The sequence below is a fragment of the Pelophylax lessonae genome, assembly GCF_965119305.1.
Source record: "Pelophylax lessonae genome assembly, chromosome: 11".
NCBI classification, from domain to species: domain Eukaryota; kingdom Metazoa; phylum Chordata; class Amphibia; order Anura; family Ranidae; genus Pelophylax; species Pelophylax lessonae.
Window position 1 is genome coordinate 212,541,151 of NC_138778.1, and position 288,358 is coordinate 212,829,508.

At 45.5% G+C, this 288,358-nt stretch overlaps 4 protein-coding genes across 5 annotated transcripts in view; 1 reads left to right on the forward strand and 3 right to left on the reverse strand.

Annotated features, from left to right (window-relative positions):
- Nucleotides 1-32,247, forward strand: part of BCL2L1 (BCL2 like 1) — a 42,086-nt gene extending 9,839 nt beyond the window's left edge. The window contains exons 2-3 of the mRNA XM_082271677.1: nt 13,463-14,153; nt 31,995-32,247. Coding sequence (XP_082127803.1) covers nt 13,665-14,153; nt 31,995-32,132 — 627 coding nt within the window. The 5' untranslated portion in view covers nt 13,463-13,664 and the 3' untranslated portion in view covers nt 32,133-32,247. The remainder of the gene's footprint in view (nt 1-13,462; nt 14,154-31,994) is intronic.
- Nucleotides 32,248-56,413: 24,166 nt separating this feature from the next.
- On the reverse strand, nt 56,414-95,304 carry COX4I2 (cytochrome c oxidase subunit 4I2). The gene is made up of 5 exons (XM_082272627.1): nt 95,155-95,304; nt 78,594-78,690; nt 62,375-62,533; nt 61,066-61,197; nt 56,414-56,672 (listed from the first exon to the last, which is right to left on the reverse strand). Exons 2-5 carry the CDS (start codon nt 78,688-78,690, stop codon nt 56,536-56,538), a joined length of 525 nt encoding a protein of 174 aa, XP_082128753.1. The 5' UTR covers nt 95,155-95,304; the 3' UTR covers nt 56,414-56,535.
- A 14,185-nt stretch (nt 95,305-109,489) lies between these two features.
- Nucleotides 109,490-240,338, reverse strand: LOC309567495 (bactericidal permeability-increasing protein-like; the record flags this gene model as incomplete). The annotated part of the gene is made up of 16 exons (XM_082272882.1): nt 240,297-240,338; nt 209,592-209,697; nt 208,451-208,565; nt 192,152-192,280; nt 187,708-187,863; nt 170,516-170,579; nt 170,360-170,420; nt 165,029-165,120; nt 162,088-162,261; nt 159,413-159,472; nt 157,067-157,237; nt 152,011-152,078; nt 142,665-142,707; nt 139,846-139,906; nt 139,599-139,672; nt 109,490-109,774 (listed from the first exon to the last, which is right to left on the reverse strand). The coding sequence occupies exons 1-16, from the start codon at nt 240,297-240,299 to the stop codon at nt 109,490-109,492; spliced, it is 1,662 nt and encodes a 553-aa protein (XP_082129008.1). The 5' UTR covers nt 240,300-240,338.
- A 33,752-nt stretch (nt 240,339-274,090) lies between these two features.
- Nucleotides 274,091-288,358, reverse strand: part of HM13 (histocompatibility minor 13) — a 54,974-nt gene continuing 40,706 nt past the window's right edge. Inside the window, exons 11-12 of one of the 2 annotated variants that reach the window (XM_082272412.1) lie at nt 286,253-286,338; nt 274,091-274,432 (exon numbers count right to left, since the gene is read on the reverse strand). In XM_082272412.1, the coding sequence (XP_082128538.1) occupies nt 274,366-274,432; nt 286,253-286,338 (153 nt within the window). In that variant the 3' untranslated portion in view covers nt 274,091-274,365. Of the gene's footprint in view, nt 274,433-284,034; nt 284,399-286,252; nt 286,339-288,358 lie in introns of those variants that run through there. The other variant, XM_082272411.1, reaches the window with a different exon arrangement.

The window sequence follows — 288,358 nt, forward strand, 5'->3', positions numbered from 1 at the left end:
TGAAATTCCCCAAAAAAAAAATGTAGAAATCAAAATTTTTTTAACATTTTCGGCCAATTTGCTTTCTGCTACATATGTTTGGTAAAAAAAATCGCAAAAAACGTATTTTGATTGGTTTGCGCAAAAGTTATTGCGTTTACTAACAAAGGGAAAGATTTTTGTAATTTTTTGTTTTTTTTCTTTTTACGAGTAATGGTGGCGATCTGCAATTTTTTTTTTTTCCGGTACTGCGAAATTGCGGCGGACAGATCGGACCCTTGACTGACATTTTTGACACTTTTGTGGTTACCAGTGACATTACTACAGTAATCAGTGCTATACATATGCACTGTTTCTGCAAAAATGACACTGGCAGTGAAGGGGTTAACTGTATTGGAGAGGGAGGGGTTAAGTGTGTCCTAGGGGCGTGTTTCTAACTGTGGCATGGCTACTGGTGTAAGAACAGAGATCAACGGTCCTACATAGTAGAACCATATGATCTCCATTCTTACACAGGGAAGACTGACAGGAGGCTTTGTTTACATTAGCCGCCTGCCTTTCTTCCGGTGTAACGGACGATCGCGAGTGCCCGGCAGACATCGGGTCCGCCAGGCACGCACGCGCGGGGGGGGGGTGGTGGGTCCGTGACCGCGCGGGAGCGCGCTCGCTCCCTAGAAGCCTCACAGGCTAGCGATGGAGGCCTACGTCGCTTTGCCTGTGAGGGGCTGACCGCTGCAGTAAATAGTCGTGCGGCGGTCGGCAAGTGGTTAATGATACCCCCAGCTCGGTTCGCAGATTGAACTGTGAATTTGGATAGGAATCGGATCGCATGGGTGTGAGCAGCCATGTGATCCGATTCTGGTGCGGACATGGGTCCTGCACGAGTTTTGTCTGACTGAGATGCAAATCCAGCCATATAGTTTTGTATGGCTGAATTCATATAGCACAGAGCTTGCATATGATCTGCACAGCAATGCACCGTGAATCACATGCAATGTCAGGCATGGCAGCAGTGTGAACCGGCCCTATGACCTTGTGCACACGGCTTTCTGATCCGGTCTGCCTGTCAGTTTTTCAGGCCGACCTGATCGGAGGCTCCATTCACCCCTAACTGAGCAGACTGTGAGAGGTACAAGTTGTCGGCCTGGATGTTTGAAGAGGACGTAGATAAGCACATAGGGGAGTGTCAGGGACGTTTTGTTATGCAATCATTGTTGGCTTACTGGCTGAGATTGCAGCATGGCTGGAGGTTTGTAAATAGTTTAGTACATAGGAATATTGCATGTCTGGATCATACAGAACATTTGATTCTCTGTGTCCTGATGATTTGTTAACCACTCCACCTCCGGAAGGTTAATTCCCCCCCCCCCCCCCCCCCACATGACCAGGCTATTTTTTGCTATACGGCACTACGTTACTTAACCACTTGCCGACCAGTCACGTTGACTGTACTGCGGCAAAGTGGCCCGTTATCGTCTGGTGATGTAGACCTACGTCACCAGACATTCCCCTCTCTCTCGGTGGCGCGCGCGCGCCGCCGGAGGCTCGCTCCCGCTGTATTCAGAGTATTCAGGGAGTCGGGCCAGGGGAGGATCGTCGGGGATTCGAGTCCGGAGATCCGCCTGCTTGTGTAAACAAAGCGGGCGGATCTCCTAAGTAACAGGCAGGGTCAGATTGCAGGTTTCAGCATAGCTGAACCTGCGATCTGTCCCTGTGTCACTCAGTCACCTCCCCCCACACACGTCAGTAAGCACCAGGCATACATTTAACCCCTTCTCTTCCAGTGTCATTATTACAGTAACAGTGCATATTTATAGCACTGATTACTGTAGTAATGTCACTGGTACCCCCAAAAGTGTCACAAATGTCAGTCAGGGTCCTATCTGTCCGCCGCAATGTCGCAGTCCCGCTAAAAAAAATCGCAGATCGCCGCCATTACTAGTAAAATAAAAATAAACAATAAAAATGACAGAAATCTTTCCCGTAGTTAGTAAACGCAATAACTTTTGCGCAAACCAATCAAAATAAGCTTATTGTGATTTTTTTTTTTTTTTACCAAAAATATGTAGCGGAAAACAAATTGGCCAAAAATGTTAAAAAGTTTTGATTTATAAATTTTTTTTTTTGGGAATGTTATAGATCAGAATGTAAAAAATATTGTTTTTTTTTTTTCTTTTAAATTGTCGCTCTTTTTTTCAAAAATTAAAAATCGCACAGGTGATCAAATACCACCAAAAGAAAGCTCTGTTTGTGGGGGGGGAAAAAAAAGGACATCAATTTAATTTGGGTACAGCGTCGCACGACCGCGCAATTGTCCAATAAAGTAACGCAGTGCCGAATCGCAAAATATGGCCTGGTCAGGAAGGGGGTAAAATCTTCCGGTCTTAAAGTTGTTAAAAATACACTCATTGAGAATTTTTTTGTCAAAGACATGTAGCTAAATACATTTTGGCCTAAATATATGACAAAAATTGAATATATTGGATATTTTTTAACTGTCAAAGTAGAACATGTCAATTTTTTCGCAAAATGTTCTCTCTTTCTTTTATTAATATCGCAAAAAATGAAAAGCGCCGCACAGGTGATCAAATACCACTAAAAGAAAGCTCTGTTTGTGGGGAAAAAAAAGGACATCAATTTCGTTTGGGTACAGCATCGCACGACCGCGCAATTGTCAGTTAAAGTCGCCAAGTTGCAAAACGTGGCCTGGACGTAAAGCAGGAAAATCCTCCGGTGGTTAAACTGACAATTGTACGGTCGTGTAACACTGTACCCAAACAAAATTGGTTTCCTTTCTTACCACAAACTGCAATCTGTGAACCGACCTGGGGATGTCATTAAAGAGGAGGTGAACCCTTCCTTTTTTTTTTTTTTTTTCTTTACTTTTTTTTCCCCCCCTGCAAATTAAAGCGGAGTTCCACCCAAAAGTGGAACTTCCGCTTTAAATAGTCCTAACCCCCTGACATTCCACATTTGGCATGTCATTTTTTGGGGGGGGGAGCGGGTACCTAGTTTTGACAGGTACACGCTCCCACTTCCGCTCGGAGCGACGCGGCGCCCTGAGTGGAAGTTCTCCTCTCTCCCTCCCTCCCTGCAATTTTCTGGGACATGTCAGAGGTCCCAGAAGATTGCCGGCCAATCACGACGCATAGCGCAACTCGCGCATGCGCAGTGCGTACCCGTCTGTGAAGCCGCAAACTGTTACAGCCGGGTGCCCACATCAGTGATGCCGGCGCCGCGGAGCAGAGAGGGAGAAGATGGCGCATCGCTGGACCGTGGGACAGGTGAGTGTGCGATTAGGCTGGAACTCCGCTTTAAATGCATAATGTGCTAATATGCATCACATACTAGCACATTATGTGACACTTACCTGCAAATGAGCCCGCGTTGTTCCTGCTGGCGGCCGCCTCCATCTTCGCCCGTCTTTCTTCCGGGTCTGCTGACTCCGGCTGTATTACTGACCGGAGCTGCGTGATGTCACTCCCACGCATGCGCGCGGGTGCCGCCGGTCATGGCACAGGGCTGCAAACGAAGCCGCTTTGTCTTTGCTGGTGGTGGCATCCATCTTTACTTCTCCCTTCCGGCTCTGTGGACTCTGGCTGTAGTACTGGCTGAAGCAGCGTGATGTCACTCCCGCGCAGGAGCCGCCGGTCACGGCACAGGGCTGCAAACGAAGCCGCTTTGTCCTCGCTGGTGGTGGCATCCATCTTTGCTCGTCTCCCTTCCGGCTCTGTGGACTCTGGCTGTATTACTGGCCGAAGCAGCGTGATGTCACTCCTACGCAGGAGCCGCCGGTCACGGCACAGGGCTCTGAAGAAACGGCACGGGCGGCCATTTCTTCAGAGCGCATGCACCTATGACGTAATTGGTGGCATGCAATGTAAATATCTCCTAAACAGTGCAAGTTTAGGAGATATTTACAGCACCTATAGATAATCCTTATTATAGACTTACCTATAGGTAGAAGTTATAAAAGTGGGTTTACAACCTCTTTAACCACTCCCGCACCCCCCCCCCCCCCGCGCGTGTGACCAGCGTGATGTCCGCCGGCCACTCGGCGATCGTCGGGGGAGAGGGAGAATGTCAGGCGGCTGTCATTCTCCTCGCTGTAAAGACACTGATCACACGGATCTACTATGTAGATCCGTTGATCAGTGTCCTTACAGCTCAAGCAACAGCCAATCACAGTAGAAAGCACGCCCCTAGGGACACACACAGCCCCTCCCTCCCTCCCAAATAAAGTTAACCCCTTCACTACCAGTGTATTTTTACAGTAACAGTGCATATATATAGCACTGATTACTGTAGAAATGTCACTGGTAACCCCAAAAGTGTCAAAAATGTCAGTCAAGGGTCCGCTCTGTCCGCCGCAATGTCGCAGTACCGCAAAAAAAATCGCAGATCGCCGCCATTACGCGTTAAAAAAAAAACAACAAAAATGACAAAAATCTTTCCCTTTGTTAGTAAACGCGATAACTTTTGCGCAAACCAATCAAAATACGCTTTTTGCGATTTTTTTTTTTTTTTACCAAACATAGGTAGCATAAAACAAATTGGCCGAAAATGTTAAAAAAATTTTGATTTTTACATTTTTTTTTGGGGGGAATTTCATATAAAAAAATGTGAAAAATATTGTTATTTTTGCAAAATTGACGCTCTTTTTTTTGTTTATAGCGCGTGATCAAAAAATTGCACAGGTGATCAAATACCACCAAAAGAAAGCTCTGTTTGTGGGAAAAAAAGGACGCCAAATTCGTTTAGGTACAGCGTCGCACGACCGCGCAATTGTCCGTTAAAGTCACGCAGTGCCGAATCGCAAAATACCCCCCGGTCGGAATGGGGGTAAAATCTTCCGGGGCTTAAGTGGTTAACTTTACATTGACACCCGTAGCAGTTCGTAGATGTCGATGTGAACCGCCTGCGATTCAGGTTCATAGGGTTCACCACATCTGTGTGAACTAAGCCTAAGCGTGGTAAAATCGCAGTCAAGTGGCTGCATATTTGCGGCAAAATCGTGTGCATTTTTGGTGCCGTGATCGGCAACTTTTTCTCTGATCGGCAAAATGCCGATAACCTCATTTATACCCGATATGTTTTGGCACATCAATAATATTTACTGTACCTATAGGTAAGTCTTAGGGCCATTCACACTGATCCATTCTTCCTGCGTTTTTTTTCCTTGCAAGAAAAATGTTTCTCTTTAAATCCTCTGTGACTTTTCACACCACTGTGTTATTTTATAGGAGTTCCTGTAGGTAAACGTTCTCCTACTTTACAAGTGAGAGGACTTTTGTTGTGTAATTTTGTCTCTCCAGTGAAGATCTTCCACTGACATGAAGATGTTCCTCGGTAGAACGCTGTCACATGGAGTCACATCTGATGATGTCACTCCTGACCGTTACACATTTCACAATGGAATTACTGGCTGTGACTCATGATCGGAGTGATGTCACTCAAAGTGGAAAGGATTGTAGCTGCAGGGAAATTTCATAATGTGTCATGTAAGTTCAGATCACATGTAGCATTTTCATTGTGACTTTTTGAAATCACAAGGTATCCCTGGAGGAGAAATCTCTGTGTAGAGGTTATCGGAATGATGAAAACAAGCATTGTTAACACTCTACTACATATTGGGGGAGATCTATAAATCTGGTGCAGCTGTGCATAGTAACCAATCAGCTTCCAGGTTTTATTGTCCAAGCCTAGTTGAACAAGCTGAAGTTAGAAGCTGATTGGTAGTGATGCACAGCTGTACTTCAAACTGTGTGTACCAGTTTAACCACTTGCGGACCGCCGCACGACTATTTACGTCGGCGGTCAGCCCCTCACAGGCAGAGTGACGTAGATCTACATCGCTAGCCTGTGAGGGTCTAGGGAGCGAGCACGCGCCCCCGCATGGTCACGGACCCCCCCCCCCCCGCGCGTGTGTCACTCGCGATCGTCGAGTGGAGAGGGAGAAAGGCAGGCAGCTAATGTAAACAAGCCGCCTGTCATTCTCCCCTGTATAGGAATAGTGATGATACGGTTCTACTATGTAGGACCGTTGATCACTGTTCCTACACCTCAAGCCACAGCCAATCACAGTTAGAATCACGCCCCTAGGGATACACATAACCCCTCCCTCTCAAAAAAAAGTTAACCTCTTCACTGCCAGTGTAATTTTACAGCAACAGTGCATATGTATAGCACTGATAGTAATGTCACTGGTACCCCCAAAAATGTCAGTCAAGGGTCCGATCTGTCCGCCGCAATGTCGCAGTCCCGCAAAAAAAAATCGCAGATCGCCGCCATTACGCGGTAAAAAAAAAAAAAAAAGACAAAAATCTTTCCCTTTGTTAGTAAACGCGATAACTTTTGCGCAAACCAATCAAAACACGCTTATTGTGATTTTTTACCAAACATATGGTAAAAAAAAAAAATTGGCCCAAAATGTTAAAAAATTTAGATTTTTACTTTTTTTTGGGGAATTTCATATAAAAAAAATGTGAAAAATATTGTTTTTTTGCAAAATTGTCACTTTTTTTTTTTTATAGCGCAAAAAGTAAAAATCGCACAGGTGATCAAATACCACCAAAAGAAAGCTCTGTTTGTGGGAAAAAAGGACGTCAAATTTGTTTGGGTACAGCGTCGCACGACCGCGCAATTGTCCGTTAAAGTCACGCAGTGCCGAATCGCAAAATAGGCCCTGGTCAGGAAGGGGGTAAAATCTTCCGGGGCTTAAGTGGTTAAGGCCCCATTCACACAGGCGGACCGTTCAGATCCGTCTGTTCGTTTTTTTTTGGCGGATCCCCCCATGCATCCCTATGGGGCATCAGATGTCAGCGGAGACATGTCCGCTGACATCCGATCCGTCAAATCTGGACGATCCAGCGGATCGGATTGGATTGGATGAGAACGGACCGATGGTCCGTTCTCATCCGATTTCCCCCATAGAGATGCATGGGGAACTGACAGCTGTGTCTCCGCACACAGCGCGGAGACACAGCTGTCATCCTTCTGCTCAGCGGGGGTTCGGCGGATCGATCCCCCGCTGAGAAAAGTGAAGTCCGTTTGACGGACACAGTGTATGAAAGAGCCCTTAGGCCTCTTTCACACGGGCGATCCGATCAGATCCGCCTGTCAGTTTTTCAGGTGGACCTGTTCGGATGCTCCATGCATCTCTATGGGGCAGCGGAGACATCTCCGCTGACACCCACTGCTATCCGATTCAATCCTGTCCGTGAAATCCGGATGGATGGAAACCCTATTTTCCATCCGTCCAGCGGATCAGATCGGAGGAGAACGGACATACGGTCCGTTCTCATCCGATCTCCCCATAGAGGACAGGAGACGGAGCTGTCATCCCCCTGCTCAGCGGGGATCGGCGGATCGATCCCCCCCACTTAGCAGAGAATGGACCTCATTGGACGCTGACTGTGTGAAAGGACACTTAGGCTCCTTTCACACATACAGACCGTTTGTCAGTTTTTCATCCATCCATTAATGGATGTAAAACTGACATCAATGCATTCCTATAGAAAAACAGTTAACAATGGATGATCATCCATTTACATCAGTTTTCATCCACCTCTGTCAATATCCGTTTTATTGAACAGATGAATGCCCTATTTTTCTTCCGTTAAATAACGGATCGGACGAAAAACGGATGTGAACGGACAAACGGTCCATTTTTCATCCATTTTTGCATTGGTAGTGGATGTAAAAAAAATGGATGGAAAATGGATGAAGGCCCCTTTTACACAGGCGGTGCACCCGACGGACTCTGTTTTGCTTAGCGGGGATCGATCCCCGCTGAGCAGGCGGATTACAGCTCCGTCTCCCCTCACTGTGCAGAGACGGAGCTGTCAATCCCCGCTGTCCTCTATGGGAGATCAGATGAGAACGGACCGCCTGTCCATATTCATCAGATCTTCCAGACGGATGGAAAATAGGGTTTCCATCCGTCCAGATTTCATGGACAGGATCGGATGTCAGCAGGTGTCAGTGGAGATGTCACCGCTGACACCCGCTGCCCCATAGGGATGCATGGAGGATCTGATCCGGTCTGCCTGAGAAACTGGCAGACGGATTGGAAAGGGGTCTAAGGCTCCATTCACACCTAAGTGTATCATTTTCATTTTTTGGGATTTTTTTCAGGAGTTTTTTGCAGTTGTTTGGAGGCAGGCATTGACATCTAACACAAACACTTGAAATCTGCCAAAAAAGAAGCTCATGTACTTTTTTGAGCTCCAGGCGACAAAACGCTCAGATGTGAACAGGGGCCACTGAAATGAATGGAGAGTAAAGAGAAGGCGCCACTCAGTGAAGCAGTAATAACAAATTTATTAAGCTCATATCAAGACTTAAAGCAAAAAGTGGAGCGTCATGACCCGGCATCCTTCCTAATTCACCGTGTACCTGTTGTGGAAGCTCCCAGCAGCCTAAACCAATCCGGGGGCTGAATCAGAGTGTGGCTGCGGGGAACCGCATACCTCACAGAAGGACCGTGCGAGCCGTAGACGAGGAATGGGCCGTTACCGGTTTCGGAGCATGCGCACAACAGCTTCTTCAGACCAATCCTTTTGCAATTGAAATGAATGGGATTTTGCTTGTTGGGCGTTTTGAGACTTCAGAGATGAGTGTTTTACGAGCTGAAATACGTTTCGGTGTGAACAGGGCCTAACTAAAGCTCCCCCATTGTATATATGTACTGAATCTAAAAAGGTTGTAAACCCATACAAAATTTTTATTTTTTTTTTTTCGACCTGAAAGAGAAACACATAATGAGCTAGTATGCATCGCATACTAGCTCATTATGAAATACCTTAGAACGAGCCCCCGGCGTGCCGTCCACTCAGCTGACATGTCCAGTCGCCCGTCTTCCAGGATCGCGGCATCCGGCCATCTGATTGGCCGAAGCCGCGGTGACGTCACTCCCGCGCACGCGCTTGGGAGCCGACGGTCACGGCACGGGGCTCTGAGGAAACGGCACCAGCGGCCGTTCCTTCATAGCGCATGCGCCAGTGACATCACTGGCTGCATGTAAGGTAAATATCTCCTAAATTGTGCATGTTTAGGAGATATTTACAGTACCTATAGGTAAGTCTTATCATAGGCTTACCCAGGGCTTTTTTTCAGCGGGAACGCGGGGGAACGCAGTTCCAGCACCTCCAGATCTGAATTTATGTAATGTCAAGGGGTGCTGGGGTGTGCTGGAGGGTCTACTGATGCTGGCTAATAGGGAATCTATTGCTGCGGAGGATGGGGGTCTATTGTTGCTGGGGAGGTCTTCTGTTGCTCATAGGGATTTATTGTTGCTGGGGTGGGTCTTTTGCTGCTGGTGGGTCAGTTGTTGCTGGGAGGGATATATTGTTCAGGGAAGGGTCTTTGTTGCTGGCTGCTGGAGGGTCTATTGATGCTGGCTACTGGGGAATCTAGTGTTGCTGGAGGGGATCTTTTTGTTGCTGGAGGGGATCTATTTGCTGCTGGAGGGGACCTATTTGCGCGGAAGGTCTATTGTTGCTGGGGAAGTCTGTTGTTTCTGGTGGGGAATCAATCATTGCTGGGAGGGATCTACTGTTGAGGGAGGGGCCTAATGCTGCTGGAGAGTCTATTGATGCTGGATGTTGGAAGTCCATTGTTGCAGGGGTGGATCTATTGTTGCTGGGGTGGTGTCCATTGTTTCTAGATCTATTATATCGCCTTTCTTGTTATTGTTAATTCTCTAAAAGGGGCGATACTGGGAGGTGGGTAGGAGGTGAAACCAAGGAATGGTGCTCGGGGGTGGGTAGGGGACAGAGTTAAGGGGTGACTCAGAAGGAAGGAGTTCCTGCACCTATTCTCTGAGAAAAAAAGCCCTGGGCTTACCTATAGGTAAAAGTGTCAGAGGAGGGTTTACTTCCTCTTTAAAGTACACTGTGGGGTTAATTTACTAAGGGTCCTTTCACACGGGCTTTCCGCCCGGCGGACTCAGCTTGATTTTTGATTGATCCGCTGAGCAGGCGGATGACAGGTCTGTCTCCACTCTCTGTGCTGAGGCGGAGCTGTCAGATCCCCGCTCTCCTTTATGGGAGATCAGATGAGAACGGGCCGCCTGTCCATTTTTCATCCAATCCTCCAGACAGATGGAAAATAGGGTCACCATTTGTCTGGATTTCACGGACAGGATCGGATAGCAGGGGGTGTCAGCAGAGATGTCATCGCTGACATCCGCCGCTCTATAGGGGTGCATGGAGCATCCGATCCGGTGCATCTGAAACTGGAAAGAACAAAATCTGGTGCAGCTGTGCATAGAAATCCGCTTCCAGGTTTGTTTGTTTTGGTCAAAGCTTAATTGAACAAGCTGAAGTTAGAAGCTGATTGGTTTCTATGCACAGCTGTACCAGATTTTACACACTCCAGTTTTAGTAAATCAACCATATGTGTTGGGCAGGGCTGCCAGTGTATATGATGTGAATGGACCCTTAGCCCCCGTTGGCATCAAGGCCATTTGACATGCAGAGTCAGAGCCAATTGCCAGCAAAGGCACCATCCAAATTGATGCGGCGCCGTCTTTGTAGCGCCGCACTGATTCCCAAAAGTAGTTCCTGCACTATTTTTGGCGGCTTCGGGGGGGCGATTTTCAATAGACATCTGTGCAGGAACCCACACAGATGTCTGTCAAATCGCCGCCCAACTCGCACTGACATGCGGGTTTGAAATTGTGCGAGTTCAGCTGAACTTGCGCACGATTTCAAACCCACATTCAATGTGAACCCAGGCTTAAAAGAGTTGTAAAGTCAGGTTTTTTTATTTTAATGCATTCTATGCATTAAAGCGGAGTTCCACCCTCGGAAAGTTTTTTTTTAATAAAAATACCCCCGGGACAGTCAGGGCTAGTACATTCCACAATGGATAGTGAACTCTCCCGGGTCGCACTTACCTTTTACAAGAAATACTTACCTTGAAAATGTCTTGTCCAGCGCTGCCATCTCAGGTGTGGGCAGCTGAAGCCAGCGTGTCCTCTTCTGCGTCCTCTTCTGTGTCCTCTTTGTCCCTGAATGCCCTGCATCGGCCCCGCTCGTCACTTCTGGTGCGGGCGCGGCATCCCTGCACAGCTTCTGGGCATGCCCAGAAGCTGTTTAGCAGGGAATGTGGCGCCGCACCAGAAGTGACGAGCGGGGCCGATGCCGGCGCATTGATTCCTGGGAGCGATGATGTTCAGCTCCTAGGAATCAATGCAAGCAGGAAGTGACGGCGCGGGCCGCAGCCGCAGAGGGAGGAAGTGGAAGAAAGGTAAGTATATTTTCTTCTAAAGCAAGGTAAGTAAAGAAAAAAAAAATGTGTGATTATCCATTTATTTTTCAGGTGACAGAGAGGAAGAATATGGCAAAAAGGTGCATTTTAGGGTGGAACTCCACTTTAAGACAAAAAGCCTTCTATGTGCATCAGCCCCCCTAATACTTACCTGAGGTCCCTCTCTGTCCAACGATGAACTATCACGGCGCCGTGGTAGTTCATTGAAAACTACTAGCCGACAGCCGCAAAGGCTGCTTGACCTTGTAGTTTTCCATTCACAGAATACCGTGAATGAGTTACGCAAGTGGGTGGAGCTCCGCACAGCCATTTTTTTTTTTTTTTTTTAATTGTTGTGACATCTAGTGCAGGAGAAGGGAGATCCCCGCTAACTGTCACAGCAGAGATCAAGGGGGAGGGGGGCCGTTCCATTGGTAAAGTTACATGTTACACCCTGAATATAAAGGCCCGTACACACAATACGAAAATCTGAAGGGAAATTTCGTCGGACGAACGATCTGCCGATTTTCGGATTGTTAGTATGGTGCTTTCGACAGCCGATTACGAATTTTCGGATGACAAAAACTGGCAGCAGGCTATAAAATTTTTATCGTACGTCAACACAACGTCCGATTTTCGTTTTAATTAGTACATTTTTCGTCCGAAAAAAATCGTAAGAGCGAGACTAGGCATGCTCAGAAATGAAAGAACACATAGAAAGCAATCCAACACATGACATCACTTCTGAAGTAGAATTCTGTCGTATGAGAATTTTCATATGAAAATAACCTCTTCACTTTCCATATCAGACTAGCATGCAACAAAAAACAGACGTTCGATAATCTGATCGTGTGTACGGGGCTTAAGATGTTACAAAAGGTGAACTAAAGTGGGGTACACACTATAAGAAAATCGGATGAACGATCGTCCGATTTTCCTAGTTGTTTCACAACAAATCGGAACCGATGAATGAGAGGAAGGAGCAGAGTTCTCCAGCAGTGCAGAGTATTTCAGGAGAGGAGAGTTAGAGGAAGGAGCAGAGTTCTCCAGCAGAGCAGAGTATTTCAGGAGAGGAGAGTTATAGAGGAAGGAGCAGTGTCCCCCAGCAGTACAGAGTATTTCAGGAGAGGAGAGTTAGATAGAGGAAGGAGCAGAGTCCTCCAGCAGTGCAGAGTATTTCAGGAGAGGAGAGTTGGAGGAGGGAGCAGAGTCCTCCAGCAGAGCAGAGTATTTCAGGAGAGGAGAATTAGATAGAGGAAGGAGCAGAGTCCTCCAGCAGTGCAGAGTATTTCAGGAGAGTTGGAGGAGGGAGCAGAGTCCTCCAGCAGTGCAGAGTATTTCAGGAGAGTTGGAGGAGGGAGCAGAGTCCTCCAGCAGTGCAGAGTATTTCAGGAGAAGAGAGTTAGATAGAGGAAGGAGCAGAGTCCTCCAGCAGTGCAGAGTATTTCAGGAGAGGAGAATTAGATAGAGGAAGGAGCAGAGTCCTCCAGCAGTGCAGAGTATTTCAGGAGAGGAGAGTTATAGAGGAAGGAGCAGAGTCCTCCAGCAGTGCAGAGTATTTCAGGAGAGGAGAGTTGGAGGAGGGAGCAGAGTCCTCCAGCAGTGCAGAGTATTTCAGGAGAGTTAGATAGAGGAAGGAGCAGAGTCCTCCAGCAGTGAAGGGTATTTCAGGAGAGGAGAGTTAGAGGAAGGAGCAGAGTCCTCCAGCAGTGCAGAGTATTTCAGGAGAGGAGAGTTAGATAGAGGAAGGAGCAGAGTCCTCCAGCAGTGCAGAGTATTTCAGGAGAGGAGAGTTAGATAGAGGAAGGAGCAGAGTCCTCCAGCAGTGCAGAGTATTTCAGGAGAGGAGAGTTAGATAGAGGAAGGAGCAGAGTCCTCCAGCAGTGCAGAGTATTTCAGGAGAGGAGAGTTGAAGGAAGGAGCAGAGTCCTCCAGCAGTGCAGAGTATTTCAGGAGAGGAGAGTTGGAGGAGGGAGCAGAGTCCTCCAGCAGTGCAGAGTATTTCAGGATAGGAGAGATATTTTAAAAGTCAATAAAAAGTTATCTGTGTGTTCCAATTGAAGTCTATTGGGGCCAAAAACACGTAAAGCTTGTAACTCAGAAGAAGCTCCACTTCTGACGCTACTCTCAGGTGTGAAGAGTTACTATTGAAAACCATGGGACTGTGAATGTTGAGTGATAAGATTTGAGTGGGAATGGGGCCTTAATTTTTCTTTCTTTTTTTTTTCAGATGTTTTCTGGTGTCCAACACATTGAGATTCCCATTCATTGGGGGGGCATAAACCCCAAGTGACCCGCCACTCACTCCTCCTTGTGCCGTAAAGTGAAATCTGCCGCCCAGGTAGCACAGAAAACCCCTTGCCGTTCCATATGCTTCTCGCTTTGGCTCTTTCCTGTCATTGCTGGGACATGATAATATCTCAATCTTGAGAATGGAAGGAGGCAACAAAAATCTCATCCAAAAATTTGTGTGCCGAAAGCTCTGGAGGAAAGGCTTTGACCCCAGCTGCTGCACAGAAATCCAGTCTGAAGTTTTCGCCAATGGCACCGCCCCCACGGATCAGGTGGGGACCCGCCCAGGAGGAGTTCCGCAGGGACCTGTGCCTGAAGAATTACTGCAAGCTCTGCTGGAAGCATCGGAAGAATTTGAACTGAGATACAGGCGTGCGTTTAACGACCTTTCCTGCCAGCTACACATCACCCCAGACACGGCATATCAAAGCTTCGAGCAGGTGGTGCAGGAACTGTTTAGGGATGGCATAAACTGGGGGCGCATTGTGGCTTTCTTTTGTTTTGGGGGGGCGCTGTGTTTTGAGAGCGCAGATAAGGAAATGGAGGAACTTCTGCCTAGGATTATTCAATGGATGGCAACATATCTGGATTCATCTTTAGAGCCCTGGATACAAGAAAACGGAGGCTGGGTAAGGATATGGAGGAGTTAGTTGGTATGGAGTTTGAGGTGAGTGAGAGGTGGTTGGGTGTTGGTGGTTGGAAAGCGGTCACAGATTCCACACATAGAAGAGCGTTTTCCATGTATTCTCTAGATCAGTGGTCCTCAACCTCGGTCCTCGGGGCCCACTAACAGGCCAGGTTTGCAAGATAACTAAATTACATCACAGGTGATCTCATTTGCTGCTCAGTGATTGCAGTATTCTAGTCTGCATCTCCCCAAGGTAATACTTAAAATCTGGCCTGTTAGTGGGCCCCGAGGACCGGAGTTGAGGACCACTGCTCTAGATGATAAAAAATCTACAGATACAACCTAGTGCATGTTATTTGAACTCTTTCCCACCTGCCCTGGTGTTCCTTTAACCGGTTGCCGACCGCCACGCGACGATATATGTCGGCAGTCAGCCCCGTCCAGGCAAAGTGACGTATATATACGTCACTAGCCTGTCACTTGCTTGGGAGCCAATAGCGGGCTATTGGCTCGTTCTCGTTCCGGCTCGTTCCCCAGCAAGTCCGCGCGTGTGAGCAAGGGACCCGATGTCCGCCGGGCACTCACGATCGTCGGTGCAGAGGGAGAAAGTCAGGCGACTAATGTAAACAAGCCGCCTGTCATTCTCCCCTGTGTAGAAACAGTGATCATACGGTTCTACTATGTAGGACCGTTGATCATTGTTCCTACACTTCAAGCCACAGCCAATCACAGTTAGAATCACGCCCCTAGGGACACACACAGCCCCTCCCTCTCAAATAAAGTTAACCCCTTCACTACCAGTGTCATTTTTACAGTAACAGTGCATATATATAGCACTGATTACTGCAGTAATGTCACTGGTACCCCCAAAAGTGTCAAATCTCCGTTAAGGGTCCGATCTGTCCGCCGCAATGTCGCAGTCCCTCAAAAAAAATCGCAGATCGCCGCCATTATGCGTTAAAAAAAAAACACCAAAAATGACAGAAATCTTTCCCTTTGTTAGTAAACGCAATAACTTTTGCGCAAACCAATCAAAATACGCTTTTTGCGTTTTTTTTTTTTTACCAAACCTATGTAGCAGAAAACAAATTGGCCAAAAATTTAAAAAATTTAGATTTTTACATTTTTTTTTGGGGAATTTCATATAAAAAAAATGTGAAAAATATTGTTGTTTTTGCAAAATTTACGCTCTTTTTTCGTTTATAGCGCAAAAAAGTAAAAATCGCACAGGTGATCAAATACCACCAAAAGAAAGCTCTGTTTGTGGGAAAAAAAGGACGTAAATTCGTTTAGGTACAGCGTCGCACGATTGCGCAATTGTCCGTTAAAGTCACGCAGTAAAATAATTGCAAAAAAACCCCTGGTCAGGAAGGGGGTAGAATCTTCCAGGGCTTAAGTGGTTAACCCACAGGTGTCAAACACAAGGCCAGCAGGCCGAATGCAGCCCCCCCCCCCCCCCAGGCTATTCCATGTGGCCCTCACACCTCTCCTGCAGCTGCGGCACCCCCCTGGTCTCTGCCCCCACCTTGTCTCAGTAATTAGCAGCAGAGAGGACAGAACTCCAGATCCTGCACTCCTCTGTGCAGCTGCAGAAAGGCTCCCCCCCCCTTCTCAGCAGAGAGGAGGGCAGAACTCCTGCACCTCTCTGTGCAGCCGCAACACCACCTTGCCTCTGCCTCCCCTGGTCTCAGCATTCAGCAGACTCTGGAAGCTGACTCCAGCCCTCCACTGGTTCTCCTCCAGACCCTGCACTTTCTTCTTCCCAGATTCACCCGCATCCTCTTCCTGGCAGCAGCACAAGGTAAGGGGGTGCATTGTGGTGTAAGGAAGGGGGGGTGACTCTTGACTTCTGATGGTGGGGGGGTTCTTCACATCTCATGTAAGGGGGCGTGGGGTGCTCTGAACATCTAATCCTACAAATATAACCGGCCCTTTGAGGGCAACCATAATGCTGATGCGGCCCGCGATGAAATTGAGTTTGGCACTCCTACCCTAGATGATAAAAAACTACAGATACAACCTAGTGCATGTTTTTTTGAACCCTTTCCCACCTGCCCTGGCATTCCTTTAACCCACAGGTGTCAAACACAAGGCCCGCGGGCCGAATGCGGCCCCCCAGGCTATTCCATGTGGCCCTCGCACCTCTCCTGCAGCTGTGGCACCCCCCTTGTCTCTGCCCCCACCTTGTCTCAGTAGTTAGCAGCAGAGAGGACAGAACTCCTCTGTGCCAGATTCTGCACTCCTCTGCAGCTGAAGAAAGGCTCATCTTTGCCCCCCCCCCCCCTTCTCAGAAGTCTGCAGTAGAGAGGAGGGCAGAACTCCGCAACACCATCTTGCCTCTGCCTCCCCTGGTCTCAGCATTCAGCAGACTCTGGAAGCTGACTCCAGCCCTCCTCTGGTTCTCCTCTAGACCCTGCTCTTTCTTCTTCCCAGATCCACCCGCATCCTCTTCCTGGCAGCAGCATAAGGGGGTGCATTGTGGTGTAAGGAAGGGTGGCTGACTCTTGACTTCTGATAGTGGGGGGTAGGGATGCACCGATCCGATATTAGGATCGGATATCGCCGCCGATACTGCCAAAATAGCTGGATCGGTAAAATTAACCGATCCATGGGCCGATCCTGTTTTGCTGAGTCCCAGCTCAGCTGTCCCTTACTTGCACGGAGCCGCTACTTCCTGTATAGGTCCGGCTCACAGGCGGAGTGATATCAGATGCACTCCGCCTGTGAATGGAGGAGCCGTACACAGGAAGCAGCGGCTTTGCTCTGTACTGCAGCCGCATGCATATTGTGGATGTGTGTAGTTCCGGATCGGTATCGGCAGATACACAAAGCCAGGGTATCGGGACTAGAAAAGTCGGATCGGTGCACCCTTGTGGGGGGTATGTTGACTTCTGATGGTGGGGGTGGTTGACATCTCATCTAAGGGGGCGTGGGGTGCTCTGGACATTTAATTTTACAGATATAACCGGCCCTTTGAGGGCAACCATAATGCTGCTGCGGCCCACAATGAAATTGAGTTTGACACCCCTGCTTTACCCAGCCTTTTTCAACCGGGATGCCTTGAGGTTTCTTCAGGGGTGCCTTGGCAAAATGCCTAAAAATTGAACAAAAATTGTTTACATGCCAGTAGGTGGATGAAGTTTGCCTTTTAGTTACACAAAGCCACAGGTTTTAATTTTTTACCAATACGGCTTTCTAGACACTGGCATCCGAACAACCAAAGATGTCATCAGTTGATAAGGAGGATGTCTGTTGCCTCCACAGCATCCTTGTTTGACCCTCCTCTGCCCCTCTCTGTCAGCACTGGGGGGTGGCATTAGCTGACCGATGGAAAGAAATTTAGGGAGAAGAGAAACCTTGGTATACTAGTCAGTACCAGTGTGCAAAAGTGTATTTGTTTTGAAAGAATAAATCACCTCTAATGTTGGGTGTCTCCTATGTGTAGATGTTGCTGCATTATGTAAAGCTATTACAATAGTTTTTTTTACATTTTAGAATGGAGACTGTCCATAATTTTAAAGGTTGCCTTGACTGAAAAAAGGTTGAGAAACATTGCTTTAACCACTACATTCTAAGACACTTTCACTCCCTTCCTGTCCAGGACCGCTTTTAGCACGGTCACACTTTGAATGACAATTACTCAGTCATGCATCACTGTACTCAAATTACATTTTTATCATTTTTCTCAGACGAGAGCTTTTTTGGTGGAATTTAACCACTTTTGGACTCCAAGGTTTTCCCCCTTTAGGGCTAGGCCATGTATTGCGATTTGGCACTGTGTTACTTTAACAGACAATTGGGTGGTCGTGCGACGCTGTAGCCAAATAAAATTGATGTCCTTTTTTCCCCACAAATGGAGCTTTCTTTTGGTGGTATTTGATCACCTCTGCGTTTTTTTTTATTTTTTTGCGCTAAAAACAAAAAAAAGACCGACAATTTAAAAATAAAAAAAATAAAAAAATTTTTACTTCTTAAAAACATATCCAATAAAAAAGAAAATCTAGAAATCTGATTTTTTTTTTCATAAATGTAGGTCAATCCAATATATATTCTGCTACATATTTTTGGTAAAACAAATCCCAATAAGCATATATTGAGGCCGGGCCACTGCATTGATTGGGGCCGCTGCACTGCCCCGCCCCCGGCCCCCGCTGCGCTCCAGTCCAGAGTGTCCGTCTCTTCTACGTCAGCCGCTGTGAGCGGCATGACGTCCCGGGGCGACTGCGCGGCGGTGCATCAACTGAGCTGACTCTCTGTGGCGGCAGACTGCCGCCAACGCCGATGATCCCTCCCACTGTCCCACACAGACGAGACGTCACACGCCACTCCAGCAGCAGCATGTGATCGCAGGTGAGCCTGAGGGGTCTGCACTGGGAGGGGGGGGCTTACTAAGGGGTCTGTACTGGGAGGGGGGCTTGCTAAGGGGTCTGTACTGGGAGGGGGCTTACTGAGGGGTCTGTACTGGGAGGGGGGCTTACTAAGGGGTCTGTACTGGGAGGGGGGCTTACTAAGGGGTCTGTACTGGGAGGGGGGCTTACTAAGGGGTCTGTACTGGGAGGGGGGCTTAATAAGGGGTCTGTACTAGGTGGGAGGGCTTACTGAGGGTTCTGTACTGGGAGGGGGCTTACTGAGGGGTCTGTACTAGGTGGGAGGGCTTACTGAGGGGTCTGTACTAGGTGGGAGGGCTTACTGAGGGGTTTGTACTGGCAGGAGGCTTACTAAGGGGTCTGTACTAGATGGGAGGGCTTACTGAGGGGTCTGTACTGGGAGGGGGCTTACTGAGGGGTCTGTACCGGGAGGGGGGCTTACTGAGGGGTCTGTACTGGGAGGGGGGCTTACTGAGGGGTCTGTACTGGGAGGGGGGCTTACTGAGGGGTCTGTACTGGGAGGGGGCTTACTGAGGGGTCTGTACTAGGTGGGAGGGCTTACTGAGCGGTCTGTACTGGGAGGGGGGCTTACTGAGGGGTCTGTACTAGGTGGGAGGGCTTACTGAGGGGTCTGTACTGGGAGGGGGCTTACTGAGGGGTCTGTACTAGGTGGGAGGGCTTACTGAGGGGTCTGTACTGGGAGGGGGCTTACTGAGGGGTCTGTACTAGGTGGGAGGGCTTACTGAGGGGTCTGTACTGGGAGGGGGCCTACTGAGGGATCTGTACTAGGTGGGAGGGCTTACTGAGGGGTCTGTACTAGGTGGGAGGGCTTACTGAGGGCTCTGTACTGGGAGGGGGCTTACTGAGGGCTCTGTACTGGGAGGGGGCTTACTGAGGGGTCTGTACTAGGTGGGAGGGCTTACTGAGGGGTCTGTACTGGGAGGGGGCCTACTGAGGGGTCTGTACTAGGTGGGAGGGCTTACTGAGGGGTCTGTACTGGGTGGGGGCTTACTGAGGGGTCTGTACTGGGAGGGGGCTTACTGAGGGGTCTGTACTAGGTGGGAGGGCTTACTGAGGGGTCTGTACTGGGAGGGGGCCTACTGAGGGGTCTGTACTAGGTGGGAGGGCTTACTGAGGGTCTGTACTGGGAGGGGGCTTACTGACACTTCTTTTTTTTCTTTTTTTGTTGACACTTTTTGGGGACCAGTGACACCAATACCAGTGATCAGTGCTTAAAAATAAATATGCAATGTTACTGTGCTAATGACACTGGCAGGGAAGGGGTTAACATCAGGGGTGATCAAAGGGTTAAGTGTGTCCCTAGGGGTGCCTACTAACTGGGAGGGGGGGGGGGTTGCACTGATTGGGGAAAGACAGAAATCCTGGTTCCTGGTATGTTGTTTCACGCAATAGCTCCACTTTACTGAAGTATATACACGGCGGCTGGTCAGCAAGTGGTTAAAGTGAAAGTAAAACTTATCTATTTAACAATTTCCCTCGTAATATAAATAAGCAGGACCGGTCCTCTTTTAACCACTTTACCACCGGAGGATTTTGCTGTCTTACGTCCAGGCCACTTTTTGCGATTCGGCACTGTGCGACTTTAACTGACAATTGCGCGGTCGTGCAACGCTGTACCCGAACGAAATTTACGTTCTTTTTTCCCACAAACAGAGCTTTCTTTTGGTGGTATTTGATCACCTGTGCGATTTTTACTTTTTGCGCTATGAACAAAAAAATAGCGACATTTTGAAAAAATAACCATATTTTTCACATTTTTTTATATGAAATTCCCCCCCCCCCCCCCAAAAAAAAAAAATGTAAAAATCTAAATTTTTTATCATTTTAGGCCAATTTTGTTTTCTGCTACATATTTTTGGTAAAAAAAAATCACAATAAGCGTATTTTGATTGGTTTGCGCAAAAGTTATTGCGTTTACTATCTACGGGAAAGATTTCTGCCATTTTTGGTGTGTTCTTTTTTTTTTTTTTTTAATGAGTAATGGTGGCGATCTGCGATTTTTTTTTTTTTTTTTTTTCGGGACTGCGACATTGCGGCGGACAGATCGGACCCTTGACTGACATTTTTGACACTTTTGGGGGTACCAGTGACATTTCTACAGTAATCAGTGCTAAAAATATGCACTGTTACTGTAAAAATGACACTGGCAGGGAAGGGGTTAATTTTATTGGAGAGGGAGGGGTTAATGTATGCCTGGTGCTTACTGACGTGTGTGGGGGGGAGGGGACTGAGTGACACAAGGACAGATCGCATGGTCAGCTATGCTGAACCCTGCAATCTGTCCCTGCCTGTCACTTAGGACAGTGGTCCTCAACCCTGGTCCTCAGGGCACACTAACAGGCCAGGTTTGCAAGATAGCTGAAATACATCCCAGGTGATATAATTTGCTGCTCAGTGATTGCAGTACTCTAGTCTGCATCTCCCCAAGGTAATACTTAAAATCTGGCCTGTTAGTGGGTCCTGAGGACCGGAGTTGAGGACCACTGACTTAGGAGATCCGCCCGCTTTGTTTACACAGGCGGGCGGATCTCCACACTCGATTCCCAGACGATCGGGGAAGAGCGGCGGTGATCACCGCCGCTCCTCCCCTGGCCCGACTCCCGCTGTGACTGAATACATCGGGAGCGAGCCTCCGGCGGCGCCCACAATGGGAGGAGTCCAGCGACGTAGGTCTACGTCGCTGGACGGAATCGAACCACTTTGCTGCAGTAGCACCAATGTGAGCGGTCGGCAAGTGGTTAATGTGAGATCTGGGGTCAAAAAGACCTCCGATCTCACATCTAGACTACAAAGTAGGGAAAACGACCGGGAAGCAGCGGGGGCGGGGGGGGGGGGGGGTTAGACCTCTCCTGCCGCCCATGAAAGTGATCCTGCGGCGAATCAGCCCTTCATGACAGGCCATGTACCCAAATACATTTTATTTCCTTTTTTCCCATAAATAGAGCTTTCTTTTGTTGGTATTTGATCACCTCTGCGATTTTTTTTATTTTTTGCGCTTTAAAAAAAAAAAAAAAATGACCGACAATTTAATTTTGAAAGAAAAAACAATAATCCTTTTGCAGATGCAGTTTCCACTTGGTGAACCGTGACATCAAAGGTGGATCACCCCATTTCCAGGCTAAAGAAGTCTGCTGTGATCCCGGTGGAAGAATCCGCAGACCCTGTGGATAGACGGGTGGAGTGTCCTTCCCGCCATCTACATGTGCTAGCATGTGCTAGCGGGTTCCATATTGAAACCAAGATTTGTGAATGTTATGGGGTTCCATTTCAGGCTCTGGCTATGCTGTGCCTCCAGTGTCTCCCTGTCTATGGCTCATTACTAGCAAGTGGCTGAAATGAAACTCTTCGGGGGATATTTTTATGTATCTGTCCGGATGATGAAAGGATGAACCAAGGTAACCCTTCTGATTGCTGCAAACGCGAGATCTCTCAACCTACATGAACACTGGATGTCCGGGGAAGGTGGAGGAGGGGAGGGGGGGGGGGGCGGTAATCTGATTATTTCTAGCAGTCAGATTTTTCCTCAGATGACCTCCTTAACATTTAAAGGGAAAGTATATTGCATTTTCAGTGAGCTTTTATTTTTTTTTTTTCTTATTGTGCTGTCAGCCCCAACACACCAAAAAATATTGAGATTTGCACATTTTTATTTTATTTTTTATTGGGTTTACAACAATTTTTACAGATGTGTAACATATACAACGGGGGAGATGTCCAAACAAAGGGAGAGTAGAAAAAGTAGGCCTTATTCACACGGGTCGTATCAATGCGTACGCCCCTGCGAGGGTTGTGTTTACCCGCAAAGGGATGCACTGGTGTTCCATCTCTCGGGTTTACAGAGAATGGTGGGAAAAAGAGAAAATATCCAGCGAGCGGCAGTTGTGTGGAGGAAAATGCCTTGTTGATGTCAGAGGAGAATGGGCAGACTGGTTCCAGATGATAGAAAGGCAACAATAACTCAAATTACCGCTCGTTACATCCATAGTATGCAGAATATCATCTCTGAATGCACAACACATCAAACTTTGAATCAGATGGGCTACAGCAGCAGAAGACCACACTGGGTGCCACTCCTGTCAGCTAAGAACAGGAAACTGAGGCTACAATTCACACAGGGCACCAAAATTGGACAATGGAAGATTGGAAAAATGTTGCCTGGTCTGATGAGTCTCAATTTCAGCGGTGACATTCAGATGGTCAGGTCAGAATTTGGCTCCTGTTTCCATCCTGCCTTGTATCAATGGTTCAGCCTGGTGGTGGTGGTGTAATGGTGTTTTTGGTTCAGGCTGGTGGTGGTGTAATGGTGTGGGGGGGGGGGGGGGGTGGTTCAGGCTGGTGGTGGTGTAATGGTGTGTGGGGGGGGGGGGGTTCAGACTGGTGGTGGTGTAATGGTGTGTGTGGGGGGGGGGGGGGGTGGTTCAGGCTGGTGGTAGTGATGTAATGGTGTGGGGGGGGGGGTGGTTCAGGCTGGTGGTAGTGATGTAATGGTGTGTGGGGGGGGGGTGGTTCAGGCTGGTGGTGGTGTAATGGTGTGGGGGGGGGGTGGTTCAGGCTGGTGGTGGTGTAATGGTGTGGGGGGGGGGGGGGTGGTTCAGGCTGGTGGTGGTGTAATGGTGTGTGTGGGGGGGGGGGGGGGGTGGTTCAGGCTGGTGGTAGTGATGTAATGGTGTGGGGGGGGGGTGGTTCAGGCTGGTGGTGGTGTAATGGTGTGGGGGGGGGGGTGGTTCAGGCTGGTGGTGGTGTAATGGTGTGGGGGGGGGGGGTGGTTAAGGCTGGTGGTGGTGTAATGGTGTGGGGGGGGGGGGTGGTTAAGGCTGGTGGTGGTGTAATGGTGTGGGGGGGGGTGGTTCAGGCTGGTGGTAGTAATATAATGGTGTGGGGGGGGGGTGGTTCAGTCTGGTGGTGGTGTAATGGTGTGGGGGGGGGGTGGTTCAGGCTGGTGGTAGTAATATAATGGTGTGGGGGGGGGGGGGTGGTTCAGGCTGGTGGTGGTGTAATGGTGTGGGGGGGGGGGGGGGTGGTTCAGGCTGGTGGTAGTGATGTAATGGTGTGTGGGGGGGGGTGGTTCAGGCTGGTGGGGGTGGTGTAATGGTGTGGGGGATATTTTCTTGGCACACTTTGGACCCCTTAGTACCAACTGATCATCGTTTAAATGCCACAACCTACCTGAGTATTGTTGCTGACCATGTCCATCCCTTTATGACTGCAGTGTCCCCATCTTCTGATGGCTCCTTCCAGCAGGATAATGCCCCATGTCACAAAGCTCCAATCATCTCACCACTGGTTTCTTCACCATGACAATGAGGTCACTGTACTCCAATGTCCTCCACACTCACCACATCTCATCCAATAGAGCACCTTTGGGATGTGGTGGAACGGGAGATTCCCATCATGGATGTGCAGCCGACAAATCTGCAGCAACTGCGTGATGCTATCATGTAACTATGGACCAAAATCTCTGAGGAATGTTTCCATCACCTTGTAGAATCTGTGCCACGAAGAATTGACCACTTGCTGACCGCAATACGTGTATAAATGTTGCAGTTTGCAAGTGGTTAACCAGGATTATTGCTGAAGATATCGGCCATAACCCTGCTACCGTTTTGTTTTTTTTCAGCAGGCGGCCAGTTTTTTAATGTAACCGCGGTCCAAGCGGCTCATGAGCCACTGGGCCAGTTTAGGAAGCTGCAGTAGGGGACGTCTCCCCCTCACACCCCATCCCTCCCACTCGCTAATGTTGTTGGTGCTTTTCCTTTCCCGCGATTTGCCCAAGAAACAATCCAACGGTGCGGCCGGCTGCTCCCATAGGCGATCAAATCGGTAACAGGCTTTGATCGACTCTATGGCTTTGGAGGACTGGAGCGACGTAATGACGTCATGACGTCACTTCCGGTCCATGCAACAAAAAAACAAAACAAAATTAAAGCAAAAGATTTATTTATTATTATTATTATTATTATTTTTATTATGTTTATTATTATTATTTTTATTATCATTATTATTATTATTATTTATATTATTAATTTATTTATTATTATATATATATATATATATTTTTTTTTTTCACTTTTAAAGGTAAAGAGGAGATTTGGGGTCCCCAGATCTCTCCATGAAGAGGTCCTGTCATCCTTTATTTCTATTACAAGGGATGTTTATATTCCTTCTAATAGGAATAAAAGTAATCAAAACATTTTTTAAAAGGGACAGTGAAAAAGTAAAATAAAAAATTTAAAATTTAAAGCGCCCCTATCCCTCCCTGGTCGATGCAGAAGTGAACGCATATGTTAGTCGCCCAGGCACATGTAAACAGTATTTGAACCACTCATGTGAAATGTTGCCGCAAACGTTAGAGTGAGAGCATAAATTCTAGCACTAGATAGTGATGAAAAAAAGTATATATTTTTTTTAAAAAGTGCCTCCATCGCTCTGTGCGTGCATGCAAAAGGGAACGCATACGTAAGTCGCGCACGCATCTGTAAACTTAAGAGCGAGAGCAATGATTCTAGTGCTAGACCTCCTCTGTAACTCTAAGGCTACGTTCACATGTGGGCGTAGCGGATCACGGGCAGAATCACCGCGATTCTGCCCGCGATCCGGAATCATTGCAAATCGCGGGACGCCTGTGCGATGCCCGTGATTTGCAATGGCACCCCCAAACGCTGTGCGATGTTGCCGCGATTTCCGCCTTTTCGAATCACAGTAACATCATGCAAACAAAATCGCAGGACGCATGACGCCCAATAAGGTACAGGAGCTTCTTTTGAGCGTCATGCATCCCGTAATTCTGTTTGCATGATGTTACTGCGATTCGGTAGGCGGAAATCGCGGCAACATTGCACAGCGTTTGGGGTGCCATTGCAAATCACAGGCATCGTACAGGCGTCCCGCGATTTGCAATGATTCCGGATTGCGGGCAGAATCGCGGTGATTCTGCCCGTGATCCGCTAGGCCCACATGTGAACGTAGCCTAAACTGGTAACCTGTAAAGGCGATTAAAGCTTTGCCAATAGAGATTTTTAAGAACCGTTGTTTGTCGCCATTCTATGAACATGCGCAATTTTAAAGCATGACATGTTGGGTATTTATTTACTCGGCATAACATAAATGTAACTATTGTGTTTTTTTTTTTTTTTTTAATACATTAAATAAATATTTTTTTTTTGTTTTTAAATACATTAAATCTTTTTTTTTTTTTTTTTAAATAAATCGTTTTTTTTTTTTGTTTTTAAATACATTAAATCGTTTTTTTTTTAAATACATTAAATAAATCGTTTTTTTTTTTTTTTTTTTGTTTTTAAATACATTGAATCATTTTTTTTTTTGTTTTTAAATACATTAAATCATTTTTTTTTTGTTTTTAAATACATTAAACCTTTTTTTTTTTTTTTAAATACATTAAATCGTTTTTTTTTTGTTTTTTTTTTGTTTTTTTTTTTTTTAAACACATTAAATTGTTTTGTTTTTTTTTAAATTGCGTTTGCAAAGCCGCTGCGCAAAGAAATTAAAATAATAAATACTGCGACCTAAAATATTGCAACAATCCCCATTTTATTCCCTCAGGTCTCTGCTTAAAAAAAAAAATAAATAAATATATATATATATAATATACTGTTTGGGGGTTCTAACAAAAAATACTGATTTAAACTTGTAAACAAAAAGTGCCAGACAAAGCCTGGTCAGCAAGTATTTAGGGCAGTTCTGAAGGGGGTTCAAGGCGGTACTAGCAAGGTGTACCTAATAAAGTGGCCTGTGAGTGTATATTTATAAAGATACAGAAAAGGAATAACCTTCGATTTTTGTGGGACTTTATGAATGGTAACACAGACAATATGCTTCAGGAAATAAAAAATAAAATAAAGTATTAATAATAAAAATAATTTAAAAAAATAATAATAATAACAAATAAAAATTAATAATAAAAATACAGTTTTGTGTTTTTTTTTTTTAGATTTCCTGGAGCATGTTGTCTGTGTTGCCATTCATAAAGTCCCACAAAATTGTAGGGTATTTTTCTCTATATATTGGAATGAAGGCACCTCCATCCTTCCACCATATTCCCATATATTTATAAAGACATAGTAACAATGTTTAAAAAAAAAAAAATGAACACACAAAGATAATATCTATCAAGCTGATCTACTTTTTATATAGCAAGAAAACAATGGAATGGATTTTGCATTCCCTATAAATATGGTTCTGCGGCGAGGAATATCAGTAGGCAGGTTGCTCGTGTTTCAGCGTGGTTTGTATTTACCTCTGTGTGCGTCCCACGCCTGTTGCCAGGGCTGGGACCTGATTGGAATGGTATAGTCGGAAAACTATGTAAAGAATGTCATTGTCTGTGTGCTCACCTCCCAGCGGGGACACTCCTGCGGATGTCCCTGGGATCAGCTAGGAGTGCCGTGTTCTTTCATTGTTTACGTTCCTTATTCTGCTGAAGGCCTCCTGCACACGGGACCTTTTTACAGCGGCTGTTTTTGGCGTCAGACGTTTATTTCTGCAGCCAGTAAACTCCCCAGCATGTTACCCTATGTCTCCATACACGCTTAGAGCCCATTCAGACAGGGGCGACACGAATTGCCGGGGCGACCTGTGAAGTCGCGGTGCACAGGGTGCAGCGCGACATGCACGGACTTCATATAATTGAAGTCAATGCAAGTCGCCTCCAGGTCGTCCCAAATAGTACAGGACCCTTTTTCTAAGTCGGAGCGACTTGTGTCGCTCCTATTAGAACGGGTCCTGTGCTAATCAATGGCAGGCGACCGACCGCGACTTGTCAGGCGACCAAGTCGCGCTAGTGTGAATGGACCCTTAGGCTTTTTTCACACGGCCGCTCAGTTTATTTCCTCTGTTCAGTTCCTTTTTTTTTTTTTTTTTTACGGACACGGATGACACTTTGCGGATGATATGCGGACATAATGCATGTCTATGGGATTGCGGATGTCAGTGGATGACACCGCTGACATCAGATTTTGCGTCCGTTCCATTTTTTAAACGGAAGAAAAATAGGGTTCTGTTCCATTCCAAAAAACGGAACAGAACTGAAAGGACGAAAATCGGATGTCAGCGGATGGTCATCCACTGACATCCGCAATCCTATTGACATGCATTATGTCCGTATATCACCCGCAAACAGATGGGGTGATATACGGACATTCGGAACGCCCGTGTAAAATGGGGCCATAGGCTGGTATCAGCAGTTTTTGGCAGAGGCATTTTCTGGCTGAAAACAAAAAAAAAATAGTGGGTTTAGAGAGGAGTTTTTCAGCTGTAAAAATGCTCTAAATCTTGATAAAAGCTTAAAAACGCCAAAAAATGCTGAAGAACGCATCTATTCGGTGTGTGGCAGCATTTTTGAGCCATAAGCTTTTATTTTTTTGTATAGTTTTGCTAAAAAAAAAGTTAAAAAAAATTCCAAAAATGCTGAAAAACACTACTGCAAAAACTCATTCTACTGCTACTGGCTTGGACATTCCATCAAAGGCAAGGGAAGGAGTATTTATATATATATATATATATATATACACCCTTTTTTTTTTTTTGTGGGGGATTGATATGCAATCTGAAGATAACATTGTTTGTTGGGATTGGATTATGGTTCTGTGATTTTACTGTGCACGGGTCACATTTTCTTCCAATTATCAGGTGGTGAGACGTGACTTTGCATCGATTGAGTACAGAACTAATGATCCATGTACTCCATGGATTTGGGTCAGTGGCACAAAGTTCTGAAGCCAGGACAAAAGCAGCTCTTTAATAGAGAAAGCCCATTATTGTTTTTACCTTTTTAATTACCAATTCAGCTTTGGAAGATCTTCCTCACCTTCATGACCAGGCCATTTTTTGCGATGTGGTGCAGCAATACTTTAACAATTGCGAGGTTGTGCGACGCTGTACCTTTTTTTTACCCCCCGACAAATAGAGCTTTCTTTTGGTGGTATTTGATCACCTCTGCATTTCTTATTTTTTTGCACTATAAACAAAAAAAGACCCGACAATTAAAAAAAAAAAAAAAAAAATTATATATATATATAATGTATTTTACTTCAATAAAGAAAAAAAAATGTAATTTCTTCATTAGTTTAGTCCAATATGTATTCTGCTACATGTTTTTGGTAAAAAAAAAAAAAAAAAAATCCAAATAAGCGAATATTGATTGGTTTGCACAAAAGTTACAGCATCTACAAACTATGGTGTGTGTATGTGTATGTGTGTATATATATATATACTGAAATTTTTATTTATTTTTTTTACTAGTAATGGCGGCAATCAGCGACTTATAGCGGGTATGCGATATTGCGGCAAATATTCTAAGGCTAACTGACATTTTTTGGAACCAGTGACACTAATACAGTAATCATTGCTAAAAATTTGCACTGTCACTGTACTAATGACACTGACTGGGAAGGAGTTGACATCAGGGGTGATCAAAGGGTTAACATTGTGCCTAGCCAGTGTTTTCTCACTGTGGGGGAGGTGCTTTTACTAGAGGAAGACATGGATCTTTGTCCGTTCTTTGCATAAGCACAGGATCCATGCCTTTCCTATTGACAGAACCGCAATGTGCCTTGTTTAGATAGGCAGACCGCCGTTCTGCCTCTGTAACGAATGATCACATCAAGTCCATGGCGCTGATCAGCTCGCGCTGCGCATAATCACAGCGGAAGCGAGGGCGCCTGCTACCCAGAAGTGCGGGATCACGTGTGTGTGTGTATGTATGTGTGTATAATATATATATATATATATATATATATGATCCTGCACACAGTGGCCATCCTGTAGCAGTTAAACTGCTATAGGGCAGTCATGAAGTGGTTAAGTTAAAAAAAAACACTTATTTGTTGTTCCCATGTCACGTTACAACATACAGTACACCAATCAGCTATAACATTATGGCCACTGACAGGTAAAGTGAATAACACGGATTATCTTGTTACAATGGCAGATGAAAGTGGGGGAGATGTAATAGGCAGCAAGCGAACATGTTGTTGTCCCTGAAGTTGATGTGTTGAAAACAGAAAAATCGGGCAAGTGTAAGACTTTGAACAATTTTGTCAAGGGCCAAATTGTAATGGCTAGACCAGTGATCTCCAATCTTCCTAAACAAAGGGCCAAAATACTGTCCCTCTGTTGACTTTAGGGGGTTGGTCATTGGTGGGAGTAAACAAGATCCCATGTTTGGTTTTAGAGGAATAGCGCCCTATCTTTGTTGCCATTGGGAGAAATGATGCCCTATCTTTGGTGTCATTTGGAGGAATTGTTCCACATCATTGGTGTCAGTGGGAGGAATAGTGCCCCATCATTGGTGTCAGTGGGAGGAATAGTGCCCCATCATTGGTGTCAGTGGGAGGAATAGTACCTCATCATTGGTATCAGTGAGAGGAATAGTACCTCATTAGTGGGAGAAGTAGTGCCCCATCACTGGTGTCAGTGTGAGGAATAGTGTCCCATCATTGGTGTCAGTGTGAGGAATAGTGTCCCATCATTGGTGTCAGTGGGAGGAATAGTGCGCCATCATTGGTGTCAGTGGGAGGAATAGTGTCCCCCCACTGGTGTCAGTGGGAGGAATAGTGTCCCATCATTGGGATCAGAGGGAGCAATAGTGCCCCATCATTGGTGTCAGTGTGAGGAATAGTGTCCCATCATTGGTGTCAGTGGGAGGAATAGTGCGCCATCATTGGTGTCAGTGGGAGGAATAGTGCCCCCCACTGGTGTCAGTGGGAGGAATAGTGTCCCCCCACTGGTGTCAGTGGGAGGAATAGTGTCCCATCATTGGGATCAGAGGGAGCAATAGTGCCCCATCATTGGTGTCAGTGATAGGAATAGTGCCCCATCATTGGTGTCAGTGGGAGGAATTGTGCCCCATCATTGGGATCAGTGGGAGGAATAGTGTCCCATCATTGGGATCAGTGGGAGGAATAGTGTCCCATCATTGGGATCAGTGGGAGGAATAGTGCCCCATCATTGGTGTCAGTGATAGGAATAGTGCCCCATCATTGGTGTCAGTGGGAGGAATAGTGTCCCATCATTGGGATCAGTGGGAGGAATAGTGTCCCATCATTGGGATCAGTGGGAGGAATAGTGCCCCATCATTGGTGTCAGTGATAGGAATAGTGTCCCATCATTAGTGTCAGTGATAGGAATAGTGTCCCATCATTGGTGTCAGTGATAGGAATAGTGCCCCATCATTGGTGTCAGTGATAGGAATAGTGCCCCATCATTGGGATCAGTGGGAGGAATAGTGCCCCATCATTGGGATCAGTGGGAGGAATAGTGCCCCATCATTGGTGTCAGTGGGAGGAATAGTGCCCCATCATTGGTGTCAGTGGGAGGAATTGTGCCCCATCATTGGTGTCAGTGGGAGGAATAGTGCCCCATCATTGGTGTCAGTGGGAGGAATTGTGCCCCATCATTGGTGTCAGTGGGAGGAATAGTGCCCCATCATTGGTGTCAGTGATAGGAATAGTGCCCCATCATTGGTGTCAGTGGGAGGAATAGTGCCCCATCATTGGTGTCAGTGGGAGGAATTGTGCCCCATCCTTGGTGTCAGTGGAAGGAATAGTGTCCCATCGTTGGTGTCAGTGGAAGGAATAGTGTCCCATCATTGGTGTCAGTGGAAGGAATAGTGTCCCATCATTGGGAATGATTATGCCCCATTCTTGCTGTCAGTGGAAGGAATAGTGCCCAAAGGGCCAGATAAAGTCAAGCAAGTCAAAACAACGCTAGAACTGCAGCTCTTGTGAGATGTTCCTGGTCTATAGTAGTCAGGACTGTCCAAAAGTGATCCAAGGAAGGAAAACGGGTGAACTGGTGATGGTCATGGGAGGCCAAGGACCATTGATATACAGTGAGGCGGGAGGACTGGCCTGTGTAGTCCGATCCAATAGAAGAGCTACTGGAGCTCAAATTTCTTAAAAACTGAGCCCTGATTCTGATAGAACGGTGTCGGAACACACAGGGCATTGCAGTTTGTTGTGTATGGGGCTGTGTAGCTGCAGGCCAGTCAGGGTGCCCATGCTGACCCGTGTCCACAGCTAAAAGCACCTACAATGGGCACAAGAGCATCTGAACCGGACCACAAAGCAATGGAAGAAGGTGGCCTGGTCTGATTAATCACTTTTTATTTTACATCATGTGGATGGCGGGGGGGGGGGGGGGGGGTGGACAAATTTAGAGATGTCCAGTGTGGAGCTTCTCTTCATAAATTGCCCCCTCTAGTGGTCGATAGCTGGTTCTGCAGCACTACTCCAACCACGTCTAAGATGTGTGACTGTTGGAAACGTGTTGGAAACAAGTGTGTGCGAGAAGTGTTTCGGAGTGTCTGCAGTTTGTATATAAAGAGCTTCCAGCCCCATTTGCTGGGGATATGATTGTCACTCCCGGATGCTGACATTGCAAGTCTGGGCGTGGAACGTTACTGTGAATTTTAACCTAATCTTGTTTCCTCTTCACAGGAAGCGTTCGTCGGTCTATATGGAAAGGACGCAGCCGCCAACACCAGGAGAAGCCAAGAACGCTTCGGGAGGTGGCTCCTAACGGGAGTGACGCTGGCAGGAGCCGTCCTACTGGCCTCTTATCTCATCCGCAGATAGGACGAAGGGTCCCGCTGTCCCCTGAGAGGTGGAGGGGAGATCAGGGACTTTGTTTCACACCATGAAAGTTCTACAGCCACGGCCACACACTTACCCAGAAGGCTGTCACTTGGCTGGAAATCATGACACGTTGTTAACTGTTTTAAAACCCTTTTAGAATTTGGATGTTCTCTGCTGAAGGAAGCAGAACATTATCCTGTTTAAATAAAATATTTTTTTTGTTCATTTCCGGCATGCGTTTGTGTGTCTGTCCTAAAATGTAAGGGCCACTATTCGCTAACCCGTGTAGAGGAGCTTTTATTATCTTTTAACCACTTGACCTCTGGAAGGTTTACCCCCCCCCCCCCCCCCCACTTCATGACCAGGCCATTGTTTGCGATACGGCACTGCGTTAATTTAACGGACAATTGCACGACGCTGTACCCAAATAAAATTTGTCATCCCAAAAGTAGAGATTTCTTTTGGTGGTATTTGATCACCTCTGTGTTATTTATTTTTTTGCAGTATATACAAAAAAAGACAATATTAACCTCCCTGGCGGTCTGATTATGTCAGGATTTCAGTGCTAAAAGCGGTACATTGTTTTGCATGGAAATCTGTTTTATATTTAACCACTTGCCTACTAGGCCTATTTTTGACATTTGGTGTTTATAAGTTAAAATCAGTTGTTTTTGCTAGAAAACTACTTAGAACCCCCAAACATTATATATATTTTTTTTAGCAGAGACCCTAGAGAATAAAATGGAGATTATTGTAATATTTTTTATCACACCGTATTTGCGCAGCGGTCTTCCAAACGCAATTTTTTTGGAAAAAAATCACTTTTTTGAATTAAAAAATAAGAATCCAGTAAAGTTAGCCCAACTTTTTTCCATAATGTGAAAGATAATGTTATGCCGAGTAAATAGATACCCAACATGTCATGCTTCCAAATTGCGCACGCTCACGGAATGGCGACGAACTTTGGTACTTAAAAATCCCCATAGGCTACACTTTAAAAATTTCTACAGGTTGCCATCTTCGAGTTACAGAGGTGGTCTAGGGCTCAAATTATTGCTCTCGCTCTAACGATCGCGGCGATACCTCACATGTGTGGTTTGAACACCGTTTACATATGTGGGCGGGGTTTCCGTGTGCGTTAGCTTCTGCGCGCGAGCTAATGGGGACAGGACGCTTTAATTTTTTTTTTCTTTTTTTTTTTACTATTTATTTTTTATTTTTACACCGTTTTTTAAAAAAAAAAAAAATTGATCATTTTTATTTCTAATACAAGGAATGTAAACATTCCTTGTAATAGAAATAGGCACGACAGGACCTCTTTTTTGTGAGATCTGGGGTCAAAAAGTCCTCAGATCTCACAAGTACACTAATAAAGATGGAAAGGAAAAAAAAAAAATGACAAAAAAAAAAAAGGGACCTTTAAGCCGGTTGCTCGGCAACAATGTTTGCCGTCGCTCCGGTCCTCCAAGACAATAGAGTCGAGTGAGGGCAAGCTTGCCCTCACTCGACATCCTGTCTGTGAGGATCCGGGACCCAATCGTTTTCCCCGCTGCCGGCGGTCCGGTAAGCGGGGAAAAGGACCGGGACGCGGCGGGAGGGGGGGGGGGCACCCCTTCCGCCATCCCGGAGTGTGATCTCGCGGCGAATCCGCCGCTGGGACCACCCTTATCGGAAAGCCCATCGCCTGCAGTTTAAAAAAATACCAGGGTTATGGCAGCTATCTGCTGCCATAACACCGGTATTTAGCTTTAAACTCAGGACGAGTATGTACTATGGGCCGGTATTGAGGTGGTTAAAAACTCGCCTTTCCCTGTGATGCCCTGTCATCCTCCCCAACCCCCCCGCCGTCCCCCCGCTGTGTGCTCGGCCGATGCCGGTGTACTGCCGAAATCTCCACAACCGTATTATTTCCGGTGAGTATACACTGGGAATAATTGGAAATTTCGAGCACTTTGTGTTTTCACACAACAGCGGCAGCCTTTACACCTGAGTACATGGTAATTAGTGCAGATTCTTGCACCACCCGCTAGTAACCAAAAACAAGGCCACCTCCAAGGCGGCGACAACTACCAGGCGGAGTAGGAATCTGCACTAATTATACCATGTACTCGGGTGTATAGGCTGCCGGTTTTGCTCGAAATCTCCAATCATTCCCAGTAGGGATGCACCGATCCGATATTCGGATCGGATATCGGCGCCGATATGGCCATTCTAGCTAGATCGGGGGATCGGTAACATTGACCGATCCACTGGCCGATCCGGTTTTTGCTTAGTAACAGCTCAGCCATCCCTTACTTGGTGCAGTAGTAGTATGGGATGGGAGCCGCTACTTCCTGTATAGTCCCGGCTCACAGGCGGAGTGATATCACATGCACTCCGCCTGTGAATGGACGAGCCGTACACATGAAGCAGCAGCTTTTCTCTGTACTGCAGCCGCATGCTTTGTGTGTAGCTCCGGATCGGTTCCGGTATCTGTATGGGAGATTTCACAATGCCAGATATCGGTATCGGGTCCAAAAAATTTGGATCGGTGCATTCCTAATTCCCAGTGTACACTTACCGGAAATAACGTGGTTGGAGATTTCGGCAGGTTGGAGTTTTCGGCAGTACACCGACTTCTGGGTTCCCTTCCCTGTGAGCATTGCGACGCAGAGGAGTGGAACCGGCGGCAATTTCAAAAGTGTAAATACACCAAATGACACGATAAAAAGCTGTGATTCGAACGGATTACATTGTATCATGGCATTTCACCTGGTGACTTTTCCAGTGCCCTGCCTGTGCTTTTCCAGTTCTTTGTGCCTGGAAATTTGAGAACGACCATGGCATCCAAAAAGCGTTCTTTTTGACGCAAAAGTGCTTTTAGACGAACTGGAAAGCAGCGACAGCGAAACGGAGTTACTTGAAGAACTGAGCGATAGCGATTCGTGGGAAAATTCGTCATCCGGTACAGAAAGTGACGACAGCGAAGATTCTGATGTCTCTTTCTGGCACATTGCTCCGTTGGAAATTTGGAAGAATCATTTGATATACTTTCCAAATTCCACAAGCGATGTGCCAGAAAGAGACAGAATTGTCGCTGTCGTCACTTTCCGTACCTGATGACGAATTTTCCCACGGATCGCTATCGCTCAGTTCTTCAAGTAACTCTGTTTTGCAGTCGCTGTTTTCCAGTTCGTCTAAAAGAGCTTTTGCGCAAAGAAAAAAAATGCTTTTTGGACACCATGGTCATTCCCAATTTTCCCGGCACAAAGAACTGGAAAAGCACAGGCAGGGCACTGGAAAAGTCACCAGGTGAAATCCTGTGGTGAAATGGGATGATACAGTGTAATCCGTTAGGATCACAGCTTTGTATCGTGTCATTTGGTGTATTTACACTTTTGAATTTGCCGCCGGTTCCACCCCCTGTGTCGCAATGCTCTCAGGGAAGGGATCCGGAAGACAAGTGCCGGAATCCGCCGAGCACAGAGCAAGAGGACAGTGTGAGGACGGCGGGGGATCGCAGGGAAGGTGAGTAACATTGTGGGGTAATCCTGTGTGTTGCTCGGGGTTACCGCTTTTGGTACTGAAAGTTAACCCCGAGCCACACTCGGGAATACCGCTAGGGAGGTTAACCACTTTACCACCGGAGGATTTTGCTGTCTTACGTCCAGGCTACTTTTTGTGATTCGGCACTGTGCGACTTTAACTGACAATTGCGCGGTTGTGCGACGCCGTACCCAAACAAAATTTACGTCCTTTTTTTCCCACAAACAGAGCTTTCTTTTGGTGGTATTTGATCACCTGTGCGATTTTTTACTTTTTGTGCTATAAACAAAAAAATAGCCTAAATTTTTAAAAAATAACAATATTTTTCACATTTTTTTATATGAAATTCCCCCGCAAAAAAATGTAAAAATCAAAATTTTTTTAAATTTTTGGCCAATTTGTTTTCTGCTACCTATGTTTGGTAAAAAAAATCACAATAAGCGTATTTTGATTGGTTTGCGCAAAAGTTATTGCGTTTACTAACTAAGGGAAAGATTTCTGTCATTTTTGGTGTTTTATTTTTTTAACGAGTAATGGCGGCGATCTGCGTTTTTTTTGCGGGACTGCGACATTGCGGCAGACAGATCGGACCCTTGACTGCCATTTTTGACACTTTTGGGGGTACCAGTGACATTTCTACAGTAATCAGTGCTATACATATGCACTGTTACTGTAAAATGACACTGGCAGTGAAGGGGTTAAATTTATTGGAGAGGGAGGGGTTAATGTATGCCTGGTGCTTACTAACGTGTGTGGGGGGAGGTGACTGAGTGACACAGGGACAGATTGCATGTTCAGCTATGCTGAAACCTGCAATCTGTCACTGTTTGTCACTGAGGAGATCCGCCCGCTCTGTTTACACAAGTGGGCGGATCTCCAAACTCGATTCCCTGACGATCGGGGAAGCCGCTGCTCCTCCCCTGGCACGACTACCGCTGTGAATGAATACAACGGGAGCAAGCGCCGCCCAAAAGGGGAGGAGTCCAGCAACGTAGTACTACGTCGCTGGACGATAACGAGCCACTGTGCCGCAGTAGAGGCTCAGTGAGCGGTCGTAAAGTGGTTAAAGGGAAGAATAAAAAAAAAAACATTTTTTTTCTACTTTCAGCTATGAAACATTAAAAAAAAAAAATCTAATTTCTTCATCCATTTAGGCCAATATGTATTTTGCTACATATTTTTGGTAAAAGAATCCCAATAATGGTATATTGATTGGTTTGCACAACAGTTATACTGTCTGCAAACTATGGGATATTTTTTTCTTTGACTAGTAATGGTGGCGATCAGCGACCTATAGTGGGACTTATATTGCGGCGGACACTAATTGACACTTTTTGAGAACAAGTGACACTAATTCAGTGATCAGTGCTAAAAATGACATGGGCTGGAAAAGGGTTAACATTGGAGACGATCAGAGGGTTAACTGTGTGCCTAGCCAGTGTTTTACCAAACTGTGGGGGAGGTGCTTTCACTAGGGGAAGACATAGATCCATGTCCCTGCTTTGCAGAGACACAGGATCCATGCCATTCCTCCTGGAAGATTGCAGTTCTGTCTCTCTGGCTGCTGATCGGCGGTTGCCGGTGGATATCGAGTCCGCAGTACCTGCATTTGCGCCCCCTACCAGGAAGTGCAGGATCACGTGTGTGTATGTGTAGCTGCCGCCATGTAGCAGAAAAACTGCTATAGGGCGGTTCGCTAATGCCCCATACACACGTGCAGATTATCTGCAGACTTTTGTCTGCAGACTTACCAAAACCATATAATATGAGGTCAAACCTAAACACTTTCAATTTGTATGCAATCCGGCAGGCCCTTGCACTACATAGAAAAGGTAAGTCTGCAGACAAAAGTCTGCAGATAATCTGCACGTGTGTATGGGGCATTAGTGGTTAATAAACACATTCACAAATATAGAGTCCCTTTTTTAAAGGCCTTTATTCATATGGGGAGTACTACAGCATACGCCCATGCAAGGGCTGTGTTTACCCTCCCAGGTATTCCCATTGATGTCAGTTTGGATGCAGCGGCGGCACAGACGCCGCTGCTGCTTCCATTTCCCTATGTGTGTGGGTCCCCAAACTGTCTGCATTCAGGGCGGTACACCCGCATGGATGTCGGATTGGGAGTAGTGGCCGTGTCCGTGCTTCTGCTTCATCCCAATTGACATCAATCTGACTGCCTGCATGGGGATGCATGGGAAATGCTGTAAATGAAGAATGCTTTCAGAAATAGAAGTGTTAACAGGTTAATTTTATCAATTAATAAAATGGAAAGTATATGAACAGAGAAGAGCAATCCAATCAATATTTAGTGTGACCCCCCCCCCCCCCTTTGCCTTCAAACCAGCATGAATTTTTCTAGGTAGACTTGCACACAGTTGTTGAAGGAACTCGGCAGGTAGGTTGTTCTATGTACATCATGGAGAACGAAGCACAGATCTTCTGTGGATGTCGGCTGCCTCAAATCCTTCTTTCTCCTTGTCATCCCAGACAGACTCCATGGTGGTGAGATCAGGGCTCTGTGTGGGCCAAACCTTCCCTTCCAGGTCTTTTTGTTCTTTACACTGGAGATAGTTCTTAATGACATTGGCTGCATGTTTGAGGTGGTTGTTCTGCTGCAGAATAAATTTGGGGCCAATCACACTCCTCCCTGATGGTATGGCATGATGGAGAAATATCTGCCTGTATTTCTCAGCATTGAAGACACCCTTGATCCTGACCAACACTCCAACTTCATTTGCAGGAATGCAGCCCCGAACTTGTAAGGAGCCTCCACCATGCTTCACAGTTGACTGTAGACCGCAGTATTGTACCGCTCTCCAGCCCTTTCCCTACAAACTGTTCTGTGCTTATGGCACTGCTGGACATCTTCTGATCTGGAAGGGAAGTAGGAATGATGCGTCTTTCATCTACTGCATTCAGTTGACCACTGTGTTAGTCCCGGTTCACCCTACCGCGACTTGTCAGGCGACTTGGCCGCCTGACAAGTCGCGGTCCATTCAGTGCAATTGGAACCGTTCTAATAGGAGCGACTCAAGTCGCTTCGACTTAGAAAATAGTTTGTGCACTACTTTTGACCCAAGTCGGAGCGACTTGCATTGACTTCCATTATGTGAAGTCCGTGCAAGTCGCGCCGAAGTCGCGGTGCACGGCGACTTCACTAGTCGCCCCCGAAGTCGTGTCGCCATAGTGTGAACCGTACTGTAAGAGTCAGCATTTCCCGTTTCTTTGTTCTTCAAAAGTGCTTGAACGGCACATCTTGAAACCCCAGTCTGCTTTGAAATTATTGCCTGGGAGAAACCTTACCAATGCAATTGAAAAGGAAACCCCCTTGGTTTGATGGGACTTTAGAGGTAACAGTAGAAATCTCTCAAGAGAAAAGGTTGAATATAGGTAAAACGTGAAATTTATTTATATAATAAGTGTTGGCAAAATCATCATATCCACAGTGACATATAAACGTGAACTTAGGACTTCATAAATGATACAATACAGTTACAGGTAAAAAGCAGAATCCAACGCGTTTCGAAATGTTGTCTAATACAGAAATCTTCCTCAGGGAATCTGCATATATTCCTGAAAAGCATAATTGAATGTAAATTATAAGTCCCAGGAGAGGACAAACAAATATACATTTTACAATATTGGTTAACATTTAAACAAGTAACTTTGCAACTGCGACAACATCCTACCCCAAGTATACCATGGAAATCTCTTCTGATTTACCAGGGATGCCACCCAACCCCCCTTGCTGGGGAAAGAGGACCCCCCAACAGTTTGAAATAGAGCTAGAAAGGAGCAGCAGTAGAGAAAGAAAAGTAGACAAAGGAGAACTTCCAGATGAAATGCCAATTGTGTTTAGGTCACATACCTGCGAAAAATAGAGCCCCCACAGAATATAGGTTTTACCTATATTCAACCTTTTCTCTTGAGAGATTTCTACTGTTACCTCTAAAGTCCCATCAAACCAAGGGGGTTTTCTTTTCAATTTATGTCGGGATTATGGTAACATATTACCTCGAAGCTATCTACATATATTTACATACCTTACCAATGCAATATCACTACCTTGTGTCTTGCCATGGCGTATGACCTGTGACTTCAAACTGTCTTCTACAACCTCACCTTCGTAGCAGAGTTTGGCTGTTCCTCACCCAGTTTTAAGCCTCCTACACAGCTGTTTCTGGTAATGACTGTGTTTCAACCTACACATGAAACTGATGATCATTAGCACCTGCATGGTATAATTGGTTAATCATACACCTGACTCTAATCCTACAAAATCCCTGTCTCTGTGCAAGCATAAGAATTGAAGCCAAAGGGTGCTCACACCAAATATCTCATATGTTCATCAGTGATTGCTGACATGTCAAGTTAGCATGCCCTAAACATCCCTGTAGTTTATTGAATCAGAGTTTTTATGCCTAATCTGGAATATGCAGCATCTCTTTGAACATGCTGTAATTTAAAGGGCTGTACAATACACAGTGCAGAAGATATAAAAGTAGGGATCGACCGATTATTGGCAAAGCTGATATATCAAGGGCCGATATGCACTTTTCCCGATATATCGGAATTGACCTCGGAGGTTACCGATATTACCGATATTTCGTAAAGTGCTGTACCAGAGTGATGCCTGCAGCTAGAGGCATCACCCTGGTATCGGTGTTCCGTGAAAAAACCATACCCATAAAAATTCCATACCCTCGTCACTTCCGGTGCACCTATGTCAGCACCTACATCAGTGAACAGCTGAGGAGCTTACTAGTGCGCATGCTTGGAGGGTATGGAATGTTCACGGTAGTGTGTTATAACGTTACACCGCATCAGCTGTTGTGGCAGTTACATTAAAACATCTCCGCTGCAACATGAATCATCTCCGCTCCTACCCCTGTCACTTCCCTGATCTTGGCTACTAAATGTAAAAGCGGATCACGGAGCCAAGATCTCCGTGATTTTGATTTCATACACCCGCCGCCGCTTTTACATTTAGTAGCCGAGATCAGGGAAGTGACAGGGTTAGGAGCGGAGATGATTCATGTTGCAGCCGACAGTTGGCTGTCTTGTAATGACAACCGATGCGGCTGAGAAGCCGCCGCTCGGCTGTCATTACAAGGAGCGGGAGAGGACCCCAAGCCCCCGCCGCCTTCCGCGCCTCGCTTGGGTTTCCCGTCCCACCGGGCAACCAGCCTGCATGGCCACCGAAGACCTGATCAAAGCCACATTCAGCTCTGATCGGGTCTCCATGCAAAAACCCGGAAGTGATGTCATGAGTGACATCACTTCCAGGGTACAGTCTGGCGCCAGATTTAAAAAAATGACAGCATTCGAAACAGCTAAACTTGGCGCTTTTAATGCTTTTAAGTGCAGAGGAGGGGTTTGGGGTCTTTTAGACCCCCCGATCCCTCCACAAGAGTACCTGTCAAAAAATAAATAATAAAAAAAATATATATTTGAATGTACAAAAATTTTGATTTGCATTGGCCAAAATATCGGTATCGGCAACAAAAAAAAATCGGTCGATCACTATATAAAAGGGTTAGTTTACACTTGCATTGTCTATGAAAAGCAGTCAGCGGTGAATTGCTCTTCACAGAGTAGCCAATTGAGCTTTTTAAAGGGGATACTGGTCATTCGTCTAAATAGGTCAAGTTTCGAATGTAATGGGGGCTCATTTTTGCTGTGGTGCAAAACGGCCGCAGCACGCGTATACCCCCATTCGGCTGCCTTTCCAGCTTAAGGGGAAACGATTGGGTGGGAAATTAAAATAATGATGTGCTGCATGTCTGAAGGGCATGTTTCGGGTTCTCTTTTGCAATCCATCAAACCCATGGCGGATGAGTAATATCCTCATTTTACAAATATTTAACACGGGCGCCTCCATTCTTCAGAGTGTGATCTGCATGAGTCATTAGGCTGAGTCACCTTTTTCTTTTTTTTTTTTTAACTATCTAAAGATCTAACCAGCATTATCATTACTAGGAGAGGATGAGGGTAGTATGTTTCCTTCTCTGGTTATTCAGCTGTGTGTGTAATCTGAGATCCGGCTTCTCAGGTCGGCACCATAAGATGCCAGATAATATCTATATGTAACCTATGGCATCACATCCCTTCAAATGACAATTTCTCACTGAACAGTCTAGTGGGATCATTGGGTGTTTACAGAAGCTTGCCCATTCATCTCATACCCAACTCGTGGTGAACCGGAGGGTAGCAGTGTACATACAGCTACCATTTGGCATCTTCATATGATGAAAACAAAGACATAACCAGCGGTTATCCTTGGGAAAAAGAAAAACTGATGTTTAAAGGGTTAGTTTATTTTACAGAAATAATCTAAAGGTGAACTAAGACCAGGCACTCTCCCCACCTTCTGGTCCCTGCTGTACTTACCTCTAGGGTTTCTGAGCTTTCAGCACCCCTGCAGCTGATCCAGTGGTCCAGGGATTTAAAATCCCCACTTTTATTTGTGCAGCGCTTCCAGGAAAGACCAGATCTATTTACTGCGACGGCACTGACCAATCAAAATCAATCTGGTCTGTCCAGGAGCGCTGGAGGGTGAAAAGCGGGGAATTCAGATCCCTGTACCTCTGGACCGGCTGTGGGGGTGCAGCTGAGCATCCCAGAGGTAAGTGCAATGGTACATTTTTTCTGTAAAGGTACACAAACACTTTAAGTAACTAGATCCACATATATATAAAGCTATACTAATATTGACTTTTCCGGTAAAAGTCACGCTTGGGCTCCACCCCCCTAAATAACTAGATCCACAGATATATGAAGCTATGCTAATATTGACTTTTCCAGTAAAAGTCAGGCTTGGGCTCAACGCCTCCCAATTCCTAAGTGTTTTCATTGGTCTTATGAAGAAATGGCCAGACTCACTGACCAGTGAAGGGAGGGGAGGGGGCACTCACCTGACTTGGTTTCTCTGATATACACTATATTGTCAAAAGTATTGGGACACCTGCCTTTAACACACATGAACTTTAAGTTAAGGCACTAATGTTGGACGAGAAGGCCTGGCTCGCATTCTGTGCTCTAATTCATCCCAAAGGTGTTCTATCGGTTTGAGGTCAGGATTCTGTGCAGACCAGTCAAGTTCTTCAGGGCCTCCTCTGGAGGATCCAAACGAACCTGGTCTGGCAAGCCGAGAGCTGGCTTCTCCAGACCCGGGGACAGGGCTCTATCAGCATGAAGGTGCTCCCTCACCCATATCGGGGGTGAGGAGATGTCTTCGCTGATTTTTAGACTTGTGGCCTTCCCTGGTGCAAGACAAGTGAGTCCACAAAGTAATTTGGTCCGGCTACAAGAACAAGTTTTGCTTTTGTCCCCCAGCAAGGTTCTTTCCTTCCAACTTGTGGCTGTCTCTGGACTGCTTACAGGGTCTGTTTGGGGGGGTACAAGATCTGTTACTTCAAGGGGTGATTGTCCCGGTTCCGACTTCGGAAAGTTTTCAGGGTTTTTACTCAAACCTGTTCACAGTTCCCAGGAAGGAAGGCAAAGTGCATCCAATCCTGGCCCTCAAGGCACTAAATTTCTTTGTGCGGGGGCAGAAGTTCAGAAGGGAGTCCATTTGAATGGTGTTGGCATCTCTACGTCAAGGGGATTTCCTCGCCTCTATCGACATCAAGGATGCCTACCTTCACATTGCAATATGTGCCAGTCACCAGTGTTTTCTCCGCTTTGCTGTGGGAGAGGAGCATTATCAGTTTACAATGCGAACTCTGTGGGAGTTCGGTTTGATTCTGAATTTTCAGAAGTCTTCTCTGGTTCCATCCACAAGCTGGACTATCTGGGCCTTACTCCGGACTCGGCCTTAGCCAGAGTGCTCCTTCCTCTGGACAAACTCCAGAAATTGCAGGCTGCAATTTGTCTCCTGCTGTGCAGCAGATGGTCATCCCTCCAGACTTGCATGTGGGTGCTGGGCCTGATGGTGTCTTCCTTCGAGGCGGTTCCGTTTGCACAGTTCCATACGAGGTCCCTGCAAAGGGAGATCATGACCAAATGGGACAAGACGCCGCAGTCTCTGGACAATCAGATCCGGCTGAGTCAGGGAATGAAGGAGTCCCTGATATGGTGGCTTCGTTCTCCGGCACTTCGGCTGGGAAAATCCTTCCTCCCCTTGTATTGGACAGTGGTCACCAAAGATGCCAGCCTGTCCAGCAGGGGAGGCGTCCTTGGCAAGCATTCTGCTCAGGGGAGCTGGAAGAGTTCAGACTGCCGATCAATGTCTTGGAACTCTGAGCGATCAGACCAGTGTTTGGACCATTGGACAGATCGTCTTCAGGGTTGTCAAGTGCGCATTCAATCAGACAATGCCACGGTCGTGGCTTTGTCAATCACCAAGGAGGCCCAAAAAGTGTCTTGGCGGCTCCGGAAGTAGCTAGCATTCTAAGGTGGCCAGAACAGTTAATTTCAGCCCTCTCTGCCGTACACATTGTCGGGGTGGAAAATTGGCAGGCAGATTACCTCAGTCGGCAGGCGTTGGACCAAGGGGAGTGCTCCCTTCATCCGGAGGTGTTTCATCAGCTGTGTCTCCGGTGGGTCACCCTCGAGGTGGATCTGTTGGCATCACGGCTCAACCGAAAGGTGGAGAGGTTTGTGGCTCGGTCAAGGTATCCTCTGGCAGATACCACAGACGCGCTGGTGGCCCTGTGGGGTCAGTATCGTCGGATTTACGCCTTCCCTCTCAAGCTTCTACCAAGACTTCTCTGCAGGATCGAGGCAGAAGGGATTCTAGTCATTTTGTGGTTCCGGACTGGCCTCGCCGGGCTTGGTACGTTGATGTGCGGCTGGTTTCCAATGGAAGCTTCCTCTCAGGAAAGATCTGCTGTCCCAAGTACCGATCTTCCATCCTGCTTTACAGTCACTGGCTTTGACGACTTGGCTGTTGAACACCAGGTGCTGGAGGATAGGGGTTTATCTGATTGGTGGTTCCTATCCTGTTGAAAGCTAGGAAATCTCGACCGCCGGACTTGCGCCCTTGCCTCCTCCATTCTCTCCGCCTCTGGGACTCCGTCAAGTACTCAGCTAACTTGATTTCACCCCACTTACCTTTAATGCGTCTCTTCCCTTGCCCTATGTTCCCACCTGGTCTCACTAACCCGCGTGTGTTTTCTTGGTGGACTGACCATGGCTTTGTGGATGTCCACTCGTCGTTTACCCCCACGAAGATACTTCCCTTTGGGGCCCTTCGCTCCTCGCATGATATACCTCTGCGGGAGCATTTTCGTTATATGCAACTCCATCATTTTCTTCAGCAACTTGTTAAGCATAGACCCTTACCCTATACGCTTACGCCATTTGAGAGCATCTGTAGGGCACGGCCCCACTCGACGGGACTCATATCCCTTCTATATGCTTCTATTATCGCCTGCGATACACCCACTTTCTCGGCATATCATTCTAACTGGGAACTAGAACTGGGGGGCAGTCTGGACAAGGAAGATTGGCAGCACATGACGGCGGCTCTCTCTAAGTGTTCCCACAATGTCTTGATTCTGGAAAATGCTTACAAGGTATTTTACTGATGGTACTATACTCCGGCCAGACTGGCTAAATTTATACCCGCCTACTCCCCCCTGTGTTTCCGGGGATGCGGTCAGGAGGGGACTATGGCGCATATTTGGTGGACATGTCCCAGGGTGCGCAGACTGTGGATTAGGATTTATGCCTTACTCCGTAATATTTTTCAAGTCACCCTGAAGAAGGATCAGTATGAGGCTCTCTTGTGCAAGCCTATACCTGATTTGACTCGTGCACAGCGGCAGTTGGCTCAGCACTTGTTTACAGCCACGAAATTGACCATTGCTCGATCTTGGAAGACCCCGTTGCTTAGTTTTGAGGCGGCCAAAAACCGTATGAATGATATTCTCGTTAATGAAAAGTTGACTGCGATAGTTTCTGATTCTCACGCTAAGTTTCTTAAGGTGTGGGACCCCTGGATCTCTACCGTTGCCCCTTCTAGATTCCAGACCACCCTTCTCTCTCTTTAAATGCCTCCTGGGCGCACACCCCGCAGGGCCTGTCCCCCCCCCTTTTTTCCTCTCCCCCTTCCTCCTCCCCACCCCTTCTTTAGCCTTTCTCTATTGTCGTCTCTCTTTCTGTTTGTCCTACTTTCTCACTTTTCCTTCCTTTTTTGTCTTTGTCTCGTACTGTTGTTTTCCTTCCCGGCTTGGTACTCTCTGGTCCAGCCTTTGTTTGCTCATTGGAACGTAATGAACCTTTTCCTTATGATGACCTTCCTACATTGTGACATAATAAGGGACTTTAGGTCCCCTCCTGTGCTCTTCTGCTTGTTGATGTCAATTATTTGGTCCGTGTTGTTTCCCGGTTGGCGCACGTACTATGTTTGTAATATGTTCTGCCAATATCTATTTCTCTGCGTTCCAGTTTTTTCTTTACTCATTGTACACATGTATCGTGTATTTGATGTATGTTAATGCCTTTATTTTCAAAATAAAAACTTTTGTACAAGAAAGCTAGGAAATCTACTTCTAGGAAGATCTACCATCGTACGTGGAAGAGGTACATTGCGTGGGGTGAGTCTCTTGGGATTCAGCCTCCTTTTCGGTGGCTCGGATCTTGACCTACCTTGAATGGGGGGTTGAACAGAAATTGCCCTTAAGTACCATCAAGGGCCATGTGTTGGCTTTGGCAGTCTTCTTCCAATGACCTTTGGCCACACACTCCCTGGTGCGTACCTTTCTTCAGGGCGTCCGACATTTGGTTCCTCCAGTGCGGGTTCCGTTGCCGCCTTGGGATCTTAATTTGGTGCTTTCGGTTCTCCAGAAGCCTCCCTTTGAGAACCTTTGGGAGATTCCCCTGCTTACGCTGTCCCAGAAGGTGGCCTTTTTGGTGGCTAACACCTCTGCGCGCAAGTTGTCGGAACTGGCGGCATTATCCTTTCGTTCACCTTAGCTAGTGATTCACAGGGATAAGGTGGTTCTTTGCCCGTCCATCATTCCTCCCAAAGGTTCTCTCTGTTTTTTATTTGAATGAAGACATTGTGTTGCCTTCCCTGTGTCCCAGGCCTAAACATCCAAAGGAAATTGCCTTGCATGCCTTGGATGTGGTCCGGGCAATTAGGGTATACCTGGCAGCTACAGAGTCTTTCAGGAAGTCAAACTCTCTATTTGTGCTCACGGATGGACTTCGTAAAGGGTTGTCCGCTTCTTCTACGACTATTTTCCAGATGGATCAGACAGACGGTGGTTCAGACCTATTCCATCAGGGGTCAGGTTGCTCCTTTCCCTATCAAGGCGCACTCTACTAGGGCGCTTAGTGGCTCCTGGGCTTTCCATCATAAGGCATCAGTGACGCAGGTTTGCAAGTCGGCCACCTGGTCGTCAGTGCACTCTTTCACAAAGTTCTATAAAGTGGATTTGTCGGCATCTTCGGATGCTTCCTTTGGCCGCAAGGTTTTGCAGGCTGCTGTTTGGCGGACTTGATCCTCTTTGAGGGTGTATTGTTTTTTTTTTAGGTAGGCTCCAGTTGTTTTGGTTAAGCTTCTGTTGCCTGGTTGGCTACTGTTTTGGGCTGGGGAATTTTTTTTCTGTTCCCACCCCTCTTGTTTTACACTGCTTTGGGACATCCCAATGGTTAAAAATATCAGTAGCTGTGTCCCTCAGTGAACGAAAGAGAAAATGTGATTTTTGACTTACCGTAAAATTCATTTCTCTGAGGTTCATTGACGGACACAGCACCATCCCCTCTGTGGAGTTGTAATTCTCCTGACACTGCTGATATCTAAACTGAGTGCCTATAGCAGAGAGAGGGAGTATACCCCCCGGGACTGCCCATGGGCATAGCCAGACTGTTTTTCTGCCTAGTGTCGTACTCCTGTACGGGGCAGCATAACCCAATGGTTAAGAATATCAGGAGCTGTATCTGTCAATGAACCTCAGAGAAATGGATTTTACGGTAAGTCAAAAATCACATTTTCTCTTTCGTCCACTGAGGGACACAGCTTCTGATATTTTTAACCATTGGGATGTCCCAAAGCAGTGTAAAACATGAGGGGTGTATATCAAATGTAAATCTAAGTCTAAATACAAATTGTGTGTATTCTTACTCCAATCCTTATATGCTTTGTGTATTTCTTCCAGATCTGTGCAGTAATCCAGTGTGACACTTTACTTCCTGTATTAAAGACCGCTCATTGCTCCTCTCTCTCCTTATGCGGGGTGACTGGTCTTGTCTCCGCCCCCCCCTCCTCTAGTTTTCTGCAGGCAGCCTGTAGAGGGAGGACCTTCTGGACCCCTCCCATAGCTCTGCTCTCTGCACAGTGATTATGCCATTTCTACAAGATAATATCTGAGTTTGTAAAGGAATGTGGCGTACATGTAGTGGATTTATATTCTTTATTGCCATTGAGAAATACAACATTTTCGGATTTGCATACACTTTACACCTAAATGTGGGGACAAAAGTTACACTTTCCAGCACGTGACCGATTTCTCATCATTGTGATGCTGTGCTTTCCTACAATGAAGTAACGTTTATATAAATGAGATGTCAGTTGTCTGTATAGGCGTGAAGATCTTTTGATACATCACTATGAAGGTTCCCAATAGCCCAGTCTCATGTGGTATATACATTAATGGTTTCCTTGTAGTTATAGAATTGCATGATTGACAGGGATACATAGTGCACTGTTGGGGCTCTAAATATAACGGCAGGCATGTAGCCACAATTACTAAGCAAAGGATCATCACTAGTCTCCATTTCATCTTTCTTTACATACACTGTACATATGTTTATGTAGTCACTTGATCCTAAAATTTAAGCTTTCCCAATGCTGTGGACATAAAGTAGAACTATAGGCAACATTTTTTTTCTTTCAATTTGGATAGAGGGAGGTAGGATCATAACCCTCTGCCAGATTTTTTTTCTTCATCTGCGTCCCATTGTGGGGATTTCCCTTCACTTCCTGTCCCATAGCCAAACAGGAAGTGAGAGGAAATCCCTGCAAATTAACCACTTACCGCAAAGTAACGTAGATCTACATCGGCTGACTTTGCGGGGTTATATCGGGAAGATGCCTCTAGCTAGAGGCATCATCCCGGTACCGTTGTTTAGAGCCGGCGGTCAGCTTTCCAGCGGTAATGACCGATGCGGCTCGGGAGCCGCTCGATCGTTACCCCGGGGAGCGGGAGACCCGAGCAACCAGCCGGCACATTCGCCGGCTGGATGGAGTCCCGATCTAAGCCGGATGCGGCTTCGATAGGGTCTCCGATGACGTAACCCGGAGGCGGCATCCATGACGTTACGTCCGGGTTACTTGGCTGCTAAAGGCGACAGATTAAAAAAATGAGTGTATTCAAAAATGCCGTTTTCGACGTTTTGAATACATGGAAGTGTAGTGGAGGGGTTTGGGGTCTTTTAGACCCTCGATCCCTCCATAAAGAGTACCTGTCACTGCATATCGGTGTCACAAGGGATGTTTACATTGCTTGTGACAGCAATAAAAGTAATCAGATTTTTAAAAAAAAAAAACCTAGGTTAAAGTTAAAAAAATAAATAAATAAATAGGAAAAAAAAAAATTTTTAGCCGCCCCCGTCACCGTTAGCTCGCGCACGAAAGAAAACATATATGGAAGTCGAGCCGCGAATGAAAACGCTATTCAAACCACACATGTGAGGTATCACCGCGATCGCCAGAGCGTGAGCAATAATTAAAAAAAAAAAGAGCTACACTCTAACTCTAAATTGGTAACCGTTAGAAAATTTTAAAGCGTCGCCTATTGAGATTTCTATTGACCGTAGTTTGTCGCCATTCCATGGGTGTGCGCAATTTTAAACCGTAACATGTTGGGTATTTATTTACTCGGCGTGACATCATCTTTCACAATATACAAAAAAAAATGGGCTAACTTTAGTGTTTAGTTTTTTTTAAATGCAGTGAAATGTGATTTTTCGTAATTTTTCCAAAAAAATTGCGTTTTAAAGACCGCTGCGCAAATACCGCGTGACAAAAAATATTGCAATGACCGCCATTTTATTCTCCAGGGTCTTTGCTAAAAAATATATATAATAGGGCTTAAGTCTGGGGCTTAAGTGGTTAAGGGAATTCCTTGGGGACCCCCAGTTTACCAGAACTAGTGTCCCCATTGGAAAATTCCCCCACTACTTTTCTGGGGACAACCCAAAATTTGGGTAATTTTGGTTTCATGTGTTTTTAAAGTTTCTTTTTCTTTTTTTAATGTGTGTTTTTTTTTTCTTTTGTCTGGATTCACATCTATGCATTTTTTATGCATCTTTCATTAAAAGCAATAGGAATATAATAAGCACATGTCAAAGCATGCGGTAAGACACATTTTAACTGCTTCCGGACCTCTCCACGTAGTTGTAGTGCGGCAGGGCAAGCCCTTCAGTGCAAAATCACGTACCTGTACGTCATTTACATTTCCAGGTCTGGGGTGTGCATGCACGTGTGTATGGGGCATTAGTATCAGTGATCCCCAAAAGAGCGTCACTTTGTGTCCGATTTCCGACGCAATGTTGCAGTCCCACTATAAATCACTGATCACGGCCATTACTATAAAAAAATAAAAAATTCCATAAAAATATCCCATAGATTGTAGACGCTGTAACTTTTGCACAAACCAATCAATATACGCTTATTGGGTTTTTGTTTTACCAAAAATATGTAGCAGAATACTTATTGGCCTACATTGATGAAAAAAATGGATTTTTAAGTTTTTTTTGGATGTGTTTTGTAGCAGAAAGTAAAAACAACAAAAAAAATTATATATATATAACTTTTTTTTTTTTGTTTATAGCGCAAAAAATAAATAAAAATTAAATGCAGAGGTGATGAAATACCACCAAAAGAAAGCTTTATTTGTGGGGAAAAAAGGACATCAATTTTTTTTGTAAGAAGCGTCACACAAAAAATGGCCCGGTCATTAAGGTGGTAAAACCTTCCGGTCCTTAAGTCCCGGTTCACATTGCCATATGCGATACGCAGGGGGTGTCAATTAAAAGTTAACGACACCCCCAGATCCGATCGCATATCGCAGTGCGATCTGACAGTTCGCACAGAATCGGATCGCACTAGTGTGAACCACTATGCGATCTGATAAAAAAAAGCCTCATGTGCGTGTTTATTGTGGATGCAGTGCGAATTCAGCCATACAAAGTGTATGGCTGAAATTCGCACCGCACATGAGATCGCATTTAATTTAGGAGCAGTGCGCTCCGAATTACATGCGATCTCCGCAATTGCACAAATGTGAACCGGCACTAGGTGCTTAAAATGCATGGGTCACATGTCCATGTTTCACAGGTGCATGCTAAGAATCAAGCACCCAGAAAATGCACCAGAAATGCATTAAAAATGCATATGTGTTTTTGATGTATTTCTTCAACAGATCAATGTGAAAGGAAAGGACCCTAACACACACTACACTGTGCTTCAATGCACGTTGACATGTATTTTGGTGCATTTCCATTAATTTCAATTGAAAAGGCTTCAGGGGAAAAGAATGCAAAGGTGAAAGGGCTCTTAGGCTCCTTTCACACATATGGACCGTTTGTCCGTTTTTCATCCATCCGTTGATGGATGAAAAAGGGACATCAATGCATTCCTATGGGAAAACGGATGACAACGGATGATCATCCGTTCACATCCTTTTTCATCCGCTTCCGTCAATATCTGTTTTTTTTTGAACGGATGAAAGCCCTATTTTTCTTCCGTTAAAAAAAATGGATCGGACGAAAAACGTATGTAAACGGACAAACGGTTGAACGGATGAAAAACTGATCCATTTTGACGTGACTGAACTGATGAAATGAACGTTTTGTATGTGTGAAATACATTTAACATGTAAGATTGGGCCCTTGGACTGACCACCAGACATCACTGTAAGATTTTGCACATTTAAAACATTACACATGGTAGTCACAGCGACCTACGATCCTTTGGCCATTATGCAGTTCGCTGGGGTGGAATTACCAAAGAGTGGTAAAGGCATAAAGCCTGTGCCACTCTTGTAAACTGAAAATATGGAACAGATCGTAGGCAAAATGGTTAGTAGTTCCGTCTGTCAGCACTAGGGTTGCTGGTTCAAATTCCATCCATTGAACAACCTGCATGGAGTTTGCATGTTCCCCCTGTGCCTGTGTCTCCGGGAACTCTGTTTTCCTCCCACACTCCAAAGACATGCTGGTAGGTTAACTAGCTTCTGTCTAAATTGGCCCTAGTAGTGTGTATGTATGAATGTGAGTTAGGGTCCTTTCACATGGGCTTTCTGCCCGGCGGACTTTGTTTTGCTCAGCGGGGATCGATTCACCGATCCCCGCTGAGCAGGCGGATGACAGCTCCGTCTCCGCTCACTGTGCAGAGACGGAGCTCTCAGATCCCGCTCTCCTCTATGGGAGATCTAATGAAAACGGACCGCCTGTCCATTTTCATCCGATCTGATTTCACAGACAGGATCGGATCGGATGTCAGCGGAGATGTCACCGATGACATCTGCTGCTCCATAGGGGTGCATCCGATCAGGTCCGCCTGACAAACTGACAGGAGGACCTGATCGGAAAGCCTGTGTGAAAGGGGCCTTAGGGAACTTAGATTGTAAGCTCCATGGGGCAGGAACTAATATACTGTATATTTAAAGAGCTGTGTAAATTGTCAGCGCTGTTTAGGTTAGAGATGCACCGGCGGCTGAAAATTGTGTTTTCGGCATTTTACCGGTAGAGAAAAAGGTGCCAATAAGGGTGTGTTTTTCATAGGTCATGTGACTCAAGAACGTAACACGGGTGCGTTATTGATGCGATCTTGCTGCAGTTTCAATGCATTTTAACAGGGAAGTGTTTTGTTTTGTGCGGTTTTCTTGAACCTACCATAAATGCAGCAAGCGGGATTTTTAACGCCACAACGGAAGCGCAACAGACCAGTGTGAAGACATAAATAGAATTTAAAGGGATGCCTTTTTCTTGAGTTTTCTTGCGCTTAAGGTGCCGATAATGGCTGACAATAAATTTATATTCATTCAAATTCAGTATATTAATTAAAAAGTCCAATATAACACAAATATATATAAAAATATATATTAACCAGTTTACGACCGCCCGCCGCAGATGTACTGTGGCAGGCAGCCGCTTCCAGGCAAAGCGCCGTTACTGTACGGCGCTGGTTCTCGGGAGGTTAGGGGGGGTCAGCGGGGAAGCCAATGCAGTGGGCAGGCGGCTCTGGGTACCGCCTGACACCCGCGATATCTTCCTGCTGAGAGAGAAGGACGTTGGCTGTTGTAAACACTTCTCCCTGGAATGATAATATAGCCCATGTGATCCTTCTATATAGGATCACATGTTTCTACGGTCATTTCAGAAGCCACGCCCTCCCTGCCAATGTCATTATTACAGTAACAGTGCATATGTATAGCACTGATTACTGCAGTAATGTCACTGGTCCCCCCAAAAGTGTCAAAAATCTCAGTTAGGGGTCCGATCTGTCGCAATGTCGCAGTCCCGCTAAAAATCGCAGATCGCCACCATTACTAGTAAAAAATCAATAAAAATTACATAAATCTTTCCCATAGTTAGTAGACCCAATAACTTTTGCGCAAACCAATCAAAATAAGCTTATTTCGATTTTTTTTTTTACCAAAAATATGTAGCAGAAAAAAATTCGCCTAAAATGTTAAAAAATTTAGATTTTTAGAATGTTATATAGCAGAATGTGAAAAATAAAAATCACACAGGTGATCAAATACCACCAAAAGAGAGCTCTATTTGTGGGAAAAAAAGGACATCAATTTTATTTGGGTACAGCGTTGCACAACCGCGCAATTGTCCGTTAAAGTAACGCAGTGTGGAATCGCAAAATAGGGCCTGGTCAGGAAGGGGGTAAAACCCTCCGGGGCTGAAGTGGGTAAAAAAAAACTGTAATTTTTTGGTTTTGGCCTTGTGCAATTTTCGATTTCGGCACCAAAATTTCCATTCGGTGCACCTCTAGTTTAAGTACCTATAACCACTTGCCGACCGCCGCAAGTACACATACTGCAGTGGTCAGCCCCTCCTGGGCAAAGCGACGTATCGCTACGTCGCTCGCCCACGAGCCTCTAGGGGGCGAGTGCGCGCCGCCGGAGGCTCGCTCCCGCCCCCGCTCATTCAGTAACATCCCGCGCGAGTGACCGACGGGCTCCGATGTCTGCCGGTCACTCGCGAGAAAGGCAGGCGGCTGATGTAAACAAAGCCATCTGTCATTCTCCCTGATGTAACTGCAGAGATCATACGATCCTGCTATGTGGGATCCTATGTCTCTGTGGTTACATCACAAGCCACGCCCCTTGACAGTTAGAATCACGCCCCTAGGGACACACTTAAACCCCTTGATCACTAATAAAGTTAACCCCTTCCCTGCCAGTGTAATTTTTACAGTAACAGTGCATATGTATAGCACTGATTACTGTAGTAATGTCACTGGTACCCCCAAAAGTGTAAAAAATGTCAGTCAAGGGTCCGATCTGTCCGCCGCATTGTCGCAGTCCCGCCAAAAAAATCACAGATCGCCTCCATTACTAGTTAAAAAAAAAAAAAAAAATGACATAAATCTTTCCCGTAGTTAACTTTTGCGCAAACCAATCAAAATCCACTTATTGCGATATTTTTTACCAAGAATATGTAGCAGAAAACAAATTAGCCTAAAATGTTAAAAAATTTTGATTTTTACATTTTTTTTTGAGAATTTCATATAAAAAAATGTGAAAAATATTGCTATTTTTTCAAAATTGTCGCTCTTTTCTTGTAGCGCAAAAAGTAAAAATCGCACAGGTGATCAAATACCACCAAAAGAAATCTCTATTTGTGGGAAAAAAAGAACGTCAATTTTATTTGGGTACGGCGTCGCACGACCGCGCAATTGTCCGTTAAAGTCACGCAGTGCCGAATCGCAAAATAGGGCCTGGTCAGGAAGGGGGTAAAACCCTCCGGGGCTTAAGTGGTTAAAAAAACCTGTCATTTTTTGGTTTTGGCCTAGTGCATCCTGAATTTTCAATTTTGGCACTAAAATTTCCATACGGTGCACCTCTAGTTTAAGTAACCATAATAAATAAGTAATAAGATCATGCCCTTAATTAACAAAAGGGGCCCAGAGCCACAGACACAGCAAGGAGAGTTGGAGCTGCTAGCTATGCTCCTTTTGTCCATTGCTGCTCAGCTGAAAGCAAGAGGGAGGAGGAAGGTGCTTAGACCTTTGGTGGGGTTAACAGCAGGACAAATAAACCGGGCTGCCTATATGCAGGCTCTGAGGTTTCTGCCAGGTTACAGGCAGACAGGTCACCACCCGTACAACAATACCATCTGTAATGAAAACTGCCACAATCCCTTTGTTATTTAGGTGTGGAACCCTTGCCAGTTTCTTAGTCAATCTGAAATAGAAACTGGCACGGATGGCATAGAAAGACATAGACCTGAACTAGATCTATCTGTTTCACCTCTGCCCAGCTTGCACCAGTTCCCTACACCATTATAATGGTGCAGGAACCTTTAATCCCCTGCACTGTGTCAAATGCAGAAAAGGAGACCATGCCAATGTTTTCTAGGAAATTTACCCACCAGAGGTGAGTACACTTTCCCAGCAGGTCAGCAATACAAAGCCTCTACAGCCCGTGCATCAAACCCAATTGGTCATGGAGATGTTTTATTAATGCCAAATAATTGCATTGGTGTAAATGTGATCTAGAAACTGGCCCTTGTAATTAGGATATTTCAGGTGCTTCCCACCTCACATACTTCAATGTTGCAGGTGAGATAATCATTGTTTTATCCAATGGCCAATTAAGCCCAGTACACACGATCAGATTATCGAACGATCTGTCGTCCCTTTTTTATGGCATGCTAGTCTGATGTGGAAAGTGAAGAGGTTATTTTCATACGAATTTTCCCATACAACAGAATTCTACTTCAGAAGTGATGTCATGTGTTGGATTGTTTAATTAGTCTCTGAGCATGCCTAGTCTTGCTCTTAAAGCGGAGTTTCACCCAAAAGTGGAACTTCCATTTTAGGTACTAAAAACCCCCTGACATGCCACATTTGGCATGTCATTTTTTTTGGGGGGGGGTGAGCGGGTACCTAGTTTTGACAGGTACCCTCTCCCACTTCCGCTTGGAGCGCAGTGGCGCCCTAAACGGAATGTCTCCTCTCCCTCTCCCTCCCTGCAATCTTCTGGGACATGTCAGAGGTCCCAGAAGATTGCCGGCCAATCAAGACGCGCAGCGCAACTCGCGCATGCGCAGTGCGTACCCGGCTGTGAAGCCACAAACTGTCACAGCCGGGTGCCCACACCAGTGATGCCGGCGCCGCCGAGACCAGAGGGAAAAGGATCGAGGCTTCGGGCGGCCGCATCGCTGGACCGTGGGACAGGTGAGTGAAAAGGCTAGAACTCCGCTTTAAGATTTTTTTCCGTCTAAATCTATACTAATGAGACGACAATCGGACGTTGTTTTGACGGACGACAAAAATTATATAGCCTGCACATCAGGATTTTGTCAGCCGAAAAGTCAGAGTCGGCTGTCGAAAGCACCATACTAACAATCCGAAAATCGGCAGATCGGTCGTCGGACGAATTTTCCCTACAGATTTTCTTATCGTGTGTACGGGCCTTTACCCACCTGTGCAGCTGGCTGGAGAACCCCACCTGGTAACCCTCAACTGTCTGGGGCACAAAACAGTGGCTAAAAAGTGTTCTCTAAAGCCAAAACCCATACTGTTCTGGAAACAGAATTGAGAACATTGCACAATTGAATAAGGTAAGTTTATTAACAGTTTAATTGTGCGCTTCTAGTGAAATGGTACACTAACACATTGTGCATGGATACTGGACTTGTGCTGGGTCCTGTAACCGACCTCCTTCTCCTCACCCTCTTCTCACTTCTTCCATTCCTTCTTCTCATAGTCCCAGTGGGCGGAGAAATTTTGTATGGGTCCCACACGCATGTCCAACATTCTTTGGACCTGCATGGCCTTCCACTCGTCTTCGAGGGTATGCGGGAGTTCAGGGAACACTGTTGGTGCAGAGAAGAGAGGAGGTACATTAGATATAGCTGATGCTGCTTTTACCAGCCAGGGCCGCTCTTTACCCTTTAGCTTTCTAGAGACTAGAAGCACAGCAGTCCTGGTCCTATAGCTGCTTAGGAGCTACACGGCATGCTAAACCAAAGCATGCTGGGATTTATACCTCCTCCACAGCTAGGTGGCAGTGGACTGCCAGTGTCTGGTCTATATAAAAGTCCGTATTATGCAAGATTGAAGCACCTTTCTTTGGTTTACCAACCTCATTTACGTGCCCGATCAGTCCACCAAGCAAAGATTAGGAAATGTTCCAAAGTTTAGTTAGCCTAAAGAGAACCTAAAATGATATCAGTATAAATGTTGCTCATGCAGTTTATCATTTAATTCTTTATGAGTTCCTGGCCTGTTAAAAGAACGCTGACTTCAGCAGTTAAAAACTTGGTTTTGGTCAGTGATTTACTAAGTGATAAAGCTGTTGGGTAACCATTGGCCCAGGCACACAGGGGGATCAGGCAGGTATAGGCAGGAGAGGAAGTAGGATTTGTGCAGAGTAGGGGAGGGGCAATTACAGCAACTTAACACTGTGTGTCTTTCCCTCCAGCAGCTGAATGCCGGCGGGAGGAGAGTGAGAGAAACTGACTTTCAGCTGCTGCAGGGAGAGCAGCACAGTGCATAGTTCCTGAAATCACCTCCCACCCGCGGCACTACTTCCTACTTCCCCTCCTTGTCAGAGCCTCCCTCTGTGCCCTGCCCCCCCCCCCCCCATCAGTGGCCCTACCTGCATGTAAGGATTCCTGATTTTATTTTGCTTATAACCGTCTTAAAATTATTTTTATTTACAGTGAAAATGCTGCTTCCAGCCTTCACACTACAGTGCTCTGTGCTGGCAGAGCTGAGTAACAGCCGAGCCCCTCATCACAGGAGTCCTAACACAGGAATGTATTGTAGAGAAGGGAAGGAGGGAAGTCAGGCTAGATCTGTTACTGAGTGGACTGGGTCTAACTATGGTGCCTATTGGACTGCTCAGTCATTTTTATGCACAACTGCTATAGAGGAGTGGAGCTAGGACTATGAAAAATAGAATTTTTGTAAGAACTTACCGTAAAATTCTTCTCTGACAGTCGCCGCCCACTCATACAGTCTGCACTTCTGGGTATTGCTCTTATCCACAGGAGTAAGCTAGGCATACGATTTTGTTAGAAAAGATTCACAAAACCTTTGTATAGACACACCTACAGGGGGCTGTCCCTCTGGTCCAATACCCCCCGCTAGCAGCATTCCCAAATCAGTTTGGTAGCAAGCAGTATAGAGATCCCTGAACCCCAAAAGAGGGGTGGGGGGTGGCGACTGTCAGAGGACTCAGAGAAAAGAATTTTACGGTAAGTTCTTACAAAACTTCTATTTTCTCTTACGTCCTCTGACAGTCGCCGCCCACTCATACAGTCTGCACTTCTGGGACGTCCCAAAGCAGTGTAAATGTGAGGGGTGGGAAACGTAACCGTCAAAAAAGGCAACGCAGCACCCAGGTCAGAGAAAAGAACCTTATCTGAACCAGAAAGGTAACCACAAGGTAACAGGAAAGCTCAACAGGAGGAAACAAACCCAGGAAAGCAAAATAACCAAGGGGGAAAAAAACCCAACAGGAGGAGACAGGCTAAAAACTACCATGTCTCCCCTAAGGCACTGCCACACTCAGAACTTTGCGGCCAAAAGAGGCATCTGCCGATGCCAGAACATCAAGCTTGTAAAATGTATAAAAGAAAAAACACTTTCTCAGAGAGAAAAAATAAAAAGAAGTAAAAAGGCTGAGACTGCAGACCCAGCCAGGGAAAAGCCAGCCTACTCCTATGCTAGGCAAAGACAAACTGATTTGGGAATGCCGCGAGCTGGGGGTATTGGATCAGAGGGACGGCCTCCTGTAGGTGTGTCTATACAAAGGTTTTGTAAATGTTTTCTAACAAAATCTTATGCCTAGCTTACTCCTGTGGATAAGACCAATGCCCAGAAGTGCAGACTGTATGAGTGGGCGGCGACTGTCGGAGGACGTAAGAGAAATGGCAGTTGTTATTAGCATCTATTTGTTTGCATATATAATTCTGTAACTGGTTCACTTTAGTCACAATCCACCTGTGTAATTTCTTAACTGGCAACCGATATGGGAATCCAGTGGTATTACAGATACAGCTGGAAGCCATCCAAAGCATTCAATGCCAATGTTCTCATGAGATGAGTAGAAGTATCTATATTGCCACTTGCCTTTTGTACTTCTACATCACATAATGTGAAACTACAGCCAGAAGGTTTTGGTAGAGTGGGGAAGAGTTAGTCCTCTGTTGTCTGCCTATTGGGAAGATTTATCTTTTGCTAACTGTAAGTCACTATTTGCTGGGACAGAATGTAAATTGAATCCTTCCCACAGCTTCAGGCTTTACAACCTACTGGCCCAGTCCATAGCTTAAAACAGGGGTCTCCAAACGTTCTAAACAATGGGCCAGTGTACCGTCCCTTGGACTTTAGGAAAAAACAATGACCCATCTTTGGTGCCATTGGGAGGAATTGTGCCCCATTGTTGTTGTCATTGGGAGGAATTGTGCCCTATTATTGGAGTCAATGGGAGGAATAGTGTCCCATCATTGGAGTCAATGGAAGGAACAGTGTCCCATCATTTAGGGTCAGTGGGAGATATGGTGCCCCATTATTGGAGTCAATGGGAGGAATTGTACCCTATTATTGGAGTCAATGGGAGGAATAGTGCCCCATTACTGAAGTCAATGGGAGGAATAGTGCCCCATCATTGGAGTCAGTGGGAGGAATGGTGCCCCATTATTGGAGTCAATGGGAGGAATTGTACCCTATTATTGGAGTCAATGGGAGGAATAGTGCCCCATTACTGAAGTCAATGGGAGGAATAGTGCCCCATCATTGGAGTCAGTGGGAGGAATGGTGCCCCATCATTGGAGTCAGTGGGAGGAATGGTGCCCCATCATTGGAGTCAGTGGGAGGAATAGTGCCCCATCATTGGAGTCAGTGGGAGGAATGGTGCCCCATCATTGGAGTCAGTGGGAGGAATGGTGCCCCATCATTGGAGTCAGTGGGAGGAATGGTGCCCCATCATTGGAGTCAGTGGGAGGAATGGTGCTCCATCGTTGGTGTTAGTAAGAGGAATGGTGCCCCATCATTGGTGTTAGTAGGAGAAATTAGTGTGGGGGGGGGGGGTTTCTCTATTGTTGGTTTCAGTGGATGAAATAGTGCCCCAAGAATCAGATCTGGCCCCTGGGCTGCACTTTGGAGACCAAAAATTTGTTGACACCCAGCCATCACATCTATACAAAGCTTGTTGGACATCCTGTTCAAAAACCATGGGCATTAATATGGAGTTTCCCCCACTCTTTTTGTGGCTTTAACAGCCTCCACTCTTCTAGGAAGGCTTTCCACAATATTTTGGAATCTGTCTGTGGACATTTGTGCCCATTCAGCCAAAAGACAATTTGTGAGGTCAAGTACTGGTGTGGTATCAAAAAGGCCTGACTCAAAATTGGCTTTCCCATTCATCCTAAAAGTGTTCGGTAGGATTGAGGTCAGGTACCTGTGCAGCTCTCTTGAGTTCTCCACACCGGACTCATCAAACCATGTCTTTGTGGAGCTGGCATTGTTGACAGGGGTACAATCATGCTGAAGCAGAAAATAGCCTTCCCCAAAGTATTGCCACAAGGTTAGAAGAGCACAATTGTCTTAAATAACTTTTCTATGCTGTAGCATTAAAGCCCAACTCTGAGCAAAATTTTCTTCCCCATGCAGTGGGGCTGTGCCTGCACTGCACGGGTCAACTGCTTGTCTAGGGGATTGGAAAACCGAGAGATACTTACCTAATCCTACAATCCTCCTCACACAAGACTGGTCCCTGTGGCTGTTGTCCCCCTGCCGTCTAGCAGTCTTGTGCAGTGGACTGTTCCTGATGTCCCAAGATCTGCTCTAGGCATGTGCACGTCAGAAGTAGTCCACCGCTGGATCGTGGGGAGCGCCATTTACCGGTGGAGTGGAGGATCGGACCTGCAGGATTCCACTGCAGTGGAAAACTTTTATTTGCCCGGAGTTGGACTTTAACAAACCTAAACTCTGTCATTTTGGCCATGTAGTAGATATGGTCAGGCATTCACAAGCCTATGACCATATAGTACTTTGATAGCCAACTCCTTTCAGTTTGTTCTTCCTCTCTATTTCAGCATTCAATGACTTGGATCTTGAGTGGAGTGGGCTTGCCTCTTGAGTCAAACTTTTGGCTACTAACAGCTAAACAACTAACTAGTATCATGTGAGCTACTTTATTCTCCTCCATTACTACTTTATATGGAGGAATGGGTAAGTAGCCACTACCATGGTACCCACCATGAACTCTTTGCCACCAGACAATAAGAGCTGTGATGCCGAAGAAAAAGAAGACGCCACCCATTACACTCTTCCATTCATTGCTCGGCTTGTTCATCTCTGCGTACGTCTTGTTGAATTTTATATGATAGACTGCACAAGAGAGGAAAAAAAGAAACCATAAGAATTTTGAAGCCCTAATGGATTGATAAAGCTGATCTGCGGGCAAACAGTAGTTCTGCTTAACAAAAATGACCTTTCAGATACCTTTCAGATAGCTACCTCCTGGACCTCCCACAAACTGCAATGCTGTTAACCAATAGAACCTGATCCAGATACTACCTTAGCCTGTGATTGTATAATGAGGGTCCTCACTTCTGTGCTCCACTTTGTTATAACCAGGTAAGCAGTGGTGTATTTTGTGCTGCCTTAGGCAAGACTAAAATTGGGCACCCCCCCCCCCCCCATGTACATTTTCCCCACTCCTTTTTTAATGGATGTGACTCCATCCAAAGCTGAAGGACTACAAGTCCCAGGAATAACCCCTGAGATCTCATGGGGCGAGAGAGAGAGAGGGGTGGGTGAGGGAGAGAGAGGGGGGATGAGAGAGAAAGAGAGGGGGTGGGTGAGGGAGGGAGAGAGAAAGGGGGTGGGTGAGGGAGGGAGGGAAAGAGAGATTGGGGATGAAAGAGAGGGGGGTGAAAGATTGAGGGGGGATGAAAGAGAGGGGGGGGATGAGAGAGAGAAAGAGAGGGGGGGGGGTGAGAGTGGGGGGGGTGAGAGAGAGAGAGGGGGGGATGAGAGAGAGAGAGAGAGGAGGTTGATAGAGAAAGAGGGAGGGAGAGAGAGAAGAGGGGTGAGAGAGGGGGAAGAGAGAGGGGGGTGAGAGAGGCGGTTCTAGCAACCAGTAGCCAATAGAGTCTCAGGTGGAGGGGGTGGCTTTTTTGCTGCCCTCCTGCAAAGTGCTGCCCTAGGCCTGGGCCTTGTTGGCATAGGCCAAAATACAGCACTGCAGGTAAGCCATGATTGGCTAAAAATGCTGCCATGCCCCTTTCTAATCTAAATTCTGCTGGGCAAGGGAGGGCTGGAGGCCAATAGCTTCCAGGCTAGAACTGCTCTTTTTTTGTCACCATCCTTGCCATTTTCTCCTGACTTTCTGTCCCAGAAACCTGATAGTAAATGAAATCTTCCCAAGAAGGAGGCAAGACGGCAGTGGAGTCTTAATAGATATTTGAATTGCTTCTCACTTAAAGTTTTATGTGGATTCTTGCTTTAAATTCTGCATTTGTGGATACAATGTATGCATTTATAAATGATTGTGGTACATTACGTGAAATCTTTTCTTCTTGACTCAGCTGCTTCCAGGGCCCCTTTTCCTTTTCTTTAAGGGAAACTTCCTGTGCGCTCAGCGACTCATGGAATGGGATCTCGGGTAAAGGTAGGGCGCGATGGTCATGATATACTGGCCTTGTGTAATATGGTACAGCATCTGTCAAACAAAGAGAAAACATTTCATTACCCTTTATTTTGTGTAATAATCTTATATACTTTAATCATAGGACTGGCTTAATCAAAGTGCCCAAAAAAGCAACTTGTGGTGTTTCTTACAACAAATTAGATTTTCACATCAAACTGGTTGCGAACCTCAGTAGTTGAAGCCTAAAGTGGCTGTAAACTTCTGAAATGAAAAATGGACAAAACATTTCCTTCTATATCAGGGGTCTCCAATCTTTCTAAACAAAGGCAATTTTACTGTTTTTCAGACTTTGGGGGGCCAGACTGGCCACTGGGAGAAGAAAAGCTCCATATGTAAGTGGGAGAAAACAATGCCCCATCTTTGGTGCCATTGGTAGGAATTGTGACCCATTGTTGGTAACATTGGGAGGAATTGTGCCCCTTCATTAGGGGCTCAGTGTGGGTTATGCTCCATTGTTGGTTTCAGTGGATGCTCCATCATTGATGTTTCAGAGAGGAACAGTAGCCCATCATTGGTATCAATAGGATCAATAGAGTCAATAGGAGGAATGGTGCCCCATTATTGGAGTTAATGGGAGGAATTGTGCCCCATCATTGGCGTCCCTACATCAGGGGGATTTCTTCTCACTTCTATCAACATCAAGGATGCCCACCCGCACATTCTAATATGTGCCGGTCACCTGCGCTGCCTCCGTTTTCCCGGGTGCGAGGAGCAGTATCAGTTTGTTGCGTTGACCTTTGGTCTCGCCTCCGCTGCTAGGGTCTTCACAAAAGTTTTGGACCTGGTGCTAGCATTGTTTGAATCAGCAGGGGATTGCGGTCCTGGGGTACCTGGACTATCGTCTTCTGCGAGCAGAGTCTCCGACTGCTCTGATGTACAACAACTGGAGATTACTCTGCGAACTCTGAGGGAGTTTGGTTGGATTCTGAACCTTCAGAAGTCTGCTTTGGTTCTGTCCACAAAAACTGGACCATCTGGGTCTGACTCTGGACTCGGCCTCAGCCAGAGTGTTCTTCCTCTGGAAAAACTCCAGACATTGCAGGAGTCAATTCAGCTTCTGTTGTTCAGCAGACGGTCATCCCTCTGGGCTTGCATGCGGGTGCTGGGCCTGATGGTATCCACCTTCAAGGCGGTCGGTTTGCTGTGCAGTAGGTGGCTTCAGAGCCCCATCCCCTGCCTTCTGGAGCTCAGAAATGCTGTGTAAAATGTGTGCTTTGGGAGGCTGTAGAGGAGAGAGGGTTGCAGACATACAGGTGCAACTTATGTAGGAGACGTCATGCCATCTCTGTGTATCACCTGAGGCTAGTCTCTTCAATGGTTATATGTAAAGGGTTTACAACCACTTTAAGTAGTGAATGGTTAGAAAACCTACCGGGTTAAACGGGGTAAAAGGGTGTAAAATTGGACACAACACAGCCTAAAGAAGTGGACAGCCTTATTGGACACAATATGCGTGCCTTTTTTTATGTGCTGCAACATGTGCATAAAAATGCACAGGTGTGAACCTATTTAATGGACAATTTAGGGTGTCAGGCTTTGCTTGGAATTATGGCTGGGTGATCCTGCTGCTGGAATCCCCAAGAAACTACACAAGCCAGGGTTTTTTTTTCAGCTACCAAGGTAAAAGGTTTGATAAAAGTAGATCCAAGCCTTTCATTTCAGTTTCTACCTTTCTTTTTCCTTTTGACCATAACAACCTAACCAGAAATAAGCCCAACGGTGGGGAATTCCAAGGTTGGACTTATTTCTGATTAGGTTGTTATGGTTTGTTAGGTGTTTTTTTTGCGTTCATTGTATATCTAAATGTCCGTTATTAACTCTAAAGCAATCTTGTTAAGGTTTATAGGTTTTAATTAAGCATATTTAACAATGCAGAGATCTTTTCCAGGAGATACAATTCTGATATTGTAGTTGTTATACGAATTATTAAAAATCACTTTATCACAATAACAAGACCTTAACCACTTTAAGACCAGGCCTTTTTCTGACATTTGTTGTTTACAAGTAAAAATCTGTATTTTTTGCTCAAAATTTAATTAGAACCCCTCAAACATTATATATATATATTGTGAGGGATTAGCTCGGTAGCGGGTGTGGATAACCCCTTTTGGGGGGGGTTCGTCACACAGGGAGATAGCCGAGGAGTGGTTGAAAACAACAGTTTATGGTTTATTCGTCCAATTTCTTCAAAACAGTGCATGCAGCAAAAACATCAAAATAAAACAAAACACAAAATAAATCCTGGCCACTGTGGGCGTCTACCTTCTCACACACCGGAACCTATCTAAGGAGTCTTCCCAACCTACTCTTTGGGCAGACCCTGCTGGTTCTACAGCAGACACTCAAATGTCCATTTGTGTTTTCTTTACACAGAAAAAAATTCAACACCTCACCTTTAGAAGTCTCTCATCTGACTGCTCTCCCCAGCTTACACAGCCTCAGGAGACAGCAATCAATAGACTCCCTTTGGACAAGTTATAGAGATCTTAATTGCCTCATTCTGAACAGCTGAAAGTGTTCTCAACTTCCGTACACCTTCCTGCCTACCTCTGCAGCCGACACCTGATAGCAATTAGTGAATTGTCTAAACCAAGCAGAAATATATCTCCCGTCAGTGACAACACCCATAGATTTTCCTGACTTCCTGTCACATACCCCCCCCTCTTGTTTCAACCCTAGGGTTGGGACACAGGTTGACAGGCACGCATGTGCACGGGACAAACCATCTGCATTCCCCATTTGAACACCGGGGCGATGCGTTACCACAAAACTAAATTCCTGAAGGGCCAGAAACCACCTATTTATTCTCCTATTGGTCTCCTTGTTCTGTGCCATCCACTTCAATGGGGCGTGATCCGTCACCAGTTCAAACTGTCTACCCAGGAGGTAGTATCGGAGAGAATCCAAGGCCCATTTCACCGCCAAACACTCTTTCTCAATGGTGGCATAATTCTCTTCATGGGCCTTCAACTTTCGGCTGAGGTACATAACAGGGTGTTCTTCCCCATTGATAATCTGGGACAGTACAGCTCCTAAACCCACATTTGATGCATCTGTCTGGACCACAAAGTCTCGTGAAAAATCAGGCGACTTTAAAACTGGCTGGCTACATAAGGCCTGTTTTAAAGCCTGAAAAGCTGTTTCTGCCTCGGGAGTCCATTTGATCATGACAGACTCCTTCCCTTTGGTCAGATTGGTCAGGGAAGCAGCCTGTGAGGCAAAATGGGGAATAAAACGGCGATAATAACCTGCAATCCCCAAAAATGCACGAACCTGTTTCTTGCTGGTGGGACGTGGCCAATCCTTAATAGCTTCAACTTTGTTTATTTGGGGCTTGATTAGACCTCTACCAATGGTATACCCCAGATACTTCGCCTCTTCTAGCCCAATGGTACATTTTTTTGGATTGGCTGTAAACCCAGCTTTCCAGATGGAATCCAACACAGCCTGAACTTTTGGTAAGTGTGAGTCCCAATCCTCACTGTGAATGACCACGTCATCGAGGTATGCAGCAGCATAGGCTAGATGAGGCCGAAGGGTCTTATCCATGGTGCGTTGGAATGTGGCAGGAGCATTCTGTAACCCAAAAGGCATCCTCCGATATTGGAAAGATCCGTCTGGAGTTACAAATGCTGTTTTTTCCCTGGCCGACCCCGAGAGAGGAATTTGCCAATAACCCTTGGTAAGGTCTAACGTGGTCATGTACCGGGCAGTGCCTAGGCGATCAATTAGTTCATCTATGCGGGGCATAGGATAGGTGTCAAACTTAGTGATTTTATTCAGGCGGCGAAAATCATTACAAAACCGCCAACTTCCATCTGGTTTGGGCACTAAGACAATGGGACTGGACCAATCACTATTTGACTCTTCTATCACCCCCAACTCAAGCATTTTTTTTACTTCCTGGCGAATGGCATCTCGCCGGGCTTCTGGAATTCTATAAGGCTTTAACTTGACCTTATCCCCTGGGGTGGTGATAATGTCATGTTTAACTCCCGAGACCCAACCTGGCAGGTCTGAAAACTTTTCCCTATTACGGAGCACAAATTCTTTAACCTCCTGTTTCTGAAGTTTGGACAGAGTCTCTGCTATCCCAACTTCAGGGACAGCCAGGTGAACTGGAGCAGAAACTCGGGTAGTCTCAGCGACCAAGGACTCTCTATCCTTCCATGGTTTTAACAAGTTCACGTGATAGAGCTGCTCAGGTTTTCGTCTTCCTGGTTGGCTAATTTTATAATTCACCATCCCTATTTTCTCCAATACTTCATAGGGCCCCTGCCATTTGGCTAGGAATTTACTTTCGACCGTGGGGACCAACACCAACACCCTATCACCAGGTGCAAAAGAACGGACCTGGGCCCCACGATTGTAAATCCTTTGTTGAGCCAACTGGGCTTGGGCTAAATGTGCCTTCACAATCGGCATCACTTGGGCAATTCTATCTTGCATTTGGGCAACATGCTCAATCACACTTCGATGAGGGGAACTCTCACTCTCCCATGTTTCCCTGGCAATGTCAAGTAGGCCCCGGGGGTGCCTCCCATACAGCAACTCAAACGGAGAGAACCCTGTGGATGATTGGGGAACCTCTCTTATGGCAAACATCAGATAAGGGAGCAGATAATCCCAATTCTTTCCGTCTTTATCCACCACCTTCCTCAACATTTGTTTTAACGTTTTATTAAACCTCTCCACTAACCCATCTGTTTGAGGGTGATATACTGAGGTACGTAACTGGGTCACTTTCAGGAGTTTACAAAGTTCTCTTGTCACCCTGGACATAAACGGGGTGCCCTGGTCAGTTAGGATTTCCTTAGGTAGACCCACCCGGGTGACAACCTGAAATAACTCCTTGGCTATGGTTTTAGCAGAGGTATTTCGGAGAGGAATCGCTTCTGGGTAACGGGTGGCATAATCCATTATCACCAAGATGTGCTGGTGCCCTCTTGTGGACTTCAGTAAGGGCCCAACCAAATCCATGGCGATCCTCTCAAAAGGAACCTCGATAATGGGCAGGGGTACCAAAGGACTACGGAAATGGGGCATGGGTGCATTAATCTGACACACTGGACAGGAAGAGCAGTACAATTCCACTTCCTTAGTGATCCCAGGCCAATAAAACCTCTGGGTGATTCTCTCCCGGGTTTTTTCTGCTCCCAAATGTCCCCCAAGAATGTGCCCATGGGCCAGTTCCAAAACCATCTTGCGGTACGGTTTAGGCACTACCAGTTGCTCAACAGTGTCCTCTATCCTCTGTGACACTCGATATAAGAGGTCCCTCTCAATAATGAAGTAAGGGAGGGCAATCCTCTCGTCAGGGTTAACTAGCTCCCCATCTATCTTCACTACATTCTCCCGGGCTCTTAGCAATGTGGGGTCCCTCAATTGCTCAGTGATAAAATTTTCTCGGTGCACTTTAAGGTCATCCAACCCTAACGGCCGCTGTTCCTCTTCTGAGGTAGCAGGCTCCTCCCTAGGGACTGGTGTTTCCCCGGCTAAGACTGAGCACGGAAACTCAGGATAATCCTCACAGTTAGAGGATTCTGGAGTAGATGGTTCAGGCTCAGAAGAACCACCTACTGGGGAATCTGGGCAATCCCAGAGTTCCCAGAATTTTGGGAAATCCCTTCCCACAATGGCGTCATGTGGCAGTTTGGGAACTAAACCCACTTGGTGACACAAGTTACCGAGGGAGGTTTCAAAGGAAACTGTAGTCACCGGATATTCTCGAGTGTCCCCATGTACACAAACTACCGCCATTTTCCTAGGATGTACGTTTTTTTTCACCACTAGATCACTTCTCACTAAGGTAACCAGGCTACCTGAATCCAACAATACCACAACATCTTTACCATCTAAACACATTCTATATAAAGGTTTCTCATTCCCCTTTACTGCAGTGTATGTGGTTGCAAAAAAGGACTGTCGTCTCTCTGTCAGAAAGTCACAATGCATGGGTTCATCATCCACTGGGCAAACCGCTGGGCAAACTGCTGCTACATGTCCCTCTTCCCGGCAACGGTAACAAATCAACCTTCCAGTCCTCTCCTGTGGGATGGGTCTTCCAGGTCGCTCTCGCCAAACATTAGTAGTAGTCCTACTAACACCTCGAGTTGCTCTTTGGATCCTCTCTCCACCCCCATCCCCTGACGCAGTCTTACTTATAGGTGGGGAGGGTCTGGTCTTGGGGTGAAAAGTCTGTGCATCTCTGGAAAAAGAGGTCAAATTCTCAGTTGTTAGGTACCTTTCGACCAGGTCTACTAATTTGTCTGCGGTTTCTGGACCACCATGGCTTACCCATTTCTGCAGGGTGTTAGGAAGAGACCTAAGAAATTTGTCCATGACTACTCGCTCCAAAATTTCTGGTCCGGACAGAATTTCTGGCTGCAGCCATTTCTTAGCCAAATGGATGAGGTCATACATCTGCGACCGGGGTGGTTTCTTCAGCTGATAACTCCAATTGTGGACCCGCTGAGCACGGACATCCAAGGTTACCCCAAAACGTGCCAATATTTCCACTTTTAATCGATCATAGTTTTTTGCATCTGCAAGTTCCAAGTCAAAATATGCCTTTTGGGCTTCTCCAGCTAATAGGGGGGCCACTAGTCCAGCCCACTGTTCTTTAGGCCAACTCTCTTTCTCCGCTGTTCTTTCAAACGTGGTCAGAAACATCTCAGGGTCCTCATCTGTAGTCATCTTTGGCAATAAGTGGTTTACCCGAAAAGTCGGTATGTTACTGGCCTGACTCCCAACCTCGGTCTGCTGTCTCTGAAGCTGTTTCACAATGGCCTCCATTTGCTGCTGGTGTCTCTGTTCCACGCCTTCAATGGCCTCTCGGTGAGCTTGTTGTTGAGCTGCAAAGCTCCGCTGAAAATCCACATTTGCCTGCTGTTGAGCTGCATTTGCCTGCTGTTGGGCTGCATTCGATATAATCAGTTGTTTCAGTATTTCCTCCATTTTTTTGGGTTTACTTTAACTGCCCGCGGCACTCCACCATATGTGAGGGATTAGCTCGGTAGCGGGTGTGGATAACCCCTTTTGGGGGGGGTTCGTCACACAGGGAGATAGCCGAGGAGTGGTTGAAAACAACAGTTTATGGTTTATTCGTCCAATTTCTTCAAAACAGTGCATGCAGCAAAAACATCAAAATAAAACAAAACACAAAATAAATCCTGGCCACTGTGGGCGTCTACCTTCTCACACACCGGAACCTATCTAAGGAGTCTTCCCAACCTACTCTTTGGGCAGACCCTGCTGGTTCTACAGCAGACACTCAAATGTCCATTTGTGTTTTCTTTACACAGAAAAAAATTCAACACCTCACCTTTAGAAGTCTCTCATCTGACTGCTCTCCCCAGCTTACACAGCCTCAGGAGACAGCAATCAATAGACTCCCTTTGGACAAGTTATAGAGATCTTAATTGCCTCATTCTGAACAGCTGAAAGTGTTCTCAACTTCCGTACACCTTCCTGCCTACCTCTGCAGCCGACACCTGATAGCAATTAGTGAATTGTCTAAACCAAGCAGAAATATATCTCCCGTCAGTGACAACACCCATAGATTTTCCTGACTTCCTGTCACAATATATATATATATATATATGTGTATCAGCAGTGGTCCTTTGGCATATTATCTGGCTGAAATGCTGGTCTGCAGACCAGACTTCTAAGAAGGCCTTGTCTGATCTTACCCTTGTAGGGGATCGCCTGTTTGGAGCTTCCTGCAATGACATCATTAGGGTTTCACAGGGGGGAAGAGTACTCTTCTTCCGTGGGCTACCAAGGGCAAGGAGTCCTGTTGTAGACGTGGGCCATCCTCCTCAGCTCATAAGAGGTTTTTTCGTCCCTCAGGGTCTCAAGACAAGGGATCAAAAGTTAAGGCCTCCAACGGAGGTTCCAAGAGGACCTGATCTGGCAAGCCACAAGCAAGCTCTTCCAGACCTGCGGACAAGTATCTGGGGTGGGGTGGGGGGGGGGATGTCTTTTCGCTGTTTTCCCGAATCCATGGACCTCCCTGGTACAGGACGAGCAGGTTATTTGGTCAAGCTACAAGATCGAGTTTGGTCTTATCCTTCGAAAAAGTTATTCCCTTCCAACCTGCACTTGTCCCCAGATCGCTTACAGGTCTCTTTGGGGCAGTGCAAGACTTGTTACTTCCAGGGTAATTGTTCCGGTTCTGACTTCGGAATTTTTCAGGGGTTTTTACTCAAACCTCTTTACAGTTCCCAGGAAGGAAGGCAAGGTACATCCAATTCTGGACCTCAAGGCACTAAACTGCTTTGTGCAAATACAGAAGTTGCGCATGAAGTAAATGTGCACGGTAGTGGCTTCCCTACATCAGGGGGATTTCTTCTCACTTCTATCCACATCAAGGACGCCTACCCTTTTGACCAGGGGTCCTCAAACTTTTTAAACAGGGGGCCAGTTCACGGTCCCTCAGACACTGTTGGGGGCCAGACTATAGTTTGAAAAAAAATATGAACCTTTCAATGCAGAGAGACCAGCGTGCCCCCTTGCAATGCAGAGAGACCATCGTGCCCCCTTTCAATGCATAGACCATCGTGCCCCCTTTCAATGCAGAGACCATCATGCCCCCTTTCAATGCAGAGACCAGCGTGCCCCCTTTCAATGCAGAGAGACCAGCGTGCTCCCTTTCAATGCAGAGAGACCAGCGTGCTCCCTTTCAATGCAGAGACCAGCATGCTCCCTTTCAATGCAGAGACCAGCGTGCTCCCTTTCAATGCAGAGACCAGCATGCTTCCTTTCAATGCAGAGACCAGCGTGCTCCCTTTCAATGCAGAGACCAGCGTGCCCCCTTTCAATGCAGAGACCAGCGTGCCCCCTTTCAATGCAGAGACCAGCGTGCCCCCTTTCAATGCAGAGACCAGCGTGCCCCCTTTCAATGCAGAGACCAGCGTGCCCCCCTTCAATGCAGAGACCAGCATGCCGTGCCCCTTTCAATGTAGAGAGACCAGCGTGCCGTGCCCATTTCAATGCAGAGAGACCGGTGCACTTACCTGTAAGCGGCGGCTTCTCCTCAGTCCCCCAGCTTCTCCTCGAGTCCTCCGGCCTCCTCCTTGGCCAATGGCATGAGCTCGCCTTTCGGGCCAATCAGGAAGCGGGTCTCGGACCCGCTTCCTGATTGGCCAGGAGAAAGATCCATGTGACAATAGCAAATTTTCATTCGCTATTGTCACATAAATGGGTGGGCTAGGGCGCAGTACTCTGCGCCACGGGTCCACCCTTTTCTGAAGCCTATTAGAGCCTCTGGCTCTAATTAGGTGATTCATGCAAAAAAAAACATGTATGATACATCCCGGCCGGCGGGCTGGGTTCAGGACCCTGGTGGGCCGCATGCGGCCCGCGGGCCGTAGTTTGAGGACCCCTGCTTTTGACCATAACAACCTAACCAGAAATATGCCCAACGGTGGGGAATTCCAAGGTCACTGCATGTATATGTATGGAAAATACATGCAGTGACCTTGGAATTCCCCACCGTTGGACTTATTACTGATTAGGTTGTTATGGTTTGCTATGTCTGGTGCTTGTAGGTGTTTTTTTGCGTTCATTGTACAGTATATCTAAATGTCCCTTATTAGTTCTAAAGCAATCTTGTTAAGGTTTATAGGTTTCAATTAAGCATATTTAACAATGCAGAGATCTTTTCCAGGAGATACAATTCTGATATTGTAGTTGTTATACGAATTATTAAAAATCACTTTATCACAATAACAAGACCTTAACCACTTTAAGACCAGGCCTTTTTCTGACATTTGTTGTTTACAAGTAAAAATCTGTATTTTTTGCACAAAATTAAATTAGAACCCCTCAAACATTATATATATATGTATCAGCAGTGGTCCTTTGGCATATTATCTGGCTGAAATGCTGGTCTGCGGACCAGACTTCTAAGAAGGCCTTATCTGATCTTACCCTTGTAGGGGATCGCCTGTTTGGAGCTTCCTACAATGACATCATTAGGGTTTCACAGGGGGGAAGAGTACTCTTCTTCCATGGGCTACCAAGGGTAAGGAGCCCCGTTGTAGACGTGGGCCATTCTTCTCATCTCATAAGAGGTTTTTTTCGTCTCTCAGGGTCTCAAGACTAGGGATCAAAAGTTATGTCCTCCAACGGAGGTTCCAAGAGGACCTGGTCTGGCAAGTCACAAGCGAGCTCTTCCAGACCTGCAGGCAAGAATCTGGGGTTGGGGGGATTTATTTTCGCTGTTTTCCGGATCCATGGACCTCTTTGGTACAGGACGAGTGGGTCCACAAAGTTATTCGATCAGGCTACAAGATCGAGTTCGGTCTTATCCTCCGAAAAGGTTATTCCCTTCCAACCTGCACTTCCCAGATCGCTTGCAGGTCTCTTTGGGGCAGTGCAAGACTTGTTACTTCCAAGGTAATTGTTCCGGTTCTGACTTTGGAATTTTTCAGGGGTTTTTACTCAAACCTCTTTACAGTTCCCAGGAAGGAAGCCAAGGTACATCCAACTCTGGACCTCAAGGCACTAAACTGCTTTGTGCAAATACAGAAGTTGCGCATGAAGTCAATTTGCACGGTAGTGGCGTCCCTACATCAGGGGGATTTCTTCTCACTTCTATCAACATCAAGGATGCCTACCTCGCCTCCGCTCCTAGGGTCTTCACAAAAGCTCCAGTGATCCAGTGGTCCCCCCAGCCCAGCCAGCAGACCACAGCTACGCGCTAGGTCGGCCGCGACATAGCCTCACGAACAGAGGCTGACCTGTGAGTTAAATGTCTCCCAGGGTCGCATATGACCAAGCTTGGGTCTGAGTCACAGCAGTCCCTTGGCCGACAGCTCCCCTACTTCAGTGGCGGAGATTCTGTCTGGAGCGTTACCTGCACCATGGAAGGGTAAGTACACTCCCCCCTCTCCCCTTTTGGCGTTTTTTTTTTTTTTTTGGGGTGGAGGCGGGAACCTCCAGGGACGGTTGGACCTGCCTGCAGGTTACCTCCGGTGATGGGGACCGATGGTTGCTCCGCCGGCGACCGACTGATCGATGGTACGGGGGGTTTTCACCGTCCTTCCTGGGTCTGTCCCTGAGGCCTGGTCTCCCAATCCTGTGTCCCTTGTTTGCCTTGTGCCGCCATTTTGTTGTAACCTGTGTGTTTCTCTACACGGCGGCCATGTTTGTGTAATCCAGCGGCCATTTTCTTGTGGTTTGCCATTGCAAATAGCGGTGCCCATGACAGTGAAGCCCTGTGGGCAGGGATTTTGGCGGTGGGAGCCCCTTCTTACCCCCTGGTGCTGACTCCTGGATCATTTAGCTACCTGATCCCTGCATGTGTAATGCAGATTTTCCTGGTGCTTGCAGGTGCCTGTGTCGGCAGGTGGTGAATCTGGTGGGGTCCTCTCCCTCTCTGCTGAGGATCGCTCTGTGTCTTGTGCTTGGGGACCAGGTGGTGCTGCGCGTGGCAGGGGTTGTTCCTTAGCAGTGTGTTACACTTTTTTTGTTTTTTGAAATTTGTCGATTTCCCTACAGTTCCTGCACCAGCAAACATGCTGCATTTTTAGATGCGTGGACCACACATAAAAAACAGTGCATTTGCGTATGCAGGAACCACAGGTAAGACGCATGGCGCAAAAGCAGCGATTTTTATGGCCACTTCATTTTATAAATTAATGATGCATGCACCTTTTTTCTGCAGGAAACGCAGGTATGACAGTTCATTTAAATGAATGGGCTGTTTTGCCTGTGCAAATGTGAGCTGCTAATCTGCATACATGTGAACCAGGCCTAAAGCAGTAGTAAAGTCATTTGAAAAAATAAAAACTCTGATCCCTCTGCCGGTTTGTCATAATGTACTAGTATGCACTGCATACTAGCACATTATGACAAACGTACCTGCAAACTGAGTCTTTCATTCCACCCCTTGGTCCTTGGCACATCTCTCTTCTCCCAGTCTTCTTTCTGGGTTCTCAACCTTTGACCGCTTGAATGGACAGGCTGCAGTGACGTCACTCCTGCACATGTGCATGGGGATGACCTAGCCGTAACACACAGAGCATTCTCTAAATGTTATGTGAGCTGCGCATGCGTAACTCAAATCCTCAAATCACATTATCGCTGGCAGGCAGGGGGGACATTTATAACAGAAGAGACCACTAGGGTTTCTTCTGTTATAACCACATCAGTACCAGGCACTTTTACCCCCCTCCTGCTTAGGCCAATTTTCAGTACTGTCACACTTTGAATAACAATTTTTATCAGTTTGGTGCACTTTGATAAGGGGCACTGTAATGTACAAAGGGGCTTTGTGATAAGGGGTACTGTAATGTATAAAGGGGCTTTGTGATAAGGGGTACTTTAATGTATAAAGGGGCTTTGTGATAAGGGGTACTGTAATGTATAAAGGGGCTTTGTGATAAGGGGCACTGTAATGTATAAAGGGGCTTTGTGATAAGGGGTACTGTAATGTATAAAGGGGCTTTGTGATAAGGGGCACTGTAATGTATAAAGGGGCTTTGTGATAAGGGGTACTGTAATGTATAAAGGGGCTTTGTGATAAGGGGTACTGTAATATATAAAGGGGCTTTGTGATAAGGGGCACTGTAATGTATAAAGGGGCTTTGTGATAAGGGGCACTGTAATGTATAAAGGGGCTTTGTGATAAGGGGCACTGTAATGTATAAAGAGGCTTTGTGATAAGGGGCACTGTAATGTATAAAGGGGCTTTGTGATAAGGAGCACTGTAATGTATAAAGGGGCTTTGTGATAAGGGGCACTGTAATGTATAAAGGGGCTTTGTGATAAGGAGCACTGTAATGTATAAAGGGGCTTTGTGATAAGGGGTACTGTAATGTATAAAGGGGCTTTGTGATAAGGGGTACTTTAATGTATAAAGGGGCTTTGTGATAAGGGGTACTGTAATGTATAAAGGGGCTTTGTGATAAGGGGCACTGTAATGTATAAAGGGGCTTTGTGATAAGGGGTACTGTAATGTATAAAGGGGCTTTGTGATAAGGGGCACTGTAATGTATAAAGGGGCTTTGTGATAAGGGGTACTGTAATGTATAAAGGGGCTTTGTGATAAGGGGTACTGTAATATATAAAGGGGCTTTGTGATAAGGGGCACTGTAATGTATAAAGGGGCTTTGTGATAAGGGGCACTGTAATGTATAAAGGGGCTTTGTGATAAGGGGCACTGTAATGTATAAAGAGGCTTTGTGATAAGGGGTACTGTAATGTATAAAGGGGCTTTGTGATAAGGGGCACTGTAATGTATAAAGAGGCTTTGTGATAAGGGGTACTGTAATATATAAAGGGGCTTCGTGATAAGGGGCACTGTAATGTATAAAGGGGCTTTGTGATAAGGGGTACTGTAATGTATAAAGGGGATTTGTGATAAGGGGTACTGTAATGTATAAAGGGGCTTTGTGATAAGGGGCACTGTAATGTATAAAGGGGCTTTGTGATAAGGGGCACTGTAATGTATAAAGGGGCTTTGTGATAAGGAGCACTGTAATGTATAAAGGGGCTTTGTGATAAGGGGTACTGTAATGTATAAAGGGGCTTTGTGATAAGGGGCACTGTAATGTATAAAGGGGCTTTGTGATAAGGGGTACTGTAATGTATAAAGGGGCTTTGTGATAAGGGGCACTGTAATGTATAAAGGGGCTTTGTGATAAGGGGTAATGTAATCTGTAAGGCTCCTTTCACAGCTAGGCGTCCCGATTCACAGGAGTAATCGCCGCCATTCTGCCTGCAATCCCAAATCGCTGGATGCCCTTGTGATCCCCATCACTTTTAATGGCACCCTGATTGTGGTGCGATTTTGCCACGATTGTCACCCGAAATAGCCAGGATCAGGGAACCTGACCGGTAAATCACGAACAGTGCTATTGAGATATCCTACTCAATACCCTAAATCGTGTGAGAATATAATATTCTATCAGTAAAGTGCAGTATTTTGTGAATCCACTTTCGCACTACTTTCCTAAAACGTAACCCCATTCACGAAAGGAATTAAATATATATAAAAAAAGGTGCAAAAATGGCAGACATGCAACACAATTATTCAAAAACTGCTTAGTGCTGTGCAAAAAAACAGATAATCGAAAAATATAACTGTGCAAAAAATGAAAAAATCAGTACATATGACTTGTATAAAAGTTCATGCAAATAGTTCATAAATGTCCCATTTATCCAACATAAATACATGTAAAAGTGGTATTCTTAAATTCTTCTAGTATTCATTATTCACCAAAAAGTGCTCTCCACCACCATAAGTTTTAGGTACACTCATCAGAGCCTAATGCTGGTAAGATTATAAACCAGCAAATAGCGCACATCAATATAGGAATAGAAATCCACAGCTTTCATCCAGAGATCACTCTAGAAGATTATTCCGAGTCACTTTATAACTCATAAGCAAAACGAGGAAAGAGAAGAGGCTCTGATAGCGTAAAACCATCTCAAGAGTCTTTATTATTAAAAACAAGTATTAAACTCATAGTTTTCGTGTGTCTCCACTGACACAAGTATACAAACTCCGGCCGAAATCTACAAGCCGCGAGCGAGATCAGCGTGCGTGGTGACATTACGTCCAAACCCTGCCCTATGCGTTTTGTCATCAGGGGCCTGGGAGGCACTATGTTGGGTTAGGGAATCTGCAACTGGCTGGAAGCCTGGGACAAAGGAGGCTGTGATCCAGCAGTGGGCCACAGCCTGGTGGTTGAGGACCAGTGATTTAAAGCACATGCACCTGGAAGATTCACCTGCAGTGAATGTTTGTTGGGTGGAAGATTCAGTGCCTTATACACTATATTGTCAAAGTATTGGGATGCCTACCTTTACACACACATGAACTTTAATTGCATCCCAGTCTTAATCCGTAGGGTTCAATATTGAATTGGCCCACCCTTTGCAGCTATAAAAGCTTCAACTCTTCTCGGAAGGCTGTCCACAAGGTTTAGGAGTGTGTCTATGGGACTGTTTGACCATTCTTCCAGAAGTGCATCCACCTGAATTCTTTCCAAAGGTGTTGGGGTCAGGACTCAATGGAGGCAAGTCAAGTTCCTCCACCTCAAACTCGCTCATCCATGTCTTATGGACCTTGTTTTGTGCACTGGTCCAAATCATTTAGTAGAGGGGGGAATTATGGTGTGGGGTTGTTTTTCAGGGGTTGGGCTTGGCCCCTTAGTTCCAGTGAAGAGAACTCTTAAGTCGTCGGAATACCAATCCATTTTGGATAATTTCATGCTCCCAACTTTGTGGGAACAGTTTAGAGGTGGCCCCTTCCTGTTCCAACATGACTGCGCACCAGTGCACAAAGCAAGGTCCATAAGGAAATGGATGAGCGAGTTTGGGGTGGAGGAACATGACTGGCCTGCACAGAGTCCTGTCCTCAACCCGATAGAACACCTTTGGGATGAATTCCCAGAAGAGTTGAAATTGTTACAGCTGCAAAGGGTGGGCCAACTCAATAGTGAACCCTATGGACTAAGACCGGAATTCCATTAAAGTTCATATGTGTGTAAAGGCAGGCATCCCAATACCTTTGACAAGATAGTGAATGTCCCAGTGGGCCTATAACCTCTAAAACCAACCAAAATAGCCCTTAGGCGAAAATGCCATTTTCTTGGGTTGACCTCACAATTTTGTCCTGGAAATAAAGTATGAACTAAAAATCCACTCCCTATAAATATAACCAGGTAAACTTGGTAATCTAAGGTTGCGTGTGCTGATTTCTTTTTGCTAGTGAGCTGAGGCAGTACCAGACTACCTTTATTACAATTGGAATCTGGATTCTGTAGCATATAGGAAGTCCTTCTAACCTCATTCTGTATTCAATTTGTTTATTCAAGGTGACTTCATCCTTATGTCACTTTGTCCTCCATCCTATAAATATTGATCCTTGTCTCCTGCGGTGTCCTTTTCCTGTTTGATCCATTGACCTTCACTCCGCTGAGGGGGCTGTCACGTCTTCCAGGCTTATATATTGATTCACTTTAGTTGTCAGATTCCTTCTTACCTCATTCTGTGACTCATATTTCATTTCAGGCCATGTGAACCTCGACTTTGATGTCATTACATTGCCGCCACTCACCTGAGCTCTCGTGGCTGTGGGCTGCGCGTACGCTGGCAGCTCCCAGCAACCTCAACTTGGCCAAAAGGGGCGACCTCTGTGCAAGAACTGATAACATCTGCAAAGGAGGACAAAGAGTCACAAAGTCACAAAGGGTCTCTTAAATGAAAAAAGAAGCGTTTGCAAATAAACCTGTTGAAAATATTCCGAGACATACTCAGACATTATTTTACTTCATATTCCTAGCAGCCGTAAATCGCGTGGAAAAGCCATGTTATAGACATTGCGATAGTAAAACGAAAACTCACATGGATCATGTTGAACGAAAAGATTGTGAGTGTCCTACGAGATAAACGTTTTTTTGAAAAAAATACGGTCCCCTTGGCTTCCCTACTTACAGGTCCCGGATGAACAAATCTAATGCCTCATTTCCACTGAGTGGTACGGTACGGTTCGGAACGGTACACCTTGCGTTTCCACTGCCAATAGTACCCTTTCATGATAGGCGTGGTGTAGCAGGAAAGCTGTAATAGACGATTCTCTGTCAACCAATCAAAGTTCTGCAGAGTGTAGCTCCACCCTGTTGGTACGGTACTAATGTGCTTGGTACCCCAACGAAAGGGTCCCAAAAAGTGGTACGGTACGGTTCGGAATTAGGGTACCATTCACAATGGAAACGGCATAAATAGCGTACCGTACCGAACCGAACCGTACCAGAAAGCTCAGTGGAAACGAGCCATAATCGTACAAATAAGCCGATGCAGGATACCCGCACAGATCCATCTCCTTTCCTCTTCTCTTCTCCTTTTCTTATCTCTTTTATTATAATCTGAATGGTTAAAACCCGCGTTAGCCGAAATGTTAATGATATAAATGATGGTGAATATACAGTAAGTGTGAAATAAATAATGCAGCTGCTGTTCACCAAGTAAAAAACTCAGACAAAATCACTAGCAAAAGGACAGCGCTTGCAAAAATTAAAAAAGTAAAACTCTCAAATTAGTGTTGAAAAATTTGTATAAAATTTATAAATGATTAGAAAGTGCACTAGTGCTTAACCACTTAAGCCCCGGAAGATTTTACCCCCTTCCTGACCAGGGGGTATTTTGCGATTCGGCACTGCGTGACTTTAACGGACAATTGCGCGGTCGTGCGACACTGTACCTAAACAAATTTGACGTCCTTTTTTTCCCACAAACAGAGCTTTCTTTTGGTGGTATTTGATCACCTGTGCGATTTTTTGATCATGCGCTATAAACAAAAAAAGATCGTCAATTTTGCAAAAATAACAATATTTTTCACATTTTTTTAATATGAAATTCCCCCCACAAAAATGTAAAAGTCAAAATTTTTTAAAATTTTCGGCCAATTTGTTTTATGCTACATATGTTTGGTAAAAAAAATCGCAAAAAGCGTATTTTGATTGGTTTGCGCAAAAGTTATCGCGTTTGCTAACAAAGGGAAAGATTTTTGTCATTTTTGTTGTTTTTTTTTTAACGCGTAATGGCGGCGATCTGCGATTTTTTTTGCGGTACTGCGACATTGCGGCGGACAGATCGGACCCTTGACTGACATTTTTGACACTTTTGGGGTTACCAGTGACATTTCTACAGTAATCAGTACTATACATATGCACTGTTACTGTAAAATTACACTGGCAGTGAAGGGGTTAACTTTATTTGAGAGGGAGGGGCTGTGTGTGTCCCTAGGGGCGTGATTCTAACTGTGATTGGCTGTGGCTTGAGGTGTAGGAACAATGATCAATGGTCCTACATAGTAGAACCGTATGATCATTGTTTCTACACAGGGGAGAATGACAGGCGGCTTGTTTACATAAGCCGCCTGCCTTTCTCCCTCTCCCCCGACGATCGCCGAGTGACCGGCGGACCCGCGCGCGGGGGGGTCCGTGACCACGCGGGAGCGGGAGCGCGCCTCCGGTGGCGCACTTGCTCCCCAGAGCCTCACAGGCTAGCGACGTAGACCTACGTCGCTCTGCCTGTGAGGGGCTGACTGCCGCAGTAAATTTACTGTGCGCAGTCGGCAAGTGGTTAAGATAAATAAGTTCAATAAATCGTGCAATATTCTGAAAAGGTACAAATAGTGCTGGAAAAAGTCCAATATAATGTGCAATATAATTGATAAAAAAGTGCTGAGGTGCTCCAAACAGCAACCAGTGCAGAGTGTCTCAATCCCCTTCTGGGACCCTACTCCCTGGAAGCGATGGACCCTCAGCTGAGGGTCAAGTGGGCTTTATTAAAAAGTATCAATATTAATTATAAAAATATACACATATATATATAATACACAACATATTGTCTAATAGAGTCAGGGGTGGACTGACAACTCATGGGGCCCCCGGGCAATCAGAGATCATGGGGCCCCCTGTGTCCACACTCAAGCCACACAAAGCCCCACCTACAAATTGCAGCTCAGCCACATAGAGTGGGCATTTAAATATCTACCACAGCATAGCCTGCATGGAAGGTCCTGGCTTCTTTCTTTAGTGTGTAGCCTCTCATGGGGCCCCTTACTGACCCTGGGCCCTAGGGCAGTGCCCTAATCCCCGAATGGTCAGTCCGCCCCTGAATAGAGTATAAAGACATATGCAGGACCCTATGCTAGGAATACATACTTGCAATTGGATGGAGCCAAATTGAATGAAATGCCACTGGGACCCTACTCACCGGAAGCGATGGACCCTCAACTGAGGGTCAAGTGGGCTTTAATACAAATCCACAGTAGATCTCCTCTGGGCTGGCATTCTGTCACCGTGACCCCTTATTAATAATTTCTTTGGGTAGCTCAAAAGGAAGAAATGATCCACAAAATGAAGTCCATAAGAAAGAAATTTTATTCCCCACAATAGTACTACTTAGAGATCTTTGTACAAGTCACGCAGAGGACTCCTCTTTCCATGCGTGACTTGTACAAAGTTCTCTGTAAGTAGTACTATTGTGGGGAATAAAATTTCTTTCTTATGGACTTCACTATGTGGATCATTTCTTCCTTTTGATCTGCCCAGAGAAATTATTAATAAGGGGTCACAGCGACAGAGCGGCAGCCCAGAGGAGATCTCCTGTGGATTTGTATTAAAGCCCACTCGACCCTCAGTTGAGGGTCCATCGCTTCCGGTGAGTAGGGTCCCAGAAGGGGATTGAGACACTCTGCACTGGTTGCTGTTTGGAGCACCTCAGCACTTTCATTTGCAGCACTTCAAGCACTTTTTTATCAGTTATATTGCACATTATATTGGACTTTTTCCAGCACTATTTGCACCTTTGCAGAATATTGCACAATTTATTGAACTTATTTATCTCAAGCACTAGTGCACTTTCTAATCATTTATATATATTTTTCAACACTGATTTATGTATTTGAGAGTTTCCTGACAGACTCCATGGCAGCACACGTATGGGTAGGCTCCGCCTCCTCTCCTACCCTATAGGACCCCACTCCCATAAATTTTTGCTCCAAGCCAGGAGCCGTGTTCCTTTTTTGTCCTCCTTCCGCAAGAGAAGTCTTACCTTATAGGATGCGTTTTCTTACATACCTGGTGGCGTGTGGCTTTCTTGGATGATGCCTTTCTACCTTAGTCCAGCAATCTCAGTACTACTGGGTGGACCCGGGCAATTTGAAATGATGCCGGAAGATGCCATAAATCCTGAATGAGAGGTGGGCTGCATCGCTTGGCCAAACGTCCTTGCTACTAGCGGGAGGCCCTTATGCCCTGACGCACACGCTAGTCTCCGGTTGAGGAGCGTTCCAGGTCCTTCTGTCGGTATTGGTGGTAATGTATTGCTTACTTTATACTTTATATCGTTTTGCTTCCTGGTTAGTATGGCGGCTGGAGCGCTCCTGCGTTCCAGGCCGTCGCTCTCGGCTCCTCCCCCTGCCTCCTGATTCCCAGTTGGGTGTTCATTGCGAGGCTTGGTTCCTAAGTGGTCTGCGCTTGTGCGCACGCCACTTCCGGTCCTCCATGACGCGGTGGCGTCGGGGGGGGCGTGGCTTTACGGCTCCCGGGAAATTTAAACAGCTGATGGAGCTGTCATTCTTGGGATGTCTGTGGGCTTTTGCGGCGGCCTCCCCACGCTGTGTCTCTGCCTGTGTTTGGTAAGTCCTGTGCTGGGTCAGTCCTGCTTGAATGGGGGAGGGGAAAGGCGGCTATGGGAAGGTAAGATTGAGTTCTTACATCCTTCCTATTGCAGGTTATCTCGCTGTGATTTGCAATGGATGCCTCACCGCCCCCCGGTGGCCAGTCCCTGCGCAACAGGTGAGCTTTAGCTTTTAACTCTCGCTTGTCTGCCAGCTGGCTTACTGTAGCCTGAGCTTTTCTTTCCTTTGTTTTCAGCCCTTTTAGGTCTGACCAACGTCCTGCACATTACAGACGAATGGCATGGAGTTGAAAGAAAGAATTCCTTATCGTCCAAATTTTCCAGGTTATATCCTTTTAAGACCGACAAAGTGAAGCATCTTGATTCTGCACCTACAATAGACGCAGCCTTGATGAGGCTAGTCAAACACGTTACCCTACCTTTGGAAGATTCCGTCTCATTTAAAGATGGTCTGGATAGACGAATTGATACGGATCTCAAAAAGATCTATCTGTTAGCTGGTATGACCTGCAAGCCAGCCCTAGCCCTTGCAGCCACATCCAAAGCTATGGAGGCTTGGGTAGATAACGTGGAGACCACACTGAAAGGTGTCTCAGAAGAAGCAGCCAGAAGCTCGGCTGTGTATGAACTAAGGTTAGCAACGGCCTTTTTGGGAGAGGCTTCCATTGATATCATTCGCCTGGTGGCGCGGGTCATGCTCTCTTCCGTCACGGCCAAACGTGCTTTATGGTTACGTCCCTGGCTGGCCGATCCTGCTTCCAAACAAGCCTGGTGCAGGATTCCGTTTGAGGGTGCGTCCCTTTTTGGCAACAAGCTGGACAGTGCCATTACCCGTGCCACTGGTGGTAAATCAGGTTTCCTCCCTCAGGATCGCCGTTTGTTTGACCGCAGAAGATTTCAGCACAAACCAAGTTCGGATCGATCCAGAGAAGCTCGATCTTACAGGCCTGGACGTGAGTTCAGAAAGAATTGGAAAAGATCTCAACCTACAGGTCAGAAGTTCAACAAGGGAACACCTTCTAGTGGTCGGGAGACCACAAAGTCTTTTTGATATCAGGCCTGCTCAAGCGTTGCGAGTAGGCGCTCGTCTACGTCAGTTTGCGCACGTTTGGGCAGCCTCGATTACGGACCAGTGGACCGTCAAGACTGTGTCTCATGGTCACGTTTGGTCTTTCAAAGAAACTCCAATTCTGCGGTTCATCCCTACGGCTCTACCTCGCGTAGAAGAAAAGAAGTCAATTCTTCTGTCATACGTAGATTCCCTGATCTCTCAAGGTGCTGTCATCCCAGTTCCGGCCGAAGAAAGGTTTCAAGGCCTTTATTCACCTCTATTCATGGTGCTAAAGAAAAACGGTTCTTGGAGACCGGTCATAGACCTGACTCATCTGAACTCTTTCATAAAGAAAGAGAGGTTCAGGATGGAGACACTCTTCACTATCCGCCAAGTGGTGCAACCAGAAGATTGGATGATCTCCATAGATCTAAAAGATGCCTATTTCCATGTCCCAGTGGCAGCAGAGCTACAAAAGTTTCTTCGCTTTGCCGTGGGTCAAGTGCATCTCCAGTTTACCTGTCTCCCTTTCGGGCTTACCACCTCACCTCGAGTCTTTTCAAAGGTCTTACTGGCTATTGTAGCTCTGATCAGATCGAAAGGGATCCGACTGTTTCACTACTTAGACGATCTGCTTCTTCTTTCTCAAGACCAAGCACAGATTCTGCAACACAGATCTCAGGTAATCTCCACCCTTCAAGAATTCGGGTGGCTCCTGAATCTGGAGAAAAGCCATCTGGATCCGTCAAAATCCTTGATCTTCCTGGGGGCACTCTTCAACACCTCCAGAGGCACCATCTCTCTTCCAGTGGAGAAGATTCCGGTGATCCGCAGCAGAATACAACCGGCAATGTCAACTCCTTATCTTCGGGCATCACAGTGTCTGAAAATAATAGGGACCATGGTCTCCACGGCCCCCATGGTCAAGTGGGCACAGTGGAGGATGAGGCCCTTTCAAATCGGTTTCCTCCGCCAATGGAGCTCTGGGAATCCAGACACTCCTGTACGGATAACATCCTCTATGAGGACGAGTCTGTCTTGGTGGCTACAATGGGAAAATCTCCTGAATTGTCATTCGATCGTTCCCGTTCCTTGGATCGTTGTGACATCGGATGCCAGCCAGACGGGCTGGGGTGCGCACTGCCTGTCAGAGGTGGCCCAGGGCAGGTGGGACTTTCCCAAACTCGGGTTGGTCTCAAATGTCCTGGAGCTTCGGGCAGCTTTTCGTGCCATCATGGCTTTCCGTCACTTGGTGAAAGGGTCCTCGGTCCTTCTACGGCTAGACAATACGACGGCAGTCGCATATATCAAGAGGCAAGGGGGCACCCGCAGTTCCTCCCTTCTGGAAGAAGTGAAACCGATCATGGCATGGGCCCAACGGAATCTTGCCAATCTATCAGCTGCTTATCTTCCAGGAGTCCAGAACGTTCAGGCAGATTTTCTGTCAAGAACCAATCTAGACAACAACGAATGGTCTCTTCATCCAGAAACCTTCAAGTGGGTCATCTCTCTGGGGATTCTTCCGGAAGTAGACCTGTTTGCCTCTCCAAACAATGCCAAACTGACGAAATTCTACTCGAGATGGCGTTACCCCCAAGCCTACGGGGTAGATGCTCTGACGGACCACTGGAAGTTCCACAAAGCATATGCTTTTCCCCCGGTCCCAGTGATATTCAAGTTCCTGCAGAGACTCAGGAGAGAGAGGGTAGAAATCATAGCAATTCTTCCGTTTTGGCCAAGGAGGCCCTGGTTTCCTCTGCTGCTCCAACTGAGCTTTCGGGATCCTGTTCCCCTGCCATTCAGGTCGGACCTTCTATCTCAGGGTCCAGTGCTGCATCCATGCCCAGCGCAGTTACATCTCATGGCATGGTCTTTGAGAGGGAAAGACTAAAAGCTCTTGGCTGTCCAAGTGCGGCAATGTCCACAATGATGAGTGCCAGGAGACCGGGCACCAACAAAGTCTACGAGAGGATCTGGTCTAAGTTTGAGGATTACATGTCTAATGAGTCCGATTTCATCACTAATCCTAAGATCCATCACATTCTGGGGTTCCTCCAGACAGGCTTAGACCTATCTCTGGCTGTTGGCTCTCTCAGAGTACAGATCTCAGCAATCTCTGCCTTCACGGGGACCTCATGGGCAAAACATCCTCTGGTCCGGCAGTTTTTCAGAGGTGCGTCAAGAATGAGACCTCCCAGGAAACCCAGGTTCCCCAAATGGGACCTTCCACTAGTCCTTGAGTTTCTCTCAACAACAGTTTTGGAACATGGAGATTCCTTCTTCCTTAAGAATCTGTCTATGAAGACGGCCTTTTTAGTAGCCATCACATCGGCTAAACGTGTCTCTGAAATTAGTGACCTAGGTTGCAAAGAACCTTTTCTGACATTTTTTCCTGATCGGGTTGTCCTGGTCCCTATGCTAGGGTCCAATCCGAAGGTAAATTCAGTTTTTCATGTCAACCAAGAGATTGTTTTACCTACATTCAAGTCTCAAGATGACCAGAGTACCCATCCGTTGGATGTGGGCGAAGTCCTTCAAACATACTTGAAGTTCACAGCTTCCTTTCGCAAGTCAGACTATCTATTTGTTCTCTTTTATGGAAAGAACAGAGGCAAGAGGGCTTCTTCCAGAACAATTTCTAGCTGGATAGTTCAGACCATCCAGTGGGCATATAGAGCCAAGGGACTGGCTCCTCCGGAAGTGGTGACGGCTCATTCCACCAGAGGGATTTCTACGTCTTGGGCGGCTTCCCTTCATGTTGCACCAGATGTCATTTGCAGAGCGGCCTCATGGTCCTCAATTAACACTTTCATGTCACACTATTGTGTTGAACCTGCTTCTTTATCCTCAGTTGATTTTGGTTTAAAGATTTTGTCTGTTGACGGTGCAAATTAAACCTATTTCTGTTTGACCAGCAGTTGCCCACCCGGGTGTGTATGGCTAGTTATTTCCCATACGTGTGCTGCCATGGAGTCTGTCAGGAAAACGGAAAATTTATATCAATACTTACCGTAATTTTCCTTTCCTGATAGAACTCCATGGCAGCAGGAGTTCCCTCCCATCTGCTGGAGTAGTCTATATATGGAACACGGCTCCTGGCTTGGAGCAAAAATTTATGGGAGTGGGGTCCTATAGGGTAGGAGAGGAGGCGGAGCCTACCCATACGTGTGCTGCCATGGAGTTCTATCAGGAAAGGAAAATTACGGTAAGTATTGATATAAATTTTCCGTTTTTACTATTGTCATTTGTGCAAGAGCTGTCCTTTTGCTAGTGGTTATCTCATTTATTGTTTCCTTGACTCCCACCAGCCCTGGCATCATGCTTTGTTAGCTTTCTTTCTCCTTCATTAAAGCAAAATTCCACCCTATTTTTGAACTTTACACCTTCCGTTAGATTAACCACTTAAGCCCCAGTCCTATTTCGGACACTTTTTGTTTACAAGTTAAAACCAGTATTTTTTCCTAGAAAACTACTTAGAACCCCCAAACATTATATATATTTTTTTTAGCAAAGACTCTGGAGAATAAAATGTCGGTCATTGCAATATTTTTTGTCATGCGGTATTTGCGCATGATCATATTTCACTGCATTTAAAAAATACTAAACAGTAAAGTTAGCCCATTTTTTTGTATATTGTGAAAGATGATGTCACACCGAGTAAAAAGATACCCAACATGTTACGGTTTAAAATTGCGCCCCCCGTGGGATGGCGACAAACTACGGTCAATAGAGATCTCAATAGGCAACGCTTTAAATTTATTTAACGGTTACCAGTTTAGAGTTAGAGTGTAGCTCTTTTTTTTTAATTATTGCCCACGCTCTGGCGATCGCGGCGATACCTCACATGTGTGGTTTGAACAGCGATTTCATTCGTGGCTCGACTTCCGTATACATTTTTTTTTGTGCGCGAGCTAACGGTGACGGGGGCGGCTAAAACTTTTTCTTTTTTTTTCCTATTTATTTTATTTTTTTTTAACTTTATTACAGGTTTTTAAAAAAAAAAAAAAAAATGTGATCACTTTTATTGCTGTCACAAGCAATGTAAACATCCCTTGTGACAGCAATATGCAGTGACAGGTACACTTTATGGAGGGATCGAGGGTCTAAAAGACCCTAGACCCCTCCACTACACTTCCATGTATGCAAAACGCCGAAAACAGCGTTTTTGCATACAGCCGTTTTTTAAATTTGCCGCCTTTTGCAGCACAGTAACCCGGAAGTGACGTCATGGACGCTGCCTCCGTGTTACGTCATCGGAGACACGATCGAAGCCGCTTCCGGCATTGATCGGGACTCCATCCAGCCGGCGGACGTGCCGGCTGGGTGCTCGGGGGCTCCCGGTGGGGCGGGAGGCCCGAGCAAAGTCACGGAAGGTGGCGGGAGGGGACGATCCTAACCACTTAAGCCCCGGAGGATTTGGCTGCTAAAGGACCAGGGGTTTTTTTGCGATTTTTTACTGCGTGACTTTAACGGACAATTGCGCGGTCGTGCGACGCTGTACCTAAACGAATTTGACGTCCTTTTTTTCCCACAAACAGAGCTTTCTTTTGGTGGTATTTGATCACCTGTGCGATTTTTTGATCACGCGCTATAAACAAAAAAAGAGCGTAAATTTTGCAAAAATAACAATATTTTTCACATTTTTTTATATGAAATTCCCCCAAAAAAAAAGTAAAAATCAAAATTTTTTAACATTTTTCGGCCAATTTGTTTTATGCTACCTATGTTTGGTAAAAAAAATCGCAAAAAGTGTATTTTGATTGGTTTGCGCAAAAGTTATCGCGTTTACTAACAAAGGGAAAGATTTTTGTCATTTTTGGTGTTTTTTTTTTTTAACGCGTAATGGCGGCGATCTGCGATTTTTTTTTCGGTACTACGACATTGCGGCGGACAGATCGGACCCTTGACTGACATTTTTGACACTTTTGGGGGTACCAGTGACATTACTGCAGTAATCAGTGCTATACATATGCACTGTTACTGCAAAAATGACACTGGCAGGGAAGGGGTTAACTTTATTGGACAGGGAGGGGTTAAGTGTGTCCTAGGGGCGTGATTCTAACTGTGTAGGGACATTCCTATTGGTGTAAAAGCAAAGATCAACCGTTCTACATAGTAGAACGGACAGATCTTCACTTTTACACAGGGAGAACTGACAGGCAGCTTGTTTACACAAGCTGCTCTGTCTTTCTCCCTTCACAGGAGCGATCGCAGTGTGACTGGCGGACATCGAGTCCGCCGGTCACACGCACTGACTTGCCTGTGAACGAGCCGCGGCGGGCGCGCGCCTCGGCGGGCGCGCGCCCGCCCGCGATAGGCTCGCAAGTCAGTGACAGGCGAGTGACGTACCGATACGTCACTCTGCCTGGCCGGGGCTGACCGCCGCAGTATATAGTCGTGCGGCGGTCGGCAACCGGCTAAAAAAGAATTGGATAGTTATAATTTTATTTTTGTTTCACTTACCTTATTTTTTCAGAAAATTAACTTACCTTCCTTCCATTTCCTCCTCCTGCGGCTGCAGCCACCAACGTCACTTCCTCCTTTGCATTGACTCCTGGGATATGAGCGTCAGCAATCCCAGGAGTCAGTGCGCCTTCCCCCCGGTGTCCCTCGTCACTTCTAGTGCAGGTGCGTCATTCTCTGCCGATAGATTAGAACAACTTCTGGGCATGCATAGAACCAGCTGCGGGATGACGCGCCTTCCCCGAGCAGGGCATTCTGGGACTCCGACATCACGGAAGAGGACACGAAGAGGGACGCTCTGGCTTCAGCTGCCCACACCGGAGATGGCAGTGCTGGACAAGACATTTTCAAGGTAAGTTTTTCTTCTTACAGGTAAGGTAAACAGGGGAGAGTTCAGAGGCTATATTTGCTTAAATGCACTAGCCCTGACTGTCCTAGGGGTATTTTTTGTTAATAATTTTTTTTAGGGTGGAACTCCGCTTTAAGTTATCAATGTTACATCTGGGGGCCCAGAGTCCCTTTAGTGGGATCTAAAAGTAGAACTTTGTGAACCATGTTCACTGAATATAGGCTTTCCAACCTGGTGGGCCTACTGGTGATTATGTTTTGGGATGGTCTCGACCTCAAAGTCTTGGGTTTTACTGTCCTATATAAGGATTCAAGGGACGATCGTATGGATGATCACTTACCAGTGTTTATATTGTTGTTGTTCTATATCCATGTTATCACCCAAAACATTTTATTCTTGTTCACTTCTGTTGGTGGCCAGATGATCTTAGAGAAGACCTAACCCAATTGCCAAGATTTTATGTCATTCTGTTTCCTCCCACTTATCTACAATTTCTTATTGTCTAAACAGAGCTTGCAAAGATTGTTTGCAGCTCTGCACAGTGCTCCTTTTACTTTTATTCTTTCAAAATGTTATTAAAAACGATTGAAACAGAAAAAGAAGCATTTGCGTTCACCAATAAGGCCAGAATGACGGGCTGCACACAGATTACATCACTAAAGTAAAAAGCAACTTTATTGCAGGACCAACAAAATGCCCATTTTTTGTTCAATTTTTTGCACACATGTTAACCCCTTCCTTACCGCGCCATGTCAAATGACGTCGGCACAAATCCTTTCTCGATCCGGGCGGACGTCATATGACGGCGCCCGGATCTCCCCGCTACTGCGCGCCCCCGGGGGCGCACAGCGCGGCGATCGGGGGTGAGGCTTGTCCCTCGGACTGAGCCCAACCCCGATCAAGGTAAACAGCCAATGAAATTGGCTGTTTACCACGTGATCGGCTGTGTCAATCACAGCCGATCACATGAGCGGCTCCAGCGCGAGCCGCTCGTTCCTTCCTTAATGCGCGCCCCCCGGGGGCGCGCAGCGCGGTGGTCGGGGACGAGGCTCGTCCCTCGGACAGAGCCCATCCCCGATCTACGTAAAGAGCCAATGAAATTGGCTCTTTACCACGTGACCGGCTGTGTCCAATCACAGCCGGTCACAAATGTCATCAGCATCGGTAACTAGCTGTCACCGTGTTCTCCTCCTCACACACTGATCCTGTGTGAGGAAGAGAGTGTGGTAATAGCTAGTTACCAAGTACAGTGCACCCAACTACACTGATTGCCCCCCCCCCCCAATAAAAAGCACCTGTCACTAGCCCATCAAAGTACCCGAGTACCTGTCACCAGCTTATCAGGTACTCTGATGACAGGTACTCGGGTACTCTGATGGGCTGATGACAGGTACTCTGATGGGCTGGTGACAGGTACTCGGGTACTCTGATGATGGGTACTCGGGTACTCTGATGACAGGTACTCGGGTACTCTGATGACAGGTACTCGGGTACTCTGATGGCAGGTACTCGGGTACTCTGATGATAGGTACTCGGGTACTCTGATGGGCTGGTGACAGGTACTCGGGTACTCTGATGACAGGTACTCGGGTACTCTGATGACGGGTACTCGGGTACTCTGATGACGGGTACTCGGGTACTCTGACGGGTACTCGGGTACTCTGATGACAGGTACTCGGGTACTCTGATGACAGGTACTCGGGTACTCTGATGATGGGTACTCGGGTACTCTGATGACAGGTACTCTGGTACTTTGAGTACCCATCACCGGAGTACCCGAGTACCCGTCATCAGAGTACCCGAGTACCTGTCACCTACCCATCAGAGTACCCAAGTACCTGTCACCTACCCATCAGAGTACCCGAGTACCTTCCACCTGCTCATCAGAGTACCTGACACCTGAAGTACCTGAGTACTTGCCACCTGCTCATCAGTACCCATCACTACTCATCAGTACTCATCAGTACCCATCAGTACCTATCACCTATCAGTATCAGTACTGATCATCCGTACCCATCAGTACAGTATCAGTATCACCTATCAGTATCAGTACTACTCATCAGTACCCATCACCTGCCTGTCACCTGCCCATAAGAGTACCCGAGTACCTGTCACCTGCCTATCGGAGTACTCGAGTACCTGCCACTTGCTCATCAGTACCAGAGTACCTGTCACCTGCCCAACAAAGTACCCGAGTACCTGTCACCCTTCATACAGCCACCATGTCTAAGTCCAAAAAGGTTTATATACGTCCTCCATTTAAACCTAAATACCGGTGTTATGGCAGCAGATAGCTGCCATAACCCTGGTATTTTTTTAAACGGTGGACGGTTGGCTTTCCGATAAGGGTGGTCCCAGCGGTGGATTCGCCGCGGGATCACCCTTCCGGGGTGGCGAAAGAGGTGCCCCCCCCCCCTCCCGCCGCATTCTGGTCCTTTTCCCCGCTTACCGGACCCGCCGGCAGCGGGGAAAACGATCCGGTCCCGGATCCTCACAGACAGGATGTCAAGTGAGGGCAAGCTTGCCCTCACTCGACTCTATGGTCTTGGAGGACCGGAGCTACGGCAAACGTCGCCTAGCAACCAGTTTAAAGGTCCCTTTTTTTTTTTTTCATTTTATTTAATTTTTTTTTTTTTTTTTTTTTTTTTTTTCTATCTTTTAGTGTACTTGTGAGATCTGAGGACTTTTATGACCCCAGATCTCACAAAAAAGAGGTCCTGTCGTGCCTTTTTCTATTACAAGTAATGTTTACATTTCTTGTAATAGAAATAAGAATTATCAATTTTTTTTTTTTAAAAACAGTGTAAAAATAAAAAATAATAAATAAAATAAATAGTAAAAAAAAAAAAAAAAAAAAAATTAAAGCTCCCTGTCCCCGTGAGCTCGCGCGCAGAAGCGAATGCATACGGAAACCCCGCCCACATATGTAAACAGTGTTCAAACTACACATGTGAGGTATCGCCGCGATCGTTAGAGCAAGAGCAATAATTTGAGCCCTAGACCTCCTCTGTAACTCTAAGATAGCAACCTGTAGAAATTTTTAAAATGTCGCCTATGGGGATTTTTAAGTACCAAAGTTTGTCACCATTCTGTGAGCGTGCGCAATTTTGAAGCATGACATGTTGGGTATCTATTTACTCGGCGTAACATTATCTTTCACATTATGGAAAAAAATTGGGCTAACTTTACTGGTTTCTTATTTTTTAATTCAAAAAAGTGAATTTTTTCCCAAAAAATTGCGTTTGGAAGACCGCTGCGCAAATACGGTGTGATAAAAAATATTGCAATAATCTCCATTTTATTCTCTAGGGTCTCTGCTAAAAAAAAATATATAATGTTTTGGGGTTCTAAGTAGTTTTCTAGCAAAAACAACTGATTTTAGCTTGTAAACACCAAATGTCAAAAATAGGCCTAGGCAAGTGGCTAGGATGCATGATGATGCTCCTTGGATGTTGGGCCCCTCTATATGGCTAGGCTGTGAAAAAGTCTCACACATGTGGTATTGCCATACTCAGGAGGAGTGGCAGAATGTATTTTGGGGTGTCATTTTTGCTATGTACATGCTATGTGTTAGGAATATCCTATAAATTTGACAACTTTGTGTAAAAAAAAAAAGTTTTTATTTTTTTCCCACATTTTCCAAAAACTTGTGGAAAAAAATGACATGTTCAAAGGACCCATAATGCCTCATAGAATATACGTTGGAGTGTTTGCTTTCCAAAATGGGGTAATTTTGTGGACTTTTCCATTGTATTGGTGCTCTAGGGCCTTGAAAAGTGTGATAGGTAGTAAGAAAGTTTTATGTGTATTTATGCTCCTAAAACGCCTTATGGTGCTACATGGACCTGGAGTCTCTTTTTGTGGCCAGGCTGTGTAAAAGTCTCACACATGTGGTATCACCATACTCAGAAGGAGTAGCAGAATGAATTTTGGGGTGTCATTTTTGCTGTGTACATGCTATGTGTTAGAAATAGCTTATAAATTGACAACGTTTTGGGAAAAAAAAGAAAAAAAAAATTTCTTCATTTTCCCAAGAATTGTGGGAAAAAATTATAACTTCAAAAAACTCACCATGCCTCTTACTAAATACCTTGGACTGTCTACTTTACAAAAAGGGGTCATTTGGGGGGTATTTGTACTGTCCTGACATTTCAGGGCCTCAAGAAAGGAGATAGGCCATCAGTACATCTGGTGTGATCAATTTTCAGTAATTGGTACCATAGCTTCTAGACTCAATAACTTTCACACAGACTAAATAATATACACTAATTTGGGTTAAGTTTACCAGAGATATGTAGCAGTATAAATTTTGGCCCAAATGTATGAAGAAAAATTAATTTTTTGCAAAATTTTATAATAGAAACTAAAAAAAAAGTGTTTTTTTTGCAAAATTTTTGCTCTTTTTTTGCTTATATCACGAAAAAAAAAAAACCCAGTTGTGATCAAATACCACCAAAAGAAAGCTCTATTTGTGTGAAAAAAATGATAAAAATTTTGTTTGGTTACAGTGTAGCATGACTGAGCAATTGTCATTCAAAGTGTGAGAGTGCTGAAAGCTGAAAATTGGTCTGGGCAGGAAGGGGGTCTAACTGCTCTGTATGGAAGCGGTTAAAATCTGCATTTTATTTTGCTAGATAATACTTTTAGCCTACCAAAGAGTATATACATTCTGAAAGCAGAGACCCTGAATATTGACCCGGTCAATATGGGCCGATATTTTCTTTGACAGGTACTCTTGTGGAGGGATCTGGGGGTCTAAAAGACCCCCAAACCCCTCCTCTGCACTTAAAAGCATTAAAAACGCCAAGTTTGGCTGTTTCGAATACTGTCATTTTTTTAATCTGGCGCCAGTACCCGGAAATCCTGGTACAAAGACATCCTGCTCCTGATTCTTCTTTTATAATTTATTGTCCTTGTTCAGGGCTGTTCCTACCTGCATCACCTGTCATTGAGTTTGGGGACACGTCCTCGGTGCCTGTAGCATGGGAGTAATTATCTGTTCCCATCAGCTGTTCCCAGTAGGCTCTACTTCCCACCTGAGCGTGGCGCTGCGCCTGTGCCAGTTCTAAAAATTGGCATCGGTGATATAACGCTGCATTACTCTGACCTCTGGGAGCTGAGAAAGGACAAGACGTCCCCTGCTGAAACCTACATTGCAACTTTTTCCATTAAAATTAGAGTGTTAGCTCTACGGGAAAGTGCCTACTGGAGGCTTGTTTTGGTATTCTTACACTATTGTCTTTCAGAAACCACAATGTGTGTTAATATAGTATTTAAACTCAATACTGGCAAGCATACCCCCCCCCCTCCCAAAAAAAAAAATATTATTTGATGACGAATACCGAGAGCCTTCGCTTTTGCAGAAGCCTTTCTATATTCCAGACGGGGGGGGTCTTTTATGCAGTATGACCGGTGGTCTAGCTAGAGCAAAAGGAGAGGCCTTGTCGCCTTCACTGTCGCAGTGGCAAAATGTCACCCTAAAAAGTTAACCCCTCTGCCCCAAAGCCCCCCACGTTTTAGAGCAAGACCCGCCGTCGGCTATAATATCAGGGGACACCAGATCGTAAGCCCCCCCCCCCCCTTAAGCCTTGCAGCCACAATACTCACAGTGACCGAGCTTTGAGCCGCACAGACTGCAAAATGGAGAGAGAGAGAGAGAGAGAGAGAGGCTCAGAGGATCTGGGAGTGCAGCCAGACCCAGATTTTGAGAGAAAGCCAGAAGAAGGGCATTCTGGGACACACAGCGTGAAAGGGACGCCTTTCGTCCATCCTCCTCTTAACCTGTTAGATGCAGGAAATCAGACAGAAGAAGATGTTATATTCATGATTTACGTCTCCCGCTTCTTACCATTTTGCTCTGAATTATTGAAGCCACATTTTTCATTCAGCGATGCAGAAGTAAATCTGATTCGTCGTTTTATGTAACCGCTCTGCTGTATCCAGTTTCCCGTAAATGCAACTAAAACAGCCTGGTTTTCATCTATTTATAATGCTCACAGATATGCGGAGTATTAGTACAATGTTGCAAATCATTAAAATGCATGATATGCAAGATGAGTTTCTGATCCCTGGGGGGAGGGGGGGGGGGATTAGTGCATAGATGACTGCACAGGGGAAAGGTGCCTGTCTTAAAGGGACACTACCTTTTTTTTCTTTCAGGCCTCATTTTCACTTGCAGCTGGGGGGGGTGATAAAAACATGCAGTTGAGACACTTTTTACATCCCCATATCCCCCACCCGTTAACCACTAGCTGACTGCTCACAGTAATCCTACTGCGGCAGTGCGTCGCTGGACTCCTAGTGATTCTGGCGGCGTGCGCTCACGCGGTGTTTAGACGCAGTGGTAGTTGGGCCGGAGTCCGCTGCCTTCTGATTTGAATGGGATCCGCCCCTGCCAGTTTGAAGGGAGCAAGAAAGCCGGTATGAGAGGGGCCGGTTAGTACTGCTCCTGGATGTAATTGGTATGGAATGGTGATGGCGGTGGAAGGGCCTCCCTCCTGGGTTGAGTCGCACCCCATCGAGGGTTGGTTCTCCCTAAGCTGTCTAAATTCCAATACCTCCTGGTAGGTAAGGGCTACACCGGATCTGGCCGGAGGTTGAGACTGAAAAAAGCCAGTGGTGTACGTGCCCCTGGGGTGGCAGCCCAGGGGTGCCTTAATTCTCACTGGTGAGGGGCAGCTCGCCTTGAGTTTTTCGGGCACCTTGGTCACTGCACCATACGGTTATGACTAAGCGAATATAATTTCGTGAAACGCGTCAACCGTTTCTTTTCCTCCTGTCCTTGGTTTGTCGTTATGGATTTTATGGACTTTCAATAAATGGTTTTTATCATTTTCTACTCTCAAGTTGGTGTGCGGTTGCCTACTTCTTAATTGTACACTGCACCATACACACTTTTTTCACACCTGCCTCTTGGGACAGGCCTTTTGGCTCGGACCAGAGGAACTTTCTTTTTTCCGGCCGGAAAGGCCTGCCATTGTACTTCACTTTGGCACCAAAGCACTTTCCCCACTTCCCTTTCCCCACCTTTTTGTTTGTGTGTGTTTTCTTTGTTGTAGTGTCACTGCACTATCACTTTTTTTTTCCTTGCACGACTAGTAGGGTGTGGGTCCTCGGGCCTACCTTGAAAGTCTTGGGAGGGGGGCGGATATGGCCTTTTGGTTTAGTTTGCCCTCTCTCATGGTGGTCTCCATTCGGGGGAGCCCCACCTAGTACTTGGGGTGGGCTGTTTCGGCAGTCCTCCCAGAGAAAGGGGTTTGCCTGGTTTCGGCCTGGCAGACAATGGAAGTACCTCTCAGGAGTCTTGCGCCCCGGGGGATCAAGGTCAGGGTCCATCTTCTTCGGAGGTAGGATCATTTTGCACACCCTGTGCACTTTTTGTGTTCTTCACGTTTGCGTGTGTGCACTTTTTTATGCACCAGGTGTTAGTCTGAGTGTGTTAAAAGAAAAAAAAAAGGGAATCGGGCCGGAGGAGGAGAGGCGGTCGGGATCGCCGCCTCCCTTTCCCGATCATCGGGGAAAGTGTGAGAAGACCCGCCTGCTTATGTAAACAAAGCAGACGGATCTTCTCAGTGACAGACAGGGAGAGATCACAGGATTCAGCATAGCTGAACCTGCGATCTCTGTCTCTGTCACAGAACCCCCCACGTCATTAAGCATGAGGCATACATTTAACCCCTTGATCACCAACAGTGTTAACCCCTTCCCTGCCAGTGTCATTGCAGTAACAGTGCATATTTTTAGCACTGATTACTGTAGTAATGTCACTGGTTCCCCCAAAAGTGTCAAAAATGTCAGTTAGGGGTCCGATCTGTCTGCCACAATGTCGCAGTCCCGCAAAAAATTGCAGATCGTCGCTATTACTAGTAAAAAAAAAAAAAAAATTACATAAATCTTTCCCGTAGTTAGTAAACGCGATAACTAACTTTTGCGCAAACCAATCAAAATACGCTTATTGCGATTTTTTTCTTTACCAAAAATATGTAGCAGAAAACAAATTGGCCTAAAATGTTAAGAAATTTTGATTTTTTAATTTTTTTTTTTGGGAATGTTATATAGCATAAAGTGAAAAATATTGTTTTTTCAGAATTGTTGCTCTTTTTTTTGTTTATAGCGCAAAAAATAAAATTCGCAGAGGTGATCAAATACCACCAAAAGAAAGCTCTATATGTGGGGAAAAAAAATGACGTAAATTTCGATTGGGTACAGCGTCGCACGACCGCGCAATTTTCTGTTAAAATAACACCGTGCCGAATCACAAAATATGGCCTGGTCATTAAGGGGGCAAATCCTTCCAGAAGTGGTTAAAGTCTACTTTTTTATCAAATCAATCGCATTAAATCCAGATTAGGTGCAATGTTTTGAAGGCGTGCAGCACTCCTTCCTCAGGGGGTGAAATCTGTCCTCTGGCTTCCCTTGTTCATACTCCCTTTAACATATTTTTGTATATCCACACTGAATTCCCTCTCCTTTGCGTGTCTATAATCTTTTTATGATGGCGTGCAGCGCTGAAGTTAATGTTTAGCGAGTGAATGATTTCTGTGATATTTGGAGGTGTTTTACATTCGTTGGGTGTCACTCGTTAGGAACGCTCTATACGATAACTTTGCTTTACTATATGATTGCAGTTTTTTAGGGGTAATGTGGTGGTTGTGTGACACTTTTATTGTCATTGTGATTGCGGTTTATTGCTATATCACACCTCTGTTATCATGTGCAAACACCATTCTGTGGATAAGGTGATTATCCGCGTCGTATATTTTAAAGATTTTATAAGCTGTCCTGTTGCTGGAAAGGCAAAATGACTCATATGAAGAATATCTTTTAATAGTAGAACCATACAGGCCAACTGTCCCTTTTTTCCCGGGGACAGTCCCGGCAAAAAGGAGCCTGTCCCGGGTAATTGACATTGTCCCTGGAAGCGACCGTTAATTGGACTGCCCGTAAATGTTATGCAGAAGTACATACTTGCCAATTGTCCCGTTTTTGCCGGGACAGTCCCGGCAAAAAGAAGCCTGTCCCGGGTAATTTACATTGTCCCAGGATGCGACTGTTAATCGGGCTGCCCGTAAATGTTACGCAGAAGTACAAACTTGCCAATTGTCCCGTTTTTGCCAGGACAGTCCCGGCAAAAAGGAGCCTGTCCCGGGTAATTTACATTGTCCCAGTAAGCGACCGTTAATCAGGCTGCCCGTAAATGTTACACAGAAGTACATACTTGCCAATTGTCCCGTTTTTGCCGGGACAGTCCCGGCAAAAAGAAGCCTGTCCCGGGTAATTTACATTGTCCCAGGATGCGACTGTTAATCGGGCTGCCCGTAAATGTTACGCAGAAGTACATACTTGCCAATTGTCCCTTTTTTGCCAGGACAGTCCCGGCAAAAAGGAGCCTGTCCCGGGTAATTTACATTGTCCCAGTAAGCGACCGTTAATCAGGCTGCCCGTAAATGTTACGCAGAAGTACATACTTGCCAATTGTCCCGTTTTTGCCGGGACAGTCCCGACAAATAGGAGCCTGTCCCGGGTAATTTACATTGTCCCGGCAAAGTACTTATTTACACTTTGCACTTTATTTATATTTACATATTCCATATTTTGTATGGTCACACCTGAGCACATTTCACACTTTAGAATTGCAGGGAATTGTGATGAGAATTTTATAGTGCAGCTGAATGGGAGAATTATTCCAACTCTGCTGCTTTGGCCTCAAGTTTAAAATTCCCTTTTCAATTTCCCGTAATTCTCTCTTTATCGAGTAGACCCTATAATCTGATGATAAGTAGGCGGGGATTATGCAGAGTGGGCGGAGCTTCAGGGAAGTGGGTGTGGTAAGTAATTGATAACTGTGCTGCAAAGTGTCCCTGGAAATTTTTTTCAAATGTTGGCAACTATGGAAGTAGTGCAGCTGAATGAGAGAATTATTCCAACTCTGCTACTTTGGCCTTAAGTTTGAAATTCCCTTTTTAATTTCCCGTAATTCTCTCTATATTGAGCAGACCCTATAATCTGATAAATAGGCGGAGTGGGCGGAGCATCATGGAAGTGGGTGTGGTAAGTAATTGATAGCTGTGCTGCAAAGTGTCCCTGGAAATTTTTTTCAAATGTTGGCAACTATGGTAGAACTAATCTTAAAACTGTCCCCTCCCCCATTCTAACACCTATGCTGACTAACCTGTATATAAAAAAAGATATATATATATATATATATATATATATATATATATATATATATATACATATACTTACCCAGGGCTTTGTTCAACAGAAATGCGGGGGAATCCGGTTCTGGGACCCCCAGCACTTAATGTAATGGCAAGGGCTGCTAGGGTGTGCTAGAGGGTCTATTGTTGCTGGCTGCTGGGGGATCTTTTATCACTGATGTGGATCTATTGTTGCTGGTTGGGGATCCGTTGATACTGGAGGGGAGCAATTGTTGCTAGGAAGTCTTTGCTTTTGAAATATGAGTCTATAGTTGCTGGCTGCTGGAGGATCTATTGCTACTGGTGGGATCTGGGGTGGATCTAATGTTGATGGGGGTTCTGTTGTTGCTGGTGGGTAATAAGTTGTTACTGGGAGGTGTAAATTGTTGCTGGGAGAGATCTGATTTTGAAGAAGGAGTCTATTGTTGCTGGCTGCTGGAGGATCTATTGCTACTGGCGGGGTCTATTGTTGCTGGGCTTGATCTGTTGTTGCTGAGGGTTCTATTGTTGCTGGTAGGGGATATGTTGTTACTAGGAGGGGTCAATTGTTGCTGGGAGGGATCTTCTTTTGAAAGAGGAGTCTATTGTTGCTAGCAACTGTAGGATCTATTGCTACTAGCGGGGTCTGTTGTTGCTGAGGTGGATCTATTGTTGCTGGGGGATACATTGTTACTGAGGGTTAATAGTTTCTAGGAGGGATCATCTGTTGAAGGAGGAGTCTATTGTTGCTGACTGCTGGGGGTTGTATTGCCACTGGTGGGGGTCTATTATTGCTGGGGGTATATTGTTACTAGGGGGACCTAGTGTTTACTATTTTTAATTGCAGCTTCCAACTTCATAGAATTATGTACAGATGTCAGCTTACTAAAGAGAACATACAACCCCACCTAGTGGCTGAAAACAGAAATGACAATACCAATAGAGCATCACTATGGCACATTGCAAAATCAGATGGTAGTAACCAACATTAACCACTTACCGCAAAACCCCGTACCTGTACGTCGGCTGCATGCAAGTGGTTGTACCGGGGTGATGCCTCTAGATAGAGGAGGAAGAGGTTGTCCATTCATCACTGAAGTATAGTAAACTGGGTTTACTATTCTTCAGTTTGTGAATGAATTGGAATCCTGTAAGTGCTTCCTATTCACTTGTGCAGATTAGGCTCAGTCTTAAATATGAGACATTAGGGGTCTGTTTAGGCCCCTGATATTTCACCAAAGCCCCCCCCCCCCCAACAGGACACTTAATAATTTAAAAAACAGCGTGCGTCCAGGGCCGATCATCTACCATTGCTTTCAACCCCGCTGGAATTTTTGTATAGCATGCTGGAATTGGTAAGTGGACACATTGGATGCTGCTATTGTATTATGCTGGGCTTCTAATGTGTCCTGCACCTTTAATAGGAAAAGTTTGGGAATAGAAAAAAAAAAAAAAAAACCCTTCATACTCTACTGCTGCATCTGTGTGACACTGCAACTATCCCCTGCTGACTCTAGGCCTGAAAACTGAGCGATCACATGACCGCTGATCACTCAGCAGTTCTCAGGTTGCTCGGAGCGGGGAGAAGTGACTGTCAGTCATTGCTCTCTGCTCTGCTATTGAGTGCTCACTGGAGTGTCGGGCAGAGGAAAGGGGGCGGGCGCAGCTGGCTCAGGCTCTCAGAGATGTGTGTGTGTATATATATATATATATATATATACAGTATATATATAAATACACTGCTCAAAATAATGAAAGGAACACTTTGAAAACACATCAGATCTCAATCTTAAAAAAATCTCATGCTGGATATCTTTACTGGTATAGACTGGGTAATGTGTTAGGATCTATACTGGTATGGACTGGGTAATGTGTTAGGATCTATACTGGTATGGACTGGGTAATGTGTTAGGACTGGTATGGACTGGGTAATGTGTTAGGATCTATACTGGTATGGACTGGGTAATGTGTTAGGATCTATACTGGTATGGACTGGGTAATGTGTTAGGACTGGTATGGACTGGGTAATGTGTTAGGATCTATACTGGTATGGACTGGGTAATGTAGGACCTATACTAGTATGGACTGGGTAATGTGTTAGGATCTATAGTGGTATGGACTGGGTAATGTGTTAGGACCTATACTGGTATGGACTGGGTAATGTGTTAGGATCTATACTGGTATGGACTGGGTAATGTGTTAGGATCTATACTGGTATGGACTGGGTAATGTGTTAGGATCTATACTGGTATGGACTGGGTAATGTGTTAGGATCTATATTGGTATGGTAAGGAATGTGTTAGGAAGGAAAGGATGCCACATTGTTTGATGGAAATTAAATTATCACCCTACAGAGGGCTGAATTCAAAGACACCCGAAAATCAAAGTGAAGAAATGATGCAGCAGTCTACTCCATTTTCTGAAATTTCATTGCAGCAACTCAAAATGGTCCTCAGTAGTTTGTATGGCCCCCACGTGCTTGTATGTGTAGCAATATTTCCAGGCATTGAGCCTGATGTGGGTCTGCCATTGTTACCGGTAACACTTCCAACACATTTAAGTTGAATACCCCAGTGTAAGATTGGAGACAATGATCATTCCGGAATCTTTGGTTTGTTTTGTTTATTTTATAATGGGGATGGGAGAAGGGAATTAGTGGGATACTCCTCTGGCTCAACTAGGTTTAACTGGGACACTTGATGTCCCAGTGCCTGTTGGCGCTGTTTTGACGCCAGCTGAATGCCGACCAACGCTTCCTGGCGCTTGGAGATACTGTTTTGCTGAACTGTGCTAGAACTTTGACTTTAACACTCTGGTTAACTCAGAAGATCCAGGACTGTAGTGACACTTGACTCCTGATACTCTGTTTAGCTCAAAAGTCCAATGAATAGCTCCCTCCAGCCCTTCACTGACTGAGGTAGCTCCTTGTAACTGCTTGTGGTGCTGCAACCCTTAACACTGCACTCTGTACGCTGTACACTTAACTCTTCAGGGCCCAACTGCTGGCGCCCCCTCTACACTTTCAGGGTCCTCTCACTAGGCACCCCCTCTGACACTTCAGGGTCCTCTCACTAGGCACCCTCTTTACCGCTAGCTAGCTCCTGAATCCCAGGGACCTTCACCGAAGTGGTCCCCTTTAAGCTGGGCAGACCCCTAAGGGTAGTTCACAGTACTCACGAACTTGGAATGCTTTTCTGGAACTGAACCCCTCTTTCTCCACTGGTCCTCGGCACACCGGATCCTCTCTGAAGCTCAGCTCAGCTTTTTTTACTGGATTCTCAGGCAAACCACCCGAGACTATAAACAAATATGTATACAGCGCTATATAAAATCAAATAAAGTGACAATGTGCATCATATAAATCAATAATAATAGATAAAAATTCAGCGCAACTGTATAAAATAATATAATAGAAAGCTGCTATGCACTAAAGGATCAATAAACCAAAAGTCCCAATAACAAATATATAACAAAAAGTGCAGCGCTATCAAATATGGATTATGAAGAAGATATCGAGGAGAGCAGTCCACAGGTGAAAATTATGGTGAAGCATGCACAAGATATAAACATTCAGTGCTCTTCAATGTGCTGGTAATCCTCCACCCAGTCTCATTAGCCTCTCACCTCACACTTAGCCCCTGTGTCACCAGACGGGCTAGTAAGACAAACTTTCTCCAAGGATATCACCAATATAGATCAAATCAGTATTCCTCTTCATCAGAAGATAAGGCTCACAGGTAACAGATCACAGGTCCATAAAGCGGGTCACAGGTCCATAGGAAAACAAAGGTCCGGACATAGTGCATTACCGCAATAAATTACTTTATTGAACATAGCATAAAATCATAAAAATTACCTTGTAAAGCACTATACAAGTGCATGTGATGAGCAGATTGTATTACACACAGCGGTCTCGACCGCAATGGATGGCGGGTGACGTCACCGGCCCCTCCCCCTTCGCACGCGTTACGTCCCACTGCACGGGACTTCCTCGCTGCTCGTCCGTCCAGGTCTCCTCCCCCTATACGCGTGGCGTCTTACGCTTTCGCGACACGACTTCCTCAGTAGGGGTGGCCATATAGGGGGAGCAGACCTGGACAGATGAGCAGCGACCCACCAGCACGGCTCCCGACAGCTACTGTTTTTGGTGTGTACGGTCCGCACAAGCCCATTGTGCCGATTCATGTGAGTGCAATTCTACTTTGAATGTGAATCAATTAAAGGATAATAGCAGTGTACACTTAGATGCCTCATTATCTTTATTCACATATCATGTCCATGGGATGGTGAGAGATCGATTCAGGAAGTGGCATTCCCTATACTGGTCTTATTAGAGGATTCAATGCTGGTTTAATGCTTCAGTGAGATCGATTCAGGAAGTGCCATTCCCTATACTCGTCTTATTGAGGATTCAATGCTGGTTTAATGCTTCAGTGAGGTGACAGGCCATCTGGTGGCTAAACGGTGGTGGTGTCACTTGCACTTTTATATGAAACATCTATCAAGCACTTTATTGAATTTTAATCCACGGTTATATTTATATTTTAGTGGACTCTTATGCACTTTACTTTGAATGCACTTTATGGACATTATATATTGCACTTAAGAGGAATATATATTGCACTTTAAGCGAGTTTATTGATTTATATGATGCACGTTGTTACTTTATTTGATTTTATATAGCGCTGTATACATATTTGTTTATAGTTCATTTCTCCCGTTAGTGAAGAAGGTTTTATATAGCTGCTGTATTTTCTTTTATGTGTCCCAAATTATTGGGTCTTAACACTACACCACTTTATATTTAATTGCGCTGATTTACCTTTTTGCACAAACCACCCGAGACACCCGCTTCCTTTGACAGGAGGAGAGACAGCCGTACTCTCCCTCCTGGGACTCTGCTTCCCATCAAAGACGCTGCATCATGCACTCCCTTCAAACTTATACCCACTCCCAGAATCCTCTGCGGCAGAATCTGCCTTCTGGGGTAGATACAGGCCTGAATGTGCCTCTGATTGGGTTTACTCCACTACCCAATGAGAATCCTCTCATGGAGCCAGTGGGGAGACTCCCCTCTCAGCAGCCACACCTGGGAGACATGACAGCCCAGCTGAAAATCATGGCCCTGCTGTTAGGCAACCAAGGCCCACTATACTTTTACCTAGCACCTACCTTGTAGGGTGCTACATATGCATCCCTGACAACGTCAGGGCATGCTCCTAATGAGATGACAGATGGTGTCTTGGGGTATTTCCTCCCAGAACTGGACCAGGGCATCACTGAGCTCCTGAACACACTGAGGTGCAAACTGGCGGTGTCAGATTTACCTAAACATAATGTCCCAGGGGTGTTCTATTGGATTTAGGTCAGGCGAGCGTAGGGGCCATTCCATGGTATCAATTCCTTCATCCTCCAGGAACTTGCTGCATGCTGTCACCACATGAGGCTGGGCATTGTCGTGCACCAGGAGAAACCCAGGACTCACTGCACCAGCATAGGGTCTGACAATGGGTCCAAAGATGTCATCTCAATCCCTAATGGCAGTCAGGGTGCCATTGTCTAGCCTGTAGAGGTCTCTGCCTCCCTCCATAGATATGCCTCCCAGACCATCACTGACCCACCATTAAACTGGTCATGCTGAACGATGTTACAGGCAGGATAACGTTCTCTATGGCTTCTCCAGACCCTTTCACATCTGTCACATGTGCTCAGGGTGAACCTTCTCCCATCTGTGAAAAGCACAGGATGCCAGTGGCGGCCCTGCCAATTCTAGTGTTCAATGGCAAATGCCAATCGAGCTCGATGGTGCCGGGCACTGAGCACAGGGCCCACTAGAGGACGTTGGGCCCTCAGGCCACCCTCTTGAAGTCTGTTTCTGATTGTTTGGTCAGAGGCATTCACACCAGTGGCCTGCTGGAGGTCATTTTGTAGGGCACTGGAATTGCTCGTCCTGTTCCTTCTTACGCAAAGGAGCGGATACCGGTCCTGCTGATGGGTAAGGACCTTCTATGACCCTGTGCAGCTCTTCTAGAGTAACTGCCTGCCTCCTGGAATCTCCTCCATGCTCCTGAGACTGTGCTGGGAGACACAGCAAACCTTCTGGCAATGGCATGTATTGATGTGCCATCCTGCCTGTGCAACCTCTATAGGGTCCAGATATCGCCTAATGCTACCAGTAGTGACACTGACCCTAGCCAAATGCAAAACTAGTGAAAAACAGTCAGCAAATACGAGAAGGGAAAAAAATGTCAGTGGCCTCAACCTGCAAAACTATTCCTGTTTTGGAGGCTGTCTCATTGTTGCCCATATAGTGCACCTGTTGTTATTTCATTAACACCAAAGAACCTGAAACGGATTAACAACCCCCTCTGCTACTTAACTGACCAGATCAATATCCCAGGAGTTTAATTCACTTGATGCTATACTTTGATTAAAAAGTGTTCCTTTATTTTATTTTTTTACCAGTATATATATATATATGTGTATGTATATATAGTGAGGGAAAAAAGTATTTGATCCCCTGATTTTGTACGTTTGCCCACTGACAAAGCAATTATCAGTTTATAATTTTCTTTTATTTTTTTTTATTTAGAAGATTCGCAACAGATAACAAAAGAATGCATGACTCTATACATGTATCCAACAATTGTTCCAAAACAGATGAAAATAAAGTTTCTGAAAATATCCACAGAGGGGTATAGCGTTAATTATAACCAAACATGGTGAAGAGATTCAGTAAAAATGAACAGTAAGGTCTCTGGAGATATAAAATATGTCCCTAAGTTGGAAGCTATTTCTAGAAAACCTCAGTGCACAGTATATATGAAAAGTATGAAAGTCAGATAGGGCTATGTTTCACTGATTCCGTGCATATGCAATAGTATTTTATTATAATACAAATAGAAGATATAAAAAAGACAAAAGAGAGAGAAAGTATTAAAGAAAAGAAGAGGAATAAAGAGAGAAAAAAAAGGGGGGGGGCAAAGAAGGGAGGTCACCACTGGGGGAGCCTTAGAAAAGTAAGTCAGGACCATGACCCAGTAAAGAGCAGGTATCAAGACACTACATGGATCAAACGTAGTTCAGGTATTCATCTGAGAAACAAAAGAAATTCCAGTAGAACCACCTGGTCTTATGTTCCTCAGTTTTGTCCCGGAGGGGCGAAGTAAGGTCCTCTAGTTGCTCAATATCGTTCACCCTTGCGAGCCATTGTGCGACTGTTGGGGCAGACAGTTGTTTCCACATAGCCGGGATGCAAGCTCATGCTGCATTTAACAAGTGTTTAAGTAAAGATTTGTGGTACCGTTTTTTTGACAGTTGCGTGAGATGAAGCAATATTGCAGCTGGGTCATTCTGTAAGGAAATAATAGTGAATTTATGAATAAGTTGGAGCATAGGTTGCCAGGAAGTGCTAAGCACAGGGCATTCCCAAAAAATATGTAGAAGAGTGCCTTCAGACGAGCTACGTCTCCAACATCAATCGCTTTGTTGGGGAAACAATTGGCCAGGATCGATGGTGCTCTGTGCCAGCGAGTCATTATCTTATAGGTGGTCTCCTGGTATCTGCTGCTCAGGCGAGACTTATGTGCAAAAAAAAGAGTATATGCTCCTTTTGAGGGTCAGAAAAAATCACTCTCAAGCTCCTTTTCCCACTTAGCAAGGAAGGAGGGGTTAGACTGAGCATTAAGTTCCAGGAGGTATTTGTAGGAGGTAAAAGGAGATCTTCGAATTGGGTCTTCTCCCAAACATAATTCTTCGAAAGAATGTAAATTTCTACGGAAAAGTGTGTGTTTAGGTAGAGATTGCAAGAAGGCAGACAGCTGAAGGGTCCTCCAGTGAGTTAGAAAGGAGGTGGACACACTGGGGAACAAAGTGTTCGTCGCATGCCATCCATTGGCACTTAAGAATTGAGAAGCGCACAATAGGCCTAGCGGGGATAATGAACTGAAATTCAGATCAGTTAGTCTGAGTAAAAATCCCAGATGTCCTATTATTGGCGACAAAGCGACATAGGGGAAGAGAAGCTCTCCAAGGAAGCTAATCTGAAAAACCTGTACATTTCGGCTAGAACAGGACCTTTTAGTGGGTGACTGGTAAGGTGAACTACATATTGTTTACCTGCCTAAGGCAACCCTGCAAGTGGCGCATTAGCCGCTTCCTGTTCCAATGTGACCCATAATTTGAGAGTCTGGTGTCTACACCAGTCCATAACTTGAGTCATTTGGACTGCTGTATAGTATAGCGCAGGGTCGGGAAAGCCTATGGCACCATTTAGTTTAGGCCGAAGTAGCAGGTTTCTGCTGAGGCGGGGATGCTTACCTTGCCAAACAAACTGAATGAAAGCCAAGCGCACAGAGTGAAAGAAAGCTTGAGGCAGCTTAACTGGTAAGGCCTGCACCAAGTATAGAAACCTGGGCATGACATTCATTTTCAATACATTGCAGCGGCCAAACCATGATTAGGCATGAAAGTCCTATTTCTTTAGTTTCTACGGATAGGGCATTATTGAAAAGTTGAAATTTCAGGGAAAAGATAGCATCCAGATTCGCTGAAATTCTAGTCCCCAGGTACTGTATATACTGGGTTTCCCATTTAAAAGGAAAGTAGGGGCGAAGGCTGTCAACAACAGTGACTGGGAGGGATACTTCAAGGCCTCTGACTTTTGAAGGTTGACCCTAAAATTAGATAGCGAGCCATATTGTTTCAGTTCAAATAATGAGGAAGGTAGAGAAGTTAAGGGGGTTAGTAACATAAAGCAAGAGATCGTCAGCGTAGGCTGCTACCTTGTGATGATAGTCTCTCGTGTGCACGCCCTGTATGGAGCTATTATTTCTGACGTGTTTAAGGAACGGTTCCAACGTAGGAACAATGGGTAAAGGTGACAGTAGACAGCCCTGCCTAGTGCCATTAGCTATTGTAAATGGGTCTGAGTCAAAGCCATTCACACGAACAGTAGCGGAGGGATTAGTATATAGTGCAGATATCCAAGACCATTGGAGTCAGTAGTCCCTTGTCCCGTGTAGAAAATTCCGGTTTACCCTTTTCGGCATTGATAGACAAGAGCAAAAGGGGGGTGTTAAGTCTATGTGTAGTTGATGATGTTAAGGGTCCGAATGGTATTGTCTCTGGCTTCCCGTGTTTGGATAAATCCAACCTCATCTAGTGAAATAATGCGTGGCATCAGAGCGGCCAATCTCATAGCAAGGATTTTAGTAAAAAGTTTAATGTCACAGTTCAGAAGTGATATAGATCAGTAACTTACGCATAGAAGGGGGTCTTTAACTGGTTTGGGGATTACCGCTATGCTAGCACGCAACATGTCTAGTGGCACATCTTTGTCTTCAATAATGGCATTAAAGGTAAAATGCAGTGCAAGTATAGCTTGAAAGGTCTTATAATAAGCTCCAGAGAAGCGGTCTGGGCCAGGGGCCTTTCCTGGCTGGGTAGAGGCTATGGCCACAGAAAATTCTTTCATGGAAATAGGTTGGGATAGAGTGTCTCTTTCCTCATCAGTAAGCGTGGGGAGATTTGCTTCTTGAATGTATCGAATCAAATCTGAAGACGTCGCCAAACTTGGAGAAGATGGCAAGGTTGGTTCAAGATTATAGAATGTGGAGTAAAAGTCTCTAAAAGCTTTTGCTAAGTCTGGAGTAAAATGAATCTTTGAGCCTGATGGAGAAGATAGGGTAGGGACATGCCAAGTCAGAGACCATTTGGCCCCATGGCAGATGGCCACATTTGTCCTCAAATTCATAAAAAGAAAGTCAGGCCTTCAACGGGACGTGTTTCGCTTTGTAAAGGGAGTGCTCTCGGATAGATTCCCGTACTCTCAGTAACTCCGCTTCGATAGTATGATCTGCACCAGTTCTGTGTTTTTGTTCAAGAGCATGGATCCGCGTCACAAGGTCAGAAAGAGTTTTTGCTCTTTTCTGCTTGGTTAAATATCTGTGTTTGATTAAGATCCCACGTATAAAACATTTGTGGGCTGCCCACACAGAAAGCGGGTTATCCACTGAATCTGTATTGTTGGCAAAGAATGTAGATAGTTCCTGCAGAACAACTGCGATTATGGTAGGGTCTTTCAGAAGAGCCTCATTGAGTCGCCAAGTGTGTGTTTTAGGTTGAGAGTTTTGTATGTCTAATTCCACAAAAATCGGTGCATGATCCAACAAAGCAATGTCACCAATTGCCGTTTTAGATACCAGGGAATGGTCAAATGTTTAAGCAGGAAAAAAGTGATCCTGGAGTAAGAGCCATGCACAGAGGAGTAGAAAGTAAAATCCTTCTCCTGTTGGTGGAATATGCTCCAGAGATCTATCAATTGATGTGAGTGGAAAAGGCCTTTAAGACAATGTCTAACTTTTCTGGGCAAAGGAGAAGAACCGACTGAGGAGTCTCTTTGAGGGTCTAAGGTCAAGTTAAAGTTGCCACCCAATATTAGGGTTCCTTCCAGGAAGGAGTCAAGAGTAGAAAGGAACTTTTCCATAGTTTGAAGCTGGTTGTATTGGGCAAGTAAATGTCCGCCAAGGTGAACGTATGTGAATATAGCTCACCTTTAAGCAAGAGGAACCTGCCCTCTTGGTCCGTAAGGACATCAAGGAATTGCCAGGGAAGAGACTTTCATATTAAAATGCTACCAAGGACTGTGGTAGACCGTTGGAAAATGTTTGTTATATAGTTTTGGAATCTTGTTGGCTCTAAAATGAGTCTCTTGGAGAAAGAAGATATTTGCTTTATGTCTCCAGAAGCTCAGCTAAACCGCGTGTTTGCTTCTCCGGGGAATATTAACGCTTAATGCTCCAGGAGAGGACTTTCGGGGTCATGGCTGCTCCGGTAAAATTCTACTCCCTTGTGGTGACAAGGAGGGGAGGAGAAAAAAAAAGGGAAGGGGATCGGAGGAGTGGGAGAGTCTAAAGGTTAAGTAGAAGAAGAAAAGTTAGGAAAAAGTAAGCAGAGTGGACTATCAAGAAAGAAACAGGAATCTCTTTAGAGAAGTTCTGCTGCCACCAGGGCAGAGAAAACCTAGTAGGGGATGTGGTAAGACCCTATTAGGTGCAGAGCCCCGGCCACATGGGCTTCCACAACTCAAATGTAACTCATCTGAGGTCCAGGCAAGGGAGTTCCGGTAGTAAATAGATGTCAACTTGATATTTGAAACACCACAGAACTATTGAAATACAAGTAAAGTTATAACTCCAAAATGGCATAATACACAGGTGGCTAGATCAGAAATGGAGTTCAACCCTAGCAGGAGGTCAAAATGGAGATGGGGACAAGAGAAGTGGGAATGGGAAACTAGGAAGGATTGAGGAGGCAAGCCATTCATGTATGTACCCAGGGCTTTTTTTCTTAGAGAATAGGTGCAGGAACTCCCCCTTTCTGAGTCACTTCTTGTCTCTGCTCCCTACTCTACCATCCCTTGGTTCCACCCCCTACCCACCTCCCAGTACTGCCCCTTTTAGAGAATACAGAACCATGTATCATTTTGTGGTGGTAAGTAATTTGTATGGAATTTGTTATAAACAAGAGAAGCAGTAAAATAGATCTTCTGCATCCAGCAACAATAAATCTCCCTCAGCAACAATAGATCCCGGCAGCAACAACAGATTTCTCAGCAGCCAGCCCAGCATCAATAGACTCACCACCAGCAGCCAGCAACAGTAGACCCCCTCTCTCAACAGTAGATCCCTTCCAGCATAATAAGCCCAACCAACAACAATAGATTCCTCACCAGCAACAATAGACTGTCACTCAAAAATAGATGCGCTCCAGCAACAATAGCTCCCTCCTCAACAGTAGATCTCTTCCAGCAACAATTGACCCCCAAGCAACATAAGCCCTCTCCCCCCCTGCAATAATAGATCCCCTACCAGCAACAAAATTTGGCCTGCCCATCAATAATAGATCACCGTGCAAAAATAGATCTTCTTCAGGAGCAATAGATCCCCCAGCAGCCAGCTTCAATGACCCTTCAGTACACCCCAGCACCCCTTGCCATTACATACATTCAGTGCTTGAGGTGCCGGAACTGCATTCCACCGCGTTCCCGCTGAAAAAAAGCCCTGTATGTACCCAACGTATAATAAACTGGTAAAGTCATATAGTTAGAGGGCATTCGGCCTCATAAGGAGGCTAGTACTACTCATAAGGCAGGACTATAGTTGCGACCCCTATCGCAGGGAAAATGGGATTATCAAGTCTTAGTTCAGGGACAAACACTGTAGTGCTGTAGTGTATCATAATGAACACACACAGGAGGTGGTACCTCCCGCACCAGCAGACCCCCCCCCCCACAGCAGAATCATCGCAGGGAAGGGTCCACCAGGGCCGGGGCAGCACCCCCACATGATGTGTGTATCCCTCACGGAAGAATTCAACCATTATGCCACTGGGAAGGGCCGCCATCCAGCCACGAGGCTAATTATGCAAAACAACAATTGAAAACTTAAAGTGGACCTCCAAATGCTAGACGTGGGGACCCAGCTATAAAGCAAAAAGTGGCAATCCGTGGAGTTAAAACAATAAAAGGGGAAACTCCTTCTCCGGGTTTAGCTTTGTAAGGGAGTCAAGTAGATCTCAGGACTATGTCCAGAGAGAGCTCATAAGTGATCTACATGAGGTCTCCAGTGATGCCTCTAAACCAGATAGAATAATAACCTGTTTGTACACAGGTAGGTCTAGCTTGTATCTAGGGAAGCAGGGAAGGACTGAAGCTGTGGTCACCGAGGGACCGTATAGGATATTTTGTCATGTGACAGCATCTTCAAATTGCAGCACGCTGGGAGTTACATTGTCGGCTTCTTGAGAGGGCGTCTTTTGGTTCATGAATCTGGTGTGACTGCCACAATAAGCCAGTTTGGGACATGCATCGGGTCTATAACATATATATATATATATATATACAGGGCTTTTTTTCACAGAGAATAGGTGCAGGAACTCCCCCTTTTCAAGTCACCCCTTGTCTCCGCCCCTACCCACCTCTGAGCACCGTTTCATGGTTCCACCCATTACCCACCTCCCAAGACCACCCCTTTTAGATAATACAGTAACATTTGTGGTACTAACTAATTTGTATTGAGCTTGTTAATGATAACAAGAAAAGCAGTAGAATAGATCCCCTGCAGCCAGCAACAATGGACCACTCACAACAAAACACCCCCCTCCCTAGCAGCAACAACAGATCTCCTCGCAGCCAGCATCAGCAGACCCTCTGGAAGAATAGATCCCCCCCCAGCAACAATGGACCACCTACAAGAAAATACCACCCCCTTCCTCAGCAACAATAGACCCCTGGAAGCAACAACAGATCTTCCAGCAGCCAGCAACAATAGACCTCTTCCTCAACAGTCGATCCCTCCAAGAAATGACTGACCCCCCCCCAGCAACATAAGACCCACCCTTAGCAACAATAGATCCCCTGCCAGCAACAGACTCCCCTGCAATAATAGATTCCCTCCAGTGACATTAGATCCCCAGCAACCAGCATCAACAGACCCTGCAGCACACCTCCAGCACCCCTTGCCATTACATACATTCAGTCCTGGAGGTGCCGGAGCTGCGTTCCCGCTGAAAAAAAGCCCTGTGTATATATATATATATATATATATATATATATATATATGTTATTTGCCTTTTATTTTTTTCCTCTATTGGTCTTTTTTTCAGGCACAGACTAACTATGTAGCTATGTATGATGCAGACCCCGACACTTACCACTGTTTGCTCTTGTAGTTGCACATCAATGGCCCATGGATTTAAATGGGATGTACCAGTATAGCAGGTGCAATGTTCATTTAGGTTAATGGAATGTTAGTGCACCGGCACAGGTAGACCAGCGCTACATTTATATTTTAACTGGCTGGGCTGCATGGTTTAAGGATGCAGCCATTGGAGGAGGTAATGAAGGACCTATGGGGGGGGGGGGGGGAGTATTGTGGGGCCTGAGGGAATTCATAGTAAAAAGTGAACATGTTGTTTATTGGAATGCTACTGAACACCTTTAACTAATCATCAGTAGAGGAAATGCCATGTGAAAGGGTTACAAGCTGTTGTAGAATAGGGAACAATTTGAACTTAACCCTGTTAGGAGGAACTTACGTTTTATTGGCGAGTCTCAATCATGGGTGTTTGCAGAATTAAATAGAAAGGTATTAAATTACAATATGACTTGTAGGGAAAGGTACATTAATTTTTAGGAAGATTCTGTTAATGTTGAGTTCAGTCTTTTCCTTGGCAATTTCTCAGCATGATGTAATATCAGATTTATCCACAAGGTGGCGAAGAAGTCCATGTAATCTTGCAGCCACTCCACATTATTATCATCCTGCAGATTTTAGTGTTTAGAGAGCTGTGTTAAAATTATGTTTAATGGGTAACTCCACTTTCGTTGGGAAAAAAAAAGCAAATAAAGAAAAAACAATATAGCGTATACAAATCATATTGCAATTAAATGTTATTTAAAATAACCTTTGCTTTTCAATCTGCAGCTCTGTCATTTTCTGAAATTTCAATGCAATATGGCAACCTGGAGCTGTTCTGTACACAGAATGTATACTGACCACACCCCAGAAACATAATTTCCTGCTTGTGTGATTGGCTCACTAATTTTCCCAGAAGTCTGCTTAAGATACAAGTAAGATATCAGGCATCCCCTTCAACACAAATGTCATTTTTGGTGAGATACTCCCAATAGGAACACGTCTAAAGGGATGCAGGCCCTGCAGATTACCTCATTAGAGCCCTGCAGCTGCCACAGCTGATAGATAATTATCTATCAGCACAGAGGAACAAACAATGATTTCTTCAGAACAGCAAAAGGTAGGAATCTGCAAAAAAGTTTGTTAAAATCCTTGTAATGTACAGAGATCACCCAGAGGGGAATGTTTATTTTTTCTCAACAAAAGTGTAGTTAGGCTTTAAATATTTAAAAAATATTTGTTACCCAACAAGCACAAATTTATAAAAAAAATATTTATAAAGCACTTTAGTGACATCACAAGAGAATTTCAGGTATAATAGGCTACTTTTTTTTGTAAATAGTTATTGAAGTCAAATGTGATATCAGGAGGAAGCTTTTGGCCTGGCCTACATTTTTTTTACATCATAAATGACAAATGATTTTTAAAATAAGAGTCCCTTAGGTGCCTTTTAAAACCACATTGGCTGAAATATATTAACATTCTCTCTGGCATTGTTCTTGGTGGTAATTCCTTTCTTCCACTAGATGTCCTCAGTCTTCCAGGTTGAATAACTCCCAGCATACTTCAATCCAGAAGACTGAGGACATACATTGAGTACAGGTTGTTATGACAGTGTATGGATGCAAAAAGTGGCACTGCTTTTTCCATCATTGGGGACTGCCCACCGCTGGAGAAGGAAGTGAGGATGAAAACTCAGCTTGTCACATGACCAGCCTAAAGACTTTTGGAAAAGGTAAATATATATATATATATAAATTTTTATTCTAGGCCATGTATCCACAGACAGCAGCTATCTGGGTCATGAAGTATCCAATTTAGGGTGTGTCCCTATCCTTAATTGCTAATTGAGTGAGAGGACTGGGAAACAAGGATTTCGGGCACAAATGTTTTTTTAAAAACAAATTATTTTATTCAAAGCATATTTAAAACCAAAGAAAAGTACAGGCATATAATTATGTGTTAAGGACCAAACCAGACCCATAGATGGTCTATACTGTGGTGTATCTTAATACATACAGTTTAGAACAATGGTTTACATACATCTTAAAGTACAGAACAATTAGTAGTCATATCATTCTCAGGACTATTCACTCACGATCAGACAAAAACCACCGGCGGACACCAAAATAGACAAGGTGTCGGTCCGTGGGATCAACTGAGAGTGTGAATTAACTTCCACCATATAATATTTGACCTTTGCTCGACATGTTTCGCTTTCTTAGGAGAAAAGCTTCATCTGGAGCATATCATTTCGTTTGTCTGTACAGTAATAGTCAGGCATAAATCTCAATTCCGTAGGGGAGTTTTTTAACGAAGAGGACTGTTGTGCGTTTGTGGAAAGCACCGTATTTTGGCACCTATATGAGCATGTAGTAGTGAGGGTAATCACTCCATATTTACTGGAGAGGACGGGAGCCTAGTGCATGTAGCGTGTCCCTTATGGTTGTCTAAACGTCCGTGCCGCGCTATTCCAAACTTGCACACAGTCCTCGCCGGATGGGGTAATGGCGGCATTACCCCATCCGGCGAGGACTGTGTGCAAGTTTGGAATAGCGCGGCACGGACGTTTAGACAACCATAAGGGACACGCTACATGCACTAGGCTCCCGTCCTCTCCAGTAAATATGGAGTGATTACCCTCACTACTACATGCTCATATAGGTGCCAAAATACGGTGCTTTCCACAAACGCACAACAGTCCTCTTCGTTAAAAAACTCCCCTACGGAATTGAGATTTATGCCTGACTATTACTGTACAGACAAACGAAATGATATGCTCCAGATGAAGCTTTTCTCCTAAGAAAGCGAAACATGTCGAGCAAAGGTCAAATATTATATGGTGGAAGTTAATTCACACTCTCAGTTGATCCCACGGACCGACACCTTGTCTATTTTGGTGTCCGCCGGTGGTTTTTGTCTGATCGTGAGTGAATAGTCCTGAGAATGATATGACTACTAATTGTTCTGTACTTTAAGATGTATGTAAACCATTGTTCTAAACTGTATGTATTAAGATACACCACAGTATAGACCATCTATGGGTCTGGTTTGGTCCTTAACACATAATTATATGCCTGTACTTTTCTTTGGTTTTAAATATGCTTTGAATAAAATAATTTGTTTTTAAAAAAACATTTGTGCCCGAAATCCTTGTTTCCCAGTCCTCTCACTCTATATATATATAAAACAGATGGGGGTCATCTGCAGGAAAAGTGGGGAGGGAGCCCAGAATTGAGCTTTAATCAATGAAAAGATGGATACAAAAGCATGTTAGTGATCTAATATTATATAGCTTCTGAGAGAACTGTAATTACTCCAGCCTGGTCAAATGTACCAGCATTAAATTGGGACCAGGCCAGGAAAACACTAATTTAATGCAATTGAGAATTGTAATTTTGTACAGCCAGTGTTTTGATCTAGACACCTCTGGATCTGGAACAGAGATGGCCATTACTCCTTAAGGCTGTGCTGATGCATGTGCAACATACACTATATTACCAAAAGTATTGGGACACCTTCCATTACACGCACATGAACTTTAATGGCATCCTAGTCTTAGTCCGTAGGGTTCAATATTGAGTTGGCCCACGCTTTGCAGCTTTAACAGCTTCAACTATTCTGGGAAGGCTGTCCACAAGGTTTAGGAGTGTGTCTATGGGAATGTTTGACCATTTTTCCAGAAGCGCATTTGTGAGGTCAGGCACTGATGCTGGAGAGAAGGTCTGTTTTGCAGTCTCTGCTCTAATTCATCCCAAAGGTGTTCTATAAGGTTGAGGTCAGGACTCTGTGCAGGCCAGTCAAATTCCTCCACCCCAAACTCGCTCATCCATGTCTTTATGGACCTTGTCTTCATCTATGGCCGGTCTTACCCTGGTGTTTTAGCTTTGTGAACTCCATATGATTTATAATCCTATTGTTTTAGACAATTTCCAGATAGCTGAGCTTTTCTTACTTTTGTTACTATGCAAAGCTTTGCTGTTAAAATGTATGTATCAGCAATTTTTAACCTTGTTTCAATCACAAAAGTATGTAAAATGTTAAGGTACTCCAGTCTAAAATTAAAAAAAAAAAAAAGAAGACGCCATCCCCCAAAATCCATACCGGACCCCTATCTTTGAAAAGCACCTAGATCTATACTCAGGCAAAAAAGATAACGAAAAAAAAATACAAAATGTAGAAATAAAAAAAAAATGGGCAGACTCAATGGACTACTCTGTCTTTTTACTGCCATCACTTTTGTATGTTTCTTTGACCTGGTATGGTTTTTAAGAATAAAAAAAAAAGCGGGGATCCCCTCCCGAAATCAAAACCCTTATCTAAATATGATGTCTGGCCAGGAAAGGGGCCTGAACCATGCCAGACAACATGCCCTCAACAGAGAGAGAGGGTACCTTGTAAGGTGGGAGAGCCCTGGAAAGACACCTTGCCCCTATATCCTTAGCATGGTAGATGCGGAAATCTGTGAGGACAGCCTGGTGGAATATTGGAATCTGGAAGCCATCCTTAAAAAAAAAAAAAGGTCTAGCATTATTATTATTTTTTTTTTGCTATGTCTCCTTGGAGAGATGCCCGCTTTTCCTGGAAACACCACAGGAAGTGACAGGAAATCTCTCCAAACTGAGAGAGGAAATCCCTACCCAAACAAGTTCCCATCGTTGAAATATTTCCACTTACCTCCTATTCTCGTTACAACTGTAACATTTTGGATCTTTGTAGATATTTGCACCCCCGTTTGGTAAGAGTGTTATCCTTGTCTTGGTGACCATTACCATGTGACCATTGTCATGTGATGGGAAATCAGGTGCCCTTGTTTAAATATTTCCCCTTACCTCCTATTTTTGTTACAACTGTAACATTTTGAATCTTTGTGGAGATGTGCGTCCTCGTTTGGTGCTAGATTCATCCTCCTTTTGGTCTTAGAGACCATCGTCATGTGATGGAAAATCTGGTGCCCTCCTTTAAATATTTCCCCTTACATCCTATTCTTGTTAACCACTTGCCGACCGCCGCACGACTATATATGGCGGCGGTCAGCCCCTCACAGGCAAAGTGACGTACTGGTACGTCACTAGCCTGTGAGCCAATAGGGGGAGAGCGCACGCCGCAGGAGGCGCGCTCCCGCCCCCACTCATTCCCTAAGCAGCCCGCGCGTGTGACCGGCGACCCGATGTCCGCCGGTCTCTCGCGATCGTCGGATACAGCGGGAGAAAGGCAGACGGCTAATATAAACAAAGCCGCCTGTCTTTCTCCCCTGTGTAACAGCACAGATCATACGGTCCTGCTATGTAGGACCGTTGATCTCTGCTGTTACACACACAGCCACATCCAATCACAGTTAGAAGCACGCCCCTAGGGACACACTTAACCCCTCCCTCTCCAATAAAGTTGACCCCTTCCCTCCCAGTGTCATTTTTACAGTAACAGTGCATATGTATAGCACTGATTACTGCAGTAATGTCAATGGTACCCCCAAAAGTGTCAAAACTGTCAGTCAAGGGTCCGATCTGTCCGCCCCAATGTCGCAGTCCCGCAAAAAAAATCGCAGATCGCCGCCATTACTCGTTAAAAAAAACAATAAAAATGACAAAAATCTTTCCCTTAGTTAGTAAATGCAATAACTTTTGCGCAAACCAATCAAAATATGCTTTTTGCGATTTTTTTTTTACCAAACATATGTAGCAGAAAACAAATTGGCCTAAAATGTTAAAACATTTTGATTTTTAAATTTTTTGGGGGAATTTCATATAAAAAAATGTGAAAAATATTATTTTTGCAAAATTGTCACTCTTTTTTTGTTTATAGCACATGATCAAAAAATCGCACAGGTGATCAAATACCACCAAATTAAAGCTCTATTTGTGGGAAAAAAAGGACGTCAATTTCATTTGGGTACAGCATCGCACGACCGTGCAATTGTCCGTTAAAGTCACGCAGTGCCGAATCGCAAAATAGGCCCTGGTCAGGAAGGGGGTAAAATCTTCCGGGGCTTAAGTGGTTAAAACTGTAACTTTGTGGAGATTTGCGTCCTCATTTGGTGCAAGATTCATCCTTGTCTTGGTCTTAGTGACCATTTTCATGTGATGGGAAATCAGGTGCCCTCATTGAAACATTTCCCCTTACCTTCTATTCTTCTTACAACCGTATAATTTTGCATCTTTGTGGAGATTTGCGTCCTCATTTGGTGCAAGATTCATCCTTGTCTTGGTCTTAGTGACCATTTTCATGTGATGGGAAATCAGGAGCCCTCATTGAAATGTTTCCCCTTAGGTCCTATTCTTCTTACAACCGTATAATTTTTGACCTTGGTGGAGATTTGCATCCTCGTTTGGTGCGAGATAAATTCTCGTCTTGGTCTTAGTGACCATTTCCATGTGATGGGAAATCAGGTGCCCTCGTTAAAATATTCCCCTTATCTCCTATTCTTCTTAAAACTGTATAATTTTGGATCTTTGTGGAGATTTGTGTCCTCATTTGGTGCGAGATTCATTCTCGTCTTGGTGACCATTGCCATGTGACGGAAAATCAGGTGCCCTCATTGAAATATTTCCCCTCACCACCTATTCTTGTTAAAACTGTATCATTTTGGATCTTTGTGGAGATTTGTGTCCTCATTTGGTGCAAGATTCATCCTTGTCTTTGTCTTAGTGACCATTTCCATGTGATGGGAAATCAGGAGCCATCATTGAAATATTTCCCCCTACCTCCTATCCTATTCTTCTTACAACTGTATAATTTTTGACCTTGGTGGAGATTTGCGTTCTCGTTTGGTGCGAGATAAATCCTCGTCTTGGTCATAGTGACCATTTCCATGTGATGGGAAATCAGGTGCCCTCGTTAAAATATTTCCCCTTATCTCCTATTCTTCTTACAACTGTATAATTTTGGACCTTGGTGGAGATTTGCATCCTCGTTTGGTGCGACATTCATTCTCGTCTTGGTCTTAGTAAACATCGTGGTCAGGGAATAAAGCCAAGATGGATAATATAGCATAATTAAATAACTACGGTAGTAGCGTGCCAAAACCGTTGTTCGGGCAGGCCTGTGAAATAAAGAGGGCCCGCCAAGAAGGAAGGAAGGAAGAAGGGAATGTTGTAGAAAAGGGGCAGTGGTGGGAGGGTTAAACTATCCCAGAGGCAGCCCAGAAGAGGCCTTTAAATAGGTGGCTCCTCCCCTTCCACAACTCCAGGCTCCGCCTTCCCATTTGTCATGTGACCATTGGTGACCATTTTCATGTAAGGGGAGATCCACATTTTTACAGTTGTCACTGCAAGAGGAGGTGAGGGGCAAATGATCTCCTCTTTGAAGATATTTCCCCTCACTTCCCGTTTCATCTATGAGGATCACAGTGAAGGGAAATCTCCCTGGACATAGGCGGCAAGACCCAGACTAACTGGTTTATCCCTTCCCTACTTTATTAAAAAAAGAAAAAGTTTTGGCTATGAATGTACTTTCAACCTGTAAAAGCATTGCAGACATTTTCTAGACTTATAGACCCCGGCCGTGCAGACCAGCTTCTCGTTAGTTTCTTTCTAACATTAACAGAAACAACCTGCTTCAGGGGAAAAAAGATTTTTCATTCGGCTCTGTGTACTCGTCTTATAAAATCCCAAGGAGTCCATTTCTCAGTGTGTTATTTGTCTAGGCCTGTGTCCCTGGGCCCGCTATCATCAATCAATGCGATTTTATGTTTTTATACAGAGGCCCCGGGCGCTTTGTCATATTTCACTTCAAAGTGTCTCCGGTGTAGTGTTCTCCTGGCCTCTCCGCTGCCTCCTTGTGATGATTTATTTATCAGAGATGTGGAAATCATTGCTTAATAAATGCTACCGCTGAGAGATGCGATATGCCTTGCAGCCGCTCTTCTATCGAGTGCCATAGATTGGACGGCAATCTGTCTTATACCGCTCCTTTCCAGCAGATCCAAAGCTGCGATCATTCTTACTAATAGGACGTAGAGCTATATGGTGGGGGGGGGGGGGGGTCAGTTTCTTGGCTCCTACCTGCGACTTGCTTTTGGATTTACTTGCAAACCCAACATGACCCAAAACCTGCCTCGCTCACTGGGGGGGGGGGGGGGGGGGGTGCAGCACTGGAGTAGTACCATATTATTTTTTCAAATATAGAAAAAAAAATTGCTGGAATTTTGCTTTAGGTTTTTGAGGGGGGGGGGGGGGGGAATGTTTGGGGAAGGACCAGCTTTTCATTATTTCCAGGCTTAAAGTATAACTAAAGGCTTTTTGTTTAGTTTTGGATGGAGTTTTGCTGTTTGTGTCCTTATTTTGTTTTTTTAACTGGTTAACGACCGCCCCAGTGGCGGAGCTAGACTTTTAAAACAGGGGTGGCAAAGGGGTGGCTAGGTATTATTTTGGGGGGTCAATATACAAAGTGTAATTTAGTGTCAGATTCGTCCACCGCAATGTCGCAGTCCCTCTAATAATCGCTGCCATTACTAGTAAAGACAGGATACAGGTGGTGGTGATCAGAGGATACAGACAGGATACAGGTTTGCCCCCAATGATTATTGCAGAGTGCCACAGCCTTGCCCCCAATGATTATTGCAGAGTGAGACAGCAATGCCCCCAATGATTATTGCAGTGAGACAGCCTTGCCCCCAATGATTATTGCAGTGAGACAGCAATGCCCCCAATGATTATTGCAGTGAGACAGCAATGCCCCCAATGATTATTGCAGTGAGACAGCAATGCCCCCAATGATTATTGCAGTGAGACAGCAATGCCCCCAATGATTATTGGAGAGTGCCACAGCCACAGCATTTGCCCGCAATCATTGCAGAGTGCCAGCGTCCCCCCCCCCCCCCCCCGTGAGACCGGCTTACTTACCTCACGGACGGACGGTCATCACAGCAGCTTCTCATCGGTCCGCGGCTCCCTGCATCTTCTCAGTCCTCCCGCCCGCGCCTCCTCGACCAATGGCACGGCGTTTGCCATTCGGCCAATCAGGAAGCGGGAGGACCCGCTCCCTGATTGGCCGGAGGAGGATCCATGTGACAATAGCGAATTTTCATTCGCTATTGTCACAGTATGGGCGGGCTCGGCTTCGGGACGCACTGCTCTGCTGCTCCCTGACCCTGGCCGCCAGCTTAGAGGGATCAGCCAGTTCCCAGAACCCACCACTGCCTGTGATTCCTCCGCTGCCAGCCAGGATCGGGGTGGCAACAGGGGTGGCAGGGACTTTTTCTGGGGTGTCAATTGACACCCCAGCTAACCCTCTGGCTCCGCCACTGGACCGCCCGCCGCAGTTATACTGCGGCAGGCAGCCGCTCCTGCACAAACCAATGTAGATATACGTCGGTCGCGCACCTGCAGCTAGGGGGCGAGCGCGCCCCGCCGCCAGCGCGCGCCCGCCCGCACTAGGCAGAATGCCTGTGTTCCTGCTATGTAGGATCACAGGTCTCTGTTATAATTTCACAAGCTCAGCCCCATTACAGTTAGAATCACTCCCCTAGGCTCACATTTAACCCCTTGATCACCCACACTGTTAACCCCTTCCCTGCCAGTGTCATTATTACAGTAACACTGCATATTTTTAGCACTGATTACTGTAGTAATGTCACTGGTCCCCCCAAAAGTGTCAAAAATGTCAGTTAGGGGTCCGATCTGTCCGCTGCAATGTCGCAATCCCGTAAAAAATCGCAGATCGCCGCCATTAATAGTAAAGAAAAAAAAAAAACAACAATAAAAATGGCATAAATCTTTCCCGTAGTTTGTAGATGCGATAACTTTTGCACAAACCAATCAAAATACGCTTATTGCGATTTTTTTTTTTTTACCAAAAATATGTAGCAGAAAACAAATTGGCCTAAAATGTTAAAAATGTTTGATTTTTAATTTTTTTGGGGAATGTTATATATAAGAATGTGAAAAATATTGTTTCTTTTTTTCAGAATTGTCGCTATTTTTTTGTTTATGTAAATACCACCAAAAGAAAGCTCTGTTTGTGGGGAAAAAAAGGACGTAAATTTCATTTGGGTACAGCATCGCACGGCCGCGCAATTGTCCGTTAAAGTAACGCAGTGCCGAATCGCAAAATATTGTCTGGAAGGGGGTAAAATCTTCAGGTCTTAAAGTGGATAAAAATACGCTCATTGAGAATTTTTATGTCAAAGACATGTAGCTAAATACATTTTGACCTAAATATATGACAAAAATTGAATATTTTGGATATTTTTTAACAGTCAAAGTAGAAAATTTAAATTTTTAGCAAAATTTTCGCTTTTTTTTTTTTTTTTTTATTAATATCGCAAAAAATAAAAAGCGTAGAGGTGACCAATTACCACCAAAAGAAAGCTCTAATTGTGGCGAAAAAAGGACGCCAATTTCGTTTGGGTATAGCGTTGCATGACCGCGCAATTGTCAGTTAAATTCGCGCAATCAGCTGTCACGCAGTGTATGCCAAGTTGAAAAAAGTGGCCTGGTCATTGAGCAGCAAAATATTCCGGTCTTAAAGTGGTTAAAATCGGCAATTAGGATTGCTTCTTTTCTTGTTTGATTAAGATTTTTTCTTTTTTATTTATAATATATTGCTTTTTAGTTACTCTTTTTTGTTGCTTTATCATTAGTTTATTGATCTTTATCTTTATTATTTTTGTACTTGCATATACTACATCTGCATTATGAATTTCTGGCAGTCTATTTGGACCCAGATCCCTTCACAATATGGTACCCATGCGGTTTGAACACCTGAGTTTTACCGCCCCCCCCCCCCTTTGCCTGTCGTATGATTTATGAATTTTTACTTTAATTTTATATTTTAAGTACCTATTATGATATTTAATAAAATGTATATAAATATAGTGATTACTATTACATGCATGTAAAGGCGGGTTTAGAAATGTTCTTCTATTTAGAAGGTAATCTTATGTATTGTATGGTGGGTATCTTTTTTAAATGTTTTTATGAGTTAGAGTTGCACTTTGGATGTATAATAAATGTTGTGACTTTGTAATTTTTGCTGTTTTTGGTATTTCATTTAATTTTTCATGTAATAAAATCGATAAACTTGTGAGTGGGCTTGTCTGTTTATAAAGGATATGTTGTGGTTGCATAGTGGTGTTGAGTCCTTTTTGCCAGCATGCAGAGGTGGTGCAGCTCCAATGTAAAAAAGAGTTTCCTATGTCCCCACTGGGAAGACTCACCACCACCTAGATGGAATGTCATGGGAACTCCAAAATTTCAGAGTCTTTAGGTGTCCCTATTGGAAGATTTACCCACACCTGTCGTTACACTGCTTCAGTGACCACTATTAAAGTGGGCATTAGCAAAATACCGTGAAAAAAGAGGCCAACATCCCTAACTGAGTCAACAATCAAAAAAGAAAAAGGGATTTTAGGGGCCAATGAAGGAGGAATGGTCACAAATGCGACATTATTGTAAAAACTATAAGTTTATTGATACATAAAGATAAAAGGAAAAATGCATGCATACAGTTTTACATATAAAATTTGTGTTCCCACAATGGGTACCGATTCAATTTACCAATTAGGCAATACATACAGTGGGGATCAAAAGTTTGGGCACCCCAGGTAAAAAATTGTATTAATGTGCATAAAGAAGCCAAGGAAAGATGGAAAAATCTCCAAAAGGCATCAAATTACAGATTATACATTCTTATAATATGTCAACAAAAGTTAGATTTTATTTCCATCATTGACACTTTCAAAATTACAGAAAACAAAAAAATGGCATCTGCAAAAGTTTGGGCACCCAAACATGGCAGAATTTATAGCCCCACATAGGGGCAAAATACCCGCTATTGTTGCAACGGTGAGGAAAGCATGATTCCTCAGATCAAAGTGTTTCCATGTGGGAGGATGATCCTTGAGGAAGACCTTGCTCCATAGGTCAAAACGCGTCGAAACGCTTGCCTGAGGGGACGGAGAGCTGAGCTGAGCTGCAGAGAGGATCCGGTGTGCCGAGGACCAGCGGAGTTGAGGGGGTCCAGTTTCAGGAAAGCATTCCCAGTTCGTGAGTACTGCAAACTACCCCTGGGGGTCTGCCTAGCTGAGAGGGGACTGCTCCGGTGAAGGTCCAAGGGATCCAGGAGCTAGCTAGCGGTAAAGGGGGTGCCATTGTTGACCCTAAAGATCAGAGGGGGTGCCTAGTGAGAGGACCCTGAAGTGTAGAGGGGGTGCCTAGTGAGAGGACCCTGAAGTGTAGAGGGGGTGCCTAGCGAGAGGACCCCGATGTATAAAGGGGGCGCCAGCCGTTGGGCCCTGAAGAGTTAAAGTGTACAGCGTGCAGTGTTGAGATTTGCAGCAGCACAAGCCGTTACAAGAAGCTACCTCAGTCAGTGAAGGGCTGGAGGGAGCTGTTTACAGGACTTTTGCGCTAACCAGAGTGTTAAGAGTCAAGTCTCAGTACAGTCCAGGACTTTTTGAGCTAACAAGAGTGTTAAAAGTAAAGTTCTAGCACAGTTCAGCAAGACAGCATTTTTCAAGCGCCAGTAAAGCGTTGGTCGGCATTCAGCTGGCGTCAAGACAGCGCTAACAGGCATTTTTTTCTGCAAAGTGTCTCAGTTGTACCTAGTTGAGCCAGAGGAGTATCCCACTCATTCCCTTCTCCCATCCCCATTATCAAATAAACGAAACAAACCAAAGATGCCGGAATGGTCATTGTTTCCAATCTCACACTTGGGTATTCAGCTTAAATGGGCTGAAGGTGTCACCGGTAACCATGGCAGACCCACATCAGGCCCAATGCCTGGAAAACCTGCTACACAAGGATAGGTAAGCTGCAACATATTACATTTTTGTTCTTGGTTTTAGATATACTTTAAATTTAACACAACTCATTTTTTTTTTTTAGATTTCTAGTATAAAATGGCTGAACCTCTGGCAAGTTTTGTGTTTTGTCTGTGTCCCATTTAGATTTTCCTTTACTTCCTGTCTTGGGACTTAAGTAAGTGAGAAGGGAGTTTTTCCATCATTTTCAGTCTTGGAGGAGAAATACAGAGGGTGAATCTCCCCAATGGGGACACCACAATTAAAAGCTGACAGAGGCTCTAATCCATCACCGCTTTATCGCAACATTAAAAATATGTTTAGCTTTAGATATACTTTAAAGCTTTACTTCAGGTTAAAAAAAATCTTTCACGCAAATATATTTCTCAATAGCCACACAGGCTACTTTGTAAACCCGAAATGCATTTGCAAACCCAGGTTAGCTTGTAAAAGTAGAAGTGACATCATCACTGCGCTGTGCATAGCCTGTGCAGACAACAGAGTCGTGGGAGTGGCACAGCAGCTCCACCTACTACATTCTGCCTGCAGAAAACTACAGGAGGGGGCGGAGACCAGACCAGTCACTCTGCACAAGGAGAGAGGACAGCAGTGAGCGGTCTTTATTACAGGAGGGGGCGGAGACCAGACCAGTCACCCTGCACAAGGAGAGAGAGCAGCAGTGAGCGGTCTTTAATACAGGAAGCTCCTGCACAGAGGTCAAGGGTCACCACATTACTGTACAGATCTGGAAGAAATACATAAAGTGCATCAAGATTCAAGTACCAATATACATAATGGATGTATTTAGACAATATTTGCTTATCTCGGAGCTCAGATTTAAGCCGGTGTTACTAGTGCATTGTAAAATCAATGCAGATCACTCACTGCAGGTCCATCGGTGGCCTTTAAGTTGCTGATTGTAATACTATTATAGATTACTTCTTACATTCACTTCCTTTTTCTGACCAAATCCCACACTAATCACTCGCATCTGCGATTTAACGAGCGTTTTATATAGCGATCAAATAAAAAGTTCCTCTTTATCAGCAGCCAAGAATAGATCGATATGAACTTTCCCTGAACCAGCTCATGCATGTGTGAAAAGATATCAGACTGACCTACAGCAATTCAAACTTTTATCCTCTTCCTGCAAATGAAATATTGAGAGATTTGTGTCTATTAATAATAGTAAATTTCTTTTAGGAAACACACTATATTACCAAAAGTATTGGAACGCCTGCCTTTACACCAGTGGTTCTCAACCAGGGTTCCTCCAGAGGTTGCCAGGGGTTCTTTGAGCAATTTCTGCCTCTTAGGTAAGTTCCCCTGACACCACTGAACTTTTTAGCTATCTGGAAGAAGGTAATTCTTCCCAATGTCCACAAGTGTAAGGAGCATTCATCCCACTGACCATCACAACAGGGGCAAAACTACAAGGGTTGCATGGGTTGCAATTGCAACCGGGCCCCATGTTCCAGGGGCCTGTGCGGCTCCCCTGTACACCTGGATAGGAGGGGCGGCGGTGGCAGCATGTAGAGAAATCACTGTCCTCCTTTTTCCTTCTGTAGCTGCAGGAGGAAAATGGAGGAGATTGGTTCCTCTGTATGCTGCCCCCGCCACTCCTCCTATACCCTTCACTTGTGTTCTGCTGTCCCTGGGCCCCTGTGGGCTCCCCTGGTCCCCCCTACTGTGCTGCCCCCCCCCCCCCCACACTGTGCTCCTTTCCCTCTCCTGCCGGCTGCTGCAGGGGATGTGTCACAATAGAGAACCAGGAAGGGGTCAGTAAATCTGTAATTTACCAGCTCCTTCCTTTTCCAAATGGACAGAGTCATAGTCAGCGACATTGTAAAAAATTCAAATAAAATGATAAAAAATAATACAATTAAAATACCAAAAAATAAAAAAACTTCTGACACCAGTGGGTGAACTTCCAGGATCGCAAAGGTCACACTGGTGACCGGGCCCTGGCATTCCAGCACGGTGGGGAGGCCCCAAGATGGCAGGAAGGGGGCCCACTGCAGAACTTGTGAAAGGGTCCCATTGGGGACCGCAACAAGAGTAAAGGGCTCGAGGATCAGTGGGAAGAGCCCCAGGCTTAAGAGGAAGGGCCCCAGCCATTGGTCCAGGGGGGGGGGGGGGGGGCCCTTCATGGTTTCTTGCATCGGGGCCCTGAAGGTTCTAGTTACGCCTCTGCATCACACTAATGTATCATGAGTTGTAAATGTAGTCATTTTTAGCAGGGGGTTCCCTTAGACCTGAAAAAAATATTTCAAGGGTTCCTCTGTGTTGAAGAGGTTGAGAAAGGCTGCTTTACACACACATGAACTTTAATGGAATCCTAGTCTTAGTCCGTAGGGTTCAATATTGAGTTGGCCCACCCTTTGCATCTATAATAGCTTCAACTCTTCTGGGAAGGAGCCGGTACCCGTGACATCACTACTCACCTTAGTTTTCAGCGTAATGAGCTGAATACATGCTTGTTTTACACATATTTATGTGATTGTTTTTATCCCTTGATTCACTTTTTAATACATTTGTAGCACAATGGTTTCTCCATTTCCATCATTTGTCATACGTTTGATTGAGAGCCAAGAAGTGAAGTAGTGTAACTCGGGGACGCCATAAGAGGAGTGTTCCAGTAACCATCCTGGGTGGAGTTCACTGAGGCTTTTGTGGTGGGGTCATATCTGGGAGGTGAGCAGACACCAGAGGTGGTGGGCACCGAACACATTGGATGTTTTTTAAGGACTGTCACTTTGATTGTTACACTACGGTGGAATCCTGATATTTGACGATATTTGTTGCACTGTTAATACTACATTAGCTATCCTAGCTATGGGATTATGTTTTGTGTATTTTGTTTATTTAAATTTGTGATTGCGCTGCACTTATATTTTTCTCCTGGGAAGGCTGTCCACAAGGTTTAGGAGTGTGTCTATGGGAATGTTTGACCATTCTATCTGAAGCGCATTTGTGAGGTCAGGCACTGATGTGGACGAGAAGGCCTGGCTCGCAGTCTCCGCTCAAATTCATCCCAAAGGTGTTCTGTCAGGTCAAGGACGTAGATAAGGGGGGGGGGGTTGAAACTAATGATCAACCGATATCAGTTTTTCGTTGTTGCCGATACCTATATTTTGGCCATTGAATATCGGTATCGGACGATAATTTCGTACATTTAACATTTTTTTTTTTTTATCACTTGACAGGTATCATTGTGGAGAGATCTGGGGATCTAAAAGACCCCAAACACTTAAAAGCATTCAAAAAGCCAAGTTTGGCTGTTTTGAATGCTGTCATTTTTTTTAATCTGGCACCGAGTACACGGAAGTGATGTCATGACATTACTTCCGGGTTTTTACATGGAGACCTGATCAGAGCCGAATGTGGCTTTGATCGGGTCTTCGGGGGCCGTGCAGGCTGGTTGCCCGGGTCTTCCGGTGGGACGGGAGACCTGGGTGAGCCGCAGAAAGCGGCCGGAGTGGGGGGGGGACGTCCCCTCCCGCTCCTTGTAATGACAGCCAAACGGCTTCTCAGCCACATCAATTGTCATTACAAGACAGCCAACTGTTGGCTATGGACGCCGGTACCGAGGTGATGCCTCTAGCTGCAGGCATCACTCCGGTAAAGTACTTTCCCGAAATATCAGTAACCTTCGGGGCCGATTCCGATATATCGGGGAAAGTGCATAATGGCCCTCGATATATCTGCTTTACCGATAATCAGTCGATCCCTACTTCCTTCCACAAGATGGTGCCCTTTGCACTTGCCCAGTAAGATTGGCTATTATAGTACACCACCCTGTGGGCAGTCCAATGGCTGAGGGGGGGGGGGGGACACAATAGTACAGCTGGGGAGATTGCTGTACTAACACAGCGAGTTTTAGTACAGTGATTTGTCAGTTTTTTTCTTTCAGCCAGTACCCAGCTTTAGGCTGCACAATAGCCAACCAAACTGGGCAATGTCCATAAGAACTGGAAGAAGGCAAAGCTGAAATCAGGCTAAATTTTCTGAGAAAATAGAATTAAGAACGTGATTGCTTATTATGAGCAACACATCGTTTTTTCCTTTTTGCAGCTTTTTTTTGGCGCAATTTGTTTTTTAAAAAAAAAAAGACTTTTACTGAGTGCCCATTCACACTACCGCGACTTGTCAGGCAACTGGTCAGCCTGACAAGTCGTGGTCCATGCAGTGCTACAGGAACCATTCTAATAAGAGCGACTCAAGTCGCTCTGACTTAGAAAATAGTTCCTGTACTACTTCGGGGCGACATCGGAGCGACTTGCATTGACATTCATTATATGAAGTCCGTGCAAGTCGCGCCGAAGTCGCGGTGCACACGACTTCACAGGTTGCCCCCAAAGTCGTGCTGCGGTAGTGTGAACCAGGACTTAGTAGCTACTGCTGAACCCCCCCCCAGAACAAAATTTATCTACGGCCCTGTCCCGTGGTTAAGTTCTGCACTGATTGCACTTTACTGTCACCTTGTTGAGGATTTAAAGACTTTTTCACGTTGTGTTTATATTTGATTTTTATGAATTTGGTTTTTTCACTTTATGCAGTGATATCAGGTTAATAGTTTCTTTATAGATTTTTATTGTTTCCTCACATGCACTTTTATGTATTGTGCGCTACATGAACTCATGGATATAGATTTTTATGTATTTTTCATTCACTTGGTATGGCACATGTTTTATCTGACTTGCTCTATGAGTGTATTCAACAGCATACCTGAATAAGGGTCTTTTATTTTTTTATTTTTTTTTAGGGGATCCCAGACTGTTTACTTTGTCTTAATGGGGCAGTACACTTTGTTTACAAAAAAGTTGAATGTCCCTTTAAACCCCCCCCCCCCCCGTTCTGACCTGGCCATTTTCTGTAATACAGCACTGCATTACTTTAACTGACAACTGCACGGTCGTACGAGGCTGTAACCAAATACATTTTTTCCCAGAAATAGTTTTTAGAAATAGAGGTTTTTTTGGTGGTTTTTGATCACCTCTGCATTTTTTTTTTTTATAAACAAAAAGAGACAGATAAATTTGAAAAAAAGAATATTTTTTACTTTCTGCTATAAAACACATCCCATAAAAAATATAAAAAAAAAAATCAAATTTCTTCATAAATTTAGGCCACTATGTATTGTGCTACTTTTTTTTAATAAAAAAAATCCCAATAAGCGTATATTGATTGGTTTGCGCAAAAGTTATCTCGTCCACAAACTAGGGGATATATACTGGAATTTTTTATTTTTTTTTTACTAGTAATGGTGACGATCAGCAAATTATAGCGGGACTACCATATTGCGGCGGACAGTCTGACATTAACTGACACTTTTGACACTTTGTGGGAACCCGTGACTAATACAGTGATCAGTGCTAAAAATATGCACTGTCACTGCACTTATATTTTTCTCATGGGAAGGCTGTCCACAAGGTTTAGGAGTGTGTCTATGGGAATGTTTGACCATTCTTCCCGAACTCGAAGCTCACCCCTATTCCAGAAGCGCATTTGTGAGGTCAGGCACTGATGTGGACAAGGGGGATAGATAAGGGGGGGGGGGTTAGGGGGTTGAAACTAGTGTTCGACCGATGTAGGTTTTTCGTTGCCGATATTTTGGCCATTGAATATCGGTATCGGCCGCTCTGAAGACGTCAACGGAATGACGAAACGCGCGTAAGGTAGAACGCATGCTGTGACGTCACGGGAGCTGAGTGGAACGCAGACGGTGTTTACCACTCTCCACTCCAGGGCTCCGTCTGATGGTCTACGTTGTTTTATCTTGCCTATGTTGGCTTATATTGGCTTTTCTTTTAATCCTGGAAACAAATAAAACTTTTTAAACGTTATTACACCATCTGGACCTTTTTTCTGTTCCCCACCCAGTCGGATGCTTGGATGGAGAGGAGTGAGGGCTGAGACTGCTGGACCCTAAAGTGGGACCGTTCCTGGCCCAGGTGGCCAAACAAGCGATGTCCGGTGTTAGGGCCATAAGGCATATAAGACCCATTCCCTCTGGTGAGTGAGAATTTCTGTTACTCTTCACAGCCCACCCAGTGTCATCCCAAGACCATCTGGAAGTTGGGCACAGAGGACCTGCACTTTCTCACTAAAATAATCCTGAACTGTTTACACTAAAAGTCACCATATGATCTTTTATGGACTTGATATATGAATTTTTTTTGAGCACTCATTGGGACAATTATTAATTGTATTCACAATATATTGAATTTAATTTATTTATATTGACTTATTTACTTTTATATTCATGCATCTATGAAATTATTTATGAATTATTTATGAATTAATTTAATGTGATTAAGTATTGTGTGCACCTGTTAATTTAGGTTTACACCACCAATTAGCAAACGCTGTAGGTAGCCCCCAATCTGAGGCTATACACTTTCACTTCACATTTTTACTATAGCAGCTGCTTAATTTCAAATGTATAGTTTTAATTCTTCAATTAAAAAACACCCATTGGTGCGAGGGATATACCTCCAGTATATTCACCCCACATATAATTCCTTTAACCCAAAAAGTTTGAAGCGTTGTCCTTCGAAGAGCTTGCTGAAGTCCAGAGAGGACAGAGTTGCCTGCAGGTCCGTCATGATCACTACGTACCCCTGGAGGAAGAGAGGAAACCAAGGTCAGGCTTTACAACATTCTGCTGCACATGAACCCCAGAAGGTCCAACCCCCCCCCCCCCCCCAATCTTTATGACCAGGCTATTTTTTGCGATACGGCACTGAGTTAATTTAACTGACAACTGCGCAGTCGTGCGACACTGTACCCAAATACAATTGATGTCCTTTTTTTCCCCACAAGTAGAGCTTTCTTTTGGTGGTATGTAATCACCTCTGTGGTTTTTATTTTTTGCGCTATTAACAAAAAAATGCAGACAATTTTGAAAAAAAAAACAATATTTTTTACTTTCTGCTATAAAACATATCTAATAAACAAAACTGGATTTTTGTCTTACCGTATGTAGCACCCTACAAGGTAGGTTCTAGGCAAAAGTATAGTGGGCCTTGGCTGCCAAACAGCAGGGCCATGATTTTCAGCTGGGCAGTCATGTCTCCCAGTTGTTGCTATTGAGACTGGGGAGTCTCCCCACTAGCTCCTTGAGAGGGTTCTCATTGGGCAGTGGAGGAAACCCAATCAGTGGCACATCCAAGCTTGTATCTACCCCAGAAAGGCAGATTCTGCCGCACAGGATTCTGGGAGTGGGTATAAGTTTGAGGGGAATGCATGACGCAGGTCTTTGGCGGGAAGCAGAGTACCAAGAGGGAGAGTACGGGTGTCTCTCCTCCTGTCAGAAGGATCGTGTGTCTCAGGTGGCTTGCCTGAGGGGACAGAGAGCGCTGAGCTGAGCTGCAGAGAGGATGCGGTGTGCCGAGGACCAGCGGAGTTGAGGGGGTCCAGTTCCAGGAAAGCATTCCCAGTACGTGAGTACTGTGAACTACCCCTAGGGGTCTGCCTAGCTGAGAGGAGACCACTCCGGTGAAGGTCTAGGGGATCCAGGAGCTAGCTAGCAGTAAAGGGGGTGCCAGTGTGACCCTGAAGTGTTAGAGGGGGTGCCTAGTGGGAGGACGCTGAAGTGTTAGAGGGGGTGCCTAGTGAGAGGATGCTGAAGTGTCAGAGGGGGTGCCTAGTGAGAGGACGCTGAAGTGTCAGAGGGGGTGCTTAGTGAGAGGACCCTGACGAGTGAATGTGTACAGTGTTAAGAGTTGCAGCAGCACAAGCAGTTACAGCTCAGGATCTTGTGAGTTCACCAGAGTGTTAAAGTCAAGTTCTAGCACAAGTTCAGCAAACAGTATTTTTCAAGCGCCAATCAGCGTTGGTCGGCATCCAGCTGGCGTCAAGACAGCGCTAAAAAGCATTTTTCTGTAAAGTGTCCCAGTATTACCTAGTTGAGCCAGAGGAGTATCCCACTCATTCTCTTCTCCCATCCCCATTACAAAATAAACAAAACAAACCAAAGATGCCGGAATGGTGATTGTCTCCAATCTCACACTTGGGTATTCAACTTAAATGTGTTGGAAGTGTTACCGGTAACAATGGCATATCAGGCCCAATGCCTGGAAAAACTGGTACATGTCCTTAGGCTCTGCCTGACAGTTTTTGCTGGAGACAGCATCATCAAGGGAACTGGCCAGACGTCGTGAATCGTGCAATAAACTTATATAGGGAAGGTTATAAAACACCTGATGGTAATACAAGTCAATTATAGGGGTTTCCTCTAGAGTTCCTCGAGGGGGAAAATATATAGAAAAATTCCCACTGAGCCTCCTCTAGTGTTCAAAAACAAAAATGGCACTTGATGCCAAAAATAAAAAAAAAACAATTAGAAATAATTAATAAAAATACATATTTAAAAAGCAGGAGCACTTGTTGCACTTGTTTACAAAAAGTAAGCATATATAAATACCAAAAGTATGATGTAAAAGTTGCTTAATAAACCTTAGACTGAGGCTGGGTTCACACTGCTACGAACACAGACATCACATGTTATTCGCACCGCATTGCTGTGCAGATCACATGCAATGCAAATTCAGCTATACACTTTGTATGGATGAATTTGCATTGCATTCGGACCAAAATGGTAAAGGACCCTTTTTTTGGTCCGCACTGGAATCTGATCGCATGGATGTTCACACTAATGCAATCCGATTTCTGTACCATTTCACAGTTTGCACTACGATCTGCGAACCGATCTAGGTCATTAAGTCATTAACTTTCTATTGACACCTGAAGTGGTTTGCAGAGTGCAGTGCGAACTGCCTGCGAGTTAGATGTGATGCAGGTACCCGCACAGGATTGGCGCTGGTTCACACATCGCATATGTGTGAACCCAAACTGAAGGGACCAATGACACACATCACATGTATGAGAAAAAATATGAAAAATAACTACCAATATGGACCTCTTAAATCAGGACGACTATATAGAGGTTGTGACAGAACCCACTGTCACTGTGTGTTTTGGAGGGGACTGTGCGCAAGCCTCCTACCGACAGACTATGGGCCAGAAGATACTGGAGTTTGGCGCTGCAGCCTTTTGACTTTACCATCCACTACTGCCCTGGGAAGCAACGCCGACGAATTATCCAGGCAAACAGACATTGACTCTTTTTGGGATTTGTTACCCGACTAATTCAGGCACAGACCAGTTGGAGGTCTAGTACCTGGATTAGTCTACCTTTGGGGGGGAAGAGATGTGACGGTACTAGCCGTCACTATGGGTGACGGATCACCCTGTCCCTGGGTTGTAAACCCCTTTGTGTCATTTTCTTATGAGTTTGGGACATTGCATTTTATTTTCCCTTTATTCATCCTCTGAACAACTGACTCATGGCATTGAGTTAATGTAATGTAATGTTACAACCCATCCCCCCCCCCCCCCTCCTGTTTCTGTGTCTAAGTGTGTGGATTCATGGCAGACAATGGTCTGAGTTGGAGACATCTCTCCGCAGGGGGTGTGTATTAAGACTGCTTGTTTCAAATGTACAAATGTTCAGTTCTCATTGGTTGGTTCCCTTCCCCCCCTTCTGTGGAAAGGCTAAGGGGAGTTTCCCTAACTGTATGTAAAACTGTTGTCTTGGAATGTAATAGACAGTTTAAGCTCTGCATGTTTAACCCTCAACACCTGTGTGGATTGTCTCGTGATTGAGGGGTTACGGGCTGGATATGGCTTCTCTGCAGGCTGTGGGTGCGTTTGGAGGACAGGAGACACAGATCCGGCGGATGTGCCCACCTGGGGTACAAAGATCCGTTACATTGGTTGGCAGCGGTGGGATGTCTCCTGCAGTCCAGGACATCCAAACCACCACCAGGATTCAAGATCTGGGCAGCTGCCGAGGAGTGATACGGGGACCAGCCGGCATTCTAGCGCTCGCAGTGCCCTCTGTATCATCGCTGCTTCTTCCATTGCAGTTAGTACGGGAAAACGCAGGGTCACCCCTGGCCCCATTTGCTTCTCATCTTCGTGACTGTCTGCTATTTCTCTCGGACAGTCCCAGGCAACGGGAGCCATGCCAGGCTGCTGATCACCGTCAAACAGCCGCTTGTAGGCAATCTCGAGCTCCCATTCCTGCTCAACCAGGAACTCCAATTCCTCCAGGTCACACGCCTCGTCGGGGAGGTTCAGCACCTCATCTCGGAAATCCAGAATGTGTTCCAGCCGCCACTCCTCATCGCTCCCAAAGTCTGGGTCTCCGTACATTTTTTGATGGAGCAGCCCCACGCCGCCATAGCCAACGCCTTCTGTCGGGCTGCCATCTGCTGTACCTGGCCACAGTTGAGCCGCGAACCACCGGAGGGCTCTGTAGCTGGCGTCCAGCCTCATTTCCTCCTGGACCAATCTTCCGAGCTCCGTCTTCCCTTCATCTCGCGGTCGTTCCCTCAGGAACACCTCTCGCGCACGGTACTGCTTCCAGTACATCTCTGTTGAGGAGGGAAGGATCTTCCCCTGATGGTGCCGCTCGTGGCTTAGTGCCTCATGCCAGAGTTGCCGGCGGATCACATCCTCCCAGCCGAGCCTGGTGTGCTCTGTCGCTGGTCCCCGATGGTGCTTCCACATGCCTTGCAGCCTCCTCCCGAACTCCGCTCTCATGCTGGCTGGTCCCCGTATCACTCCTCGGCAGCTGCCCAGATCTTGAATCCTGGTGGTGGTTTGGATGTCCTGGACTGCAGGAGACATCCCACCGCTGCCAACCAATGTAACGGATCTTTGTACCCCAGGTGGGCACATCCGCCGGATCTGTGTCTCCTGTCCTCCAAACGCACCCACAGCCTGCAGAGAAGCCATATCCAGCCCGTAACCCCTCAATCACGAGACAATCCACACAGGTGTTGAGGGTTAAACATGCAGAGCTTAAACTGTCTATTACATTCCAAGACAACAGTTTTACATACAGTTAGGGAAACTCCCCTTAGCCTTTCCACAGAAGGGGGGGAAGGGAACCAACCAATGAGAACTGAACATTTGTACATTTGAAACAAGCAGTCTTAATACACACCCCCTGCGGAGAGATGTCTCCAACTCAGACCATTGTCTGCCATGAATCCACACACTTAGACACAGAAACAGGAGGGGGGGGGGGGATGGGTTGTAACATTACATTACATTAACTCAATGCCATGAGTCAGTTGTTCAGAGGATGAATAAAGGGAAAATAAAATGCAATGTCCCAAACTCATAAGAAAATGACACAAAGGGGTTTACAACCCAGGGACAGGGTGATCCGTCACCCATAGTGACGGCTAGTACCGTCACAGAGGTATTATAAAAAAAACAAAACAAAACCCAATTTGCAGAATGGGAATCATTTATTATTCAAAAAACAGTTAATATCCCAATCTACATTCAGGCCATGGGGGTCTATAAGTTTTGTAACTGGTAGATCCATCTGGTCTCTCTCCTGGATATCTCTCTCCTAATATGATACTCCCTCCAGTGGGGGCCTAAGTTTGTCTATACCGGGATGCCTACCAGGTGGAGGAGTCACTTATGGCACTCGGCCAAGCCAAGTATTTTTTCCACCCTTGACTTGGCAAGTGGATTCTGGCAAGTTCCAGTGAGAGACTAAGATCGTGAAATGACTGCATCTGTCAACCCCCCCCCCCCCCCCCCCGGGGACTATTCAAGTTTAATATGGCATGCCCTTGGAGCTTAGTAATACCCCCAGCACATTCTAGCACCAAATTGGGACATGCCTGGGAGGCTTCAGCTTTGAGACTATGCTAGGCTACTTGGACAATATCATTATTTTCTCCGAAACTTTTGAGGACCACATTAAGCACTTGGACTGGGTGTTCACCCACCTAACACAGAACGATTTGAAACTCAAGCCCAGTAAATGTTGTTTTATGAGACAGAGTGTCTAGTACCTAGGACACATTATAAAAGCTTGGACCCATCTAAGATCCAGGCTGTACAGGACCAGCACCCCCTACAGACTGTCACTGAGCTAAGCTCCTTCTTAGGACTGGTGGGATACTATCCCTAAGTTCATCAAATAGCTGCCCCTCCAGATCCCCACCCTCCATCTAAGCCCAGTGGCAGGACCCTCAGCAACATTCCTTTGAAACTCCTAAACAAATGTTGACTTTGGCACCTTTATTGGCCTATGCAGACTCCTTAAAGCCTTTCTGAATGTATACAGATGGGAGCTTACAAGGCCTGGGAACTGTCCTGGCTCAAGTGCAGGACGGCTGTGAACGAGTGATTGCCTATGTGAGCCGCAGCCTGTGGCCCACTGAGAAAACCCCCACAATTACAACTACTTCAAATTATAGATGCTGGCACCAGTCTGAGAAGTTTGCAGAGTACCTCGCAGGTGTGGATATAGGGGTCTTGATTGAAAACAATATCCTTGCTTATTGGACACGGCGAAACTGGGGGTGTTGGAGCAAAGGTGGGTTTCTTGACTGGTACAGTTCAAGTATAATATCCACTACAAGCCTGGGCAGCTTAATGGGCACGCAGATGCTCTGTGCTGCTATCCAGTTGAACTCCCTGGGAAGGATGTGAACTCTAGCCAGGAGGAAAATCGAGGTAGCCCCTGGCCTGCCCACAGCAGCCACCTTGTGCTCCCTCAAGGAGCAAGTCACAGTCCCGGTCCCACAGGCGGAGCCCTCCAAAATCCACAACCGTGAGGAATAGATACTGATTCAGGAGAAGGATCTCGAATGCTTCCTTTCGCTGCCGCCTCCGTGGTATCCAGAAGTCGCATACCACTCCTTACCACCCACAGGGAAATAGAACTTGTGAATGGTTCAACCAGACCCTGCTGGGCATGTTACAGACTCTCGAACAAGGGCACCATGTGGGGGGGCCGTCGTGTGAGCCTACAACAACACGGTCTATTGCGCCACAGGCCACATGCTCTTCTTCCTGATGTACAGGCGATATGGCCAGCTACCGGTAGACCTCCTACTGGGTTCTCCAGAGATTTTGCCCCCCAGATGCCTAGCAGCTGGGTGCAGGAACATTGGGATTGGATACAAAAAGCCAAACATGTGGTATTGGATAGACACAAGGATTTGGCCAAAGATTCTGCCCTAGAGGAACAGCAGTTGTGACCAGGGGACTGGGTGTTGGTGAAAAATACCAAGAATGAAAGGGGCAGTAAACTGGAGCCCAAGTGGGGGGGCGTACTTCTTATCATGTTGAGGAACAGCCCTTTCCTCCAACTCCAGTATACGACGTAGTCTCAGAGGGACCCACTCCCATCATGCACATGTAAACGGGCCCTTGGAGTAGGGTAAGGCTGCAGCCAGATTTTTACGGCTCTGTTGCAATTTTTCTTTTACTTTTTGCCCGATGTACCCATTGTCAGCAGGACAGAAAGTGAGGGGAAATCCAGTTTCTCGGAGCAAAATTGGAACAATTCTTATTTTAGACACTTTGATAAGAGAGACCTCAAGTCTTTACCTGCATAACGCGAACTACAGGATTCTGGAGGCGGAACATATTCACAGGCAGAGGAATGATATTCTTGAGGCGTCCTATAAACAGATTAGGCAGAAAGGTCAAAGGTCATATCAAGAGATTCTGGATCAATTGGATAATGCCCACCGCCACCATGCATATTATTTAAATATCGAACAAACATTTGCAAGATTTTTCCTCAATCCTAATGCATTCAAATGGAAGAAAAAACAATTGGGGGCCAACCCACCATTCAGGAATGGAAGTAGTATTTTCAGGGCAATGTTCAGTGTATTCTGCATGGCATCCACCTACAGACAAAAGGGGGAAAATAGCTTTATTACTAAATTCTACAATGCACAACAGAGTCACAAATCTGTAAAATTTGTAAACAGTATGTATTATCTACATTGTCACCACTTATACAGTCTCTTTCCAAAAAAAAAAATAAATAGAATGGGGCAAATGGAATATTCTCAGGCTATGTTCTCTGCTGATTGAATTTGCGAATGGGAGAAAATACCACAATATGGCAGCAGTACACCTGTACCATGCCCGCAGCACTGCATCTCCTGTAGTATGCCTGCAGCCCCGCATTATCCTGTACCATGTCCGCAGCCCTGCATTCTCCCGTACCATGTCTGCAGCCTTGCATTCTTCTGTACAATGCCCACAGCCCTGCATTCTCCTGTACAATGCCCACAGCTCTGCATTCTCCTGTACCATGTCCGCAGCCCTGCATTCTCCTGTTCCATGCTCGCAGCCCCGCATTCTCCGGTACCATGCCCGCAGCCCCGCATAATCCGGTACCATGCCTGCAGCCCCGCATTCTCCTGTACCATGTCCGCAGCCCCGCATTCTCCTGTACCATGTCCGCAGCCCCGCATTCTCCTGTACCATGCCCGCAGCCCCGCATTCTCCTGTACTATGTCCGCAGCCTGCATTCTCCTGTACAATGCCCACAGTCCTGCATTCTCCTGTACCATGCCCACAGCCCTGCATTCCCCTGTACCATGCCCGCAGCCCTGCATTCTCCTGTACCATGTCCGCAGCCCTGCATTCTCCTGTACCATGCCCACAGCCCTGCATTCTCCTGTACCATGCCCACAGCCCCACATTCTCCTGTACCATGTCCGCAGCCCCGCATTCTCCTGTACCATGTCCGCAGCCCCGCATTCTCCTGTACCATGCCCGCAGCCCTGCATTCTCCTGTACCATGTCCGCAGCCATTGCAAACTTATATTCTGAGGTTTTAATTACATTATTTTAATATAGTCAGTCGTGAACTTAAGTGGGCCGGTCTAAGGCATGAAACTCCAGGGCTGAAATTAAGTCCCACTTCGGCCCTGCTGTGGAGCTTGTATAACAGTGTAAATTTGCTGTCCCCTCAAAATAATTCAACACATACCCATTAATGTCTAAACCGCTGTCAATAAAAGTGAGTAAACCCCTAAGTAGAAATGTCCAAATTGGGCCCAAAGTGTCAATATTTTGTGTGGCCACCATTACTTTCCAGCACTGCCTTAACCCTCCTGAGAATGGAGTTCACCAGAGCTTCACAGGTTGCCACTGGAGTCCTCTTCCACTCCTCCATGACGACATCACGGAGCTGGTGGATGTTAGAGACCTTGCGCTTCTCCACCTTCCATTTGAGGATGTCCCACAGATGCTCAATAGGGTTTAGGTCTGAAGACATGCTTGGCCAGTCCATCACCTTTACCCTCAGCTTCTTTAGCATAGCAATGGTTGTCGTGGAGGTGTGTTTGGGGTCGTTATTGTGTTGGAATACTTCCCTGCGGCCCAGTCTCCGAAGGGAGGGGATCATGCTCTGCCTCAGTATGTCACAGTACATGTTGGCATTCATGGTTCCCTCAATGAACTGTAGCTCCCCAGTGCTGGCAGCACTCATGCAGCCCCAGACCATGACAATCCCACCATCATACTTGACTGTAGGCAAGACACACTTGTCTTTGTAGTCCTCACCTGGTTGCGTAGTTATTTAGTAGGGTGTCATGGCTTCCAGATGTGCCTGCTGAGGGGAGAAGTATCCTCACTGGCTCCTATGAGAGGCAGTATGGAAAGCCCAATCAGGGGACACATCCAAGCTTGTAGCTACCCCAGAAGGCAGATTGTGCTGCAAAGGATTCTGGGAGTGGGTATAAGTTTGGGGGAAGTGCGTGACAGGATGTCTTTGGTGGGAGCAGAGTCCCAGGAGGAAGAGTGCGGCTGTCTCTCCTCCTGTCTGAGGAAGGTGGATGTCTCGGGGTGTCGTCTGAGGATCCAGAGAGTGTTGAGCTGAGCTGAGCGGATCCGGTGTGCCAAGAGCCTGCGGAGCGTGAGAGGGGTCCAGTCCCAGGGAAGCCTACACAGGTCATGAGTACTGAGGATTGCCCCTGGGGGGGGTCTGCCAGAGTCAGAGAGGACCACTCCGGAAGAGGTTCTGGGATCCAGTGCCAGCTAGCTGAAAGGGGGTACCTAGGTTGAGGACCCTGAAGTTACAGAGGGGGGTACATAGTCAGTGAACCCCGAAGAATTCAAGTTAAAGGGGGCACCTGCAGTTGGGCCCTGAAGTGTACAGTGTGTGTCAATTAACAGTTGCAGCTTCACAGAAACCTACAACGTACTACCTCAAGCCAGTGCAAGGCGGGAGGGGAGTATTCAGTGACTTTGCAGTGCAGCAGTGTCAGTAATTCTACAATTCCCAGTCCTAGGTCTTCTGGACTTATAGTCGAGGATTCAGCACTTCTATCAAGCTACAGTGTGTTCTCAGTGTTAAGGAGCTTTGACGGGCATTTTTCTAGAATTAAGTCCCAATTGTAATTAGTTGAGCCTAAAGGAGTATCCCACTCATTCCCTTCTCCCATCCCCTTAAATCCAATAAAACAACAAAACAAAGATGCCGTAGTTGTCAATGTCTCAGTTCTCACACCCAGGGTCGCAGCTCACATGGGCTGGAGAGGTAACCGGTAACAATGGCAGACCCACATCAGGCCACAGGCCTGGAAATCTTGCTACATAGTGTATTTCTATCTCAACAATGCCCAGTGTAGAAACATGGAACTAACTTACCTTTACCGTTCCCACACTGGACTGAACCAAGGTAAGCGAGAAACTGTAAAAAAGAAAAAAGAAGACTGAGGTGGACATCCAAAACTTACACACTTCGCTTTGGAAAAATTAGCTTGGAGGGGTTTTTTTTTTTTTAAAGAAAACAATAACAAGCACGCAAACATACCAACAAAAAAAAACAGTAACCCTTCAGAAGATAAATCAGATATTTCTTTTTGAGAAATACCTTTAATCATGTAGTCTCCTGACCAGGGCTGGGACACGGGGTGGGCAGGAGAGACGGCTGCCCAGGGCGCAATGGTTTTTGTAGGGATGAGGGGGGCACCCTGACCCTAATGGGAAGGGTGGGCGCAGTTTGGCATCTTTACCCTGGGCGCTGGGATGACCTTGTCCCAGCACTGCTCCTGACTTATGTACTGAGGACATGGTAACTTCCTCTTCTAGCAGGCAGGTGATCTCTCCTCCTGGACGTTTGGACATGTGAGCACCACATGGTCCAGAAGTAATGTGAGCCCAGGATGCAGGTGATGCTTTTTTTTTTTTTTTTTTTTTTTGCTTTCTGGGTCCCCATTAAGTGGATTCATCCGCTACATAGAGGCCCCATATCCTATGCATGGATGTATTATTTTTATTCTATATTTTGTTATATACACTTGCATATTTTTAAATGCAAGTGTTTGTATGCTACATATAACCCGATTCTGTTGTTTTTAATATCACTATAGCCAGATTAGTTTGGATGCAGCATCCAAAAACTGGTAAATAAACCACTGATACACCAAATAAACCTATGTAAAAAAAAATAAAAATAAATAAATATATAAATATATATATATATATATATATATATATATATATATATATATATATATATAAATACATAAATATATATAAATACATAAATATATATAAATACATAAATATATATATATATATATATATATATATATATATATGCAAAAAATAAATAACTAGCATATGGCTGCATCCAAATGTCATACAATCATTTACAAGAGCAATATAGCAATATATTGAAATACAACATGGGCAATATGGCCCCCAAATTTCCCTGCCGCAGACATCTTTTTCTATCTGTTCTTCACCCTATCAGATCACTATGAGATTCTGAATGTGATCTCTTAGTGATGTAGATCTGGTTAGCCATGCTATCCACAGTGGCAGAATTCACTTACACCTACCCCCTCCTTCTCCATCCCACCAGTGCCATGGTACTCGCCTCCCACCACTTCAAGAAACAATGCCCTACACAAAATCTTTACTTGGTACCTCTTGTGGTATAAAGTCAAGCCTAAGGCCAAAATATAAACATTACTGGGCTACTGCGATGTCTGGTGTTATTCAGAGTCTACAGGTATGTTTTTAGAACAGGAAACAAACCTTTATTCATCTATAACAAGGGTCTCCAAACTTTCCAAATAAAGGGCCAGTTTATTGTCCTTCAGACTTTAGAAGACCTGGACTGCGGCCAGTGGGAGTAGATAAGGTCTCAGGCTTGGCTGTCAGTGGAAGCAAACATTTCCCTGGTATCAGTGGAAGCAAACATTTCCCTGGTATCAGTGGGAGTAAACATTGCCAGATTTGGTACTAAGGGGGAGTAGTGCCCCATATATGTGTTTGTGGAGTTCTCCTTGGCCTTAAAGTCCCATAACCCATAGGGGGTTCTCCTATTGTGCTATAATTGGGATGTTGGCAACGAGACACCCAACTATGCAAGGGTGAGTGAGTATTGACATCCGTGGCATCATAGGGTGGAATAATGCTCCATTATTGGTGTCAGTGGAAAAAATGGTGCCCAGTCTTTGGTTTTTAGATGGCAGAATAGCGTGTTGTATTAGTGGGAGAAATAGTGCCAACAGGGCTGGATAAAGGCAAGCAAAGGGCCACGTGTGGCCACTGGGCAACATTTTAGAGACCACTGATCCATAACAGAAAAAACTGGCTAAAATTGGTTAAAATTTGCAGGACATTCCAGGTTTTCTGAGCCTGTCTTGTATTGTAATGCGTGAGTGAATCTGTTTTTGAAGCACCACATCCTGTCATTCAAATCCAAATACAAGTTTATCCCAACGACAGATTGTTTATAAAGCCAACATGTTTCATAGTTACATAGTTATATCGTTACATAGTAGTTGAGGTTGAATAAAGACATCAGTCCATCCAGTTCAACCTGTACAGATGTGTGTGTCAGTGGCCTGATCATTTACCATAACCCTGAATGTTGGGATCTGTGAGATGTACGTCCAAGAGACTTTTAAAAGTACCCATACTCCCCGCAGCTACCACCAATTGTGGAAGAGAGCTCCACATTCTCACTGCCCTTACAGTGAAGAACCCCTTACGCAGCTTAATGTTAAACCACCTCTCCTTGAATCTCATTGTGTGGCCACGTGTCCTCTTGCACTCCTTGGGACTAAATCGTTTTCTACCTATGCTAGGATCGCCATTGAGGTATTTGTAAATTACTATCATGTCCCCTCTCAGGCGTCTCCTCTACAAGGAGAATAAATTAAGCGCTTGTAATCGCTCCTCATAATTAAGGTCCTCCAATCCCCTAATTAGTTTAGTTGCCCTTCTTTGGACTCTCTCCAGTTCCAGCACATCCTTTCTGAGTACTGGCGACCAGAACTGGGCAGAATACTCCAGATGTGGCCGGACCAGAGTTTTATAAAGTGGAAGGATTATAGTTTTATCTCTGGAATATATCCCTTTCCTTATGCATGCTAATGTTCTGCAGGATTTGACAGCTTCAGCTTGACATTGCATGCCAATACTTAGTCTATCTTCAACTAGAACCCCCAAATCCTTCTCCATCCTGGATTCCCCCAGAGGTTCCGCCCCTAGAGCATAATTTGCGTTTATGATTTTTGCCCCCAACTGTAATACCTTACATTTCTCTACATTAAATCCAGAGGCGTAAATAGAACCTTTAGGGCCCTGGTGCAACCATGAAACCATGAAGGACCCCCTCCCCCCCGGACCCCCTGGCCGAGGCCCTTCCTTTTAAGCCTAGTTTTTATTTTTTGGTACTTTCATTGTATTATTTTTTATTGTAGCACCCTACAGGTAGGTGCTAGTTAAATGCATAGTGGGCCTTGTCTGCCTAACAGCAGGGCCATGATTTATTTTTGGTAGGGTGTCATGGCTTCCAGGTGTGTCTGCTGAGGGAGGAGTCTCCCCACTGGCTCTGTGAGAGGCTTCTCATAGGGCAGTGGAGGAAACCCAATCAGGGACACATTCAGGCTTGTAACTACCCCAGGAGGCAGATTCTGCTGCAAAGGATTCTGGGAGTGGGTATAAGTTTGAGGGAGGTGCATGACTCAGCGTCTTTGGCAGGAATCAGAGTCTTAGGAGGGAGAGGATGTCCTCCTGTCAGAGGAAGGGGATTTCTTGGGTGCTGCCTGAGAATTTAGAGAGTGCTGAGTTGAGCTTAGGGGATCCGGTGTGCCGATAACCAGCAGAGAACGAGAGGGGTCAAGTCCCTGGAAAGCCTACACAGGTCGTGAGTACTGAGGATTGCCCCTGGGGGTTTGCCTAGTGTCAGAGGGGACCACTCCGGAGAAGGTTCTAGGATCTAAGTATCAGCTAGCTGTAAAAGGGGTACTTGGTCAGAGGACCCTGAAGTGACAGAGGGGGTACCTAGGTTGAGGACCCTGAAGAGTTAAAGGGGGCGCCTGCAGTTTAGGCCATGAAGAGTTAGTGCACAGTGAGAGTGCATCAGTTGAGAGTTGCAGCCATACAGGATTTCACAACAAGCTACCTCAAATCAGTGCAAGGCTGGAGGGGGTAGTCAGTGACTTTTGAGTGCAAGTGGTGTCAGAAGTTCAGTATTCTACAGTCCTGGATCTTCTGGACTTAAGTCGGAGTTCCAGCACAGCTTTCAGAGTTACAGTGTGTTCAAAGCGCCAGTAAGCGTTGGCTAGCGCCGGCTGGCGTCAAGACAGAAGACAGAAGTCCCAGAATTGTACATAGTCGAGCCAAAGGAGTATCCCACTCATTCCCTTCTCCCATCCCCTAAAAATACAATAAAACAACCAAACAAAGATGCTGGAGTTGTCAATTTCCCCGTTTCTCACACCCAGGGTCGCAGCTCACATGGGTTGGTGAAGTAACCGGTAACCATGGCAGACCCACATCAGGCCCAATGCCTGGAAGACCTGCTACATTATCATTTTATTTTTACTTTTTTACAATGTCACTGACTATGACTCTGTCCATTCAGAAAAGGAAGGAGCTGGTAAATTACATATGTACCGACCCCTTCCTGGTTCTCTATTGTGACACATCCCCTGCAGCAGCCGGCAGGAGAGGGAAGGGAGCACAGTGGGGGGCGGGGGGGACGGTAGGGGGGGGCAGCACAGTTGGGGGGGGGGACCAAGGGAGCACACAGGGGCCCAGAGACAGCAGAACACAAGTGAACTGGATAGGAGGAGTGACGGGGGCAGCATACAGAGGAACCAATCTCCTCAATTTTCCTCCTGCAGCTACAGGAGGAAAAAGGAGGACCATGATTTCTATACATGCTGTCCCCCCACCCCCCCTCCCCAACCGGGTGTACAGGAGCCCCTTCCCTGGAGCATGGGGCCCGGTTGCACTTGCAACCCCTGTAGTTACGCCCCTGATTAAATCTCATTTGCCACTCTGTTATTTTGTTCAGGGCAGTAACCCCCTTCATCAGGGTTATAGAAAATTTAACAGTGTATGTTGACTCGGCAATCGATACACAGTTGGGATTTATTATAGTTCATAGAACAGCATCCATCAGCAGCTGGTTCAAGTAACAACTCCTGAAGGGGCGGAGCTACATCCCTAAAATGCATTAAACAGTCTATCATTCGAATAAGCTTGCTCTGGGCTTGAACATCACAGTGTGGAGCTTCAGGTCATTTATCCCTATAACAACTCAAGGCGATCACAGGAAACCTCTGGAGTGCAGAATCTGCCAGCCCAATATTCAGATTATAGAGCAGCCATACCATTGGATGATATCAATAATATAAAATAAACATATAAAGAGATTTCAGGGTTCCAGCCCCATTCATCCACCTTCCCGAGATTGTACTGTTACAGTTGAACATATTTCCTAAAAGGCATTTACTATTAATAGACACAAATCTCTCAATATTTCATTTGCAGGAAGAGGATAAAAGTTGAAATTGCTGTAGGTCAGTCTGATATCTTTTCACACATGCGTGAGCTGGTTCAGGGAAAGTTCATATCGATCTTTTCTTGGCTGCTGATGAAGAGGAACTTTTCATTCGATCGTTATATAAAACGCTCGTTAAATCGCAGATGCGAGTGATTAGTGTGGGATTTGGTCAGAAAGAGGAAGTGAATGTAAGAAGTAATCTATAATAGTATTACAATCAGCAACTTAAAGGCCACCAATGGACCTGCAGCGAGTGATCTGCATTGATTTTACAATGCACTAGTAACACCGGCTTAAATCTGAGCTCCGAGATAAGCAAATATTGTCTAAATACATCCATTATGTATATTGTTACTTGACTCTTGGTGTGCTTTGTGTGTTTCTTCCAGATCTGTGCAGTAATCCAGTGCGAGACTTCCTGTAATATAGACTGCTCACGGCTGCACTCTCTTCTTTACCAGGGTGACTGGTCTTGTCTCCGCCCCCCTCTTGTAGTTTTCTGCAGACAGCCTGTAGTGGGTGCAGCCTGTTGGGCCCCTCCCACAGCTCTGCACAGGCCCCTCCCACAGCTCTGCACAGGCTACGCACAGCACAGTGATGATCTCACTTCAACCCAGACTAGCTAAAAATCTGGATCACTGCACGTTGGTCACTGCATTGGGGGCATGTACGCTGGTCACTGCATTGGGGGAATGTACGTTGGTCACTGCATTGGGGGCATGTATGCTGGTCACTGCATTGGGGGCATGTATGCTGGTCACTGCATTGGGGGCATGTAAGCTGGTCACTGCATTGGGGGCATGTATGCTGGTCACTGCATTGGGGGCATGTACGCTGATCTCTGCATTGAAGGGGGCATGTACGCTGGTCACTGCATTGAAGGGGGCATGTACGCTGGTCACTTCATTGAAGGGGGCAGGTAGGCTGGTCACTGTGCATTGAAAGAGGGCACGCTGGTCACTGTGCATTGAAAGGGGGCACGCTGGTCACTGTGCATTGAAAGGGGGCACGCTGGTCACTGTGCATTAATAGGGGGCACGCTGGTCACTGTGCATTGAAAGGGGGCACGCTGGTCACTGTGCATTGAAAGGGGGCACGCTGGTCTCTCTGCATTGAAAGGGGGCACGCTGGTCTCTCTGCATTGAAAGGGGGCACGCTGGTCTCTCTGCATTGAAAGGGGGCACACTATACCTTAATTACTGAAGGCCCCTTTCACACTTTTGCGACCTCAAAGTCACGCAATTTTTTACAGCGTTTTTTGGCGCAAAGCAATGCCTATTACATTTTTCTGTTTGCGCCCCCCCCCAAACATTTTGAGCACCAGCCACCACTGGATTTTGACCCATTTTTCCACTCAAAGTCTTCAAATCTTGAAGGTTCTGTGGGCCTCTTCTATGAACTCTGATTTTTACTTCTTTCCATAGATTTTCTATTGGATTCAAGTCAGGTGATTGGCTGGGCCATTCTAGCAGCTTTATTATCTTTCTTTGAAACCAACTTCCAAGTTTGCTTGGCTTTGTGTTTGGGATCATCGTCTTGTTGAATTGTCCATCCTTGTTTCATCTTCATCATCCTGGTAGATGGCAGCAGATTTTTATCAAGGATGTCTTGGTACATTTTTCCATTCATCCTTCCTTCAATGAAATTAAGTTTGCCAGTGCTGTATGCTTAAAAACAGCCCCACACCATGATGGTCCCACCTTCAAACTTCACTGTTGGTATGGGGGTGTTTTTGAGGTTTTGTGCAGTGCCTTTGACCTCCAAACACGGTGTGTATTATGGCATCCAAAGACTTAAATTTTGGTCCCATCTGACCAGACTATATTCTCCCAGTATTTCACGGGCTTGTCTAAATGTTGTTCAGCAAACTTTAAATGAGCTTCAACATGCTTTTTCTTCAGCAATGGAGTCTTGTGTGGTGAACGTGCATACAGGCCCTGGCGGATGAGTGCATTACTTATTGTTTTCTTTGAAACAATTGTACCTGCTAATTCCAGATCTTTGTGAAGCCCTCCACAAGTGGTCACTGGCTCTTGGACAAATCTTTAGATAATTCTTTTCACTCCTCTGTAAGAAATCTTGCAAGGAGCACCTGGTCGTGGCCAGTTTATGGTGAAATTATGTTCTTTTTATGTACAGATTATGGCCCCAACAGTGCTCACTGGAACACTCAGAAGTTTAGAAATCCTTCTGTAACCAATGCCATTAGTATGTTTTGCAACAATAAGGTTGCAAAGATCTAGAGAGAGAGCTCTTTGCTTTTACCCATCATGAGATATTTCTTGTGTGACACCTTGGTAATGTGACACCTTTTCATAGGCCATCCGTTGAGACTGGACCATCTAAAATGAATTTGCACTGACAATGGGCAGGATTGCTTTCTAATTAATGACCGATGTCAGCTGGTGTCTTGGCTTTTACATGCCTTTTTGCCCTTCCCTTTTTTTATGTGTTCAATACTTTTCCCCCATGTCATTCCATTTTATTACACATGTAACACCCTCCTAGGTAGGTGGTAGAAGAGAGTATAGTTTTTGGGTCTTTCTGCTTACCAGAGAGATCATCAGGTAATTGTATATTGTTCTTTGCCTACCAGAGAGCAGGATCCATTGATAGGGTCTGCTCATGGTGCTCAGGTGCAGCTCAGCTTGTCTGTAATGTTTCACACTGGTTCAATAGGGAGGCATATTGGACAGAGGTAGGAAACCTGAAAAGTGAGGGCACAGGCATTTTGGTACAGCCCTGGTGATTGGTAGAGGAAACTGTCTCAGTGCATGCTGGGATACTGTATAAATGCCAAGGACACATATAGCACCCTCCTAGGTAGGTGCTAGAAGATTGTATAGTTTTTGGGTCTTTCTGCTTACCAGAGAGATTGTCAGGTAAATTGATATTGTTCTTTGCCTACCAGAGAGAAGGATCCATCGGTAGGGTCTGCTCATGATGCTCAGGTGCAGCTCAGCTTGTCTGTAATGTTTCACACTGGTCCAATAGGGAGGCATATTGGACAGTGGGAGGAAACCTGAAAAGTGAGGGCACAGGCATTTTGGTACAGCCCTGGTGATTGGTAGAGGGAACTGACTCCAACCATGGGGCACTATTCCTTCCCTCGACCACCACCATGGGGCACTATTCCTTCCACTGACCCCCACCATGGGGCACTATTGCTTTCACTGACCCCCACCATGGGGCACAATTCCTTCCCTCGAACCCCACCATGGGGCACTATTCCTTCCACTGACCCCCACCATGGGGCACTATTTCTTCCACTGACCTCCACAATGGGGCACTCTTCTTCCCACTGACACCAATGATGGAGCACTATTCCTCCCACTGACACCAATGATGGGGCACTATTCCTTTCACTGACCCCCACCATGGGGCACTACTCCTTCCACTGACCACCACCATGGGGCACTATTTCTTCCACTGACCCCCACCATGGGGCACTATTCCTTCCACTGACCCCCACCATGGGGCACTATTGCTTCCACTGACTCCCACCATGGGGCACTATTCCTTCCACTGACTCCCACCATGGGGCACTATTCCTTCCACTGACTCCCACCATGGGGCACTATTCCACCCACTGACCTCCACCATGGGGCACTATTCCTTCCACGGACACCCACCATGGGGCACTATTCCTCCACTGACACCAATGATGAGGGACTATTCCTCCCACTGACACCAATGATTAGGCACTATTCCTCCCACTGATACCAATGGTGGGGCACTATTCCTCCCACTGACACCAATGATGAGGGACTTTTCCTCCCAACGACAACAATAGTAAAGGCACTATTGCTGCTACTAATACCAATAGTGGAGGCACTATTCATCGCACTAATACCTCCTCCTACTGACAACAGCAGTGCTGCATAATTTTTTTACTCCCGCTGACTACCAAGTCTGAGGACTTATCCACTCCCACTGGCCACAGTTTCCCCCCGAAGTCTGAAGGACAGTAAACTGGCCCTTTGTTTAGAAAGTCTGCAGAGCATAATTCCAAGTTCTAGTGTCCCGATGTAATGACATCATTCTTAGGATGACAGGTTTATGTTGTTTGGTTCTTATTATGTAATGATTTGAGCATAAGATCAATTATTAATAGGCAAATTATAGCTATGGATGGATCATGAATCATGAATAGATGGATCATGAATTAGAGAAGCTTACTTTTTCACAGATATTGTTGCTCCCGCTGTCTCTTCAGATAATATAATATTAACACCGATGAGGGAATCCTGAGAAGAAATGATGATGTCTTAGTATTTGCATTTTTAAATAGATACAATGCACTGAATTGTGCTATAAGCCCCCATTCACATCGGGCCGATTTGACATGTCAAATCGCATGCCAATTCAGAGCCTATTGCCGGCAACGTCACCGTCCTAATCGGTGCGACACCGACTTTGCAGTGCCGCACCGATTCCCAAGTAGTTCCTGCACTACTTTTGGTGAGTTTGGGGGGGAGGGGGGGGTTAGATTTCAATAGACATCTGTGCATAAACCCGCACAGATGTCTGTCAAATCGCCCCCGAACTAGCACTGAAATGCAGGTTTGAAATCGTGCGAGTTCAGCTGTACTCGCATGGTTTTAAACCCACTCTCAGTGTGAACCTAGGCTAAATGTGAAGCTATATTCAGACTGAGTGAAGATAAAATTCAGTGGCTTACCTTTCTTCAAAATGCTTCCCTTTCCTCTTCCTCCAGACACTTCCCTTACTTACCTTTTCCTCCAGACACTTCCCTTACCTCTTTCTCCAGACACTTCCTTTACCTCTTCCTGCAGACACTTCCCTTACCTCTTCCTCCAGACACTTCCCTTACCTCTTACTCGAGACACTTCCCTTACCGCTTCCTCCAGACACTTCCATTACCTCTTCCTCCAGACACTTCCCTTACATCTTTCTCCAGACACTTCCCTTACCTCTTCCTCCAGACACTTCCCTTACCGCTTCCTCCAGACACTTCCCTTACCTCTTCGTCCAGACACTTCCCTTACCTCTTCGTCCAGACACTTCCCTTACCTCTTCCTCCAGACACTTCCCTTACCTCTTCGTCCAGACACTTCCCTTACCTTTTCTTCCAGACACTTACCTTACCTCTTCCCCCAAGACACTTACCTTACCTCCTCATCCAGACACTAACCTTACCTCTTCCTCCAGACACTTCCCTTACCTCTTCCTCCAGACACTTCCCTTACCCCTTCCTCCAGACACTTCCCTTACCTCTTCCTCCAGACACTTCCCTTACCTCTTCCTCCAGACACTTCCCTTAGCTCTTCTTCCAGACACTTCCCTTACCTCTTCCCCCAAGACACCCACCTTACCTCTTCCTCCAGACACTTCCCTTACCTCTTCCCCCAAGACATCCACCTTACCTCTTCCTCCAGACACTTCCCTTAGCTCTTCTTCCAGACACTTCCCTTACCTCTTCCCCCAAGACACCCACCTTACCTCTTCCTCCAGACACTTCCCATACCTCTTCCTCCAGACACTTCCCTTACCTCTTCCTCCAGACACTTCCCTTACCTCTTCCCCCAAGACACCCACCTTACCTCTTCCTCCAGACACTTCCCTTACCGCTTCCTCCAGACACTTCCCTTACATCTTCCCCCAAGACACCCACCTCACCTTTTCCTCCAGACACTTCCCTTATCTCTTGCTCCAGACACCTGCCTTACCTCTTCCTCCAGACACTTGCATTACCTCTCCTCCAGACACTTGCATTACCTCTTCTTCCAGACACTTCCCTTACCTCTTCTTCCAGACACCTGCCTTACTTCTTCCTCCAGACACTCACCTTTCCTCTTCTTCCAGACACTTACCTTACCTTTTCCTCTAAACACTTACCTTACTCCTCCTTCTAGACATTTCTTCTGACTCCTCTTCTCTATGACAATTAATTTACAGTGCCTTGAAAAAGTCTTCAAACCCATTAAAACTTTCCACATTTTGTCATGTTACATCCAAAAATGTAAATGTATTTTATTGGGATTTTATGTGATAGACTGACACAAAGTGACACATAATTGTGAAGTGGAAGGAAAATGATAAATGGTTTTCAAACTTTTTTACAAAGAAATATGTGAAAAGTGTAGAGTGCATTTGTATTCACCCCCTTTTCTCTGATGCCTCTAACTAAAATCTAGTGGAACCAATTGCCTTCAGAAGTCACCTAATTAGTAAATAGAGTCCACCTGTGTGTAATTTAATCTCAGTATAAATACAACTGTTTGTGAAGCCCTTAGGCCCCTTTCACACACTCCGTCCGTTTTTCTCAGTGGGGGATCGATCCGCCGATCCCCCGCTGAGCAGGCGGATGACAGCTGTTCTCCGCGCTGTGTGCGGAGACACAGCTGTCAGTTCCCCATGCATCTCTGTGGGGGAAATTGGATGGGAACGGACCGTCGGTCCGTTCTCATCCGATCCCATCCGCTGGACAGATGGAAAATAGGGTTTCCATCCGTCCAGATTTGACGGATCGGATGTTAGTGGACATGTCTCCGCTGACATCCAATGCCCCATAGAGATGCATGGGGGCACCGTTCAGATCCCCAAAAAAACGGACAGGTGGATCTGAACGGTCCACCTGTGTGAAAGGGGCCTTAGAGGCTTGTTAGAGAACCTTAGTAAACAAACAGCATCATGTAGACCAAGGAACACACCAGACAGGTCAGGGATAAAGTTGTGGAGATGACGAAAGCAGGGTTAGATTATAAAAATATATCCCAAGCTTTGAATATCTCACGGAGCAGTGTTCAATCCACCATCCGAAAATGTAAAGAGTATGGCACAATTGCAAACCTACCAAGACATGGCCGTCCACCTGAACTGACCGGCCAGGCAAGGAGAGCATCAACCAGAGGGGGGTGCAGCAAACATGTGGAAGAAGGTGCTCTGGTCAGATGAGACAAAAATTTAACTTTTTGGCCCAAAAGCAAAACCGTATGTGTGGTGAAAAACTAACACTGCGCATCAGCCTGAACACACCATCCCCACCGTGATAGATGGTGGTGGCATCATGCTGTGGGGATGCTTTTCTTCAGCAAGATCAGAGTTGATGGGAAGATGGATGGAGCCAAATACAGGGCAATCTTAGAGTCAGAGAAGAAAACCTGTTAGAGTCTGCAAAAGACTCGAGACTACAGTGGAGGTTCACCTACCAGCAGGACAATGACCCTAAATATACAGCCAGAGCTACGATGGAATGGTTTACATCAAAGCATATTCATGTGTTAGAAAGGCCCAGTCAAAGTCCAGACCTAAATCCAAATGAGAATCTGTGGCAAGACTTGACAATTGCTGTTCACAGACGCTCTCCATCCAATCTGACAGAGCTTGAGCTATTTTGCAAAGAAGAATGGGCAGAAATGTCCCTCTCTAGATGTGCAAAGCTGGTAGAGAAATCCCCAAAAAGACTTGTAGCTGTAATTGCAGGAAAAAGTTGGTTCTACAAAGTATTTACTCAGGGGGGCTGAATACAAATGCATGCCACACTTTTCAGATATTTGTAAAAAAATGTGAAAACCATTTATCATTTTCCTTTCACTTCAAAATTATGTGCCACTTTGTGTCGGTCTATAACATAAAATCCCAATAAAATACATTTACGTTTTTGGTTGGAACATGACAAAATGTGGAAAATTTCAAGGGGTATGAATAGTTTTTCAAGGCACTGTACTTCTTGCTCAAAACATTCCCTTACCTCTTCCTCCAGACACTTCCCTTACCTCTTCCTCCAGACACTTCCCTTACCTCTTCCTCCAGACACTTTCCTTACCTCTTTCTCCAAAAACTTCCCTTACCTCTTTCTCCAGACACTTCCCTTACCTCTTCCTCCAGGCACTTCCCTTTCTGCTTCCTCCAGACACCTCCATTTATGCTTCCTCCAGACACTCCCTTTACCTCTTCCTCCAAACACTTAGCTTACTCTTTCTTCTAGACATTTCTTCTGACTCCTCTTCTTACGGACAATTCATTTACTGCTTGCTCAAAACATTCCCTTACCTTTTATTTCAGACACTTCTCCTACCTTATCCTTAAAACAATTTCATTACCTAGGACTCCACACTTTTCCCTTACCTCTTCCTCAAGACACTTCCCTTAATGCCCCCTCTAGAAACTTACCTTACCTCTTACTCTAGACATGGGCTTTACCTCTACCTTCAAATCTCACCTTTCTTCTTCCTTTTTCATCCAAACATGGCCTTCTCTTACATTTTTCTACAGTCCATTCTAATTTCTCACCCTAAGGTCATTTCTCTTACTTTTTATTCTAGCCTCTTCCTTTTTCTTCTACAACAAACACTTATTCCTTATTACTTTGCCTTCTTATCTAACTTCTTTTGTCTCCAATATTTTTTTAACCTCTTCTAGCAGACAATACCTTCTCCATCCCCAGACAATTTCATTATGCCTTCCACCCAACACTTCCCCTATATCCTTCTCCATACACTTCCCAAACCTCCTTCTCCATACACTTTCCTTTCCTCTTCCTCCAGACACTTCCCTTTCCTCCTACTCCAGACACTTTCCTTACCCCTTCTCCAGACACTTTCCTTACCCCTTCTCCAGACACTTTCCTTACCCCTTCTCCAGACACTTTCCTTACCCAGTCCCCCAGACACTTTCCTTACTCATTCCCCCAGACACTTCCCTTTCCCCTTCCTCCAGACACTTCTCCTACTCCCTACATGTCTCTTACCTTCTTCTTTATACACGTCTCTTACCTCCTTCTCCGTACAGTTCCCTTGCTCCTTCTCCGTACACTTTCCTTGCCTCCTTCTCTGTACACTTCCTATTCCTCCTTCTCCATAAACTTCCCTTGTCTCCTTCTCCGTACACTTCCCTTGCCTCCTTCTCTGTACACTTCCCTTGCCTCCTTCTCTGTACACTTCCCTTGTCTCCCTTTCCATACACATCCCTTGCCTCCTTCTCCATACACTTCCCTTGCTCCTTCTCTGTACACTTTCCTTGACTCCTTATCTGTACACTTCCTATTCCTCCTTCTCCATACACTTCCCTTGCCTCCTTCTCCGTACACTTCCCTTGCCTCCTTCTCCGTACACTTCCCTTGCTTCCTACTCCGTACACTTTCCTTGCCTCCTTCTCCGTACACTTTCCCTACCTCCTCTTCCAGCTATCTCCTCTGTGACCCTCCTTTTTCAGACACAATGCAAATTGTTATTCAAGTATTTAGTCTCTACCACCCCTTTCTGAAACTTACAGCTTGTATCTGGAATAGGGAGATCGATGGCTTTTCAGAATACATGGCAAAGGCCTCAATAACCATAGAAGCTTGCACTGTTAGTGAATCAAGCAGGCAGGTCACCGTGGGAGCCGATCGCGCCGAGATCTGGAGCAGCAGTGGCGGTGAATCTGGGTACCGAGAAGGCAGCTGAAAGGACAACAATACCATTATAAATGCAAACATTTACATATCAGAATGAAACAATTTCTGTAAATCTAGATTACTATCTAATTTTCGTATCGAGTTATTAAGCGTGAGCTGCACTAACCAAAAACAGAACTCACAAAGAACGGTCTAAGAAGCAAAATTAGCAGTATGTGCTCCGATTTAGCTCAGTAAATATTTAGTGTCTGCAATACCTCCCAAATGTGGACGATTGAGAGTAAGTCATCAGTTTTGTTATTATTTAGGGGTGCTGCGTTTTGCATGCAATCTTAGAACCGGTTCACACTATGCCTGCAGATGAATTGCACTGGAATGCACTGGATTCAGACCATATGCAAAACGCACTCCATTTGCGATCTGCAGCAGGTGTCAATAGAAAAGTTAATGACACCCTAAACACAGGTTGCAAACCCAGTGCGCTTGCCTGCATTGGATCACATGGTACTTTTGTACCATGCGATCTGGTTACGGTGTGTTTTAAAAAGGTAGTGCATGCACTACTTTGGTGCAGTGTGGTGGGACTTTTAGCCCATGAGGGCCAGTTCACACCAGTGCATTGATCTGCGAAAAGACATCTGAAAAAAACAATCATTTCCAAAGTGTCCTATTCACACCATACCGCTGAGCATGCCTGTCAACGGACATCAAAATGTATGTAAACGGACGTCAGCGCGCGCTAAAACGCAACTAAAATGGATAGAAATGTACTTTCATTTTCCATGCATTTTAGCACAAGTCAGTATGAACTGGCCCAGAATGGGCTGAAATTGCACTGCAGAACCACATGCAAATCGCACAGGGAATGCACAGCAAGTTCTGGTGCGATTCATCTGTAGGCATGGTCTAAACCAGCCCTTAATCAGCTCAAATGTACTCATGGTCAGGGGCTCTTTGATGGGAGAAACGCCATCATGTCCATCAAAACTGAACAGACTGGAGTGTGAGCTGTCTGCAGGTTGTGCCTCCCTGGTGAGATGGATGGAACATGAGAGTGAGATCGGAGACTGCTATTTTCTATATCCTGTCAACTGTTATCAGGTATCTGTAATTTTTCGGTCTTTTAACAATTGTGTGTATATTTTTTTGCCAGTCTTATATATAGAGGTGTTAGAGTCACCTATACATTCAGTTTAATTAATTACAAATGAATTAAATTGAACAGTGGCAGGCAATCTAAGATCTTGAGAAGATCTCATAATTTAACTAAGCAATTCCACAAACGCATTTTGAGAAGGAACCCTAACAATCTATGCAACAGTACAGAAGCACCTACAATTTCATCCCATGTCTCCATAGTGCATCTCTCTGTCAATATCAATGGCACTACTATCAGCCCATCCCCACATGCCAAGGTCCTTGGTGTAGTCCTGGACTTTAAACTCTCCTTTAAGCCCCACATCCAATCACTGTCCAAATCTTGCCGCCTCAACCTCAGCAACATCTCCAAAATACGCCCCTTTCTCACCAAAGACACAAAAAAGCTCCTAGTTCACTCCCTGGTCATCTCGCACCTCGACTACTGCAATTCCCTTCTCATTGGCTTACCTCTACATAGGCTATCCATCATGAACACTGCTGCCAGACTCATCCACCTTACCAATCGCTCAGTGTTCGCTGCTCCTTTCTGTCAAGCCATCCACTGGCTTAGCCCCCAGCTACATCACTAGTCTAATCTCAAAATACCAACCTAATCGCTCTCTTCGTTCCTCTCAAAACCTCCTGCTCTCTAGCCCCCTCGTCACCTCCTCCCATACTCGCCCCTCCCATACTCGCCGACTTTTCAAGAGCCTCTCCAATCCTATGGAACTCCTTACCCTTATCTGTCTGATTATCTCCTACTCTATTAGCTTTAAGACGATCCCTGAAAACCCTCCTCTTCAGAGAAGCCTATCCTACCCACACCTAACAACTATACTTCCATTTTCTCCATCAGCCCATCCCCCACGGTTATTGCCTTTTGTTTCACTTGACCCTCCCTTCTAGATTGTAAGCTCTAACGAGCAGGGCCTTCTAATTCCTCCTGTATTGAATTATATTGTAACTGTATTGTCTTCCCTCACATTGTAAAGCGCTGCGCAAACTGTTGGCGCTATATAAATCCTGTAAAATAATAATAATAATAGTGCAGCCTCCAGGCATACAAAAGTGTCCTCTTACCTCTGGTGCATAGATTCCTAAACTTCTTATGTTTAGCCGTACTGGGGATATCGTCGGAATCTAAAATAAGCACAAGACATTTTATCCCTATTTAAATTGTAACCATTCAGTTGGTTGCCATTACTGGAAACAGTGTGACCCTTAATAAAGAGTGGTCAAACAACGCTTGTTTGCTACTCTTTAAATGGCTAACTATACTCGGAAACTACATCAAACTAAAATGTTGTGTTGATGCTAAAGGATTCTAAGCGCACATACTCAGTACAAAGGTAGTGTCATGGAAAGAAGAAGAAACAATCTCCATAGTGTAATTCCATTTAAAAACAGTAATTTAATCTGGTTAATACACTTATATTGAAATAGTATTGAACAGGCACTTGGTATACAAAACTGGCTCCTAATCCAGAAAGCAGGATGGCCTCAGCAGGATCTCGCATGAGCAGTGGCGTGTATTTCAGCTCCTCCCAACACGTTTAGTCAGAAGTGACGTCATCAGGTGATTTTGACGATTTTTACAAGCGATTGTTGACCATTCTTAATTGAAGGTCATAATGTTTCCGGGAAGCCCTCCCCACCTCTTCTCTGTGCACTGGGGGGTTGTATGGTCTTTACAACTGGAGTCATGTTGGTTGTGTTTGGATATTTACACTTATCCTTTTTTTCCCACGATTGGAAGACTACTATTTCTTAGCCATTTCTTTCTTATTTTGGACTCTTTCAATTTTAATGTGGAATCTTATTTGCACACATGGTGATGCATATTGCTCTGTTGATTTGCACACATAGTGATGAACAATGATCTGTGTATTTTTTGTTCAAATTACACTGCATGTATGTTTAACGCTGCACTTATATTAGCAATAAAGGTCTGCACACGACAATTTTCTACACCATTTAGCAACCAACACTAGATTATGCTATCCAACAGTTACATAAATGCACCAGTGAGGCCACTGAGCAATTGCTTCTTCCATCTCGGCCATCTAATATACAGTATCTCACAAAAGTGAGTACACCCCTCACATTTTAGTAGAAATTTTATTATAGCTTTTCATGTGACAACACTGAAGAAATGACACTTTTCTACAATGTAAAGTAGTGAGTGTACAGCTTGTGTAACAGTGTAAATCTGCTGTCCCCTCAAAATAACAACACACAGCCATTAATGTCTAAACCACTGTCAACAAAAGTGAGTACACCCCTAAGTGAAAATGTCCAAATTGGGCCCAATTTGCCATTTTCCTTCCCCGGTGTCATGTGACTCGTTAGTGTTACAAGGTCTCAAGTGTGAATGGGGAGCAGGTGTGTTGAATTTGGTATTATCGCTCTCACTCTCTCATACTGGTCACTGAAAGTTCAACATGGCACCTCATGGCAAAGAACTCTCTGAGGATCGGAAAAAATGATTGTTGCTCTGCATAAAGATGGCCTAGGCTATAGGAAAATTGCCAAGACTCTGAAACTGAGCTGCAGCACGGTGGCCAAGACCATACAGTGGTTTACCAGGACAGGTTCCACTCAGAACAGGCCTCCCTATGGTCAACCAAAGAAGTTGAGTGCACGTGCTCAGCGTCATATCCAGAGGTGTCTTTGTTCTTCAGCCTGTCAGTGCTCAGACCATACGCTGCACACTGCATTAAATTGGTCTGCATGGCTGTCATCCCAGAAGGAAGCCTCTTCTAAAGATGATGCACAAGAAAGCCTGCAAACAGTTTGCTGAAGACAAGCAGACTAAGGACATGGATTACTGGAACCTTTAGCTGTGGTCTAAAGAGACCAAGATAAACTTATTTGGTTCAGATGGTGTCAAGCGTGTATGGCGGCAACCAGGTGGGAGTGTCATGGTCTGGGGCTGCATGAGTGCTGCCAACACTGGGGAGCTACAGTTCATTGAGGGAACCATGAATGCCAACATGTACTGTGATATACAGAAGCAAAGCATGATCCCCTCCCTTTGAAGACTGGGCCGCAGGGCAGTATTCCCACATAATAATGACCACAAACAGACCTCCAAGACTACCACTGCTTTGCTAAAGAAGCTGAGGGTAAACATCATGGACTGGCCAAGCATGTCTCCAGACCTAAACTAAACCCTATTGAGCATCTGTGGGGCATCCTCAAACAGAAGGTGGAGGAGGCGCAAGGTCTCTAACATCCACCAGCTCTGTGATGTCCTCATGGAGGAGTGGAAGAGGACTCCAGTGGCAACCTGTGAAGCTCTGGTGAATTCCATGCCCTAGAGCAGTGATGGCGAACCTTGGCACCCCAGATGTTATGGAACTGCATTTCCCATGATGCTCAACTACACAGCAGAGTGCATGAGCATCATGGGAACTGTAGTTCCAAAACATTTGGGGTGCCAAGGTTCGTCATCACTGCCCTAGAGGGTTAAGGCAGTGCTGGATAATAATGGTGCCCACACAAAATATCAACACTTTGGGCCCAATTTGGAAATTTTCACTTAGGGGTGTACTCACTTTTGTTGCCAGCGGTTTAGACATTAATGGCTGTGTGTTGAATTATTTTGAGGGGACAGCAAATTTACACTGTTATACAAGCACCGTTGTGCAACCAACTCAAATCACTTCAACTCCCTGGCAGAGCAATGCAAGTCCCAGTACATGGTCTTCTTTAATATAAATAAAATAAAAGAATAAATAAATGTTTCTACTCACCATGTCATCGGTGATATTATAATTTAAGAACCCAGCTTTGTAGTGCACAAACCCGGCTGAGTTGGCGGAGAACTGCGACAAAGCCATGAGCAACATGCGCGAGTCAACATCTGGCAACACAAGCTTCTCCGGCTGATAGGGCATCGAGTACCCTGATTTACCAACAAAGTCCCCCTGGGGGGTATAAGAAAGGCAGTTAAAAAGGCCCTGTCATCAACTTTAAAAAATGCAGGAAAATTTACAAAGAAAATAATTATTTTAAATGTTTACATGCATGTGCCTTTGAATTTGCTATTAATATTTGACTATTCTAGGAATGGCCAGTTCCCAAAAACAGTTCCTGTTATGGGAGTGTTTCATTACTGTATGTGCTGGCCTAGCTCCATCACCCCTCCCTTCACTCTTAAGCAGGGCTGCTGTTAGAAATCACGGGGCCCCGTATAGCCTACCTGGCAGGGCCCCCCCCCCCCCCCAATATGTCAAGACAATATTTTCACTAACAATACACTAAAATCATTATTAGCGGACACAAACATAACAGAGAACCTGTGTGAATGAGCTCTTTTTTTATAGTTTTTTTTTACATTTTTTAAAAGTGAAAAAAGTTTACCGTTATTTTATTTTACAATTTTTTTTCTTACAATGTTTAATTGTTATTTTTTTTTTTTTTTTACAATTTGTTATTTTTTAACAGGATAGGGAAGCCTGCAGCGCTGCGGGAGGGAGGGGAGGGACTGCACGGTAAAGGGGGGCACATGGGGGGGGATCAGGAGCAGGCAGAACAGGAAGGGGGGATCGGTGTCGAGGAAGCGATTATGGGAATGATGCCCTGTGTCTGTGTCTCCCCCTGCAGCAGCTGAAAGCTGGCAGGAGGGGGAAAAACTGACTTCTGACTTTCAGCTGCTGCAGAGAGCCGCACAGGGCTTCTTTCTGTAATTGCCCCTCCGCCCGACTGCACCGATTCCCTGTGCTGTTGGGGCCCCCCTGTGTGCCCCCCTGTGGGGCCCTCTACAGAAGAACTGGTGGTCCCCCCTATCAGGGGCCCTGCTCTTAAGCAACCTTTTATGTAGATGGAGGAGGAGAAGTGAATTACTATAGAGTAGGGATCGACCGATATAGTTTTTTTAATGTCAATACCGATACCGATATTTTGGTCATCGGATATCAGTATCGGCTGATATCGGCCAATATTTTGGGACATGTAAAAACATTTTTTTTATTTTTTCCAGGTACTCCTTGTGGAGAGATTATTCATTATCTATTATCCATTATAGCATATATCTGAGTCTTATGAGAAATTGTCGCTTTAGCCCCATACATGTGAATCTGTGGCCAGCCAACCGAGTACAATCCACCTTTGATATATGTTTTTAATCCTGTGCAATTATGTATAATTGTTTTTAAAGTTGCTGTTTTTTTTTTTAATGAACTGGTTGCTTTAAGCTCTGGTTCCAAATCTTTTTACCTTCGAGCCATTTCCCCCTTTCCCAGCTGTGGTGAATCACTAATCAACTGAGCCATATATAAACTTTGTAGAGTCTACGGCGCTCCAGCACCTGAAGAAAGAGCGCGCCGGGTATACTGACCCCGCGCATGCTCAGAAACGCGTCGTGCCTGCCGTTTTTTCGCTGTTGGATTACACCACCCCTGGTGACGGGAGAGCGTCCATCCACCTACGGAACCTTGCAGCCGCCGGTCATCTCCATCTGACCGCTTATCGTGCACTGAGGCGGGAGGCAGCCGGCTTTCTTTCCTCCGATTAACATTGACTCAGCCACGGACGGCGCCTTGGAGTGGATGGTACACCCCCCTCCCCCCAGAGGATGTCTCAAGATCTAATGGTGTTACACAGCCTGACCTTCATTCATGTCTTGTGAGTTACCACACACATTGCCTTATATGTATTAATAAACTGTCTGCACTTAGAGCGCTTCTCCTCTGTGTTTTTTTTGCTTATACAGAATTTCCTCTTGGTCTGTGGAAGAGCGGCTCAGTGCATATGGACTATCCCCTCTTGTCAACACGCTGATCCCATACAATACAGTAATTTCCTTTTATTAGTTTCATTTATTGCTTAGTCTTTTGTTTGCCCTTTTTTGTCCTCCCCCCCCCCTCCTTGTTTTGCATTTGATTTGTCATGCACATCTCCTGTGTTGGAGGTTTTTAGCGCTCTGGTCATACATATATATACTTGTGGAGAGATCTGGGGGTCTAAAAGACCCCAAACCCCTCCTCGGCACTGAAAAGCATTCAAAACGCCAAGTTTGGCTGTTTTGAATGCTGTCAGTTTTGTGAATGTGGTGCTGAGTACCCGGAAGTGATGTCATGACATCACTTCTGGGTTTTTACATGGAGACCCGATCAGAGCCGAATGCAGCTTTGATCGGGTCTTCTGTTCGGCAGCCGTGCAGGATGGATGCCACGGAAGGCGGCGGGGAGGGGGGGGGGGAACGTCCCCTCCCGCTCCTTGCAATGACAGCCGAGCGGCTTCTCAGCCGCATCGTTTCTCATTACAAGACAGCTGACCGTAGGTTATGGACGCCGGTACCGGGATGATGCCTCTTGCTGCAGACATCACTCTGGTACAGCACTTTACGAAATATGGGCAATATTGGTAACCTCAGGGGCCGATTCCGATATATCAGGGAAAGTGCATATTGGCCCCCGATATATCGGTGGTGCCGATAATCGGTCGATCCCTAATATAGAGTGTCACTTGAGTCTGTTGGGGTGTTGGTATCACATCCAAGACAGCACCAAGCAGCAGTCTCAGGGCTTTTGGATGTCCACATAAGAGAGGCTTTTACAGGTAAATAAAATGCTGAAAACAATCATATAGGTAGAATTTTGTTGAAATTGTTGGATCTGGGTCTTTTTTAATCTGATGAGCCCCCCCGTATTTTTAACCTAGTCACCCTGCTTTCTTCTCCATCATAGTCACCTTTACAAGAAGATCAAAACGTTCACTTGTAATGAGCGGAGGTCCCAACAAATTGACTTCCACATCAGACACGGAATCCACCGGTATGGAGACTGCAAAATACAAAGAACTGATCCATTGGTTTCTGTGTCATTATTTAAGTGGTATTGCTCATTAAGGGGGTCATCCAGTTGGTAGGTTGCCCAGTCTAGAAGTTTACTAGACATATGGCATCACTATGTGCTGGAGCAATGCTTTCCATGGCACCAGGAACATATTTTTATCCACTGGTTTGAAAAGTAGAACTCCAACCAGACTTAGCAACATAAAGATGAATAGCCTATTAAAAGACAAAATGAGAAAACCAAGCTATATTCCAATATTCAGTTTCAATCCAGAGATTTCCCCAAGAGTACTTTTTTTTTTCTGAATGTCCTTAGTATGATGGCCAGCATCATTCAAACCATTCCCCCTTGAGCCTAGGTCATGCTGGACCCCAGCCTGTGACTGAACCTTGAAAGGAGAAGCAGCACAGGTATGAACTCATCCCTCCATCGCTCTGCTCTCTCCTCTTATCAGCATGTTGATTGACAGAACATGAACTGATTGGCTCCTTGTGTTGCTCCTTCCTCTCATATTACAGGTCGTATTCAGGTACTGACACTGCTTACACTAAAAACTACATTTAACCACTTGCTTACTGGGCACTTACCGTATATAGTCGAGTATAAGCTGACCCGAATATAAGCTGAGGCACCTAATTTTACCACAAAAAACTGGAAAAACCTATTGACTTGAGTATAAGCCTAGTGTGGGAAATGCAGCAGCTACTGGACCCAACTGGACCACCTTGAGACCCAAAACAGGGGCTGCGGACATGGTACAGGAGATGCAGGGCTGTGAGCATGGTACAAGAGATGGCACAGGCATGGTACAGGAGATGGTTTAGGCATGGTACAGGAGATGGTTTAGGCATGGTACAGGAGATGGTTCAGGCATGGTACAGGAGATGGAACAGGAGATGACACAGGAGATGGTACAGGTATGGTACAGGAGATGGTGCAGGCATGGCACAGGATATGGTACAGGCATGGCACAGGAGATGGTACAGGCATGACACAGGAGATGGTTCAGGTATGGTACAAGAGATGGTTCAGGCATGGTACAGGAGATGGTTCAGGCATTGCACAGGAGATGGTACAGGAGATGGTACAGGCATGGTACAGGAGATGGTTTGGGCATGGTACAGGAGATGGTACAGGCATGGCACAGGAGATGGTTCAGGCATGGCACAGGAGATGGTTCAGGCATTGCACAGGAGATTGTACAGGAGATGGCACAGGAGATGGTACAGGCATGGTACAGGAGATGGTTCGGGCATGGTACAGGAGACGGTACAGGAGATGGCAGAGGAGATGGTACAGGCATGGCACAGGAGATGATTCAGGCATGGCACAGGAGATGGTTCAGGCATGGCACATGAGATGGTACAGGCATGGCACATGAGATGGTACAAGCATGGCACAGGAGATGGTACAGGCATGGCACAGGAGATGGTTCAGGCATGGCACAGGAGATGGTTCAGGCATGGTACAGGCATGGCACAGATGGTACAGAAGATGGTACAGGAGATGCAGTGCTGCGGGCATGGTACAGTAGAATGTCCTGTACCATGCCTGCAGCACTGTATCTACCATGTCTGCAGCACTGCATCTCCTGATGAGATGCAGGGGCTGAGGAGGAGTCTAACTTACCGTTCGGTGAAGCGCCTTAAATTTAAAAATGGCGCCGCCCGGCGCCAACACGTCACCGCACATGTGCCGGCTGCCCGGGAATAGCCGAACGTGTATGGGCTTTCCCGAGCGGCGGCGGCGCATGCGCACTGCCCGGAGAATAGGTAAGTGAGACCATGACTCAAGTATAAGGCGAGGGGGGCTTTTTCAGCATATAAAAACATGCTGAAAAAGTCGGCTTATACTCGAGTATATACAGTATTCCCCCTTCCTGACCAGGCCAGTTTTCAGATTTTAGCGCTGTTGCACTTTGTATGATAATTGCGCGGTCATGCAACACTGTACCCATATGGCATTTTTATCATTTTGTGGAGACAGATAGAGCTTTCTTTTGGTGGTATTTAATCACCACTGTGTTTTTTTATTTTTTGAGCTATAAACAAAAAATACGGAAAATTTTGAAAAAAAAAAATACTTTTTTTTTTTAGTTTCTGTTTTAAAATTTTGCAAATAAGTAAATTTTACTGCTTCACTGATGTGCACTGGTGGGCACTGAAGAGGAGGCACTGATGGGCACTAATGAGGCGGCACTGATAGGCAGCACTTTTGGGCACTGATAGGCGACACTGCTGGGCACTGAAATGCAGCACTGATGGGCACTAATTGGCACTGTTGGGGTTGCTGATGATGATCCGCACCCTGATTATCTGTGTGCGTATCCCCTGTCGGGATTGCTGGTTACTGGCTCTCCTCTCCTCGTGCTATGACAGCGCGTGAGGAAAGAAAAGCCGATAGCCGGCAACTCTGTTTACATTGTGATCAGCTGTGATTGGACACAGCTAATCACATAGTAAAGGGCCGCTGTAATTGGCCCCCTACCATGATCACGCAGCGAGCCAGATGCGCGCCCCAGGTGGTGTGTGAGAGGCGTGGACGCCCTCCTGGATCGAGAGAGCTGCGCTGTAGCCGTCTTTCGGCTATAGCGCGGTAAGGAAGTGGTTATAATGTAATCATGATTAGAAGATTTTATTCGTTTATATCTACCTAAAGTTCAGATTTACACATTGCTAAAAAGGTTACCCACAGCCAGGCGAACGTTGTTCTTCTCTAAATAAGGAAATAATTATGAATAGATAAATAGCACTCACAATGGCTCCCTGTGAAGAGAGAACGGCGGTCTGCTGTTGTAAACACAGCAGACCTTTGTTCTCAGCAATCAATGCAGAGCTCCTGTGTCCCTCCTATTTAGGATCACAGGTCTCTGTATTGGTTTTATAAGCCCATCCCCCTCACAGTTAGAAAACACCCCCTAGGCTCACACTTAACCCTTTGATTGCCCCTGGACTAAACCCTTCCCTGCCAGTGTCATTATTACAGTAACAGTGCATATTTTTAGCACTGATTACTGTAGTAATGTCACTGGTCCCCCCAAAAATGTCAGTCAGGGGTCCGATCTGTCCGCCACAATGTCGCAGTCCCGCAAAAAATCACAGATCGCCGCCATTACTAGTGAAAATAAATAAATAAATAAAAATGACATAAATCTCTCACCTAGTTTGTAGACATGCTAACTTTTGCGCATTGGGATTTTTTTTTTTTTTTTTTTTACCAAAAATATGTAGCAGAATACAAATTGACCTAAAATGATGAAAAAATTTGATTTAAAAAAAATTTTTTTTGGGGAATGTTATATAGCCGAAAGTGAAAAATATTGTTTTTTTTTTTTCAAAATTGTCAGTCTTGTTTTGTTTGCGCAAAAAATAAAAATCGCACAGGTGATCAAATACCACCAAAAGAAAGCTCTATTTGTGGGGGAAAAAAAGTCATCAATTTTTTTTGGGTACAGCGTCGCATGACTGTGCAATTGTCTGTTAAAATAATGCAGTGCCGAATCACAAATAATGGCCTGGCCCATTAAGGGGGAAAATCTTTCGGTCTAGAAGTGGTTAAAGAATTGGCAAAACAAGCGGATGATCTCTGTGGGGAAGCAGTGGTCTCTCTCCAGCGGTCTGATGTGCCTTACTGAGGCAATTAATAAAGCTTAAAGGAGTTGTAAAGTCTAAGGGCTCTTTCACACGGTCCGCCTCCGTAGGCTGAGCCGGCGGATGACAGCTCCGTCTCCGCTTGCAGTGCGGAGAGGGAGATGTCGCTGCTCTGTATGGGGTATCGGATAAGAGCAGACCGCCTGTCCGCTCTCATCCAATCCGATCCGATCCCTGAACGGATGGAAAAATAGGGTTTCCATCCGTCCGGATTTCACGGACAGGATCGGATGCGGATGGCAGCGGGTGTCAGCGGAGGTGTTAAAAAATGTTTTTTAACATTTTACGCCAATTTGTTTTTTTGCTACATATTTTGGTAAAAAAAAATTGTAATAAGCGTATTTTGATTGGTTTGCGCAAAAGTTATCGCGTCTACTAACTACGGGAAAGATTTATGTCATTTTTATTGTTTTTTTTTTTTTTTTAACCAGTAATGGTCGCGATCTACGATTTTTTGTGGCGGACAGATCGGACCCCTAACTGACATTTTTGACACTTTTGGGGGGACCAGTGACATTACTACAGTAATCAGTGCTAAAAATGTGCACTGTTACTGTAATAATGACACTGGCAGGGAAGGGGTTAACATTGTGGGTGATCAAGGGGTTAAATGTGTACCTAGGGGAGTGATTCTAACTGTGGGGGGGTTGGACTTGTGGAATGACCATAGAGACCTGTGATCCTATATAGAAGGATCACAGGCGCTCTGTGATCATTCCAGGGAGAAGAACGGTCAGCTGTGTTCACAACAGCCGACCGTTCTTCTCCCTCAGTGGGGATCGATCGCGGGTGTCAGACGGCAATTGGAGCCGCCTGCCCCGTGCATCGGAGTCCCCGATGATGAGTGGGAGCGCACCCCCTAGCTGCAGGCGCGCGACCAAAGTACGTCTATGTCGTTTTGCGCAGGAGGGTTGTCTGCCGCAGTAAATCAGCGGTGGGCGGTCCGGAACCGGTTAAAGGAAACCACCTGCAAGACTTTGAACACCTTCGCATTTAATGTACCTGGAATGTATTTAGCTGTTTTAAACTGAAAAGTCCAATTGGGTTTTAAGATACACAGCCAGACAAGAATGAGATGTAAATAAAATGGATAAGGGTGCCAAACATTGTTTTGCCTCCAAAGTATGCACATACCCTTAGGCCCCTTTCACACACTCCGTCCGTCGGACGGAGTCCGTTTTTCTCAGCGGGGGATCAATCCACCGATCCCCCGCTGAGCAGGAGGATGACAGCTCTGTCTCCGCGCTGTGTGCGGAGATACAGCTGTCAGTTCCCCATGCATCTCTATGGGGGAAATCGGATGGGAACGGACCGTTGGTCCGTTCTCATCCGATCCCATCCGATCCACTGGACGGATGGAAAATAGGGTTTTCAGATTTGACGGATAGGGATGCATGGGGGGACCGTTCAGATCCGCCAAAAAAACGGTCAAACAGATCTGAACGGTCCGCCTGTGTGAAAGAGCCCTTAGACACTCAGAGGTTTATCTATTTGGTGCTCATCTTTCAACCAGACATTGGACAGCCCAGCCTGGTTGTATACTATTACCTCCTCCGAAGGGCGATCTACCTAATTACCTGGGAGAGCGCTCAATTTTTTCTCCATCTGTTGCACAGCTTGTTCAAACGAGGGGCAGATCTGGATAAAAAAGAGACAAGTTAATGCCATGCAACACTTGCTTACAAAACTGACAGATGGAATGTCATTGGTTGGCCTTCCACATAAGCAAATACCTGGGAACTGATGGCGGAACGGATGGGTCCTATCATGGAATGTTTATACTTGTTAAAGAACCATCTGCATGAAAAGAAACCGTACCATGAGCCAGTAATATAACTTTATTGTATAATCATAATGGGAATGTCTTCATTTATACAGGGAATCCAGAAAGTATTCACAGCGCTTCACTTTTCCCACATTTTGTTATGTTAACTTACAGCCTTCTTCCAAAAATGGATTAAATTCATTACTTTCCTCATAATTTTACAAATAATCCCCCATAATGATGACGTAAAAGAAGTTTGTATGAAACCTTTGCAATTTTTTTTTTTAAATCAGAATAAAGTTTATTAACAACTTTTTACAGAACAATAAACAAGGCACATTCCGGAGTATTACATTATACAATACTTTTGCAGAATACAAAGTAGAATAATGTTCTTGTACAAAGACAAAGCAGGTTTATAATACCAATTAAACCTGAGATGTCATTAGTCGTTATATCTCTCAGTGTATGTATCCCTAGGTATGGTTTAGGACAGTAATGGCAAACCTTGCAGGGCCGTCTTTCCCAATGGGCATGCCCGGCAATTGCCCAGGGGCCCCACTTGCCAAGGGGCCCCACAGCCCACACACATGGTGGCAATTACTGTCAACAGGCCAGAATCCTCCAGATTACTTAGTTTACCTGGTGGTCTAGGGCCCCCCGTTGTCCGCCGGGCCCCGCCGCCCCCCCCACCCCTTGTTGTCCGCCGGTGGCTCAAGTCCACTGGTTGCTAAGGCCAGGCCGATTGGCATCTAGCAACCAGTGACGTCACGTTCTGAGAGCAGAGCAGACCCATGATGCACAGCTCCTCGTCGGCTCGTCCTCCTCTACGTGCCTAGAAGATTGGCGCCTCCACCCAACTTCTACCTTCATGTGCAGCCGTTGTGAAAGGTAAGGCAGCCAGCCCAGCTGCCAGGCTGCTTGATTTTCTTTTTTTTTTTTCACTCTCTCTCTCCATCCACACAAGAGACAACTAGTACCTGGAGGATATACCTTACTATATATTGGTCCCTGTAATATGTATATAGTAAGGTATATATCCTCCATTTAGTAGTTGTACTCTCTTGTAGTATATAGTGTTCCCTGTAATGTGTATATAGTCTATATACATATTACAGGGAACACTATATACTACAAGAGAGTACAACTACTACCTGGAGTATATATACCTTACTATATACATATTACAGGGACCAATATATACTGCAAGAGAGTACAACTAACTACCTGGAGGATATACCTTACTATATACATATTACAGGGACCAATATATACTACAAGAGAGTACAACTAACTACCTGGAGTATTTATACCTTACTATATACATATTACAGGGACCAATATATACTACAAGAGAGTACAACTAACTACCTGGAGGATATACCTTACTATATACATATTACAGGGACCAATATATACTACAAGAGAGTACAACTACTACCTGGAGGATATACCTTACTATATACATATTACAGGGACCAATATATACTACAAGAGAGTACAACTACTACCTGGAGGATATACCTTACTATATACATATTACAGGGACCAATATATACTACAATACAATACTACTTGCATTTTTATTCTCGTGGGTGATTGTGTAGGCAGGGGGCCCCAGTGCACTGCATTGCCCAGGGGCCTATAAGGCTCTTAAGATGGCACTGAAACCTTGGCACCCCAGAACTCATGCACTCTGCAGTGTAGTTGAGCATCATGGGAAATATAGTTCCAAAACATCTGGGGTGCCAAGGTTCACCATCACTGGTTTAGGAAGACATTCTCATTATATCTCTTCCCCAGTACTTTAAATTCAACTCACTCCAAGGGGACAAAGAGAGTGGTTGAGTTTCCACTTTAGGTTAATAGCCTATCAAGAATTAGGTCCAGTGGAGCCAAGCCAGGGGTTGCTAGCCAGCATCCCCAGATCTTATTGAACCGGGTCGAGTTGCCTCTATGCTGATAGATCAAGCGCTCATATCTCAAAGTTAATCCCATGTTGGCTAACCACATCTCTAAAGCTGGATAGGTTTGAGAGATCCAATGTTGCAAGATCAGCTTTTAAGCTTGTAACAGTGCTCTGGACACCGCCTCTCTGACATATATGTCCGTTATAACCTCATCCAGTATACCCAATAAGTAAGGTTTAGGGTCAAAAGAGACGGTTACTTGAAAAGTATTGTTAATGGCGTTTACTATGCCAGGCCAAAAGCGGTGCAACTTTGGGCACCACCAAAGGAGATGTGTCAGGTCCCCCTTAGCTTCCTTGCATCTCGTACACAATGGGTCTGGGCGGAGTCCAAGAGTAAACAATTTAAGTGGGGTATGATGAACCCGCAATAATATACACTGCTCAAAATTAAAGGAACACTTTGAAAACGTATCAGATCTCATGCTGGAAATCTATACAGATATGGACTGAGTAATGTGTTAGGAACAAAAGGATGTCACAGCATTTGATAGAAATGAAAACTATGAATCTACAGAGGGCTGAATTCAGAGATCCCCCGAAAATAAAAGTGAAAAAAGATGCAGCAGGCTAGTCCATTCGGCTGAAATGTCACTGCAGCAACTCAAAATGGTCCTCAGTAGTTGGTATGGCCCCCACGTGCTTGTATGCATACCAGACAACTTCGGGGCATGCTCCTAATGAGACGAAGGATGGTGTTCTGGGGTATTTCCTTCCAGATCTGGACCAGGGTATCACTGAGCTCCTGAACAGACTGAGGTGCAACCTGGCGTTGTCGGATGGACCAAAACATAATGTCCCAGAGGTGTTTTATTGCAGCCCTCGCATTTTCCACTCGCCTGCTCGCATTTTGCAAGTGGAAAATTATGTAGGGCGAGCGTGGAGCTGCTCCGGGGAAGAGAGAGAGAGGAAGAGGAAAGCTGACCGATAATGACAGAGTGCGGAGCGCGGATCATCCCACTGTAACAGCTTTAATTGTAATTGCCGGGCGCTCACCGACACACACAGTCCCGCCTCCTAGCCCGGCTTCTTTGATAGACAGAACACCTGGCCAACCAGGACGTGTGACGTCTATCAAAGGAGCCGGGCTAGGAGGCGAGACTGTGTGTGTTGGCAGACCTGCCAATTCTGATTTTGGCAAATGCCAATTGAGCTCCACATTGCTGGGCACTGAACACAGGGCCCACTAGAGGATGTCAGGCCCTCAGGCCACCTTCATGAAGTCTGTTTCTGATTGTTTGGTCAGAGGCATTCACACCAATGGCCTGCTGGAGGTAATTTTGTAGGGCTCTGACAGTGATTATCCTGTTCCTCTGTGCACAAAGGAGCAGATACCGGTCCTGCTGATGGGTTAAGGACCTTCTACGGCCCTGTCCAGCTCTCTTAGGCCTCTTTCACACGGAGCGGAACGTATTTTGATCCGCTCCAGCACTTTTTTTTTTTTTTTTTTATGGACACGGATGACACTTGTGTCAACCTCTATAGGGTCCAGGTATTGCCTCATGTTACCAGTAGTGACACTGACCCTAGCCAAATGCAAAAATAGTGAGAAAAAAAAACAGAAAAGATAAGTAGGGAAAAAAAATTCCAGTGGCCTCCACCTGTAAAACCATTCCTGTTTTGGAGGCTGTCTCATTGTTGCCTATCTAGTGCACCTATTGTTAATTTTATTAACACCAAAGCAGCTGGAACTGATTAACAACCCCCTCTGCTACTTAACCAACAAGATTAATATTCCAGGAGTTTAATTGATCTGATGCTATACTCTGAGTAAAAAGTGTTCCTTTAATTTTTTTGAGCAGTGTATATTGTTTGGACAGTCTTTGGGTTACATTTAAAGACCAGCCGTGGACAGATTCCAGGGCCTCTGACCACTAATACCCATCTATTTCACCCACATCCTCCACCCATTTTTCCATAGCCGTGTTGGGAAAATTCTCCAGGTACTCTGGCAGCAGCATTGCATAGCACCTGGAGATGAACCCTTTAGTGGATGTGGATTGCTGCATCATATTGAAAAGAGGAGTGGGAGATAACACCACCTGCTCTAAGGATAATTGCGCTTTAATGGTGTGCTGCAATTGAAAGTAGGGGAAGTACATTGTGTTTGAGAATCCATATCTGGCTTGCATCTGGGCAAATGGGAGAAAGCTGCCATTGCTTAAAATGTGACGGAGGTGAGTAACACCATATGTTAGCCACCGGGCTGCACACTGCAGCTTTGCCAGGTCCGGGTAAGTATTGTTATTCCAGATGGGGCTGTAACTAGTAAATCCTGGCACTCTTAGCAGTTGATTTGCTTTGAACCAAATCGTATGTAGTAGCCTATACGTGGGGTACCTTTTGTTGGACTTTAAGAGGAGCTGGGCCTCAAGGACTTCCGGGAGAGTCTGAGCTTCTACACAGTGTAACGCCACAGCTAATGTGGAATCAGTGTGTGTTTCCCCTTCCCTCGGCAAATACATCATTCATGCCGTTTAGCAGCTGCTGCAGCTGGGTTACCGGATAGTACAGCCAGGGGTTCGGGAAAGCTGGGCCCCCAGTATCCTTAGACCTCTGGAATTACTCCAGCAGGATCTGATTGTAACGGAACCTCAACTCACACTGTACTTGTGGTCTTCCATCAGTATAAGGCTTCCTACAGTCTTGAACATATATACGAGATTTTCACAGCCGCCCTACATACAAAGCTAGCCGACAACTTAGCTTGTACTGGAATCTTCGTTTATTGAACAGTCACACAGAATTTATATACAGCATGGACATCCCCCTCCTGATTAGATTACCCCATACAGGTCAGGGGTTGCCTGATTACATTATCATATGCAGATGAAATTGTATACAGAAATAGAAATAACATATCTAAAGAACAACCAACACAAACAGTATACTATTTCCACTCAGCAACTAACAGACGACAGTGATTCAATCAACCTGAGCCAATTAACTAGCAGACTTTCTGTCCTCAAGCTCCTGCAATACAATACACATTATCTTAGGTGTAAACACTGAGAACCCACCGTAAACAATAGGTGAGCAAATCAGCATAATTTACAATGCGTGGAAGACAGGTGGTTGAGCTGATGATATTTGCATCTGCTAGGAGTCTGACTGTGTGAAGCCTAATTTGCAATAGGCAGCTAGGCCTAGAGTCCCAGAGTCTTTAAATATTCTTTGAGATATATTGTTGACAAATAATACTGTCCCATTTAAGTAATCCAATTCTGGTCCATTAAGTATCTGTCTTTCAATCCCAGTGACAGTGAGTACCGTCACACCGATTTCCATAGTAGCGAGCGAAATATGGAATTTACCACTCTAAAAATTTTAAGGGGTATAAGCACAGGTGTATTGTGGAGGAAAAAGAGCAGCTGGGGCATTAAGATAATTTTTGCTAAATTAGCTCTACCCACCACTGACAGCAATAGTTTAGACCACACCTTATCCCTAAACCGTGACAGCAGAGGAAATATGTTCAAACGGCTGAAAGAGTGTATCAACGTGCCTTACAAAAATTATATTTCATATTACATTTTGTTGGGGCTCATTCTACGATTGAATGTGGCCCCTGCAATTACAGATTTAACAAGCCAGACTAGCCAGCTGTATTTTGCATTTAGACGACATGTTAAACCACCCCTCCATTCATTCATTTGAACACTTGACAGTTGGATATTTAGCATTTAGATTACAAGACACTTTGCATAAGAGATTACTGACAAACCCATAAACAATTGACAATTGCTTACATTAACACATGACAACTAAATGCAGACGGGGCGACTCTGTCACAGGACACAAATTCATATTCGGGAACGCCTTAGATTGACACAGATGCATGGCGAAAGCAAAGGCCCTTTCATGTATTGTTCTGTCTGATATGTAATTTGACTGATGAATTGTAAACCGGTTTGGGCAGTCTTTCTCAAAACATGCCTTAAATATGAGCTTCACGTGCAATAAAATTAGTTGTGACTGCACGAAGTTTGAGTGCTGTGTGTCGTCATAACTCCCAGCTGGATGGAGGGGAAATTCATTATCTATTGGGGGGTTAGCAACTGAAGGGCTGTAATATCATCGTGATTGCCTCCTGACGAGTATTGAGCTAACAGTTTTGGTGTCAGAAGTGGGATCTGACAAAAACACAGTATGGGGTAAGTAATTATATTTTTATTATTATTATTACTACCTTATACTGTCAGAGCAGATAAACGGTACCCAGTTAACCGCTAATTTTAGCACCTCCCAGGAATCTGAAATTCCCAAAGATGGGGTCTGGTACTCCAGCGCCTGAAGCGCCAAAGATAATATGGGGTCTGGGACCCGGTTACAAAGCAGTACTGTGTGTGATAGTGAATTCTCCCTCCAAAACGTGTATATATTTGTATAGACACTTAAGTGTATTTAGTCGTTATATAAGATTGCATGCCATTGTATAGATGTATGTGGAGATTGTATGGGATATTAAGCTGAGCCTGAAGGTATACACTTGGCCACCAAGGATAGTTAACATAGATGAGTTGGATGTGTATAAATCTGATTATTTAGACGCAGGAAACCACATAAGTTGGAAAACTAGGTTTTTCCAATAAAGTATAAATACTGACCTCACTACCCCTATATAGATATATAAACCTTCAAACTCAGCTGATCTCACTTTGTATTCTGAGCTTAAGATAATGGGAAATTTTCAAGGTAAGGAGAATTCCAAGAAAATGATGAAATTTACGTTTAGGAAGATTGTATGAAAATTGTATCGTGTATGGGCAACCTTAGATCCATGAATCGTTATGTTGTGTTCGTTTTAACACTGTTCCTATAGGTGCTGTATCAGCAAAGCATTTCATAACATTGAATGAATGTTGGTTGCATAATAATTTGTTTTGTGTTTATGTTTTAAAGTGATGTTATTTTGCCACGGAAAAGGTAACAAATCCGTACTACACTTGTCATGGCAGCTTTTAGAAGCAAGGAAATATATATTTGGTGTGTAAAGTGTGACCTTAAGGACTAAAATTGTATCTCTATCCTTAAAAAAATCGTAAGCAATTTTGAACTTTCATCATTAAGGTTTTGTGTCACCAACTTTTCTTTCTTTATCACTGGCTTTTTAAAAAAAAATATATATATATTTTCTAGTGCCTTTTTAGCAAACAAACCCCCCCCCCCCCCTCTTTCTGTCTGTGACACAGGTAACTACAAAGGGACTGTAAATAGTTGTATTGTCATACAAATTAACGATCAGTTTTGCCTTGTAGAGAAAACCAGTTTTTGAGGAATGTTCCGAATTGCTGAAGAATGGGTGACGTATGGGTTCTTGTATTCAAATGAGAAATTACTAATGTTTTGAGCTGCTCATTTTTTTTCAACCATGGTGAACAATAATAATTTTTTTCTTTAAGTTTATGGTATACCATAATAATATAAAAAAATATAGAAATCCACGTGGTAATAATTACTTTGACGTCAACAAATTTTGGTATTAGAGAAGTGCACTGTTAGGAAGGGAAATGTTTGATATGCTTACTGTATGTTAAATTCCTCTAACCGTTGGTTTATTTCTAGGAGGAAAAGTAAAATGTTTTGTTACTAAAATTTTCTTGATGCTCATTTCTCAGATAAATTTAATTTGAGACCTTCAGAACGGAGGACAACCCAACCTTAATCACAGCCTTCAGCGACAACTCAACCCTATGGGAGTATTGTTTCCAAATTGTTTTTTTTCTGATTGATTAGACTGTTTTTATGGGTGTTAGAAAGCTTTTATTTATTGGGTGTCAGATATTTGATGTGTTCTAATTTGACATATATGAGCTGTGGCATAAATGAGGTGCTATGCTTTAGATAATTAAGCATCTCTGGTCTTTTTTTTTAGAGTTTTCTTTTGGTATATTGGTACATACTTTTGTATTCTGGTGCTAAACACTAATTTTTGCACCCATGATCTAATTTATGCACTTATGCTTTTACTACCTTTTCTCTTGACAAGATTATTGGTATGGGATAAGGTGCTCAGGCAGATAATGTAGTACTATTCTTATATTATAATCTTGGATACAAATGAAATTTTACAGATTTGTGTGCATATACCATATGTAACTCTGGAAACTAGTGAGCTGATTGTCATTTATATGTCACAGCACGTTATCAGATGTGCAGTATGTGAAATCTGTATTGTTAAATAATAAAATAGAAAGCTGTCATTTAAAAGAAAAAAAAAATAGGATGGAAGTGGTTGGCTTGTTGATAGTATGCTAAGAATTAAAATGAATTTATGCCAACGTTACTACCTTGAGATGTTACTACTTTGATAAAATTTTAAAGGTAACCTCCTGCGGTGAATTCAATTAGTTGATCTCTTTTCATCCTAAAAAGTGACTCACTGCCCAGGTTTTGCATATGAATGGTCCTTGAAGTCAGATTTTGTGTCTCCAAGGCTATTTGGGTTTCAATTTCCTGTTCAGGTGTCACCAAGCAATTGTGCAAACCCGTATAGATTTATGTCTGCATGAGTACTGACTTCTAGCTGTTTTGTGTGTCTCTATGTGTCCATGTACACAAGACAGCTTGAATTTCACTCCCTGTTGTTCAGTGATCACAGCATCTTAGCCATGCAAGGGATTCTCAGTTCTAGGTAGCTGCCTGCTTGGGTGAGTCAGAGGACTGCAATTTAACCCATCTCCACCTTTGGAGGAATACAAGGCAGTTCAACCCCTCCAAGGGCCCTCACCATTGTTGCATGTGTAGACATGCTGTGTTCTCCCAAAACAGTGCCATTAAGTATCCTTCCTGTTACCTGCCTTCCTGTAGGCCCTAAACCTCAGTGCTGCGAGTAGTTTCACTAGCATTTATTTTTGCTGCCTGTCTATAGGCCAGAAGCCCAGTGGCGCAAAATACTCCTGCCATTCTTGTAAAACTTGTATTTTTGTCTCTGTACTTACCTGCTATTCTTGCTAAAGTCAAAATGACTTCAGACCCGTCTCAACCCCATGAGTCCATTTATTCTCATATCTAGAGATTTTGCAAGAGGAAAATGTGGCAGAATTAATTAATTGAAAAATTAAACAGTGATTATGGTGATATCTCGCTCTCGTTTCCTTTGCCAACAGGTGCACCAACCCACCCATTCAAGCCTGGAGACAGAATCCTGGTGAAGGCCCCTCCAAAAGCTGACGTCGCTAGACCGATCCTACGGACCCCCTGCAATAATTCAAGCAGTGACCAGAACAGCGGTACTGACAGACGACTCCCCGGTTTGGATCCACGCATCGCGACAGACGGAAGCCCCACCCCTGGACCCCACGACAACTTACCTGGAGATTGTGACGAGCACCAGCCGAATCATTGGAGATTGTGACGACGAGCACCAGACGAATTCCAGCTGGATTTAGACAGACGCATTGGTACAATGCCAGCGGACACCTCTACTCCTGGAAGACGTCGCATTCGTGCGACAGTGGTGCGCTTTGTAGCAAGCTGAGCACTAGTAGCCACTGTCTGGTTACTTGCAACATGTGCTCACCCCCCCGAGAACCTCTCCTCATTTTGCCCTTGCTCACCCCAGGAAAAGAGAGAGACACGAGACATTCATGTCTCCACTTTACAGTCAAAGTCAAGCCGATTGGACACAAAGGACATTGTTTTTTCATTATAGCCGCCAGGGACTTGGTCTGACCGCTCTGAAACGAGGGTTGAAAGGGAATTTTTTTCCTCTCATTAGACGGGAGGTTTATTTTTTGCCCTTTCCTGGAAAAGGCCTTAGGACATGTTGAAAAATCACATGCCATCGTCAACAGGTGGTATGTGCTGCCATGGTCTATTTTGTAGTGACTGTATTGCCATAATAATGGAGTTGGATTTTTCAGGCCATGGATTCTTGCAAGCTATGGCCCTCCCCATTGAACATGTCTGTTTTGATTTGATAGAATTCTAAGAAGTTATATCCCTATGTACACACAACCAAGTCACCAGCCTACATACACCTTGGAATATAATGTCACCTGTTTTGTGCTATTCAAAGACTCTAAGTGATCCCACCGTTATGAATAAGCTGGGATCAAAGGTTGGGTTGAAAGAGTGTATCAACGTGCCTTACAAAAATTATATTTCATATTACATTTTGTTGGGGCTCATTCTACGATTGAATGTGGCCCCTGCAATTACAGATTTAACAAGCCAGACTAGCCAGCTGTATTTTGCATTTAGACGACATGTTAAACCACCCCTCCATTCATTCATTTGAACACTTGACAGTTGGATATTTAGCATTTAGATTACAAGACACTTTGCATAAGAGATTACTGACAAACCCATAAACAATTGACAATTGCTTACATTAACACATGACAACTAAATGCAGACGGGGCGACTCTGTCACAGGACACAAATTCATATTCGGGAACGCCTTAGATTGACACAGATGCATGGCGAAAGCAAAGGCCCTTTCATGTATTGTTCTGTCTGATATGTAATTTGACTGATGAATTGTAAACCGGTTTGGGCAGTCTTTCTCAAAACATGCCTTAAATATGAGCTTCACGTGCAATAAAATTAGTTGTGACTGCACGAAGTTTGAGTGCTGTGTGTCGTCATAACTCCCAGCTGGATGAAGGGGAAATTCATTATCTATTGGGGGGTTAGCAACTGAAGGGCTGTAATATCATCGTGATTGCCTCCTGACGAGTATTGAGCTAACAACGGCAATAGTCCACAATCTCAGCCAGAGACTGTGATTCCCAAATATCTGAACTGCCCCACTATAGGCACTGGGCACAAAGAAGATAACTGGAGGTCAAAAGCTCCACCCAGTGACAACAGGGCTGACTTGGTCCAGTTAATAGTCAAGCCTGAATAAATGCCAAACTCAGTGACTATGTCCATTGCAGCTTACAAAGAGGGGCCTGTGTTTCCCATCAAAAGCAGCATGTCGTCTGAATACAACGTGATCTTTTCATGGAGTGCACTATATTTAAAGCCCTCAACCAGAGAGCTGGTCCTAATTTTAGCCGCCAGGGGTTCTTTTTCAAGGGCAAATAGGAGTCGGGAGAGAGGGCACCCCTGCCTAGTACCCCTACCCAGTGAAAATACCTGTGAGGCCCTGTCACCCTCCTGGATAGAAGCCTGGGGATTATGATACAATAAATGGACCCATGCAATAAATTGTTCTCCGAAGCACTCTCGCCCCTCCGTTATCAGCTGGTGTTTGCATATTTATATAGAGTTGTCTGAGGTTGAAAGCAGTGGATTTGTTAGGCATGAAGCCAGGTTGGTCTGCATGAACGATATCAGCAATTACTTTGTTAAGCCTCTGAGCGAGTACTTTAGCCAAAATTTTTATGTCAGCTTGTAACAAGGAAATAGGTCTATAGGAATTAGGCTCTGTAGCTGGCTTATCAGGTTTCAAAAGCAAAATAGAACTAGCCCTGTTCATGGAAGGCGGTAACCGTCCATGCTCATGGGCCTCATTGAAAACTTTCAACAGCCTAAGTAAAAGGATATCAGTGTGTTGTTGGAATACCTCCATTGACAGCCCATCATCCCCAGGTGGGATGGTGTTGGGAAAAGAGCTGGTGGCCTCCTGGATCTCCTCTAATGTAAGAGGCGCATCCAGACTTGCCCTATGACTGCATCTGACAGGGTGGGTATATTTATAGACTGTAAATAACTTAATAGGGCGGCCTCTGGGGTATAAGAGACCTTAGAGGCATAGAGATCCAAGTAGAATTTTACTACTTCTGCCATAACCGTTTCCGGGGAATTGGCATAGTCCCCTGTAGGAAGCTTTAGTGCACCAATCACCGGAGCCGCTGGACATACATTAATTTTTTTTGCAAGCAGACAACCAGTCTGTTCCCCCTTTTCATAAAAGGTTACCTTGGAAAGAAAATCCATTTTTTTCGGCTTTGGAGTTAATCAGTTGTGTCAGGGCATGCTGTGCAGCGAGCCAAGCTGACTGGGCCTCATCTGTGGGTTGTGAAATATACACACTCTCCCTTTCCTGGACATGCTGAGTGAGAAGCTTTTCATGTTTTTTAGATTCTCTCTTTATACTAATAACTGCGGATATGAAGACACCACGTATATAGCATTTAAAAGTATCCCACTTCAGCAGGTTATCAGTATGGAGCGCTTTATCCTCAAAGAAACTAACCATGTTTTCTCCAATCCCAGCGCTCTCAGGTGTCAGTTTCAGCCAAAAAACGTTTAGACGCCACGGAGCTCTAGGAAGGGTCAGGATGGGTCTAGCTGTAATACAGCATATCAAAGGTGAGTGTTCAAACACCCCTCTAGGGGCATACAGTATTTTGTATTTCAATATTTTTATTGAAGTTTCCTTTCATAACATAGCATACATGTAGGCAATATGAACCAAACAGAGAAAGGCATAAGAACCATAACATCATTAAAACCGATTACCTTCAAGAACATTGAAGGGGCATACAAAAGTGGGGCAGGATGTAACCATAGATAAAATCAATGAACATCACAAAGTAGACCCTCTTGAAATCCCATCCCACTTGTCGCAGGGCTCTGCCATATGCGGGGTCCATAAGGGTAATAGGATCCCCAAAGAGTCACAAAGGGACGGGTGTGAATAGCCATCCCAAAGAAAAAGAAGAGGAGAGAAGAGAGGAAGGGAGAAATAGCACATAGAGGGAAACGACAAGGAAAGAAGAAAGAAGAGAAAAAAGAGAAGCACCTCAGGACCGCTAAAGACAAGCTCTTGGTACCGAACATGTAATAGCTCCGATACAGGTTTTGCTGAGTAACCCATACATTTCACTACCATCTACAACTGTCTACAGTGATCTACAACTGCCCTGCTCGGGGTCTCCCTCCAAGTATCTAAGCCACAGGTTCCAGACCTTTTCAAAGAGTTGCACCTTATCATTGAGTATGGCCGATAGGCGCTCATTGACCATTAACCAAGACAATTTCGCTTTTAATAATTCTAAGGGTATAGTGGCCGACTTCCATGACCGCGCAATCATTACCCTGGCCGCCACAAATATAAATCTGATTAGTAATTTGGCCCCCTTAGGGGTATTCCCCGCCAGATCTCCTAATAACGCATGTCTCAGGGATTTCGGGAAGTTCACCTGGGTCAAGGAATAAATGAAATTGTACACCCGTATCTAATACCGTTTTCCCTTAAGGACACTGCCACCACACATGGAATGTGGTGCCCAGTTGGCCACTGCCCCTGAAACATAGCGGAGAAGCCCCCGGGACATAAGCTGCCAGTCTAGTGGGGACCATATACCACCTCAGGAGAACCTGGGGCATACAGTATTTTAGAAACCAGCCCAATCGATCACGCTAACCCGAGACAAAGATCTATATGGGACATTGACCCATATGTCTTAGAATAACAGGACAATTGGACAGTTACAGGGTACTTTTCTCTTCATACATCCACCCATTTTACCTCTTCCATAAATCGTAGCAGTGGGCTGCTCGGTTGTGAGGAACCTACATTTTGGGGGGGGGGGGGGCAGTCTGTCTAGGGGAGAATTTATGACATTATACAAATCACTTAGGACAAAGATCAGAATATCAGGCTTATCTAAAGTGAAGACCAGCAGGTCTCGCAGCACTGTAATGGAAAAGGGTAGAGGTATGTATACCACAGCTATGATACATATTAAAGAGAACAATTTACAATATAAAAATATGTTTCGCCCCTCCAATTTAGATATTGTAGCTAGTTCATTAAAATCCAGAGATTTGTGTACAAGGACACACACCCCTCTGGAGTATGAAGTATGCGTGCCATGATATATCTTTTGTGCCCAGGAGTACTTATACAGCCAAGAGTCATTGGTGTGAAATGGGTCTCTTGGAGGCCTATTATTGCAGGATGGAGCTTACGGAGGGCCCTACACACCATCACCCTCTTTAAAGGACCATGTAGTCCCCTAACATTCCAGGTAACCAGAGGTATGTCCGCATGTGACTAATGATAAGATCTTATGAAATGTGGCAAGTGAGATGCATCTGCATCTCATACTACTAAAGTACCTGCTTAGGCCTAGTAAGTGTTGTTAATTAACAAGATTGCTCCAGAAGTGCAGAAAACAAAGTCTCATGAAAAATACCAATGATTACCTCAGGAAACACCCGGCTGAGAGGGTTGAGAGACCGTTCTTCCCGGCTATGGGTATCAATCAAACAAAACCATAACTTGTAGTGGTGCCTTTCAGGCAAAGCTTTCCAACAGATAACACCTATCAGGTGCTTTCACATTTGGTGATGAGGCATGTGGTAAAGAGCTTTTCATGATCCCTTACGAGGGGCTGCCTCCATTTGAGCTTATCAGTAAACATAGCAACAATTTAGTGACTCTGGTAAAAATAAGTGCAGCGCCCTTCAGAACCACCGAATCAAAGGTATGTGCCCGTTTGTAGAGGAAGAACAAGGAAACAGTCTCAGGTTTCAGCGTTTTCTCAGGTCCTGGCACAAACAGAGGGCTCATTGACATCCAGCCAGTCCGCAGCTTCCCTGGCTGGGTTGAAAAAGTGCGCCGTATCTCTAGCTGTAATCCGCAGCCGTGCAGCGTAGAGCATTGCATATGGCAAATAAGGGCATTGGAGACGTTGCTTGACATCCCAAAATTTGTCCCGCTTCTTCTGCGCCTTAGCTGAGAAATCGGGATAAAATGAGACTCTGGTGCCATTGTAGTGTATTGTGGATTTCTCCATTGCTAGCCTTAAGATTTTCTCTCTGTCACAGTAGTGTAGTATCCACGCCAGGACTGGCCCAGGTGCGTTGCCTGGGAGAGCCCTAGCAGAAAGACGATGCGCCCTTTCAACAGCGAACAGTGGGGTAAGGGCTTCTTTCCCAAAAAGATCCAGTAGCCATTTCTCGATTAATTCTGTGGGGTCATGACCCTCTACCTTTTCTGACAGCCCCACTATGTGAACATTGTTTCGTCTAAGACGATTTTCAATATAATCGTTTTGTCACTTTTGGCAGTGGCTATGGGAGCGGCTGTGTCTCTGTAGAACTCTGAGACAGGATTGTATTGTGGCACAGATCTAGGGAAGGGTACAGAAAAATTTCGGCAGCATTGGAGGTCCCAATGAGCACAGTGGTCTCCATCATCTGTAAATGGAAGAAGTTTGGAACCACCAAGACTTTTCCTAAAGTGCCCGGCCCGCCAAACTGAGCAATAGGGGGAGAAGGACCTTAGTCATGGAGGTGACCAAGAACCCAATTGTCACTCTGCCAGAGCTTCAGTGCTGGATAGAGGAGAACATTTCAGAAAAACAACCATCTCTGCAGCACTTCACCAATCAGGTCTGTATGGTCGAGTGGCCGGACAGAAGCCCCTCCTCAGTAAATGGCACATGACATCCCACCTGGAGTTTGCCAAAAGGCACCTGAAGGACTCTCAGACCATGAGAAACAAAATTCTCTGGTCTGATGAAACAAAGATTGAACTATTTGGCCTGAATGGCAAGTGTCCTGTTTGGAGGAAACCAGGCACCACTCATCACCTGGCCAATACCATCCCTGCAGTGAAGCATGGGGGTGGCAGCATCATGCTGTGGGGATGTTTTTTAGCAGCAGGAACTGGGAGACTAGTCAGGATTGAGGGAAAGATGAATACAGCAATGTACAGAGACATCCTTGATGAAAACCTGCTCCAGAGCCCTCTGGACCTCAGACTGGGGCGAAGGTTCATCTTCCAACAGGACAACGACCCTAAACACACAGCCAAGATAACAACATAGTAGTGGCTACGGGACAACTCTGTGAATGTCCTTGAGTGGCCCAACCAAAGGCCAGACTTGAACCCGATTGAACATCTCTGGAGAGATCTGACAATGGCTGTGCACCGATGCATCCTATCCCATCCAACCTGATGGAGCTTGAGAGGTCCTGCAAAAAATGGGAGAAACTGCCCAAAAATAGGTGTGCCAAGCTTGTAGCATCATACTCAAAAAGACTTGAGGCTGTAATTGGTGCCAAAGGCGCTTCAACAAAGTATTGAGCAAAGGATGTAAATACTTATTTACATGGGATTTTTTAGTTTTTTTTATTTTAAAAAATTTGCAAAGATTTCAAACAAACTTCTTTCACGTTGTCATTATGGAGTATTGTTTGTAGAACTTTGAGGAAAATTATTTAATTTCATCAATTTTGGAATAAGGCTGTACCATAACAAAATGTGGAAAAAGTAAAATGCTGTGAATACTTTCTGGATGCAATGTAAAGGAAACATCAAAAGAAAATTTTGTAGGCCTCTATCACTGTCCTTCTGCTAGAAACTACTTGTTGTCTGGCTATCTTCCTAAACCTATGTGCTTCTTAGTCACTGACACCCTCTTTAGTTAAGCTATATAAACTATATAAAGCCAACATTTTTTTTTAATTCTGGATAAAGTAGGTAATGGTTAAGACCCCTGTTGTAAACTTTTAATTTTATACAAACTTTAAAAAGGAACTGAACTCTAGAGGTTGTGCCAAAAATTGTCAGGCAAAGACTATCCACTAGTTTTGTCTGTGGTATCCCTGCAACTGATCTTTTCCCCATTACTGACTTACCATGCCTTGTTCTACAGGGTCTCAGCCATCTTGGTAGAGGCAGGGCTTTGCCTCCTCATATTAGAGCCTCCAGCAAAGAGAACAGGGAGAAGCACAGTAGTAACATCACCGCATCTCACTCCAAATCTGGTGAGACAGCAGTGCCATAGATCTCACACTGGTGATATACAGCTATGAGACTGTAGGCACAGAAGTGCCTGGGCACCCTTACATACCAGGAATATAATAATAATATTTTTTCCAGGGGGACTAACAGACAAAAATATACTGTTCAGGCACAATAAATATTTCTGAATGTTCCCTATAGCATAGCAAATGTTATCTTTTTTTAAATCAAGTCTACTTCCACTTTCCTTCATAGGTTGACCAAAGTGCCTAGGCACCTTCACATACCAGGAAGAGCACTGCTATTTTTTCCAGGGGGACTCCAGACAAAAAGATCCTGTTCAGGCTCAATTAATATTTCTGGGTGCTCCCTTCAGCATAGCAAATCTTTACTTTTTTTAAATTCAACTCTGCTTAGACTGCATTGTCTGCAAGTTCCTGTGTTGCCCATACCAACCAATTCCACCATTTGCATCTACCCCAATGTCTTCTTTACATAGGGTCCTCTTATATCCCAAGGGGTATCATTCACTCACGGAGATCCTCTAGAGAAAGAGAGATCCACCTGGCCAACATCGGATTGACAGCCGACATCCCATACTGCGCCATGGCCGAGGTCATCACAGGTTATCCCGACAGATCCAGCCAAAGAAAATCCCTGCACCGACACCGTCATCCAAGAAGACCCTTTACTGTGAGCAGAAAAAAATTCTATCAGGTTTAATTTAATGTCAATTCAGTTTGCAAACTGAGCAGAAGTTAAAACCAATGGTAACAGATATACAGTATATATATATATATATATATATATATATACATATACACAGTGCCTTGCGAAAGTATTCAGCCCCCTTGAACTTTGCGACCTTTTGCCACCTTTCAGGCTTCAAACATAAAGATATAAAACTGTAATTATTTGTGAAGAATCAACAACAAGTGAGACACAATCATGAAGTGGAACGAAATTTATTGGATATTTCAAACTTTTTTAACAAATGAAAAACTGAAAAATTGGGCATGCAAAATTATTCAGCCCCCTTAAGTTAATACTTTATAGCGCCACCTTTTGCTGCGATTACAACTATAAGTCGCTTGGGGTATGTCTCTATCAGTTTTGCACATCGAGAGACTGAAATTTTTGCCCATTCCTCCTTGCAAAACAGCTAGTGCTCAGTGAGGTTGGATGGAGAGAGTTGTGAACAGCAGTTTTCAGCTCTTTCCACAGATTCTCGATTGGATTCAGGTCTGGACTTTGACTTTGCCATTCTAACACCTGGATATGTTTATTTGTGAACCATTCCATTGTAGATTTTGCTTTATGTTTTGGATCATTGTCTTGTTGGAAGACAAATCTCTGTCCCAGTCTCAGGTCTTTTGCAGACTCCATCAGGTTTTCTTCCAGAATGGTCCTGTATTTGGCTCCATCCATCTTCCCATCAATTTTAACCATCTTCCCTGTCCCTGCTGAAGAAAAGCAGGCCCAAACCATGATGCTTCCACCACCATGTTTGACAGTGGGGATGGTGTGTTCAGGGTGATGAGCTGTGTTGCTTTTAAGTCAAACATAACATCTTGCATTGCTGCCAAAAAGTTCAATTTTTGTTTCATCTGACCAGAGCACCTTCTTCCACATGTTTGGTGTCTCCCAGGTGGCTTGTGGCAAACTTTAAACGACACTTTTTATGGATATCTTTAAGAAATGGCTTTCTTCTTGCCACTCTTCCATAAAGGCCAGATTTGTGCAGTATACGACTGATTGTTGTCCTATGGACAGAGTCTCCCACCTCAGCTGTAGATCTCTGCAGTTCATCCAGAGTGATCATGGGCCTCTTGGCTGCATCTCTGATCAGTCTTCTCCTTGTATGAGCTGAAAGTTTAGAGGGACGGCCAGGTCTTCGTAGATTTGCAGTGGTCTGATACTCCTTCCATTTCAATATTATCGCTTGCACAGTGCTCCTTGGGATGTTTAAAGCTTGGGAAATCTTTTTGTATCCAGTTCCGGCTTTAAACTTCTCCACAACAGTATCTCGGACCTGCCTGGTGTGTTCCTTGTTCTTCATGATGCTCTCTGCGCTTTAAACGGACCTCTGAGACTATCACAGTGCAGGTGCATTTATACGGAGACTTGATTACACACAGGTGGATTCTATTTATCATCATTAGTCATTTGGGTCAACATTGGATCATTCAGAGATCCTCACTGAACTTCTGGAGAGAGTTTGCTGCACTGAAAGTAAAGGGGCTGAATAGTTTTGCACGCCCAATTTTTCAATTTTTTATTTGTTAACAAAGTTTGAAATATCCAATAAATTTCGTTCCACTTCATGATTGTGTCCCACTTGTTGATTCTTCACAAAAAATTACAGTTTTATATCTTTATGTTTGAAGCCTGAAATGTGGCAAAAGGTTGCAAAGTTTAAGGGGGCCAAATACTTTTGCAAGGCACTGTATATACAGTATATATACACAGTATATATATATATATATATATATATATACACACATATTCAACATATAAAAGGGGCCATGAGCATGAGTGGCGCCTGTCCACGCACAGTCCCTGGACTCACGTCTTGGATGAAATGACATGCAGCCTGTTGATTTTGACATTGTCCCTCCAACAGAACACTTGAGCAATCACCAATGTACAGTGCATCTGGAAAGAATTCACAGCGCTTTACGTTTTCCACATTTTGGTTATGTTACAGCCTTATTCCAAAATGGATATCATTATTTTCCAATTCTACAAACAATACCCCATAATGACAACGTGAAAGAAGGTTGTTTGAAATTTTTGCAAATTTATTAAAAATAAAAAAGGAAACATATTACGTGTACATAGGTATTCACAGCCTTTGTCATGACACTCAAAATTGAGCTCAGGTGCATCCTGTTTCCACTGATTATCCTTGAGATGTTTCTACAACTTGATTGGAGTCCACCTGTGGTAAGTTCAGTTGATTGGACATGATTTGGAAAGGCACACACCTGTCTATATAAGGTCCCACAGTTACCAGTGTATGTCAGAGCACAAACCAATCCACGAAGTCCAAGGAATTGTCTGCAGACCTCAGAGACAGGATTGTATGGAGGCACAGATCTGGAGAAGGGTACAGAAAAATGTCTGCAGCATTGAGTTTCCGGTTCACACTGGTGCGATGCGGGAACCCTGCGAATTCAATGCAGGTTCCCATATCGCACCCGACTCACAGGCAGTTCACACTGCCATATGCGAACTGCTGGGAGTGTTAATACAATGTTAATGACACCCCCAGATTAGTTTGCATATCGCAGTGCGAACTGTCAATTTGGACAGGAATTGGATTGCATAGCTGTGAACACTCATGCGATCCGATTCTGGTGCGGATTAAAAAAAGGGTCCTGCATGACTTTGGTCTGAATTGACAGTTCGCACTGCCATATGCAAACTAATCTGGGGGTGTCTGTGCGATGCAAATTCAGCCATACATATTGTATGTCTGAATTTGCATCGCACAGACATCGCATGTGATTTCCAGAGCAGTGCCGTGCGAATCACATGCGATGTCTGACATCGCTATAGTGTGAAACGTGGCCTCCATCATCCATAAATGGAAGAAGTTTGGAGCCACCAGCACTCTTCCTAGTGCGGGCCGGTCTATATAAGGTCCCACAGTTAACAGTGCATGTCAAGACACAAACCAAGCCATGAAGTCCAAGGAATAGTCTGTAGACATCCGAGACAGATTTTTATAAAGGCACAGATCTGGGGAAGGGTACAGAAAAATGTCTGCAGCATTGGAGGTCCCAATGAGCACAGTGGTCTCCATCATCCATAAATGGAAAAAGTTTGGAACCACCAGGACTCTTCCTAAAGTGACCGGCCCGCCAAACTGAGCAATCGGGGGAGAAGGGCCTTAGTCATGGAGGTGACCAAGAACCCGATTGTCACTCTGCCAGAGCTCCAGTGCTGGATAGAGGAGAACCTTCCAGAAGAACAACCATCTTTGCAGAACTCCACCAATCAGGCCTGTATGGTAGAGTGGCCAGACGGAAGCCACTCCTCAGTAAAAGGCACTTGACAGCCCGTTTAGAGTTAGCCAAAAGGCATGTGAGGGACTCTCAGGCAATGGGAAACAAAATTTTCTGGTCTGATGAAACAAAGATTGAATTCTTTGGCCTGAATGGCAAGCGTCATGTCCGGAGGAAACTAGGCATCACTCATCATCTAGCCAATACCATCCCAACAGTGAAGCATGGTGTAGGGATGTTTTTCAGCAGCAGGAACTGGGAGACTAGTCTGGATCGAGGGAAAGATGAATGCGGCAATGTACAGAGACATCCTTGATGAAAACCTGCTCCAGAGCGTTCTGGACCTATGACTGGGGGAAAGGTTCATCTTCCAACAGGACAACAACCCTAAACACACAGCCAAGATAACAAAGGAGTGGCTACAGGACAACTCTGTGAATGTCCTTGAGTGGCCCAGCCAGAGCCCAGACTTGAACCCGATTGAGCATCTCTGGAGAGATCTGAAAATGGCTGTGCACCGACGCTCCCCATCCAACCTGATGGAGCTTGAGAGGTCCTACAAAGAAGAATGGGAGAAACTGCCCAAAAATAGGTGTGCCAAGCTTGTAGCATCATACTCAGAAATACTTGAGGCTGTAATTGGTGCCAAAGGTGCTTCACCAAAGTATTGAGCAAAGGCTGTGATACTTATGTACATGGGATTTTTTTTATTTTTTAATAAATATGCAAAAATTTCAAACAAACTTCTCTCATGTTGTAATTATGGGGTATTATTTTTAGAATTTTTAAAGAAAATAATAAATGTAATCAATTTTGGAATAAGGCTGTAACATAACAAAATGTGGAAAAAGTGAAGCGCTGTGAATACTACCTGGATGCACTGTAACGCTGCATAGGAAAATCATTAAAAATATTTTCTTTGAGTTGGTAATCATTTTTCCACGCATTGAACAAATATGAGACACTTACATCAGCCAATTGTGTATCCTAATATGTCCAACGATCTGAAAATGTCCTTGATGGATAGACACACTAATTCCAGTGTCTGGGCAATAGGTAAGGCTTGAATTGGAGAAATCCAAATTCTTGATCTTTAACCTATAGGAGGAAAACATTTTTTGAATTAATTTTGTCTGTTTTAGAGGCATTTTGTAAGTCTGAACAGATGTACCCACTGCTGTTCGCTCTCCCAGTTTTGGATAGAGTGGAGAAAGGTTGGACCCTCTGTCAAGTTTTTAACCGCTTGCCTGTGAGGCTCTAGGGAGCGAGCGCGCGCCGCCGGAGGCGTGCTCCCGCGTGGTCACAGACCCCACCCCCGCGTGTGTGCCCGGTGGACCCGATGTCCGCCGGGCACTCGCGATCATCCTTTACAGCGGGAGAAAGGCAGGCGGCTAATGTAAACAAAGCCGCCTGTCATTCTTCCCTGTGTAAGAATGGAGATCACACGGTTCTACTATGTAGGACCGTTGATCTCTGTTCTTACACTAGTAGCCACAGCCAATCACAGTTAGAATCACGCCCCTAGGGACACACTTAACCCCTCCCTCTCCAATAAAGTTAACTCCTTCACTGCCAGTGTCATTTTTACAGTAACAGTGCATATGTATAGCACTGATTACTGTAGTAATGTCACTGGTAACCCCAAAAGTGTCAAAAATGTCAGTCAAGGGTCCGATCTGTGCGCTGCAATGTTGCAGTAACGCAAAAAAAAAAACGCAGATCGTCACCATTACACTTTAAAAAAAAACAACATAAATGACAAAAATTTTAACCTTTGTTAGTAAACGCAATAACGTTTGCGCAAACCAATCAAAATACGCTTTTTGTGATTTTTTTTACCAAACATATGGTAAAAAAAAAATTATTGGCCCAAAATGTTAAAAAATTTAGATTTTTACATTTTTTGGGGGGGGAATTTCATATAAAAAATGTGAAAAATATTGTTATTTTTGCAAAATTGATGCTCTTTTTTTGTTTATAGCGCATGATCAAAAAATCGCACAGGTAATCAAATACCACCAAAAGAAAGCTCTGTTTGTGGGAAAAAAAGGACCTCAAATTCGTTTAGGTACAGCGTCGCAGGACCGCGCAATTGTCCGTTAAAGTCACGCAGTGCCGAATCGCAAAATAGGCCCTGGTCAGGAAGGGGGTAAAATCTTCCGGGGCTTAAGTGGTTAATTAGCGTACTATAGCTGGCCATACACGTTCATAAAAAAATTATCATCAGTAAATTGGATAACTTGATGAATGTCATTCAAAAGTGCTTTAAAATTTCACTTGCTTTTAATAATTGATTTAGGATGTTAGAAATTTGCTCAATTGAGAAAAAATTTCCATCCTGCTACTTCAAATTTTTTTCCCCGCAGCAGTCAGAATCAGATGCCGATTTGACCCCACTAATAAGTAAAAAAATTCTACTAGTGTATGGCCAGCTTAAAATGTTGACGCTGTCTTTAGTCCAACTCAGAAAAGAGTGACAACATCAGAGCTGAGCTTAGTAAAGCCTCATACACACGCAACGAATTTCCGCCGACCGATCGTCCGTCTTTTGTCCAGAGTGGTGTTTTGTTGGTTGGAATGTGCCTAGACTGCACACAAATTTTCCCGCACGACAGAATTCTACTTCAGAAGTGATGTCATGTGTTGGTTTGCTTTCTTTGTGTTCTTTCTTCTCTGAGCATGCCCAGTCTTGCTCATTAGATTTTTCCCCGTCGAAATCTGTACTGACTGCACGAAAATCGGACGTTGTGTTGACGGAGGACAAAAATTTTATAGCCTGCACACCAGAATTTTTTCGGCCGAAAAGTCGGAGTCGGTTGTCGGAAGCATCATACTAACAAGATGAAAATCGGCAGATCGGTCCTCGGGCGAAAATTCCCGGCCAAATTTCGACGCGTGTGTACGAGGCTTAACCACTTAACCGGTTGCCGACCGCCGCACGACTATATAATGCGGCGGTCAGCCCAGGCCAGGCAGAGTGACGTATCGGTACGTCACTCGCCTGTCACTGACTTGCGAGCCTATCGCGGGCGGGCGCGCGCCCGCCGAGGCGCGCGCCCGCCGCGGCTCGTTCACAGACAAGTCAGTGCGTGTGACCGGCGGACTCGATGTCCGCCAGTCACACTGCGATCGCTCCTGTGAAGGGAGAAAGACAGAGCAGCTTGTGTAAACAAGCTGCCTGTCAGTTCTCCCTGTGTAAAAGTGAAGATCTGTCCGTTCTACTATGTAGAACGGTTGATCTTTGCTTTTACACCAATAGGAATGTCCCTACACAGTTAGAATCACGCCCCTAGGACACACTTAACTCCTCCCTGTCCAATAAAGTTAACCCCTTCCCTGCCAGTGTCATTTTTGCAGTAACAGTGCATATGTATAGCACTGATTACTGCAGTAATGTCACTGGTACCCCCAAAAGTGTCAAAAATGTCAGTCAAGGGTCCGATCTGTCCGCCGCAATGTCGCAGTACCGAAAAAAAATCGCAGATCGCCGCCATTACGCGTTAAAAAAAAAAAACACCAAAAATGACAAAAATCTTTCCCTTTGTTAGTAAACGCGATAACTTTTGCGCAAACCAATCAAAATACGCTTTTTGCGATTTTTTTTTACCAAACATAGGTAGCATAAAACAAATTGGCCGAAAAATGTTAAAAAATTTTGATTTTTACTTTTTTTTGGGGGGAATTTCATATAACAAAATGTGAAAAATATTGTTATTTTTGCAAAATTTACGCTCTTTTTTTGTTTATAGCGCGTGATCAAAAAATCGCACAGGTGATCAAATACCACCAAAAGAAAGCTCTGTTTGTGGGAAAAAAAGGACGTCAAATTCGTTTAGGTACAGCGTCGCACGACCGCGCAATTGTCCGTTTAAGTCACGCAGTAAAAAATCGCAAAAAAAACCCTGGTCCTTTAGCAGCCAAATCCTCCGGGGCTTAAGTGGTTAAGCCCCGGAAGATTTTACCCCCTTCCTAACCAGGGCCTTTTTTGCGATTCAGCACTGCGTGATTTTAACAGAAAATTGCGCGGACGTGCGACGCTGTACCTAAACTAATTTGACGTCGTTTTTTCCCCACAAACAGAGCTTTCTTTTGGTGGTATTTGATCACCTGTGCGATTTTTACTTTTTGCGCTATAAACAAAAAAAGATCGTCAATTTTGCAAAAATAACAATATTTTTCACATTTTTTATAGGAAATTCCCCAAAAAAAAGTAAAAATCAAAATTTTTTAACATTTTTGGCCAATTTGTTTTCTGCTACATATGTTTGGTAAAAAAAAAATCGCAAAAAGCGTATTTTGAGTGGTTTGCGCAAAAGTTATTGCGTTTACTAACTACGGGAAAGATTTCTGTCATTTCTGGTGTTTTTTTTTTTTAACGCGTAATGGCGGCGATCTTTCGATTTTTTTTGCGGTACTGCGACATTGCGGCGGACAGATCGGACCCTTGACTGACATTTTTGACACTTTTGGGGTTACCAGTAACATTTCTACAGTAATCAGTGCTATACATATGCACTGTTACTGCAAAATGACACTGGCAGGGAAGGGGTTAACTTTATTGGAGGGGGAGAGGTTAAGTGTGTCCCTAGGGGCGTGCTTCTTACTGTGATTGGACATGCCTACTGGTGTAGGAACAGTGATCAACGGTCCTACATAGTAGAACCGTATGATCACCATTCCTACACAGGGGAGAATGACAGACGGCTTTGTTTACATTAGCCGCCTGCCCTTCTCCCTTCACGGCGGACGATCGCGAGTGACCGGCGGACATCGGGTCCGCCGGTCATGCGCACGGACTTCCCCGGGAACGCCCCGGGCCCGCTATTGGCTCACAAGCAAGTGACAGGCTAGTGACGTACCGGTACGTCACTTTGCCTGGCCGGGGCTGACCGCTGCAGTATATGTACTTGCGGCGGTCGGCAACCGGTTAAATTGGAGTTCCACCCTAAAATTAAAGTTCCGTCCATCTTCTTGCTCCGGGTCACCTGAAACACAAATAAATAATCGCAATTTTTTTTTTTTTACTTACCTTGTTTTAGAAGAAAATATACTCACCTTACTTCCTCTTCCTCCCCTCGGCGGCCTCGTCACTTCCTGGCTTGCAATGATTCCTGGGAGCTGAACGTCATCGCTCCCAGGAATCAATGCGCCTGCACCGGCCCTAACGTCAGTTCCGGTGCAGGCGCCGTCATACCTTGCTAAACAGCTTCTGGGCATGCCCAGAAGCTGTGCAGGGATGACGCTGCAGCCCCGGAAGTGACGGCGGAGCCGGTGCAGTGCATCGTGGGACCGAAGAGGACGGAAGAGGACGCAGAAGAGGATCGCGCTGGCTTCAAGCTGCCCACACCTGAGATGGCAGCGCTGGACAAGACATTTTCAAGGTAAGTATTTCTTCTTGCAGGTAAGTGCAACCCGGGACAGTTCAGAGGCTATCCATTGTGGAATGCACTAGCCCTGACTGTCCCTGGGGTATTTTTATGTATTTTTTTTTTTTAGGTGAAACTCCGCTTTAAGTGTTGCCACTCAAGGACAGGATATACCTTGCTATGATCTATGATTTACCTAAAATCAGGAAGGTGCTCCTGATCCCTAGACTAACTAAACTTTTTAATGACGTTCTTCGTGGGGGTAGCTTTCCGGAGGAGATGCTCCTTGCGAATATGTCTCTTATTCCCAAACCAGACAAGGACCATTCCCTCCCCCAAAATTACAGACCCATCTCAGTTATGAATAATGACCTGAAACTCTTTGGTCGCCTTCTCGCTAATAGGCTAGCCACTAACATAACGCAACTCATTAGCCCAGATCAAACTGGTTTTATCCCGGGTAGACAGCTTACTGATAATATCAGACTAGTCACTAACATCATTCAGGATGCCAACTCGACCAAAACACCATCATGTTTGGTTAGCCTTGATATCCACAAGGCATTTGATAGCGTTAGCTGGTCCTATATAGAAAATTTGCTCCCGAGGTTTGGTCTGGGAAATGGATTCATCCATGGCTTCAGAGCCCTGTATGACTCCGCACAGACAAGAGTCCGCCTGCCAGGATGTAACTCTGAGTTTTTTCACCTTAAGCGGGGTACCAGGCAGGGCTGTCCCCTCTCCCCATTACTTTTTGCTTTGGCCATCAAGCCTCTGTCCCGCTCCATCAGAATCAATGACAGGATTAGTGGTTATTTTAAAGGAACCAAGGAATTTAAGCTCAGTCTATATGCTGATGACGTTTTGTTATTTCTATCAAACCCTCACATCTCCCTACCTCAGCTTTTGGTGGAGCTGGACAATTTTGGCTCACTGTCTGGCCTTAGTGTCAATATCTCCAAATGTTCCTTAATGCCTTTGAACCTTCCAAACTGGTTACAGGTTTCTATTAAGGAAAATTTTTCTTTCTCCTGGTGCACAAAATCTTTCAAATACTTAGGGGTATACATTACTCCACACCATGATTCCCTGTACCTAGCCAATTTCCCTCCCACATTTAAAAAACTAAGCTCCCTATTGAACTCTTGGTCGTTATACTTCATTTCATTTTTGGGTAGATGCACAGCGATTAAAATGATCATCTTACCGAAATTATTATTCCTTTTTAGAGCCCTACCAATTAATGTTCCCAAATCCCACATTTTGTCCTTTCAGCGTAACATTTCCAAGTGTATATGGAATGGAAAAAGACCAAGATACAATAAACAGGTGGTTCATACTCCCCAATCTGCAGGGGGTCTGGGTCTACCAGACTTATGGTCCTACTATCTGTCGACAAAATTACCCCAAATTGCACAATGGCACTCGGTTGAGGACAATATCCCATCTGTAGCTCCCCTATGTCTACAAGCCATTCTCTGGTGCGCCTTGACCCCCCCCCCCCCCCAGACACCTCTTACAATCTAACAAGGTAGTTAGTCATCTATATCAGTCTTGGCAGAGATACAAGACCACTCACAACCTGATGTCTGATGTTACGCCCCTGCTCTCTTTTATGTCAGCCTTAGACACTCCAGACTTTCCGTTGGGATTGGAAGATCTACGGCCCTGGATCTCCAGAGGTCTGGTCTCCCTTAAAACCCTTTCAGCATGCAATAACTTTTGTTCCTTTGATCAGCTACACAGATTGCATGGTCTTCCCGAATCGGAAGAGGCTCACTATGAAACGGTGAAGAACTTCTTTCGAACTCGGGGCTCCTTGACCCTTCACCCTCCGTACACACCTTTTGAGTCCATCTGTAGCTCTTCACCTAGAGATAGGGGTTTAATTTCTAGACTTTACAATTCCCTCATCTGCTCCCCGTTAATAGAAAAACTAAAATACATGACCAAATGGGAAGAAGATAAAGGATGCACATTCTCAATCCCTGAGTAGTTGAGAATAATAGATAATCTACGCAAATGTTCACGCTCTCTGACCAGTAGAGATACTCCATTTAAACTAGTCACAAGGTGGTACTTGACTCCCCCTCTCTTACACTCTATTTACAGCACAATTTCTCCCCTTTGTTTCAGAGGATGTACAGAGGAGGGTACTCTTTTGCATCTTTTTTGGAGTTGTTGTCACCTAAAACCTATCTGGGATAAGGTAAAACTTAGCTTCATGGAGTTGGCGGGATCAGAGTTCACCCTTAGCCCGAAGATATGTTTACTATTTTCTTGTATCCCTAATGTCCCTCTCCCAACCTCAAGATTGTTTCATACTCTAATGTCATCCATTCATTGGATGATTGCCTATAACTGGAAGTCCAACAATCTATTGGGGTCTCAGGTTCTATCACGTATGGCTGACATTAGGCTCTCTGAGTGTATATTCCACTCATTACACAATTCTATGCCTGCTTTTCATGCTAAATGGGACTCTTGGGACTCTCTAATTAAATAAGGTGCTATTTTCGATTTTTGATTCACTGTATTGATTCTCCAAGACGACAGGTACCAGTGTATCCTACCAACGGTGCTTTACATGTTTAGAATGGTTGTGCAATTGCTTGAATGTATCCATGATAATTTTGCAATTCTCTTTGCTTATTCATATTCATTTGCCTTGCATTGTATGAGTTTTGTACTATGTTTGTTGCCTTGACTTTCTAATAAAAATCTTTTGTAAACAAAAAATAAAATCAGGAAGGTGATAATAAACCTTAATTATGTATGCTGCCTCTTCTATTTTTTAGGCTTCCTTTTATAATTCTTCCTGTCGGTCCCATGATTGCTGCCCCCACTTTCCTGTTCTGGGGTGTCTCCTGCTCATGTGGGGTCCTATGGACTCTGCATAGGTGTGCACAGCCTATTGCATTAAGGTGTGCACTCCAGAGCTCAAACACATATGTGTACAAAAAATAAAGGAACAGAGCGCACACCGCCCTAGTGTAACACCATTTATTTGAAGTTAATAGAAGCCATAAAAACAGGTACTCACAAACAGATAGGAAGTCATGCATGGAAATAAATATCCCCCGATGATGTTTACAGGGCTGTCTCCTCCTAGCCTCGGCGGCTCAGCTGTTCGTCCTGCACTAGTCAGTGAGTATCGTACGGCTAAGCCAACCGCCTCGGATTACTCAAGGAGACTCGATGTGGTGAGCCTGCGCACGGTCCAGCCGCCGCCGCACACCCTCCAAGAGCCGGATGCTATAGCCGCTCAGAGAAACTGACAACACATATGTGTGCATGTGTATATATACTGACGGACGGTGTCCCTAGAGCAGTGGGCCGTGTAAGCAGGGCAGAAATTGGTGTCAGTAAGGCAGTGAATGATGTCAGTAGTTTTTATTTTTATAATTTTATTTTTTACAATTTTATTACTTTATTATTTTTTTCTTTTTACAGGAGCCCTGTTAGAATGATTTTGTGAAATATCAGTGGTCTTGGAGCGGCATGAAGTAGGACGCTAGAGACTAGAGCTCCGCCGGCCGATCATCCTTTAACCCCGTTTATCCTGTATCCCGGGTTCCTCTTTGGGCTCCACGGCATCCTCCTTGTGCCCCAGCACTTAGGCACCATGTCGCCGCCGAAAAAACCCACGGACACCGTGGCTAAACTTGATAACTTTTGCCGCCAGGAGAAGGAGGGCTCTTCCCAAGATGGCGCCGATGCGGGAGCGGGAGGTAGCGTGGCGGCTGCAGACACTGTCCATGTCCTAGATGCGATCTCGGTCTGCCAGACCTCCCTAACGGCCAAAATCGAGGAGATCAAAGTCGACATCTCCCTGATCCGCCAGGACCAGCAGAAGCTGCGAGACCGGGTCAGCGAGGCTGAACACTGGATCAGCGGGGTGGAAGATTCCCTGCCCCCTCTGCAGCATGTCTCCGATCGTCTTCAGCTTCAGGTGAGCCAGCTATTGCTCAAACAAGACGACATGGAGAATAGACTGAGGCGGTGTAATATCAGGCTGATTGGTCTCCCGGAGGGGGCAGAGGGCAGAGACCCGGCGGATTTCCTGGAAAGGCTCCTGACCGATACCTATGGGCGTGAGGCCTTCTCCCCCACATTTACCGTGGAAAGGGCCCACCGTTTATCGGGGAAGCCCCCTCCGCAGGGGGCGCCTCCCCACACCTTTATTGCCAAGATGTTGAACTATAGAGACAGAGACACCATACTGCGACTCAACAGGGAAAAGGGTAATACTCCTTTTGGAAATGGGCGGATTGCGATATTCCCCGACTTTTCGGCCGAAGTGCAGAAAAAACGCAAGACCTTCCTTGAGGCCAAACGTAGACTACGCGTCAAGAACATAAAATATGCTATGTTGTTCCCGGCTCGACTGCGAGTGGAGGGGGGAGACAGAGTTCATTTTTTCGACGACCCTGAGGCTGCCATAGCGTGGCTGGAACGCCTGGACACTCGGAACTGAACTTCCCCCCCCCCAGCCTCTTGTTCTATTTCCCGTTGGTGACCGGCTTGTTGGCAATTTCATTCACTTGGCAGCTCTTTCCCTTTTAGGGTTATGCATCCTGTTCCCCTGGATGGAAGGTGACTATGACTGTTCCTATGCTGCCTTAGACTCTCTTACTTTTATCCTGCCAAGTCAAAGATCCATCCCCTGGTCTGTAGGAGGACCACACAGTTCTCCTATGTGCCTTGATATTCCTGAAATGTTAAACCTGCTGCTCTATGTCTCTCTCTCCCCTTTTTTCTCAGCCTTGGTGAATATAATTTGTATCTACCTTCTCCTCTATCTCCTTCTATGGATCCCTGTGTGTCATTGGTTGCTGTGGCCCGTGGGGTTCTTTGGCCGGCGGGCCCTAGTCCTCTTCTCTTCTTTTTCTCTCTTACCAACCTCTCCTCTCACCCCTTTTCTCTGTCCTTGTCCTCTCCCCTTTTCCCTTCCCCTTATTGTGTGTTGTTTTCCACTCCTTTTCACTGCCTCTGGTTTCTTTCCTCTTCATCTTTTTTTTCTTCCGCTCTCCTTATTTTTGGTATTCCTTATTTAGTTTTCTAGCTTTCCTACGATTGTGCATTTGCTACCCAGCGAAGTTTCGCCCGAGGGCTCTGTGTTAGGCAGAGCTGCGCACTAACCACTCCTCCATTGTCTGTGTGGACGGTGGGGGCACATGCTCAGGCTGTTGTTTTCCTGGGCCAGATGCTGGACCTGTTTTTCCCCACATTTTTGTGCGGGGATTTTTTCTGGTAGTCCTTATTTTCTCGAGTTTTACAGGTCCGGATTCTGTTGTGGTTGGGTATGGGATTTGAATGCCCGCACGTGTTTGGGTTGGTGCAGGGCGGGGTGGGGGGAACTGTTTTCTTTATTGTTCATATATGATCAGTATCGGTGGGAATGTATATTGCTTACTATGTTCAGTTTTCTATGGCTATTTGCAGTACTTATGGAACGACTATCTCTGTGCCTGACCGGGGCCACTCCCTTAATACACATTGTGATTTTTATTATTGTGGGTCCAGCGGGACTCCTGGGGCTCCTGAGCAGCTGGCTGATACCGCCATTCAATGGCCCAACTTACATTTTTGACATGGAACGTCCGGGGCCTGGGCGACAGGATTAAACGCTCGGCAGTGTTTGCCTTTCTCAAAAGTCAGCGTGCGGATGTAGTGGTGCTGGTGGAGACACACCTGGAGGGCAGACTTCAGATGGCTCTCCGTCGCCCGTGGCTCGGCTGGACGTTCCATTCCATGTTCACTTCCCATTCAAGGGGTGTGGATATTCTCGTGGCCAAGACTGTTCATTTTGAGCTCCGGGGGTCCCTAGTGGATCCTCAGGGTAGATTTGTGTTTCTTTCTGTGCTGCTATACGGAGAACCCTTTCTACTTATGGCGTATTATGTGCCCCCCCATTTTCATCCACCATCCTTATGGAGGGCCTAGATTTCATGATGTCAAATCCCCACATACCAGTGCTCTGGCTGGGAGATTTTAATAATACCCTGAATCCCAGTTTGGACAGATTTCATACGGTGCCCCCGTCCTCTCCCTTACCTACCTCGACTAGATTTGCTAGACTGTTGACGGAATTTAATTTATTTGACACCTGGAGAGCCAAATACCCTGATACGTTGGCCTACTCCTGTTACTCCTCTGCTCGTCAGTCCATGTCTCGCATAGATTTTAATCTTGGTCTCCCCTTCCCTTCTCCCACGCCTGTTGGACGCTGGATTTGCGGCTCGTGGTGTGTCGGATCATTGCCCTTACTGGGTGAGGATCAGTTTTGGCCGAGACCGTCCTCCCCCGGCGTGGAGGCTCAACCCACACTGGCTTGGGCTTCTACCTGAAGAGGCGGATGTGTCATCAGTCTGGAGGCAGTTTTTTTGCGGAGAATGATCATTCTGCCTCCCCGTCAGTGGTCTGGGAAACGTTTAAGCTACATGTCAGATCCCATTTAACACAGGCAATTAATAAAATCAAGGCTGCATCTTTGGCGAGCTATAATGGCGCCTTGCGCAATCTGGCTGCGGCGGAGCAGGCCTTCCAGGCGGCCCCGACGCCGGAGGGAGCCGCGCAGCTTAAGCTGGTAACTAGAGTGGTAGCACAAATGGAATATGAAAGGGCACGTAGGAAGTTGTTTTTCCAGAAGCAGAAGCTGTTTGAGCACGGGGAGCGTGCGGGTAAGCTCTTGGCTTATCTGGTGCATTGCGAAGATAGGCCCCCGGTGGTGATTAAATTGCGCTCACCGCAGGGCTCCTTGACCGCTGACCCCAAGCAGGTGGCAGATTTGTTCAGGGTGTTTTTTCAGGATCTTTACACTTCTGTGGCCCCGGCGGATGATTCTCTGAATGGCCAAAGCTTTCGACTCCGTCAAGTGGAGGTTTCTTTGGAGATACCTAGAGGGGTTTGGCTTTGGCCCGCATTTTGTCCGCTGGGTGCAGGTTCTGTACCAGGCCCCCGGTGGCCAGAGTGTTGGCCAACGGCTGGACATCTGATGCCTTCCCTCTTAGTAGAGGGACGCGACAGGGTTGCCCATTGTCCCCATTGTTATACGCTCTAGTTGCGGAGCCTCTGGCTATTGCTATTAGGACCCACCCGGATATAGGTGGCCTACGCGTAGGGTCCCTGGAGGAGAAAATTAGCATGTACGCGGACGACACACTGCTGTTTCTTGCGGACCCAGAGGCCTCTCTCCATACAGCGCTGTCCCTGATTGGCCGATATGGCCAATTCTCGGGCTTAAAGATCAACTGGGATAAGTCCCAAATCCTGCCCATCGACGACATCTCGTCGGTCCCCCATAGCCTGGAGTTCCCCTTGTGTAGGGTGGACCGCATCAAATACTTGGGAGTTCACGTCACGAAGAGAGCGTCTGATTATGTCCCGGACAACTTGCTCCCTCTCCTTACCATGGTCAAAACGCGGACTCAAACTTGGGCTCGATTGCCGCTGGGGGTCATGGGACGCATCAATCTTATAAAAATGGTGCTACTTCCAAAACTGCTCTATGTCTTGTGGCATTCCCCGATATATCTCCCACTCCGGTACTTTCTTCAATTGGAATCTCTTCTTAAACCGTTTGTCTGGGGGTCTTCCAGGCACAAGTTGTCCTGGAGGAAACTGAAGAACGCTACCACTCTTGGGGGGATGGCTCTCCTGGATTTTAATTTATATTATATTGCAGCGCAGTTATCTCACTTTTTCCATTATAACTCCTCTGATAGGGATAGATTTCTAGCGCTCCTTGCGCCGTCTCGGACCCATGCACTCACGGATCCGATATCTGTCATTGTCTCGGGTATACGGGGGGCGGTTAACAGGGACAGCAGAACTTCAATGTTATATCACTATCGGAGGCTGTGGGACGTGGTCTCGAGCAGGCTGGCCCTCCCGGACCTTCGCGAATATACCCCTTTGTGGTGTAATGCCTCCCTCCCTGAGTTCCAGACTGTGCCGGATGTGCATGTATGGGTCCGACACGGCGTAATTTTCTTATCTCATCTCCTCACAAATGGTACTATTAGGACCTTTGAGTCCCTCTCCGACAGGTTCCATCTTCCCCCTCATATGCATTATCGGTACCTTCAACTGAGACACGCTTTCCAAGCACAATTCCCTCAGCCTCTGCCTGAACTTCCTCCGGTTCCGGTACTGGAGGTGGTTAGCTGCTCGGACCCTAGTCACCTCATTTCAATTTTATATACTATGTTGCACGAGCCGGCGTCCACAGTTCTGGCTTATGTTCCTAAGGCTAGGTGGGAGGAGGATGTGGGAGACCTGGAGGATGACGAGTGGAGCGACGCCCTAGATACTTGCAAATTGGCTTCCCCTAAATTGTCCGACCGTCTCACGCAGATATATATCCTTCATCGTGCGTATCTTACCCCCGTTCTGACGGCCAAATATAGACGTGACACCTCAGACACCTGCCCTATGTGTAAACGGGAGCGGGGAACTTTTTACCACTTGTTGTGGAGCTGCCCAGAGGTTCAGGGATACTGGGCACAGATAGTCAGATTCCTTCATGACACCATGGGCTCTTCCCTCTCGCTGTTCCCCAAACCGTGCCTATTGGGAGTATTCCCTGACACCAGCATAAATAAGTTTACCACTGTTTTTCTACACGAAACCCTGTTCTCTGCCCGAAAGCTGATTGCGAGAAGTTGGATGCGAGATAGACCTCCTACTTTTCATGACTGGCTGAGGGAAGTCAATGCCACTATTCCGTACAAGAAACTTCTGTATACTCATCGTGGGTGCCCCATGAAATTTTCTAAGATTTGGGATAGGTGGATCCAGGCCCCGGAGACATGTGCTGGACCCGGTGCCCCATCCTCCTCCCCCACATGATTCCCTGGTCCGTAGGTCGTTCACAGTGTTCCTGGTCCTCCCGCTTCACATGGTCATGTAGTTGTTCCACTTCATTGATACTTGTCCAAGATACTTTCAGGTATATGTACTCACTACTATGTCCTCCTGATATTCATGCCCTGTTATTCTGGTCACTGCTTGGCTAATTACCTGTGGATTACTATACTACCCTGTTACTGTTATTTGCACTTTTTTTTTTTTGTTCAATAAAGAACCGTTCGATTTAAATAAATAAAAAATAAAAAAAATAAATATCAGTGGTCTAAGCAGGGGGGAACTGCATCACACACGGTGATTAGGGTGAGCCCAGGCACACCTGGCACACCCTATGCACACACCTTTGTAGGTGAAGTTGATCCAGGGAATTTTTGATTGCCTCTCGGGTTGATCAGGAATACATTTTTCCCCTGCTGGAGCAAATTGGTTCATGATTTGCTGGGGGTTTTAGCCTTCCTCTGGATCAACTGTGGGTAAAGGATTGTGTATATAGGATTTTATGATTTTATTTTTCCCCTTTTATCAGTCAAACAAGATGGACTTGTGTCTTTTTTCAACCAGACTAACTATGTAACGTAATCCACAGGGAGTCTTTAGCACGGTGTAAGTAGGGCAGAAATAGGTGTCAGTAGTTTTTCATTTTTATTTTGTTTTTTTACAATTATTTTACTTTAATTATTTTTTTTCACAATTTTTATAGGAGCCCTGTTAGGGGGCTTTGGTGCAATATCAGGGGTTTAAGCAAGGGGGGGGGGACTGTGCCACACAGGGTGATTAGGGTGGGCCCAGGCACACCTGGCACACCCTGTGCGCACGCCTATGGGACTCTGTCGTGTTGCACACATGTACCTTGTTATTACGGTACTAGGGAACAGGGTAGTCACGTGAGCATAATGAGTGAGCTTTAACCAACAACAGTGCACGCATGCGCTATTTTTTTTACATAAATGGGTTGCGCCTGGAGCATATGCACTGCTGTCAGGCCGGGTTCACATATGTGCGGCAGCAGTTTCCTGCCATGGGTCCGTTTTGTTCACCGGTGCAGGTCTGAATTTTTGCCTGAATTCGCACCTGAACCGGACCCAAAAACACACAGGACCCTGTTGCAATCCACTCTACGGCCGCCCCGGACATTTGGGAAGCGGCTCTATTGAGAGCTGGTCACACTCAGCTGTCATGTGATTGTTGGTGGAATAAGGGATACACATTCACTGGTGTATATGATTGGATGGTCCTAGAGGAGTTTGAAGACTCGTCCGGATTATACTCACCATTATTGGGACTTTTTTGAGCACTGTGTTTCACTTTATATTTATATTATATTTGACTGATTTTATTTTGTTTTGAGTTCACATTGGAGCGCGGCCTATTTACTCTTCGAACTGAGGCTACGTTCACATGTGGGCGCAGCGGATCACGGGCAGAATCACTGCGATTCTGCCCATGATCCGGAATCATTGCAAATCACGGGACCCCTGTGCGATGCCCGTGGTTTGCAATGGCACCCCAAACACTGTGCGATGTTGCCGGGACGCATGACGCACAAAAAAGGTACAAGAGCTTCTTTGGGGCGTCAGGCGTCCCGCGATTCTGTTTGCGTGATGTTACTGTGATTCGGCAGGCGGAAATCGTGACAACATAGCACAGCGTTTAGGGTGCCATTGCAAACCACGGGCATCGCACAGGCGGAAATTTGCAACGATTCCGGATCGCGGGCAGAGTCGCTGCGATTCTGCCCGTGATCCGCTACGCCCACATGTGAAGGTAGCCTAATAAGCTTTTGCTTTATGACACGCTGTTTTTCTTTTTGTTATAAATTATAATTATAATCACTAGCGCTAAGTAATGTGAATGGTTTAAACATCACTAGTTTATGCGCAAGCAGGGCTGGGACTGTTGGAGATATAACAGCTTTCAGCTTAGCAGATTAACTGCAGTTCACAAATAGGACACTAGATGTCGCTAATGCTCAGTGATATGCTATGCATTTCTATAATGTGTTGTAATATCCTGTACACTGTACTGAACTTGTTGGTTATCGCTTCCTGTCTGTTGTTCTTATTACAATGAGGTGACATCTTTGCTTTCTGTGTTATGTTACAATAAAGAAGCCAGTTCCTGTTTACTCCACAATGTCTGATCTGAATGGACTCCGCTGCACTCTGCAACAGTGACAAGGGGTGGGCAGAAGGGAGTGGCTGCCCTGGGCACTGTGGTATCATGTGAGGTGGGGGGGGGGGCACCACAAGGCGATGGGAGGGTGGTATGCATGTTGGGAGGGGGATTTTGAGAAGCAGCAGGGGATAAGAATTGTTCTAGGAGGGGGAAATTTGGGGTGTGTTAGGAGTGGTGATTTAGGGGGATTTGTGTTCGGAGGGGGGATGGGGAAAAACAATTTGTGCTAGGAAGGGGAATTGGGGGGGGGGGGGGGTTGTGCTAGAAGAGGTGATATGGTAGAGGGAGGAGGGGAATAGAGCTAGATTAAATATTTTGGACGGGATGGATTTGTGCTATTAGGGATGAATAGGGGGATTTGTGCTATTAGGGACGAATAGGGGGATTTGTGCTATTAGGGACGAATAGGGGGATTTGAACTAGGAGGAGAAATTATTTGTGGGGGGAGGATTTGAGCTAGGAAGGAGATGGAGGGGGGGAGTTGGTTCTGGGAGGGGGGCTTTGGAGTGGGGGGGGGATCTGTACTTGGAGAGGACATTTGAGGGATGTGAAGGGTAGAGGATTTGTGCTAGAAGAGATTATTTTTTTCTTTGGAGTGGGGGGGGGGGGGCATTTGTGCTGGGGGGGATTTCAGCAGGGGAGTTGGGAGAATTTATGCTCAGAGGATACGCATGCTGATTGGTGCTCAATTTTATTTTGGGGGGGGGGGGGGGTGTATGCTGACACATAATGCTCATACACCTTGCGGGGGGGCGCAGTTTGACATGTTCGCCCTGGGCTCTAGAAGACCTTTTCCCAGCACTGTGCTCAAGTGTTAATGTTAATTAGTCACTAATTTTATATGTCTCCAACTTACTCTGTGACGTAGTAATTCACACGTCCTATCACTGCAACATGGACGGACCCGTCAACGTCGGGGATGTGGATAGTCGGCAATTGCTTTTGCAGCTCCTCTAGCCCCGCTTGCCAACCTGTGAATAAAAAATGATGAGTTAAATAATACAAAGAGCCTGGTGAGCCCGTCCTGAGAATGGCACCAAAAAGAGTAATACTGAATATTATTACACGGCTCTTCATAATACTACACCAACTTTCCATCCTTCCCTTATTCAGTTATCGTCCCCACCCCATTACTTTACTAATCCTAATAATAATACTGTACATGACAATCTATGAAGATAACAAATGGTTCACGTTTATTTAATGGTTCACAAATAAACATATCCAGGTGTTAGAATGGCCAAGTCAAAGTCCAGACCTGAATCCAATCGAGAATCTGTGGAAAGAACTGAAAACTGCTGTTCACAAACGCTCTCCATCCAACCTCACTGAGCTCGAGCTGTTTTGCAAGGAGGAATGGGCAAAAATTTCAGTCTCTCGATGTGCAAAACTGATAGAGACATACCCCAAGCGACTTACAGCTGTAATCGCAGCAAAAGGTGGCGCTACAAAGTATTAATTTAAGGGGGCTGAATCATTTTGCACGCCCAATTTTTCAGTTTTTTATTTGTTAAAAAAGTTTGAAATATCCAATAAATTTCGTTCCACTTCATGGTTGTGTCCCACTTGTTGTTGATTCTTCAAAAAAAAAATTACAGTTTTAAATCTTTATGTTTGAAGCCTGAAATGTGGCAAAAGGTCGAAAAGTTTAAGGGGGCCGAATACTTTCGCAATGCACTGTATACAGGCTGAACACGAGCCAAAAATCAAAGCGTTGCGACATGGTAAGAGGCAAACGCAGAGCGCGCCTTTTCAACCTAGCCTGGCCTTGTGCACCAGATCACTATCATTTTAATTTGGAAATTACCTAATTAGAAAATAAAAAAATACGATTGAATTGAGAATAATGTACGCATGGCCATTTGTCCAGCATGCCAAAATTCACACCATATATAAATCATAACTGAAATGTGTTATTCCCATATGGATCTTCAAGCAAATTTAAAAAAAACTGCCCTGATTGGACCATCATCGCTTGCCCAAACCCGATCACTCACCGTACTGTAGACCCTTCAGAGTCAGCCTTCCTACAACGCCTGGATCCATCTTCTTGGCCTCTAACAGCATAAAAGCCATAGTGAAGATCAGGATCACCTTCATTATCTGGAAGAAAGGAATCATGAGCCAATGGGAGGACGACTAAACCGTTTTTGGTAAATGCTGTAGTTTCTTCAGTATAACTACTTATGCTACACACAGGGCCGGTGCTTCCACAAGGCAAACTAGGCCGCCGCCTAGGGCGAATTGCCACCTAGGGGCGCAGCCATGAGTCGGCACTCTCTCTCCATCATGAATGATCCTTGTGAGCTGAGGGGAGGGGCGGCCGTGGGGGAGGAAGAAGGGGCAGTGGAAGATGCCAGGTGTCTTGGGCAGTGCGGAACTACCAGGCCCTGGCTTTCCACCACTGTTTGGGGGCCCCAAGAGGCAGGAAGTGAGTCCACCAGCGTGCTGCCTGAATGATGATCCTCTTCGGCTGAGCGGCCTTAACCCCGGGCAGGAAGTGACTCTCTGCACTGAGCTGATGGGCAGACGTTCATTTCCCTGGGTCGGTATTAAGCAGGGAGCTGAGGAGAGCTGAACCTGAGCTCAGCACTGGAGGGCGGAACCTTTACTGGAGCAGAAGCGACAAGGCACCGGAAGGGTCTGAGGAGGTTGGCGATGAAATAAGTGCGGAGCTCTCTGACTGCTGCTTCTCCCTCCACAAGGAGCCAGTTGGAGCTGTGGTGAGCACTGTGGTCCAGGAGAAGACCGTCCTGGGAGAAGGAATCAGCAGGATCACAGTGAAGGAGGGCAGAGTGCGGGCTACTCTCTTCATACCACCCAGTGAGTGTGCCCAGAACAGGGGATCGGGGTCCCTGGGTGTTACATGGAGCATCCCTGGTATGAAAGGGAATCGGGGTCATCAGGTGTGCCATGGGGAATCGGAGTCACCAGGTGTGACATGGGGGATAGGAGTCACCGGGTGTAACGGGTTCGGGGTCACCAGGTGTGCCATGAGGAATTGGGGTCCCTGGGTGTGCCATGGGGGAATGGGGTCCCCAGATGTGACACAGAGAAACATTAGGGTCCCCAGGTGTGAAATGGGGGAACATCAGGGTTTGACATGGAGGAACATTGGGGTCAGTGGGTATCACAGCATGACATGGAGGAATATTGGGGTACCAGGGTGTGACATGGAAAAACATCAGGGTCCCTGGGTGTGACATGGAGGGACATCAGGATCCCCGGTTGTGACATGGAGGAATATGGGGGTCACTAGGTATGAGAGCATAACATGGAGGAAGCATCAGATCAGGGTCACTGGGTATGACATAGAGGAGTTTTTAACCGTTTCCCTTTTTTTTTTCTTTTTTGGGGGGGCGCAAGTAGCTGGTCTTGCCTAGGGGGTAAAATAGTCTAGCACCGGCCCTGGCTACACAAGTGTATCTGCACATTTATCTATGGAGGTAGAGGCTATGAGGATGATGGAAGACCATTTGTTTGTGCCACAATCTGATTTGTTGTTTCTCCAGTATAACTCCACTTTTTTAGTGCTAGATGAAGTGGTGAGGGGTTAGAGGCTAGAACCTTGGTCAGGTGTTATTGCTGTCTGTTGCCCCATCGGGAAGATTTTATCTCACTTTCCGTCTCGGTGACAACCCTGTCACTGGGACAAAATGTGAGAGGAGGTCACCACAACAGGCCACAGAGAACAGTTAATGCAAAAGTTCTAACTCCCCACCACTCCATCCAACACAAAAGGTGATAACATATCTCAATTTACACTTCAAACCCTAGACAGTTTCTTTTTATCTCTCAGGGGCTCTATCCCCTGTGCTAAATCTTGGGTCTGTACAACTGCTGTGCCCATTATGAGGGGTTACCACCATCCCTGTGCTGAGTTTCCAGGTCTGTACACCTGCTGTGCCCATTATGAGGGGTTACCACCATCCCTGTGCTGAGTTCCCGGGTCTGTACATCTGCTGTGCCCATTATGAGGGGTTACCACCATCCCTGTGCTGAGTTCCCGGGTCTGTACACCTGCTGTGCCCATTATGAGGAGTTCCCACATCACTGTTCTGAGTTCCCAGGTCTGTACACCTGCTTTACCCATTATGAGGGGTCCCCATCATCCCTGTGCAGAGTTCCCGGGTCTGTACACCTGCTGTGCCCATTATGAGGGGTTCCCCACCATCCCTGTGCTGAGTTTCCCATGTCTGTACACCCGCTGTGCCCATTATGAGGGGTTCCCCCCATCCCTGTGCTGAGTTTCCAGGTCTGTACACCTGCTGTGCCCATTATGAGGGGTTCCCCCCATCCCTGTGCTGAGTTTCCAGGTCTGTACACCTGCTGTGCCCATTATGAGGGGTTCCCACCATCCCTGTGCTAAGTTCCCAGGTCTGTACACCTGCTGTGCTCATTATGAGGGGTTCCCACCATCCCTGTGCAGAATTCCCAGGTCTGTACACTTGCTGTACCCATTATGAGGGGTTCCCGCCATCCCTGTGCTGAGTTCCCAGGTCTGTTCACTTGCTGTGCCCATTATGAGGGGTTCCCACCATCCCTGTGCTGGGTACCTGGGTCTGTACACCTGTTGTGCTCATTATGAGGGGTTCCTGCCATCCCTGTGCTGAGTTCCCAGGTCTGTTCACTTGCTGTGCCCATTATGAGGGGTTCCCACCATCCCTGTGCTGGGTACCTGGGTCTGTACACCTGTTGTGCTCATTATGAGGGGTTCCTGCCATCCCTGTGTTGAGTTCCCGGGTCTGTACACCTGCTGTGCCCATTATGAGGGGTTCCCACCATTCCTGTGCTGAGTTCCCAGGTCTGTACACCTGCTGTGCCCATTATGAGGGGTTCCCACCATCCCTTTGCTGAGTTCCCAGGTCTGCACACCTGCTGTGCCCATTACTAGGGGTTCCCACCGTCCCTGTGCTGAGTTCCCGGGTCTGTACACCTGCTGTGCCCATTACTAGGGGTTCCCACCGTCCCTGTGCTGAGTTCTCGGGTCTGTACACCTGCTGTGCCCATTATGAAGGGTCCCCACCATCCCTGTGCAGAGTTCCCAGGTCTGTACACCTGCTGTGCCCATCATGAGGGGTTCCCACCATCCCTGTGCTGAGTTCCCGGGTCTGTACACCTGCTGTGCCCATTATGAGGGGTTACCACCATCCCTGTGCTGAGTTCCCGGGTCTGTACACCTGCTGTGCCCATTATGAGGGGTTCCCACCATCCCAGTGGATTTGTATTTATTTAAAAGTTTTAAGGATGTAACAGGATGATCTGGACACAATGGTGAGTGGAGACACCCAAAACTCCCAGGTACCCAAGAACAAAGCCAGGAGATCTTACCATTGGGGCATCCAAATCATACAAATCCAGGGTCTGACTCTATGCACCATTAGATCACATTTGGGTGGACTGACACCTTAGTGGTTTATTAATGAGTGTTATAACATCTCCCTATACCAGTGATGGTGAACCTTGGCACCCTAGATGTTATGGAACTTCATTTGCCATGATGCTCAACTACATTGCAGAGTGCATGAGCATCATGGGAAATATAGTTCCAAAACATCTGGGGTGCCAAGGTTCACCATCACTGCCATATACTATGACCCTCATCCAATAAACCTAATCTAATTCGGTGTGATAATCATTTAACGTGTATCTAGAGCCAAAGCCTTTTGGGAGGCTTTACATAGAGTTGTACCAACAAGGGAAATTCCCAAGGACAGTTTGCAAGGACCGCTCGCCAAACTTCGCACTCCTGCTGGGAATCAGAGACGATGGGAAAGATCAATAATAGTGTGAATATAGGATACGTACAGGGCGACGTCTCTCCTCGTTGTCCAATCAGGTGGTGCAGAATTCTGTCCGATGTCTCTCCAGGTTCTCAGTAAATCATATTCTGTATTCAGCAGTCTGCAGTGAGAGTTTATACAAAAACTGAAAGAAGGAAGTAAACTGGGAGGAGTTTGAGTCAGCAAAACTATTGTGCAAAAAATTATTGCCAAAAATAATTCAGATCCAAACACCCCCACAGACAGACAGACAGAAAATCTGTGCACAGTGTTTATGTATCAATCATGTTCAGTTAAGGATAGTCCCGGAAAAGAACAATCACACATTATTACCTTGTATCTTCACTTCACCGCAAGAGAACAAATAAGAATCACAGTCGGCTAAGATCTGGAACACTGTGCCAGAAACTTAAAGGATCAGTACACCCAGAAGTGGTATTTTAGGTTTAGGTGGAGTCTAGAGGGTAGAGACAGCCCCCGAATTCCTATTTCCTAATTCCTATGGGGCATGTCCAGAAGCTGTGGAGGGATGACGCGCGCGCACCGGAAGTGACGGCGGGGCCGGTGCAGAGCATCGTGGGACCGAAGATGACGGAAGAGGACGCAGAAGAGGATCGCGCTGGCTTCAAGCTGCCCACACCTGAGATGGCAGCGCTGGACAATACATTTTCAAGGTAAGTATTTCTCCTAAAAGGTAAGTGCAACCCGGGACAGATCAGAGGCTATCCATTGTGGAATGCACTAGCCCTGACTGTCCCGGGGGTATTTTTATTAAAAAAAAGTATTCCCAGGGTGGAACTCCGCTTTAATGCGGGACATATCCTGCGGCAGGTCGGCCCTATTGTGCAAAACGACGTACCTGTACATCATTTCACGCAATAGCCAGTGGGAGTGCACGCTGATTGGCCACAAGGGGAGCCAATCAGCGGGTCCAGCGGATGTGATGTCCGCCGGCCACCCGTGATCGCTCCCCCATGGAGACAGAATGGTGGTCTTCCGATGTAAACGAGGCAGACCGCCGTTCTGTCACTGATGAACACAGGGATCCTATGTGCTTGCTATTTAGGAACACAGATCTCTATGTTCATCTAGGGAGTCCATCCCCCACACAGTTAGAAAGTACCCCCTAGGGACACACTTAACCCTTTGATCGCCTCTGGTGTTAACCCCTTCCCTGCCATTGTCATTAGTACAGTAACAGTACATATTTTTAGCACTGATCACTGTAGTGATGTCACTGGTACCCCCAAAAGTGTGAGTTAGAATCACTCCTCTAGGCTTACATTTAACCACTTGATCACCCACAGTGTTAACCCCTTCCCTGTCAGCATCATTATTACAGTAACAGTGCATATTTTTAGCACTGATTACTATAGTATTGTCACTGGTCCCCCCCAAAAAGTGTCAGAAATGTCAGTCAGGGGTCCGATCTGTCTGCCGCAATGTCGCAGTCCCACAAAAAAAACGCAAATCGCCGCCATTACTAGTAAAAATAAATAAAAATGACATAAATCTTTCCCGTAGTTAGTAGACACGATAACTTTTGCGCAAACCAACCAAAATACGCTTATTGCGATTTTCTTACCAAAAGTATGTAGCAGAAAACAAATTGGCCTAAAATGTTAAAATATTTAGACTTTTTTTTTTGGGAATGTTATATAGCAGAAAGTAAAAAATATTGGATTATTTTTCAAAATTGTTGCACTTTTTATGTTTATAGCGCAAAAAAATAAAAATAGCAGAGGTGATTAAATACCGCCAGAAGAAAGCTCTATTTGTGGGGAAAAAAGGACATGAATTTTATTTGGGTACAGCGTCGCACGACCGCGCAATTGTCAGTTAATGCAGTGCCGAATTGTAAAAAAATGTCCTGGTCATTAAGGGGTAAAACCTTCCGGAGCTAAAGTGGTTAACAATGTGAGTGTCATTACACTTTTTTCTACATTATCACTTTGATCATACTACGGTACACTTAGATGGCGCTGCTCGGCGCTACTCGTATAGGAAGACTTCGCTCGTATATCAAATTAAAATAAAAAAAAATAAAAAACATATTTTGCTCATCATGCAACACACTTCCAGACAAGTTACACGTAATCCAAGGTTTTACTGTAATTGTATATAAAATGCACTTTTTACCTTTCAACAATCCTTTCCCAGTGCTAAACTTTTCATCCAATTTTTAAATTGCTGCATTCATAAATGTCAAACTCAAAAGCCAGTATAAAAAAATAGTAATGGTAAAAAAAAAAAAAAAAAAAAAGAGCACTTGTGGGTTTAACCAATCGTTTTTGTTTTTTTTGGCATAATTCTCCTTTAGGGGGCGTGTCCCATGCCTGCATACTTTTGCTAATCGGTGTCCCTAGTGGGAGGTATGCCTGGGAGTTTTGGTGAAGTTTGATAAACTTGGTAAAGTTATCATTGTTTTTTTTTGTTTTCCTTTCCCAGTGACCCTCGGGAAGGGGGGAGACACAGGGGGTTCCCCGAGACACACAGTGCAGTTGATTTACTTAAAGCAAATAGGCTTAACTTTTCAAAGGAATTTTCCCTTAGCTTAATGAAGGAAGTGAAGCTGTGCCAACTTTTATCTTCCAATTATGTGTAAGCAAGAAAAACTTTTATTTTCCTTGCATGTGGTTGGGAACTCCCCTGAAAAGTTATTAGTTAACCACTTTAAGACCGGAAGGATTTGCCCCCTTCCTGACATGGCCCTATTTTGCGATTCGGCATTGCATTAATTTAACGGACAATTGCACAGTCGTGCAACGCTGTACCCAAATAAAATTGATGTCCTTTTTTCCCCACAAATAGAGTTTTCTTTTGGTGGTATTTGATCACCTGTGCGATTTTATTTTTTGCGCTATAAACAAAAAAAAGAGCAACAATTTTGAAAAAAAAATATATTTTTCACATTCTTTTATATGAAATTCTAAAAAAAAAAAAATCTAAAAATCAAAATGTTTTAACATTTTAGGCCAATTTGTTTTTCTGCTACACATTTTTGGCAATAAGCGTATTTTGATTGGTTTGCGCAAAAGTTATCGCATCTACTAACTACGGGAAAGATTTATGTCATTTTTATTGTTTTTTTTTTTTTACTAGTAATGGCGGCGATCTGTGATTTTTTGCGGGGCTGCGACATTGCAGCGGACAGATCGGACCCCTAACTGACATTTTTGACACTTTTGGGGGGACCAGTGACATTACTACAGTAATCAGTGCTAAAAATATGCACTGTTACTGTAATAATGACACTGGCAGGGAAGGGGTTAACAGTGTGGGTGATCAAGGGGTTAAATGTGTACCTAGGGGCGTGTTTCTAACTGTGGGGGGGCGTGGCTTGTGGAATGATCATAGAGACATGCATAGGTGTGCACAGCCTATTGCATTAGGGTGTGCACCTCAAAGCTCAAACACATATGTGTGTGTATATATATATATATACTGATGGTGTCAGTAGAGCAGTGAACAGTGTCAGTAAGGCAGAGATTGGTGTATTTTTTATTTGTATTAATTTATTTTTTATTCTTTTCTTACACTTTTTTTTTTTTTTTTAATTTTTACACATTTTTTACAAGGCCCATTAGGGGACTTTGATAAAATATCAGGGGTTTAAGCAGGGGGAATCTGTGCCACCCAGAGTGATAAGGGTGTGCCCAGGCACACCTGGCACACCCTGTGCGCACTCCTATGGAGACATGTCATCCTATTTAGAAGGATCACAGGAGCTCTGTGATCATTCCAGGGAGAAGAACGGTCAGTTGTGTTTACAACAGCCGACCATTCTTCTCTCTCAGCGGGGAACGATCGCGGGTGTCAGGCGGCAATCAAAGCCGCCTGCCCGCTGCACCGGCTTTCCTGCTGACGAGCGGGAGCGCGCTGCCGGCAGTGCACGCTCACCCCCTAGCCTCCCGAGAGCGAGCACCATACATGGCCACCATGGCACTCCACAGCACCATGGTAGTTCATTGAGAACTACAAGCCAACAACCACCAAGGATGTTGCAGCTTGTAGTTCATTCATACACTGAGCTGTGTGAACGAATGACGTGGCCATATGGGCGGAGCCCCACATGACCGCGCTGATTTCAAAAAGTGACAGCTAGTTCAGGGGAGGGGGGAATCAGGCGCGGCTGCAGCATTGGGAACATGTTACACGTTCCACCCTAAAAAACGGGTGGAAAATGTAACATGTTCCCAAAGGTGAAAGGTTAAATCACCCCCAGTGAGTGACGTCCTTCCAGTGAAGTAGAAGTCAGGAATAAAATCTTATAAAAAACATATAAACACACAGAGGGCGCACGGACCAGGTGCATTATCCTGAGACAAATAACTTATTGTATAAAAACATGGTAAGTATTATACTCACAAAGTTGCAATTGTAAAAAGGGCATCACAGATCTCAGCAACATCCATCCAATTGTATCAGCATATACAACAGAAACTGAAGACCCCCTTGGGCTGACGGGTTTCGAGGAATTCCTCTTCTTCAGAGCCAAATCTGGCAGAGGTGTGGCTCTGAAGAAGAGGAATTCCTCGAAACACGTCATGTTTTTATACAATAAATTATTTGTCCTGGTCGGTGCGCCCTCAAGACAGTGGCTATCCGCTTTTTAAGTGTAACGGAGCTCTAAACATAGCCACCTGGAGGGGCCATTTTCCTAAGCGCAGGAGACATTGTGTTTGTGACTGTTTCAGAAATACAATCTTGACTGGGTCCTAAACCTTCCTCACTCTGTTCAAAATTTCTTTCTAGAGTTGGGCTTAAACACAGCTCCCAACTGTCCCGGATTTCAAGGGACTGTCCCGGATTTCGAGGGACTGTCCCAGATTTCGACAGACTATCCCAGATTTCGAGGGACTGTCCCGGATTTCGAGGGACTGTCCTGGATTTTGACAGACTGTCCCGGATTTCGAGGGACTGTCCTGGATTTCGAGGGACTGTCCCGGATTTCGACAGACTGTCCCGGATTTTGAGGGACTGTCCGGGATTTTGACGGACTGTCCCTGATTTGGAGTAAAGTCTATCTGTCCTCCTCATTTGTCCCTCATTTTGGTCTGATCTATATAATTGTATATTAAATGAACGATTTATTTTTTAAAAAGTCTTCCCCTTTGCTCAACCTTTCATTCAGTCTCTAAATTGCTGCATTTGTAAATTTCAAAAGCGAGTATAAAGGAATAGTAGTGGTGAAACAAAAAGCACTTCTGGGTTTTTGTTTGTTTAAGTCAAGTCATGAGAGGGGGGTGTGTCCTATGCCTATATTGTTTTGCTAATAGGGGTCCCTCATTCCCATCTCAAAAAGTTGGGAGGCATGGGCTTAAAGTTTATTAAAAGCAAAAACTTTCATTTTCCATTTTTGGATAGAGTAAGGAATGGCCCTATTGCAGACAAATCCCTTCACTTTCTGTCCTATAAACACAACAGGAAGTGGAAGGAAATCTCTCAAAAATAAGGTCTGGTTGCAATAAATACAGGTGTCCCCCATTGGAAATTTCGCCCTCTTTTCCTGTTCGGTTGACAACCAATAATTTTAGCTTTTACTATCATTTTTGATTTGACAATGGTCACCGGGACAAACAGAGAGCATACATTCTCTAGTGGGGAAACTGCAATGAAGACCTGGTAGGGGCCCTTACCTCCCTAACTCCATCCACAACTTAACCAAAAAATTATTTTGGATGTAGCGAGATTGAATTATCAGCTATGTGCATCTCTAGTTCTCATTAGAGCATCCCTGCTGTGCCCAACCCCATACCTCATGGTGGCCAGCCTTCAGTCTTCTAACTTTGTGCAGCAGGAGCAGTGGTGGATATACCAGGGTCACAAAGGTCACACATGTGAAAGGGTCACACTGCTGGCAACTTGCTTGTGATTTCCTTGTGACTTTTGTGATTTAAAGTGGCTATAAAGGCAGGTTTTTTACCTTCATACAATCTATGCAATAAAATAAAAAAAAAAACCTATGTGCACCCCCTCCCCCCCAACTACCCTATACTTACCTGAGCCCCATCTTACTCCACCGATGTGCACAAGAGCCTTGTCCGGGGACTCTCCCTCCTCATTTGCTGAGACAGCAGCAGGAGCCAATGAGGAGAGAAAGGGGCAGGGCAGAGCACGGCTCTGTGTGTGAATGGACACACAGAGCAGCGGCTTGGGAGCGAGCCTGCTCAGGTGCCCCCAGAGCAAAGTGCTTGCTGTGGGGGCACTCAGCAGGAGAGAGAAGCCAGGAGCGCCAGCGGGGAACCCGAGAAGAGGAGGATCTGGGCTGCTCTGTGCAAAACTAACTGCACAGAACAGGTAAGTATGACAAGTTTAAGCCTTTAAGATCACTTTAACATTGCAGTCTATGGCACTCAAATCGCACCAAAGTTGCAGAAAAGTAGTTCAACCTTTTTTTGTTGCTGTGACTTAAGTTGCATTGATTAAGACGGCACCCATTGAAATGAATGTGTTTTGACCTATCAAGCAACTTGCGACACATTGAGTCGCACAACAAAGTCGCAGCAGTGTGAACTGGGGCTTATAAAGGGCCCCATGATGGGAGTACAGGGTTTCAAGGATCAGTGGGGAGGGCCCCGGGACCAGAAAAAAAGGGCCTCGGGACCAAAGGAAAGGACCCCAGGACCAGAGGAAAGGACCCCGGGAACAGAGGAAAGGACCCCGGGAACAGAGGAAAGGACCCCGGGAACAGAGGAAAGGACCCCGGGAACAGAGGAAAGGACACCGGGAAAAGAGGAAAGGACACCCGGAAAAGAGGAAAGGACCCTGGGAAAAGAGGAAAGGACCCCGGGAACAGAAGAAGGGCTCCAGGACCAGAGAAAATGGCCCCAGGACCAGAAGAAAGGGCTACAGGACGAAAGGAACGGGCCCTGGGACCAGAGGAAAGGGCCCTGGGAAAGAAGGAAAGGGCCCTGGGACCGAAGGAAAGGGCCCCGGGAACAAAGGAAAAAGCCCTGGGAACAAAGTAAAGGACCCTAGGACCAGAGGAAAGGACCCTAAGACTTAAAGACAAGGGCCCTGGGACCGAAGGAAAGGGCCCTGGGACCGAAGGAAAGGGCCCTGGGACCGAAGGAAAGGGCCCCGGGAACAAAGGAAAAAGCCCCGGGAACGAAGTAAAGGACCCTAGGACCAGAGGAAAGGGACCTGGGACAGAAGGAAAGGGCCACAGCAGTCAGGGGTGCCCTTCATGGTTTCTTATACTGGGGCCCTGAAGGTTCTAGTTACACCTCTAAACAGGATAAATGGTGCATGGGGAGAGGAGAGGGATCCCTAGAAATAAAAAAAAAATGTGGTCTTCTAATACACTTTAATATTCTGGACATTTTCTAGATGTTATGACATAACAGTGGAATTCCCCTCCAAATAAAACTCCAATGTATGGAGAGGACACTTTCCTGGAAGAAGACATAATACAGAAATGAGGTATTCATAGTGTCTGATGTAGCTCTTCTCTGAATTGTTGAGTAGCTGATAATTCTCAGGAATGGGGATCAGAAAGAACAAAGGATGGTTTCAATCTGGACAGATCTCCTCCGAATCATCATGGAATCACTCATGGGTTACACCCTGCTCGTTGTATTAGGCTAGGTTCACAACTTTGGAGGTTGCGGTTGATGCATTTTTCCAGTGAGTTTTGCGTTTGACGTGTTTTTGATTTTTTTTTTTATATCTGTTATTAAAGAAAAATGATTGCAAACATAGAAGGTGTAATGACATTACAGGATATCTGTAACAGGAATGAATACAAATAAATGCAAAGGAAAATCCCCCGGAAACCAACAGGGAAGTCATTTTCAAGAGTGAGAGGTATAAAAGAGTACAAAGGCCTGGGTCCGGGATGGCATTAAGGGGTTTATATTGAGCAATAGTTGAGGGACAAATTTGAGATGAACGTAAGGTAGGGATGAGAAGGTGCTTACAAAAGGACGTTCTTGATCAATAATAGAGAAAATAAATTGGAACCGGCCACATCTGGAGTATTCTTTCCAGTTCTGGTCCTCAATCCTCAGAAAGGATGTCCTGGAACTGGAGAGAGGATCCAGAGAAGGGCAACTAAACTGATTAGGGGATTGGAGGGCCTTAATTATGAGGAGCGTTTGCAAGCGCTTGATTTATTCTACCTGGAGAAGAGATGCCTGAGGGGGGACATGATAGCGAATTACAAATACCTCAATGGTGATCTCAGCATAGGAAAAAAACGATTTAGTCTCAAGGAGTGTAAGAGGACACGTGGCCACACAATGAGATTAGAGGAGAGGCAGTTTAACCTTAGGCTACTTTAAGTTTTTTTTACTGTAAGGGCGATATGATTGTGGAACTCTGTTCCACAATTGGTGGTAGCTGCGGGGAGTATTTCTACTTTTAAAAGACTCTAGGAAGTGCATCTCAAAGATCACAACATTCAGGGTTATGGGAAATTAATACGTCCACACACACCTACACAGGTTGAACTGGATGGACTATTGTCTTTATTCAACCTCAACTACTATGAGAGGGGGAGAAAAGGAAAAGGAGAGCTGCCGGTGTCAAGTGGATTACTTAACATAAAAAGTAGGATTACAAGAATCGAAAGACAAAATTTTCAGTAAATCACAGATCACAATGGTGGTGAGATTGTTACGTTAGAGACTGAGAGCACAGGATTCGTTGCCAGAATGGTTGGTTGATCGCTCTAGCATAATTTCTTTATAGCAGGAGGTGGTTTTGAATTTGAACCAGTGGGCCCATATTTTGGTGTGATGACTGATATTGCCTTTGGCTGTATGGGTAAGTTCTTCTAATAGACAAACTTCCTCTATTTTTAGCATCCATTGTTTCAAAGTGGGTACAGTTGGTTGGCCCCAAAGGGCAGGAAAAAGAGCCTTCGCCGTGTTCGAGAGAAGAGGGGTGAGAGATCATTTATATGGGCCAACTGGTTCAGAGGTGCCATGTAAAAGTATAGTCCATGGGTAGGAGGGAAGAGAGAGCTTAGTTATTTGGTTTAAAAGTCTGAGTAATTGCCTTACTGGAGTTCTGGCGTTCCAGATGGAGGGGATCGCAGTGGCGGCAGGCGCCATGAATCCAGGGGGCATTCTCCTTGCTCCACAGTTGGGGACAAGGGACATCTAATTATATTTGATGTCGTTTGGGAAATCAGGATATTGAGTGACAGTGGGCACTTTCTACGTGGACAGTGGGCCTGTTCAGGTATCCTGTCGGATAGTGCCTCTCGTCGAAAAATGCATCTGACGGACTGCGCATGTGCGGCAAATGACGTCACTCCAGTCCGTCAGATGCATTTTTCGACGAGAGCCACTATCCGACAGGACACCGGCGTCAAATCAGTACCCTTTGCCTGAACCTGTCCTATTTTTGAAGATCCAAATCTTTTTTACCCCTTGTGGACACCTGGGTACTTGTCTGGTGTGTGGTATTCCTGTGGATGTGGTCGGCTGCAGCCCCATAATAATCAATATTTGGGTTTTAATGTATGCGGTTACATGGATCAATTGGTCTTGTCATCCCAAGATCTAGTTTGCTAAATGCATTCTTAGACCCCTGACGAAGAGAAAGACCTTACATCTCGAAAACGCGTTGGGTCTCAACTGTCCTTGTTGTGAGCAGTTCTTTATGAATGCTATCCTTTTTAGATCATGTCAACCGCTTATTCTTTTTAATTGTTTGTCAAACCTAATATTGTTGTATGTCATATTTTATTGCCTTTGTAAATAAAATTATTTTTTGACAATAATTTTTTTTTCTCCTTTTACTATTATTATTATATACTTTCTCAACTTTTTTGCCCTTCAAAATCCCAGCTAGAGGGAATCTTTTTGCATTGTTGTAGAAGTAGGGACGTAGTAACGGGAAGTTCCACCAGATATGGGCGTGGGACGCAATGTACCCACAACTCCTCCAGCACAATAGGGAGTTGGAAGGGAACATATTATGTAACTTTAGTGGGGTGTAGAGCCATCTGGCTAAAAGTTTGTAGCTAGTCTCCGCCATTTTGGATGAAATTGAGTAGGATTTTGTCCCTTTGCTTATTCGGGAGATTGGACTCCCGTTTATCAAAGAAGTCTGGATAAGGATGTCCTTGAAGTGTGATGAGGCCTTTATAGAACTGTGAAGCACAGTGAAGTGGAGGATTGTAATGTTCTGGTACCTTTGGGTACCCTAATTACTCTTTCATAAGTGTATGCGCCCCACCATTCTCTTTTGGTAAGGTGCGCATACACCTTTAAGACTGATGCTGTCATCACTGAGCGCCGGACTGGATGGCTATTTAGATCGCCGGCTCTCACTCACATGTGTTCGTTCAAACTGCTTTGTGCCTTGATGCTAACCTGTCTTGAAGCTCTCATGCTTGCAAGCATACCTCGCTGTCGGAACCACGCTGCGCTGATCCCTGTATCCCGCTACCGGATCATCCGCTCTTGCCGAACCTCTCCTCTGCTACATTGCTATTAGTGATAAGTACCCCACAGGGGAAACCTCTATAACCTTTATACTAAAGCTTACACTATCTAGCTCTGCATACTAAGGACTATTACTACATCTGCATTATCTAAGATTGCTAGCTCTTGAGCCTACTACCACCTGTTCTTGCACTGGGTTGATCTCTCTTGTATGTCCACCTGCTACTCTGTCATCTACTACCATACATGATTGCTAAACCTATCTGCATCCCATCTGTTACTATCTTACTTTCAAGAACATTTCCTTTCAAGTGTCTGTCATCTACCATCTCTACCCAACCTGTCTCTTCAGCCTATCATCACTGTGTTACTATATACATAAGTCACTCTAGGAAACATCTTATTGAGTGTGTGTATTTACTTGCTGAATTGAGATCATCCACACATGATGAGTCATTGGGAGTTGGGAATGGTGTCTCAGCGTTTCTCTACATGACTACTGAAGTGGAATATTTCTACAGCTGAAAATCCACATCATACGTAAAACGCAGGAGCGTTACAGATTGAACGAACCACAAATGGATTCAGCAGAAATAACCACTCAGATGACACAATTTAAACAGCAAGTAACTGCGTTAATACACGCACTTGCTGAATTAAAAGAAGACAATCAGGCTCTGTCGCAGCAGGTAATTAGACTGACACAACTTACCACTGCTCAGTCCCCTGAACCCAAAATAAATCCTCCTTTGGTATTTACAGGCGATCGCAAAAAATTTTGCGAATTTAAAAACGCATGTGAGTTACTTTTCTTGCTAAAACCCTGTACCTACCTTACTGATCACATTAAGGTTTGTACTATTATTTCTTACCTAACAGGCGATCCTTGGGCCTGGGCAGACTCTCTTTTTGAGAAAAACGACCAGCTTCTCAACTCCTATGCCTTGTTCCTAGCAGAACTCACTAGCCTTTATGATGATCCCAATAGGCAGAGTACTGCCGATCTTCAATTAAGATCCTTGAAACAAGGTAGGAGACCTGTAGAAGACTTTGTCGCAGAATTCAAGAGATGGACCCTTGATTCAGAATGGAATGATGCATCTCTGAAAACCCAATTTAGGCTTGGCCTATCAGAGGCCGTTAAAGACGAGCTCGCCCGAGCGGATCTGCCAAAAACCCTGGATGCATTGATACAACTCAGTATCACCATAAATAGAAGACTACGAGAAAGAAAGGCTGAGAAAATGGGAATGCCATTATCCAGTTCTTCTCGGATTTCGGCCGTTGACCCCGTTCCTATGGAGGTAGGAACCATACGCCCACCTCTATCAACTATGGAAAGAGCCAAAAGACGATCTGGTAATCTCTGCTTGTACTGTGCATCCCCGGATCACAAGATAAACTTCTGTCCCCTAGTCTACAAAAAGAAGGGTGAGTGTTCACATGTCCTCCTAGGGGGATTGACAACTTCAATCACTAACCCTTACCTTTCTGTTTGCTTAACATTACAGTGGGACCAGAACAGGATTACTACTAAGGCCATGATTGACACAGGATCTTGTGGAAATTATATTGACATACGTTTTGCTGCTTTAAATAAAGTTCCTATTATTTCTAAACTTAAACCTGTCTCAGTGAGTCTTATTAACGGTGTTCCTTTATCCTCTGGTCCTATCACTGATCAGACACAGGCACTCCTAGTCACTACTAACGGGTCTCATATGGAGACCACTACCTTCGATCTAATACCTTCACCCCACTTTCCCATTGTGTTGGGACTTCCCTGGTTGCACACACATCAACCAACCATAGATTGGAAGGAACGGACCCTGGCCTTCCTCTCTTGCTATTGCGAGGGTACGTGTAACCTCCCGTCTTTCGGGAAGATCCTGTCTGTGGTGACAGATGAGATTGCACCACTATGTTATCAGGATCTCTCTGAGGTTTTTCTTGAGAAAAATGCTCAAGCACTACCTCCCCATCGAGACTATGATTGTAGCATTGATCTACTCCCAAATAGCAAATTGCCGTTCGGTCATGTTTATCCTCTTTCACAGGATGAACTTTCCCATCTCAAAGACTATTTGGATGAGAATTTGAAGAAAGGTTTTATTAGACCTTCCACTTCTTCCACAGCAGCAGGACTCTTTTTTGTCCGCAATAAGGACTCAAGTCTCAGGCCTATCATCGACTATAGGCAATTGAATGCTATTACAATAAAAGATCGCTATCCTCTACCGCTTATCCCTGAGCTCATTGAGCAGGTGCGTGCAGCTACCTATTTTTCAAAATTGGATCTGAAAGGAGCATACAATCTCATTCGAATCCGTGCTGGACACGAGTGGAAGACTGCATTCAGAACCAGATACAGATTGTTCGAATATCTTGTAATGGCATTCGGGCTATGCAACGCCCCTGCAGTTTTTCAACGATTTATAAACAATATTTTCAGAGACTTACTAGATGTCTGTGTTGTGGTATATCTGGACGATATACTTATATATTCACGATCCCTGTCTGAACACATAAGACATGTAAGACTAGTATTATCGAGATTGCTTGCACACAACCTTTATGTGAAACTAAAAAAAAATGCTTGTTTCATAAAGAAGAGGTACTGTTTCTAGGCTACATCATATCCAAAACAGGAATCGAGATGGACATGAGTAAGATATCCTGCATTCAGGATTGGCCTACACCAACCACACGCAAGGCGCTACGATTCCTTGGATTTTCGAATTTCTACAGGAAGTTCATCAGAAACTTCTCTGCCATTGTGAGACCCCTCACACAGCTCACTAGCATTAAAAAAACATTCAAATGGTCAGATGAAGCAAATAAAGCTTTTCACCTGTTAAAGACAAGGTTTACTTCTGCTCCCATACTACGCCATCCAGACCCATCCCTCCAATACATTCTGGAAGTAGATGCGTCAAACATGGCAGTAGGGGCAATACTCTCCCAACGACCAACTCACACTTCACCACTTCATCCAGTCGCCTTTTTTTCTAAATCCCTAAGCAGTCCAGAGATAAATTACCCCGTGGGTGAAAAGGAACTGCTTGCTATAAAATTGGCTCTGGAGAATTGGCGACATCTACTCGAAGGCACCCAATTACCAATACTTATATACACGGACCATAAAAATCTCCAATATCTTCAGACTAACAAAACTCTCTCTCACCGACAGGTACGATGGTCACTATTCTTTCTAAGGTTTAACTTCCTAGTGACCTACACACCTGCAGATAAGAACAAAAAGGCGGATGCACTATCACGACTAACTGAAGAAAACTACTTCGAAATCCCTTCCGTTCCTATAATACCTCACAAACGCATTATTGGAGTTGTCCGTTCCTTGAAGGAAGAGGTTTTGCATGGTATAAGTTTGGATTCACCCCCACCACAACTAAATACTGATGCAGAAGGCTTCCTCTACTACAACGACAAACTTTATATACCACCTACCATACGCACCAAGATCTTGGAATTATCGCATGATGTGCCTATGGCAGGACATATGGGTATGACAAAGACTCTTAATCTGATTACCAGGCAATTCCGGTGGCCTGACATGAAAACATCTATACAAAAATTTGTCTCTTCATGCAATGTCTGTGCCAGGTCCAAAATTGACACTACGAGACCATCCGGTCTACTATGCAGTCTACCAATACCCCAAACTCCATGGGAAGTTGTGTCCTTGGACTTTATAGTGGAATTGCCTCCTTCCAAAGGATTTAATACCATCTTAGTGTCAGTGGACCATCTGACAAAAATGGCACATTTCATTGCTATTCGCAGACTACCTTCGTCCAAACAAACGGCAGAACTCCTGATGAAACATGTCTTTGTGAACACTAAGTTACATGGTATCCCAAAAACTCTTCTGTCTGACCGTGGATCACAATTTATTTCCAAGTTCTGGCAAGAACTATGTCACATACTACGGATCGAGCGGAAGCTCACTTCTCCTTACCATCCGCAGACCAACGGACCAACGGACAGACTGAAAGAGTCAACCAATGCATCGAGCAATATTTATGTTGTTACACTTCTTACCAACAGGATGATTGGGTGGATCTTCTCCCTCTGGCAGAATTTGCCTACAACAACGCAACCCACAGTACGACCAAGCAGAGTCCGTTCTACTTGAACTATGGGTTCCATCCCTCTATTCTCCCTCCACGCATCCTTCCTTCAAATAACCCAGTAGCCTCAGACTATCTTACCCAAATAAAGGACTCTCTGGGTTTGCTTAACACTACCATTGCACACGCTCATAGTCAACAAAAGAAGTACTATGATCTTCGCAGAAGACCTTCTCCTTAGTACGCTATCGGGGACCTCGTTTGGCTCTCAACAAAAAATTTAAGACTGAAAATCCCTAGCAAAAAGCTTGGACCTCTGTTCTTGGGACCTTTCCCAATCAAGAAACTTATTGGAAAAGCTGCAGTACAGCTTACATTGCCAATAGACCTCAAAATACATCCCATTTTCCATGTGTCGCTACTGAAGCCCCATGCTCCTGACCAAGGAATAAGGCCTACTATCCCACCTCCTCCTCCTGTACAAGTTGAAGGTGGAGAAGAATATGAGATAAAAGAGATTCTGGATTCTCGTATCCACAGAGGAAGACTTCAGTACTTGGTTCGATGGAAGAACTATGGGCCCCAAGACGACACCTGGCTAAACACCTCTGACATACATGCCTCTAGATTAATCCGCAATTTTCATGCGAAGTACCCAGACAAACCAGCTCCAGAGGCCTTCAGGAGCCGGCCTTAAGGGGGGGGTACTGTAATGTTCTGGTACCTTTGGGTACCCTAATTACTCTTTCATAAGTGTATGCTCCCCACCATTCTCTTTTGGTAAGGTGCGCATACACCTTTAAGACTGATGCTGTCATCACTGAGCGCCGGACTGGATGGCTATTTAGATCGCCGGCTCTCACTCACATGTGTTCGTTCAAACTGCTTTGTGCCTTGATGCTAACCTGTCTTGAAGCTCTCATGCTTGCAAGCATACCTCGCTGTCGGAACCACGCTGCGCTGATCCCTGTATCCCGCTACCGGATCATCCGCTCTTGCCGAACCTCTCCTCTGCTACATTGCTATTAGTGATAAGTACCCCACAGGGGAAACCTCTATAACCTTTATACTAAAGCTTACACTATCTAGCTCTGCATACTAAGGACTATTACTACATCTGCATTATCTAAGATTGCTAGCTCTTGAGCCTACTACCACCTGTTCTTGCACTGGGTTGATCTCTCTTGTATGTCCACCTGCTACTCTGTCATCTACTACCATACATGATTGCTAAACCTATCTGCATCCCATCTGTTACTATCTTACTTTCAAGAACATTTCCTTTCAAGTGTCTGTCATCTACCATCTCTACCCAACCTGTCTCTTCAGCCTATCATCACTGTGTTACTATATACATAAGTCACTCTAGGAAACATCTTATTGAGTGTGTGTATTTACTTGCTGAATTGAGATCATCCACACATGATGAGTCATTGAGAGTTGGGAATGGTGTCTCAGCGTTTCTCTACATGACTACTGAAGTGGAATATTTCTACAGCTGAAAATCCACATCATACGTAAAACGCAGGAGCGTTACAAGGATCCTTGTGATTGAACAAAGCCTCCATAGGGTTAAAATCCTGCCGGTCTCACAAGGGATGGAGTGAAGAAATTAAGTTAGTAGTTTGTATCTCCATTTGTCCATGAATGAAATGTTTGAGGTGTTTTTAATGCATTTTCAGGTTTTATTTTTTGGCTAATAGGAAAGTATGACAGTTCTGTTCATAGAGTGCGACTTTGGTGCGACTTTACACTGTCTGGCACTCAAGTAGCATCAAAGTCGCACTCTATGAACAGAACGGTCATACTTTCCTATTAGCCAAAAAAAAGCGTGTTTGTGCTTGGAGGGGGGGGGAGGGATTTCAGCAGGGGGGCAGATCTCTACTGGGAGGAGGGGGAATTTATGATTAGAAGGGTAAGCATGCAGATTAGTGCTCAACATTTTTTTTTTGGGGGGGGGGGCAATTTGACATGTTCACTCTGGGCTCTGGCTGACCTTGTCCTGGCAGTGCCAGTATGGCCAGCTTTAGCCCATCCTGCTATTGCCCCCCCACCCCGTTTACCTTGCTCCATCCGGTGATGTCCCTGGTAATTAGATCTCAGAGGTCACCTGGCATCTGACAGTTGCTGCTCTGGCAACTGCCTAACCTCACACCGTTCCTAACTGACACCACAAGATGCCCTCTAATATCTTTAGTCACAAACGCCTCTGCTGTGCCCCTCTCTGATTTAGTTTCACTTAGCTACTCTATTTATGATTCTCCTTGACACCCCCCCCCCCCCCCCCATCCAATGATAGTGCCCTTGCTGGCCTCTGGGACCATGTCATTGGACAATAGCATGGTGGCTGTCAATGATATGCCAACCCCAATGCACCTTGCAAACACATGTGAGTTAGACCCCGTTCACACTGGGTCGCCTGACAGGTCGCCGTAGGTCGCCTGCCATAGAGAAGCTGTGGACCCGTTCTAATAGGAGCAACACAAGTCGCTCCGACTTAGAAAAAGGGTCCGGAGCTTCTTTGGGGCGACCTGGAGCGACCTGCATTGACTACAATGTAAAGTAGTGAGTGTACAGCTTGTATAACAGTGTACATTTACTGTCCCCTCAAAATAACAACACACAGCCATTATTGTCTAAACCGCTGGCAACAAAAGTGAGTACACCCCTATGTGAAAATGTCCAAATTGGGCGCAATTAGCCATTTCCTCTCCCCGGTGTCAATGTGACTCGTTAGTGTTACAAGGTCTCAGGAGTGAAGGGGGAGCAGATGTGCTCTCTGCTATCAACATAGGGCTCCTGTGTTCCCCCTATTTAGGATCACAGGTCTCTGTGTTGATAATACAAGCCCATCCCCAACCCCACAGTTAGAAAACACCCCCTAAGGTTCCTCTTATTTAGAAACACAGGTCTCTGTGTTCATACAGTAAGTACATCCCCCACACAGATAGAAAGCACCCCCTAGGTTCACATTTAACCCTTTGATCGCCCCCTGGCTTAACCCCTTCCCTGCCAGTGTCATTATTACAGTAACAGTGCATATTTTTAGCACTGATTACTGTAGTAATGTCACTGATCTCCCCAAAAGTGTAAAAAATGTCAGTTAGGGGTCCGATCTGTCCGCCGCAATGTCGCAGTCCCACTAAAAATCGCTGATTGCCGCCATTACTAGTAAAAAATAAATAAAAATTACATAAATCTTTCCCCTAGTTTGTAGACGCCGTAACTTTTCCTCAAACAAATCAAAATACGCTTATTAGGATTTTTTTTACCAAAAATATGTAGCAGAATACAAATTGGCCTAAAATGATGAAATTGGCCTTTCACTCCCAGTGACGGCGAGTACCGTCACAATTGGTGCAACTTTTAACATCCAAGTGAAAGATATAACACCAACATGTCATAAAAAACAAAAAATAAATAAAAACCAGAATCACTGATTTGGAAAAATGATCACCCCCTTTTTTCAGTATCTTGTTGGACCAACTTTTGATTTAATTTAAGCTTTTAATCTGTTGGGATTTGTCTCTACTAACTTTGCACATCTAGACTTTGCAATATTTGCTCGCTCTTCTTTGCAGAGCTGCTCAAGTTCAGTTACATTTGATGGTGATTCGTTTGTGGACTGCAGTCTTTAAGTTATCCACAGATTTTCAATGGGGTTTAAGTCTGGGCTCTGACTAGGCAGTGCAAGGACATTCACCTTTTTCTCCTTTAACCACTTCTGGCCTGGAAGGATTTTCCCCCTTTATGACCAGGCCATTTTTTGCAATTTGGCTCTGCGTTACTTTCCTGTACCATTGAGCGGTCGTGCGATGCTGTACCCAAATAAAATTAATGTCCTCTTTTTGGAGCCTTCTTTTGGTGGTATTTGATCACCTGTGTGATTTTTATTTTTTGCGCTATAACCAAAAAAGAGCGAAATTCTGAAAAACCGGGAAACTTGCCAGGGTTCTGCCCAGGAAGGGGACCATTCCAGTGGAGAGTCAGTGACCAGGTGTCAGCGCACTCAGCAAGTGAGAAAGGGGGTGCCAACTCAAAACCCTGAAGAGTGATTCAAGCGGGAACATATTTGCTATCTTCACTTCAGTGGCAAGGTGAAGCAGCGGCCTTGCCGCACACTACAGTTAGTTGTCCTCAATATTGTGAATAGTTCATAGTTGGAGTATCCCAGTCATCCCTTCTACTATCCCAGTTTAAAAAAAAACACAAAATTTAGATTGTTTGATTTAGAATGTTTTATATGAGTTACTATGATCCTAAATGAGTAATTAGGAGGACCCTCTTTGTAAATAACACTGAACCTTTCTCCAAACAATAGAATATGACGCCCAGACACTAGAACACAATAAGAATGGAAATAGAGTTCTTATTAAAAATATCCAAGGTTCCTCTCTGTATTGTATTATTTTACCAGGAATGAGGAACTGTCCACAACCCACAGACAAAGAAATCAAATGACCTGGACAAAACTCACTGTGATCTTCTGCAATATCAGCTGTGTAGTGTACAGGCAACACTTACTATATCATTCAATATGAACCATGGACAACCTATTATTGGAGGTTAAAAATACATTAAATTTGGGCGTCTCTCCGAGAAACGCACAAGGTTCCTCAATCAGAGTTTTTCCGCTACCTTCAACTCCAACACTGGATATCATTCCTCCGTCACACCTCTTCCTACCCCTTTCGGAAAACGTCCTTTGAACACACATGCCAACACTCCCCTGATTTGCCTGTTCTCATCTCTACAATATATGCATCCCTGAATTGTAGGGCGTCCTTTACTTCTCTCCAATGTGTTTCTTAGTGGGAATGAGACTTGGTGTCCAAAATAGACCTAGCAGACTGGAGCAAGGCCTGGTCCTCTGTAGCAAAATGCTCTTTTATTACCGCCACCTTAAAGGCAGCATATAAAGTACTCCTACGCTTGGGACTGGTTTCTCGTTCGTAGTGCCTGTGCCAACCCTAGTCTTAGTGATCGCTGTTTCCAGGGCTGTGGCCAACGTGGGGACGTTTACACATGTTGTGGACTTGCCCACGATTGATAGGGTTTTGGTCCCGAGTCTTTGCCTATGTACTCTATTTCACCTGCCTATCCAAAAGGATGCTAAATTGGCCCTGCTGCACTGCCCCATCCTGGTCCTCTATTGGCACTTTTCCACTGCAAGTACCGGCTCGGCTCCACTCGGCCCTGCTTGGCTCTGTTTTTCTTTTTCCACTGCATGGTACTGCATGGTACGGTGTTGGAACGGTTCGGTACGGTTTGGTATGGTTTGCTTTTCCACTAAAGTAAAGTGGGTGGGATAACAATGATTCTATGACCAATCAGTGGCTAGTAGTGACAAACAGTCAAGGCTGCATGCAAAGGATTGTGGGATATGGTACCGGTATGGCCCTTTTGGAACCACAACCGAGGTGGTACTGTTTAAGCGAGCCGTACCGTTCGGTTCCATGTAGTGGAAAAGCGCCGCCGTACCGTACCGAACCGTTCCAACACCGTACCATGTGGTACCATGCAGTGGAAAAGCGCAAAAGCGAGCCGAACCGCTCGGTTCCATGCAGTGGAAAAGTGCCATATGCTCATCAGCAGAAATTGGCAACGTACTTATTTTTGTCTGCCAAGAGGACAACTGCCCAGGCCCGGAGGAAGCCTACGGTTGCCTTTCAGTGAATTAGAGAGCGTATGACAGCTCTTATGCTCAATGAACATATGTCTAGCATTCTCAAGGACTCTCACGCCAAATTTTTAAAGATTTGGGAACGTTATACGACTTCATCTCACCTCTTCCAGCTAGCATCGGACGCCTGTAACTTACTCGCCTGACGATCCCGAGTCCATATATCCCCCTCGCCCTTCCTCCTCTTCTTTACTTTCTGTTGGCTTACCTCATGCTCTCCCCTTTATTTTCCCTTTTGTTTTGTCCTCTTTTTCTTCCCCTTCCTTTTGGGGCTCGCACCCCCCCCCTCCTCTTACTTTTACATTGCATTCCCTAAGTGCGTAATTAAATTGCATTTATATCAGGGATTTAGCCGGTTCAGGTTTGACATGGACATCCTTGCGAATTTTCCTGGACCTTACTTCAACTTTCTAGGCTTGGCACTGCAAAGGTTTTCTTTTACTTGGTTGTCTGTATGTGAAGTCTTCCCTTAAAGTTACACTCAGGGCCAGGGCTTAACTATTTTGCACCCTAGGCAAGACATGGGGGGCTGGGGGGTGCAACCGGGGTGTCGTTAGTCTTGTCTATGGCTGCAGAGGTGACAGGGTCAGAACGTAGACTCACTGGACTCAGAAGGCTAAGTTCGAAGTCCAGCCTGCTACGCCTCCCCAGCTGTGCCCGCCTCCTCCACTGACCTCATGCCCCTCTCCTCCGCCTCCCCAGCTCTTCCCACCTCCTCCACTGACCTCATGCCCGCCTCCTCCGCCTCCCCAGCTGTGCCCGCCTACTCCACTGACCTCATGCCCACCTCCTCCGCCTCCCCAGCTGTGCCCGCCTCCTCCACTGACCTCATGCCCGCCTCCTCCACCTCCCCAGCTGTGCCCGCCTCCTCCACTGACCTCATGCCCGCCTCCCCAGCTGTACCCGCCTACTCCGCCTCCTCCACTGTGTCCTCTTCACAGGGCTGAGGTGCTGCTGACCTTCTATGAAGCAGCTGTGACGGATGTCCTCCACGGCTGCTACTTTCTCTGCAGTCAGTTAGCGGGGCAGCCGTGTGTAGGGCCCCTCGTGTTCCCCAGCCAGGCTAACAGGGAAGTCAGCGATACATGGCTGAACCCCCTAGGCAGCAGTGCGCCCTAGGCGGCAGTCTAGATCACTTAGCTGGAGCGCCGGCCCTGGTTACGCTGCCACTCCAAGCTCCCTGCATGGGCAGTTTGAATGCTTCTTTGGTATTCTTTTTGAAAAAAATTTGAATAAAAATATTTTTACCAGAAAAAATACATTTAATTTGGTAAATTAGTTACAATTTTGGATTACGCACATTTATTACCGAATAACGGGTTTTTTGCTATCTTTTTTTTAATGTAAGCCGGCATTGGGCTACCAGCAGTGATTGTGTGCCTATAAGTAACCAGGCTGGTTCTCCTATCTGTAAAGTGGACCCATCAATAAATAAATTCCTGAAAGCCGTGCTGGACCAAGGTCAACTGGAGCCCAGGGTGAACATGGCAAATTGCAAAAAACACTGAACACTAATCTGCATGCTTACCCCCTAAGCATAAGTCCACCCCCCTGATGAAATACCCCCTCCAAGCATGAATCTTTCATCCCCCCCAGCTCAAATCCTCTCATCCCACATATGCTCCCAGCACAATTCCCCAGCCCCACGGGGGGGGGGGGGGGGGGAGAACCCTTCCCAGTCATCTATAACAGTGGTCCTCAACTCCGGTCCTCGGGGCCCACTAACAGGCCAGATTTTAAGTATTACCTTGGGGAGATGCAGACTAGAGTACCGCAATCACTGAGCAGCAAATTCTATCACCTGTGATGTATTTCAGTTATCTTGCAAACCTGGCCTGTTAGTGGGCCCTGAGGACCAGGGTTGAGGACCACTAATCTATAACACAGGACGAACATGCCAAACCCCCCAAATACCCCCTGCTATCACAAATCCTTTTCCCCCGTCCCTCCTCTCAACACAAATCACCACTCCTATCACACCTCCCCAAATTTCCCCACCTAGAACAATTCTTACCTTCAGCAGCTCCCCAAATTCCCCTTCCCAACACAAATCCCCTCCCCCCCATATCCTTATATGATACCACAGTGCCTAGGGCAGCCTCCCCTCCTGCCCACCCCTTGTCCTGGCTCTGCTGCCCAGTCATAATATACAGTAAGAGTATAATTTTTCCAAAAATGCCCCACCTTTTATAATCAAAAAGCCATCCTTGAACTTGCCAAAGTTATGATGATGCCATCAGTCTGCTGCAGGTAGAAGGAACCATATCCTCAATCTCCTCTCCCCCAGTAATCACGTAGACTGTACATTGTAACTTTGTAGCAAGCCACAAGGTAATGCAGCAGGGCCTGATTGGTGTCAGAACGCAGCCAAAGAAATGCACAGGCACCATGATTGACACGATCGGGTCATCTCTGAGCTGGCATCTCTGGGATATACAGTGGATGGTGACCATAGATGATGCCCAAACAAAGATGGCTTAGCCCTTCTAGAGAGAAAAGCAGATGAAGGCATAGTTAGGGGAAGTACTCTGATCTCTGTGGGATGGAATAAATACCTGCATGTGTTTCACTGACACATTGGAGGTCATTTACTAAAACTGGGTGCAAAATCTAGTGCAGCTCTCCATAGAAACCAATCAGCTTCCAGGTTTTATTGTCAAAGCTTAACTGAACAAGCTGAAATTAGAAGCTGATTGGTTACTTTGCACAGCTGCACCAGATTCTGAGTGCTCTGGTTTTAGTAAATCTCCCCTATTACTTAACATGCACCTAACATAAAAAATAGATCGGATTCAAAAAACGATACAGATATATATAGATATTTTTTTTGCACAGTGTGGAGGTAGATTAGAATATTGGTCAGATTTTTATTTTGCAGCTCGATGTGTCTTCTAGAGATGCACCGAAATTTCGGCAGCTGAAACATATAGGCCAAAAAAATTGGATTTTTGACTTACCGTAAAATCCATTTCTCTGATGTTCATTGACGGACACAGTACCTGATCTTCTTAACCATTGGGTTATACTGCCCCCTACAGGAGTAGGACACCAGGCAGAAAATAATTCTGGCTACACCTATGAGCAGTCCCGGGGGGTATACTCCCTCTCTCTGCTATAGGTAGTAGGTACTCAGTTTTGTTACAAGCAGTGTCGGAAGAATTACAACTCCATAGAGGGGTGGGTGCTGTGTCCGTCAATGAACATCAGAGAAATATATTTTACGGTAAGTCAAAAATCCCATTTTCTCTTTCGTTCATTGACAGACACAGCTCCTGATCTTCTTAACCATTGGGATGTCCCAAAGCAGTGTTAAACATAAGGGGTGGGAACCAGTGTTAATTTTGGCAGCAAATTTCAATTTAGTTTTAGTCTTAGGCTGGCCATACACTATACAATTTTCTTGTTCAACTTTCCTTTAGATTTACCAAAACCATATAATATAAGTTCAAACCTGAACACTTTCAATTTGTATGCAATCAGGCAGGCCCTTGCACTACATAGTTGAAGGTAAATCTAAAGGAAATTGAATAAGAAAATTGTATGGTGTATGGCCAGCCTAAGTCTTAGGACTAAAATGGCATTTTAGTTTTAGTCCTATTTTAGTCTTCTGCAAGTGTTTTAGTTTTAGTCGTATTTAGTCGACTAAAACTCCAGTATATTTTAGTCGACTAAAACGCCCTACATTTTAGTCGACTAAAACTCATTTTAATCATCTATAATCAAATGGGTGTAGTTCAATTGTAATTTGTAATGCATTATTTAAGCATTTCTCTACAATTTCCAAACTCATTATATACTACTGCTGGTCCTGGAGTGAAAAATCAAATATGATATTATTTATGCTTTGAGCATGCACCAGTGTTAATTTTTGGCAGCAAATTTCGATTTAGTTTTAGTTATAGTCTTTTGACTAAAATGCCATTTTAGTTTTAGTCATATTTTAGTCTTAAGACTAAAATGCCATTTTAGTTTTAGTCGTATTTTAGTCATCTGAATTGTGTTAGTCGACGAAAACGTTTTAGTCAGTTTTAGTCGACGAAATTAACACTGGTGGGAACAGCCAAATATTCCCAAGGCTAATCATCATGACTGTGCTGCACATAGCCTGTGCAAAGAGCTGCATGCAATACAGGCTGCATGCAGAAAACTGCAGGAAGGGGCGGAGGCAAGACTAGTCACCCTGCACAAGGAGAGAGAGCAGCAATGATTGGTCTTTATTGAAGGAAGGGGTGGAGACAAGACCAGTCACCCTGCACAAGGAGAGAGGGCAGCAGTGAGCGGTCTATATTACAGGAGGGGGCGGAGACCAGACCAGTTGCCCTGCACAAGAAGAGAGAGTAGCAGTGATTGGTCTTTATTACAGGAGGGGGCGGAGACAAGACCAGTCGCCCTGCACAAGAAAACAGAGCAGCAGTAAGCGTTTTTTATTACAGGAGGGGGCAGAGACAAGACCAGTCACCCTGCACAAGGAAACAGAGCAGCAGCGATTGATGTATATTACAGGAGGGGGCAGAGACAAGACCAGTCACCCTGCACAAGGAGACAGAGCAGCAGCGATTGGTCTTTATTACAGGAGGGTGCAGAGACCAGACCAGTCACCCTGCACAAAAAGTGAGAGAGCAGCAGTGAGCGGTCTTTATTACAGGAGGGGGTGGAGACCAGACCAGTCACCCTGCACAAGGAGAAAGAGCAGCAGTGATTGGTCTTTATTTTAGGAGGGGTCTGAGACAAGACCAGTCACCCTGCACAAAAAGAGAGAGAGCAGCAGTGAGCGGTCTTTATTACAGGAGGGGGCAGAGACCAGACCAGTCACCCTGCACAAGGAGAGAGAGCGTCAGTGAGCGGTCTTTATTACAGGAGGGGGCAGAGACCAGACCAGTCACCCTGCACAAGGAGAGAGAGCGTCAGTGAGCGGTCTTTATTACAGGAGGGGGCGGAGACAAGACCAGTCACCCTGCACAAGGAGAGAGAGCGTCAGTGAGCGGTCTTTATTACAGGAGGGGGCGGAGACAAGACCAGTCACCCTGCACAAGGAGAGAGAGCGTCAGTGAGCGGTCTTTATTACAGGAGGGGGCTGAGACAAGACCAGTCACCCTGCACAAAAAGAGAGAGAGCAGCAGTGAGCGGTCTTTATTACAGGAGGGGGCAGAGACCAGACCAGTCACCCTGCACAAGGAGAGAGAGCGTCAGTGAGCAGTCTTTATTACAGGAGGGGGCAGAGACCAGACCAGTCACCCTGCACAAGGAGAGAGAGCGTCAGTGAGCGGTCTTTATTACAGGAGGGGGCAGAGACCAGACCAGTCACCCTGCACAAGGAGAGAGAGCGTCAGTGAGCGGTCTTTATTACAGGAGGGGGCGGAGACAAGACCAGTCACCCTGCACAAGGAGAGAGAGCGTCAGTGAGCGGTCTTTATTACAGGAGGGGGCGGAGACAAGACCAGTCACCCTGCACAAGGAGAGAGAGCGTCAGTGAGCGGTCTTTATTACAGGAGGGGGCTGAGACAAGACCAGTCACCCTGCACAAAAAGAGAGAGAGCAGCAGTGAGCGGTCTTTATTACAGGAGGGGGCAGAGACCAGACCAGTCACCCTGCACAAGGAGAGAGAGCGTCAGTGAGCAGTCTTTATTACAGGAGGGGGCGGAGACAAGACCAGTCACCCTGCACAAGGAGAGAGAGCGTCAGTGAGCGGTCTTTATTACAGGAGGGGGCGGAGACAAGACCAGTCACCCTGCACAAGGAGAGAGAGCGTCAGTGAGCGGTCTTTATTACAGGAGGGGGCTGAGACAAGACCAGTCACCCTGCACAAGGAGAGAGAGCGTCAGTGAGCGGTCTTTATTACAGGAGGGGGCTGAGACAAGACCAGTCACCCTGCACAAGGAGAGAGAGCGTCAGTGAGCGGTCTTTATTACAGGAGGGGGCGGAGACAAGACCAGTCACCCTGCACAAGGAGAGAGAGCGTCAGTGAGCGGTCTTTATTACAGGAGGGGGCTGAGACAAGACCAGTCACCCTGCACAAAAAGAGAGAGAGCAGCAGTGAGCGGTCTTTATTACAGGAGGGGGCAGAGACAATACCAGTCACCCTGCACAAGGAGAGAGAGCGTCAGTGAGCGGTCTTTATTACAGGAGGGGGCTGAGACAAGACCAGTCACCCTGCACAAAAAGAGAGAGAGCAGCAGTGAGCGGTCTTTATTACAGGAGGGGGCGGAGACAAGACCAGTCACCCTGCACAAGGAGAGAGAGCGTCAGTGAGCGGTCTTTATTACAGGAGGGGGCTGAGACAAGACCAGTCACCCTGCACAAAAAGAGAGAGAGCAGCAGTGAGCGGTCTTTATTACAGGAGGGGGCAGAGACAAGACCAGTCACCCTGCACAAGGAGAGAGAGCAGCAGTGAGCGATCTTTATTACAGGAGGGGGCGGAGACCAGACCAGTCACCCTGCACAAGGAGAGAGAGCGGCAGTGAGCGGTCTTTATTACAGGAGGGGACAGAGACAAGACCAGTCACCCTGCACATGGAGAGAGAGCAGCAGTGAGCGGTCTTTATTACAGGAGGGGGTGGAGACAAGACCAGTCACCCTGCACAAGGAGACTTTTGAAAGGTTTCTGCTAGATGCGACTGCATTTCTTGACCTAATATATATGGAATTTAAAACAACCCACACTTTCAAAAATATATACTTTTAACATTTTACTGGCATATAATAAAATAAAAAAAAGCATACTGGAGCCACAGTAATGTGAACATACCATTGCATAAATGGACTTACAGTTTAGTGATTCATTAAAGGGACCCTCACTCATCTAGGTGGAGCGGGGGCTTTCATTACGCGTCTCTGTTGATGCAATTTTGGGACTCTTTAGTGGCCCAGCAGTCAGTTGTGTTAGAGATACCTAAAACCTGTTGGAGAAACAGAGGGGTGGAGCTACTCCTAGAAGATTGGCGTTTGAACGTCGGATGGGTTAAAGAGAACATGTACTGTGAAAATGAAAACTATAGGCATAAAAAAACATTAATATAAATATACACTGCTCAAAAAAAAAAAAAAAAAAAAAATGAAAGGAACGCTTTGAAAACACATCAGATCTCAATGGGGAAAAATCTGGGTAATGTGTTAGGATCTATACTGGTATGGACTGGGTAATGGGTTAGGATCTAAACTGGTATGGACTGGGTAATGTGTTAGGATCTATACTGGTATGGACTGGGTAATGTGTTAGGATCTATACTGATATCTACTGGGTAATGGGTTAGGATCTATACTGATATGGACTGGGTAATGTGTTAGGATCTATACTGGTATGGACTGGGTATTGGGTTAGGATCTATACTGGTATGCACTGGGTAATGTGTTAGGATCTATACCGGTATGGACTGGGTAATGTGTTAGGATCTATACCGGTATGGACTGGGTAATGTGTTTGGATCTATACTGGTATGGACTGGGTAATGTGTTAGGATCTATACTGGTATGGACTGGGTAATGTTTTAGTATCTATACTGGTATGGACTGGGTAATGTGTTAGGATCTATACTGATATGGACTGAGTAATGTGTTAGGATCTATACTGGTATGCACTGGGTAATGTGTTAGGATCTATACTGGTATGGACTGGGTAATGGGTTAGGCTCTATACTGGTATGGACTGGGTAATGTGTAAGGATCTATACTGGTATGGACTAGGTAATGGGTTAGGATCTATACTGGTATGGACTGGATAATGTGTTTGGATCTATACTGGTATGGATTGAGTAATGTATTAGGAAGGAAAGGATTCCACATAGTTTGATGGAAATAAAAATTATCACCCTACAGAGAGCTGAATTCAAAGACACCCCGAAAACCAAAGTGAAAAAAATGATGCAGCAGGCGAGTCCATTTTGCTGAAATTTCATTGCAGCAACTCAGAATGGTCCTCAGTAGTTTGTATGGTCCCCATGTGCTTGTATGCATGACTGGCAATGCTGGGGCATGCTCCTAATGAGACCACGGATGGTGCCCTGGATTATTTCCTCCCAGATCTGGACCAGGGCATCACTGAGCTCCTGAACAGACTGAGGTGCAACCTGGCGGCGTTGGATAGATCGAAACATAATGTCCCAGAGGTGTTCTATTGGATTTACAGTTGTGCTCATACGTTTACATACCCTGGAAGAATTTATGATTTCTTAGCCATTTTTTCAAAAAGAATGAATGATAACACAAAAACTTTTCTTTCACTCATGGTTAGTGTTTGGCTGAAGCCATTTATTATCAATCAACTGTGTTTACTCTTTTTAAATCATAATGACAACAGAAACTACCCAAATGACCCTGATCAAAAGTTTACATACCCCAGTTCCTAATAAAGTGTATTGCCCCCTTTAAGATCAATGACAGCTTGAAGTCTCTTGTGGTATTTGTAGATGAGGCTCTTAATCAGTGGCGGCTGGTGCTCAAAATTTTTGGGGGGGCGCAAAAACAAAAATGTAATAGGTATTGCTTCGCGGCAAAAAACGAGGTAAAAAAATTGCATGACTTTGAGGTCATGGTACAGGCATGGCACATGTGATGGTATAGGCATGGCACAGATGGTACAGGCATGGCACAGGTGATGGAATAGGCATGGCACAGATGGTATAGGCATGGAACAGGTGGTAGAATAGGCATGGCACAGGTGATGGTATAGGCATGGCACAGGTGATGGTATAGGCATGGCACAGGTGATGGTATAGGCATGGCGCAGATGATGGAATAGGCATTGCACAGGTGATGGTACAGGCATGGCACAGGTGATGGAATAGGCATGGCACAGATGGTATAGGCATGGCACAGGTGATGGAATAGGCATGGCACAGATGGTACAGGCATGGCACAGGTGATGGTACAGGCATGGCACAGGTGATGAAATAGGCATTGCACAGGTGATGGTACAGGCATTGCACAGGTGATGGTACAGGCATGGCACAGGTGATGGAATAGGCATGGCACAGATGGTATAGGCATGGCACAGGTGATGGAATAGGCATGGCACAGATGGTACAGGCATGGCACAGGTGATGGTACAGGCATGGCACAGGTGATGGTACAGGCAGGGCACAGATGGTACAGGCATGGCACAGGTGATGGAATAGGCATGGCACAGATGGTATAGGCATGGCACAGGTGATGGAATAGGCATGGCACAGATGGTACAGGCATGGCACAGGTGGTGGAATAGGCATGGCACAGATGGTACAGGCATGGCGCAGGTGGTGGAATAGGCATGGCACAGGCATGGCGCAGGTGGTGGAATAGGCATGGCACAGATGGTATAGGCATGGCACAGGTGATGGAATAGGCATGGCACAGATGGTACAGGCATGGCGCAGGTGGTGGAATAGGCATGGCACAGATGGTACAGGCATGGCGCAGGTGATGGAATAGGCATGGAACAGATGGTACAGGCATGGCACAGGTGATGGAATAGGCATGGCACAGGTGATGGTAAGGTCATGGCACAGGTGGTGGAATAGGCATGGCACAGATGGTACCGGCATGGCGCAGGTGATGGAATAGGCATGGAACACATGGTACAGGCATGGCACAGGTGATGGAATAGGCATGGCACAGGTGATGGTAAGGTCATGGCACAGGTGGTGGAATTGGCATGGCACAGATGGTACAGGCATGGCGCAGGTGATGGAATAGGCATGGCACAGGTGATGGAATAGGCATGGCACAGGTGATGGTAAGGTCATGGCACAGGTGGTGGAATAGGCATGGCACAGGTGATGGAATAGGCATGGCACAGGTGATGGTAAGGTCATGGCACAGGTGGTGGAATAGGCAAGGCACAGATGGTACAGGCATGGCGCAGGTGATGGAATAGGCATGGCACAGGTGATGGTAAGGTCATGGCACAGGTGGTGGAATAGGCATGGCGCAGGTGGTGGAATAGGCATGGCACAGATGGTACAGGCATGGCACAGGTGATGGTAAGGTCATGGCACAGGTGGTGGAATAGGCATGGCACAGATGGTACAGGCATGGGGCAGGTGATGGAATAGGCATGGCACAGGTGATGGTAAGGCCATGGCACAGGTGGTGGAATAGGCATGGCGCAGGTGGTGGAATAGTCATGGCACAGATGGTACAGGCATGGCACAGGTGATGGTAAGGTCATGGCACAGGTGGTGGAATAGGCATGGCACAGATGGTACAGGCATGGCGCAGGTGGTGGAATAGGCATGGCACAGGTGATGGAATAGGCATGGCACAGATGGTACAGGCATGGCGCAGGTGGTGGAATAGGCATGGCACAGGTGATGGAATAGGCATGGCACAGATGGTACAGGCATGGCGCAGGTGGTGGAATAGGCATGGCACAGGCATGGCGCAGGTGGTGGAATAGGCATGGCACAGATGGTACAGGCATGGCACAGGTGGTGGAATAGGCATGCCGCAGATGGTACAGGCATGGCGCAGGTGATGGAATAGGCATGGCACAGATGTTACAGGCATGGCACAGGTGATGGAATAGGCATGGCACAGGTGATGGTAAGGTCATGGCACAGGTGGTGGAATAGGCATGGCACAGATGGTACAGGCATGGCGCAGGTGATTGAATAGGCATGGCACAGGTGATGGAATAGGCATGGCACAGGTGATGGAATAGGCATGCCGCAGATGGTACAGGCATGGCGCAGGTGATGGAATAGGCATGGCACAGATGGTACAGGCATGGCACAGGTGATGGTATGGTCATGGCACAGGTGATGGTAAGGTCATGGCACAGGTGGTGGAATAGGCATGGCACAGATGGTACAGGCATGGCGCAGGTGGTGGAATAGGCATGGCACAGGCATGGCACAGGTGATGTAATAGGCATGGCACAGATGGTACAGGCATGGCGCAGGTGGTGGAATAGGCATGGCACAGGCATGGCGCAGGTGGTGGAATAGGCATGGCACAGATGGTACAGGCATGGCACAGGTGGTGGAATAGGCATGGCAAAGGCTTGGCACAGGTGATGGAATAGGCATGGCACAGATGGTACAGGCATGGCGCAGGTGGTGGAATAGGCATGGCACAGGCATGGCGCAGGTGGTGGAATAGGCATGGCACAGATGGTACAGGCATGGCACAGGTGGTGGAATAGGCATGGCGCAGATGGTACAGGCATGGCGCAGGTGATGGAATAGGCATGGCACAGATGGTACAGGCATGGCACAGGTGATGGAATAGGCATGGCACAGGTGATGGTAAGGTCATGGCACAGGTGGTGGAATAGGCATGGCACAGGCATGGCGCAGGTGGTGGAATAGGCATGGCACAGGCATGGCGCTGGTGGTGGAATAGGCATGGCACAGGCATGGCGCAGGTGGTGGAATAGGCATGGCACAGATGGTACAGGCATGGCACAGGTGGTGGAATAGGCATGGCACAGATGGTACAGGCATGGCACAGGTGATGGTAAGGTCATGGCACAGGTGATGGTAAGGTCATGGCACAGGTGGTGGTAAGGTCATGGCACAGGTGGTGGAATAGGCATGGCACAGATGGTACAGGCATGGCGCAGGTGGTGGAATAGGCATGGCACAGGCATGGCGCAGGTGGTGGAATAGGCATGGCACAGGCATGGCGCAGGTGGTGGAATAGGCATGGCACAGATGGTACAGGCATGGCACAGGTGATGGTAAGGTCATGGCACAGGTGATGGTAAGGTCATGGCACAGGTGGTGGAATAGGCATGGCACAGATGGTACAGGCATGGCGCAGGTGGTGGAATAAGCATGGCACAGGCATGGCGCAGGTGGTGGAATAGGCATGGCACAGGCATGGCGCAGGTGGTGGAATAGGCATGGCACAGGCATGGCGCTGGTGGTGGAATGGGCATGGCACAGGCATGGCGCAGGTGGTGGAATAGGCATGGCACAGATGGTACACGCATGGCACAGGTGGTGGAATAGGCATGGCACAGATGGTACAGGCATGGCACAGGTGATGGTAAGGTCATGGCACAGGTGGTGGTAAGGTCATGGCACAGGTGGTGGTAAGGTCATGGCACAGGTGGTGGAATAGGCATGGCACAGATGGCACAGGCATGGCGCAGGTGGTGGAATAGGCATGGCACAGGCATGGCGCAGGTGGTGGAATAGGCATGGCACAGGTGATGGTAAGGTCATGGCACAGGTGGTGGAATAGGCATGGCACAGGCATGGCGCAGGTGGTGGAATAGGCATGGCACAGGCATGGCGCTGGTGGTGGAATGGGCATGGCACAGGCATGGCGCAGGTGGTGGAATAGGCATGGCACAGATGGTACAGGCATGGCACAGGTGGTGGAATAGGCATGGCACAGATGGTACAGGCATGGCACAGGTGATGGTAAGGTCATGGCACAGGTGATGGTAAGGTCATGGCACAGGTGGTGGTAAGGTCATGGCACAGGTGGTGGAATAGGCATGGCACAGATGGTACAGGCATGGCGCAGGTGGTGGATTAGGCATGGCACAGGCATGGCGCAGGTGGTGGAATAGGCATGGCACAGGCATGGCGCAGGTGGTGGAATAGGCATGGCACAGATGGTACAGGCATGGCACAGGTGATGGTAAGGTCATGGCACAGGTGATGGTAAGGTCATGGCACAGGTGGTGGAATAGGCATGGCACAGATGGTACAGGCATGGCGCAGGTGGTGGAATAGGCATGGCACAGGCATGGCGCAGGTGGTGGAATAGGCATGGCACAGGCATGGCGCAGGTGGTGGAATAGGCATGGCACAGGCATGGCGCAGGTGGTGGAATAGGCATGGCACAGGCATGGCGCTGGTGGTGGAATGGGCATGGCACAGGCATGGCGCAGGTGGTGGAATAGGCATGGCACAGATGGTACAGGCATGGCACAGGTGGTGGAATAGGCATGGCACAGATGGTACAGGCATGGCACAGGTGATGGTAAGGTCATGGCACAGGTGGTGGTAAGGTCATGGCACAGGTGGTGGTAAGGTCATGGCACAGGTGGTGGAATAGGCATGGCACAGATGGCACAGGCATGGCGCAGGTGGTGGAATAGGCATGGCACAGGCATGGCGCAGGTGGTGGAATAGGCATGGCACAGGCATGGCGCAGGTGGTGGAATAGGCATGGCACAGATGGTACAGGCATGGCACAGGTGATGGTAAGGTCATGGCACAGGTGATGGTAAGGTCATGGCACAGGTGGTGGAATAGGCATGGCACAGATGGTACAGGCATGGCGCAGGTGGTGGAATAGGCATGGCACAGGCATGGCGCAGGTGGTGGAATAGGCATGGCACAGGCATGGCGCTGGTGGTGGAATGGGCATGGCACAGATGGTACAGGCATGGCACAGGTGGTGGAATAGGCATGGCACAGATGGTACAGGCATGGCACAGGTGGTGGAATAGGCATGGCACAGATGGTACAGGCATGGCACAGGTGATGGTAAGGTCATGGCACAGGTGGTGGTAAGGTCATGGCACAGGTGGTGGTAAGGTCATGGCACAGGTGGTGGAATAGGCATGGCACAGATGGCACAGGCATGGCGCAGGTGGTGGAATAGGCATGGCACAGGCATGGCGCAGGTGGTGGAATAGGCATGGCACAGGCATGGCGCAGGTGGTGGAATAGGCATGGCACAGATGGTACAGGCATGGCACAGGTGATGGTAAGGTCATGGCACAGGTGATGGTAAGGTCATGGCACAGGTGGTGGAATAGGCATGGCACAGATGGTACAGGCATGGCGCAGGTGGTGGAATAGGCATGGCACAGGCATGGCGCAGGTGGTGGAATAGGCATGGCACAGATGGTACAGGCATGGCACAGGTGGTGGAATAGGCATGGCACAGATGGTACAGGCATGGCACAGGTGGTGGAATAGGCATGGCACAGATGGTACAGGCATGGCACAGGTGGTGGAATAGGCATGGCACAGATGGTACAGGCATGGCACAGGTGATGGTAAGGTCATGGCACAGGTGGTGGTAAGGTCATGGCACAGGTGGTGGAATAGGCATGGCACAGATGGCACAGGCATGGCGCAGGTGGTGGAATAGGCATGGCACAGGCATGGCGCAGGTGGTGGAATAGGCACTTAGCTGGCGACGGCTCGGCTCCCGGCGGCGGCTTCTCCCCTCCTCGCGACTCTGATGTCCGTCCTCTTCTGCTCGGCTCCTGGCGGCGGCTTCTCCCCTCCTCGCGACTCCTCTTCTTCGCGGGCTGCGGCGGGAAAGTGACCGGGCGGTGACGGTGAGTGACTGATGCACGCACCGGCACCGCCCCCAACGAGGTCACCATGGATGTCCTGAATCATGATTGGTCCAGGCTGGAGTCTGGACCAATCATGATCCAAGACATCACAAAAGGGGGTGGTGTAGCGCATTTTTCTGCGCTACAGTTACGCCCCAGAAGGCCGCCAATTGGCGCCTCTGCTGGTGGAAAACCCCACCCCCCATCGGCACCAATGCGGCGGACGCCGAAAGAGGGGTGGTGGAGCGCAGAGCTCTGCGCTACAGTTACGCCCCAGAAGGCCGTCTATCGGCGCCTCTACGGGTGGAAAACCCCACCCCCATAGGAACCAATGAGACGGGCGCCCCTTGTGGGCAAAAATTTTTTTTTTTTTTTTTTAAATCTTTTTTTTTTCTTTTTCTTTTTTTGGGGGGGGGGGGGGGGGGCGGCGCCCCTGCGCCCCCTATGGGCCGGCCGCCACTGCTCTTAATCTTCTCAGATGGTAAAGCTGCCCATTCTTCCTGGCAAAAAGAAAAATATACAGAAAGGCCTAATAGACAAAGGTATCAATGTGACCCCTACTGTTTACACCGGTATGGTGAACGTCTCCCTAGCTAAAAAGCATAGGACACAAAAATACCCTGTACAAAAAACAGGAAGGAAGCTATATGGGAGATTAAATAATTGTACAGAGGGGAGTACCAATTTTAATAAACTTTATTATGCAGCAATGTGCAAAAATTGTAAACTAAGTGTCTGATTACACCCATGAATCACTGATGGTGTAAAGAAGGTGACAACGTACACATGGACAATGCACAGAGAAACAAAACGAAATCACAAAAGCATATTAAAAACAATGCGTCCGGACGCCAGATGTACCTTGCAATCGGGTGGGATTCCTACGCCAAACACCGTATCTGCAATAAAAGAAAAATAATGGGATAAGGAATACCCATACCTAGGCCCACCCCACTTCATCGCTCCTTTCTTCCTTCCTTCTTCCTCTGTCCTCCTCTGCACACTAGCTCGAACACCCAGGGGCTTACTATCGGGGGTATTCCTTATCCCATTATTTTTTATCGCAGATATGACATTTGCCGTAGGAATCCCACCCTTCATTGCAAGGTACACCTGGCGTCCGGACGCATTGTTTTTAATATGTTTTTGTTTTTATGTGCTTTGTCCATGTGCACGTTGTCACCTTCTTTACACCATCAGTGATTCATGGGTGTAATCAGACACTTTGTTTGCAATTTTTGCACATTGCTGCATAATAAAGTTTATTAAAATTGGTACTCCCCTCTGTACAATTATTTTTGTCTCCCATATAGCTTCCTTCCTGTTTCTTGTACAGAGTATTTTTGTGTTCCTGGCAAAAAGCCTCCAAGTTCCTGTAAGTTCTTGGGCTGTCTTGCATGAACTGCATGTTTGAGATCTCCCCAGAGTGGCTCAATGATATTAAGGTCAGGAGACTGAGATGGCCACTCCAGAACCTTCACTTTATTCTGCTGTAGCCAATGACAGGTCGACTTGGCCTTGTGTTTAGGATCATTGTCATGTTGGAATGTCCAAGTACGTCCCATGCGCAGCTTCCGGGCTGATGAATGCAAATTTTTCTCCAGTATTTTTTGATAACATACTGCATTCATCTTGCCATCCATTCTGACAAAATTTCCTATTCCTTTGTAGCTCACACATCCCCAAAACATCAGCAATCCACCTCCGTGTTTCACAGTAGGAATGGTGTACTTTTCCTTATAGGCCTCGTTGACTCTTCTTTAAAGCCTGCTCCCCTGCGTAAAATCATGTACCTGTACGTCATATCATGCAGGGGCTCCAGGGGGCGTGCACACCGGCAGAGGCATGATTGTGCACTGATCGGCTAGAGGGGGAGCCAATGAGCAGGTCCGGGGACCCGATGTCCGTCGGCCACCTGCAATCGTTCCAGAGAGACACACAACAGTATCTGCCTATGTAAACCAGGCGGATCGCCGTTCTGACAGAGGAAGACAGAGATCTTGTGTCCCTGCTAAGTAGAAACAACAATATCGGTCTTCCCCAGTCAGAGCAACCCCCACAGTTAGCAAGCACTCCCAGGGAACACATTAAACCATTTGACCGCCCCTGATGGATGTTAACCCCTTCCCTGCCAGTCTCCTTAGTACATGAAGGGTTAATGGTGTTTTCATGCTGTTTATTTTTCTCTATTACTCCTGCAACTATGCTTGATTTATAGTCATAACAACTTGTTTGTTCAGATAAGTCTGACTCTGCCGAAATAGTTGCACATAAGAATATCTTGATTGGCAAATTTGTTATGGTAACATTATAACTTGTGTAGTATGCCAAAAAGTATCGTGTGATCGTGAGTCATACTAAAACCAAACCCCCTTATTGCGAAATCAACCTTTGTTATTCTAACGGTATACAGTGCCTTGTGAAAGTATTCGGCCCCCTTGAACTTTTCGACCTTTTGCCACATTTCAGGCTTCAAACATAAAGATATAAAACTGTAATTTTTTTTTAAGAATCAACAAGTGGGACACAATCATGAAGTGGAACGAAATTTATTGGATATTTCAAACTTTGTTAACAAATAAAAAACTGAAAAATTGGGCATGCAAAATTATTCAACCCCTTTACTTTCAGTGCAGAAGTTCAGTGAGGATCTCTGAATGATCCAATGTTGACCTAAATGACTAATGATGATAAATAGAATCCACCTGTGTGCAATCAAGTCTCCGTATAAATGCACCTGCACTGTGATAGTCTCAGAGGTCCGTTTAAAGCGCAGAGAGCATCATGAAGAACAACGAGATACTGTTGTGGAGAAGTTTAAAGCCGGATTTGGATACAAAAAGATTTCCCAAGCTTTAAACATCCCAAGTAGCACTGTGCAAGCGATAATATTGAAATGGAAGGAGTATCAGAACACTGCAAATCTACGAAGACCTGGCCTCCCTCTAAACTTTAAAGCGGAGTTCCGGGCACAGATGTCATTTTTTGATGAACATACCCCTGGGACAGTCAGGGCTAGCACATTCCACAATGGCTAGCCTCTGATCTGTCCCGGTTCGCACTTACCTTTTAGAAGAAATACTTACTTTTTTCAGAAGTTTAGTGAGGATCTCTGAATGATCCAATGTTGACCTAAATGACTAATGATGATAAATAGAATCCACCTGTGTGCAATCAAGTCTCCGTATAAATGCACTTGCACTGTGATAGTCTCAGAGGTCAGTTTAAAGCGCAGAGAGCATCATGAAGAACAACGAGATACTGTTGTGGAGAAGTTTAAAGCCGGATTTGGATACAAAAAGATTTCCCAAGCTTTAAACATCCCAAGGAGCACTGTGCAAGCGATAATATTGAAATGGAAGGAGTATCAGAACACTGCAAATCTACAAAGACCTGGCCTCCCTCTAAACTTTAAAGCGGAGTTCCGGGCACAGATGTCATTTTTTGATGAACATACCCCCGGGACAGTCAGGGCTAGCACATTCCACAATGGCTAGCCTCTGATCTGTCCCGGTTCGCACTTACCTTTTAGAAGAAATACTTAGAAAATTTCTTCCACAGCGTCTCCATCTCTCTTGTGGGCAGCTGAAGCCGGCGCGGTCCTCTTCTGCGTCTTCTTCCGTGTCTTCTTCTCCCAGAATGCGCCGCACCGGCCCCTCTCGTCACTTTCGGCGCTGCGCCGCATTCCTAAACAGCTTCTGGGCATGCCCAGAAGCTGTTTAGCAGGGGAATGCGGCGTCGCCCGGAAGTGACGAGCGGGGCCGGTGCGGCGCATTGATTCCTGGGAGCGATGACGTTTAGCTCCCAGGAATCATCGCAGCGCAGGAAGTGACGGGGTGAGCCGCGGCTCCGAGGGAGGAAGCAGTCAGAGGTGAGTATTTACGATCTTCAATAAAAAGGTGAGTAAACAAAAAAAATAAAAATAACTATCCAATTCCTTTTCAGGTCAGGTCTACCTAGCGGAGGGGCACAAAAAAAAAAAAAATAGTTTTTGTGCCCGGAACTCCGCTTTAAGCTCATACAAGGAGAAGACTGATCAGAGATGCAGCCAAGAGGCCCATGATCATTCTGGATGAACTGCAGAGATCTACAGCTGAGGTGGGAGACTCTGTCCACAGGACAACAATCAGTCGTATACTGCACAAATCTGGCCTTTATGGAAGAGTGGCAACAAGAAAGACATTTCTTAAAGATATCCATAAAAAGTGTCGTTTAAGTTTGCCACAAGCCACCTGGGAGACACCAAACATGTGGAAGAAGGTGCTCTGGTCAGATGAAACCAAAATCGAACCTTCGCAAGGCACTGTATATGTTCGGGACATTTCCTGAAATAAAGGAACATGCTTTGACTCTCTCTACCCTCATGTGTGTGTCTCTGTGTTCCCGGTTCAAAAGTCCCTTACAGTACAGTAACAGTGCATATTTTTTAGCACTGATTACTGTATTGATGTCACTGGTCCCCAAAAAAAGTGCCAAAAGTGTCAGTCAGGTGTCCAATTTGTCCACCGCAATGTCGCAGCCCCACTATAAGTCTCTGATCGCCACCATTACTAGTAGAGAAAAGAATTCCATAAAAATATCCCATCGTTTGTAGACGCTATTACTGTTGTGCAAAACAATCAATATACATTTATTGAAATTTTTTTTTACCAAAAATATGTAGTAGAGTACATATTGGCCCTAAATTTATAAGGAAATTCAATTTTTTCTTATTGCATATGTTTTATAGCAGAAAGTAAAAAAAATGTTTTTTTTTTTTTAAATTGTCTCTATTATTATTTGCTTATAGCGCAAACAATAAAAACCGCAGAGGTGATCAATTACCACCAAAAGAAAGCTCTATCTGTGGGGAAAAAAAGACATCAATTTTATTTGGGTATGGCGCTGCATGACCGCGCATTTGTCAGTTAAATTAAAGCAGTGCCATATCGCAAAAAATGGCCTGGTCATGAAGAGCCTTCCAGGGGCTGAAGTGGTTAAATTAAAAAAATTAAAGATTCTGTTGGGATTATGTGCTTTTTTTTTTTTTTTTTTATGGCCTTCTATGAGCCCCTCAGTTTCACAAAGGGTGTAGGTTCTATGACTTTTGAAGTCCATACGCTAAAAATAGACCCCACCTCCGGCTAATAAAAGCAGCAAATCAGTCAAAATGCACCCTCTTATTGGACAGAGGATGGTGAAGGGTGGGGTTTATCTCCTCGGGGGCGGTCAGGGTTAGCCTAATGCAATTCTGTCTAGCAGAGGCCTCTTCTAGCTCTATAATCATTTACTCAGCTCCTTGCAAATGCCTGGTAATGTTCAGTGCAGCTACTTCTATGCTGCCTGACTTAAATGGAAAAGATTCTAGAGCACGTGTGTAGATTTCTTGTTAAGACTTCTCTAACTACACTTCTGCTTTTTTTCTAATGTATTATTCCTACATGTTTTTTTCATTATCATGGGTTACTGAACTTCGTGTTTGGCTTAGACACAAGGGGCAAACAGAATACAAGTTTTCATAATGAAATAGAGATGTGGGAGATGACGGCCAAAGAACAAGGAACCGAAACCCAGTGGTGGAGGAGAGGAAGTGGGCCTGGTCAAGCAAGGATCAGGTGAACCTGATCATACCGTACATATGGCTGAAGGTTCATGAATTGGGTTCAGGTTTCAACCCCATGGGATTTATAAAAAATTTGCATAGCTATTCATCCAGTGAAAGTGAAAGTACATTTGTTCTGTGCAAACTAACCAGCTGTTGTGAGAATGGGGCAAAGTCAAATGTTCTTAGCCTATTTTATTACTTCAGGTTAAATGTTCACCAAATATTAGGAGCCATTCATAATAAAGGTTTACTCATAATAAAAATGGAGTAAATCAGGAAAATACCACATTATGGCCACTAGTTGGAGCAGAGGATGAAAGGAAATAAATACAACTTAGTAAGTAGAAATACAATGTAACAATTCTAAAACACTGGAGAGAATTAGCAAATAAACAGGGATCCTTTAGTACACATATGTCAAACACAAGGCCTGCAGGCTAAATCTGGCCCACCAGACCTGGTCATGTGGCATCGCACACAGTTTTGCAGACTGGAATGTGAAAGAACTCCATTCCGTCACCGCTGGCTCTCACCCTCCAATTCCTCTCCTCGCTGTCACTTGTAAACACAGAAGCCTTCTGTGTTTACAAGGGACAGCTTTGCTCTCAGTGGTTTCCTGATATAACAGATCCCTACAATCCCTCACTGCGGGAAAGATCTCCAGCGAGAGAGAAAAGTCTCCCTGCAAGGCACGGCACCCTAAACCCTGCACTCTTCACAGCGCATCCCCTGAACTCTGTACGTAGCGCACTCCTGAACCCTGCATTCTGTCCATAGCACACACCTAAACCCTACACTCTGTACGTAGCGCACCACTGAACTCTGCACTCTATACGTAACGCACTCCTGAACTCTGCATTCTGTACATACCGTACTCCTATACTCTGCACTCTATATAGTGCACTGCTGAACTCTGCACTCTGAACAGGGCACCCCTAAACCTTGCATTCTGCACGTAGCGTACTCCTGAACTCTGCACACAGCACACCCCTGAACTCTGAGAACAAGGCACCCCTTAACATTGCATTCTGAATGTAGCACACCCCTGAACTCTGCACTCGATACGCACACCCCTGAACTCTGCACTAGGTACGTAGTGCACTCCTAAACTCTGCACTCTGTGCGTAGCGCACTCTTGAACTCTGCACTCTGTGCGTAGCGCACTCTTGAACTCTGCACTCTGCGCGTAGCGCACTCTTGAACTCTGCGCGTAGCGCACTCCTGAACCCTGAACTCTGTACGTAGCATACTCCTGAACTCTGCACTCGTACATAGCGTACTCCTGAACTCTGCACATAGCAAACTCCTGAACATTGCACTCTATACGTAACACACTCCTGAACTCTTCATTCTGTACGTACAGTAGCGTACTCCTGAACTCTGCACGTAGCGCACTCCTGAACTCTGCACGTAGCGCACTCCTGAACTCTGCACGTAGCGCACTCCTGAACTCTGCACGTAGCGCACTCCTGAACTCTACAAGTAGCGTACTCCTGAACTCTGCATGTAGCCCACTCCTGAACTCTGCACATAGCGTACTCCTGAACTCTGTACGTAGCAAACTCCTGAACATTGCACTCTATACGTAACGCACTCCTGAACTCTTCATTCTGTACGTACAGTAGCGTACTCCTGAACTCTGCACGTAGCGCACTCCTGAACTCTGCACGTAGCGCACTCCTGAACTCTGCACGTAGCGCACTCCTGAACTCTACAAGTAGCGTACTCCTGAACTCTGCATGTAGCCCACTCCTGAACTCTGCACATAGCGTACTCCTGAACTCTGTACGTAGCAAACTCCTGAACATTGCACTCTATACGTAACGCACTCCTGAACTCTGCACTCTGTAGTGTAATCCTGAACTCTTCATTCTGTATGTACAGTAGCGTACTCCTGAACTCTGCACTCTGCACATAGCACACCCCAGGTACAACCAGCCCATGAGGGCAACCATATTTCTGATGTGGCCTGTGATGAAACGGAGTTTGACACCCCGGCTTTATTAGCAATTGTTACATTTATTTGCAAATAAACGTTCACTAGAAAATTTTTATATTGCATTTCTTCATACTAAGCTGTATCTCATTTAAATCTTAACTCTATATTGTTGCCCTAATGTGGTATTTTCCTAATTCACTCTGTAGGCTCATTTATATGGATGACTGGCAGATGGGGTGGTAAAAACAGACATTTCAGGCATGTTTTTGCTGCCACTCCAACCGGCTGCCGTAAAGATAACCGATGCAGCAAATTTAAAGCGGCTTGTTGAGTTTGAAGAGCTCGGAAAATAACTTCTTAGTAAGAATAGATACAAAGGAGAAATTCTAACCATATTTAGAGGGAATAGGCAAATAAAGAGGAATCCCACAATAGTAATGGCTACATGTATTTGCCAATTCCCTCCAGCATTCTCTAGAATTGTTACATTGTATATTTTCTTACTAAGAGGCATTTATTTCCTATGTTCCTCAGCGCCCTCTTGTAGCCACAATGTTGTATTTTTCCACATTCATCCAATGCTCAGCATTAACCACTTCCTGACTACCCGCCGCCTATTTACTGCGGCAGGGTGGCTCTCCTGTGCAAACCAACCTGGGTCTACATCAGTCGCGCGCGGGATGCTAGGGGGCAAGCAAGCGTGCCGGCGGCGGTGCGCTCCTGCCCCAACTCAGCAGCGGAGAAGCCAATGCACAGGTCAGGCGGCTCCGATTGCTGAGAGAGAAGGACGGTCGGCTGTTGTAAACACAGCTGACCGCTCTCCTCCCTGGAATGATCACAGAGCTCATGTGATCCTTCTATATAGGATCACAGGTCTCTATGGTCATTTCACAAGCCACACCCACCCCCCCCCCCCCACAGTTAGAATCACTTCCCTAGGCTCACATTTAACCCATTGATCACCCATAGGGTTAACCCCTTCCCTGCCAGTGTCATTATTACAGTAACAGTGCATATTTTTAGCACTGATTACTGTAGTAATGTCACTGGTACCCCCAAAAGTGTCAAAAAATGTCAGTTAGGAGTCCGATTTGTCCGCCGCAATGTCGCAGTCCCGCTAAAAATTGCAAATCGCTGCAATTACTAGTAAAAAAATAAAAAAAAAACAATAAAAATTACATAAATCTTTCTTGTGTATTTAATACGTGTATATCTATCTATCTACACACACACACACACACCCGATTCCAAAAAAGTTGGGACACTGTACAAATTGTGAATAAAAACAGAATGCAATGATGTGGAAGTTTTAAATTTCAATATTTTATTCAGAATACAACATAGATGACATATCAAATGTTTAAACTGAGAAAATGTATAATTTTAGGGGAAAAATAAGTTGATTTTAAATTTCATGGCATCAACACATCTCAAAAAAGTTGGAACAAGGCCAAGTTTACCACTGTGTGGCCTCCCCTCTTCTTTTTATAACAGTCTGCAAACGTCTGGGGACTGAGGAGACAAGTTGCTCAAGTTTAGGAATAGGAATTTTGTCCCATTCTTGTCTAATACAGGCTTCTAGTTGCTCAACTGTCTTAGGTCTTCTTTGTCGCATCTTTCGCTTCATGATGCGCCAAATGTTTTCTTTGGATGAAAGATCTGGACTGCAGGCTGGCCATTTCAGTACCCGGATCCTTCTTCTACACAGCCATGATGCTGTAATTGATGCAGTATGTGGTCTGGCATTGTCATGTTGGAAAATGCAAGGTCTTCCCTGAAAGAGACGACGTCTGGATGGGAGCATATGTTGTTCTAGAACTTGGATATACCTTTCAGTATTGATGGTGCCTTTCCAGATGTGTAAGCTGCCCATGCCACAGGCACTCATGCAACCCCCATACCATCAGAGATGCCGGCTTCTGAACTGAGCGCTGATAACAACTTGGGTTGTCCTTGTCCTCTTTAGTCTGGAGGACATGGCATCAAAGTATTCCAAAAAGAACTTCAAATTTTGATTTGTCTGACCACAGAACAGTTTTCCACTTTGCCACAGTCCATTTTAAATGAGCCTCGGCCCAGAGAAAACGCCTGCGCTTCTGGGTCATGTTTAGATATGGCTTCTCTTTTGGCCTATCAAGATTTAGACAGCAACGGTGAATGGCACGGTGGATTGTGTTCACCAACAATGTTTTCTGGAAGTATTCCTGAGCCCATGTTGTGATTTCCATTACAGTAGCATTCCTGTATGTGATGCAGTGCCGTCTAAGGGCCCGAAGATCACCGCCATCCAGTATGGTTTTCCGGCCTTGACCCTTACGCACAGAGATTGTCCATATTCTCTGAATCTTTGGATGATATTATGCACTGTAGATGATGAGAACTTCAAACTCTTTGCAATTTTTCTCTGAGAAACTCCTTTCTGATATTGCTCCAATATTTTTTGCCACAGCATTGGGGGAATTGGTGATCCTCTGCCCAGCTTGACTTCTGAGAGGCTCTTTTTATACCCAATCATGTTGCCAATTGACCTAATAAGTTCCAAATTGGTCCTCCAGCTGTTCCTTATATGTACATTTAACTTTTTCGGCCTCTTATTGCTACCTGTCCCAACTATTTTGGAATGTGTAGCTCTCATGAAATCCAAAATGTGCCAATATTTGGCATGACATTTCAAAATGTCTCACTTTCAACATTTTATGTGTTATCTATATTATATTGTGAATAAAATATAAGTTTATGAGATTTGTAAATTAGTCCATTCCTTTTTTACTCACAATTTGTACAGTGTCCCAACTTTTTTGGAATGGGGTTTTTAGATATATAAGTACAGGAAAACTGCAGGAAAGGGCACTGGGGGGCAAATTAATGTCAATTTATTTTGTTTTGTAATGTAATCCAATAGGATTACAATATATTAGTGTGTTTCTGTGTTTTACTTTTCAAATTTGCCGCCGGTTCCACCCCCCTGCGAGCGTCACGTCGCAGGAAACAGAAGCCGGGGCTCACAGCATCGGGCAGAAGATCCGGCCGCCATATGCTGCAGTGACACATCGCAGGATCCCGGTGACAAGGTAAGTAACCTCTACCAGGATCCAGCGATGCTCCCTGGCGGTACCCTGAGTGTGGCTCGGGGTTACCGCTAATGGCACTGAAATCCCACCCCGAGCCACACTCGGGAATACCGCCAAGGAAGTTAAGGGGGCAAATGCTTTCGGTCTTAAAGTGGTTAATGAAGATATGTGTAGTACTGCTCATAATATTTGAAGAACATGTGACCAGAAGACTAAATAGCCAAAAGGAACATTTGATTTTGCCAAATTTTTGCACAGCTAATTAATTTGAAAAGAATGATTGTACATGCGATTGTGCTGGATGAACAGCTTTGCAATTTTTTTTTTTTTTTTTATACCTGGTCAATCTTAGTAGTTCACAAAAATCAGATATACTGATCTGGGTCTCTACCTAAGTCTGTCCTGATCAGCCAGTACATCCTATAGAAAGGAAATTCATACCGCACTCCTGAAAGAACTCATATAACAATTTATTGAAGATCAAGGTCAGATCCACCCTCCAGAGATCCTCCACCTACAATAAAGCTTCATCGTAAAGTGCCAGGACTCATTCAGGTCTCATTGTGGGTGAAACACATGAAAGGAAGAAGCTCAGGCGGGTGGATGTGCCCTTTGTTTTCAGTACATTTTTATATGGAGTTCCTTTGAAGCATGGCATGAATTTATTTTTCTATTGGCAATCTCAATGAGCAAATACAGCCTATTGTAAGGAAGATTTGAAATCTAGATGGACATGCTTCCGCTTTCCACCTGTGTTGCTTAACCGGTGTATATTAACTAGGGATCGACTAATATCGTTTTTTCATTGCCGATACTGATATTTTGGTCATCGCGTATCGGCCGCTATTTTCGTACATTTAAAAAATAATAATTTTTATTTGACAGGCACTCTTGTGGAGGGATCGGGGGGTCTAAAAGACCCCAAACCCCTCCTCTGCACTTAAAAGCATTCAAAAGCGCCAAGTTTGGCTGTTTTGAATGCTGTCATTTTTTTAAAAACTGGCGCCGAGTACCCGGAATTGATGTCACTCATGACATCACTTTCGGGTTTTTGCATGGAGACCCGATCAGAGCCAAATGTGGCTTTCATCGGGTCTTCGGCGGCCGTGCAGGCTGATTGCCCGGGTCTCCTGTGGGACGGGAAACCCAGGCGAGCCACGGAAGATGGCGGGAGGGGACGTCCCCTCCAGCTCCTTGTAATGGCAGCCGAGCGGCTTCTCAGCCGCATCAGTTGTCATTACAAGACAGTCGGCTATGGACGCCGGTACCGGGGTGATGCCACCAAGCTGCAGGCATCACTCCGGTACAAGCACTTTCTGAAATATCGGTCAACTTGGTCCGATATATCGGGAAACGTGAATATCGGCCCTCGATATATATCGGCTTTGCCGATAATCGGTTGATCTCTAATTTTAACTCTTTGCATTTCTGATGCAAAAAGACTGCTCAAAACTAAAAGGGAAATATAAAGGAATTCTGCACTAAGGGAACTATGAAGGGTGTCGCCGTGGACTCATCATATACTGCTAGTTGTATGGCCATTTCGTTAATCCACTGGCTCCAATGTGTTCTGAATCCAGAGCAAATAAACTGATCAAGCGTTTAGACTTCACTGTGCTCTTGCTGCATGCCTGAGACAGCCAGGCAGCTCATATTTACAGCCAGCAAGGGAAGTTTCCCATATGTCACATAGACCAAACCAAAAAACGGTGCAAAGCACCTATCTCCTGCGCTCTCAAAAGTGATCTTCTAACCACATCAAGCCACACTCATGCGGCTACCAGAGACCTTCTATTTGGCTTCTCTTGGATGCTTTGGCCTTGCAGCCCCTTACAAGACCAGGGTAGTCTGAGCAGTGCTGTATTTTGGCCTAGGCCTAGGGCGGCACTTTGCAGGGGGGCAGCAAAAAAGCCACCCACCCTCCACCTGAGAGGCTGAGACTCTATTGGCCACTGGTTGCTAGAGCCGCCTCTCTCATTCCCCCCTCTCTCTCGCTCTCATCCTCCCTCTCTCTTACACCCCCCTCTCTCTCTCTCACCCCTCCTCTCTCTCTCACCCCCTCTCTCTCTCTCTGGCCACTGGTTGCTAGAGCCGCCTCTCTCATTCCCCCCTCTCTCTCACCCCCCTCTCTCTCGCTCTCATCCACCTTCTCTCTCACACCCCTCTCTCTCTCAACCCTCCTCTCTCTCTCTTTCAGCCTCCTCTCTCTCTCTCTCACACCCCTCCTCTCTCTCTCTGGCCACTGGTTGCTAGAGGCACCTCTCTCATTCCTCCCTCTCTCACCCCCCCTCTCTCTCATCCCCCCTCTCTCGCTCTCTCTCTCTCTCACTCCTCCTCTCTCTCTCTCTTATCCCCCCTCTCCCTCTCTCTCTCTCACTCCTCCTCTCTCTCTCTCTCCCTCACCCACCCCCCTCTCGTGAGATCTCAGGGGTTAATGCTGGGACTTGTAGTCCTTCAATTTTGGAGGGAGCCACATCCGTTAAAAAAGGAGTGGGGCAAATTTACATAGGAAGGGGGAGCGCCCAATTTTAGTCTTGCCTAGGGCAGCACGAAACCAAAATACACCACTGAGTCTGAGACCACTCAAATCGAAAAAAAAACACAAGGGCGCACCGGCCTAGTGCATTATTCTCTACAAAGATTTTATTGTATAAAAGGTATAAAAATACTCACTAACGAGTTCTTGGTACATGCATAACAAATTAATATATTACCGTCAGCATCAGAACCGGAAGATGTACCGTCCTCCAAAGTTTGAAAAGGCTTATGCGTTTCGTGGCTTAGCCTCTTCCTTAGAGCCTCTAAGGTTTGTTTTCCCATTAGTCACTGTATGGCTTTTCTTTATAAGCTTCAATAAAGCTGCTTGTAGCAGGATTACTTTTTTAGGCGATGGTACCAGTTTATGCCAGGACTGGTGAAGGACTTTACTTTTAACACCAGAATCATTTATTTCCTACAAAGAGCATTGTAATGTAAAGAGCACAGATGTAAGGTTCTCTTTAAAGTTCTGAAAGAGCAATGGAGGCTGCAAATCTATTGATAAAATGAGAAGCGATCCTGGTCTCACACTAGATGTGGTAAGCTTACAGTTTAGTTTCAGCTTATCAGTTGGATACAAATGAGTGTTGGGCTCATTACTTCCTTTTTAAGGTGTACAATCTATAGTGCTTGCCTGCGATACTGTTGGATGACCACATACATACAAGTTATGACAAGTCTGTGCCAAGTAGGCATTGGGGCATGTCTTTCAACCTGTTCAACTTCAACTTTTAAATACAAATCGGGAAGAGGTACTGTTGTACAGAGTTCATAAAGTTACCTGCTGTCTGTGTCCCAATGAAAGAAAATTTCCTGTGCTTCCTGCCCTGGTGACACTAAGACAAGGAAGAAGGAAAACAGGGCTTTCCTGGAGTGGAAGAGACAGGCAGCAATAGAAACTCCAATCAAAAGCTATAAAAAAAAAGCTATAAAAAAAAAATAAAAAAAAATAATAATAAAACAAATTATATATATATATATATACATAATGATTAAGCACAGAGCATAGCCAGGTTCCTGACCTCACTTGTCTCTTTTGCAGTCAAAGTATAACTAAAAGGCAAAACCTTTTTTTTTTTTTTTTTTTAGTTTTAGATAGAGTGGAGATGGATTAGACCCCACCTGTCATTTTTTTTTTTTTTTGCTGCGTCTCCCTGATCAGGAGAATCACCTTCTCTATTTGTCCTGTTTACCATCATTGAACGTAAAAGAAAATCCCAAATTTTAGGTTGTCCCCAGAAAAAAATAATAGAGGGGAATCTTCCAATGGGGACGCTAGTTCTGGGGACCTGGGAGTCCCTGAGGAATTCTCTTAATTTTCTGGTATTTTTGCTCACTTCCTGTTTGGCTATGGAACAGGAAGTAAAGGGAAATCTCTGCAATGGGACACAGATGGTGAGATGGTGAAAAAAAAAAAAAAAAAAATCTGACAGGGGTTATAACCCTCCCTTACTCTATCCAAAATGGAAAAAAATAATAAATAAATAAATAAAAAATAATATATGTGTGTGTGTGTATATATATATATATATATATATATACACACACGCGCATATATTATTTTTTATTTGTTTATTATTTTTTTTCCATTTTGGATAGAGTAAGGGAGGGTTATAACCCGTCAGATTTTTTTTTCCATATGTATATATATATATATATATATATATATATATATATATAGTTTTGCCTATAGTTCTACTTTAAAGCAATACAGGATTTGTCAGGGACCTGCCTATAAGTGGAGAGTGAAGGAGAAGCCACAGATTGCAGACATCAACATAAAACTCACTGTGTTGGATTAACAGTAATGAACAACATAGCAGAGTGCCAACCCTCCTTCCAGATTAAGGTTCAATATCAAGGCAGATTAAAAGACAAAAAAAAAAATTTTGGATTTTTTTCTCTAATGCTTATACAGGCTCACGTTTTCAATATGTATCTTGCTGTCATTCTGCTTTTAATGCTAAGCCCAAACATGACTTTTTTTTAGAATTTTCTAAACAAATGTAAAAGATTGTTCTTTTGAAAGAACTCAATGAAAAGGTGAAACTCCAGGAAATTTCAGTTAGAACACACTCATGTCAAATTTCAAAAAGCCTAACTCAAGCAGTATTTTCATTAACGTTAGTTGTTTTGTAAATGCAATCCTTTTTTTTTCAGTTCCTTGTTTTATCACAAGCTCATTCCCTATCGGCGCCTACCATCTGTCTCCGTTTTGTTCTCGATGAGATCCCACTTTGTCTTCCGTCAAGATGTTTTGGAGTTCACTACCTCTCCGTTTTCTCAACTTCTACTTCTCTACCCCATTCCCTGCCAGCTTCTACTCTGCTTCCTCTTCCCCCCTCCCCTGTTCTGTTGTCATTTTCTATTTGGCCTCGTCGATCTCCTCCCCTGCCATCATCATCTACTCTGCCTCCTTTACCATCAATTTCTACAATGCCACCTCTACCCCCTTTCCTGCCTTAAGCATCTACTATGTCTACTCTACAATCAACTTCTACAATGCCACCTTTACCTCCTGCCATCATCATCTACTGTGTCTCCTCTACCATAAACTTCTACAATGCCACCTTTACCCCTTGACACCATCATCATCTACTAGGTCTCCTCTACCATCAACTTCTAGAATGCCACCTTTACCCCCTGCCATCATCATCTACTAGGTCTCCTCTACCATCAACTTCTACAATGCCACCTTTACCTCCTGCCATCATCATCTACTGTGTCTCATCTACCATCAACTTCTACAATGCCACCTTTACCCCTTGATGCCATCATCATCTACTAGGTCTCCTCTACCATCAACTTCTACAATGCCACCTTTACCTCCTGCCATCATCATCTACTGTGTCTCATCTACCATCAACTTCTACAATGCCACCTTTACCTCCTGCCATCATCATCTACTATGTCTCCTCTACCATCAACTTCTACAATGCCACCTTTACCCCCTGCCATCATCATCTACTAGGTCTCCTCTACCATCAACTTCTACAATGCCACCTTTACCCCCCCCCTGCCATCATCATCCATGTCTCCTCTACCATCAACTTCTAAAATGCCACCTTTACCCCTTGATGCCATCATCATCTACTAGGTCTCCTCTACCATCAACTTCTACAATGCCACCTTTACCTCCTGCCATCATCATCTACTGTGTCTCATCTACCATCAACTTCTACAATGCCACCTTTACCTCCTGCCATCATCATCTACTGTGTCTCATCTACCATCAACTTCTACAATGCCACCTTTACCCCTTGATGCCATCATCATCTACTAGGTCTCCTCTACCATCAACTTCTACAATGCCACCTTTACCTCCTGCCATCATCATCTACTGTGTCTCATCTACCATCAACTTCTACAATGCCACCTTTACCTCCTGCCATCATCATCTACTGTGTCTCATCTACCATCAACTTCTACAATGCCACCTTTACCTCCTGCCATCATCATCTACTATGTCTCCTCTACCATCAACTTCTAGAATGCCACCTTTACCCCCTGCCATCATCATCTACTAGGTCTCCTCTACCATCAACTTCTACAATGCCACCTTTACCTCCTGCCATCATCATCTACTGTGTCTCATCTACCATCAACTTCTACAATGCCACCTTTACCTCCTGCCATCATCATCTACTATGTCTCCTCTACCATCAACTTCTACAATGGCACCTTTACCCCCTGCCATCATCATCTACTAGGTCTCCTCTACCATCAACTTCTACAATGCCACCTTTACCCCCCCCCTGCCATCATCATCCATGTCTCCTCTACCATCAACTTCTAAAATGCCACCTCTACCCCCTTTCCTGCCCTTCGCATCTACCTCCTCTACCATCAACTATTACAACAACACTTCTACCACTTGTTATCATCTACTACGTCTCCTCTCCCATCAACTTCTACAATATCACCTATACCCCCTTCCCCTGCCTTAAGCATCTACTATGTCTCCTCTACCATCAACTTCTACATTGTCACCTTTACCCCCCTGCCATCATCATCTAGGTCTCCTCTACCATCAAATTCTATAATGCCTTCTCTACCCCCTTCCCTGCCCTCAGCATTTACCTCCTCTACTATCAACATTTACAATAACACTTTTACCCCTTGCCATCATCTACTACGTCTCCTCTCCCATCAACTTCTGCAATGCCACCTCTACCCCCCTTTCCTGCCCTCAGCATCTTCCTTCTCTACCATCAACTTCTACAATACCCCCTACCATTATCATCATCAACTATGTCTCTACCATCAACTTCTACAATGCCACCTCTACCCCCTTCCCTGCCCTCAGCATCTACCTCCTCTACCATCAACATTTACAATAACACTTTACCCCTTGCCATCATCTACTATGTCTCCTCCCCAATCAACTTCTACAATGCCACCTCTACCCACTTTCTCTGCCCTCAGCATCCACCTCCTCTACCATACCACCTCTACCCCCGCTCCTGTCATCATCATCTATTTGTTTCCTCTACCATTAACTTCTACAATGCCACCTCTACTCCCTTCCCTGCCATCAGTATCCCCCTCCTCTACTATCAACTTCTACAATGCCACATTTACCTCTTTCCTGTCATCATTTACTATGGCTCCTCTACTATCAACGTCTACAATGCCAACCTCTACCCCTTCTCTGCCATCAGCATCTACTCTACCTCTACAGTCAACTACTACAACGCCTCTCTACCCCCACCCCTACTCTGCCCTTCGCTTTTATCATGCCTCTTCTACACCCTCCACTTCTCTACCATAAACTTCTATCATGCTGCCTCTATGACCTCCCCTAATCTGTCATCAGCTTTCTAAAAGCCTCCTCTATCCCCACTCCTGCTCTGCCATTAGGTTCACCTCTACCTCAAAACCCTACCCCAAACATGTGCTTCTACTCTAGCCTCTTCTAACCAAACTGTTTTTAGCTATCCCTCACAAGCTCCGCCACCAGTTTTGACATTGTCTTGTCTACCCCCTCCCCCACCATCCGCTTTTATTCCTTTGCCTCTACCCCTTTCCCTACTCCACCATCAGCCAGTAACCAACTGCCTACTCTGCCTCCACTACCACACTCTCCTGCTTCTACTTTACCCCTCCCCCCCTTTTCTCTGCTTCAGCAGCAGCATGATCTCTCCTCCTCTAAACCTGCCCATACACTGTTTAGTTTCTTTTGTTTAGCTGGTTGAAGGAAAAAAAACAAAGATTAGGTATGGTTGCAAGAATCCTCCCTGATGTATCATTGTATTCTGACAATGGGGAGACTCCCCTGCCTGCTGTCAAAATACACAGATCAGTGCTGCAGCACTGCTGATCGAGGTGCAAATTTTTCCAGTAGTCCCATTTTGTGATTGACTTCTCATGAACAGGAACTAAATTTGCCTGGTTCTTGCTGAACCAGCTGAATTTTGATCCATGTATTGCCAGCTTAAGCCATCCCCTGCTTTGTGCAATCAGCTTCTATACACCTCCTAAACCCTCCTCCTCTGCTCTACAACCAGCTAGCACTCCAACTATCTTACCCGTTCCAATGCCATCAGCATCTACTCTGCCTGCTGTACCCCCTCCCCTGCTTCACAATTAGCTCCTACTCTTCCTCCAGTACTCCCTCCTCTGCTTTACTGGCAGCTCTAGTCTTCCTCCTCTAACACCTTCTCGGCTTTATCGGCCGCTCCAGTCTGCTTCCTTTACCTCCTCCTCTGCTTCAATTGCAACTCTGCCTCTGCATCCTCTACCAGTTTCCTGCTCTCAGTGTCCACTGTCAGCCTAGTTCTCTCTATCTTTGCCTCTAGGTGAGTTACTTCTGCTACTCCCTGGCTTGTGGGTATCAGCCTTAATTAGAATGGAATGCTTGACCAAAAAACAAAAACAAACTTGTGCTTTGAATTATGCATAGGAAAAAAAACCAAAAAAAAACACATTCTTACCACAAATTCCCATTTACGCAATTGCACACATGCTAGCAAATATCTATAACCGTGCATAAATGCTGTATATTTCATTTAATTTTTCCTCAGGATTTTTTCTAATGGCAGATATAAACAGCCAGCTTATAAAATCTGCCATCTGCAACTTAACAGAAGCATTGTGCTTTGCAGCATAATGGAAGTCAGCTCAATGTGGAAAAGAAAGCTTCAGTAAACCAAGATAAGTGCACTAGTAACACTACATGACTTATTTATTATAAACCTGTAAATTAAATGAGGATGCAAATCTATTTTGCTCCTTTCTTATGGTTAGGGTGGCAGGCATTTTCCTGAATCTTTTGCTTGCCCCATATGTAGAGCACAGGGTCAACTTATACAAAAACCTAGACATAAAATAATTTACATGTGAAAAGTTGGGTTATTCCAATCCCGTGTGTTAAAAGCATTACAAGGCCTGGAAATGTCCTAAATGAGTACCGATTTAGGACAACTAAAAGGCATCCCAATACTTCTAAATGACTAAAAGTGCTTTTACATGGATATGAACTTTAATGGCATCCCAGTCTTATGGGCCATACACACTATAAGATTTTCTGAAGGCTTTTTCCTTTAGACTTACCAAAACCATATAATATATGGTCAAACCCAAACACTTTCAATTTGTATGCAATCTGGCAGGCCCTTACACTACATAGAAAAGGTAAATCTGAAGGAAATCTAACCACAAAAGTTGGATAGTGTGTATCCAGCTTTAGTCCATAGGGTTCAATATTGAGTTGGTCCACCCTTTGCAGCTACAACAGCTTCAACTCTTCAGGGAAGGCTGTCCACAAGGTTTAGGAGTGTCTATGGGAATGTTTGACCATTCTTCTGGAAGCACATTTGTGAGGTCAGGCACTGATGTTGGACCTTACAACGTGACTGTGCACCGGTGCACAAAGTAACAGGAAGGGGCCATCCCCAAACTGTTCCCACAAAGTTGGGAGCATGAAATTGTCCAAAATGTCTTGGTATGCGGACGCCTTAAGAGTTCCCTTCACTGGAACTAAGGGACCAGGCCCAAACCCTGAAAAACAACCCCACACAATCTTTCCTCCACCAAATGATTTGGACCACTGAACAAAGCCAAGTCCATAAAGACATGGATGAGCGAGTTTTGAGGTGGAGGAACTTGACTGGCCTGCACCCGATAAAACACATTTGGGATGAATTAGAGCAGAGACTGCAAGCCAGGCCTTCTTGTCAACATCAGTGCCTGACCTCACAAATGCACTTCTGGAAGAATGGTCAAACATTCCCATAGACACACTCCTAAACCTTGTGGACGGCCTTCCCAGAAGAGTTGAAGCTGTTATAGCTGCAAAGGGTGGGCCAACACAATATTGAACCCTACGGACTAAGATTGGGGAGCCATTAAAGTTCATGTGCGTGTAAAGGCAGGCGTCACAAAACTTTTGGTAATATAGTGTATATGTTTTTTAAAGACAAGCTATGGTAGAACCCAAGCCTAGGGTTCCAAGTAGTGATGCATCGAAATTTGGGTTTTCAGGGTTGGGTCAAAAGAAATAGAAGTGCCAAGAATGGCTGCCGAAAACTACCAGGATTTAACCACTTCCATACCGAGTCATAGTAATATGACGTCGGCATAGTGGTTGTACGGATCCGGGCCGCCGTCCTATGACGTCCGCCCGCTCTAGCTGCTACTGCGCGTCCCCGGGAGCGCGCAGCGCAGCGATCAGGGATGAGGCTCGTCCCTCGGACATAGCCCATCCCTGATCAAGGTAAACAGCCAGTAGAAATTGGCTGTTTACCATGTGATCGGCTGTGTCAATCACAGCCGATCACATGAGCGGCTCCAGCACGAGCCGCTCGTTCTCTCTGCAATGCGCGCCCCCGGGGGCGCGCAGAGCAGCGATCGGGGACGAGGCTCGTCCCTCGGACAGAGTCGATCCCCGATCTAGGTAAAGAGCCAATGAAATTGGCTCTTTACCACGTGACCGGCTGTGTCCAATCACAGCCGGTCACAAATGTCAACAGAGAACACGGTAACTAGCTGTCACCGTGTTCTCCTCCTCACACACTGATCTTGTGTGAGGAAGAGAGTGTGGTAACAGCTAGTTACCGATTACAGAGCACGCTAAACACACTGATTGCCCCCCCCCAATAAAGAGCACCTGTCACTAGCCCATCAAAGTACCCGAGTACCTGTCACCAGCCCATCAGGTACTCTGACGACAGGTACTCGGGTACTCTGATGGGCTGGTGACAGGTATTCGGGTACTCTGATGGGCTGGTGACAGGTATTCAGGTACTCTGACGGGTACTTGGGTACTCTGATGACAGGTACTCGGGTACTCTGATGACGGGTACTCGGGTACTCTGATGACGGGTACTCGGATACTCTGATGACGGGTACTCGGGTACTCTGATGACGGGTACTCGGGTACTCTGATGACAGGTACTCGGGTACTCTGATGACGGATACTCGGGTACTCTGATGACGGATACTCGGGTACTCTGATGACAGGTACGCTGGTACTCTGATGACGGGTACGCTGGTACTCTGATGACGGGTACTCGGGTACTCTGATGACGGGTACTCGGGTACTCTGATGACGGGTACTCGGGTACTCTGATGACGGGTACTCGGGTACTCTGATGACGGGTACTCGGGTACTCTGATGACGGATACTCGGGTACTCTGATGACAGGTACTCGGGTACTTTGAGTACCTGTCAACGGAGTACCCGTCATCAGAGTACCTGAGTACCTGTCACCTACCCATCAGAGTACCCGAGTACCTTCCACCTGCTCATCAGAGTACCTGACGCCTGAAGTACCCGAGTACTTGCCGCCTGCTCATCAGTACCCATTACTACTCATCAGAACCTATCACGTATCAGTACTGATCATCAGTACCCATCAGTACAGTATCACCTATCAGTATCAGTACTACTCATCAGTACCTATCACCTGCCTGTCACCTGCCCATCAGAGTACCAGAGTACCTTTCACCTGCCTATCGGAGTACCCGAGTACCTGCCACCTGCTCATCAGTACCAGAGTACCTGTCACCTGCCCAACAAAGTACCCGAGTACCTGTCACTCTTCATACAGCCACCATGTCCAAGTCCAAAAAGGTTTATATACGTCCTCCGTTTAAACCTAAATACCGGTGTTATGGCAGCAGATAGCTGCCATAACCCTGGTATTTTTTTAAACGGTGGACGGTTGGCTTTCCGATAAGGGTGGTCCCAGCGGCGGATTCGCCGTGGGATCACCCTTCCGGGATGGCGGAAGAGGTGCCCCCCCCTTCCGCCGCGTCCGGTCCTTTTCCCCGCTTACCGGACCCGCCGGCAGCGGGGAAAACGATCCGGTCCCGGATCCTCACAGACAGGATGTCGAGTGAGGGCAAGCTTGCCCTCACTTGACTCTATGGTCTTGGAGGACCGGAGCTACGGAAAATGTTGTTGCCTAGCAACCGGTTTAAAGGTCCTTTTTTTTTTTTTTTCATTTTATATAATTTTTTTTTTTTTTCATTTTATATAATAATTTTTTTTTTTTTCCTATCTTTTAGTGTACATGTGAGATCTGAGGACTTTTTGACCCCAGATCTCACAAAAAAGAGGTCCTGTCGTGCCTTTTTCTATTACAAGTAATGTTTACATTTCTTGTGATAGAAATAAAAATGATCCATTTTTTTTTTTTTGTTAAACGGTGTAAAAATAAAAAATAATAAATAAAATAAATAGTAAAAAAAAAAAAAAAAAATTAAAGCACCCTGTCCCCGTTAGCTCGCGCGCAGAAGCGACGCATACGGAAACCCCGCCCACATATGTAAACGGTGTTCAAACCACACATGTGAGGTATTGCCGCGATCGTTAGAGCAAGGGGAATAATTTGAGCCCTAGACCTCCTCTGTAACTCCAAGATGGCAACCTGTAGAAATTTTTAAATTGTCGCCTATGGGGATTTTTAAGTACCAAAGTTTGTCGCCATTCCGTGAGCGTGCGCAATTTTGAAACATGACATGTTGGCTATCTATTTACTCGGCGTAACATTATCTTTCGCATCATGGAAAAAAATTGGGCTAACTTTACTGGTTTCTTATTTTTTAATTAAAAAAAGTGATTTTTTCCCAAAAAATTGCGTTTGGAAGACCGCTGCGCAAATATGGTGTGATAAAAAAATATTGCAATAATCTCCATTTTAATCTCTAGGGTCTCTGCTAAAAAAAATATATAATGTGTGGGGGTTCTAAGCAGTTTTCTAGCAAAACAACTGATTTTAGCTTGTAAACACCAAATGTCAAAAATAGGCCTAGGCAAGTGGCTAGGATGCATGATGATGCTCCTTGGATGTTGGGCCCCTCTATATGGCTAGGCTGTGAAAAAAAAAGTCTCACACATGTGGTATTGCCATACTCAGGAGGAGTGGCAAAATGTATTTTGGGGTGTCATTTTTGCTGTGTACATGCTATGTGTTAGGAATATCCTATAAATTGACAAATTTGTGTAAAAAAAAAAAAAAAAAGTTTTTTATTTTTTTCCCACATTTTCCAAAAACTTGTGGAAAAAAATGACATGTTCAAAGGACCCATAATGCCTCATAGAATATACGTTGGAGTGTTTGCTTTCCAAAATGGGGTCATTTTGTGGACTTTTCCATTGTATTGGTGCTCTAGGGCCTTCAAAAGTGTGATAGGTAGTAAGAAAGTTTTATGTGTATTTATGCTCCTAAAATGCCTTATGGTGCTACATGGACCTGGAGTCTCTTTTTGTGGCCAGGCTGTGTAAAAGTCTCACACATGTGGTATCGCCATACTCAGAAGGAGTAGCAGAATGAATTTTGGGGTGTCATTTTTGCTGTGTACATGCTATGTGTTAGAAATAGCTTATAAATTGACAACGTTTTGGGAAAAAAAAAAAAAGAAAAAAACATTTTTTTCTTCATTTTCCCAAGAATTGTGGGAAAAAATTATAACTTCAAAAAACTCACCATGCCTCTTACTAAATACCTTGGACTGTCTACTTTACAAAAAGGGGTCATTTGGGGGTATTTGTACTGTCCTGACATTTCAGGGCCTCAAGAAAGGAGATAGGCAGTCAGTACATCTGGTGTGATCAATTTTCAGTAATTGGTACCATAGCTTCTAGACTCAATAACTTTCACACAGACTAAATAATATACACTAATTTGGGTTAATTTTACCAGAGACATGTAGCAGTATACATTTTGGCCCAAATGTATGAAGAAAAATTAATTTTTTGCAAAATTGTATAATAGAAACTAAAAAAAAGTTTTTTTTTCAAAATGTTTGCTCTTTTTTTGCTTATATCACGAAGAAAAAAAAACTCAGTTGTGATCAAATACCACCAAAAGAAAGCTCTATTTGTGTGAAAAAAATGATAAAAATGTTGTTTGGTTACAGTGTAGCATGACTGTGCAATTGTCATTCAAAGTGTGAGAGTGCTGAAAGCTGAAAATTGGTCTGGGAAGGAAGGGGGTCTAACTGCTCTGTATTGAAGTGGTTAACTGCGATTTTACATTGCTTGGCTTCATTCACACCTAAGCGTAGTGCAGCAACAGTTGCTGCATCACACTGTTTTTTAGCTTTTTTAGGAAAGCATTTTTGGAGTGGCACCATTCATTTGAACGGGCCTCCCTCCACTCCAGAAGCTCACGTACCACATTTTGGCACAGAGCCAGGAGTGTTTGGCCCTGCGATTTTTGGCATATTAACGCATTTTGCCGCTGGACAATCGTGGCAAAATCGCACCATGTTTAGGGTGCCATTAAGAAATAACATCATTGCAAACGCATCCCGTGTTTTGCCACAATTCTGGATTCGCAAGCAGAATCCCACGATTCCAGTTCGCTCAGGTGTGAACAGAGCATGGTGTGCTCTTCATAGTTCATGCGACTCAAAAAAATGCATCAAAAAAGCAACACGGGTGGATTGTTGATGCATTTTCAATGCAATTCAATATGGAGGTGGGTTTTTGGTGCAGTTTGCAAAACCTGTACTAAAAATGCAGCAAGCAGGATTTTTAACACCACTTCAAATAGGTGCGGATAATATTTTTTAAAAACAATCAATTTGGGTTTCGGCCAAATACATTCGGTTTTGGCACCGAAAGTTTCATTTCAGTGCACCACTAGTTCCAAGACCCCGATTAAGAATGGTTGTCCTAAGTAGGGATGCACCTATCCGACTTTTTTGGACCCGATACCGATATCTGGCGTTGTGAAATCGCCAATACCGGAACCGATCCGGAGCTACACACAAAGCAAGCGGCTGCAGTACAGAGCAAAGCCGCTGCTTCATGTGTGTGGCTCCTCCATTCACAGGCGGAGTGCATGTGATATCACTCCGCCTGTGAGCCGGGCCTATACAGGAAGTAGCGACTCCCATCCCATACTACTACTGCACCTAGTAAGGGATGGCTGAGCCGTTACCAAGCAAAAACCGGATCGGCCAGTGGATCGGTCAATGTTACCGATCCTCCGATCCATCTAAAATGGCCATATCGGCGCCGATATCCGATCCAAATATCGGATGGGTGCATCCCTAGTCCTAAAAGGTAGTGGAAATACCTTCCATCATACAAGAGGAAATTAAAGCAATGCTGTTTGTCATCCCTTCTAACAACATGAATCCTTTTTAAGTCTACAAGATGATGAGAGTGCTTCAAGCAGATATAAAAAGCAACAGACCGATCAAATGTAATTTTTACTCAAATAAAAGCTGACATTTCTGATTTGTGTACTCAATGCTTGAATAAACTCTTTGGTTTCCATTTCCCCTCAGAAACCCTGGTTATGATATTTCTTCACTAAGTATTGTGGCTCCACAGCCATTAGGAATAGTGTTTAGCCCATCTTGTTGCATCCTCTAAATATTAAAAAAATTCTAGGAACCTAGCTAGCTGCATCCAAGTCCCCATCATAAAAGGTAATGACGAGGAGGAGTAACAGAAATCTTACTGCTAGAGCCCCCCCCCCCGCCAAGAGATGTAGGAAGTAGAAGATTATTCCACGTGTGCAAAAGCAAGAGCCTTTAATTCCAAGTGCTCAATAACTTGAAGAGTTACAAGAACCCGACTGTCAGGAAATACAAGCACGTCCTTGGATCTTGCCACGCAGCAGAGGATTGACATCACAGTTTCACCTTGGTACACGCAATCCGATAATATTTCTAAATACATAACCTTTTTTTTCTGTGGAAGAATTGCAGGACAGAGAGACATCTTCACGGATGATTTAATACCATAGAAAGCAAATCCACCATACAAAATATAAAAATATCGGCCCAGCAACACATGACAGGCACAAACGCACACCCACTACGGGCGATGGAGAGGGACAAAAGCTGTTTATGCGCACACATACACAGAGAACGCAAAGGGAGGGGAGGATTGGAGGGAAAGCGGTAATAGGGGGGTAACACAAGGGGCAGCGCTCGACTCCCACAGACTTTTGGCCCTCCCCCTTTCCAGGGAACTGTCAAGGCATGGTAAAATCAGTTCTCTTTTTTTTCGGTCTCATTCGTTTGGTCTTTTGCGGTTTCCTTTGGCTGCTCCTCGTATCTGGAAGAAGGAAGGTGGCAATGATCATTCTGCCCCTAGATGCCCCATAGCCCCAGACAACACCCATCGCCAAGACATTGGTTATTCAAAACCCCAGGATCCAACTTTGGGTATCCATGTGAAAAGGCATCATAAAGCATTTACAAATAGTCAAAATGTGTTCAGTCAGTACCAGTTTGACAGCAGTTTTTGTTTGTTCTTATGAATGAAATACAGCACATATTAAAGCTTATTTTAATGAAAAATGCAGGTCAAATATATTAAATAAACACCCTTTTAAATGACATAAGGAAAACGAAGAGGAGGAGGCGGAAAAAAGGAAGGGGGGGAAGGAGGAGGCGGAAAAAGGGAAGGGGGGGGAAGGAGGAGGCGGAAAAAAGGAAGGGGGGGGAAGGAGGAGGCGGAAAAAAGGAAGGGGGGGAAGGAGGAGGAGGCAAAAAGGAAGGGGGGAAGGAGGAGGAGGCAAAAAGGAAGGGGGGAAGGAGGAGGAGGCAAAAAGGAAAAAAGGAAGGGGGGAAGGAGGAGGCAAAAGGAAAAAAGGAAGGGGGGAAGGAGGAGGCAAAAGGAAAAAAGGAAGGGGGGAAGGAGGAGGCAAATGGAAAAAAGGAAGGGGGGAAGGAGAAGGCAAATGGAAAAAATGAAGGGGGGGGAAGGAGGAGGCAAAAGGAAAAAGGAAGGGGGGGGAAGGAGGAGGCAAAAGGAAAAAGAAAAGGAGGGGGAGGAGACGGAAGGAAAAAGAAAAGGAGGGGGGAGGAGACGGAAGGAAAAAGAAAAGGAAGGGGGGAAGGAGGAGGCAAAAGGAAAAAAGGAAGGGGGGAAGGAGGAGGCAAATGGAAAAAAGGAAGGGGAGAAGGAGAAGGCAAATGGAAAAAATGAAGGGGGGAAGGAGGAGGCAAAAGGAAAAAGAAAAGGAGGGGGAGGAGACGGAAGGAAGAAGAAAGGAGGAGGAGGAGACAGAAGGAAGAAGAACCCTTGATTAACCATATTCAGCCATAATTAACTCCCTCTTCTCCTCACAATCTTTATGACTTTTTATGTGTTTGTAATCATTCGTATGTACACATTTCCATTTATTCTTTTATTAAATGGGCTGCTACTTCACTAAAGAAAACAGTAATGACATATGGACTGGTGGGAGGAACGATATGGCATATCAGGAGATCAGGCATCTGACACACCAGGAAGTATCAGATACTGAAGATTCTGTAGCAAGCTTATCCATTTAAAAGAGAAAAGATAAGAAGACCAGTTGGGATGTTATTTCTATTTTTTAGAGGGAGGACATTTTTATGCTCCCATTATATATATTTTTTTCTCCCAATTCCCCCACCTTTTTCAATGTCATATTCAACTCCTTCCAGGCTGGCAGGGAGGGGGAGCTAGGATCTCATAAATTCCTCCTTTGGTGCATTGCACATTCTCAGCTATTAGAAGAATTGACTAGCTCTAACCCCAGTGTTGTGGCACTAAATTTTCTTTAGAGCCCCAGCTCTGTTACCCTTCCTAGCTCTCCACACTAGTGTCCGAGGGCCTGTATTGCAGTCTTAGGAGTTGAGTATGAGCAAATGTTTGCACACTGCCACAATTGTTGCTATTTTGGTAATGACCCCTTGAAACTGTGTATGGTTCCTGGTTCCCCTCTTATCCCCCTGCTGGTATGGTTCTATGTACCTTTATCTACATCACATGTGCCAAAACACAAGGCCCGCTGGCCAAATCCAGCCCTGCAGGCCATTTTGTGTAGCCCCTGCACCTCTCCTGCAGCTGCGTCAACCCCCTCGTTTTTGCCCCCACCTTGTCTCAGCAGTCAGCAGCAGAGAGGAGAACAGAACTTTTCCGCCAGATCCTGCATTTCTCAATGCAGCCGTGGGGAGGCTCGTCACCCCCACCCCCTAGCAGTCGGTAGCAGACAAGACTACAGAACTCCTCCTACAGATCCTGCACCTTTCTGTGCAGCCGCTCACCCCTTTATCTCCACCTTCCTGGTATTATTCATCAGACTTCAAAAGCTGACTGCAGCCCTGCTCCAAGCCCAGCACTTTGCTTCCCAGCTCCGCCTCCAGCTTCTTCCTGGCAGCAGCGCAAGGTAAGGGGTGCGCACTATGATGTAAGAAGGTGGGGGTCTTATGACTTCTGATGTAAGGGGTGCGCACTATGATGTAAGAAGGTGGGGGTCTTATGACTTCTGATGTAAGGGGTGCTCTGGACATCTAGTTTTACAGATACAACCGGCCCTTTGAGGGCAATTATAATGCTAATGTGGCCCGTGAAAAACCTCTGCTCTACATGCACCTCCTGTGCCCTGCTCCTCGATATCCACCACAGCTCCCCAGCAACTTTTGGTAGCAGATCCCGGTTGTCCCTAATTACGCCCTAATCACCTTAGCTAATATTTATTTGCTGCTCATTTAATTTTTCTCTTACGTTTTTTGTTACATTTTGCAGCATCACCTTTAAAAAATGTATAGAATTAAAAAAAAAAAAAAAAAAAACAAACTATGCTTTGTAACAAAAATGTAATTTCAGTTTCATTATTGTCATTATAAAAACTAGACATAGAATAAAATGTGAACTTTTTATTAATAGTAACACTACTATGCATGTAAAAAAAAAAAACACTGTAGCACACATTTTCTTTCTTTTTTTTTTTTTAACGTATTTGGTCTCTAAATTTCATAACAAATACAATATTTGCAAAATAATATTGACAAAAAAACTCTCTCTCTAAGAGAAAAAAAAAAAAAACAATACATTATTTTGTTATCAATACTAATAATCGGCACCCGAGGGTATATCAAATTCCCAGCAGCTGGAAATTAACTTTGTCCCTGGGCAGACCAAATTAACAGCATACAAAATGTGTAGAAAATTTAAGAAGCGCTGACTTTTGTATACTATTATGTTATGTTAGTTATGATAAAGTTATGGCGGAATAAATTAGCCCATAGCTGAAATGTGAAAACTGCTCCAGTCCACTGGCAGGCCATACACGGAGCACATTTCTTTCCTGCAACCACGGTGCCGACAGGGGAATCCCTCCAGCCAATGATTTCACCCAGCGGAGAGAATGACCCCTAGGAATTATTGCTAGCGACTATACTAGGCACTAGTGATAATCGCATGTAAAATCTGGCAGGCTGGTTGTACCCAAGTTGATCGACCGATCCTGCCCAAATGCCTGCCCATACATGGTTCGAAGGGATAGATGGGTACAACCACTGAAGCTTTTTATAATATTATTCCGAATGCAATGACCAACTGTTTGCGGATTGAATAGACCCATAGTGCAAATGTACAAATGCCTCAGGTCCATACAGGAGTATACAGGTGCGGAATAAAAATATTTAAGCAGGTAAAATAATTCCTATGCGATTTCTCTGCAGTTGCATGTATCTAAATTGTGCCCACTGTAAAAGTATAACCTTTTGGATTAGGAGGCAAAAGAAAAATTCTAGCAGCCTTTAAAGTGCTGTATTTTAGCTATAAAGTATTATAAATACACACCAAAGGCACAATTTACAAAGCCAATAACCAAGGATCAGATTATTTATATATTTTTTTTGACAGTTATTTCTAGCAGAGTCCAATGAGTTTTGAAGATTACAGCTGAATTTAAGAGCCTTGTGTAAAAGCTTTGTAAATTCATCCTAAAGCGAGACCTATAGAATAGTGATCCATCGATATCATTTTTTCATTGCCGATACCGATATTTTGGTCATCACGTATCAGTATCGGCCGATATTGCCCAAAATTTGCGTACATTTAAATAAAAAAAAATTTTTTTTTAAATTTTGTTTACTTGACAGGTACTCTTGCGGAGGGATCTGGGGGTTTAAGAGACCCCAAACCCCTCCTCTGCATTTAAAAGCATTCAAAACGCCAAGTTTGGCTGTTTTGAATGCTGTAATTTTTTTGAATCTGGCGCTAGTACCCGGAAGTGATGTCATGACATCACTTCCGGGTTTTTACATGGAGACCCGATCAGAGCCGAATGCGGCCTTGAAGGGTCTTCGGCGGCCGTGCAGGCTGGTTGCCCGGGTCTACCGGTGGGACGGGAGACCCGGATGAGCCGCGGAAGGCCCCTCCCGCTCCTTGGAATGACAGCCGAGCGGCTTCTTAGCCCCATCGGTTGTCATTACAAGACAGCCGACCGTCGGCTATGGACGCTGGTATCACGCCTCTAGCTGCAGGCATCACTCTGGTACAAGCACTTTCCCGAAATATCGGCAATATCGGCCACCTTATATCAGGGGAAAGTGCATATCGGCCCCCGATATATCGGCTTTGCCGATAATCGGACGCTCCCTAATTTGTATCCTACTTAAGTACAAAGACGTCTTGCCTGAAACTGTACATTAGCGGTCAGAGTGGCACAGCTTACAGGAACCTGGCATGCATGGAGCAAAAAACTGTTCCTTGCCCTGCACTGAACTAGCTGTAATCACTCTCATTTACTACAATGCTGACTCAATAGTGGATAATGTCATTGGTGCTCTTCCAAGAGGCACTTTGAATTTGTGGTGGTAAAGGAGGACTCCAGTATGCACTACTTTATGTCCATTAATATCAGCCCTATAAATGTGCATTGACCTGAATTGTAGTTCATGCGTTCAGCTTCACTTTTTCACAGCAGTTTTCACTGAGAGAGTCTGAACCAGGGATAAGAGAAAAAAAATACTTTCAATTTTCAACTACATTTAAAGTGGTTCTAAAGGCAGAAGGTTTTTTTTATCTTCATGCATGAAGATAAAAAAAAAACCTTCTGGATGCAGCAGCCCCCTAATTCTTACCTGAGCCCTATCTCGCTCCGGCGATGTTGCACGAGAAAGAGACTCAGCTGTCCAGGACTCTTCCTACTGATTGGCAGAGACACACAGCGGGCGCCATTGCTGCTGCTGTCAATCAAAGTCAGTGAGCCAATGAGGAGAGAGAAGGGCTGGGCCGCAGCTCCGTGTCTGAATGGACACACAAAGCAACTGGTTGGCTTGGGTGCCCCCATGCAAGCTGCTTGCTGTGGGGGCACTCGGCAGGAGGAAGGGGCCAGGAGCTCCATTGAGGGACCCGAAAAGATGAGGATCTGGGATGCTCTGTGCAAGGCCACTGCACAGAGCAGGCAAGAATAACACGCTTTAAACAAACAGAAACAAGACTTTAGTATCACTTTAAAGCAGATATTTCCAAACTACGGCCTTCCAGCTGCTACAGAACTACACGTCCCATGAGGCATTGTAAAACCCTGACATTCACAGACATGACTAGGCATGATGGGAATTGTAGTTCCCTAACTGGATGGCCATAGTTTGGAGATCCCTGCTTTAAACGATAAGTTCACCTTTTCAAAATAAATAAATGCACATTTTTTTTTTTTTTGCAGGTAAAAAAAAAAAAAAAACATGCATTATAATTTTTTTTTATCTAGTGCCTGCAGAGCATTGCGCCTGCAATCAGCAGAATGTGGGTGCAATCCCAGTCTCCTGCAGATTCTCAGCATAGCTTACTGCCCGTACCTCGTATGGGCAGGCAATTACCTGAGAGCAGGAGAATCGGTGGACTACCAGAGTGTTCACCAGCACCCTGGTAGCTCAATGAAACTAGAAGCCGTCAGCTTAAAGAGGAAGTAAACCCTCCTCTGACACTTTTACCTATAGGTAAGCCTATGATAAGGCTTACCTATAGGTACTGTAAATATCTCCTAAACATGTACTGTTTAGGCGATATTTACCTTACATGCAGCCAGTGACGTCACTGGCGCATGCGCTCTGAAGGAACGGCCGCTGGTGCCGTTTCTTCAGAGACCCGTGCCGTGACTGTCGGTTCCCGCGCGCGTGCGCGACGTCACCGCGGCTCCAGCCAATCAGATGTCCGGATGCCGCGATCCCAGAAGACGGGCGACTGGACATGTCGCCTGTCATACAGGTGAGCGGGCTGCACGGCGGGGGCTCGTTCTAAGGTAAGTATTGCATAATGAGCTAGTATGCGATGCATGCTAGCTCATTATGTGTTTCTATTACAGGTTGCAAAAAAAAAAGGGTTTACAACTTCTTTAATTGGCTGAAGGAACTTGTAGGCATTTATTCAGAGGAAACTCTAAACGAACAACAAGACCGCATGGGGCGGAGCCCCAAACGCCCATGCTCCTTTCAAAATTTTGTAAGGACCCCCGCACGCTGTTACAGGGAGGGTGAGGGGGGAAGGGGGGCAGGAGTGGGAACATGTTACACCCTAAAAAGAAGTGGAACATGTGTAACAGGCTCTGAAAGTTAACTTTTCCTTTAGAACAGGCCACTTCGTTAAACTTTGCTTTACCTATTTAAAAAAAAAAAAAAATTGCACCTTAAGGGCCCTCTCCCTCCCTAAAATGATGGTGGAATAATCTAAAATACACTCACCTTTTCAAAATGTCCTCCTGCAGCGCCTAAATGAGGCTGATACCATCCTCCTTCCAGCCAGGTCTCTGAGAATGAGGAGTAGCCCCAAACCTCAAGAAGAGGTTTCTGCGATATGCTGGCGCTTCTTCTCTTCTTCTTCTCGCACTATTTAAGCTACTGGGCATTGCGAGGGATCTTGTCAGGGAAAGGGGTGTACATTCGGGATCGACCGATTATCGGTGGGGCCGATATTCACTTTTTTTGAAGTATCGGTTACAAACTTGCGGTTGTGGCCGATATTGCTTCAAGTGGTTGTACCGGAGAGATACATGCAGCTAGAGGCATCACCCCGGTACCATTTTTTTTTTAGAGCCAATGGTCGGCTTTCTTGTGAGAGCAACCGATGCAGCTAATCAGCCGCTTGGCTGTGATTACAAGTAGTGGGAGGGGATGTTCCCCCCCCCCTTCTGCCGCCTTCCACCAATCTGCCTGGGTCTCTGGTACTACCGGAAGGCCAAAGCGACCAGCCGGCACATCCGCCAGCTGCCCGATATAGTAACCCGGAAGCGATGTCATGACATCATTTCCAGTTACTAGAGACTTAAAGGCGCCTTAAAACAGGCAAACTAGACGACATTTTAAGTGCAGAGGAGGGGTTTGGGGTCTTATACCCTAGATCCCTTCAGAAACGGTACCCGTCACTGCCTATTACTGTCACAAGCGATTTTTACATTCCTTGTGACCGCAATAAAAGTGATAAAAAAAATAAAATAAATAAAAAAAAGATAAAAAAAAATGTAAATGTACAGAATATCGGCACCTAATATCAGCTATCATTGCTGATCTGTGAATAGTGAGGGAAGCAACCTTGTTTTCATCACATCTCACAGAACTTATTTTGTATATAATATCAGCTATCAGCCTGAAGGGTGGCCGAAAAATCAGTATCGGCCATGACAAAATGATATAGGTCGATCCCTAGGGTATATTATAAATGTATTCCCTCTATAATTACTTTTTTTGCCGAGTTTGAGAAATGTGAGAACCGTGAATAAGCGGAACTTGCCACAGAGGGGGAAGCTCAGCTTTAAGCACTGAAGGACAGAATAGGCAAAAATTAGAGCAAGATAAGAAACGTAGAGTCTTTATTACCCTTCTATCTTTATTAGTATGATGATGGCTTAGTGCGGAAAACTGTATTTTCATTAGTTCATTTATCACTGTAACAAAAGGTCAAAGTGAAACCTCCCAAAGAAAATGTCCATTTCTGTCAAAGGTTGGATTTCTTTTCACTTTCGTGCAATTTCTACTCATTTCCAGTTGTCTTTCTGGTAGAGGAAGCGAGGGGAAATTACCCCAAAGGAGACTCAGACAGCAAAAGAAAAACCCGATACAAGTTCTAAATCAGTATTTCTCAACTCCGGTCCTCAGGGCACACTAACAGGCCAGGTTTGCAAGAAAACTGAAATACATCCCAGGTGATATAATTTGCTGCTCAGTGATTGCAGTATTCTAGTTCGCATCTCCCAAGGTAATGCTTAAAATCTGGCCTGTTAGTGTGCCCTGAGGACCGGAGTTGAGAAACATTGTTCTAAATACCCACTCTTATCTAAAAAGGAAATAAAAACTTCACAGTAGAACCAAAAAACAGCTAGGAACTATTGACAATCACTGAGACTTCAAAGGTTGCATTCTTGGGCATACTGGTAGAGCCCATTATATTGAAGTCACCATGATAATTAGATTGTGCCGTTAAAAGTGTATGTAAACCCTTCTGCTCCCTGATCCTGCCAAAAATCCAGTGCTGTCCTGTGTACCTTACAGTGTTATCTCATTGCCACTGGATGTGCCGATGGGTGGTGTTCTAAACACCACCCCTGTGTTATAGAGAAGTAGTTCTTTCCTCGGGTGACAACCAGTGCTCCGGCAGACGGCCCACAACATACCGCCCCCCCCCGGACCCCACCAGCCCGGTCACCGGCTCACTCACCCTGCCTGGACATGTGGAGGGAGGGCAGGCAGCGGCGGCTTTTTCCCCCCTCAGTCTCCTGCGTCTCCTCCTCCATGGCCAATGGCATGGCTTCTCCTTTCGGCCAATCGGGAAACGGGTCTCGGGACCCTTTTCCTGATTGGCCAGGAGGAGAATACGTGTGACAACAGTGAATATTCATTCCCTATTGTCGCAAAACTGGGTGGGCTCAGGGCGCACTGCTCTGTGCCCCGGGTCCACCCTTTTTTGAAGCCTATTAGAGCCTCTGGCTCCAATCATGTGCTTCAAAAAAAAACCCCTTGTAATCCATGCATCTGGCACCCTGCATGTAGATTAGGGGGCCGCATGCATGGGTGGGGAGCGGGCCCCTGCTCCCACAATGGATGGGGCCGCCACTGGAACACTTCTGTTGTCACCCGAGGACAGGAAGTGTGTTAATGCCAGGATTCCCAAGTCAAAAAAGGGGGGGGGGGGGAGAAAGGAAATCTAAAGCATCCACTATATCTAATGACTAGTATGCCGAAATACATTACATGTTTGTTCCTGGGTTTAGATACACTTTGAAGAACAATTAGTTCCAGGCCCTCTCCCCTTGTAATAATCGCTGCATGATAGTACTTCAACAATATACCTGTAAGGAAGAAAGTATACTTACCTTGCCCCACCCTTCCACCCATGGTGCTTAGGCACAGGTGACAACTTACAGCAAGATCCTGGAGATTACAGAGCATATGAAATCTCACAAGAAGTCGCTCTAGCAACATACTGGAATGTCTTCTCATGATATCTGGCCCGCTCTGATTTCTCCAGGAATATTCCCAGAAGAACTGTGGTGCCATGCCCAGCAATGCTAAAGGTGGAGGTAAGGTAAGTATATATATATATATATATATATATATATATATATATATATATATATAAAAAATTTTTTTTCTTACGTTTACTTTTTTCCTTTTCCAAGTACTATTAGGCAGCAGTTTATACAGTGAGAGGGGGGCCTAAACCCAAGAGGTTGACCTTGCATTGTATTACAAGGCTGGCTTTAAGTTAACAGGCAATCTGGTGTCTAAGCTGATATATTAGACCTTCACTTTTTCACATAAAGAATACAAAATGTAAACACAGTAATGTACAATTTGTGTAACACATTTACTTTATAACGAGACCCTAGGCCACAGTCTTTTGATCCGCTAGGCACTGTGTCGCTGGAGGCCAATCCCATGAATAATGAAAAGGGAGGGGGACAATCTGTGTGCAATGGTCCCCCTTACATATTTACAGGTATGGACTCCGGCACATGAAGTTAAATGTCCGCTGGGTAACAGAGAGGTAATGCAGGTGATGGGAGTCTAGTCATCTAGTCTTTTGGATGGCAGGTGAGGCTGCGTGAGGGGGTGTGGCTGAAGTGGGAGGGCAGGGGCTGCGCCTGTCCGAATGCAGATATGAATAGAGGCCTTTCACATAGAGCTGGGGTTCAACTGCCGCCTGCGGCGGGGGGAAAAGGATTTTGGTTGCATGGATTCGGCCAGGCTGGCGGGAGATCCAGAGACCACCGGAAAGTGAGAGAGGCGAGGAGTGTGAGGAAGAAGTTCCGCAGAGGACTCATAGCTGTGGAGGAGGAGAGGACAGGAGGAGCAGCAAGGGCAAGGATAAACAGGGAAGGGTTGAAAAAAGAATAAGAATAATAATAATAATAATAATAATGGGGGACAAAAAAAAGGGGGACAAATATGTGGACATAAAGATGAGGAGGGGGGGGGGACAAATCATATTTGAACATAAAGAGGAGGAGTGGGCAAAACCATAGGTGCAGAGAGAGGAGGAGGAGTCCAAGGTACATGCATACAGTGGAGTGGAGGGGTCCAAGGCACATGCATACAGTGGAGTGGAGGGGTCCAAGGCACATGCATACAGTGGAGTGGAGGGGTCCAAGGCACATGCATACAGTGGAGTGGAGGGGTCCAAGGCACATGCATACAGTGGAGTGGAGGGGTCCAAGGCACATGCATACAGTGGAGTGGAGGGGTCCAAGGCACATGCATACAGTGGAGTGAAGGGGTCCAAGGCACAGGCATACAGTGGAGTGGAGGGGTCCAAGGCACATACATACAGTGGAGTGGAGGGGTCCAAGGCACATGCATACAGTGGAGTGAAGGGGTCCAAGGCACAGGCATACAGTGGAGTGGAGGGGTCCAAGGCACAGGTATACAGAGGAGTGGAGTGGAGGGGTCCAAGGCACAGGCATAGAGTAGTGCAGTGGAGGGATCCAAGGCACAGGTATACAGAAGGAGTGGAGGGGTCCAAGGCACATGCATACAGTGGAGTGGAGGGGTCCAAGGCACATGCATACAGTGGAGTGGAGGGGTCCAAGGCACATGCATACAGTGGAGTGGAGGGGTCCAAGGCACATACATACAGTGGAGTGGAGGGGTCCAAGGCACATGCATACAGTGGAGTGAAGGGGTCCAAGGCACATGCATACAGTGGAGTGGAGTGGAGGGGTCCAAGGTACAGGCATACAGTGGAGTGGAGGGGTCCAAGGCACAGGCATACAGTGGAGTGGAGGGGTCCAAGGCACATGCATACAGTGGAGTGGAGGGGTCCAAGGCACAGGTATACAGAGGAGTGGAGTGGAGGGGTCCAAGGCACAGGCATAGAGTAGTGGAGTGGAGGGATCCAAGGCACAGGTATACAGAAGGAGTGGAGGGGTCCAAGGCACAGGTATACAGGAGGAGTGGAGTGGAGGGGTCCAAGGCACAGGTATACAGGAGGAGTGGAGTGGAGGAGTCCAAAGCACAGGTATACAGAGGAGTGGAGTGGAGGGGTCCAAGGCACAGATATACAGAGGAGAGGAGTGGAGGGGTCCAAGGCACAGGCAAACAGAGGAGTGGAGTGGAGGGATCCAAGGCACAGGTATACAGAGGAGTGGAGGGGTCCAAGGCACAGGTATACATAGAAATGGGGAGGGGGGTTGGGTTGTGTATGGCACAAGTATACAGAACCACAGAATGAAAATGGACAAAGAAAGGGGAAAAAAGTGGCCAAACATAGAAAATATTCCAAGCAATGAGGAGAAAGCACAGCAATGCACACATAAGAGGAGTGCAAAAATAGAGAAAATGGGATGACCACAAAAAATAACACGGACAGAAAAAAGGCACAGGGATATTGTGGTCAGTAGAACATCAGCCGGCAAACATGACAGACAGGAAGGGGGACAGATCAGAGAAATGAGGCAGGAGGGATGGCACACCGGATCAATGAAAGGGATTGTAGAACAAAAAGAATGGAGGTGACAAAAAGGACAATGAGAAAAAAATAGCGTCAAAATGCAGAGAATGGAGGAGGAAAAAGGAGGAAGAAGAGAAAAAAAGGAGGCAGAATTGTGTGAAGAAATTTTCTATACTTCCCCCAACCCCAAATCTCTACTCTACTCCCCCCCATGCAAATCCCTATTCTCACCTGAACATCTCCGTCAGCTCTCCTTTGACGAGCGCTACCAGCAGAGGGAAGCCAATGCAGGCCGGGACCAGGTACAGCAAAGCAGGCTACGGAGGAGCAGAGAACAACCACATGAATACAGGACACATACAGGACACATACAGGACACATACAGGACACATACAGGACACATACAGGACACATACAGGACACATACAGGAGGCTATGAGCCACTGGACAGGATTTGTCACTCAAAATAACAATCTGCAGGGGACGAAAAAGTAAGAAGGCAAAAAAAACAGCACATATGCCATTTTAGAATTGCAGATACATTTTAGGACTGAACCTCAGCCAGACATAAAAAGACAAAAATGAATCTGTCAGGACGAGGATCTTAAAGTGGTTATAAAACCTTTTTTTTTTACAAAAAAAAATAACAAACATGTTATACTTACCTGCTATGTGCAATGGTTTTGCACAGAGCAGCCCTGATCCGCTTCGTATGGGGTCCCCCACTCAGTGCTTCAGGCCCCTGCTCTTCATCGGGTGCCCCCAGGGAAAGCAGTTTGACCTGGGGGCACCCATGCTTGCTCACTCCCGAGTCCCGCTGCATTGTCCATTGACAGAGACTTGGCCCCGCACCACGCTTAAGTGTCACCGGATTTAAATGACAGCAGTGGGAGCCATTTGCTCCCGCTACTATCAATCTGTCCAATGAGAGAGACAGTGGCAGGAGCAGCTGCGTTCATGCACTTTTCTGGATTGCATGGGCCCGGGTAAGGGAAGGGGGGGGGGGGTCTGGGGGACAGCTGCAGCACAACTTTTTCACCTTAATGCATAGAATGCATTAAGGTGGAAAAACATTAAGGCTTTAGAACCACTTTAACCCATGACCTCTGCTGCATCCAGCAGTAGCTCTTCTTGCTGAGCCAGCTCAGATGCTGAATAGTATCTTGTCTGAACCCTTGGATAATCTTCTCTTCCAATGTTTTGGTGAACTTTGCACTTCATGCCTTTTCACTTCCTGTTTGCCAAATTATTGTGCTCTCTCCAGCCGATATATTGCTCCTTTGTGTACCTGCAGCTGTCCTCATCTCCATAACACTTGTTACCGACCTTTGGCTTGTTCCCCAACTAAGCTTCTGCTTGATCCCAACCTGCAACCACTTGTTACCGACCTTTGGCTTGTTTATCAACTACGCTTCTGCTTGATCCCAACCTGCAACCACTTGTTGCCGACCTTTGGCTTATTCCTTGACTACGCTTCTGCTTGCCCCAAACCTGCAACCACTTGTTACTGACCTTTGGGTTGTTCCCCAACTATGCTTCTGCTTGATCCCAACTTGCAACCACTTGTTACCAACCTTTGGCTTGTTCCTGGACTACGCTTCTGCTTGATCCCAACCTGCAACCACTTGTTACTGATCTTTGGCTTGTTGCCCAACTACGCTTCTGCTTGATCCCAACCTGCAACCACTTGTTACCGACCTTTGGCTTGTTCCTGGACTACGCTTCTGCTTGACCCCAACCTGCAACCACTTGTTACCAACCTTTGGCTTGTTCCTGGACTACGCTTCTGCTTGACCCCAACCTGCAACCACTTGTTACCAACCTTTGGCTTGTTCCTGGACTACGCTTCTGCTTGATCCCAACCTGCAACCACTTGTTACTGATCTTTGGCTTGTTCCCCAACTACGCTTTTGCTTGATTCCAACCTGCAACAACTTGTTACCAACCTTTGGCTTGTTCCCAAACTATGCTTCTGCTTGATCCCAGCCTGCAACCACTTGTTACCAACCTTTGGCTTGTTCCCCAATTATGCTTCTGCTTGATTCCCAACCGGCAACCACTTGTTACCAACCTTTGGCTTGTTCCTGGACTACGCTTCTGCTTGATCCCAACCTGCAACCACCTGTTACCGACCTTTGGCTTATTCTCAACTATGCTTCTGCTTGATCCCTACCTCCTATATATGCTACTGGACCCCGGCTTGCTCACCTCCTGAGGACCGAGGCCTGGTACTGAAACACTGCAGTGCTCACATGCTAACATGGGACATGCCAACAGGAAAGATAACAGAGTGACAAAAAAAAGTTAATCAGCCCGCAACTTCTCCTTCATTGTCCA

What these genes read in the sequence shown, in the direction of transcription:
- COX4I2 (XM_082272627.1), bottom strand. Translation starts at nt 78,690, where the DNA reads ATGTTATCAGTTCTTGCACAGAGGTCGCCCCTTTTGGCCAAGTTGAGG. An exon ending in CCACAGCCACGAGAGCTCAG is followed by an intron (nt 62,534 to 78,593) that starts GTGAGTGGCGGC and finishes TTTGTTTGACAG; the next exon opens with ATGCTGTACCATATTACACA. An exon ending in TCAAGAAGAAAAGATTTCAC is followed by an intron (nt 61,198 to 62,374) that starts GTAATGTACCAC and finishes TCTCTTGTGCAG; the next exon opens with TCTATCATATAAAATTCAAC.